General features: G+C 45.9%; 5 protein-coding genes, 1 non-coding gene and 1 pseudogene across 15 annotated transcripts; 3 read left to right on the top strand and 4 right to left on the bottom strand.

The window, feature by feature from the left end:
- Positions 1-51,801: 51,801 nt before the first annotated feature.
- Positions 51,802-53,895, bottom strand: DDIT4 (DNA damage inducible transcript 4). Its single transcript, XM_012460268.2, has 3 exons — positions 53,759-53,895; positions 53,403-53,667; positions 51,802-53,134 (listed from the first exon to the last, which is right to left on the bottom strand). The coding sequence occupies exons 2-3, from the start codon at positions 53,605-53,607 to the stop codon at positions 52,641-52,643; spliced, it is 699 nt and encodes a 232-aa protein (XP_012315691.1). The 5' UTR covers positions 53,608-53,667; positions 53,759-53,895; the 3' UTR covers positions 51,802-52,640.
- Positions 53,896-68,729: 14,834 nt separating this feature from the next.
- Positions 68,730-234,227, top strand: ASCC1 (activating signal cointegrator 1 complex subunit 1). 9 transcript variants are annotated; one of them, XM_064374256.1, is made up of 12 exons: positions 68,730-68,792; positions 102,255-102,487; positions 112,089-112,233; positions 114,870-114,969; positions 120,145-120,242; positions 126,562-126,740; positions 165,810-165,946; positions 172,192-172,311; positions 189,401-189,525; positions 194,067-194,152; positions 232,468-232,626; positions 233,858-234,227. In XM_064374256.1, exons 3-11 carry the CDS (start codon positions 112,122-112,124, stop codon positions 232,582-232,584), a joined length of 1,074 nt encoding a protein of 357 aa, XP_064230326.1. In that variant the 5' UTR covers positions 68,730-68,792; positions 102,255-102,487; positions 112,089-112,121; the 3' UTR covers positions 232,585-232,626; positions 233,858-234,227. The 9 variants fall into 9 exon arrangements, with proteins under 9 accessions (XP_064230326.1, XP_064230330.1, XP_064230327.1 ...); XM_064374257.1 differs by lacking the exon at positions 68,730-68,792 and adding an exon at positions 74,536-74,619; XM_064374260.1 differs by lacking the exon at positions 102,255-102,487 and having other exon boundaries at positions 68,773-68,792.
- Positions 91,998-109,154, bottom strand: ANAPC16 (anaphase promoting complex subunit 16). 2 transcript variants are annotated; one of them, XM_012460275.2, is made up of 4 exons: positions 109,068-109,154; positions 102,293-102,461; positions 94,671-94,745; positions 91,998-94,038 (listed from the first exon to the last, which is right to left on the bottom strand). In XM_012460275.2, exons 2-4 carry the CDS (start codon positions 102,432-102,434, stop codon positions 93,923-93,925), a joined length of 333 nt encoding a protein of 110 aa, XP_012315698.1. In that variant the 5' UTR covers positions 102,435-102,461; positions 109,068-109,154; the 3' UTR covers positions 91,998-93,922. The 2 variants fall into 2 exon arrangements, with proteins under 2 accessions (XP_012315698.1, XP_012315699.1); XM_012460276.3 differs by lacking the exon at positions 109,068-109,154 and adding an exon at positions 108,974-109,060.
- LOC105722635 (small nuclear ribonucleoprotein Sm D2-like) lies at positions 113,170-113,529 on the bottom strand. The gene has a single exon (XM_064373682.1). It carries the CDS (start codon positions 113,527-113,529, stop codon positions 113,170-113,172), a length of 360 nt encoding a protein of 119 aa, XP_064229752.1.
- Positions 142,555-142,686, bottom strand: LOC135274078 (small nucleolar RNA SNORA36 family). The gene has a single exon (XR_010341889.1). It is a non-coding gene; the product is annotated as a small nucleolar RNA SNORA36 family (small nucleolar RNA).
- Positions 228,544-231,678, top strand: LOC135274015 (THO complex subunit 4-like; annotated as a pseudogene).
- A 6,301-nt stretch (positions 234,228-240,528) lies between the features above and the next one.
- On the top strand, positions 240,529-270,605 carry SPOCK2 (SPARC (osteonectin), cwcv and kazal like domains proteoglycan 2). The gene is made up of 12 exons (XM_064374265.1): positions 240,529-240,741; positions 241,382-241,855; positions 256,541-256,549; positions 256,905-256,950; positions 257,196-257,310; positions 259,028-259,142; positions 261,082-261,196; positions 261,634-261,753; positions 262,549-262,767; positions 265,501-265,563; positions 266,563-266,700; positions 266,821-270,605. Exons 2-12 carry the CDS (start codon positions 241,667-241,669, stop codon positions 266,964-266,966), a joined length of 1,275 nt encoding a protein of 424 aa, XP_064230335.1. The 5' UTR covers positions 240,529-240,741; positions 241,382-241,666; the 3' UTR covers positions 266,967-270,605.
- Positions 270,606-286,532: the final 15,927 nt, after the last annotated feature.

Here is a 286,532-nt window from a genome sequence, read left to right as displayed (position 1 = left end):
TGTCTGGCAATCCCACTACCTCGACTGGATTATTCTTATTTGTCAGAGGGACTCAGATGAGGAGGCCCGAGAGACAGGTGCCTGGCAGCGTGGGCGCATGCAGTGGGCTCCTTCAGGTGGGGAAGGTGGGGCCAGAGGGAGGGGGGCACTTGGGCAGGCCCGGGCCTCATTCCATCACACCGACAGCCCAGAACCTCCCCTGCCCAGTCAGCCCTGGTACACTCCTTCTCCTGGCCCTAGGTCGCCTGCAGGGCCCTCCCAGCCTGACTCTGGCCCTTTAAGGCCTCTTACATCCTGTTCTGGAGGTATTTACATATTTGTGTAGTTCTTTTTTTTTTTTTTTTAAGATGGAGTCTTGCTTTGTTGCACAGGCTGGAGTGCAATGGTGCAATCTTGGCTTACTGCAACCTCCGCCTCCCAGGTTCAAGCGATTCTCCTGCCTCAGCCTCCCGAGTAGCTTGGACTACAGGCACCCACCACCACGCCCGGCTAATTTTGTGTGTGTGTGTGTGTGTGTGTGTGTGTGTGTGTGTTTAGTAGAGACGGAGTTTCACTGTGTTAGCCAGGATGGTCTCTATCTCCTGACCTTGTGATTTGCACACCTCAGCCTCCCAAAGTGCTGGGACTGCGCCTGGCCTATATTCATGTAGTTCTTAGGTAAAGGCTTCCCCTCTGGAGAAGAGGTTCAGGGCTGTGGCCCCAGGGCCTGGGCACCACATCCTGGGGTCTTCATGGCAGGCTGAGGGAAGGAAAGGCCTGTCAGCACTGAGGCATTGTCCCCCTGCTGTGTCCCCAGCCTCGCCTACTCCTCTGCCCAGGGTCACCCTAGGGGGCTGCTTTGCAGCCATAAACCCACACACTGGCTGGGGGATGCTTCTCCCAGATCTTAGAGGGCTCAGACCCAGGGCATCAGCCACGATGTGTGCCCAGCTGGACAGTGGGTGAAGTCCAACAGTCTCATGGGGCTGGGGTGAGCACTGGGTGGTGGCTTTTTCCTTTTCCTGCCTCCTGGGGGAAGCAGAGTCCTGATGAAAAGTCCCCATGTCTCCTCTCCTGGTGGGAGGACAAATATACCAAGGGCCAAAATGAGAATCACAGTGGTCATTTGAGGGGAGCACCAACTCCTGTCCGAAGAGGTCACCACCACAAGGGGTAGAGGAGGAGGCTGTCTTCAGCGCTCAGGCCTGTGACAGACAGCACCAGCCACTCCTGGAGTCAGACCCAGTTCTGTCCCCAGCCACCCCAGTGCTGCCCTGGCCACAAGCCCTGGGGTCACCTCTGGCAGACTCTGCCACCTGCTGGCTGCCAGCCCATGGCCTGGGTGCAGAAGGTGGCATCCTGGGCCCTAATTTTGCTTCCAGCCACATGTCAAACAAGCCAGCTACCACCACTGCAGGTGTCACACGGGCAGCAAGTGTGTCCATGGCATTCAGGCTGTGAGTGACAGGCCTTGCAAGGCCACTGTAGGTGCTCAGATCTTCTGCTCTGTGGATATCTTTGGTCCTCAGTCTCTCTCTGGTCCCATCTTGGCACAGAAGCAGTGAGCACAAAGCCCAGAGATTGGACTTCCAGCCTCAGCCATGGACACGCTAGGCCAGGACACACTTTTCATTTGTATTATTTACTTATCAACTCTTATTATAGGCTGGGTGTGGTGGCTCATGCCTGTAATCCCAGCACTTTGGGAGGCTGAGGCAGGCAGATCACCTGAGGTCAAGAGTTCGAGACCAGCCTGACCAACATGGTGCAAGGTGTCTCTACTAAAAATACAAAATTAGCCGGGCATGGTGGTGCATGCCTCTAATCCCAGCTACTCGGGAGGCTGAGGCAGAAGAATCACTTGAACCCTGGAGGCGGAGGTTGCAGTGAGCCAAGATTGCACCATTGCACTCCAGCCTGGGTGATATAAGCAAAACTCCGTCTCAAAAAAACAACAACAAAAAATATAATTATCATCATCATCCCACAGACCTCACTGGTTCAGTCACTAAGGATGTCAGCCTGTCAGCCACTACTAAGTTTATAGGTGTCAGTGCTGCTAGCCTGACCCAGATCAACTTTGTACAAACGCCCCATGGAGGTGGGGGGGCTGGGATCCCTCATGGGGGATGGGGTCCCTGCCAGACCCAGCTTTGCCCCAGGATCCCAAGCCCAGGCCTCTGCTTTCAGGACTCTGGGCCCAACATCTGCCCACTCCCTGCCAGCTCAGAGTTCACGCTATGGGGTGGGACTGGAGCCTGGAGGATCGAGTTTCATGCCCTACAGCTGCCCATATTATTAGCTCTGGAGTGGGGCAGCCTGGGCTGTAACACAATTCAAGGAACTGTTGACTTGTCTCAAGTTTCCAGCCCAGCAGCTGGGAGGGACGCAGGGAGTGGGGAGCAGGGGCCTCTGACTCCTCCCAACCCCCAGTGCCTGTTGTGAGAGCTAGAGAAGACTGCAAGACGACTGAGTCCCTCCAGGTGCCGCTGATGTCAGTGTGGGCACTGGGGACTCTCGAGGCCCTTGGGCGACACCTGCCAGCTGCCCAGCTGCTGCCTCCTCCCATACCTGTTTGTGCAATCCCAGCCGCCTCCTCCTCCCACTGCCCCTGGACAGAAGGTGATGGGAAATGGGTGACCCTACTCCTCAGCCAGGAAAAAGGACACCCCAGACCCCCAGCAGGAGAAGGAAATTTCCCCTCTTCTCCACCTCCCTCGTCAGCTCCTGCCTCCTCTTTCTGTGGCAGGTGTCTGCAGGTGCCAGCACACCCCAGAGTAAGCCAGGGAAAACCTGGGCCTGGGCCAGAGCCCCAGACTATGGCTCCGGGAAAGGACTTGGGCTCCTGGCCAGGCGCACCCACAGTGGGGATCAGGGCCAGGTGTCCTAAGACCCCTGAGCCCCTTCCTTGTCTGCCAGTGGGAGTCACACTGTCCTGCAGGCTCTTGGGGACTAAGAGAAGTATGTTGACGTCCTTCACACGCCTGGAAGTGCCCACAGGGTTAGCCGTTGCATAGAAGGTTTTGGCCCTGTCCCTTCCCTGAGAACGGACAGTGGACCTGTGGCCCCAGTGCACTCTGCATAACAGACCTCCCTGTCAGCAGAAACCGGCGATGAAGGACTGGAAGATTTCAGCACTGAATGGACTGTACCAGAACATGCTGGGCCTGGGGTCTAATTACCTGGCTGCCTGGAGAAGGCAACAAGGACAACATGCTTGTCCTGAAGGCATAAATCACAGCATTAGAGTGGCAGGCTGCGAAGACAACTTCTCAGACTGTGTCCGCAGAGCCCTGGGCCCCCAGGGGTACGGGTGAGTGTGGGGGGCGCCCGGGGCTCCAGTCACCCATCTCAGTCACCTGCTGTTGTCTGGTCTCTTTAGTGCAGGTGGAATTGTGACCGAAGAAGGGGTTCCACGGCTAAACTAAATATTTAAAAACCAGACACCTAATCTAACTCCACGATGTTACCATTGAGGAAATCAAGGCCCAGGAAAGAGAAGTGATTTGTCAAGGTCGCCCAGCGGTGTCGGAGCTGCTGCCTGGGACACAGACTGGCCCCACCCCAACCCCGGGCTGTGGAAAAAGAGCCAACACCAGGCTATGAGGACAAAGGTGGACCAGGGGTGGGGTCTGGGCCTCAGCCATAGCACCCCTGACCTAACCCCAGAGGGCAGGCCTCAGGGCCAGGAGCTGGGTTGTCCCTGAAGGCAGCCCTAGATGCTGATCTAGGAGGACTGCAGAGTCCTCTGTCCACTTCTCTGAGCAGCCGAGAGCTCTGCAGGTTGTCACCCTGGTGAGGCCTCTCCAAGAAACCAACAAGCCCTGCCAGCCTGCCAGTTAGCCATCCGCCACACTCTCCAATTCCTCCTTGCAAGTACCCGACAGTTCGCAGACCTGGGGCCAAGCTTCCCTGAGGCACAGCCTGAGCACCCATCATTATTTCTTGTTGTTCCTGAGTGCCTCCCTGGTCCCTGCCCTAGGTGGAAAGCTGCCTTCCTCCCCCAGCCCCAGCCTCTGCTAGCCTGTCCACTCAGCCCCGTGTTGACAGGCCCCTATCCTTCCTGGCAGAGGTGGCTCACGAGTCTTCCAACCAGCCTCAGCCTCTTGGTTCTCACACAGCCTAGTACTGAGTACCAGCTTGGCTGGCGAGACCCCCACCCAGGTGGCACTGAAGGCAATGAGAGGCAGACACCCAGACAGAACAGCAAAGTGGGTCTATCCAGGGGGCCAGCAGCCTACGGAGCTGAGAGCCTCAGGGGCTGCCAGCATTCCAGGCTGAAGGCCCGGAGCAGAGTCTGATCCACGTAGTTATTCTCTCTGCACAGGTGATTATTATTAACAAACAGGTGTTCTGTATTTTCTCATAACTCAAAAATATTCCGAGTAGGCAGCTGTTTCCCACTTACCACTGACTACAGGCAAAGTAAAAGGTGTTCTCCACGAGGGAGCCCCGGGGCAGGGGCAGATAGCAAAGAATTGTTTTAACTGGTGTCCGATATTTATACATTGTTTTACCACTTTGGAATGCCCCCAGTGGTTTTCCACTTGGGGAGGGGGCCGGCTAGGTTTTCCTTGCCATCGTTCTTCCTAGCAAACAATATATTCTATCATCACTCAGCATTCATCGATGTTCATAAACTCGATATTTCTCAACAGCCCAACTCAGTCTCTCCCCAGTCAAGGCGGACCTCAGACAGCGAGCCAGGCAGGGCTGGGGCCTGCGGCCCTGACTAGGCAAGACTCCATCAGGAAACCACAACCAGCTCCCCACACCTGCACTCTGGCTAGGATACACCTTGTGACACAGCACCAGGGTGGTCAGCCATCCTGACTTGCCCAGGACTCTCCTGGTGAGCACTGAAAGTCCCCAGAAACCCCTCAGATCTGGACATACTGGGACAGCTGGGCACTCCATGGGGACACACATCCCCAGGGTCATCACACCATCCCTGCCCCACTGAACTGGGCCTTTTTTCTTTCCATAACCCTGGCTGTTCTCTCACAAAGCTAACGAGTGGGACCACCGGCAGTCCCCTCAGACTGGGCTGAGGCCGGCCACAGCCCCACAGTATGGTCTGAGGCCTGCTGAGGTCTGCTGAGGAGGTGAGCAGAGGCTCCATAGCCCCTCAGAGGCCTGGGCCTGCCTAGGCCCTGTGAGGTGGAGAATGGAGGAACCCAGAAAGGCCCCAGGATCCATCCCACCCCTTCATGGTTCCCAGGATGGGGCAGGCCATTCTGAGGTGGTCCTGGGAAGGCAACCCCAGCACGGGAGCCAGGCCTGCCCGGGGCCCACCGAGGCTGCCTCTACCTGTCTGGGCTTGAGGTGAGTCACTTCCTCCCTCAGCTGGTATGTGGCGGGGAGGGGAGGGTCGGGGAGGGGACAGCATCTAAAAATAGCAGGGCCTACACTGGTGAAAGATGCCCAAAGAGCTGCTTTTTGGGCCAGGGAGGAGCCGGCTTCCCATGAAACTGACCAGCTGCGGCCCCCACCAGGTCTTGGGATTAGGCCAGGGATGGAGATGGCCAAGACCTCCCCTACCCCCACTTCCCAGGCTCAGAGGCCCCTTGAAGGCTGAGACTCAGGAGCAGCGCCAGGTGGGGTAGGAGCTTGGAGAGAGGAAGCCTCCAGCAGACGGTACATGTTCATTTCCCTGTGTGCACACACAGAGATGCACGCAGAGACACACAGAGACATATAGAGAGACACACAGAGAGAGACACACAAGACATACAGAGACACGCACACAGACACATGCAGAGAGACACGCACACAGGACACAGGCACACGCCCTCGCCCAGCCCGGCTTCATGAGTCATCTCCCTCATACCAGGACTCATCTCCCTGGTCAGCAGGTAGATTGAAGACCCACTGTGTGCTTGAGCCATACCCTGGAAGACAAGGAAGCCATGCTCATGATCGTCCCTGGCCTGGGGTACTCAACATCGTAAGAGGCCACTCAGGTAAGAGCAGAGCACCCAGGGCAAAAGCAAGATGCAGGCAGGGGGTGTGTGGCGGATGAGCGGGAGTCCCAAAGATCTGGTTTCAAATCCTGGAACTCCCCCTTTCTGGCCATGTGACCAGAGACAAGCTATTTGACCTCTCCTGCCTCTGCTTCTGTCTATATAATGGATGCCATGTGAGGCCCTCATCATATGTCAAATACAATAATGCATATAAAGTCCCCAAGCAGGCCGGGCGCGGTGGCTCACACCTGTAATCCCAGAACTTTGGGAGGCCGAGGCGGGTGGATCACCTTAGGTTGGGAGTTCAAGACCAGCCTGGCCAACATGGAGAAACCCTGTCTCTACTGAAAATACAAAAATTACCCGGGCATGATGACACATGCCTGTAATCTCAGCTACTTGGGAGGCTGAGGCAGGGGAATGGCTGAAACCTGGGAGGCAGAGGTTGTGATTAGCTGAGATCATGTCATGGCACTCCAGCCTGGGCAAGAAGAGCAAAGCTTCATCTCAAAAATAAATAAATAAATAAAGTCCCCAAGCAAACAGAGCTCTTGCCATCAAAGCTTATGGTATCAGGCTGGAAACCTTGGGGGTGGGGGTTCTGTGAAGATGTTGGTAGATCTTTCTATCCCAAGGACTTACTGTGACATTCTACCTGATAGGGAAAGGGGGAGGGGCGGCGGGGGAGAGCCACTGCCGCTTCCCACAGCACCTGCCACTACTGTGAACACTTGATATCGTTCTCATTTTCCCTTAGCCTTACAACAGCTTTACAAAGTAGGCATCAGGATCCCCATTTCACATGTGGAAAAATGGAGGCCCAGTGACTTCAATCACCGGCCCAAGGTCATGCCCCTGGCTGGGGGCAGAAGCCAGATTGGGGCCCAGACCTAAGTATGAATGTCCCGTGCACTGTGGGATGAGGCGGGGTCTGTCATGCTGGGTTGGCTGAGGGTGCAGGGGTCTCTAACTCTTTCAGGAGGAGCCCCTGGGACCCCCTGCCTGGGGTGACTGTGGAATATGCTGAGCCTCTTTGGCTGGTGCTCTGATGCTACCCTACTCTGGTCCTTTCAACTGTGTGGTCCCACCTCCCCCACCCGGAGCCCCCATCAGCCCTCAGACCCCTCCCAGAAACACAGACCAGCTCCACTCCCTCTGGGAGTTACCACCTTCACTTCCAACTTCAGCTCGGTGAGGGAGTTACCTGGACCTCCGAGTGATAGAAAAGACAGCTGGATCAGAGAGGTCAGGAACCTGCTCGCAGAGCTGGGGAAGCAGAGGCCAGACAGAGCCCTGGCTGCCCAGACTCCCTAGCTGCCAATCTGGATCCCACACCCTGGCTGTCGGGTGGGGGTGGGGACTTCTCTGCTCCCCCTGCTCCTCAGGCTTCCCAGAGCCATCGCTGTTTGTACGGGTGGGGTTGCACGCAAAGTGCAAGCCTTGCATCAGCCAGCCAGGCCCCACTCTAGTAAGAGCTGCTTTCTGCCTCTCTGGGCCTTCCCCACCGTTATCTGACTCATCCCCTGTCAGTCCCAGGAGACTGGAGAAAGACCAGGACTCTCATCCCTATTGCACAGATGGAGGGACTGAGAGAGGAAGTGACTTACTCCAGTGACTCAGGGCCAGACCTGGCAGCAACCCAGGCTGAACAGGCCACAGGTGTAGCCGGCATGGGCTGGGGAACGTTCCTGGGTGCCACACAGCCAGACAAGCAGTTTTTAATGCCTCACAGTAGGCACAAATATCAACCGATGTGTGTCAAATGAATGAAAGAACGCTGCGGGGCCTGGGTGAAAGATGAGGGGTGATATTGAGGAAAAAAATGAATATGATACAGGGAAGGAAAAAACCCCGGAAACCCAGACATGCCCCAGTTGCAGCCTCTGAGCCCAGCTGGCTTTGTAGCTCCCAGTTCTCTCATCTGTAAGAATCCTCATGGCTGTCACTTACTGGGTGAGTGCTAGTGACTGGGACTTAACACTTGTAGCCTTTTTTGTTTTTGTTTTTCTTTTATTTTTGGAAACAGGGTCTTGCTCTGTCGCCCAGGCTGGAGTGGAGTGGCATGATCTTGGCTCACTGCAGCCTTGACCTCCTGGGCTCAAGAGATCCTCCCACCTCGGCCTCCCAAAGTGCTGGTATTACAGGAGTGAGCCACCACACCCGCCCCTATAGCCTCTATCTTATTTCATCCTGACAACAACCCAGTGATGCTATCATCCTCCCCATTTAACAGATGAGTTATCTGAAGCTCAGAGAGGTTACTCAGTTCTTGTTCCAACCCGCACGGGACCACACTCCAGGGGCTGACTTGCAGCTGCTCTCCGAACCCGGCAGGGCAGATGTGCCCCTGCGCGTGCGATGCCCACGTGGGGCAGCCCAGGTGTGTCTGCGGGTTGGCACCAGCTCCTCGTGTCTGTCAGAGCAGTGCGGAGGTGGTGCAACAGGAGCGGAACCCAACGCCCGTGGCCGGGGGAGATAATGAGCCAGGGCTCCTGGGCCGCAGGGGGCTTGGGCACGCGGGCCCACCCCTGGGAAGCTGGGGGCGGGGCTAATGTTGGGGGCCGGGCCCGCCGGCCCCGGGCTCCCACCCCGACGGCCCGGGGCGCGTTGCCAGAGATTGCCCCATACGGCTGCATCCGCTTTCGCAGTCCTGCACGTTGCGCGCACAGCGTGCCGGCCTGAGCTGGGTCGCTTGTCCCCGGTCCCCCGGTCCCCCGCCCGCGGCCCCCGGCCCGGCTGCCTTCCCGCCCTCTCCCCTGGCTGAGACCCGGGCCAGACGGAATCCCCAGCGGCCCATTACCCCGCCGGGCTCGTCCCAGACACCTTTGATGGCTGCCCTTTGCTCCGTCTGGTCTGAGCGGACAAACGAGGGAAATTGAGTAAGCCAGCTCTGCAAGACAGGAAACTCCTGGCCGCTTTGTTACTCATGATTTTCAGCAACTTGAGGAGTTGGGGGCAGGGGAGGGGAGTCCTAGGGGAATTTCTGGAGTTCAAGGAGATTGGGAGCGCCCTTGGGGCAGGTCTACCTCCCAGGCTAGGTACTGTAATTGTCACTAGTAATAATAGCTCCACAAATTCGTGTTAACATGCATTTTCAAGAATGCAATTTATTTAATTTTCAAGCCTTCAGTCCCAGCTACTTGGGAGGCTGAGGCCAGAGGACCCCTTGAGCCCAGGAGATCAAGGCTGCAGTGAGCTAAGATCTTGCCACTGCACTCCAGCCTGGGTGACATAGCAAGACTGGTCTCAAAAAAAAAAAAAAAAAAAGCATTTTCTCACTCATCTGCTTTGAGTGACTGCCAGAAAGAATTCCCAAGTGAAAGGGGGCAGGTTTAGAGCTGGAGCTGAAGGCTGGCATTTGGGGCTTGAGGTTCTGCATCTGGCCTTGGTTTGCCGTTTCACTTGGGCAAATCTCTTGGGCTACGTTTCTGTGGGGAATCAATAATAAGGCAACCTGTCTGGCTCTAAGACTCGGAGGCATGGGGCAGGCTTTGAATTCTCAGCAAGCAGGAGAAAGAGCCTTTCATTTGAAGCAGACATTTCCTCTTGAACATTAATATTCTGGGCTTTTCCAGGCTGGAGCCTCAGAACTGCTGTTTCAAAACTAAGTGACATGAGTAGCCCCCTGTTGCTTACAGAATCAAGTCCAAATTTCTTGGCTTGACATTTGGGGCTTTCTCACATTGATTCTGCCCTGCCAGTACACTGGCTTCCCCCAACTACACCCCTACACTGTAATTAGGAAGAGCATCAGACTTCCCCACACACCCCACACAATGTTCAGACTTCTATGCCCTCGCTTATGCTGTTCCCTCTGCCCAGAAGGCTTTTCCCTACACTCTTCAAATGATTGGCTCCTTCTCATATTGATCCCCACATAAATGTTACTTGAGTAGAGGTCCTGTAGAGGTCCCCTCTCAGAGCTCCCTGTTTTTTCTCTTTAGCTCTTACTGCAGTTCAGAATTTGAAGTTTCTTTCTCAACTGGGCTGAAACGTCAGTGAGGGAGAGATCAGGTCTGTTTTCCTCATCTCTGCATACCCAGGACTTAACAGGGTTCCTGGCACATACTAAAAGATCAATACATGTATATGGAAAGGGGCTGGGCACGGTGGCTCATGCCTGTAATTCCAGCACTTTGGGAGGCCAAAGTGGGCAGATCACGAGGTCAGGAGATCAAGACCACCCTGGCCAACATGGTGAAACCCTGTCTCTACTAAAATACAATTTTAGCCAGTCGTAGTGGTGCAGTCTTGTAGTCCCAGCTACTTAGGAGGCTGAGGCAGGAGACTTGCTTGAACCCAGGCGGCGGAGGTTGCAGTGAGCTAAGATCGTGCCACTGCACTCTAGCTTGGTGACAGAGCAAGACTCTGTCTCAAAAATAAATAAATAAATAAAATAATAATGACGATAACAATAAAATAAATAAATAAATAATTTGGGTGCAGTGGCTCATGCCTGTAATCCCAGAACTTTGGGGGCCAAGGCAGGGGGAGCACTTGAGTTCACTGGCCAACATGGCAAAAACCCACCTCTACTGAAAATATATAAATTAGCCAAGTGGTGGCACATGCCTGTAATCTCAGCTACTCAGAATGCTGAGACAGAATTGCTTAAACCTGGGAGGCAGAGGTTGCAGTGAGCAAAGATCACACCATTGCACTCCAACAAGAACGAGACTCTGACTCAAAAAATAAATAAATAAATATGGAAAGGAAGAAAGAATGAATGATTAGCAAAAACATGGGAACATTTTCTAAAAAGATGGGGGGATGTGCATGTATATAAATACATAGGTATGTCTGCAAACATAAGAAAAAACCAACCTAATTCCCCCCACCCCCAAAAAGGAAGATGCAGATTTCTGCATGGTTTATTGTACATTCAAGCCCTGCTTAAAGATTATCTCCTCTGTCGGTCTCTGGTCCTGCCCATCTGAGCATGCTGAGAGGCACCCTGAAGCCAGGCCTGATGTTCCTTTCTGAGTCTAGCCCTGATGCTCCTGCCTGAGGCCAGGGAGAGGGACAGATGGCAGCAGCCCTTCTGGTACCTGGGTTTGTCCACTGGTGCAGGTGAAAGCAGAGCTGATAAGGACAATGACAGTGCTGGACGGACACCAGGCCACCATCTCCACCCACCACATGCCATCCCTGCAGGTGGCCTTGGGCTATCAGCAGAGCTTCAATGTGACAGGAAGCCTCGCCTCCTGCAAGGCTGGGTCCAGCTGGCTCACTTCCGGGTTCAGGACAGAGTCTCGGGTGTGGGAGGCACACCAAGGAGCTTTTCACTGCCCTCGGGGTACCTAGGAGTCAAGAAGGGTCAGAGGCAACCTTTTTTTGGTTTTTGTTTCTTGAGATGGAGTCTTGCTCTGTTGCCCAGGATGGAGTCCAATGCCTTCATCTCTGCTTACTGCAGCCTCCACCTTCTAGGCTTAAGCGATTCTCCCACCTCAGCTTCCCAAGTAGCTGGGATTAGAGGCATGCACCACCATGCCTGGCTAACTTTTGTATTTTTAGTAGAGATAGGATTTCAGGCCAACCAGGTTGGCCAGGTTGGTCTCAAACTCCTGACCTCAGATGATCTGCCCACTTTGGCCTCCCAAAGTGCTGGGATTACAGGGGTGAGCTACTGCTCCTGGCCCGCCAGGGACAACCTTGTGTGAACAAAAGGCCTCTTGCCCAGTCTGTGTCACACAGCAGCTCCCGTGAGGCCTGGAACAACACAGTTCAGACCAACTGGGCCAGAGGAGAGGAAGGAAGAGTGGCAGAGGGCTCAGGGTCGGATGTCTGAGTTCTGTTCCCATGGGTGCCTCTCATTATGCTGGTTAGGAAGCAGAAGAGACTGCAGTCTTTTGCCCTCATCTGAACTAACCCATCTCACCCTGGTTTCTCTTCCCCTAACTGTCTTCCAACCTGTCTCCCCACTTGGAAAATCGGGGGGTGGGGCAGGGGTGGGCCCTCCATTCTGGAATCACCCAGTTTCCGGTGATTTCAGGTCCACACCCACCAGCTGTGTGACACTGGACAACTGGCTTTGTTCCTGCTGTGCCTCGGTTTCTCCAGAAAATTAGTTAATGGGTAGAAAGCGTTTAGAAGAGATCCTCATATACACTGTGTCTGTTTCCTGTAATGTCATCTACTATCTGTATGGCTAGGAAAATAGTAACTCCCTCATCCGCTGTGCTGAGGATTCCGTTAGATCATGCATGTAAAGTGCTTGGTGTAAGCACACTCAGTGTTCAGTGTTTACTCGTCTTACTAAAGATAACAAAATGAGGCTACAGATCTCGGACCCTGAAAAGCTGAGGGATTAGCACAGTGGCTGCTGGGGGCTTCCTGGGAATGGAGCGCAGGCCTTCTGTGTCCCCATTGGTCCGATGATGTGACCGAGCGTTGTGTTGCTGAACTGTCTGGTTAGTCAACTGCCTGCTCCCTCAAACACATTTAAACCAGTTCCTTCTGGACTGGCTTTCCCAACATACTATCCTGGCACTGTCACAGGCCTAGAGCACTGGGTAAAGTGTCAGACCTGCTGCAAAATACAGTTGGAACTTTATCTGACCCTTGGCTCCTGTCCCAAGCAGAAATACATTGGCAGGAACTTGCAGCCCAGCTAAAGCAAGCCTGGGAGCTGGAGGAGGAAGGCGGTCTGGAATCGCCAACCACACTTCCCCGCAACGCCCTCCATCCTTGTTGGCCCCCCTTTTTATTTGTACAGTGTTACTAATTAATGCCATTCCTAGTTATGAAGCGGTTTTACAAACCTAGGGCTTAATCCCGAGGCCTGGATTTGTAGAGAAGGGAGGGAAAGACAGGAAAGAGGACCATTCCTCAAAAACTCAGGGAAATACACTGCAGAGACTTCCTCTTTCTTCCCTCAGTGTCATTTGGAGGCAACTTTCTGGAGACCAGGACAATCTTTTGCACAGTGGTGCTGTCTGGAACTCCCCCAAAAGAGCCCATGACAATGGCCGCGGGAAGCCATGCCAGATTGGAACTTGGCCAACTATGGAGGGGGGAAGTTCTCAGCCTCGGTGTCTCCACCCCAAACCAAGGCCAAGCACGAGGGCAAACCTCCTTTCCCTCCCTGCTCCCTTTGGCAACTCCTGCAGGGAGGTCCCAGGCAAGTCTAGGAGGTCTCAGGCCAGTCTTAACAGGTCTTCCTGCAGGTACTCCTGGAAGGCCATTGTCTTAGATTAAAAGGAATTCCAGAGACACCCCACCCCAAGCACACATTTGAGCATTCAAAAGAGCTTGTGAGTGAAAGGAAATGAAGGAAAAGAAACACTGTGGCATGGCCGGAAAGAGTTTTACATGTTGAGTTGCATTTTTTTTTTTTTTTTTTTGAGACAGAGTCTTGTTCTGTTACCCAGGCTAGAGTGCAGTGGCGTGATCTCAGTTTACTGCAACCTCCGCCTCCTAGGTTCAAGCGATTCTCTTTCCTCAGCCTCCTGAGTAGCTGGAATTGCAAGCATGCACCATCATGACCAGCTAAGTTTTGCATTTTTAGTGGAGACGAGGTTTCGCATGTCAGCCAGGCTGGTCTCGAACTCCCGACCTCAGGCGATCCACCGGCCTTGGCCTTCTAAAGTGCTGGGATTACAGGCATGAGTCACTGCACCTGGCCACATTGCATTTTCTTTTTTCTTTTTTTTTCCCTCTTTGCTTCTAGGCCTATAACTAGAACGTTTTCTTTTTTCTTTTTTCTTTCTTTTTTTTTAAAGACAGGGTCTCACTGTGATACCAGGCTGGAGTACTGTGGTGTGATCAGAGCTCACTGCAGGCTTAAGCGATCCTCCTGCCTCAGCCTCCCTAGTAGGGGAGACTACAGGCATGTGCCACCATGCCCAGCTTATTTATTTATTTACTGAGACAGGGTCTTGGTCTGTCACCCAGGCTGCAGTGCAGTGGCACAGTCTTGGCTCACAGCAACCTCACTTCCCGGGCTCAAGTGATCCTCCCACTTCAGCCTCCCAAGCAGATGGGATTATAGGCCCTCACCACTAAGCTCAGTTAATTTTTAAATCTTTTGTAGAGATGGGATCTCCCTATATTGCCCAAGCTGGTCACAAACTCCTGAGCTCGAGTGATCCTCCTGCCGTGGCCTTCCAAAGTGCTGGATTACATATGTGAACCACTGTACCTGGCCCTAAATTGCATTTCTTGAAGCTTCAAAATTCCCATAGCACAGGTAATATTGTCAAGACTTTAAGCTTGGCTGGGCGTGGTGGCTCACGCCTGTAATCCCAGCAATTTGGGAAGCTGGGGCGCATGGGTCACAAGGTCAGGAGATTGAGACCATCCTGGCCAACATGGTGAAACCCGATCTCTACTAAAAATCCATAAAAAAGTTAGCTGGGTGTGGTGGTGCACGCCTGTAGTCCCAGCTACTCCTGAGACGGAGGCAGGAGAATCTCTTGAATCCAGTAGGCAGAGCTTTCAGTGAGCCAAGATCACAGCACTGCACTCTAGCCTGGGTGACAGATCAAGACTCTGCCTCAAAAAAAAAAAAAAAAAAAAAAAAACCACCTTAAGTTTTACAGATTTGGAATTCATTATGTTCAAAATGTTTAAAAAACCAGCCTGGTCAAATTTGAGTATAAACTGGATATGAGATGATACTATGGAACCATTGTTAGTTTTCTCACGTGAGAATGGCAATGTGATTAAGCAGAGCAGCCTATTCCGGGGAAATTCATGCTCAAGTATGTGACTTCTCAAATGGCTCACCAGGAAAACTTTATAGACATCAAGCAAATGTAGTAAAAACTTAACCAGGTCGGGGCACAGTGGCTCATGCCTGTAATCTCAGCACTTTGGGAGGCCAAGGAGGGTGGATCACCTGAGGTCGGGAGTTCAAGACCAGCCTGACCAACATGGAGAAACTCCGTATTTACTAAAAATACAAAATTACCCAGTTGTGGTGGTGCATGCCTGTAATCCTAGCTACTTGGGAGGCTGAGGCAGGAGAATCGTTTGAACCTGGGAGGCGGAGGTTATGGTGAGCCGAGATCACGCCATTGCACTTCAGCCTAGGTGACAAGAGCGAAACTCTGTCCAAAAAAAAGGAAAAGAAAAAAACCTTAACCATCATTAAATCTACATGGAGGAGGCTGGGCACGGTGGCTCTGCCTGTAATCCCAGCACTTTGGGAGGCTGAGGCAGGCAGACCACTTGAGGTCAGGAGTTCGAGAGTAGCCTGGCCAACCTGGTGAAACCCCATCTCTACTGAAAATACAAAAAAATTAGTTGGGCGTGCTGGTGCTCGCCTGTAATCCCAACTACTCAGGAGACTGAGGCAGGAGAATCATTTGAACCTGAGAGGTGGAGGTTGCAGTGAGCTGAGATCGAGCCACTGCAGTCTAGCCTGGGCGACAGAGCCAGACTCCGTCTCAAAAAAAAAAAAAAAAAGAAAAAATGTACAAGGCAGGTAGCTATTTTTACAAAGTTTATTAAGTACTTGTCTGGAAATAATGCTGATCATTGAAAAATCCTTTAGTTCAAGGCCGGGAGAGGACTCATCTTGGAAACTGGGAGATTTCTACCCTTTCAACTGCTTGGTATCAGATTTAAACACAAATTAAGAAGCACATTTTGAAGCTCTACTATGAGCAAAGCCCTGAAACTTCACAAAATGTGTTTTCCCCTGTCTATAATCTGATAGCGAGTACACGGTCGATACTTTTTTTTTTCACTGTGGTTGCTACAAGTTGAATAGTGTTCCCTCAAAACTCGTATGTTGAAGTCCTAATCTCCAGTACCTCAGAATATGACCTGATTTGGAAATATTTAGACAGGGTCATTACAGATGGCATTACATTAAAATGAAGTCAGTAGGGTAGACCTTAACCCAGTGTAACCAGTGGCCAGGAAGCCTCCAGAGCCAGGCCAAAGACAGCTTCTCCCTCCCAGCCCTGGGAAGGAACCAATCCTGCTGACACCTTGACCTTGGACCTCTAGCCTCCAGAGCTGCAAGACAACACATTTCTGCTAGTTAAGCCTCCCAGTTTGCAGTGATTTGTTACATCAGCCCTAGCAAATCAATACAACGGTATAATAACGTATACATAAAATATACATTTTAATCATTCTTTTTTTTTTTAAGATGGAATTTTGCTCTGTCACCAGGCTGGAGTGCAGTGGCGTGATCTCAGCTCACTGCAACCTCCGCCTCCCAGGTTCAAGTGATTCTCCTGCCTCAGCCTCTGCAGTAGGCACCTGCCACCACATCCAGCTAATTTTTCTTTTTCTTTTTCTTTTTTTTTTTTGAGACAGAGTCTTACTCTGTCGCCCAGGCTGGAGTTCACTGGCATGATCTTGGCTCACTGCAACCTCCGCCTTCTGGGTTCAAGCAATTCTCCTGCCTCAGCCTCCTGAGTAGCTGGGATTACAGGCACTCACCACCACACCTGGCTAATTTTTGTATTTTTTGGTAGAGACGGGGTTTCACCATATTGGTCAGGCTGGTCTCAAACTCCTGACTTTGTGATCCGCCTTGGCCTACCAAAGTGCTGGGATTACAGACGTGAGCCACCGCGCCCAGCCTAATTTTTTGTATTTTTAGTAGAGACGGGGTTTCACTGTGTTAGCCAGGATGGTCTTGATCTCCTGACCTCGTGATCTGCCCACCTCGGCCTCCCAAAGTGCTGGGATTACAGGCGTGAGCCACCATGCCTGGCATTTTAACCATTCTTAAAGTGTATAGTTTCCTGACAGGCATTCACATTGTTGTGACATCATTTTTTTTTTCTCTTTTTCATTGGAGCAAAATCCAGGACTGTGGGAAGCTTAGAAGCCCTAGTTCCAGCTCTGCTTCTGCTGAGCCCAGTAACCTGTTTCATGTGTGCAAGGAGGAGACAGGGTGATGACTTCCTGCACCAAGGCAGTCACTGCCCATGTGTGGAGAACCTGTCATAGCAATCATAACTCGCAACTTACCAAGTGACTACAGTACTCCATGACCATGCTAAGGGCTTTACATGGCTTATCTCTTTGAATAACCACAGTAGCTTTATCAGAGAGGTATTATTAGTCCCATTTTACAGATGGGGAAATTGAGTCTCAAAGAGGTTAATTGATATGCTCACTTTTGGCAGGGGTTTGAATGCCTAATTAAGGATCTTAATTAAACTGCTAAACTGCCTTCTAGATCTTTTGGCACACAGGCCAGAAGAGAATAAAAAGCACAAAGTATTGATCAGATTCAAACAGTTTGTGTTTGCACCCAATAAACCAACTGCCTTAAAGCCCAACTGCTCATGTTGCCTGGCCGGCCCCTCTGTCCCTTGCCCCAGAGTTCCAGAGAGGGACTCTGAAGAGTCCAAGAATTCCAGATTCAAACCTGGCTTTCCAGGTTTTTCTGAAGCTATATTCAGGAAGTTGGAAGATAAAACTTATTTTATATGACAGATGACTTTTTTCTTTCTTTTTTTTGAGACAGAGTTTTGCTCTTGTTGCCCAGCCTGGAGTGCAATGGCATGATCTCACTGCAACCTCCACCTCCCAGGTTCAAATGATTCTCCTGCCTCAGCCTCCCAAGTAGCTGGGATTACAGGCATGCGCCACCACACCTGGCTAATTTTGTACTTTTAGTAGAGATGGGGTTTCACCATGTTTGTCAGGCTCTTCTCAAACTCCCAACCTCAGGTGATCCTCCCGCCTTGGCCTCCCAAAGTACTGGGATTACAGGTGTGAGCCACGGCACCCGGCCATGACAGCTGATTAAGCTTGGTGTATACATTTTGAATATGTTGACACCTGGCGTGTGGTTCTCCATTTGTACTCTCACATGGGATCCCAATGATTAGGGGCAACCCATTTACCATGGTGCTCTGGAGCCAACAGCTCTCCAGTGGCTCCCAGTGGTGGCCAGAACTTGAAAGTCTCTGCATGCAGGAAAAGGGGAAAGCCACAGCTGCTCAGACCAGGACAGGATCTGCCTACAGATTTCCACCAACAGCAGGAAGTAAGGTGGTGCTGCTTAGGGTGAAGCTCCTCCAGGCACTGGCTCTCCAGCATGACCTGACTTGGTGCTCCACCCACACCAGCACCTGCTCCTCAGGGACAGCCGGGGTGCTCTCCCGCTCAGCCCAGACTTTTCTCAATCCTCAAACCATATTTATGTTCTTTCCTTTCTGCATCCATCTCTCTGTTTCCCAGAATAGAAAAGACTGGAGCGAGGCGCGGTGGCTCACACCCATAATCCCAGCACTTTGGGAAGCCGAGGTGGGTGGATCTCCTGAGGTCAGGAGCTCGAGACCAGCCTGGCCAACACGGTGAAACCCTGTCTCTACTAAAAATACAAATATTAGCCAGGTGTGGTGGCATGTGCCTATAAGCCCACCTACTCGGGAGGCTGATGCAAGGGAATCGCTTGAACTCAGGAGGCAGAGGTTGCAGTAAGCTGAGATTGAGCCACTACATTCCAGGCTGGGCGAGAAGAGCAAGACTCAACTCAAAAAAAAAAAAAAGAAAGAAAAGACTGGAGCAGGTTTGCTGGCCAAGAAGGAAAGACCAGGTTGAAGACACAGAGCGCTGCTGATGTCAGGGGGAGGGCGGAGGAGGGTGAGCAAAAGGCAGAGCGAAAGGGGACCCTTCCTCTGAGGCGGTCATTATGCCCATTTTGCTGGTGAGAACTGGGTAGCAGACAGGTGACATCCCAGGATCAGGGTCAGGCAGCCAGGACTCTGTGAACATGAGATGAGGCTGACAGCTGGCCTGGGAGAGGAAAACCACCGGCCAGATTCCAGAGAGGCTCCAACAATACTCACCCCACCCACAAGGCTCCTGCTGATTCAGCACTTCCTGGGTGCCTGCTCTCTGTCCAAACCACAGACTGTACAGAAAAGCCCATATAGAAAGCCCTTAGAGAGGCTATGGATAATTATCTTCTATAGGTCACCATTATCCCCATTCTACAATGAGGCCTCTGATGCACAGAGAGGTGAAGTCCATGGCCCAAGGTCACACAGTAGCAAGTGAGAGATCCCCAGCCTGGGTTGGAGGGAAAAGCGTGTGCTGGCCTGGTTCACAGTGTGTGCCTCCACCGTGAGCACACACACTACATTGAGAAAAACCCACAGAGAACATGTGTGTCGTGCGGGATGGAGGGCCTGGTTCCCGGCAGCGGGGAACAGCTGTGCTGGCAGGATCGGGTGAGAATGTGTGTGAGCAGGGCTCTGACAGCGGCAAACAGCACGTGGGAGTGTGTTGACGGCAGGGTGTGGGTAGCAGTGCCATCACCATGTGTCTTTCTTCTGGCAGCAGAATGTTCTGGTCTGTGTTGATAAACAACAGTTTGGGCAATCGAGAGGCTGGGAGAGAAGCAGAAGGGAAGCGGGAGGCACTGGGGGCATTGAAGGTGAGAGTGGGAGGTGTGCCCAGGGGTGACGGTGGCCCCAACCTGTAGCTTCCAGAACGAGGAGGGCAGCAGGGTGGTGAGCAGGCTGTTGTTTTCTCAGCTGACCTCACTGGGTGCACACATCTGGGTGTGGAGCACTCTGCAAACCACCTGATGCCATAAACATGAAAACAGGAGAGGGGACACGCTGTGAGGAAGAGAGTGTTCTTCCTGAAAGCTGGCTGCATGGATGACTGCGTAATCAACAGCTGAGGCCAGTGCAAACATGGTGTGATTCCCGTGGCAGGCGGATTCCTCAAAAGTCACCTTCTTGGAAAAGGTGGCAGCCAGGAGCCCATCGCGTCTCCGGACTGTAATGAGAGCCCCAGTGTCCTGCACTCGCCTCCCGGCAGACACAGTGCAAGCTTGCAAGGGCATCTGTACCTGGGAGTCACCCCACCTGAGACTTCCTGGGACTTGGTCCCCAAACCTCATTCCCCCAGCAGGATCTCCCAGAATGCCCCTTCCTGCTGCTTCCTCTCCATTAACTGAACTCTATGCTACCTCCAAGACCCTCTGTATTTCTCACCTCCTCTTGGAAGCCCTCCAGACCGCCTTGGAAGGGCCTCAAAACTGTGTTGTTCAGAACTCCAGCTGCTCTTGTTGTCAGGATACACCCCCCCACATAAACCTCACCATGTGCATGCTGCCTAAACATCTGCTCTGTGCAGGACATCGGACTGGGCACAACAGGGAGATACGAAGACCCCTGGAGACCTAGTAGCTGCTCTCAAAGACGTTACAGCTGGGTTGGGGTCCACAGAGGGCAAAAACACCAATGAGTGTGTGCTAAGGGTTGAGTGAGGGCTACATGAATGTGGTGGGGTGTCAGCGAGGAGGGAGATCACTCCTGGTTTGGAAGGAGGGATCCAGTTAACACAGGAGCAAGAGAGCGCCCCGCCCAGTTAGTTTAAGCTCTTTGAGTTCAAGGTCCTTCTGAAGCCAGCACACGGTATCTGCTAAGCCGATGCCTGTGGTTCATGACTCAGTCTCCTGACCACGCTCTGAAATCTTTGTTCGGGACCTGGAGGCTCTTCTTGGCCTCCCTCCCTCTGTGGAGCTGGAGGAAGCAAAGTTTGCCGGAGCCAGGCTGATGGAGGAGGCTGGCCTCGCTCTTTCCTGTCTGCTGGCAGCAGCTCCTGCCTTCCTGTCAAGGGCCTGTTCCTCCCCAGGGCTGGTTATTTGTTCCCGGCCCAGTGCCATGTCCCAGCCCTTTTTGTCCACCAGAGTTTGCAGCTCCTGCTTACCCCAAAGGCCAAGGGCAGAGAGAAACACCTTAGACTGAGGATCCTGCCAGGATAATCACAGACACCTCCCCCAGGAAGGGCCAGGGGCTCTCTCTCATCTTCCTTGGCTAGCAGACAGATCTCTTGGAGAAGTCTGGCAAAACCATGCCCCAAGCTTCTCCTCACGAGGTCCTGTCAGAAGACAGCCTGGCCTCCCCTCATCTTTGGCCTTCATACATATATATAAAGTGATCCACCGGCCTCAGACTCCCAAAGTGCTGGGATTACAGGCATGAGTTACCACACTTGGCCTGGCCTTCATATTTCATTTATATTTTTATGTTCTGGGACAGGGTCTCATTCTGTTACCCAGGTTGAAGTGCAGTGGCATGATCATGGCACTCTGCAGCCTCGACCTCCCAGGCTCCAGCAATCCTCCCACCTCAGTCTCCCAAATAGCTGGGACTACAGGCACATGCCACCACACCTGGAGAATTTTTGTATTTTTTGTAGAGATGGGGTTTCGCCATGTTGTCCAGGCTGGTCTGGAACTCCTGGCCTCAGTTGATCTGCCTGCCTTGGCCTCCCAAAGTGCTGGGATTATAGGCTGAGCCACCATATGTGGCCAGCTTTCATATTTTAACAGGACCAATTTTACCACCTCACAGAGTGGCTGGATACCCTGTTTTCATTTGAACAATGTCAGGCCCTCACCCCAAAGCATTTTAGCCACCAGTCTGTCAAGGTGATCAAAGTAGCACTAGGAGCCCTAGCTTCGGGAGGTATTTATAAAAGTAGCATTTGTATATACTTAAAAATGGTTAAAATGATAAATTTTATGCTATGAATATTTTACCACAAAAAATTTGGGGGGGCCAGGTGCAGTGGCTCATACCTATAATCCCAACACTTTGGGAGGCTGAAGCAGGCAAATCACCTGAGGTTGGGAGTTCGAGACCAGCCTGGTTGATATGGTGAAATCCTGCCTCTACTAAGAGTACAAAAATCAGCCAGGCGTGGTGGCAGGCACCTGTAATCCCAGCTATGCAGGAGAATCACATGAACTCAGGAGGTGGAGGTTGCAGTGAGCCGAGATTGCGCCACACTGCACTCCAGCCTGTACAAGAAGAGTGAGACTCTGTCTCAGAAAAAAAAAACATTTTTTTTTGGAAGGATGTGCTCCAAAAACAACAATGCTGTGTTTCCAGATGATAGAATTCGGGGTATTTTACTTTTACTTTCTTTTTTTTTTTTTTTTGAGACCAAGTCTCACTCTGTCACCCAGGCTGGAGTGCAGTGGTTCTATCTCAGCTCACTGCAACCTCTGCCTCCTGGGTTCAAGCAATTCTTCTGCCTCAGCCTCCTGAGTAGCTGGGATTACAGGCGCCCGCCACTGCACCCGGCTAATTTTTGTATTTTTAGTAGAGATGGGGTTTCACCGTATTGACCAGGCTGGTCTCGAACTCCTGACCTTGTGATCCGCCTGCCTCGGCCTCCCTAAGTGCTGGGATTACAGGTTTTAGCCACCACGCCCGGCCTACTTTCATTTTTATAATTTTTAAATATTATTAATTTTTTAAAAACAATTAGGACTATATTATTTGTTATAATCAGAAAGGAAAATGCCAGACTGGGCACAATGGTGGCGGGCACCTGTAATCCCAGCTACTTGGGAGGCTGACACAGGAGAATCGTTTAAACCCAGGAGGCAGAGGTTGCAGTGAGCTGAGATGGTGCCACTGTACTCCAGCCTGGGTGACAGAACAAGACTCCATCTCAAAAGAAATAAAGAAGAAAAAAGAAAGGAAAATTACCTTTCTATTTTGAGAAATAAATGCTTTGACTTTTAAACAAACAAACAAACAAAAACCCACAACAATTCAGCCCCCAGAGCAGCAACAACTGAAGTCAGCATCTAGCTACCGTCTTAGCTCAGAACACCTTGAAAAAGTCCCCTCGAGAATATTGAAGAAATGCAGGTTTCTCAGCCCAGTTCACTTGGCCTAGCAGCCTGCAGCGATTCTGAGGCTAGGTAGGTCTTGGAATCCCAGCCTTGGAAACCTAGGGGCAGAGCTGCCAGAGGAGAGGGCAAGGGAAGCTCTAGCTCCTCCAAACTGCTTCTGCACCCTGCTCCCCAGCCACGTGCATCTGTGGCTGTTGTCAACCACTCCCTCTTAGGGCCAGGAACCAAGACAAGGTTTGTCCCTGTGCCTTTAAGTTGGAGCCTTCTTGCTTAATAGATGCTTTGGGGAGGCTGGGCACAGCGGCTCACACCAACCCAGCACTTGGAGGGCTGAGGCTGTTCTGTTCACCTCAGGTTGGGAGTTTGAGGCCAGCCTGACCAACATGGAGAAACCCTGTCTCTACTAAAAATACAAAATTAGGCGGGCATGGTGGCGCATGCCTGTGATCCCAGCTACTCAGGAAGCTGAGGCAGGAGAATCGCTTGAACCTGGGGGTGGAGGTTGCAGTGAGCCATTTCACTCCAGCCTTGGCAACAAGAGCGAAACTACGTCTCAAAATAAATAAATAAATAAAAATAATAGATGCTTTGGGGAAATGGGAAATGGCAAGGGTAGCCACCTTGATGGCAGGGTGCACCAGTCTTTGGGGCTGGAGCAGGCCTCTGTAGGTCATTCAGTCCATTCCCCTGCCTCCAGGCAGCACTGGCATCATCCCAGCTTGCAAGTCTTTATCTTGTTTTGAGCATTTCAGAAGCCAGGCTCTCCGCACCCTTCCTCGGACACTCATTCTGATGTCTGAACATTTTTTTTTTTAATTTAAAATACTTCCTGGCAACTTTCATTTAAATGTCTGAACATTTCTGATGTCTAAACATTTCTTGCCAGGAAGTTCTGCTTCGTGTCTAATCTAAACTGCTGATGCTATGAGTTGCCACCTGCGGCTCTTGTGGTCTGGCAGGAGACAGGAAAGTGCTGCCTGCTTCTTGCCTTCACCTAGGTCTGGAGCCATCAAAGCCTTGAATGTTTAAAATCTTAACTTGCGCCGGGCGCAGTGGCTCATGCCTGTAATCCCAGCACTTTGGGAGGCCGAGGCAGGTGGATCACCTGAGGTCAGGAGTTCCAGACTAGCCTGACCAACATGGTGAAACCACGTCTCTACTAAAAACTACAAAATTAGCTGGGCCTGGTGGTGCATTTCTGTAATCCCAGGTACTCGGGAGGCTGAGGCAGGAGAATTACTTGAACCTGGGAGGCAGAGGTTGCGGTGAACCAAGATTGTGCCATTGCACTCCAGCCTGAGCGACAAGAGCAAAACTCTGTCTTGAAAAAAACAAAACAAAACTTAACTTGCTGTGTGATCCCAGGTAAGGCACGACTATCCTTTTAGCCTTAGTTTCCTTGTCTGTAAAATGAAGCCACTGATGTGCATAGTGTGGGAATTGAGAGGATCTGATGAAACCATGGATTCGTGGACAAAGCACAAAACTCGCTGCTAACCTGAGGCTATTATTATTCATAAATAATCACCACCCTCTGCCTGAACCATTGCATAAGACAGTTTCCAATGCGGTGCTATGCAAGATAATTTTAGGTGATACAAGAACAAATATTTTAATTAAAATTTAATGTGGCTGGGTGTGGTGGCTCACGCCTGTAATCCCAATGCTTTGGGAGGCTGAAGTGGGCGGATCACTTGAAGTCAAGAATTCAAGACCAGCCTGGTCAACATGGTGAAACCCCATCTCTACTAAAAATATAAAAATTAGCCAGGGCCAGGTGCAGTGGCTCATGCCTATAATCCCAGCACTTTGGAAGGCCTAGGTAGGTAATTCATTTGAGGTCAGGAGCTCGAGACCAGCCTGTCTAACAAGTGAAACCCCGTCTCCACTACAAAAAAAAAAAAAAAAAATTAACTGGGCGTGGTGGTACGTACCTATAATCCTAGCTACTGGGGAGCTTGAGGCAGGATAATTATTTGAACCTGATGGGGCCTGAGGAAGGAGTGGTGGCGGAGGTTGCACTACTGCACTCCAGCCTGGGTGACAGAGTGAGACTCCATCCCCGTCTTCCCCGAAAAAAGCAACTTAACATTGTTGTGGTGTTTTGTTTTGTTTTGAGACAGAGTCTCACTCTGTCGCCCGGTCTGGAGTGCAATGGCACGATCTCGGCTCACCGCAACCTCCACCACCCAGTTCAAGTGATTCTCCTGCCTCAGCCTCCCAAGTAGCTGGGACTACAGGTTTGCGCCACCACGCCCAGCTAATTTTGCATTTTTAGTAGAGACAAGGTTTCACCATATTCTCAATCTCTTGACTTCATGATCCGCCCACCTTGGTCTCTCAAAGTGCTGAGATTACAGGCGTTAGCCACCACGCCCGGCCAATATTGTTTTAAAGACAAAATACTGAGTTCGTAGCCCTCCAGGTAGCTCTGAGGCTGGGACAGGAATCATGGTGGCTTGAGAAACGCAGGCAGAGTGGGGACAACAGAGTGAAAAAACGGGAGGCTGCTTCCCAAGAGTGGGTAAGAGAGGCTGAGTCGGGGCTGAGATGAGAGGTGAGGACCCCAGAGGAAGCGAGGAGACCGCAGGGCAGTGTGGAGCAGACCTGGGGAGTGGCCGAGCAGATGCAGCCCTCTCTGGGTTCTGGAACAGTCTGTGTCCTGTGGAGCTGTGCTATCTCCAGTTGCAGCAAAGCCGCTGGGCAGTGCTGGGCTTCCTGTTCACATTCATGGTCCCCCAGGTTCAGCGCCCCCTCTACACTTACTCTCCCATGTTGGGGGGATTGGACAACTTTAACCCCACCTTGAATCCCCCCACTGCTGTCACCCATTGGTGGTCTGTCAGCCCATGCTGAGCAGCTCAGCCAGTGACAGGAAACTCATGACTTCCCAGAGTCCCTCCTCCACTCTCAGTGTGGGCCTGGGCAAAGAGGCCTGGAAGACCATGTTCTCAGAGATGCCCTGTGTGCCAGGACCCTTGCTGCGCCCCAGGAACACAGGTGATGAAGGGGACGCCTGCTTAAGCAGCTCACAGCTGAACCAGGGAGACCCAAGGGGACTGAGCGAGTTCCTCATGCAACCCTGGTTATGATGGAGCCGTATGTAACCCTCAGCGAGGCTAGGGGAAATGGTCACCTCTGCCTCCCAGGATCAGGCACTGCCATTGGAGTTTGTGCACCAGGAAGAAGCTCCAGGTCCCTCATTTACCTTCCAGAGCCCAGTCCCAGCACTGAGCATCGTAATGCTTTCCCTCCAGCCAGGGTTTCTCAAACCCTGAGGTCTAAGAGGCTTCTCTGAAGTCCTAGAGCTCTCTATGAGAGTTTTAAATGTTTGTGTCTTCATTTTGGAAGTCTTTTAAAGAACTAATATAAACAAGGCTGGGCGCAGTGGCTCACGCCTATAATCCCAGCACTTTGGGAGGCCGAGGCAGGTGGATCACGAGGTCCAGAGATCGAGACCATCCTGGTCAACATGGTGAAACCCTGTCTCTACTAAAAATACAAAAATTAGCTGGGCATGGCGGCGTGAGCCTGTAGTCCCAGCTACTTGGGAGGCTGAGGCAGGAGAATTGCTTGAACCCAGGAGGCGGAGGTTGCGGTGAGCCGAGATCGCGCCACTGCACTCCAGCCTGGGTAACAAGAGCGAAACTGTCTCAAAAAAAAAAAGAATTAATATAAACATACTCCACATCATCTGGATGCTTGGCTTATAGTCGATTATGTGATCACAGAATTTTAGTGTCTACATTTGCACTGATGTTTATGAGAAGTAGTTAACTTGTTTTTTAAAAACTGAAGCAGAAGCGACATACAGAAGAACACATGCATCTTAAGTTAGAGCTGGATAAATTTTCTTTTTCGTTTTTTCTTTTTGAGATGGAGTCTCAGTCTCACTCTGTTGCCCAGGCTGGAGTGCAGTGGTGTGATCTCAACTCACTGCAACCTCTGCTTCCTGGGTTAAAGTGATTCTCCTGCCTCAGCCTCCAGAGTGGCTGGGATTACAGGTGCCCACCACCACGCCTGGCTAATTTTTGTATTTTTAGTGGAGATGGGGTTTCACCATGTTGGCCAAGCTGGTCTCCAACCCCTGACCTCAAGTGATCCTTCCACCTCAGCCTCCCAAAGTTCTGGGATTACAGGTGTGAACCACTATGGTAAGCAAAAGCTGGATGAATTTTCACAAAGAGAATGCACCTGCAAAACCAACACTTGGTGGGAGAAACAGAAGTTATTGCCCCCACAGTCCCTTCTCCTGGCAACCTTCCAGTCACCACACTCCACAAAGGTAACCACTTTCCTGACCATAGATCAGTTTTGCCTGGTTTTGAACTTCATGTAAGTGGGTCGAATAGAATGACTCTCAGTGTTGGGCCTCATTCTCTCAACATTACACCTGTGGGATTCATCCATGCAGTTATATGTAGTATACCTGACAGTGTTAATGTTTTTTTTTTTTTTTTTGGAGATGGAATCTTGCTCTGTTGCCCAGGCTGGAGTGCAGTGGCATGATCTCAACTCACTGCAATCTCTGCCTCCTGGGCAAGTGATTCTCCTGTCTCAGCCTCCCAAGTAGCTGGGATTACAGAAGCCCACCAACCACGCCCGGCTAATTTTTGTATTCTTAGTACAGATGGGGTTTCACCATGTTGGCCAGGCTGGTCTCAAACTTCTGATCTCAAGTGATCTGCCTGCCTCAGCCTCCCAAAATGCTGGTATTACAGGCACATGCCACCACGCCCAGCTAATTTTTTTTTTTTTTTGGCATTTTTAGTAGAGGCAGGGTTTCGCCATGTTGGCCAGGCTTGTCTCGAACTCCTGACCTCAGGTGATCTGCCCACTGCAGCCTCCCAAAGTGCTGGGATTACAGGCATGAGCCACCATGCCCTTGCCTTGCCTTGTTTTTTTGAGATGGATTCTAGTTCCGTTGCCCAGGCTGGAGTGCAGTGGCGCGATCTCCACTCACTGCAACCTCTGCCTCCTGGGTTCAAGTGATTCTCCTGCTATAGCCTCCCAAGTAGCTCGGATTACAGGCACCCACCACCACGCCCAGCTAATTTTTGTATTTTTAGTAGAGATGGGGTTTCACTGTGTTGGCCAGGCTGGTCTCAAACTCCTGACCTCGTGATCTGCCGGCCTTGGCCTCCCAAAGTGCTGAGATGACAAGCGTGAGCCACTGCGCCCGGCCTTTTTTTTTTTTTTTTTTTTTTTCCTGAGACAGAGTCTGTGTCTGTCACCCAGGCTGGAGTGCAGCAGTGTGATCTCAGCTCACTGCAACCTCGGCCTAACAGTTCAAGTGATTCTCGTGTGTCGGCTTCCTGGGTAGCTGGGACTACAGGTGTGCACCAACACGCCTGGCTAATTTTTGGATTTTTAGTAGAGATGGGGTTTTACCATATTAATCAAGCTGGTCTTGAACTCCTGACCTCAGGAGATCTGCCTACCTGAGCCTCCCAAAGTGATCAGATTACAGACGTGAGCCACTGGGTTGAGCCAGACTGGGTTCAATTCTAATCCAGTGCTTCTCAAAGTGGGGTCCTGAAAAAAGTTCTTGAGGCTCCGTAAATCTGCCAGTTAAGAGAAAAGTGTATGTGGTTGTCTGCTGATTCAGAAGGGGGCTGAGCCAGGCGTGGTGGCGTGCACCTGTAGTCCCAGCACTTTGGGAGACTGAGGCAGGTGGATCATGAGGACAAGAAATTGAGACCATCCGGGTCAACATGGTGAAATCCTGTATCTACTAAAAATACAAAAATTAGCCAGGTGTGGTGGCGTGCACCTGTAGTCCCAGCTACTCGGGAGCCTGAGGCAGGAGAATCACTTGAACCTGAGAGGTAGAGGTTGCAGTGAGCTGAGATCATGCCACTGCACTCCAGTCTGGATGACAGAGCGAGACTCTGTGTCACACACACACACACACACACACACACACACAAAGGTGGGGGCTGAAAGCACTCAACCATGGAGCACACAGCACTGTCTTTGGCATTCACTTTGCAGCCTGGGTCTTGCCTGAAGTTCCAGTCCACACTCCTAGACTTGTTCCTATGCGGCACTCTCAGGCATGCCCCTAGGCTTTGCTCCCTCTACCTGGGATGGTGTCCCCTTGCGTAGCTGCCTAGCAAACGCCTCTGCATCTTGTGTTGGGGCTGCCTCCTCTGTGAGGCCTTCCCTGACTTCCCTGGGTTGACTCAGCACCCCTGCTTCTGTGTTCCCCTGTGCTTTGTCCACATCACCCCTGCAGCATTTCTCACAGCATGTGGTCCCTGTAGGTCCATCTCCCCATTAGACTGTGGGCTTCTGGAGGCCACAAGCGTGGGGCAACACTGGACTCCCTCCCAGAGTGACTGAGGAGGGAGTCAGACACATCTCCACCCAGGGCTATCAGATGGCAGGGGCAGCGTTCCGACCCCAACTCACCTGCCTCGTTCAACATGGGGCTCAGTTGGCCCTGGCATCCCTGCACCATCAGCAAAGGTGGGCAGAGTCAGAACTGCGGGCTGGGGCTTCCTTGGAAAGGCCCTGCTTGGGCCCAATGCCAGGCCCCAGGGCCCAAGGGTGAGCTACTTGAGCAGGCAGGCATCAGTTTTCTCATTTATGAAATGGGGACAATGAACCTGGTCACCTTCCTCTTCCTGGGAAGAATACGAGGTTAATGAATGCTCAAGACCGGACATGACTGTACCTAAGGTGGGGTGCAGCTGCCTGAGGCAAGGGAATGACCTTGGTGATCCTTGGCTCCCTCTTCCTCCGGGAGACTGAAGGACAGTGTGAGACCCACAGTTCAGTGCAGCTGCTCGCCTTGGTTCTCCACCCTGCCCTTGGCTTGGAAACCCTAATCTGCTTGCTAAGCACCGACCCCACTCCGTGCCCTGCCCCCGCCGTGCCTAGTCCACTCCACGGCCCTCAAGTGGTTTCTTTGTCCGTTTCAGCAGACCTCCTCACCGTGTCCCTCTTCCAGGCAGCCTTCTCTTATCTATTTTGGGCATGCTGGGACTTGTCTACACTGTAGGCATTTGTCAAGGGTTTAGGTCCGAGTTGTTCCTCAACTTCCGACCCCCACCTTATGCTAATTTAGGATTGGGACCACAGCATGTGACCGCGACGTGGCCGGTCCTGGGAGAGCAGGCTCCGCCCCGCGGGGAAGCGGGCGGCCGCTCCGTTGCCATGGCAGCCGAGAGCACCCCGCGAGCCTCCTCACTGGTCACCAAGCCAAGGTCCCTCCTCCGCCAGCAGAAGAGACCAACCAAGGCAGACCTGGTGCCACCCAGTTGAGGGATTAGCGGGTGATGAGTCTCCCCGAGTCCGGCAGGGAGACCCGCGGGCCCCCGATCCCGCTCCTTGCGGCCTTCCCGCGTGGCGCAGCCGTGGCTTGGGATTGGAGTCGGGGTCGCGCTCGCGGGGCGCGCCTCGGGCAAAGCTAGGAAGGCGCGGAGCTGGGGGGCGCCGAGGGAGGAGGCCACTCTGGCCGCCGGGGAGGGCCGGGGCTGCGGCCAGGACGTTTCCAAGGACCGCCTGGCGGAGGCGGAGGCCGTGCAGGCGGGGAGGAGGCAGAGGAGGAAAATATTAAGGAAGAGGGTGGAAGGGCCCCACTGGCTGAAGACTGAGCTTAGGCGGTGGAAGGATCCTGGGCTCGGAGTTGCATGGAACCCTGTGCAAACCCCGCCTGTGGCCTAGGGCACGCGAGCCTTCCTGTCTCGGCTGGGGCGGGGAGTGGGGGAGGAGCGGCGAACATCTACTCTGTGCCGATCCGTGTGCTGAAAACCCTAGCTTTTTCTCCAGAATTCCCTCAAAACGACCCTGAAATAGGTGGATGCTATCCTTGTGCCCATTTTGCAGATGAGGAAACAGGTTGAAGTGGGCTACGTAGGCAAAGCCCCGAGTGAGCTCAGTTCCCAGACGTGAGAATGATGTGGCCGGTTGGTGGTTGTCTGGGGGGGAAGTAGGAGGTGCCGCGCCCACCCCCACCCGCAGGCATCCTGGACGGCCCGGAAGGAAGGGTTCGTGCCAAGCCGTGAGACTCTGTGGTTTCCTGTAGCAAATCTGCGTCAGGCTGTCTCTGTGGGATTAACCGCCGCGAACTGGTAACAGCGCCTTCACTCCAAGACATCAGAAAGGGGAAACTGAGCTTTATCGGCAGAGGTCCCAGGGCCAGGTACAGCGGATTAAAGAACATGGAGGCAGGGCGCCGTGGCTCTCATCTTAAACCCATCACTTTGGGAGGTCAAGGAGGGAGGATCGCTTGAGATCAGCAGTTTGAGACCAGTCTGGGCAAGATAGGGAGACCCCTTCTCTAAAAAGAAGGAAAGAAGATGGAGCCCACCCTTCAGGGAAAGGAGGGAGAAAGTGTTTCTAAGTCCTTGTTATCCTTTCAAAACAGGCTGATAGGATCCCTCTGGAAGCCCCATTTAAGAAGAACAGACCATTTAGCTTAGCCTAGTTGGGGTTGAGGCCTGGCAAGGCGTGACCCACGTGGGGCAGCACTGATGTACTGCAGCGGAGGGCCTGAACCAGGACAGTGGCTGAACTTGGCATTAGACTGGACCTAATCTCTAAGCCTCATGTTCCTCATCTGTAAAATGGGTTTGATCAATTAGCCAGGCGTGGTGGCACCTGCCGGTAATCCCAACTACTCCGGAAGCTGAGGCAGGAGAATCGCCTGAACCTGGGAGGCAGAGGTTGGGGTGAGCCGAGATGGCGCCACTGCACTCCAGCGTGGGGAACAAGAGCGAAATTCCGTCTTAGTAATAATAATAATAATATAATAATAAATGGGTTTGATCAAATTCTGAGGATAATGAAAAATAATCCTGACACCCACTAGAACATTTCTTGGTGCCACCCTGCAGGCGTGCCCTCCCCCGCATAACGGTTTTCACAGAGTCACAGGAAGAGGCTTTTGTCCAGATGCCCTCACAGTTCACCTCAGGGGCCAGAGCTAAGTGCCTAGTCATTAACAAACACTTATGGAGCACCTGAGAGCTGATTTTTTTTGAGCCCTATGGGGCATTGGGCCCTATGTTAAGTGTTGGACCCTGGCCAACCCTTTTAATTATCCCAGAACAACCCTTTCTCCTAAAAAAAATATTATGTTCTCATTCCCATTTTGCAGATGAGAAAACTGAAGTTCAGAGAGGTTAAGAAAGTTCACCATGTGAATGTCAGACTCTTTTTTTTTGTTTGTTTTTTTGTTTTGAGATGGAGTCTTGCTGTCGCCCAGGCTGAAGTACAATGGTGCGACCTCAGCTCACTGCAACCTCTGCCTCCCGAGTTCAAGCAGCTCTCCTGCCTCAGCCTCCTGAGTAGCTGAGATTACAGGCATGCACCACCACATTCGGCTAATTTTGTATTTTTAGTAGAAAAGGGGTTTCTCTATGTTGGTCAGGCTGGTCTCGAACTCCCAACCTCAGGTGATCCACCCACCTTAGCTTCCCAAAATGCTGAGATTACAGGTGTGAGCCACCGTGCCTGGTCAAATGTCAGACTCTTAATGATGCAACTGCCAGAAAACCTGACTCAAACTGGTTTGTGCTAAAAAGGGAATCTACTGGCTCAGGAAACAGAACTGCAGGCATGACTTGATCTAGAGATGCCACAACGTCATGAAGACTCATATCCCAGAGTCTTTCTACTTTGCCTTTGCTGTCTTAGGAAGGATTTGTGCTCCATGAGCACCTGCTGCAGCTGCAGGGGTTCATCATCCCAAGCTCTAGTTGAGTAGAAAAGAGGCTCTGTCCTTGGGAATTGCGACACACATCCCGGGTTTCACTCTAACTGGACAATTGGGGTCACATGACCACACAGATACCAGGGGCAGGGCAGGAATAATCCCGTGTTGATTGGCAAGTCTGTTCACAGGCCGCACACCTGCAGCCTCCCCTGCTCCAATGGGCTGAAAGGGAAGGAGGGAAGAGGGTTTCCCCAAAGGAGGAACTGAAGAGATATCGAATGAGTGCCCATTGCTAACGTCCCAATGCCAGGGCTTCAGAGCCCACCTCCTGACTCCCTCTGCACCTTCTACTACAGGTGCCAGTCAGGGAGAAATGGATTGGAAAGTGAGACTCTTGAACCTGGGAGGCAGAGGTTGCGGTGAGCGGAGATGGCACCACTGCACTCCAGCATGGGGAACAAGAGCGAAACTCCGTCTTAGTAGTAGTAATAATAATAATAATAAATGGGTTTAATCAAATTCTGAGGATAATGAAAAATAATCCTGACACCCACTAGAACATTTCTTGGTGCCACATCTGGTGCCTGTCCCCGCCCCCTGACCCTGGCTTCTGTTGCTCCCTGGAGGGTCCTTGAAGCCCTTCTGATTGCTTCAGGCTGGGCCACTGCCGCCATGGAAGGGCCTCCAGGTTTAGCTGGAGTGATGCAGTGTCCTGGGGGCCAGCTGCCTCCTGTTTCTCCAGCAGAGGCAAGCTTCCTCGGGGACTGGCACTATGTTCTCCCTTCCGCTGTGTGTGGTCCCTCTCTGGGACCAGGCAGGATTTGTGCAGTGGACAGCAGCTGTGATTTTGAGGGACCCTAGGAAGGCCCTCACCTACCCCCTGTATGCCTGTTTTACTTTTGAAATCCATAATTAGATGGGGTTTCACTTCTTTAATTCCTGTTAAGATTGATATGCCCCCGAGAGAGAGAGAGAGAGAGACAGAGAGAGAGAGAGAGACAGAGACAGAGACAGACAGACAGACAGACAGAGTATAGTAGATCATCTTTTTTTTTTCGAGACAGTTTCACTCTTGTCACCCAGGCTGGAGTGAAGTGGCGTAATCACAGCTCACTGCAACCTCTATCCCCTGGGTTTAAGCGATTCTCCTGCCTCAGCCTCCCAAGTAGCTGAGATTACAGGTGCCAGCCACCATGCAGGCTAATTTTTGTATTTTTAGTAGAGACAGGATTTTGCCATGTTGGCCAGGCTGATCTCAAACTCCTGACCTCAGGTGATCCACTTGCCTTGGCCTCCCAAAGTGCTAGGATCACAGGTGTGAGCCTCCACACCCACCCAAGCATCGTAGATCTTATCATTCATTAACATTTTAGTGTGAAGTAGTTCACAGCATCCTTCCTGACAGCAGGCACATATCAGGCACTTGATCATGGACACCACCGATTAATCTGCGCTGTGCACTGATTCAAAAGCTTCTCCTGCATTATCTCATTAATCTTTATAACAACTCTATGAGGTAGGAACTAGTATAATCCCTGCTTTACAGATGAGAAAACTCAAGCCCAGAGGAGTTAAGGACCTTGCCAAAGGTCTCCAAGCAGTGGAGCAGGGATGTGAACGCAAGTCTGGTTCCAGAGCCTGCACTGCCTGTCCCTACCCTGGAGAATCCTTAACACTCTTTAGTTAACAAATGTATTCATATACATCTTTTGGTCTTCCTACAGTTCAGCGAGGTAGTTGCTATGATCACTCCCATTTTACAGGGGAGAATATTTAAGTGGCTAAGTTCAGTCAATGGCGAGCAGCAGGTCCAGGGTTCAGACCAGTGCCCCATTTCAGATCGGCTCTTATCTCTGAACCCCACACAGCACCTGATAAGAGGAGAGCCTTGAGTCAGTTCCCTGGTGTGCTAGGAGCAGAGGGAGAGTGTGGTGGGAATGGAAGCTGGGAGCTTCCAGAACAAACTCAACCCTTCCTTCATTCTTCCTCTTCTCCCTCCTGCTTTCTCTTCCTTCATCTCTTCCACTCATTCATTCATCCACCTGAGCACGTGCTAAGGGTCAAAGCTGTGGGTACCCAATGACCATAACAAGTGTTCCTCACAGAGCTGACAGGCTAAAACACTGGCCAGGCACAGTGGCTCATGCCTGTAATCCCAGCAATTTGGGAGGCTGAGGTGGGAGGATCACTTGAGCCCAGGAGATCAAGGCTGCAGTGAGCCATGATTACACCACTGCACTCTAGCCTGGGCTACAGAATGAGACTCTGTTTCAAAACACAAAAACTAACAATACATGCTGTTTGTTGAGTGTTGATGGTAAGTGGGGCTCTGTGCTGACTGCTGAGTGCACTGCACCCTCAAAGGCGTCTTTTTAGGTAGGACACTAGGGCTTAGGAAGGACTGCCCCAGGCCGGGCGCAGTGGCTCACACCTGTAATCCCAGCACTTTGGGAGCCGAAGCGGGCAGGTCGCCTGAGGTCAGGAGTTCAAGACCAGCCTGGCCAACAAGGAGAATCCCTGTCTCTACTAAAAATACAAAACTTAGCTGGGCATGGCGGCAGGCACCTGTTAATCCCAGCTACTCGGGAGGCTGAGGCAGGAGAATTGCTTGAACCCAGGAGACGGAGGTTGCAGTGAGCCAAGATTGTGCCGCTGCACTCCAGCCTGGGTGACAGAGTGAGACTTGGTTTCAAAAAAAAAAAGGAAGGACTGTCCCAAGGCCAACACCAGCCTGACTCCACAGTGGGAGCATCTCACCACTAGGCTGGACTGCCTCCCTCTTGGAGTATAGTGAGAGTTAAGTGGATACTTATGGATGATGAATGCCCCCCCACCCCGGGCTCTTTGACTCCAGACCCCAACACCAGAGGCAGCCATCTCTGCTGTCTTCCAGCACTTGCCTACCACTAGGAGTCACCTCAAAGAGGAAGTAGAGTGGGGAGGGCCACCTTACACAGCAGGGACAGGCCACACACTTCAGAACCTGTGGATGGCACTTCCCAGGTGGACTGAATGAGAGTGACGTAACCAGAGCTCCTAGAAGAGCTTGCAGGGTGTTAGGGAGGCCTTGACTGGTCCCCCTGGGCAGTCTTCTAATCATGACTTCATTGTACCTCAGTTTCCTATTCTGTAATTGACCTGCTTACAAGCCGTATCTGAAGGATTAGCCATCGGAAACTTGGTAGAACAGGCTGGATGCTTCATCCTCCCTGCCTTGTGACCTGGTTCTTCCCGGTTCTTCATGGTGATGGTTTGCCACTTTACAGATGTGGAAACAAGGCTCAGAGGGGTGGGCCCAGAGCCACCTAAGGAGTGTTAGAAATGCAATGAGAACCCACCCAGGTCTCGACTTTAATACCCCATCAAGTTTCACTCACATGTGCCCGAGTCTGAGCTATGCCCTGGAGATAGAGCAGTGAGCAGGGTAGGTGTGTCCCACCTCTGGGGCACCAATTCCAGGAGGGGGTGCCAGACAAGGGAAGAAATGATGTAGGACAAAGTGACAAGAGTTAGAAGACTTGGTGGGGCAGAGGACAGTGGGCTGCTCAGGGCTGTGTCAGCTCTCACACTTGGGAGGACCCAGCAGAGCAAAGGTTTGGGGACTGTGGAGTTGCAGTGGGCGAAGCTGAGGTCACAGATCTCACTATTTCTGGCTTAAGTGGGGTGCTGACTCAGTGGGGGAGAGTTGGAGCTACCCCACCCTCAAAAACACCCGGACCAAGCCCACTTTCAGCCTCTGCCACTGCTCTCAGGCCATACTCTGCTCACCTGGAGTTTCAAACCCAACAGTTTCCTTGTCTTGGGTGGTTTCTAGCCCCACCTACTTTCCTGGAGCCTCGCTCATCTGTCACTCCTGCCAGGCATGTATCAGTGTCACTCTGAGTAACTCCAGGTACCCAGGGTGACCTCACCGCTCCTGATTCCGTTTGAGTCATTCTCCCCATTTCTGGAAGGTGGCTCTTGGCCATTCTTACCTCATGCTCCAGCACCTACGGCTTCTGGGAGCAGCGGGCCCCTCCCCACCCCTGCTGATTAACCAAGTCTATTGGAGGGAAGGGGGGGAAACAGAGACAGGCAGGCCTGGGCCCACCTAAAAATGAGGCAGGATCCCCAGCAGGAAAGGTGGGGGAGTCCTAGAAGGGGACCCTCCACCATGGGAATTAACCCCCTTCATCTCACCTCTGCCCTCTCCTTTCCAATAATCACCAACATTCTCCAATCTATTTTCCTATTCTGAAATAATTTTTAATTTTTTAATGTTTTTTTAGAGATGGGGTCTCACTATGTTGCCCAGGCTGGATTCCTGGGCTCAAGTGATCCTCCTGCCTCAGCTTCCTAAATATTAATAGCTGGGATTCTAGGGGTGGGCCATCACACCTGGCTTACTTTCCTGTTTTTAACAGGAAAAGGACATTACCTGGGAAGAACAGTGATTGTTAATTGATCATTTGATTGATTGGACTGGGCACTCTCCAGACATCATTAGAGTCTTACAACATTTCATTATTTGTCTTCATTTTCCAGATGAGAAAACTGAGGCTCAGAGAGGAGACTTGACTTGTCCAAGGTCACACAGTAAGGAATTGGCTGAGCTGGGGTTGGAACCCAGGTGTATCTGACTTCAGAGTTGCATAACCAGGACCACGTACTTAACCACCCCACCCCAGTTGCCCACAGATGGGAGAGATAAGAGGAAGATCACTCCATCCACAGAGCTGGAGCCTGCTCAGATCCAGCATCATACATCCCCCAGACCCCTTTGTAGTAGTGTAGGAGGGTACAGGAGCTCTACCCAAGAGTCTGGGGCCATCACTTCCTTAGTAGGAAGAGCCCACCGTGGATACTCCCCTTGTGAGCTAGTGGGCCAGACCTGTGTGGCTTGGTGGGCGTCATGGCTGGGGATCCTGTCTCATTTTTAGGTGGGCCCAGGCCTGCCTGTCTCTGTTTTCCCCACCCTTCCCTTCCATAGCTGGTCCCTAGTTGGCTACAGAGTTCTCCCACCGGCCTCATGGACTCCAGCCTCCCTCTCCTACCCATCCAACCCTCATACCAGAAAAGGCTATATAGCTCACAGCTGTGCCTTCCAACATGGAGGCCACGGGCCATGTGTGGCTGCTGAGTGCTTGACATATAACTAGCGCTGCTGAGGAGCTGCACTTTACATTTTATTTAATTGGCCGGGTGCAGTGGCTCACTCCTGTAATCCCAGCACTTTGGGAGGTTGAGGCAGGCAGATCACCTGAGGTCAGGAGTTCGAGACCAACCTGGCCAACAAGGAGAATCCCTGTCTCTACTAAAAATACAAAATTTACCTGGGCATGGTGGCAGGCACCTGTTAATCCCAGTACTCAGGAGGCTGAGGCTGGAGAATCACTTGAACCCGGGAGGCGAAAGCTGCAGTGAGCCGAGATTGTGCCACTGCACTCCAGTTCATATGACAGAGCGAGACACTATCTCAAAAAAAAATTATTTAATTTTAATTAATATACATTTAAGTCATTTAAGTTTAAAAAATGATACTCAGCCAGACGAGGTAGCTCATGCCTGTAATCCAAGCACTTTGGGAGGCCAAGACAGGCAGATCACGAGGTCGGGAGTTCAAGACTATCTGGCCAACATGGTGAAACTCCATCTCTACTAAAAATACAAAAGGTAGCCGGGCATGGTGGTAGGCACCTGTAGTCCCAGCTACTCAGGAGGCTGAGTCAGGGGAATCACTTGAACCGAGGAGGTGGAGGTTGCAATGAGCCAAGATTGCACCATTGCACTGCAGCCCGGGCAACAGAGCAAGACTCTGTCTCAACAACAAAAAAAAGTGATACTCATTTCAGGTATTGGAAATTGTTAAAGGATGTTTGGAACAACTTGGGTACATGAATCTACTTTTTCAACTGCAAATTTTATGACATCTAAATACAGATCATTTTACTGATGAAAATTCAGCAAATGCTGTAATATAAACTAGTTACCAGATTTTGGAGAGTTAAAGAAATGTAAAATATCTAATTCAAAATTTCATATTGATTCATGTTTAATGATCCTTTTTTTTTTTTTTTTGAGACAGAATCTCACTCTGTCTCCCAGGCTGGAGTGCAGTGGCACGATCTTGGCTCCACAACCTCTGTCTCCCAGGTTCAAGCAATTCTCCTGCCTCAGCCTCCCAAGTAGCTGGGACTGCAGGCATGTGCCACCATGTCTGGCTTATTTTTTTGTATTTTTAGTAGAGACGAATTTCTCCATGTTGGTCAGGCTGGTCTTGAACTCCTGACCTCAGGTGATCTGCCCACCTCGGCCTCCCAAGGTGCTAGGATTACAGGAGTGAGCCACTGTGCCCGGCCTAATGATAACTATTTTTATGTCAAACTAAATAAAATACGTTATTAAAGTTAATTTCACCTGGTTCTACATTTTAATAAGGCTACTGGAAAATTTTAAATTACTTCTATGGCTCATATTATGTTTCTTTTTTTTTTTTGAGACAGAGTCTTGCTGTATCCGCCAGCCTGGAGTGCAGTGGTGTGATCTCGGCTCACTGCAACCTCTGCCTCCCGGGTTCAAGCAAGTCTTATGCCTCAGCCTCATACCTCAGCCTCCCAAGTAGCTGGGATTACAGGTGCCTGCCACCATGCCCGGCTAATTTTTGTATTTTTGGTAGAGACAGGGTTTCACTATGTTGGCCAAGCTGGTCTCGAACTCTTGACCTCAGGTGATCTGCCCGCCTTGGCCTCCCAAAGTGCTGGGATTATAGGCATGAGCCACTGTGCCCAGCTTTGTATTATATTTCTATTGAACACTGCTAGACTAGAGGTTAAATGTGGAGGCTCAAATGCTGTCTCTGTGTGTCCTTGAGCAACTTCACCAACCTCTCTGGGCCTCAGTTTCCTCACCTATAAAACAACTAGCACCTCTCCCATAGAGTTGCTCAGAGGAAAATATGAGATAATGTTTGTAAGGCACTTAGCACAGTGCCTGGCATATAGTAGGTACTCAGAAAAAAAATTGTGATTATAGGCTTCCTTTTTTTTTTTTTTTTGAGACGAAGTCTCGCTCTGTCACCCAGGCTGGAGTGCAGTGGTGCAATCCCGGCTAACTGCAACCTCCACCTCCCAGGTTCAAAGGATTCTCCTGCCTCAGCCTCCTGAGTAGCTGGGACTACAGGTGCGTGCTACCACGCCTGGCTAATTTTTGTAGTTTTAGTAGAGACGGGGTTTCGCCATGTTGGTCAGGCTGGTCTCAAATTCCTGACCTCAGATGATCTGCCTGCCTCGGCCTCCCAAAGTGCTGGGATTACCGCATGAGCCACCGCACATGGCCTATAGGCTTCCTTTTACCATGACATTCCAAAGTACCAATTCAGTGAATCTCAACAATATTTACTGAGTTTGGGTGTGGTGGCTCACACTTGTAATCCCAACACTTTGGGAGGCAAAGGTGGAAGGATCGATTGAGCCCAAGAATTTGAGACCAGCCTAGGCAACAAAGTGAGATTCCCATCTCTACGAATAACAATAAGAACAATAAAACATTAGCTGGGAGTGGTGGTGCATGCCTGTGGTCCCAGCTACTCGGGAGGCTAAGGCGGGAGGATCACTTGAGACTGGGCGGTTGAGGCTGCAGTGAGCTGTTTGTGCCACTGCACTCCAGCTGGGTGACAGAGCAACAAAAAATAAAAAACAAACAAAAATTACTGAGCTAGCTATGTGCCAGGCTCTTAGGATTTGGTGGAGAACCAGCCCAGCAATGCCTCTGCTGTCATGGAACTCCCATCCTGTAGAAGGGAGGCGGTCACTGAACAAACACACAGGCTAACTTCGGGTGCTGATCAGGGCTGTGGAGAAAATGAAATTTGGAGCTGCAGGCCAGGCATGGTGGCTCATGCCTGTAATCCCAGCACTTTGGGAGGCCGAGGCAGGTGGATCACAAGGTCAGGAGTTTGAGACCAGCCTGACCAACATGATGAAACCCCATCTCTACTAAAAATACAAAAAATTAGCCTGGTGCGGTGGTGCATGCCTGTAATCCCAGCTACTCAGAGGCTGAGGCAGGAAAATCGCTTGAACCCGGGAGACGGGGGTTGCAGTGAGCCGAGATTGTGCCACTGCACTCCGGCCTGAGCAACAAGAGTGAAACGGTCTCAAAAAAAAAAAAAAAGGAAAGAAATGCGGAGCTGCACTAGAGGATGGCTGCTTTCACAGGGGTGGCCAGGGCATGCTGCCTTGTGGAGCAGGGCACAGTGAACTGAACCTGATGCTCTAGTAGCTGGCCAGGGGATGCTCTGAGAGAAGAGTGTTCCCGCAGTGTGACTGGCAAGAGCAGGGGCCGCAGCACCAGCCCCGGCAACAGCCGTCTGTCTCCTGTATTCCTCAGTCTGCTTCGCAAAGCAGGGCCATGTTATTTTCTTCCTCATCTGTTCTTTTTGTTTGTTTGTTTGTTTTTGAGATGGAGTCTCGCTCTGTCACCCAGGCTGGAGTGCAGTGATGCTATCTGGGCTCACTGCAACCTCTGCCTCCTGGGTTCAAGCAATTCTCCTGCCTCAGCCTCCCAAGTAGCTGGGATTGCAGGCATGTGCCACCATGCCTGGCTAATTTTTGTATTTTAAGTAGAGACGAGGTTTCGCCATGTTAGCCAGGCTGGTCTTGAACTCCTGACCTCAAGTGATCTGTCTGCCTCGGCCTCCCAAAGTGCTGGGATTACAAATGTGAGCCACCAAGCTTGGCCCCTCATCTGTTCTACATTCTCCTGTCTGCCTAGCAAGTCTCCTTTGCCCCTCCAAATCTAGTTCCTTATTCTAGGAAGTTCCCCATGATGGCTTCTGTCTCCCTGGTCTCTCTCTGGGGTTCTTCTAGACTGAATACTTGATTCTGTACCATCCTGCCTCCAACCCCACTTCGTCTTTCTAGATCAGTTGTGCCTCCTCAACAAACTTGCCCCTTTCCTAGGGCAAGACCCAGAACATTTCTCCTAGCACTGAGCTGAACCATTCAATGAAACCTACGGATTGCCAGAGCTTGGCTCCGTAATGAGAGGCATGTCTGTCCAGGCAGAGTGGAAAATCCCCCAATAGGGGAAGGGCCATGGAAATTTCTTCTTAACGTTCTCCTTCCAGACTTAGACACGCCCCAGAAAGCAGTCAAGCATTTGCTTAGTGACCTGCAAGAAGGCTCTGTTCTTCCTACGCCGAGCCCCGCCCCAGGCTTGAACCCAGGGAGGGAAATCGGGTGGGGCGGGAGGAAAACAGCAGTGGCAGCAGCTGGCAGCTGAGCTGTGCCTCAAAGAATCTCTCTTAGGTGTCATCCAGTCCCATCCCCTCAGTTCAAAGATGAAGAATCAAGGGTCAGTGGAAAACTCAGGCAAAACCACAGGTCTCCCCGTTCCCAGCCCAAGCTCCTTCTGTTGCCCCCTGTTGCTTGGTTTCCTCATCTGTAAAATGGGAATAATAATAGTGGTAGCTATTTTGTAGTTGGTGATAAGTGCGTTGAAGATGTAAAAGATTCCATAAATATGGGCTATTTATCCTCTTCAGTCCTGAGCCTGCCCATTCTTGTAGCCCTATGGTACAGTGTGCAGTTCTCAACCCTCTCCTCCAACTTCCTAGAACATCCTAGAATGCTGGAGATCCCAAGCTTTCATCTGGCCCCTCACCATTTATCACCTTGTAGGAGTGGGTGTAGCAGGACTTGCCTGTTGAGGCATTTGGAGTGGGACTGGGGTGTATTGGGGCACAAAATTGCTTGGAAGTGTCGTGCGCTGGTGGTGCAAGTGTAAAATGGTGCAACCACTATGGAAAATAGTATGTCAGTTTCTCAAAAGATGAAAAATCACATTACCATATGATTCCACAATTCTATTTCTGAGTCTACACCTGAAAGAAGTGACAGCAGAGACTTGATGAGGTAACTATACACCCATGTTCATAGCAGCTTTCTCACAATAACAAAAGGATGGGAGCAACCCAAGTGTCTGTGACAGATGAATGGATAAGCAAAATGTGGTGTGTGCATACAATGGAGTACTATGCAGACCGAAAAAGGAAGGAAATGCTGTCACGTGCTACCACATGCATGAACCATAAGGATATTATGCTAAGTGAAATAAATCAGTCACAAAAAGACAAATACTACATAGTTCCACTTATATAAGTACCTAGAATAGTCAAATTTCTAGAGACAGAAATTAGAATGGGAGTTGCATCGGGAGGAGGAAATGAATTGTTTAATAGGTGTAGAGTGTCAATTTTAGAAAAGGGAAAATGTTCTGGAGATTGATTGTACAATGATGAGTATATACTTAACACTACTAAATCATATGCTCAAAAACGGTTCAGATGAAAAATTTATATTATGTGTATTTCACCACAATGGTAATAATAATAATAATAAAGTGCTTGGGCCGGGCACGGTGGCTCACACCTGTAATCCCAGCTACTCGGAGGCAGAGGCAGGAGAATTGCTTGAACCTGGGAGTCAGAGGTTGCAGTGAACCAAAATCGTGCCACTGCACTCCAGCTTCGGAAACAAGAGCAAAACTCTGTCTCAAAAATAATAATAATATGGCCTTATGGAGGGAATTTAAAAATATAATAGTTTGGCCGGGCGCGGTGGCTCACGCCTGTAATCCAAGCACTTTGGAGGCCAAGGCCGGCGGATCACCTGAGGTCGGGAGTTCAAGACCAGCCTGACCAACATAGTAAAACCCCGTCTTAAAAAAATCATAATTATTATTATAATAAATAATAATAATAATAGTAAAGTGCTTGAAAGTAGCCCAAATAAGCCTCTCCAGAAAATGCTGGACTTGAGCTGTCATGGTCCTTTTCATCCTTCCCACCTGGGGTGGAGTGCAATGGTGTGATCTTGGCTCACTGCAACCTCTGCCTCCTGGGTTCACATGATTCTCCTGCCTTAGTCTCCTGAGTAACTGGGATTACAGGCGCACACACCACCACACCCAGCTAATTTTTTTTTTGTATTTTTAGTAGAGACTGAGTTTCACTATGTTAGCCATACTGGTCTTTAACTCCTGACCTCGTGATCCGCCTGCCTCGGCCTTCCAAAGTGCTAGGATTACAGATGTGAGGCTTCCGGCTCTCTTAGCATTTTCTATAAGCCAGGCACAAGGCTAGGCAGGCAAAAACTGACATTCTATTGACCGAGACAGACAATAAAAAAAAATTGAGCCAAAGTAATCATAGCTTCTCTTTGCTTTCCTTTTCTTAGTGAAATTTTACCATATTTACACTAAATTGAACTATAATTATGGAGCCATAATTTACTTTTTAAACTTCCAGAGCTTTTTTTTTTTTTTTTTTTTGAGATGGAGTCTCGCTCTGTCTCCCAGGCTGGGGTGCAATGGCTTGATCTCAGCTCACAGCAACCTCCGCTTCCCAGGTTCAAACAATTCTCCTGCCTCAGCCTCCCAGGTAGCTAATTTTTGTATTTTTAGTAGATACAGGGGTTCATCATATTGGTCAGACTAGTCTCAAACTCCTGACCTCTGGTGATCTGCCTGCCTTGGCCTCCCAAAGTGCTGGGATTACTGGCATGAGCCACTGCACCCAGCCCAGAGCTTATTTTGTATGCTTTTTTGGGAGTGTTAAATTTTTTTTTAATTGAGGTATAATTTGCATGTAGCAAAATGCACCTTTTTTTAGATGTACAATTCCATGAATTTTGACAAATGTTTATTTTTAAAAACTTTATTGATGTAATTGACATATCACCAATTTCAATGGATTTTAGTATGTTCAGAGCTCTGCATCCATCAACACAGTCAGTTTTAGAACATTTTCATCACCCCAAAAAGTAACTCAATACCCATGAGCAGTCACCCACTCTTTTCCTCAAACTCCGAGCCCTAGGCAACCACTAACCTACTTTCCGTCTCTATGGATTTTCGTATTCTGGACATTTCATATAAATGGAATCATACAATATGTCATCCTTTGTGACATGCATCTTTCATTTAGCAGAATGTGTTGGAAGCTCAGCCATGTTGTAGCATGTATCAGAATTGCCTTTCTTTTTTTTTGCCAACTAATGTTCCATTGTGTGGCTACGCCATACTTCGTTTAAAGTCTGTTGATGGACATTTGGGTTGCTTCCACTTTTTGGCTATTGTGACTAGTACTGCTATGAACATTCGTGTACAACGTTTTTTGTGTAGACATATGTTTTCGTTTCTCTTGAGCGTACACCTAGAAGTGAAATTGCTAGGTCCTATGGTAACTCCATGGTTAGCATTTCGAGGAACTGCCGAACTGTTTTTCGTTTTTTTTTGTTTTTGGTACGGAGACTCGTTCTGTTGCCCAGGCTGGAGTGCAATGTCACAGCCTCGGCTCACTGCAACCTCTGCCTCCCAGGTTCAAGCAATTCTCCTGCCTCAACTTCCCAAGTGGCTGGGGTTACAGGCGTGTGCCACCATGCCCGGCTAATTTTTGTAATTTTAGTAGAGACAGAGTTTCACCATGCTGGCCGGGCTGGTCTCAAATTCCTGACCTCAGGCATCGCCTGCCTCGGCCTCCCAAAGTGCTGGAATTACAGGCATGAGCCACCATGCCCAGCCACTGAACTGCTTTTCAAAGTGGCTGCACTTGGCCTGTGCAGCGGTGTTTGCATCTAGAATGCATAAGAAACTCTTATAATTCAAATAAACAATGAGCAAAGGATCTGAACATCTGAATATCTTCTCTCAGTCTGTGGGTTGTCTTTTCACTTTCATTCTTTTTTTTTCGCCCCCTGTGGGTGGTATTTCAGTCTTTCACTTTCTTGATGGTGTCCTTTGAAGCACAACTGTTTTTAATTTTCATAAAATCCAACTTGTCAGTCTTCTTTCTTATCAATTGTGCTTTTGGAATAATTGCCTGATCTGAGATCATGAAGATTTACTCCTATATATCTTCTAAGAGTTTTATAGTTTAGCTCTTCCATTTAGACTTATGATACACTTTCCACTTTGAGTTAATTTTTGTGAATATATAAAAATAATTTTTATTTTTTAGAGTCTGGGTCTCTCTATGTTGCCCAGACCAGCCTTGAACTCTTGGGCTCAAGTAATCCTCCTGCCTCAGCCTCCTGAGTAGCTAGCTAGGTCTACAGGCACATACCACATACCCAGCTATTTATGTATACCTAAAAAAGGGCTTGGCTCAGTGGCTCACGCCTGTAATCCCAGCACTTTGGGAGGCCGAGGTGGGCAGATCATCTGAGGTCAGGAATTTGAGACCAGCCTGACCAACATGGTGAAACCATGCCTGGACTAAAAATACAAATATTAGCTGGGCTTGGTGGTAGGCTCCTGTAGTCACAGCTACTTGGGAGGCTAAGGCAGCAGGATTGCTTGAGCCCAGGAGTCGGAGGTTGCAGTAGGCCCAGATGGTGCCATTGCACTCCAGCCTGGGTGACAGAGCAGGATTCAGTCAAAAAAAAAAAAATGAGATTACAGGCATGTGCCACCACAGCCAGCTAATTTTTGTATTTTTAGTAGAGGCAATCCACCCGCCTTGGCCTCCCAAAGTGCTGAGATTACTGCACCTAACCGGAAGAAGATTTTGATATCGGCTTCTTTTTTTTTTTTTTTTTTTTTGAGACAGAGTTTTGCTCTTGTTGCCCAGGCTGGAGTGCAGTGGTGCAATCTCAGCTCACTGCAAACTCCACCTCCTGTGTTCAATTGATTCTCCTGCCTCAGCCTCCTAAGTAGTTGGGATTACAGGAAAGTGCCACCACATCAGGCTAATTATGTATTTTTAGTAGAGACGGAGTTTCACCACGTTGGTCAGGCTGGTCTCAAACTCCCGACCTCAGGTGATCTGCCCACCTCAGTCTCCCAAAGTGCTGAGATTACAGGCATGAGCCACTGCGCCCAGCTGATATCAGCTTCATAAGGGTTCCTATCTACTTTGTTTTTCTCTCGCAGCCCACATGGACCCATTAGTTATACATTATATAGGGTGAATGAATAAATGAGTGGCCGAGTGAATGCAGCACACCAATCTCTGCATTCAGAGCCATCAGCTCCACATGGCCACGGGCTGCATCTACTGCCCCAGATGTTTCCATGAATCTGCCCATGACTGGGATCAAGATGGAGGCTCCTCAGCTGGGCCCCTGCATGGACACATCTGGGTTTAATGGTTTTCTCTCTAATTTGTGATTCCTTCATAAAAAGGCCTTCCATTTCGGGATAATTATGGAGTCCTATAATGGTTTCTGTGCCCATGTTTCCTCAGCTTCCCCTGGGGTGCCCCAGCAGTACTTGGCTTCCTCCAGCAGCCAAAGTAGGATGTGGGTGACACAGGCTGCACCTGAGCTGGGAAACTGGGAGGACGCGTGGGGGTTTAGCGGAAGGCCCAGGAGGCAGGAGATGACACTGCCCATCTTAGTCCTACAGATCCCCTCATGAGCTACTCTGGGCCTTGGTGTATCCTTCTGATCCATGAGGTGGAATTAAAAGAAAAATTTTTTTTTTGAGATGGAGCTCACGCTGTCACCCAGGCTGGAGTGCAGTGGTGAGATCTCGGCTCACCTCAACCTCCGCCTCCCGGGTTCAAGCAATTCTCCTGCCTTAGCCTCCCGAGTAGCTGGGATTATAGATGTGCACCATCACGCCCAGCTAATTTTTGTATTTTTAGTAGTGACGGGGTTTCACCATGTTGGCCAGGCTGGTCTTGAACTCCTGACCTCAGGTGATCCACCCGCCTCGGACTCCTGAAGTGCAGGGATTACAGGCGTGAGCCACAGCGCCCAGCTAAAGGAACCTTATATAAAATTATTAATATGTAACAGAATTAGAATTCTGTAGCTTAAAAGTACAGATGCCTGAGCATATACCCCCAAGCAGAGGGTTGTTTTTCTTTCATGTTTTTTTTTTTTTGAGGCGGAGTCACTCTGTAGCCCAGGCTGGAGTGCAGTGGCATGATCTCTGCTCACTGTAACCTCTGCCTTCCAAGTTCAAGCAATTCTCCTGCCTCAGCCTCTCGAATTGCTGGGACCACATGCACGCACCACCACATTGGCCAGTTTTTGTATTTTTAGTAGAGACCGGTGTCTCCATGTTGACCAGGCTGGTCTCGAATTCCTGACCTCAAGTGAACCACCAGCCTTGGCCTCTCAAAGTGCTGGGATTACAAGCATAAACCTCTGTGCCCAGCCTTGTTTTTCTTTTGAATTTGTTAAGGTCATATGTTGACATGGCTGCTAAAAATGTATGTATGTATGTATGTATTTAATTAGAGGGGTCTCACTGTGTTGCTCAGGCTGGTCTTGAACTCTTGGACTCAAGCAATCCTCCCACCTTGGCCTTCCAAAATGCTGGGATTACAGGTGTGAGCCACCAGTGCCCAGCCAACATGGCTGTTAAGACAGTAACTTTGCTTTTTTTTTTTTTTCAACCTCTGCCACCCAGGTTCAAGCGATCATCCTGCCTCAGCCTCCTGAGTAACTGGGATTGCAGGTGCCTGCCACCACACCTGGTTAATTTTTGTAGCTTTGGTAGAGACGGGATTTCAACATCTTGGCCAGGCTGGTCTTGAACTCCAGATCTCATGATCCACTGGCCTTGGCCTCCCAAAGTGCTGGGATTACAGGCATGAGCCACAGCTCCCAGCCAAGACCATAACTTTGAAAAGGTGTAAGAGCCAGGTGCAATGGCTCAGATCTGTAATCCCAGCACTTTGGGAGGCCGAGGCGGGTGGATCACGAGGTCAAGAGATCGAGACCATCCCGGTCAACATGGTGAAACCCCGTCTCTACTAAAAATACAAAAAATTAGCTGGGCATGGTGGCGCATGCCTGTAATCCCAGCTACTCAGGAGGCTGAGGCAGGAGAATTGCCTGAACCCAGGAGGCGGAGGTTGCGGTGAGCCGAGATCGCGCCATTGCACTCCAGCCTGGGTAACAAGAGTGAAACTCCGCCTCAAAAAAAAAAAAAAAAGCTGTTAGAGGCCAGGAGCGGTGGCTCACACCTCCCAGCACTTTGGGAGGCCGAGGTAGGTAGATCACCTGAGGTCGGGAGTTCAAGACCAGCCTGACCTACATGGAGAAACCCTGTCTCGACTAAAACTACAAAATTAGCTGGGTATGGTGGTGCATGCCTGTAATCCCAGCTACTTGGGAGGCTGAGGCAGGAGAATTGCTTGAACCTGGGAGAGGGAGGTTGTGGTGAGCCAAGATCACACCATTGCACTCCAGCCTGGGCAACAAGAGCAAAACTCCGTCTCAAAACAAAACAAAACAAAACTGTTAGAGGAACGTAAGCCCAGAGGGAACAGGAATCAAAGGATAGTCCTACTAAAGGCATTTGCTGCGCAGCCCGCTCTGCCATGCTCAGGCTGCCATCTTCTTTCCAGTCCTGGGCTTCCTCTGCTCATGGGGGCCCTAGTAATGTTACATGTATGATTTCCTTACTATCATTCCCACTTTACAGATGAGGAAACTGAAGCTTAGAGAGGTAAAGTGACTTGCTCCAGGTAATTGGCTAGAAAATGGCTGAGCTGGGATTTGAAATCCTGATTTCACTAATGCAGGTGGCCTTAGCCCCTAAGGACACTACCTCCCTTCCAGGACTTCAGCCTTTAATATTCCTCTAAACTAGGCGGTAGGCTAATGAAAACAGCAACTGTTTCTAACCCCGCCCTCCTCTCCTTGTAGCCTGAGAAGTCTGAGGCTGGTGAGGGAATCTTATGTTCTCTGAGCTTAGGGAGGGGGCATGACCCAGGGCTCAGACAGCCAATGCTTAGTTAACCACTGTGTGCCAGGCCTGAGGAGAACCTAGGGGTGTTCTATAGAACTAGGGGGATACAAAACAAGTGCATACAATGAGATCATTGTATGCCATGTTTTCACACTGCAATCGTGAAAGGTGGGGGGAGGGGAGGTAGAAAGGAGCCATAAAAAGGCTGCAACTTGCTCTAGGCCTTAAAGGAAGGACAGGGCTTGCCAGCAAAACAGGAACCACATCCTTGGTGGGAGGCACTAGAATGAGCAGTCTGGGGCTAGAGAAAAGGGCAGTTTGTTACTGACTTGCCCCCCAAATAAGGGGAATGGTGGGAGGTGAGCCTCTGTAGGGAGTATAGGGTCCAACACCAAATGTCCTAAAAGGCCAGCAGTGGAATCTGGTAATAGGGAACCACGGCAGATTCTAGAGCATTGACCCGATGAGGTGGGAAATAGGAATAAGAGAGGGAATCCTGTATGAAGGGAGGGAATCAGTACACATTTTCCAGGCCAAATAGGGCAATCTTTTTCCTTCCCCTTCCTTTCTTTTTTTTCCTTTTATTCTTTCCTTTCTTCCTTTCTCAGACAGGGCCTTGCTAAACAGGACAATTTCTCACAGCATTTACCAAAGTTGAATTTATGTGTAAGTCTTTATAAGCTTTCTTAGCTTTCCAGCTTAACAACAAAGAAGTGTGCCCCATTTTCTCTTAGGGAGTCCAGTACCTGGGGCAAAGCTCCCTGCCACATCTTAGGAGACCTCAGGACTCAGAACTGTCTTGGGCCTCAGCAACCCTCTTCCCCTAACTGTGAGACTCCAGCTACAGGGCTCCCACTCGGGGACCCTTCTGTCCTGCCGCGGGAGGATTTTCAGGTCCTGTGAAAATGAGGAAAGCCAGTTATCTCAGCTGAGCTATCTTGGGAACCGAAGCTTTGATTTGGCCTTAGTCCGACTATCTAAGAAAAGGCGCGGTGCTGGGCTCAGCTGCCTCCTTGGCTTGGAGAGGGGCTAATGCTGACCGGTCCATCCAGCGCAGGCCCCAAATACCAACAAGACTATCTACCCCGAAGACAGACAACTGTTTCCTTACTTCTTTTTTGAGACTGGGGAGGCAGGGTCATGAGCACTGGCACAGATCTCAGTTCCTGGGAAAGTGCCCTTCAGACTCAGCCCAGGTGTCACGCTTGCTTTACTCCCAGCCCTTGAACCTCAGGAGGCTGGGAGTGGGCAAAGTCAGCCCTTATCTAAGAAGATGACAATTCCAGGGCTGGGGCCTGCATTTACTAACCTGTAAAACATTATAAACCCCTGCCCCACCCACCCCTTACAGGGTGGCTATTAGGAGGATGTGCTAAGAAAATGGGCGTGAGGGCTTTCTGAACACTGCCCTGGGTGTCTTCACTGTTCTCACCATTTCCAAATGCACTTCTAACCCTAGTCCATTCATTTTTGGGGACAAGTCACTTTGTTCTACCAACAGGAGGTGGCTTTTCTGAGTCATCATAAAGTTTAGGACCCTCCATTGGAATCCCTGATGTAAATGCAGATTTCTGGGGCCCTGGCCCAGATGCACTGAGAATCTCCACGAGGGCCCCAAGCGATCTAATTACCAACACTCAAGTGGAAGAACCACTGTTTTACAGTCTTGAGCAAACAAGGCCTGTCTGGGACCAGGAAGAGAAACAAGGGAGATAGGAACTCTCCAAAGGCCAGGTGGTGTGGGTGGATGTAGTCCCAGGGAAGAAGGGGGAAAGGCTTTGCCCTTCATCTGGCTCAACCCCAATTTGCCAATTTCTCTGATAAGGAACTTAGGGCCCAGAGTGCACAATTAATCTTTTGTTTTGTTTTTAGAGACAGAGTCTTGCTGTCACTCAGGCTGTAGCCTTGAACTCCTGGACTCAGCATCCCAAGTAGCTGGGACCACAGGTGCACAACACTATGCTGGGCTAATTCCTTAATTTTTTGGAGATACACAGGGTCTCAAACTCCTGGGCTCAAGCAATCCTCCCACTTCGGCCTCTGAAAGCACTGGGATTACAGGTGTGAGCCACCAGTGTGCAATGAGTGGAGGCCACAGAGGGCATCCAGGTCACCCAGGGCAACGTGAAGAAAGATAGGCCTGCTTTCTCCTTCCTCTCTAAGCCCTTAGCACTCCTTCCCTCACCTGTGTGTGTACAGGCAGTTCTGTACCCACCTGGTCCAGACTTCCTTCCAGTGGCAGCTCATGTCCCTCTTGGTTCCTTGTCCAGTGAGAGGCATGAGCTAAGTAGACTTTTTGAAACTCTCCCTTTTAGCCTTTTTATATCCAAAGATAAGACTTGTAATTTTCATGACTGCAGAAAATATAGAACTGATTTTTCTCCCAGAAAGAAAAAAAGGTCTTTCCTAGTTCTTTTACTGCTTGTTAAAGACCTTGGGGTCGGCTGGGCGTGGTGGCTCACGTCTGTAATCCAAGCAGTTTGGACGCCAAGGTGGGCGGATCACCTGAGGTCGGGAGTTCAAGGCCAGTCTGACCAACACAGTGAAACCCCATCTTAATTAAAAAAAAATTAAAAAAAAAAAAAGACCTTGGGGTCAGTGGGCCCTCCTGTCTGGGTCTTCTAGCCTGGGCAGCCAGGTGAGCTCTCCCTCTGGAGACTCTGGCTTGCTGGGAGGTCTGACTCATCCCCTACCTTCAGGGGCTTTCCAGTGTGTTCTGGTAGCTTCAGCCAGCACAGGGCCAAGGGTTCTTGGCACAGATGGCACATGATACACATACCAGTGTCACCATGCTGGCAGGCAGTCCCAGAAAGGGATGGAGGAACACACATGTGGACCCCAGGGCCTGATGAGACTTGCCTTTCACTAGCACCCACCTCCCTCCTTTTTGCTTCATGGCATTGATGAGAGACTCAACCAACTGTTTTAACAAACATGTTTATTAGAAAAGTAAAAAATATTGCATAGGTCTTAATACTTGAACATCAAGTGTATTCATGAACAGTGAGTATCTTATCTTCATGTAAACAGTTCTAGATGGAAGACCCAGATGGCACTCCTCCCGGGGAGGGGTTCCAGCCCCCACCCTCTCTGCCCCTCCCCTCCCAGCTCAGCTCCACAGTACTCCATGGGGGAAGGGTTGACCGCAGCTCCCAGGTGTATTTTTTCAAGTGTCAAAGATCCCAAGTGATCCCAGACACCCACCCCTTCCTACTCTTACATTCATGCGTCTGTAAGATAGCTGCCTACAACAGGTCAGTAGTGATGCTCCGATCAGAAAAACAAAAGCTATGAAATAAATGACAAACACACTTGGTCCCTTCAGACCAGTAAGATACACAAACCACCTCCACGACCTCCCCCCTCCCTCCAGCTGCTCTGAGGAGCACAAGCCCCTTCACCCCGGGCTGGGCCGAGGCCGGAGCAGCCCAGCTGCTCTCTGGCTGTCACACCACTGTTAACTGTCAGTAATAAAAATAATAAGGTACATGCTACACACACATCCAGCCAGAAGCCTTGTTGGCCCCTAAGCCTTTGTTTCATGCTACAGTACTGAGGGGTCTGTATCCCCAGTAATCAGCCACCTGCACACAACTCAGTGAGCTTCCTGGGAAACTGTGTTCCCTCGCCCTTCACCTTCGGTGGCTGCCTGTTTTCCAACCACAGTAATCAGTCCCTCAGCTCCTGCCCAAAAGTCTCCACCCCAAAAGTTCAGTCTTCTCTGCCCTGGGAGGCACTGTCGACCCCCCTAGGTTGAAGTTCAACACTCCTCAATGAGCAGCTGTTCTGAGCTGTACAGCTTCTTCTTGATGACCCGGAAGCCAGTGCTCAGCGTCAGGGACTGGCTGAAGCCAGGGAGGAAGGGAGAGTTGGCGGAGCTAAACAGCCCCTGGATCTTGGGCCAGAGGCGTGAGTCCAGGCGCAGCACGAGGGTCAGCTGGAAGGTGGGCACCAGGCTGGAGTCGAGTGCCAGCTGGCCCACGCTGTGGCAGCTCTTGCCCTGCTCCACGCAGACGTCCAGCAGCGCCCCCCGCAGGCCACACGGCTCGCTGTAGGCCAGGCGAAGTAGTTCTTTGCCCACCTGGCTCACCAGCTGGCCAGGCATCAGCAGGCGAGCAGGGCGCCGCGAGCCCAGCCGCGCCTGTGCCAGACTCTCCTGCAGCAGCTGCATCAGGTTGGCACACAGGTGTTCATCCTCAGGATCACTGAGCAGCTCGAAGTCAGGCAACGACACCCCATCCAGGTAAGCCGAGTCTGGAAGGGAGAGCACACAGGGACGGATATTACACCGGCTTCAAAAGAAAACGCACAGGCGGGGGAGGTGCTGTTTCCTTAAGAAACCAACCCTCCTTCCCACTCTGTGCCTCAGTTTCCGCCTCACTCAATTCCCCCCGCCCCCAGGCAATCTGGGTCCCGATGGGATAGGAAGCCAAGGTGGCTCTGACTCCTTCCAGCACCGGCGCTTCCCCACCTTCCCGGCCCTTTGAGTCGCCTCGGCACCCGCCCACCGCTCACCGCTCACCTTCCTCCGGCCCGAAGCCACTGTTGCTACTGTCCAGAGACTCGCAGTCCGAGCTCTCCAGGCTCGTGCAGCGGTCAAGCCCCTCCTCTCGGGCCGCCGACCCCCAGGCTGAGCGAGGCGGCCGGTCTGGGGTGGGAGTGCAGGACAAGGACGAGGGCGAAGAGGAGGTGGACGACGACGAGAAGCGGTCCCAAAGGCTAGGCATGGTGAGGACAGACGCCAGGGCGTTTGCTGGTGAGCTCGGAATGCCGGAGCGCAGAAGCCGCTGTAAGACAAGAGGGGCACCGACCAGGCGTCAGTCTGGGGACCAGACCAGACCGCGATCTCTAGGACCCACACACAGAAGGGATACTCACCAGCTAGCGCGGTCAGCGAGAACTGCTAGGACTAGTGCGTCCTGCTGGTTGAATGGGTGTGCGAACCGGTGCCAACCACCGAGCACGGCTCAGACCTCTGCCTGCTCCACACCCGCACCTCCCCTTTGGCCTGCTGCTCCCCAGCACCAGCGCGGAGCAGCCTATAAGGACTAGAGCGGCGAGGCCACGCCTTCTCTGCGCCACGGCCCAATCCAGGCCCGGGAGTGTGGCCCGCCTCGGCCAATGGGTTCCTGGCGCACGTAAGCAACGTTCTCTCCTGCCCGGTGACAGAGGCTGGGCCCCGCCCCCATTGAGCCCCCGAACGTTCGCGGCCGAACCCCGACCCACCGCCACGCCCCCTTTCTGGAAAGGATCCGCGGCGGCTGCAGCTGCCAAGGTCCCGGAGGGCGCTCGCGGCAGGGGAGGATCAAGGAAAGACTTGTTTATTATAGGGTTGTGTTGCTGGGGGAGGGGACACAGCCCATGACCAGGCTGGGGGGAAAGGCAGGGAAGCGTGAGGGGGCGGCGGGCAAGGAAAACGGTTGCCCCCAGCGTCTTGGATCCTGAGAGCTTCGGGCACAACTGGGCACATGGGGGGGATGCCCTTGGGACAGCGGCGCGGGGAGCAGACGTAAGCCCGGTCTGCCCTCGCGCTCTTACCCCCTCAGTCCCTGCTTTGCAAAGAGTCGTGATATGGGGGTGGGGTCCACAGACTGGGCAGCTCCGGGCACCGTGCTGCCCGCTTCCCAAGGCCCCACCTGCCCATCCTGGCTGTTACTCTACAGCCCCAGGACATGGGCTAATAGGGATTCCTGTCCCATAAGAGCCTGGCCCCCAAATCCTATCCGCTTCCAACCTCCAAATGCTCTCAAGGAGAGGGCTTGTGGAGGGTGGTTAGAGGAGTGTGGATGGGCCCGGGTTCATAGCGCCCAGTGCAAGGATGGAAACGAGGATCCACAGCAGATGGACTCACTGACCCATCCGCCAGCCCCGCGGACTGCAGGCAGCACAGCCGGGCCTCCCTGCCCCGGCGCCCGCTGGGTCCTAGCGCCCAGCCCTCGCCCAGCGCTTTGTGTAAAAGACCCAGACGGTTGCATCAGGACCGAGGACCGATATCTCCGGAAAAGCCAGGGAGTGTGCAATGGCCATCCCCTGTTTCGTCATTCAGGCGAGGCCGCAGGAAATCTGGCCTGGTAGCAGTGCACGGAGGCTAACAGTAGTTGCTGAGGGTGGGTGAAGGTTGGGACGTACTCGACCTTTATTTCTCTAAGGGTTTACCAATCTGGGACACGGGAACCCTGATGGAAGAGGGAGCCGAACTTACATCAGATGCCCAGGGCCCCCGGGGCGTGGCGGGCAAGAAACCTAACCAGATAGGCGGGCCTTGCCTCGGGTCAGGTTTGCTTTCGCGTGACAAATGACACTTGCAGGAGATGTCAGGCCACTGCCCTCGGCAATCCCCATCCTCAACCCAACTTAAAAAAGAAAGAGTTGACACTTGGGCCAAGACTTAGAACCGGAAAGAACCAGAATCCAAGCCATGCACCCCACTCTCATTTTACAGGTGGGTGACCCACTTATGGAGACAAATTTACGGATAAAAAAAAATCAGGGGATCCAGGTGACATCTTAAGGACAGCTGCAGAATGGAATAGTTTGTTAGTCACTGGGGCTTTCACAGCCTTCCCATTCTTCAAGCTGTGTCACTTGTTGGAGGCTTAAAGACACCAGATTGCTTAACAATGGGAATACAGAAATTTTTAATGATAGATAAATAAAAAGACACTGGATCAAGGTAGCTAGATGAAGTGCTTGGAGGGCTGGAGTAGATGACACGCTCTTGAAATCACCCTTTACAGAGGTGACCTGCATGGGTGTGTCTTCCTGTGAGCTGGAGAGAAGAGCTGGGAATTACTCCATCAGGAACGGAAATCTTTCCTCCAGGCTGACAAGTCGTGACACCTAAACACCCTAAGGAGACAGATTTAGGATGTTTCTTCTTTTTTTTTTGAGATAGGGTCTCACTCTCTAGCCCAGGCTGGAGTGCAGTGGAGTGATCTCGGCTCACTGCAAACTCGGCCTCCTGGGTTCAAGCGATTCTCTTGCCTCAGCCTCTCAAGTAGCTGGGATTATAAGTGTAAGCCACCTTGCCCAGCTAATTTTTGTATTTTTAGTAAAGACATGGTTTCACCATGTTGGCCAGGCTGGTCTCAAACTCCTGACCTCAGGTGATCCTCCAGCCGTGGCCTCCCAAAATGCTGGGATTACAGGCATGAGTCACCTCACCTGGCCTTTAGTTTTCTTTTCTTTCTTTTTTTTTTTTTTTAAGAGAAAAAAATATTTCAGGAAAATGTGCAACACTGACCTAAAGAAAATACAGGCTTTTTTTTTTAAGTAGATATTCATAAAGTAAAGAATCTGGGTCCCGTTTGGAAAGGTTAGTTTATTGGGAATCATTTATTCATTCAACGAACACCATCAGAGACTGCCCAGCAGTGCTGCAAGCACCATTTTTTCATTCACTGTTAATAAAACAACTTGTCTCAAATGGGAAGGCTAGTTAATGTGCACTGGGTAATTTTGGTTTTTTTTTTTTTTCAAAAGAAATCTATTAGTATTATTGTCTCATTGTGTTTCTAAAAAGTGATTTTTTTTTTTTTGAGACGGAGTTTCGCTCTTGTTACCCAGGCTGGAGTGCAATGGCGCAATCTCAGCTCACCGCAACCTCCGCCTCCTGGGTTCAAGCAATTCTCCTGCCTCAGCCTCCTGAGTAGCTGGGATTACAGGCACGCGCCACCATGCCCAGCTAATTTTTTGTATTTTTAGTAGAGACAGGGTTCTCGGTCTCTTGACCTGGTGATCCACCCGCCTCGGCATCCCCAAGTGCTGAGATTACAGGCGTGAGCCACCGCTCCCGGCCGGATTTTTTTTTTTTTTTTTTAAAGAAGGCAGTCCTATTGTTGGAAGGGTTCCTAAAGTAGGAGGGAGTGAGTTCCAATGTAAAGTCTTCTGCAAGGAGCCTAGGCAGAGGCCTGGGGGAGGTGGGGCTGGTCAGTATCTTCCCCTCTGACACCCTCCAAAACCCCCGATACAGACAAGGCCTGTTTGCCAGGAGAATCTTTGGACCTAAAAGGTGGTGGTGGTGGGGGCGGGTGGCAGGTTCTTAACTGTTAGTGTCTCCTGGGACCCAGAGTGAAGGGCCTTGGTCCCTCCTGTCCTGAGCTGGAGGGTAGAATCCCTTCCATCTGGCTGGAGCTGGAAAGACTTTGTAACCACCCTCCCTGCACTCAATACTCCCTCACCCTACAACTCTGCAATGGGGCGCTTCTGGGCAGGAGGAAGCTCCATCTCCTGTCCTCTGGACCAGGCCTCATTGGAGCTCTCACAACCTAGAAACCCTGCGTTTGGTGTCCACCCATTCCCTCCTACTCCAGTCAGGCCAAGGCGGGCTTGCCTAGACATGCTTCCACCAGCAGCCTTGGCCATTCAACTCTGGCATCCCTTCCTCCAGGAAGCCTTCCCTGGCACCCCATCCCAACACTTCATTCTTTAGGTGCCCTCTTCAGGGCATGCTTCCAGCCTGTGAGTATCTTTGTTATTAATAATTCTTTCCACTTTGGTCCTCCCACTAGACAGTAAGCTGCTTGAGGATGGTGTTCTACTCATCCTAACTTCAAGTAGCCAGCACTGTACCCAGTACATAGAAAAGGCTCAGCAAGACTGGGCGGGCGGCTCACACCTGTAATCTCAGCACTTTGGGAGGCCGAGGTGGGTGGATCATCATGAGGAAGAAAAATAAAATTCAGAATAAACATTAATTTAAAAAAAAGAAGAGAACGTCATAAAGAGCAGAGAAGTAAGTAAACCACCCCTCCCAGCCTACATTGCCTGCAGTTAGCTAAAGCAGACTGAGCAATTTTATTTTGTCTCTGTTCTTCTCGGCTTGAATTTCCACAACAACAAGGTCAGGAGTTTGAAGACCAGACTGACCAACATGGTGAAACCTCATCTTTACTAAAAATACAAAAATTAGCTGGACATGGTGGTGCATGCCTGTAATCTCAGCTACTCAGGAGGCTGAGGCAGGAGAATCGCTTGAACCTGGGAGGTGGAGGTTGCAGTGAGCCGAGATCACGCCATTGCACTCCAGCCTGGGCGACAGAGTAAGACTTCACCTCAAAAAAAAGATTTTTTTTTTGGCCAGGAGAGGTGGCTCACACCTGTAATCCCAGCAATTTGGGAGGCCCAGGCAGGTGGATCACCTGAGGTCAGGAGTTCAAGACCAGACTGGCTAACATGGTGAAACCCCATCTCTACTAAAAATAAAAACAATTAGCCAGGCGTGGTGGTGAGTGCCTGTAGTCCCAGCTACCTGGTAGGCTGAGGCAGGAGAATCACTTGAACCTGGGAGGCAGAGGTTGCAGTGGGCCAAGATCTCACCACTCTACTCCAGCCTGGGCGACAGAGCGAGACCCTGTCTCAAAAAAGTAAATAAATACAGGCCAGGTGTGGTGGCTCACACCTGTAATCCCAGCACTTTGGGAGGCCGAGGTGGATGGATCATGAGGTCAAGAGATGGAGACCATCCTGGCCAATATGGTGAAACCCTGTCTCTACTAAAAATGCAAAAATTAGCTGGGCGTGGTGGCATGTGCCTGTAGTCCCAGCTACGCAGGAGGCTGAGGCAGGAGAATCGCTTGAACCTGGGAGGCAGAGGTTCCAGTGAGCCAAGATCGCGCCACTGCACTCCAGCCTGGGCGACAGAGGGAAACTCTGTCTCAAAATAAATAAATAAATGAATAATAAAAATTAGCTGGGCATGGTAGCTCACGTCCTTAGTCCCAGGTACTCAGGAGGCTGAGGTAGGAGAGCCGCTGGAGCCCGGGAGTTCAAGGTTACAGTGAACTATGATGGTGCCACTACACTACAGGTTAGGTGACAGATTGAGCCAAAAACAAAAAGCACATGGCTTTCCCCAGAATTGCAGAGACCCACATCTAGATTTCCAGGATCTAGCAGGGCCTATGGGGTGCCTTCAGAGGACTTTGATGCTACTTTTCCGTCCTCTTTCTGGCAAGTGCTACCAAGAGCCTTGGTCAGATCTGACAATTTCCCTTCCTCCTCAGCTGGGGCTAGGAATGGGGCTTCCAAGGCAATCCAGTTCTTTCTCTGGAATATAGTCAGCGACCGACCCCAGGAAGCTGGGGAGAGAGGTGACACCGTGCAGAGGGCTGATTTGTTGTAGGGAATCTTTTAAAGCAGTCAGTGCTTTCCCTGACTCAAGCACTGACTCAAAATACTAAAACATTTTTTAAAATTGAGGTGAAATTTATATATAAAAGTAACCATTTCCAGCCTGGGCAACATAGGAAGATCCAGTCTCCAGAAAACATTAAAAAAAAAAATCGGACCAGGCACAGTGGCTCACACCTGTAATCCCAGCACTTTGGGAGGCCAAGGTGAGCAGATGACTTGAGTCCAAGACTTTGAGACCAGCCTGGGCAACATGATGAAATCTCGTCTCTACAAAAAATAAAAAAAATTCAAATTAGCCAGATGTGGTGGCCTGCACCTGTGGTCTCAGTTACTCAGGAGGCTGAGGTGGGAGGATCACTTTAGCCCAGGAAGTGAAGCCTGCAGTGAACTGGGATCATGCCACTGCCCTACAGTGACAGAGTGAGTCCCTGTCTTGAAAGAGAAAGAAAGAAAGAAAGGAAGAAAGAAAATCATTTCAAAGTGAACAGTTCAGTGGCATTTATTTATTTATTATTTACTTATTTATTTATTGGGACAGAGTTTTGCTCTTGTTGCCCAGGCTGGAGTGCAACGGCATGATCTCAACTCACCGCAACCTCTGCTTCCTGGGTTCAAGCGATTCTTCTGCCTCAGCCTCCCACATAGCTGGGATTACAGGCATGCGCCACCACACCCAGCTAATTTTGTTTTGTTTTGTTTCTTGAGATGGATTCTTGCTCTGCCACCAGGCTGGAGTGCGGTGGCCCGATATTGGCTCACTGCAACCTCTGCCTCCTGGGTTCAAGCGATTCCCTAGTCTCAGCCTCCCAAGTAGCTGGGACTACAGGGCACGCGCCACCATGCCTGGCTAATTATTTTTTTTGTATTTTAGTAGAGATGGGGTTTCACCATGTTGGCCAGGATGGTCTCTATCTCCTGACCTCATGATCCGCCCACCTCAGCTTCCCAAAGTGCTGGGATTACAGGCATGAGCCACTGTACTCAGCCTAATTTTGTATTTTTAGTAGACGGGGTTTCTCCATGTTGGTCAGGCTAGTCTTGAACTCCCAACCTCAGGTGATCCACCCACCTTGGGCTCCCAAAGTGCTGGGATTACAAGCACGAGCCACCGCACGTGGCCAGTTCAGTGGCATTTAGTATATTCACAATGTTGTGCAACCACTACCTCTATCTGGTTCAAATCATCTTCATAACTCCCAAGGAGGCCCTTTACCCATCAAGCAGTCACTCTCCTCAGAATGCTTTGAAGATGAAATGTTCCCTTGTTAGTAGGGAACTGGGTAGGGCTGGATGTGGTGGCTCATGCCTGTAATTCTAGCACTTTGGAAGGACAAAGTGGAAGTATTGCTTGAGGCCAAGAGTTCAAGACCAACCTGGCCAACATAACAAAACCCCCATGTCTATTTTTTTTAATTAAAAAAAAAAGAAGAAGCAGGGCTGCCTCTTTGCACAACTCCAGAGGAGGCTGCTACCATTAGAGTCTGCATTACCAAGTGTCTTCTGGAGAGTAGTGCTCCAGGGAGCACTCATCACATAGACAATGTGCAACATGGCAGCCACAAGACAACACTGGTGGGGAGACTGGCTGACCTCTGAGCAGGAAAGGGCTGGTGTCACGTCCATCCCAGGTGACTCAGGCCTCTGGAGTTGGTGAAGCAGCCCCAAGTCCCAGTGTCTGGTGATGGCCCTGACCATGCAGAAACCCTGCCTCTTCCAGGGTTGTGCTCTATTCCCGTGGGACTCGCTGCAGCCTGCAATTTAAAGTCAATGAGCATTCACTCCTGGCCACCTGCCCCTCCCCGTTCAGGCGGTTCCTGTCCGCAGCACCGGTTCCCAGGGCCTCGGTCTGGCAAGTCACCCCAGTCGGGTTTGGGAAACCCCAGTCGGGTTTGGGAAGTTAAACCAGATCTTGGGGTGGGGGTGTGATTCCAAGAACCCCAGAACTCAGGATGGGAACCCGTGAAGGCCAGCCAGCTAACTTGCATGCTTTCTGCTTGGGACGCCTCCGCAGCCCTTTGGAAACTTCTCATTGCAGCTGGTGGAAGTGGCCTGAGGAGCCCATAAGTTGGGGTGGTAAGGAGAGGGTGGAGTGGTGGGAGGAGGTGGAGACAAGAAGCCAGCAGAAGTGTTCTTAGGAGTCTGTGGCTTTCTTGAAAAACAACAAACAGCTTGGTCAAAATAGCATGATTATAAATGCACCTGGTTTAGGAGGCTTGTGAAAAGCTGCAGTGAGGGCCTCAAGGAGGATTTTGACTATCCTACTGGAGGGAGAGTTAAAAACTCAGTGGGGAGTCTTTTTGCAAATGAAGCTGCATTTTTTGTCTTGAGAGTCTCGCTCTGTCACCCAGGCTGGAGCACAGTGGCATGATCTCAGCTCACTACAACCTCGGCCTCCCGGGTTCAAGTGCTTCTCCTGCCTCAGCCCCCTGAGTAACTGGGATTACAGGCGCCTGTCACCACGCCTGGCTAACTTTTTGTATTTTCAGTAGAGACAGGATTTTACCACGTTAGCCAGGATGGTCTCGATCTCCTTACCTCGTGATCCACTGGCCTCAGCCTCCCAAAGTGCTGGGATTACAGGCATGAGCCTGGCCTGAAGCTGCTTTTTGAAATGGAAATACTAACAATACAACGTATTGAACAGTCTTTCAAAGTAGCTTTTAAAAATCTGTTGTCCAGGCCGGGCGCTGTGGCTCACGCCTATAATCTCAGCTCTTAGGGAGGCAAAGGTGGGAGGATAGCTTGAGCCCAGGAGTTCAAGACCTGCCTGGGCAATATAGCGAGACCCTGTTATCAAAAAGAAAGAAAGAAAAAAGTATATATACAAAAAAATCTGTTGTCCAGGTATACCCTGAGGAACAAATATAGTGCCATCCTACAGATGACAGTGAGGCCCAAAGTGAGAGTCTTGTAATTCCTCCTTGAACCAGTGGCTTTCTGTTCTTTGTTTGTTTGTTTTTAAAAAATTTTAAAAATAGATTATACCACTTGTCAGCAGGAATAATTTCAAGTCTGATTAATAATTAGGATCAGGGGCCCGGAGCAGTGGCTCATGCCTGTAATCCCAGCACTTTGGGAGGCAGAGGCGAGCAGATCACGAGGTCAGAGGCTCGAGACCATCCTGACCAACATGGTGAAACCTCCATCTCTACTAAAAATACAAAAATTAGTCTGGGCATGGTGGCTCACGCCTGTTATCCCAGCACTTTGGGAAACCGAGGTGGGTGGATCACAAGGTCAGAAGATTGAGACTATCCTGGCTAACAGGGTGAAACCTCGTCTCTACTAAAAATACAAAAAATTAGCCAGGCATGGTGGCACATGCCTGTAGTCCCAGCTACTTGGGAGGCTGAGGCAGGAGAATCGCTTGAACCTGGGAGGCGGAGGTTGCAGTGAGCCAAGATCGAGCCACTGCACTTCAGCCTGGGTGACGGAGTGTGACTCTGTCTCAAAAAAAAAAAAATGAAATAAAAATACAAAAATTAGATGGGTGTGATGGTGCCCACCTGTAATCCTAGTTACTCAAAAGGCTGAGGCAGAATTGCTTGAACCCAGAAGGCAGATGTTGCAGTGAGCTGAGACCACACTACTGCACTCCAGCCTGGGCAACAGAGCAAGACTCCCTCTCAAAAAAAAAAAAAAAAAAAAATAGACTCAGCTGAGGAGCTTGTAAAACCGAGATTTTCGTCTTCTCAACCCCCATTCTGATTGGGTAGGTCTGGATGGGGTCTTTAAGTGCAAAATTCTCCAGGTGATTCTGATTCTTATCTTTAGTTGGGATGCTTAGTGACCTCTAGGAAAGAAAGACAGGCCTGGGTGGGTTAGGGGCAGGTGACAGCTTGTAGCTGCGAAGACAGGGCTCACATGTGACAAAGGTGAGCTCACAGCTCACAGACAACCAGTTCTGCCTGGGATCCTAGGTTTCCCAAGAAGCCATTTCCTCTGGGGAGAGGGCAGGACAGTGGGAACCCCACAAAGGGCTGGGTTGCTAAACCACTCTTGCCAAGGGATAAGGGTTTTGAGAGCTGGGAGAGTAGCCTGAGGCTGGCAGCCTCCTGTATCCCAGCTGTAGCAAAGGCACAGACAGCCTACCAAACTTTAGGCAGCCCACCCACCTACAGCCCGAGCAGCCAAATGAGTTGTCCTAGGGACCCAGCCAGGCCTGGAACCTCATCCTTCTGACTCCAGCACTGTCTCTTTTCTCCTCACTTGCCCCACTGCCTGTCAGGAAGGAATCCCATCCACTTAGGGGCCAGGTTTCTGTCAGCCATTACTAAGATCCCTCTTCAATCCTGGGTTCTGAACCCTTGTGAGGAGAGAAGGCAATGAAGTGCAGGGAGGGTTAGGCAACCCCTCTCTCTAGTGAGTCTCTGAAGCCTAGGCTAGCCCAGGCCCTGTGGAGTGAGGGGACAGGAGTCAGCAGACCTGAGTTGCAGGCTGTTTGGCCACTAAGGATGGATAGGGGTCTGGGGTGTGGCCCAGAAGCAGCCCCCAGGAAGCATACTATGTCTTTGAAACCCAGAATTTTTATAACAAATAATGCAATTTTGCATTTTATATTTTTGAAACGGGGTCTCACTCTGTCACCCATGCTGGAGTGCAGTGGTTCGATCTCAGCTCACTGCAACCTCCACCTCCCGGGTGCAAGTAATTCTGCCTCAGCCGCCTGAGCAGCTGGGATTACAGACGTGTGCCACGCCCGACTAACTTTTGTATTTTCAGTAGAGGCAGGGTTTCACCATGTTGGTCAGTCTGGTCCCAAACTCCTGACCTCATAATCTGCCTGTCTCGGCCTCCCAAAGTGCTGGGATTACAGGCGTGAGCCATTGCGCTCAGCGTATTATACATTTTATCTGTGTTAATATCAGTAGCAAATGTTTAGATTACTTACTAAATTGCTTAATTTCTCCCTTCAAAAAAAGAAAACAAGTTTTTGGTTTTTTTGTTTTGTTTTTTTAGAGACAGAGTCTCCCTCTGTCCCCCAGGCTGGAGTGTGGTGCTGTTATCTCAGCTTATTGCAATCTCCACCTCCCAGATTCAAGCGATTCTCTTGCCTCAGGAGTAGCTGGGATTACAGGCATGTGCCACCACACCTGGCTAATTTTTGCATTTTTAGTAGAGATGGGGTTTCGACATGTTGGCCAGGCTGGTCTCAAACTCCTGGCCTCAAGTGATCATCTGCCTGCCTCAGCCTCCCAAAGTGCTGAGATTACAGGCGTGAGCCACTGCGCCTGGCCTTCATACCCTAGTTTTGAAAACACGGAACTAGAGAATCTCAAAGACTCTTCAACCTCTACGAGGATCATAGCAAAGGAGAAAGATACAACAAATTCCACGGAGCTGCTTTCCCCTAGTCCCAGGCCTGGCCCGTAGGAGGGTGGACTCTCTGCAGGAGGCCAGCCAGAGAAGGTAGAAACAGGTGTTCTAGCCATTTCAGTGTTTTTGCCTTTTGAGGGTTTCCAGCTGGTTTGCGATATGGAAATATTGATGATATGCATATAACAAAGGGGGAAGCAGGGATGTTTTTTTTTCACCAACCTAGGGAGTATGTGACAGGGGATGACAGAGATGATCAGGACCTGCCACAGTTGGCGCAGCCCAAACCCAGGCTCACCACTTGCCTGCACAGCAAAATGAGCTCACTTTGTTGTTGTTTTTCCTCTCAGAGAAAAAAGGAGACCGGGAGGACCCATCTAGCCTCTGGGTTTCCCAAAGGGCTGGGGTGAGTAGTGCTAGATCAGCAGAGAGAACACGAGCCCTCTCACTGTCAGGATTCTTCTGTCAGTAGAATGAACCTTAAAATCTTCGAATGTTAAGACAAGCAGGCTCTAAGAGAACACTCCTCCCAGCCCCCAGCCTCCCCCCGTTATGGACAAGGAACTGAGCTGTAGGGCAGCGGGCCTTAGGAGGTTCCAGGATCTCCCTCTCTCCTGCAAGTTAGGTCCCGTTCAGTCCTCAGGAACTTTCTTCTCCCTGGCTTTGGCTTCCTCCTCACTCTGTCATGCCTCTAACCTCACTCAGAAGTACATTTTTATCTCCAGTGGGCTTACTAGTCAAAGACTTGGGAAACTCAGGTCTCTGCAAAAGGCAAAAGGCAAAAGGCAAAAGGCAGCTGCCCAGGTCTGCATGCTGAGCCTTTCTCTGGAACACCTGGGCTGGCAGGAAATGGGAGCTGCCAGCCCACCTGGCAATTTGCCATCTCTTCACAAAGATCTTTTTTTTTTTTTTTTTTTTTTTTGAGATAGAGTCTTACTCTGTCACCCAGGCTGGAGTGCAGTGGTGCAATCTCAGCTCACTGCAACCTCTGCCTTCTGGCTTCAAGCGATTCACCTGCCTCAGCCTCGGGAGTTGCTGGGATTACAGGAATGCATCACCACGCCCGGCTTATTTTTTTATTTTTAGCAGAGATAGGGTTTCACTATGTTGGCCAAGCTGGTCTCAAACTCTTGACCTCAGGTGATCTCCCCGCTTCAGCCTCCCAAAGTGCTGGGATTACAGGCATGAGCCACCACGCCAGCCTCCTTACAAAGATCACTGACCCTTATGGAGCTCTTCAGGGTTTTTTTTTTTGTTTTTTGAAATGGAGTCTCACTCTGTCACCCAGGCTGGAGTGCAGTGGCATGATCTCGGCTCACTACAACCACCACCTCCCAAGTTCAAGCGATTCTCCTGCCTCAGCCTCCTAAGTAGCTGGGATTATAGGTGTGTACCACCATGCTTGGCTAATTTTTTGTATTTTTAGTAGAGATGGGGTTTCACCATGTTAGCCAGGATGGTCTTGATCTCTTGACCTCATTATTTGTCCACCTCCATCTCAAAAAAATTAAATAAATAAATAAATAAAAACATGTCCATGTCTTTTAGGGATTTCAAACTTTTGTTTTTCTTTTTTTTTTCTGAGACGGAGTCTTGTTCTGTCACCGAGGCTGGAGTGCAGTGGTACAATCTTGGCTCACTGCAACCTCTGTCTCGTGTATTCAAGCGATTCTCCTGCCTCAGCCTCCCAGGTAGCTGGGATTACAGGTGCCCAACACCATGCTCGGCTAATTTTTGTATTTTTAGTAGAGATGGGTTTTCACCATGTTGACCAGGCTGGTCTCGAACTCCTGAGCTCAGGTCATCCGCCTACCTCAGCCTCCCAAAGTGCTGGGATTACAGGTGTGAGCCACTGCACCCGTCCAGGCCTTATAACTTTTTAATTGGCCTTTTCCCACATGTTCTAAAGGATATTCATAACTTTGTTAATAAAAATAACAACTGGAGGCCAAGCACTGTGACTCATGCTTGTAATCTCAGCACTTTGGGAGGCCAAGGTGGGCAGATCACTTGAGTCCAGGAGGTCAAGACCAGCCTGGCCAACATGGCAAAACCGCGGCTCTATTAAAGAGACAAAAAGTTAGTCGGTCATGGTGGCGTGCACCTGTGGTAGTTCCAGTTACTTGGGAGGCTGAGGCAGGAAAATTACTTGAGCCCAGGAGGCTGAGGTTACAGTGAGCTGAGATATCCCCACTGCACTCCAGCCTGGGCCACAAAGCAAGACCCTGTCTGAGGGGGAAAAGAAAAAAAAAAAGGCTGGGCAGTGCCTCATACTTGTAATTCTGTAATTCCAGCACATGATTTGGGAGGCCAAGGCAAGTGGATCACTTGAGGTCAGAAGTTCGAGACCAGCCTGGCCAATGTGGTGAAACCCTGACTCTACTAAAAATACAAAAATTAGCTGGGCATGGTGGCGGGCATCTGTAATCCTAGCTACTAGGGAGGCTGAGGCAGGAGAATCACTTGAGCCAAGATTGTTCCACTGCACTCCATCCTGGGTGACAGAGTGAGACCCTGTCTCAAACAAACAAAAAAAATCAACAAAACAAAAATACTGGCCCGGTAAGGTGGTTTACACTTGTAATCCCAGCATTTGGGAGGTGGAGATGGGAAGATTGCTTGAATCCAAGAGTTCAAGACCAGCCTGGGGCAAGTTGTGAGACCCCCATCTCTAGTAAAAATTACAAAACAACAGAGACTGGGTGCGGTGGCTCACACCTGTAATCCCAGCACTTTGAGAGGCCAAGGCAGGCAGATTACGAGGTCAAGAGATCGAGACCATCCTGGCCAACATGGTGAAACCCTGTCTCTACTAAAAATACAAAAATTAGCTGGGCGTGGTGGTGTGAGCCTGTAGTCCCAGCTACTTGGGAGCTGGAGGCAGGAGAATTGCCTGAACCCGGAAGGCGGAGGTTGCAGTGAGCTGAGATCGTGCCACTGCTCTCCAGCCTGATGCCTGGCGACGGAGCGAGACTCTGTCTCAAAAAAAAAAAAAAAAAAAAACCAAAAAACAACTAGCCGTATGTGGTGGCTCACGCCTGTAATCCCATCACTTTGGGAGGCTGAGGTGAGCAGATCAGCTGAGATTGGGAGTTCAAGACTAGCCTGATTAACATGGAGAAACCCCGTCTCTACTAAAAATACAAAATTAACCAGGCATGGTGATGCATGCCTGTAATCACAGTTACTCAGGAGACTGAGGCAGGAAAATCGCTTGAACCTGGGAGAGGGAGGTTGCAGTGAGCCGAGATTTCACCACTGCACTCCAGCCTGGGCAATAAGAGCAAAACTCCGTCTCAAAACAAACAAACAAAACCAAGAAAAACCAAAAAACTAATATTTGTGTGTAGAGTTTGTAGGCAGGATAAAACTCATCAGTGTCACTGCACAGGTGAGAAACATTCAGATGGGTGCAGTGACGTGCCTACAGTCACATAGTGTCAGCAAGGCTGAAGTCAGAACTCTACATCCAGGCTCATTTCCTGATCCCAGGCAACTCACACTCTTAGTTGTAAGCTAAAGGGAACTGTACATGATGGAAAGCGCGGGTCGTTGTTGTAGAGTGGGGTGTAGAACAGGCGGAGTGATAATCTGTTATCGCTAAGGAGATGTTGACCCAAGAGACTTTCTCTAGGTCAGCCCTTGTTTTATCTGATCAAGTTCTTCCTCCCCTTGCAGAATTCAGCAGCGCCCAACAGTGCTGACTCAAATGGCAAGACTGACTGACACCCAAGGGGTTTCCCTTTAGCTGACGCCCTCAGTCCCAGAAGTGACAGTGATTCTGTCACCACAGCCCCCTCTGGGATCCTCCCCTGGAAGCTCTGGGGTCCCGTAGGAAGGCCACTCTGGGAATTGGTGCCCGTGAAGAGGAGCCCTTCCCCACCCTAGTTGTCCCGTATGTAATCCATAAAGGGCCAGACTCTGGCATAAGCACCCAGGAGTCACTGCTGAATCTTTTTGTACTCAAAAGCAGCCGCACAGAAACACGAAAACTTTCAGATTCTGCTCCGGGAACTGGTGCACACAAGAGCTTAACTGATTTCGCCGCGGTCTGCGGTGGCTTGTCTGGGGCCAGCGGGATGGGGGAAGGGAAGATCCCCCCCAGCTCCCTCTCCCCTCCCCGCACAGCGGAGGTGCGACCTCAAGGGAGCGCGACCGCCGAGGTGACAGATGCACAGCAGCTGACTGGGGGGAGGGTCCAGTCCTCGTCGACCCCCTACCGGGGGAAGCGGGGACGTGACTTGGAGAACGTGCGACTGAGGAACGGGAGGGGGGATGGAGGGAGACGGGGGACGGGAGGAGGGCGGGGCTGGCCCTGGCCCCCGGCCCCGCCCACCCGCGGGAGGAACGAGGCTCCTCCCACCATCCAGGAAGAGGGCGGCCCGGCGAAAGAGATGCTGAGCTCAGCATTTTGGACCCCAGCGGCTCGGTGGGGGCAGGGCGCGGGGTTGGCGCCTTTCTGGTGAGAGTCGGAGCGGGGAGAGACCGGGAGGGAGGGCGAGGCCGAAAAGGCCCTCACAACCCTGAGGCTGTAACTCTTCTCCAACCGGGTCGTGCTTACAAAGCGGTCTCTGTTGGGGAGGGGAAGGCTTCCTGGGTGCGCGCGGTTAGGGGTAGGGGGAGAGGATGTCGTCTATGAGTCACTACGCTAAACCCTGACTTAGCCCCAAGAACTCACGTCAGAGAGGCCAAACCTTTGTGCCCTCTGACCCCAGGGTTGATTTGGTGGAGGGCGCGCAGGGCGCAGGGCTGCCCCTGCAGGGCGGTCCCTACTGCCCAGGCTACCCCAGCTGGCTCAGGAAGGGGTTATATTTAAGACAACCTTGAAAAGTGCAGGGGGCATCGGCTTGGGAAGGGAAGCAAGGAAAACCTTTGCACCCACCTGGCACAAATGGCTACCCAGGCCAGGCAGGTGGGTGGCTATTTTTGAGCTGACCTACATACCTATTTGCCTCTTTATCTTTTTATTATCACACATGGTTATTATGGGAGCTTTTCTTCAGCACTTAATGCAGCTGCTGCGTTTGTTGAGAGCTGCACAATAAAGTGTGTGGCCTCTCTCTCCAGGAAGTTTTAAGGGTGTCTGGGCCAGTAAAGAAGGTCACCAATAGGCCTGCAGCAGCTTCCCCAAGCTCTCGCCACATGGAACAGGATCCTGACCCTGACGTCCCCATCTAGAGCTGGTCAGCCCTGGAGGCAGATGATGACATTCACATTTGACAACAGTGTCACTGGGTTTTGCTGGGGCCTGAAGCCGCTCAGCCTTTGGGCCTTGCCACTTGCAGAGGCTGACTCCACAGTCCTATGGCCCCACACTATGGCTTTCCTGCACAGATGGAGCAGGGAACGCTCATCTGCATATGAGTTGTGGGCAGAACTGGTTTGGGATTTACTGCTCTGATTTTTCTTAAGGAGAAGCAAGGAGAGCCTGGAACTTTCTGTTTATTCTGTTCAGCCTCACTAGGGCCTCCCTCTCCAAACCTTTTAATAGCTCTCCATTGCCTTTAGAGCCAGTCTGGCTGCTTAGTTCAGCCTTGCAAGCCTTGGGGGCAGGCTGGAGATTCATCTCCCACCCACAGCCCAGAAGGGGAAAACACATATGGTTCTAATTATATCTGAAACGCTCTTAAATTTTCCATAAAGTACAGTATGCATGGCTTTGTGTATACAACTTTGCATAGTAATATGTATGTAGATATGCAAAATATATACAGTCATGTAAAGTGGATCATAAAGAGAACATCAACAAAGGACAGCATATAATTTACAGTATTTTAATCATGCTAAAGACAGACACATAGACCTGGAAGTGAGACTGGCAGAGGTCACAGCAGATTTTTCTCTTCTCTCATCTGGTTCTCCCTCTGGGACATGAAATCTTTGGACCTGAGGAAAATGGATGCCTGCACTCCTTAACATGATTTTTTTTTTTTTTTTTTTTTTTTGGTGAGACGGAGTTTTGCTCTTGTTGCCTATGCTGGAGTGCAATGGCACCATCTCAGCTCACCTCAACCTCTGCCTCCCGGGTTCAAGAGGATTCTGTTGCCTTGGCCTCCCAGTATATGTATTATAATTTTTTTTTTTTTGAGATGGAGTCTCATTCTGTCGCCCAGGCTGGAATGCAGTGATGCAATCTCAACTCACTGCAACCTCCACCTTCCGGGTTCTAGCGATTCTCCTGCCTCAGCCTCCCAAGTAGCTGGGATACAGGCATGTGCCACCGCGCCCGGCTAATTTTTGTATTTTTAGTAGAGACCAGGGTTTCACCACGTTGGCCAGGCTGGTCTCGAACTCCTCGCCCTAAGGATCCACCTACCTCGGCCTCCCAAAGTGCTGGGATTACAGTCGTGAGCCACTGTGCCCAGTTGTATTTTATATTATCAATTTTTTTTTTTTTTTTTTGAGACGGAGTTTCGCTCGTTACCCAGGCTGGAGTGCAATGGCGCGATCTCGGCTCACCTCAACCTCCGCCTCCTGGGTTCAGGCAATTCTCCTGCCTCAGCCTCCTGAGTAGCTGGGATTACAGGCACGCGCCACCATGCCCAGCTAATTTTTTGTATTAGTAGAGACGGGGTTTCACCATGTTGACCAGGATGGTCTCGATCTCTTGACCTCGTGATCCACCCGCCTCGGCCTCCCTAAGTGCTGGGATTACAGGCTTGAGCCACCGCGCCCGGCCTATTATCAATCTTTAAATACCCTCTACCACCACCACTATAATTCCCTCCAGCACACCCACACACACCCCTGTCCTGGTGTTGGAATATATACAGTATGTGCTTAACAACTGTTTGACCCAGAATTGAATGGAACTGGAAGCCACATGTGACTCAAGGTCAATGTGGAATCAGCGGGAAATCTCCCTGACCCCTCCCAGGCCATGGGGAACTCTGCTCTCTCTGAACTCGGCCAGCGCTTATTATTGTCACAGAAAGTTAAAACTGAAGGGGAGATTCCCCTTCTTGTACATTTGAGGAGAATAAAGGGGAAGTGTCCAGAATGGCCAAGTGTGGGAACCAGACCCTACAGTCTGCTGGTGTCTCTCCACTGCACCTTGTCACCTCTTCAGAGAGGGCTTCCCAGGTTGTCTGAAATCCCATATTCTCTTCTGCTGTTTATTTTCAAAGTACTAATTCGGTTTGTAATCATTCATTCATCTATCTGTGTGGTTGTCCAATACCTGACTTGCCCACCAAACTGCAAGCTCTAGGAAGCCAGGGTCTGTATCTGTTTTGTCCTGGATCTTCTGGTGCCCTGCACAGAAAACCTAGTCCACAGTTTCCAATGATAATATTTGAAGGGAAAAAAAAAGAGGAAATCCTAGCACTTTGGGGGGCCAAGGGTGGCAGATCACTTGGTGTCAGGGGTTTGAGACCAGCCTGGCAAACATGGTGAAACCCTGTCTCTACTAAAAATACAAAAATTAGCTGGGTGTGGTGGCTCACACCTGTAGTCCCAGCTACTCAGGAGGCTGAGGCAGGAGAATCGCTTGAACCTGGGAGGCAGAGGTTGCAGTGAGCCAAGATCGCACCACTGCACTCCAGCCTGGGTGACAGAGTGAGAGTCCCTCTCAATCAGAAAACAAAAAAACCTGAGGACAGGCATGGTAGGTCACATCTGTAATCCCAGCACTTTGGGAGGCTGAGGCGGGCGAATCACCTGAAGTCAGGAGTTCAGGACCAGCCTGGCCAACATGTTGAAACCCTGTCTGTACTAAAAAAATACAAACCTGGGCACGGTGGCTCATGCCTGTAATCCCAGCATTTTGGGAGGCCAAGGTGGGTGGATCACCTGAGGTCAGGTGTTTGAGGCCAGCCTGGCCAACATGGTGAAACTCTGTCTCTACTAAAAATACAAAAATTAGCCAGGCATGGTGACAGGCACCTGTAATCCCAGCTACTTGGGAGGCTGAGGCAGGAGACTAGCTTGAACCCGGAAGGTTGAGGTTGCAGTGAGCAGAGATGGTACCATTGCACTCCAGCCTGGGCAACAGAGTGAGACTTCATCTCCAAAACAAACAAACAAACATTAGCTGGGCGTGGTGATGCACGCCTTAATCCCAGCTACTTGGGAGGTTGAGGCAGGAGAATCACTTGAACTTGGGAGGTAGAGGTTGCTCGGTGAGCCAGGATCGTACCACTGCACTCCAGTCTAGGTGACAGAGGGTGACTGTGTCTCAAATAAATAAATAAATAAATAAAAAGAATGAGTATCCATATGGCCTGAGAACCTTAGTACATTTCCTTAGGGCATTGCTGAGACTGGCTCAGAAAGTGTTGAGTTGAGTTTCATGCCAGGAGCTCCAAGGTAACACCTGGCCTTGAGCAGCCTAATATGGGGGCGATAGACCCCTAGTGAATAACCCTACCACCAGGAAGAGGCTTTTTTTTTTTTGAGACAGAGTATTGCTCTGTCGCCAGGTGCCAGGCTGGAGTGCAGTGGCACTATGTCGGCTCACTGCAACCTCCGCCTCCTGGGTTCAAGCAATTCTCCTGCCTCAGCCTCCCTAGTAGCTGGGACTACAGACTCTTGCCACCATGCCTGGCTAATTTTTATATTTTAGTAGAGACAGGGTTTCACTGTGTTGGCCAAAATAGTCTCGATCTCTTGACCTCGTGATCTGCCTGCCTTGGCCTCCCAAACTGCTGGGATTACAGGCTTGAGCCATCGTGCCCGGCCCAGGAAGAGGTTTATACGGTGATGACAAATCAGATTAGAGATTGGAATCTAGCAGTGGTGTGGAGGGCAGATTGGAGGTTGGAGACCTAAGGCAGGGAACCAATTAGGTCATGATTGCAAAAACTTGAAAACCACCTAAGTGCTTTCTCTGGTAGGAAAACAGTTAAATAAATCACCATACATCCCAATCATGGGAAATTATGTGGGTGTTAAAAAGAGGGAGGTAGATTTTGGAAAGATGTCCACGATCTGCTGTGAGGTGACAGGAACAGGTTGCAGAACAATTTGTACACTCTAATCCCAGGCTGAGGGGAGACAAAAGAGGACACTCCCCTGCAGATACACGCACTTCAACATGCTGAGAAAACGTCTAGAAGGATACAGGAGAAGCTATTGAAGAGGGATGAAGAGGCTTTCTTTTCTTTTCTTTTTTTTCTTTTCTTCCTTTTTTGAGACAGTCTCACTCTGTCGCCCAGGTTGGAGTGCAATGGCTCGATCTCTGCTCTCTGCAACCTCCACCTCCTGGGTTCAAGCGATTCACCTGCCTCAGCCTCCTGAGTAGCTGGGATTACAAACGCCCATCACCGCACCCTGCTAATTTTTGTATTTTTAGTAGAGACGAGGTTTCTCCATCTTCACAGGCTGGTCTTGAACCCCTGACCTCAGGTGATCCACCCACCTTGGCCTCCCCAAATGCTAGGATTACAGTTGTCAGCCACCACGCCTGGACTTTTTATTTCTACACTTTCTGCACTGGTGGATTTTTATCATGAGCCCAAATTATTTTCACCAGATTTTGTTTGTTTGTTTTTTTGCTATGGCAGGATTGGGGGTGATGGGTAAGGAGGTGGGGTGGGGGCTGGACAACGGAGACCCAGTCAGCAGTGCCAGGGAGGGAGGCACATTGACAGATGGACAGGACTAGAACCAGGGAGGAGGCTGCAGGGCCATGGCGCCTGGGGGGTGGAACGGGGGAGGCACAGTGTCATGTAGGGGGCCTCACTCAAGGTGATTGACCTCCACAGTGCCTGTGACCCCAAGCAAGGGACAAGTCCAAGGCCAGGAAACCCTGAATTTGGGGAACAAGGGCAAGTAAAGGAAGTAGGTCGAACTTTAGGACCCTACGGATTCCTTGGCTGTCAGCACCATCCTTCGGGTACAGACCGTTCTGGCTGCGGCAAGGAAACAAACAGATGAAGGAGGGGCCAAACCCCAGCCCCTGTGGGAGGAGGTCGGCTTGCTATCAGCCCTGGTGTTCCTGGGAGTGTGCCCTGCTTCTCTGCTCACTCTTTTGGGCTGCCTGCTGGCAGGCCAGGCTAACATCTAGGCCCAGGGTGAGAGGCCAGGGCTTCTGGCCCCTTCCGGAGGCTAAGCCTCTTCCCAGGACCCAGGCAGAGGAAGCCAGAACAATGCTGTTCATGGAGAGATTGCAAGGGAGAGAGCTGGGTGGGGGTGGAGAAGGTTCTTGGCTCAGAGAAGCCAGTGAAAGCCTGCAGAAGGTCAAAGGTAGAGGAGTGCTCTGTGATTTCTGAGACAGCAGCTCATTTATCTCATAAACACTTGCTCTGAGCCTAAGTCCAGGGGCAAATGCTGCCCCTATGCAAAGCTGGGTAAGTCGCTCAGAGGGACTCTGCCTGGGTCTTGTCTCTAGGGTCTCTCTGCAAAAGCCCCTGTGGGCCAGGAGCAGCTGAGGCATTTTCACAGATGTCTATTTATTCTCCACTAGAACCTTCTAGAAGAGGTATTCTGGTGTTTTTTTAGATAGTCTCGCTCTGTCACCCAGGCTGGAGTGCATAGCTCACTGCAGCCTCAAACTCCTGGGCTGAAGTGATCCTTCGCCTTAGCCTCCTGAGTAGCTGCAACTACAGGCATGCGCCACCATGCCCAGCTAAATTTTAAAATGTTTCTTTTGTAGAGATGGGGGTCTCTCTATGTTGACCAGGCTGTTTTTGAACTCCTCCTGCCTTGGCCTCCCAAAGTGCTGGGATTACAGGCTTGAGCCTCCATGCCTGGCCTACAGGAGGTGCTTTTTTTTTTTTTCAAAGCAAGAAACTGAGACTGGGGGAGGACGGTACCTTGCCCACAACCACATGGTTAGGAAGTGTTAAAACTGGGATTTGAACCTGGGTGTGCCTGTGTCTCTCTTATAATTCGGTTGCTTGGAACTCAGAACACATTTTCCCATAGAAATTATGCTGTAACTGGTGGTTTGGCTGCCATAATGGCCTAGCTCACCCAGGGTATAGCCGGAATTAATTCTATGTTTCAGTATGGTTGTGGATGAATCAGGCTTCTGCGGGCTAGCCTGGAAACCCACGAGAGAGGGAAGATGTGTTGAAGGTTTGCCCAGCTGGGAACTTTTGCCCTTCCTGTAGCCACCTGGCTCAGGGCAAGCAGGCAAATGCTCAGGGAGCACTTGTCCGTTTCAGAGCTCAGCCAGCAAATCCTGGTGAGTTCTAGTTGTTTACAGGAGTGGGACAGAACATCTGGCAGGTTTGGTGTTTATAAGACAGAAAGTGCAACATGAGATATGTGTTAATTTTCAGACTGAAACTCTTAGTCTTTTTCTTTCTTATCCTACCTCTCAACTCCATACTGAGTCGTCTTGGATATTTTCCCCCTAGAATAGAGCGCTAAAGGCATGAGCCAGGGTTTACCTTCACAAAACCTGACATCTGCCTTTGGAGTGGGTGAGTGACAGTAACTGCACAGGGTTAGGAGTGCTGGAGATCAGAGCAGCTGTTGAGAGAAGTAAGGATGGATCACAGCTCTTCTAGTGACTTCCGGGGAACACTCACTCATTCATTCAACAAACATTTGCTGTGGGTGTGCTGGGCACTGTGCTGGTTCCTTTCATGTTGCTTCTGTTGCTCAGAGTTCTGGGTAGGGATGACTGTGGGTCTCAGATCCAGAATGTTAGCATTGCAAGGAATCTTTTTACAAATGGTAACTGCAGCCATTCATTAATTTAAAAAAGCTGGAGTGTTGGACGTTGTGCCAAATACTGAGGATCCATAAAGCATGAAAATTGAGGTCCAGAGAGAGGTGGGAAGTGATTTGCCCAGGGTCTTAATCCAGGATTCCAGCACCTGGACCAGAAGCTACCTTCCCAGCCACACCCATGGTGTTCCTGCCTCAGTGTGCCCCAGCCATCCTTGAGGATTCCTTTTGTTTCCCAGGACCGGGGTTTGGGGCCTGGGGAAAGGCCACAGAGAATCAGTAGATTGCTTTCTAGCTGGTAACAACAATGCCTGGGTCTCCCCTGGAGTGAGGGTTGGAAGATCTTCCTGTTGGCTGGAGTTCAGAAGGCTTAGAAAACTTCTGTCAGTTCTTTCAATGAGCCACCTGCTCTCTAAATTCTGGGTCTTCACAAACGGTTAGTTCTGCCCAAACTGCTTTTCCCAGTTTCCTTCATCTGGCAGATTTCTCTCGCTCCCCTTTGGGTCTCAGCTTCAAGATCTATCTCTTCAAGGAGATGTTCCTGGGCCCTCAGCCTTGGGTCCCTGTGCTCTGCGGTCACCTATGACACCTGGACTTCCCCTGAGATAATCGTGAGCCCTCGGGACTCCTACTTACTGAATGTCTTTGTTTCCACTAGACTGTGATCTCTAGGATGGGCAGAGACTCTGTGTATTTGTTTTTGGCAGTTGTGTGCCTATTATCTCAGCCAGTGCTCACTACAGAGTAGGTGGGTTTTTTTTTTTTTAATCTTTTTTTTTGGTCAGGGGCTTAGAACAGAGTAGGTGTTTATTGTGCAGTTACTGAGTGACAATGAGCTATAGCTGGGGGAAAGGCCTTCACATGAGTGGCTTTAATTCAAGTCATTCAATGACTATGGATCAAGGACTTCACACACACAAGGCAAAGGGTGTGATTGGACAGGATACAAAGATGACTTGGAAAAAGAGGTTTGCAATCTAGTAGAGGGTGTATAATCTAGAACTCAGTTCAAAAATTGCAAAGATGGGCCGTGCGCGGTTGCTCATGCCTGTAATCTCACCAGTTTGGGAGGCCAAGGCAGGCAGATTACCTGAGGTCAGGAGTTCGAGACCAGTCTGGCCAACATGGCAAAACCCTATCTCCACTAAAAATACAAAAAAAAAAAAAAAAAAAAAGAAATTTAACGGCATGGTGGCACGCACCTGTAATCCTAGTTACTTGGGAAGCCGAGGCAGGAGAATTGCTTGAACCTGGAAGGCAGTGGTTGTGGTGAGCCAAGATTGTGACACTGTCCTCCAGCTGGGGGACATGGGGAGCCTCCATCTCAAAAAAAAGCAAAGATGGCCAGGTACAGTGGCTCAGGCCTGTAATCCTAGCACTTTGGAAGGCCGAGGTGGGAGGATCACTTGAGCTTAGGAGTTTGAGACCAGCCTGGGCAACATAGTGGACCTTGTTTCTATTATTTAAAAAAAAAAATTGCAAAGCTCTCTTCTAACCAGAGAGCCTCCATCCCTCCTAAGTCCCCTTTTCCTTTCTGCTGGCCCACTCATCCTTGGCTGCTTAGTCTGGGACCCAGCATATGCCTCTGAGTTCCAGGACTTTACACAGCACAGAAGAATCCAGGGGCTGGTGTGGCTGCCGCACAGAGGCTTATGGCAGCAGATCAGCAGTCGAGGGAGTTCATGCAGAGGGCAGATTCTCCCAGCTCTGGGCAGAGCAGGGCTCAGGCTCAGTCTCCTCTGCACAGCTCTGGGCTCACCTGCCTGAGCTTTTATCTATTTTATTTTTATTTATTTATTTACACTGCATCATCTGCTGGACTCTATTTTATAGAGAATTCATTAAGAAAGGCGGCTCACACCTTTGTAATCCCAGAACTTTGGGAGGCTCAGGTGGAGGAAGGCTTGAGTCCAGGTGTTCAATACCATCCTGGGCAACACAGTGAGACCATGTCTCTACAAAACATAAGAAAATTAGTAGGGGCTGGTGGCACATACCTGTAGTCCCAGCTACTCAGGAGGATGAGGCAGGAGGATCAATTGATTCAGGGAGGTTGAAGCTGCAATGAGCCAAGGTCATGCTGCTGCACTCCAGCCTGGGCGATAGAATGAGACCCTGTCTCAAACAAAGAAACAAAAAATAAAAAAGAGAAAGCACCTGTTTTCAAACTCACCTGGAGAGAAAATTTGAGAGAAAATGCTCACATTCATTGCAAGAGTTTGAAATAATGCCTCAAAATCAGTTATACTGAAGTGACATGAGACCTGCATTCAAGAACCTTTAATAAATACTGGCGGCTGGGCACGGTGGCTCACGCCTGTAATCCCAGCACTTTGGGAGGTCAAGGCGGCAGATTGCCTGAGGTCAGGAGTTCAAGACCAGCCTGGCTAACGTAGTGAAACCCCGTCTCTACTAAAAATACAAAAATTAGTTGGGTGTGGTGGCAGGTGCCTGTAATCCCAGCTACTTGGGAGGCTGAGGCAGGAGAATTGCTTAAACCCGCGAGGTGGAGGTTGCGGTGAGCTAAGATCACGCCATAACACTCCAGCCCGAGCAAGGAGCAAAACTCTATCTAAAAAAAAATAAAACAAACAAATAAGTAAATACTGGCATAGGCTGGGCACACAGTGGCTCATGTCTTAATCCCAACATCTTGGGAGGCCCGGTCGGGAGGGTTGCTTGAGCCCAGGAGTTCAAGACCGGCCTGGGCAACATAATGGGAATCTGTGTCTACAAAAAATACAAAAATGAGTTAGGGGTGGTGGAGCACACTTGTAGTCCCAGCTACTTAGGAGGCTCAGGCTCACTTGAGCCCAGGAGTTGGAAGCTGCAGTGAGTGATGATGGCACCACTGCACTCCAACCTGGGTGAAGGTGAAACCCCCCTCTCTAAAATAAACAAATATAGATAGGGACTGATGTTGGTTGTTCCTCCCAGTTTCCCTGAACCTCAGTTTTGTCATCTGAAAGCTGTTTTGTTATGAGGGACATGAAATGCAACTGTGGGAGGGCACCCGGCAGGCTTTGGAAATGCGGGATGGGTCAGAATCTTAAGTGCTTGGAGTCTGGTGGCTGGGGGCCTCACCCAGCAGGAGGGCACAATGGAGACAGCCTCCCTGGCTCGTACAGTGGGCTGCACACAGGTGCAGGTAGGCGAACCAGGCCTGAGGCTAGGGGAGAGGCAGCACTAGGACCCAGGGGCTGAGTATGCAGCAGGCTCCGCTGGATAAGTTCTCAGCCAGAACACAATGTTCTCAGTGTACCCACAGGAAACCCTGAAGAAGAAGAGAACTGCACATGGCCTCTGCTGGGTGTGTTCTGGTCACAGCCTTTTATTCTTTTTCCTAACCTCAGTCCCCACTTTCACATCCTGTAACCTGCATTGCTGCCCCACCCCACCCTGCTGGGCTGGTCCCAGGCCCCAGGAGAGCCATCAATGCAGGAAGTCCAAGGCCTGGTCAGGTTTGACCATTTTCAAATAAGACCCGTTTGCTTCTAACCTTGGTTTCCTGAATCGCGACCCTTTGTGATGGAAACTTTTTACAGTGCAGAAGGCAGACACAGGGGACGAAGTTGTTTCTACTGTGGCCAGGGTCTTGGCCCAGAGGCAAGGGAAACAGCTGATGCCTCCGTTCCACCGCCTCCCTTCCACTGCTTCCCCTCCTCTCTGAAGGCCGGGTCCCACCTGGGACAGGGGAGGGCCTCCGCTGCCGCTGCCTAAACCAGAGGGAACTTGGAGCTGCCTGGGGGATCTGCGCCAAGTTTGGAGCAGCACATCCTATGATGTGGTTCCTGGTTTTTATTTCCACGATTGCTATAATATGTTGTCCCACCGAGCTATTTTTATTGAATGAAAAAAAAAAAAAAGCAAACCTCTGCAAAACCAGCAATCCTCTGTTAGAGGGAAGGACAAGGTGAACTTTTCACTTCCTTCCCTGCAGCCTGTCAACTCAGTCTGTGGTTTATGCTATATTCAATCTCACTTTTCGCCTCCTTGTTTTTGAAGCTGCAAGAGCAAGGCTCTTAAACTTATGTTTCTCCTGCTAGTTTCATGAGGCTTTTAGAAGTGTCTTTTTGGGGTTGGGTGCAGTGGCTCACACCTGTAATCCTAGCACTTGGGAGGCCGAGGCAGGCGGATCACCTGAGGTCAGGAGTTTGAGACCCGCCTCGCCAACATGGTGAAACCTCATCTCTACTGAAAATACAAAAATTAGGCGGGCGTGGTGGCACGTGCTTGTTGTCCCAGCTACTTGGGAGGCTGAGGCAGGAGAATCGCTGGAACCCCAGGGGTGGAGGTTGTAGTGAGCCGAGATTGTGCCACTACACTACAGCCTGGACAATAGTTCGAGACCGTCTCAAAAAAAAAGTGACTTTTGTGAATTCTCACAACAGCAAAATAGAGATCTATTAGCCTCTGGGCAGCCTCAGGCAAAGGTGGGTCTGAAGACAGTGAACAAGGAGGGAGAACCTGTGAGAAACCCAGAAACCCAGCACAATCCCAGCCAACTTCTGGCAAACTGCATTGTTGGATTATTGGGGGCTGCAAGTAAAGGGCAGAGCTGTGCACAGGCTGCATTCCTGCCACCTTAATGAGAGGCCTGGCCATTGAAAATAAGACCCAGTACCTATATGAAGCTCCATTAATAAGGCTCCTTCTACTCTGGCATTGCAGAGTCCCTTTCCAGATGTTGGTTGGTAAAAGGGTTTCCATGTGTCCTAGGCCTGTAGATTCAACTGGGTGCTTCCTAGACTGGCCCAAGCTCAGGGATTTCCTTCTCGGGGAAGAGGGTTCCAAAAGCAGACAATGCTGCTGCTCCTGGGGAAGTCTGCTAAAGGCTGGGGCCCCCAAAAGACCTATGTTCCAGTCTTGGTTTTGTCAACTTGATGGAGCCTGTGCAAATCACTTTCCCGCTCAAGGATTTTCATAACTTTGCCAATAAAAATAACAACTGGAGGCTAGGCGCAGTGGTTTACACTTGTAATCCCAGTACTTTGGTAGGCTGAGGAGGGGGGATTACTTGAGATCAGGAGTTCGAGACCACCCTGGGCAACATGGTGAATACCCCATTTCTACTAAAAATACAAAAATTAGCCAGGTGTGGTGGCACATGCCTCTAATCCCTGCTACTAGGAAGGCTGAGGCAGGAGAGTTACTTGAACCCGGGAGGCAGAGGTGGTAGTGAGCCACTCCAGCCTGGTCAACAGAGTAAGATTCCACCTCAAAAAAATAGGCGTGGTAGCTTACACCTATAATCCCAGCACTTTGGGAGGCTGAGGCGGGCAGATCACGAGGTTGGGAGTTGCCAGCCTCACCAACATGGAGAAACCCTGTCTCTACTAAAAATACAAAATTAGCTGGGCGTGGTGGCACATGCCTGTGATCCCAGTTACTCGGGAGGTTGAGGCAGGAGAGTCGCTTGAACCTGGGAGGTAGAGGTTGCAGTGAGCCGAGATTGTGCCATTGCACTCCAGCCTGGGCAACAAGAGCGAAACTCCGTCTCAAAAATAAATAAATAAATAAAGTAAAGAGAGGGCTGGGTTAGAGATTGTTGTTGCAGGTTGAATTGTGTTGTTCTCACTCCAATTTGTATGTTGAAGTCCTAACCCCAGTATCTCAGAATGTGACCTTATTTGGAGATGGGTCTTGAAAGAGGTCATCTAGTTGAAATGAGATCAGTAGGGTAGGCCCTAATCCAGTGGGACTGGTGTCCTTATAAAAAGGGGATATTTGGACAGAGACATGCATAAAAGAAAGACTAAGTAAAGAGACATTGGGAGAAGATGGCCAAGGAGACAAGCCTGGAACAGATTTTTTCCTTCACAACCCTCAGAAGAAACCAGTCTTGCTGGCACCTTGATCTTGGACTTCTGGCTTCTAGAACTGCAAGACAATAAGCTTCTGTTGTTTAAAGCACTTGGTCTGTGATATTTTGTTATGGCAGCCCTGGCAAACTAATATAATAGCCAAGGACCCATCAGTCTTAGGCTGTAGGATTCTTTCCTGCCATCCCTGCTATGACTTGGTGGCTTCCTCCCATCCCACGTGGTCTTTCTGTAAATGACATCGTGTGTGGGGAGTGCTTGGCACAATGCCCCACCTAAAGCAACCCCTTGCTCCCCATGTGTTAACTGTGATGACTGTTACCAGGGTTCCCAGTGCCTGGGTGCTACTTGTACCTAACCTGAGACCTGGGGTACAGAATGAGAGGTGTGAGTTCTGAGCCCAGGTCCTCCTGATCATCACACCTGCCTTTGTTATTGAAGACTTTCCATCCCCTTCAGCAGCTTCCAATTAGGCTACTCCTAGGAGCCTTTTTTTTTTTTTTTTTGAGACAAAGTCTTGCTCTGTCGCCCAGGCTGGAGTGCAGTGTGTGATTTTGGCTTACTGCAACTTCTGCTTCCTGTGTTCAAGCAATTCTCCTGCCTCAGCCTCTTGAGTAGCTAGGACTACAGGTGGCACCATCATGCCCAGCTAATTTTTGTATTTTTAGTAGAGACAGAGTTTTACCATGTTGGCCAGGCTGCTCTTGAATTTCTGGCCTCAAGTGATCTGCCTGCCTCAGCCTCCCAAAGTGCTGGGATTACAGGTGTGAGCTACCACACCTGGCTGGCCTAACTCTTTTGAGTGGAAAGTGCACCATGGCCACAGAACCAGCATGGTAGAAAGAGAGACTGCAGTAACTCAGAATGGGAGATTGCTTATCTGTTCTTGGACAAGAAATTCCCCTTTGCAGTTGGAAGAGGAATTGATCCCAAGGTCAAGTGAAGCTGCAGACCTTTGGGGCTCAGCCTTTGTTTTCCTATTTGCCTAATAAGGACCCTCCTTGGCTGGCAGGGTACTGGATAAGGCTTAACTACAGGTGGTGTCAGGGCCCTGTGTTTCAGACAGCAAGGCTGCCTTCTGCCTTGACCCTTCATCCTGCTCTTCCAGCATCTTTTCTAGTCCTTGGGATGGATACCTCTCTTTGTCGAGAGATGCCTTGGGGACAATGTTCTACCTTCTTCCTGGCTCCTGAGTCTGTTGGTTTCTGGAGGCGACTTATACTCAAGCTGTGGTCTTGGGCTGCTTCTGAGAGTCTGATTCTCCTTTTCATTATCAGGAATGTGGACAAAAAGCATTCTGTCTTTTTTTTTTTTTGAGACGGCGTCTTGCTCTGTCACCTAGGCTGGAGTCCAGTGGGGCGATCTTGGCTTACTGCAATCTCTGCCTCCTGGGTTCAAGTGATTCTCATGCCTCAGCTTCCCAAGTAGCTGGGATTACAGGCACGTGCCACCACACCCGGCTAATTTATTTTTTCCGTATTTTTAGTAGAGATAGGGTTTTACCATGTTGACCAGGATAGTCTCGAACTCCTGACCTCAGGTCATCCACCTGCCTCGGCCTCCCAAAGTGCTGGGATTACAGGTATGAGCCACTGCACCCGGCCCCTTAATTTTTGTATTTTTAGTAGAGATGGGGTTTCACCACGTTGGCCAGGCTGGTCTCGAACTCCTGACCTTGCGATCGGCCCACCTTGGCCTTCCAAAGTGCTGAGATTACAGGTGTGAGTCACCGCGCCTGGCCATGCAAAAAGCATTCTCTAGCCTTGAGCATTGGAGCAGGATTACAGAATGAGCCCTGAGTCCTTTCTGGGGAATGACATTGGCCTAGGGTGGCAAAGTCGTAGGTTGTCCTCTGATCATTGTGGGTTTATTTTGAAAGCTTAGTTGCTCTGACTTTGTAAGATATTACAAATTTGACTCTATTTTGGAAACTGCAGAAAGTTAAGTGGGTAGAGTGTGACTTGAACAGCCCCCCAAATGTAACCTTTCAGTTTGCTAAACAAATGTCCGTGTTTGTGTGGTTTATCTTCAAATATATGTCTCGAGATTTCTGAGAAAAGAGAGGGAGAGGAAGGGTGTGGGAGTTTACTTCAGGCTTTTAGGGGCCAGGGAAAAAGGGAGGAGAAGCCATTTGGGGGAAAAACATCTTTCTGCAATGTCCATATACTTTAAATGTGATCACTTCAGGCTGCCTCTTATCCTGGCTTTTGGCTCAGAGCCCAGAAGGAAGGCTCCTTCCATAATTCTTTGTGTATTTACGACATATGCCTTTCCCTTAAAGTAAATAAAAAACTAAAAATCTGTGAATGCTGTCTGCAGTCAGAGCAAAAATACTGCTCACCACCTAGTGGTCTGCAAAGTTCACATTTGCTGCATTACACCAGCCTAAGGGGTCCAACCCTTCCAGGCTCAGACGAGCCTGCTTTCTAAATTATTTACTGTGCAAGTTGGGATTCTTGGCCTCTTTCTTAGGCATCCCTGGCTCTTTCAGAGAAATGTGCTTTGGATGGAAACTAGAGCGTGGTGAACAAGGCTCAGACAATCTGGTTCTTGCCTCCTTCTCCTGAGACTTCTCACCACACCCCCGTTTACGCGCCGTGCTCCAGCCACACCAAATGAGCTGCAGTTCCACGTGGGTGTTCCAAGGGACTTGCAGTTCCTGACTTTGCACATGCTGTTCCCTGTGCTTGGCATCTTCCCCTTTGTGCTTGGCGTGCGCTCGTTCTCTTTGTCATGTTCAAGAGCAGGCTCGCTTCTCTAGGAAAGGCTCCTTGTCATCTCCTCGGCATTCCCACCCCCACGTCCTCTTGGCTTCCATGGCAGCCTGTACAGACCAGGGCCATGGCCTTATCCCACAGTATGTATTGCATGTGTCTGTTTACTCCTCTGTCACTTCCATGGGTCCAAGAGGCTTCCAGATCTGACTACATAACTGTCACATGTGACCCCCTTTCCCTTAGAGCTGCTAGACCCCAGGAATGAAGCCAAGAGTCTGCCTTTGTTTTTTTCAGCTTAATTCTGAAGCATGCCAGGTTTGGAAACTATGCCCTATCTTTTTCTTTCTCCTTCCCTATGCATTCCCTGTGCCATAGTAGACCCTTAATAAGCGGTTGACCCTGTTAGTTTCTCTCTGGGGGCCTCTTTTTGTTTTCACTTCCTTCCCTCTCTAGCCTAGACCAACAATTTGCTTAGCCCCTTACCCCTGCCATGCAAGATTTTAACCACCAACTGCTCATTTTTTCCATTCCTCCTGCCAGGCTGCTGAGAGCTGCTGGTGGACTTCCCCAAAGATTGGGGCTCCTGCAAACTCTACAGCTCTTGCTGCCACAGCCCCTGAATGGGCTTGGCAAGCCTTCTGACCCTGGGACACAGGCAGTAGGCCAACTTGCCTCTCCTTCGCTGAGAAAATAGAGGTCATCGATGGGAATGCCCCCTCTTTCTGCTGCCTCTCCTACACATGTACTCATATCAGCACCGTCCTGTTCTCCCGCCTCATGCCAGCCAGACTCTGGCTCCCACCTCCTCCCAATTCCTCAGGGATCTGTCCGTCAATTATCCCCTTTTTCTTTGACCTCTCCCATCGTAAAAGAAAAAAACGAACTCTTCGCTATGCATTCTCCTTGAGCTGTCTCCCTCCCAGTCCCTCATTTTTGCTTCCCATTCCCGTCAAACTTTGACTTTTTTATTTTTTTTTTGAGATGGAATCTCGCTTTTGTTGCCCAGGCTGGAGTGCAATGGTGCGATCTCGGCTCACTGCAACCTCTGCTTCCCGGGTTCAAGCTATTCTCCTGCCTCAGCTTCCTGATAAGCTAGAATTACAGGCATGTGCCACCATGTCTGGCCAATTTTGTATTTTTATTAGAGATGGGGTTTCTCCATTTGGTCAGGCTGGTCTCGAAGTCCCGACTTAAGGTGATCTGCCCGCCTCAGCCTCCCAAAGTGCTGGGATTACAGATGTGAGCCACTGCGCCCAGCCAGTCTGTCAAACTTCTTGAAAGTGTTGCCTGGATTTAGCCCCACTTTCCCCCCTTCCCCTGACTCTTCTCCCGCAGCATTCTGGCTCTGTCTCTGCTACCCTGAAATGGCTGCTCTTAAGACAAAGTCACCAGCCAGGTGCAGTGGCTCAGGCCTGTAATCCTAGCACTTTGGGAGGCCGGGGCGAGAGGATTGCTTGAGCCCAGGAGTCTGAGACCAGCCTGGGCAACATGGCAAACATGGCATTTTGTCTTTACTAAAATACAAAAATTAGCCAGGCATGGTGGCATGCACTTGCAGTCTCAGCTAATCAGGAGACTGAGATGGGAGGATTGCTTGAGCCTGGCAGGGCAAGGTTACAGTGAGCTGTGATCTCATGCCACTGCACTCCAACCTGGGTGGCAGAGCGAGACCCTGTCTCAAAAAAAAAAAAAAAAGTCACCAACAGTCTCCATGGTAAGATCCCAATGGCCAGGTGTGGTGGCTCACGTCTGTAATCCCAGCACTTTGGGAAGCTGAGGCAGGTGGATCACCTGAGGTCAGGAGTTCGAGACCAGGCTGGCCAACATGGTGAAACCCTGTCTCTACTAAAAACACAAAAATTAGCTGGGCGTAGTGTGGGCATCTGTAATCTCAGCTACTCAAGAAGCAGGAGAAACGAGGGCCTGGCGCGATAGCTCATGCCTGTAATCTCAACACTTTGGGAGGCTGAGGTGGGCAGGATCACTTGAGGTTGGGAGTTCGAGATCAGCCTGACCAACATGGAGAAACCCTGTCTCTACTAAAACTACAAAAAATTAGCCAGGCATGGTGGTGCATGCCTGTTATCCCAGCTACTTGGGAGGCTGAGGTAGGAGAATCGCTTGAACCCGGGAGGTGGAGGGTGTGGTGAGCTGAAATCGTTCCATTGCACTCCAGCCTGGGCAACAAGAGCCAAACTCCGTCTCAAAAAAAAAAAAAAGAAGCAGGAGAGTCGCTTGAGCCTGGGAGGCGGAGGTTGCAGTGGGCCTTCTCCTTCCCTTGTCTCACTTAATTGCTTGGCTGTACCACATACTGCTGTTTGCAGCCTTCTTCTCAAAATGTGCTTTCCCCTTGGTTTCTGTGACGCCGTATTCCTTGTTCCCTGTCTCTCTGGGGACTTCCTGCCAGTTGCTTTCCTGGGTCTTCCTCCTCTGCCTGTCCCTTACATGTCTGATGATCCCTCCTTGGTGTGATTCTCTCCTCACTCCATGGGTTCTCTCCCTGGACAATCTATCCACTCTCCACCTTTGTCTTAATAAACACCTCCAGGCTGCTGAGTCCCAAATCTAACTCCAGCCCAGCTCACTCTCCAGACTGCAGACCCGTGGAGCCACCTGCTTCTTGGTCATCTCTTTAGCCTGCTCCTCTCTGTACCCCATCTCAGTCAATGGTACCACTAGTCCCTCAGCTCCTGACACAAGAAAACCTGGGAGTCCTCTCCTCTGAGTTATCCAAGTTCCACCAGTCACCAAATCCTGTATATGACACGTCTTTTTTTTTTTTTTGAGTCTCGCTCTCTTACCCAGGCTGGATGGAGTGCAATGGTGCAATCTCGGCTCACTGCAACCTCTGCCTCTCAGGTTCAAGCGATTTTCCTGCCACCGTCTCCTGAGTAGCTGGGAGTACAGGTGCCCACCACCATGCCCCGGCTAATTTTTCTCTTTTTGTAGATACGGGGTTTCACCATGTTGGCCAGGCTGGTCTCAAACTTCCTAGCCTCATGTGATCCACCTGCCTCCATCTCCCAAACTGCTGGGATTACAGGCTGAGCCATTGTGCTGGCCTTTTTTTTTTTTTTTTTTTTTGACTCAGGATCTTGCTCTGTCACCCAGACAATGGCACAATCATCTTATCACAGCCTTGAACTCCTGGGCTCAAGCACTCCTCCTGCTTCAGTCTCTGGAGTAGCTAGGACTACAGGTATGTGCCACCATGACTGGCTGATTTGTAAATTTTTTGTAGAGGTGGGGGTCTCACTATGTTGGCCAGGCTGGTCTTAACTCCTGGCCTGAAGCGATCCTCCCATTTGGGCCTCCGAAAGTGTGGGATTACAGGCGTGAGCCACCACGTCCTGCCCCCACTTACTTTTTCGTCAGGTCTCAGCCTAAACCTCATCCTCCATTAAAGCCCTCTTTGATGCCTAGCCCAGCTGGATTGGTTGTCTCAGCTATGGCATTGTCTAGCACCTTCTACTTTCCCAATCAGAGCAGTTATTACACTTAAAATGACCTTTCTGTCCCTCTTAATATTTATTTATAAACCTCTTAAGATTGATGATTGTGTCTTGTTTTATAGCATATCCTTGGCATCTAGCAGACACTAGACACATAGTGAATGCTAAGTGTCTGCTGAAAGAATAGAAGACATTTGGAAAGGAACAGCCCCTCTATTGCTGTAACAAATTTTATGTTGTTTCATTACCTGCTCTAAACAGGTTTTTTTTTTGAGATAGAATCTCGCTCTGTCTCCCAGGCTGAAGTGCAGTGGTGCGATCTTGGCTCACTGCAACCTCCACCTCCCGGGTTCTAGAGATTCTCTTGCCTCAGCCTCCCAAGTGGCTGGGATTACAGGCATACACCACCATGCCAGCTAATTCTTGTATTTTTAGTAGAGATGGGGTTTTGCCATGTTGGCCAGGCTGGTATCAAACTCCTGACCTCAGGTGATCCGCCCGCCTCAGCCTCCCAAAGTGCTGGGATTACAGGCGTGAGCCACCATGCCCGGTCCTGGCTAATTTTTGTATTTTTAGTAGAGATGGGGTTTCAACATGTTGGCCAGGCTGCTCTGGATCACCTGACCTCAGGTGATCTGCCCACCTTGGCCTCCCAAAGTGCTACAGACCACAGCATCTGACCTCTAAACAGCTTATATTAGAAAAAGAAACAGGCTGATTTGGGAAAACAACTCCTTCTGGGGAAACTTGACAGACTAGAGAAATGAGAGTACCTGTGAGGTGAGACTAGCTCATGGATGCTGACATGTGATCCTACCACCAGGTCCGTGGCAGGAGACCATGAGGATGGTAGGGAACCACCAGTGCCCTTTGCCTTGGCTCATTGTGTGGATGGGATCATATGAGATGGCTGCTTTGGAATGGTTTCCATTTGTTCCACAGCCTCCACCTGTCAGGGTGGTGTTATAGGAGCTCTGGGCTGAGTGATAGTCTTGGCTGTGCCCATTAACTATCTGAATTACCTCAGGTATTACTCCACTATGGATTTTGCCTTAGAAATAGCTAGTAGTTTCTTTCTTTTATTTATTTTTTTGAGATGGAGTCTCACTCTGTCATCCAGGCTGGAGTGCAGTGGCGTGATTTCAGCTCACTGCAACCTCCCCCTCCTGGGTTCAAGTGATTCTCCTGCCTTAGCCTCCCATGCAGTTGGGATTACAGGCACACACCACCACACCCAAATAATTTTTGTATTTTTAGTAGAGACAAGGTTTTACCATCTTGGCCAGGCTGGTCTTGAACTCCTGACCTCAGGTGATCTGCCCACTTTGCCCTCCCAAAGTGCTGGGATTACAGGCATGAGCCACCACACCTGGCCTAGAAATAGCTAGTAGTTTCTAAAACAGAGACAACACACGAATTCCTATGTATTCGCTCAGCAGAGACCTATGATACACCTACTATGTGCCAAGTAGTGTCCTAGGTACTGAGGATACAGCAGTGAACCAGATAGGTAACGTCCCAACTTCCTATATGTAAATGAGGGGAGAACTAGATGACCTCTAAGGTCTCTTTCAGCTCTACAATTCCAAGACCCTCTCTTTGACCAGATGCTAATACATTCATGCACAGAAGGCTAGTGCCATCTCCATCCAAGTCAGCTCTGGGAAAACAGGAAAAGATCTGGTATCATTACAGTCTGCCTGTAGTCCAAGCTTTAATTCTCCCAAGTACCTGTTACTTAAGACTATCATCTCTTTAGTTAAATGAAAGGCTTTGTTTTGGTTGAACTTCAGGCAATTAGAAGGCCTGGCAAGATATTTTCGGCAAAGTTAGGTGCTTTGGCGAAAGGACAGGGAGAGGCAAAGCGGCCTCCTCTAAATGTAATATTTTTTTACGTTTGCCCGAAAGGGGGCCAGCTCCTGAGCAGCTTCCTCCTCTTCCTCTGGATGATAGGAATCTCCTGGCTCTGGCCTCTTCCCTTTACAGAGGTGAGGGTTCTAGCCTTAAGGCCCAGTTTCTACCATTTTAGTATCTGGTACTCTGACTGGGAACAGCAGATTCAAAGACTCCCAGCCATGTGGGGAAGGGGAGCCACAGGCTGTAGGTAAATGGGCAGATAAAGAGAGCTCCTCGGGTCAGGAACCTGATTTAGAATCCAGACACTGTCATTCCGGGTGTCATTTAGGGGACAGCAGTAATCAGTAACACATTTGTGTTTTAGTGAAACCTCTGGACTTCAAAGCTGATGCTGGACAATTAATTGTGAAGTCAAAAAGGGAAACTTTGTTCGACTGTGTAAAACAAATACTATTGCTATCTCATTACCATGAGACAAAAGTTATATGGAATTGTGTGTCAGATTGACATCAACAATTTTTTGTTTTTTTGAGACAGAGTCTTGCTTTGTCACCCAGGTTGGAGTGCAGTGGTGCGATCTTGGCTCACTGCAACCTCCACCTCCCGGGTTCAAGTGATTCTCCTGCCTCAGCATCCTGAATAGCTGGGATTACAGGTGTCCACCCCCATGCCCAGCTGATTTGCGTATTTTTAGTAGAGACAGGGTTTCTCCGTGTTGGCCAGGCTGGTCTTGAACTCCTGACCTTAAGTGATCCTCCCGCCCTGGCCTCCCGAAGTGCTGGGATTACAGGTGTGAGCCACCGTACCCAGCCCATTGCTTATTAGCTATAATCTTGGTATCTTACCTTCTCTGTGCCTGTTTTCTCAACTGTAAAATAATACTTGCCTATCTTAAGTTTGCTGGGTATGGGGGCTCATGCAGGCCAAGGTTGAGGATCACTTGAGCTCAGGAGTTTGAGACTAGCCTGAACAACACAATGAGACCCTGTCTCTACAAAAATAATAATAATAAAAAAGCCAGATATGGTGACATACACCCTGGTCCCAGCTACTCGAGGCTTAGGCGGGAGGACTGCTTGAGACCAAAAGGTTGGAGCTGCAGTGAGCTATGATTGCATCACTGCACTCCAGCCTGGGCAACAGAGTGAGACCCTATGAAAAAGCAAAAACCTGTCTCATTTATTTACAGGGTTGAGAGAATCAAGAGACAAGGTAAGTGAAAATGCTTTGGAAAATGTTTTATGCATAAAAGGCAGTGTCACCACCTGCTCTCTTAGGGTGGCTGACTGTGGGTCCTGGTCACTGGCTGCCATCTGTCCTCTTCTGGGGACACTTGGGTGTCCCCAGAACAGCCTTCCCTAAGCTGTTAATATTTTCTCCATCTTGAATCTTAAGAGGATATGTAGAAGCCAACATACAGCTAATGCCTGTTTCTGAAGCCATTCCTTCATCATGCTTGAGCTCTCTTTTTGCCAAGCCCTGGGAAGGAGGGAGGAGGGAAGGTAATGCTAGGCTTATTTTCTCCAGGTAGTTAGTTCATTTCACTATTTAATCAAATAAGTTTTACGATTTTTCCTAATACAATGTACTGGGTTGGGTTTGGTGGGATGTGGCATAGTGCATCTAAAAGAAGCTGCTTTGAGTCTCGCCGAGTTAAATTGAAGTCCAGATTTGGCCATTGACTTAGCCGTGCAGCCTTGGCAAGTGACACTTGCTCTGAGCTTCAAGTTCCTCTTCTATATTAGGGGGCATTACGTATCTTGCTGTGTTATTCAGAGGATTATAAATAATGCCTGTGAGTGACTGGCACGAGAGATGACAGATGACAGATGAGCAACTGGGACAATCTTTGAGCCCAAAACATAGTAACAGGAGTTGTGGATGATGTGACATGACTGACAGAAAGGTAAAGAGAGGGAGGTACTCTTCAAAAAATTGTGAGAGTCTTATTCTTGGAAAGACTAAAATGGCAGCTAAGTGATCAATGGGAAAGATGCTTCAGAAAGCATTTTTGTTTAATGCTAAGATTACTTCAGTTTCTAAGGTCATATAAAGAAACATCCAATTTAGAGAAAATATTCTGTATTAAGTTCCAATACCAAAGTGTAAAGATGAGGTAACACAGTGCCTCTGCTGCATGGTTACACAAATGAAACAATTAAGAGGAAGGCAGTGATTGCGTCTAAATTCTCACTGAAAATCCAATTTAAAGGTTTATTGCAGTCTAGGTATTTTAAATTTTTCCTTTGGTGATAATCAAGATGGTTGTTGCTAATAAGTACTGTTAAAAAACTAAAATGCTTTCAAATATGGAACTCTTTGTTTTAGTTGAGAATTATTAATATGGAAAAGGTGAGTTAGTGGACTGGTACTTCTTGTGCTCTGATTTGCATTATTTTTTATTTTTCTTATTATTCTTTGGGACACAGTCTCGCTCTTCACCCAGGCTGGAGTGCAATGGCATGATCTCGGGTCACTGCAACCTCTGCCTCCTGGGTTTAAGCGATTCTTGTGCCTCAACCTCCTGAGTAGCTAGGATTACAAGTGTGTGCCACCACACCAGGCTGATTTTTGTATTTTCAGTAGACACAGAGTTTCACCATGTTGGCCAGGCTGGTCTTTAACTCCTGACCTCAGGTGATCCGCCCACATTGGCTTTTCAAAGTGCTGGGATTACAGGCGGGACCCACCATGTCCAGTCTCCAATTTGCTTTAGAGACAATAATGAGATGAATTATCAGGCAACTGGGCTCTATTCCAAGTTCCGAGATTTTCTTCTGCCTGGGCTATGTGACCATGAGCAGGTGTTTAACTTCACAGGGCTCAGACTCTTAACGGACTGAATGAGGTCACCACCTCCCATCAGGTAGAACATGTTACTGAACTCCTGAGATTAAGGCCAATTGCTACTAGGATTATATTTACTTATAATTAAGCAACTCTAAGTAGATCAGTACAAGTTATTAATGAGGAAACAGACAAACATTGTCTAAGGCAAAATTTGCCTACAATCTAATAAATGATTATACCAGTTGTTTACTGTGGAACCTGGGGTCCCACGAGGGGAAACAAAGTACATCTCTCAGCCTTCCAGATTTTTCCCTATCATGGTATAAAAACTTACTTGAGGCCAGGTTCAGTGGCTCATGCCTGTAATCCCATTACTTGAGGCCAGGAGTTCAAGACCAACCTGGGCAACATAGCAACATCTTGTCTCTTAAAAAAAAATCTACTTAAATATCAATAAGAGAAATTCATGTACTCCTATAAAGACAAATATCCCTGATGTAAAGCGAGTCTACCATTTGTTTAGGAGGAATGGTTTTTAGATTCCCTTCTTGTAAAAAGTAATTTGACCTCTTTTCCTCATCCTAAATCCCTGAGATTTTGAAAGGATAAAGATACCAATTTGGAGCTCTTTCAAAGGATTTATTTGCTACAGAACTGCTTTGGTCCACCAATGAGATGAACTCAGGATTTCTGTGTTTAAAAGGATTTTCCTTACTGCTTTATTTTTACAAGTGCTGCCATATCCAAAAAGCAATTCTTTTTGCCAGCATTCGGCATGTCTAGAAGAGGGTAGAAAAAGTTAGAATCTATAGAATTGATGTCTAAAAATAGGAAAAAAAAATGAGTATTTGAGGATTCCTCATTTGGATAGGTCCTGAGTTGAAATCACATTCATCTGCAAAGTAACTGTTTTAGGTCAGAATGCTCTGTTTTTAACCACAGAGGCTGACCTTGACCTTGACTGGTGAATATTTCCAGGCACTGTATGGATGACAGGACAGATGCCATTCAGTTGGCTAAATCTGATATGTACCTTACCTGGCTTGTGTAAATTTTATAAATATCTCTTAACTCCAAACCTTCTGGTTCTCTGAAACCGATTGTCTTAATCTGATTCCCAATACTTTTAAAAACAAATAAACAAAAACATTCCCTGAAAGATCACACATAGAAGTATTTGTTGCCTGTGAATAGATACAGAGAAACCAAGTACAAATGTGCATTAACAATTCAGCGACGTAGCTGTGGATCTCTCTGGATGGCTATGTAAGCTGTGAGAAAGTCCCCTACTGGCTCTGAACTAGCTGTGCACCACAGGTGACCATCCAGGTAGCATCAACCTGAAGAAGGGGTGAATCCCAGCAGCTGCTCAATGGGCTTAAACCGCCACTCGTCAGCCTCCAGCTCTTCTACTAAACCAGCTAGTTTTTCCATCCGAGCAACTTGCTGATCTGTAGAGTCAAGGAGAGATTATACAACAATGTATTACCCATGGGACTGCCACCAGCCACCAAGATGACTGGTATAAAAATAATTTATAGATGGATTTTTCCCCCTAAAGATTCTTTTTTTGGGGGGTGGGGGGATGAAGTCTCACTCTGTTGCCCAGGCTGGAGTGCAATGGCGCACTCTCATCTTGTTGCAACCTCCGCCTGCCGGTTCAATTTTCCCGCCTCAGCTTCCTAAGTAGCTGGGACTACAGGCCCCTGCCATCGTGCTTGGCTAATTTCTGTATTTTTGTAGAGACAGGGTTTCACCATGTTGGCCAGGCTAGTCTTGGACTCCTGACCTCAGGAGATGGGGTTTCACCATGTTGGCCAGTCTGGTCTCAAACTCCTGACCTCAAGTGATCCTCCCGCCTCGGCCTCCCAAAGTGCTGGGATTACAGGCATGAACCACTGCACCCAGCCCCAACCTTAAGCCTCAATGTGGATATTATGACTAGATTAAGACCTTAGAATGTTCTTTAATTAAGGAATTCCACTCAAATAGCCTTGCTGAGTTTGGGGGTTTTTGTCACAGCCTTATCCACCCCCTAGCAAATTTATTCTCACAGTCAAGTACACAACACTCATGTGCTTACCATGTTTCACCTGTTTAAGTGTGGATGCCACTTGATAGCTAAAAACAGATTCGCAGAGGAACCTCTCAGAGCCATCTACAAAAAAAAGGAGAAAAGGTTTTAATCTCCTCTAAGGGTTTTATGGCTTCTGATAAACCAAGTAAACTTGTCTGTTCTTTTCCCTGCTTCTATATACAGGATCTAGTTAATGTTTACAAAGATGGGTTCTATTTCATTTAGAACTAAGACTATTATAAAGGCTATTTCTTCTATACCTAAAATATTAAAATAGTCCCTCTACTTGTTTAAGAGTTTAAAAATAGTGCTTACAAAAACAAAAACAAGAAACCTTAGTCGATGTCTTGGTCAACAGTTCCCTCCTCCCAACCTGAGAGTTCCTTAATGTTCTCCTATTCTGTACGTCAAGCAAACACTGGCAGCTGACACATTTGGCCATGTGGCTGGCTCCTGTGGTGTCAAAATATAAAGGTTCACTAAAACTCCAAATCATTTTCAGTCTAAAAAACAAAGCTGAGAAAAATACAATTATTGATTTTTAATATATCAAATTACATCACTCTGACAATCACAGAACACTGCTGGGAAATTTCATTCTGTGAACGCAAACTGTAACCTTGATTTTCCAAATGAACCAAAACACTGCAATTTGGATGACGATCAGAGTATGGTGCAAGTTCAGAACCTACCATTGTGCTGGTGCCAAGAACTGCCAACAAGAAGTGGCCAACTCAGTTGCCACAGCACTTGGAAGATGATCGTGAAACATAAGCTAGTTCATGTTATTCCTTGTCAGGCAAGGGCTAATACAGCAAAACATATTCTCGAAAATTTACAGCTCATGTAGAAACATCTGATTTTTAAAAGGGTAGCAGAAACCATTTGGGGGGATGTGCTTTATTGCAAAAATCCTAAAACAAATGGGGAGAGAGGACACAGCTGTCCTTTTTCAGGCAGTAGTTCATGTCAGCACTACTAGGTGTCAGGCGTCAAGCATTCACCCATCAATCACGGGTTGTTGTGCTGGCCAGGTATTAAGTGGCAAGGAGACAGGACTAACACATTCTGACCCCATGCTGAGTTTCACACAAGGGAGATGTTATTTCAGAAGTCACAATAACCAATAAAAAAAACTACAGATGTTGTATCCAAAGAGCTTAAATATATAACCAATAGGGCATCCTCCCAACAGTATCTTCAGAGATAAAAAAAATTAAAATATAATTATTGGGATGTATATTCTTTATACTTTTCAGAGAGAGTGTTACATTCTGTAAATTCAAACCTTATTTTATTTTTATTTTTTTTGAGATGGAGTCTCACTCTGTTGCCCAGGCTGGAGTGCAGTGGCACAATCTTGGCTCACTGCAACCTCAACCTTCTGGGTTCAAGCAATTCTCCCTGCATTAGCCTGCCAAGTAGCTGGGACTACAGGTGCCTGCCACCACACTTGGCTAATTTTTATATTTTTAGTAGAGACAGGGTTTCACCATGTTGGCCAGGCTGGTCTCAAACTCCTGACCTCAGGTGATCTGCCTGCCTTGGCCTCCCAAAGGGCTGGGATTACAGGCGAGAGCCACCACAGCTGGCCTTCAAACCTGATAATGGGATATGATCCCATCCTCTCCACCAGCTCCCATTTCTCTGGCTGAATATAAGTCATTTGTGAGCTGCTGATAATCAAACTGAGCAAATCAATATTTTCATTTTAAATTAACCAAATAGCTGGGCGCAGTGGCTCATGCCTGCAATCCTAGCACTTTGAGAGGCCAAGGTAGGTAGACTGCCTGAGCTTGGGAGTTCAAGACCAGCGTGGGTAATACGGCAAAACCCCATCTCTACTAAAATACAAAAATTAGCTGGGTGTGGTGGTGCATGCCTGTAGTCCCAGCTACTTGGGAAGCTAAGGTGGGAGAAATGCTTGAACTTGGTAGGTGGAGACTGCAGTGAGCGGAGATGGTGCCACTGCACTCCAGCATGGGCAACAGAGTGAGACTCCATCTCCAAAAAAAAAAAAAACACTTAAATATTACACTGACTATCCAGTTTAAAGATCTAGACAAGGTAATATATCACTGAGTTTTTTTTAGATAAAAGCAATGAACAGCAAATAACTATAAATTCTATGACAGGAAGAGAGACTGTTGAGAACAGTTGACACCAGGTCTTCTGTGTAAATGATATGTCAACATTCACTATCCTATTCATACTCTTGCTTAAAAAGTCCAATTAGGCCGTGTGCAGTGGCTCATGTCTGTAATCCCAGCACCTTGGGAGGCCAAGTGGGGCAGATCACAAGGTCAAGAGATAGAGACTATCCTGGCCAACATGGTAAAACCCTGTCTCTACTACAAATATAAAAATTAGTCGGGCGTGGTGGCACCTGCCTGTAATTCCAGCTACTCCGGAGGCTGAGGTAGGAGAATTGCTGGAATCCTGGAGGCAGAGGTTGCAGTGAGCCCAGATCGCGCCACTGCACTCCAGCCTGACGACAGATCGAGACTCTGTCTCAAAAAAAAAAAAGTCCAATTGAAACTCCTATTTTATTTTAGAAAGAGCAAAGCATAGACAATTTTAAGAGTTTACCTCCCAGGTGGTTTGATCCTGAAGTTTAGGACTGCACACAAGGCAGTGGGATTATGGGCTATAAGGATCAGGCCAAGATGTATATGGAAGCTCTTGGAAGTGCCACCTTTCATTTATATTTCATCACAGGCACCATTAGGATAAAATGGTTAAGTTGTGATATTTGCATATTTTCCTTGGTAATGAACTTCAAAGCAGAAGGATATAAGCTAAACTTTCAAAAAGGCACCTCTGCATGTCACTCCACCACACTATATGCCTGTGGGACACACTTCTGCTGATTTGCAGCTCCCTATTAATCACAAAATCCAGTTGCTTCTTAGCCACATCCTATTAGATGTGATATCAGTACCAGTCTAAAGCCTGGAATTTCTCCAGAGTGGAGTCAGCTGGGGGCAATCTCTTCCATTTAGAAACTATAATCAAACCCTTTCCAACACAGCAAGTAGCAATACATCAGCTTTCCTCTTAAGGGACAAGCAAAGGTTATAAACAGGGTAAAGTTCAGTAAATTGCCCAAATCTAACACCATCGCCAACTCCAATAAATAAAGATGGTAACAAATACATTAAAAAAAAATTACCTCACAGTAGGAAATTAGACAATGCAGATAATTTATACTTCAGTGGCTTACAATGTCACAAAAATATGGCCATTAGTGGGCTGGAAGGCAGTCTCTAATTTGCTCACTAATAACTGGGTGAAGACAATTTTGGCCAAGGGCAGGAAAATGCTGAAAACTGCTATATACTGCTTATGTGAGATGTTGGTTATTAGAGAGCAGATGCACAAAAAAGTTAAATCACAAGGTAATTTGGTTTACTATCCTAGACTCATGAGATATAACATCAAGTTGAACCTGTTGAGATTAAAAACAGCATCCGGGGCTGGGCGCGGTGGCTCAAGCCTGTAATCCCAGCACTTTGGGAGGCCGAGGCGGGTGGATCACGAGGTCGAGAGATCGAGACCATCCTGGTCAACATTGTGAAACCCCGTCTCTATTAATACAAAAAAATTAGCTGGGCACGGTGGCGCGTGCCTGTAATCCCAGCTACTCAGGAGGCTGAGGCAGGAGAATTGCCTGAACCCAGGAGGCGGAGGTTGCGGTGAGCCGAGATCGCGCCATTGCACTCCAGCCTGGGTAACAAGAGCGAGACTCCGTCTCAAAAAAAAAAAAAAAAAAAAAAAAAAAAACAGCATCCGGCCAGGCACAGTGGCTCATGTCTGTAATCCCAGCGCTTTGGGAGGCTGAGGCAGGTGGATCAGGTCAGGAGTTTGAGGTCAGCCTGGCCAACATGGTGAAACCCCATCTCTATTAAAACTGTAAAAATTAGCTCAGCATGGCGGCAGGCACCTATAATCCCAACTGCTCGGGAGGCTGAGGCAGGAGAACCGCTTGAACCCGGGCGGCAGAGGTTGCAGTGAGCCAAGATTGCACCACTGCACTCCAGCCTGGGCAACAGAATGAGACTCCATCTCAAAAAAACCAACAAAAAAACCCAGCATCCATCCTTGATTCCTAACTGCTTTTGTTCCTTACTCTTGACAGGTAACCCTTCCTGCTCTATTTTCATATTCTGTTAAACTATTATTGGTCAGGTACATGTGTGTTAGGTTAATTGTATAATAGAATAGTATCACCTATAAACATGGTAGCAAATCCAGTATCTTCATGCACATTTAAGAGTACTCTTTTCAATTTAATATTCCTGATTTGACTAAGAATATTAAAGGGACTTCTCTATGTTATTTTTCACAGTCTTTAAGTTTAAGCAGCTTTAAGATTATTGGTAAAACCTGAAATCTAAGAAACAGAATAAAAACTGTGCACTATGTATTTACAGTTAATATAAATGTAACCTACAACAGAGACCCAACACATTTCTCCATGCATGAAGCATATTGAGATGGAATAAAAATGGATAGATCTATAACTCATTAGAACATCAACATTCAGACTAATCTCAGAAGCCTTTCTTCTTCAATATCTCCCCATAATTTGGTGTATACTGACAAAGAATGCTGATAGTTTGAGACTGTGGAGGTGCCTCCTGTATTAAATTCCTCTTATAGCTAGAACTTAAATGACTTTAATTTTAGAGCTCCATTATTGAATACTGATTCTTCTGCTGCTATAAAACTCATTAAGCAATTTAAGCGTCTTCTTTTGTTTTGTGGGAAACTTCCTTAATACTAGGTCTCTGCTGCATATAAAAGTCATAATATAGTTTTAGCACCAAATATGGTAAACAGGGCCCCAGTTGTTCACTACTTCCAACCAGACTCAGTGATACTAACTTGAGTGTTTAGGTAACACAATTAAAATAAAAAGGCAAAGAGAGAAGTATATGTATCACTAATTACATACACTACCTGGTCATCTACTGGCTTAATTCAAAACTCTTTTTATTATTTCTGATTATTCATCACCCTCAAGGCCAACTATAGTTTGTATCTTTTTTTTTTTGAAGTGCAGTGATGCGATCACAGCTCACTGCACCTCCGCCTCCCAGGCTCCGGTGAACCTCCCACCCCATCTTCCTAAGTAGCTGGGACTACAGACACATGCCACCACACCCAGCTAATTTTTGCATTTTTTTCTAGACACAGGATTTCGTTTCAAACTCCTGGGTTCGAGCAGTCTGCCTGCCTCAGCCTCCCAAAGTGCTGGGATTACAGGTGTGAATCACTGTCTGGCCTATAATTTGTAACTTTCTCACAGATATTCCCAGTATTAAAATATATTTGTGTAAATTTGCAATATTAAGGCCAGGCACGGTGGCTCACGCCTGTAATCATAGCACTTTGGGAGGCTGAGGCGGGCAGATCACTTGAGGTTAGGAGTTCGAGACCAGCCCGGGCAACATGGAGAAATCCTGTCTCTACTAAAATTACACAAAAATTAGCTGGGTGTGGTGGCGGGCGCCTGTGATCCCAGCTACTCAGGAAGCTGAGGCAGGAGAATTGTTTGAACCTGGTAGGCAGAGGTTGCAGTGAGCTGAGATCCCACCACTGCATTCCAGCCTGGGCAACAGAGCAAGACTCAGTCTCAAAAAAAAAATTTGCAATACTTAAAGCAAAAAAGATCAATATATAATTAAGCACTAAAATGCTAGAATCAAGTAAATTTTGAATCTTTAATAGGTTCTTTCCCAATGCATTTTTTTTTTTTTGAGATGGAGTCTCGCTCTGTCGCCAGGCTGGAGTGCAGTGGCACGATCTCAGCTCACTGCAACCTCTGCTTCCTGGTTTCAAGCAATTCTTCTGCCTCAGCCTCCTGAGTAGTTGGGACTACAGGCGCACACCGCCACACCCTGCTAATATTTTTGTATTTTTAGTAGAGACAGGGTTTCACTATGTTGACCAGGATGGTCTTGATCTCCTGACCTTGCTTGTGATCCACTTGCCTTGGCCTCCCAAAGTGTTGGGATTACAACCGTGAGCCACTGTGCCCAGCCTCCCAATGCTTTTAAAAAATTTATTATGTTTTGAGACAGAGTTTCATTCTGTCACCCAGGCTGGAGTGAAATGGCATGATCATAGCTCATTGTAGCCTTGAACTCCTGGTCTCGAACAATTCTCATGCCTTGGCTTCCCAAAGTGCTGAAATTACAGGTTTGAGCCACCATTCCTGGTCCCAATGTTTTTCAAAATATGGAAGACTGCCTTCAAGAGAAGGCCCTGGATGCTGGTAAAAGATGTATTCTTGAGCTACACCGTAGAGTAATTCAGAAACACTAAGGTGGGCCCAGAAATATGCATTTCATTTTTATTTTTGAGAAGGAATCTCACTGTCCCCTAGGCTGGCGTGCAGTGGTAGGATCTCAGCTCACTGCAACCTCCGCCTCCCAGGTTCAAGTGATTCTCCTGCCTCAGCCTCCCGAGTCGCGGGGATTACAGGCACCTGCCACCATGCCTGGCTAATTTTTGTATTTTCAGTAGAGACAGGATTTAACCATGTTTGCCAGGCTGGTCTCAAACTCCTGACCTCAGGTGATCCACCCATCTTGGTCTCCCAAAGTGCTGGGATTACAGGTGTGAGCCACCATACCTGGACAGAAATGTGCATTTTAAATAAGCTCTTCGGATGATTTTTATGCTCCCTGTTAAGAATTATTTGTGTAGCTCTTCAAGTAACATGCTTACAGCCTGTATCCTGATCTTGGCCAGCCAGTCGGCCAGTGGTACTGAATAAGATGGTGAAAGATTTGATGTAAATCTGGCTCTGGTACTAGAAAAACCACACAGCATCATCCTGCGGTGGGTCAGGAGTCATGATCACATAAAAGGGCAATATATTAGCTTTTATTTCCTCTTAGAACCTTTCTGACAGGGTGAATTTATCTGTAGATCAGTCCCACTAGAAAAATATACATCAAACCTACTACCATGGGGAGGTAGACAGGTGCCAGGATAAAGCAAACTCGAGTAGGAGGTCAAGAGAATTCCTGGTTTCAGTGCTGACTCTGCTTTTTTTTTTGAGACAGAGTCTCACCCTGTCACCCAGGCTGGAGTGCAGTGGCACAATCTCGGCACATGGCAACTTCTACCTCCCAGATTCAAGCCATTTTCCTGCCTCAGCCTCCCTGGTAGCTGGGATTACAGGTGCACTCTACCAAGCCCAGCTACTAATTTTTATATTTTCAGTAGAGATGGGATTTTACCTTGTTGGCCAGGCTAGTCTCCAACTACTGGCCTGAAGTGATCTGTCTGCTTCGGCCTCCCAAAGTGCTGAGATAACATGTGTAAGCCACCGTGCCCAGCCCTGACTCTGCCTTCAGTATGGTCAAATCACTTAACTTTTCTGGATCCAAATAACTCTAGATAACTTCCTTGATTTCCAAAGTCCTTTTCAGCTCAAAAATTCTGATTCTGGAGCAAGATTTGTTTTTAAAGATATTATTTTGAGATGGGGACAAGAGATAAAATGTGGGGCTGAAATCAGGACAAACTCATCTTTAATCCACTTAATAGCTTCTTTACAATTAATATTCATTGCAGGTCTGAATCCAATTATTCGGAAAGCAGCATGAGATCACCTTCTAACATTTCTCCAGCTCCTTTGGGGTAGGTGAAAAGGGCTTTCCGTGGTGGGGCAAGGTCTGAGACACTGAAACCAGATCCAGTGACAGAACTTCCACTGACCCCGCCAGCTGAGGATGATGATGATGAAGCAGCCATTTCCTCTCTAGTAGAATTCTTACTTCACTACAGAGAAAGAAAAACAGCAATTGGTAAGTTTATGGAAGTGAGAGTGACAACATTTCATTTTAGCTTCCATAAGGGCCAGCATACAGTTTTGTAAAGAGTTTGCTCCCCTTTTTTCTACCCTCTCTACTTTCACAATCTTTTATTGATGTCTCAGGCCAAAATGTCAGTCAGGTTTTGAACTGAAAATATGCTTAAGAATAGTATGTACACTTAAAACACAAATTCCTACCATTAGCAAACAGTTTATGTCAACTGAGATTGACTGTGGGTGATTTATGAGTTATGAAGGGGTGATATGGCAGCACTAAGGCAGAAATTTGACTGAGGAAATAAGTTATATGAGGATAAAACCACCACACTTCACAGGACAGTTTGTTTTGGATACATCTTGATCAAGCCACATCAAGAAATTCACTTATACTATTTTCCAAATAAAATTTCAGAATAACACTGTGTTCTGTTCCCAAGGAAGGGGAACTAGTTAGGAAATATATATTGGCCTTCTCATTAAAAATTAACTTTTGGCCAGGCGCAGTGGCTCACGCCTGTAATCTCGCACTTTGGGAGGCAGAGGTGGACAGATCATCTGAGGTCAGGGGTTCGAAACCATCCTGGCCAACATGGCAAAACTCTGTCTCTTACTAAAAATGCCAAAAAAAAAAAAAAAAAATTGGCTGGCCATGGTGACAGGCACCGGTAATCCCAGCTACCTGGGAGGCTGAGGCAAGAGAATGGCTAGAACCCTGGAGGCAGAGGTTGCAGTGAGCTGACATTGTGCCACTGCACTCCAGCCTAGGCGACAGAGCAGGACTCTGTCTCAAAAAAAAAAAAAAAGAAATTAACCTTTTCATCCAAATGTAATACCCAAATTTATCACTTGGTGGCGTCCCAAAACCGGAACAAAAAAAAGTTCAGAAAATGATCTTGGAAATTATAGTCTAGTATGAACAGAGCAGCTGTATTTAATCATATTTCATATAAAAAATTCAAATGTTAACAAGAAAACTGTACTGAATACATGACACCTTACAAAAGTTCAAAACGAAACATTCCCTTTACCACAGAAGCTTACACGACTTTAACAAAAGATTCTAAAAAGTGTTTACAGTATTTTCTTTCCTTTTTTTTTTTTTCTTTTGAGACGGGGTCTTGCTCTTGTCGTCCACGCTAGAATGCAGTGGCATGATCTTGGCTCACTGCAACCTCTGCCTCCTGGGTTCAAGTGATTCTCCTGCCTCAGCCTCCTGAGTAGCTGGAATTACAGGCAGGAGCCACCACATCCAGCTAATTTTTATATTTTTAGTAGAGACACGTTTCACCATGTTGGCCAGGCTGGTCTCTAACACCTGACTTCAGGTCCTCCGCCCACCCTGGTCTCCCAAAGTGCTGGGATTACAGGTATAAGCCACTGTGCCCGGTCTCTTTCCTTTCTTTTTTAAAATAGAGATGAGGTCTTGCTATGTTGCCTAGTTTGGTCTTTAACTTTTGGTCTCAAGTGATCCTCCCACCTCGGCCTCCCAAAGTCTTACTGTGCTGAGCCCTCAAAAAAAGTGTATATAGTGGCCAGGTGTGTATATAGATCACCTGGGGTCAGGAGTTTGAGACCAGCCTGACCAACACAGGGAAACCCTGTCTCCACTAAAAATACAAAAATTAGCTGGGCGTGGTGGCACATGTCTGTAATCCCCGCTACTCAGGAGGTTGAGGCAGGAGAATTCCTTGAACCTGGAAGGCAGAGGTTGTGGTGAGCCGTGATCGTGCAATTGCACTCCAGCCTGCGCAACAAGAGTGAAACTTCATCTTTAAAAAAAAAAAAAGTGTACGTAGTATTTTTTAAAGAAAAAATGGCTGGGTGCTGTGGCTCACACCTGTAATCCCAGCACTTTGGGAGGCTGAGGCGGACAGTCACCTGAGGTTGAGAGGTTCAAGACCAGCCTGGCCAACATGGTGAAACGCTGTCTCTACTAAAAATACAAAAATACAAAAATTAGCCGGGTGTGATGGCAGGTGCCTGTAATCCCAGCTACTCAGGAGACTGAGGCAGGAAAATCACTTGAACCCAGGAAGTGGAGGCTGCAGTGAGGTGAGATCACTCCATTGCACTCTAGCCTGGGCAATAAGAGCCAGACTCCATTTAAAAAAAAAAAGAAAAAATGGTCTAGTGCAATGCTGTCTAATGGAACTTTCTGCCATGATGGAAATATTCCACTGTTCTATTTCTGCACTGCACTACATGGTAGCCACTAGCTTCATGTTGCACCTATAAGCTGGTGTGACTGAAGAAGTGTATTTCTGTATTCTAAATTTTATTTAATATTAATTAAAATTTAAGTAGCCACATGTGGCTACTGGTTGCTGTAATAGATAAAGTTCTAGTATTTATATTAAAAACAACTTTATATTGAATTGTATACTTTAAGATGGCTAATAGTTAATTTTATGTTATGTGAATTTTAGCCCACTTAAAAAAAGGATTTCAAAAAGGATTGTAGGCCGGGCATGGTGGCTCAGGCCCGTAATCCCAGCATTTTGGGAAGCCAACCTCCTAGGCTCAAGCAATACTCCAACCTCTCAAGTAGCTGGGACCACAGGTACATGCCACTATGCCCAGTTAATTTTTTTTTTAACTTTTGGTAGAGACAACTTCTTACCATGTTGTCCCCAGGCTTGTCTGGAACTCCTGGGCTCAAGCAATTCTCCCATCTTGGCCACCCAAAGTATTGGGTGAGCTACCATGCCTGTGTGAGCTACCATGCCTGTCTGAAACTTTTCTTTCTTTTTTTTTTTTTTGAGATGGAGTTTCACTTTTGTTGCCCAGGCTGGAGCCTTCCGGGTTCAAGTGATTCTCCTGCCTCAGCCTCCCGAGTAGTTGGGATTACAGGCGTGCGCCACCACATCTGGCTAATTTTGTATTTTTAGTAGAGATGGGGTTTCTCCATGTTGGCCAGGCTGGTCTTGAACTCCCAACCTCAGGTGATCTGTCCACCTTGGCCTCCCAAAGTGCTGGGATTATAGGCATGAGCCACTGTACCTGGCCATGTTTTTCGAAAACAGAAAAAAGTGAGGGAATAAAATATAAATATAAATATTCATATATATAAAATCTAGTTTTCTTTTTTTTTTTTTTTTTTTTTTTTTTGAGACGGAGTTTCACTCTCGTTACCCAGGCTGGAGTGCAATGGCACGATCTCGGCTCACCGCAACCTCCGCCTCCTGGGTTCAGGCGATTCTCCTGCCTCAGCTTCCTGAGTAGCTGGGATTACAGGCACGCGCCACCATGCCCAGCTAATTTTTTTGTATTAGTAGAGACGGGGTTTCACAATGTTGACCAGGATGGTCTCGATCTCTTGACCTCGTGATCCACCCGCCTCGGCCTCCCAAAGTGCTGGGATTACAGGCTTGAGCCACCGCGCCCGGCCATAAAATCTAGTTTTCTAGTAATGAAAATGATACAGTATGTCTTCAAACACTGGCTGTTCTGTTTGCTTAATTTTGTGATGATGATTTAAGGCTGTTAAGAGAAACAGAGCTTGGTTTCTGATTTCATTACAAGTAACACTGATTAATAGTGAAGTGGGATATGGGAACGGTAAAGCAACTACTATAACTAGACTGTCAGCAAAAATGCAAACTGATTAATGACATTTTCTTTTTTCTTTTTTTGAAGACAGAGTCTTGCTATGTTTCCCAGGCTGGAATGCAGTGGCATGATCTTGGCTAACTGCAGCCTTGACCTCCTGAGTGCAATTTATCCTCTTACCTCAGCCTACCAAATAGCTGGGACTACAGGTGTGTGCCACCACACCCCACTAATTTTATTTTTTTGTAGAAATGAAGTTTCACTACGTTCCTCAGGCTGGTCTCCAATTCCTGGGCTCAAGCGATCCTCTGCCTCAGCCTCCCTAAATGCTGGGATTACAGGCCTGAGCCACTCTGCTCAGCAGACATTTTCAATCTTGTTATTAGATCACGTTTCCTTTTTTCTCTGAGCTCTGCTAACTTTCCAAATTGTACTCATATCCACAGAGGCAACAATTTTTGGAGTCAGATTCATATCCAATCTTCTGGACTACAGTGGGTCAAAATACAGCCTGACAAGTTTTTGAATTTTTTTTGAATTTAAGCAGTAATGGATCAGGTCCAAATCTTTAAGTGAATTCCTGGTGGGATTCAAATAAAGTATATAGACAACTTATACGTTTGGAGAGTAGCTTAGTCTTTATTTCCCATCAGTTCAGAGTAGAACGCACTGTGAACTCTTTATAATCTCACCTAAGATTTAAAACTCTATTTTTCCTACACCCTGATAAATGCTCTATTCAGTTGCAAATGCTTTATACTTCATATTTTGAAGTCAGTTGCTCAGCAGAGCACCCAAGCAACTGCCAGAGCGAGGACAGCTTCAAAAGTTAGCCACAGTGTGACTTCTAAGCTGAATATAATCAAAGGAATTCCCTTTCATCCTGTTTTCTTTCCAACTCTCAGAACTACTATCATTCCATACACAAAACAGCCAGGATTAAAAACTGGAGCACAGAATTAGCACAAAGCTAACTTTAAGTAGTTTTCTGCTGAGGTGGAAGGATATATCGAAGCATTTTCTAGCTCTAAAGATGTAGGTTAAATTTTGGTAGGTTAAATTTTGAATGCTACCAGCGAGTGGTAAATGAGAATAAAGCAAAACTAATACACCCTAGAGATTGTAACTGCTCTCAAGGCAGGCACTAAGTGATCACCAGAACCAAACATAACACCTGGCCTATAGTGAGGAAGTAGCTGTTCATTTCAGTAAATGCTTGCTGAATGAATTCAATATTTCACAAGAACCACAGATTCCTTAAAGGTCATCTAATCCAACTTCCTCATTTTATACATGAAAAAATAAAACTGAGGTATAGAGACAATTTTAGCTTATCTGCTGTGACATTTTGAAGCAATGGCTTGTTGGCATGTCGTTTGTCATGTGCAAGGTAAAACAGCATAGCGGGTAAGATTATGAAGCCTCTCTGCCTCAGTTCTGGTTTTGCTACTTACTTGCTGCATGACTGTGGACAAATAATTTAACCCATTTATGCCTAGTGTTCCATTACTGGAATGCTAACCATGTGGGAGTAATTTATATCCTACTGCTCAAGGTCATCGCCAAGGTCTGATGGCAAAAATTCAAAAAACTGCAACCTCCAGCATATTTACTATTTTTGTTCCTTGGTTGTCTTATCTGCAAAATGGGAAACAAGTTGAAATGCTTGGGACTGGAAGTATTTTGGATTTCTTTAAGGTTTTGGGATATTTGTATTATACTTAATGATTAAGCCTCCCAAATCCGAAAATCTGAAATTCAAAATGCTCCAATTAGCATTTCCTTTGACCATCCCCTCAGTGCTCAAGAAGTTTTAAATTTTGGAGCATTTTGGATTTCTGGATTAGGGATACTCAACCTGTAATAGTGGCAGCTACCTCACACAGGTGTGACAAAGGTTAGTTACTTCATGGAAAAAGTTTTAATTCTCTCCATCTAACACAGAGTCAGCAAGCTCTCAGAGGGGAAAGAATCTGCTCAGGAGGAAGGCCAATGCCTTCTACTATACACTTTACACTTTCATTTTAAGGTTCATGATCTTAAGAAACTTCCTGCTACCTTCGAAAAGTCTTTCTACCCTCAATGCCGAGCACAGAACCTGGGTCACAGTGTTTCCACCGTGCTTCCAGTCCCGAGCATTTCAGACGAATGAATGATGAACAAATGACAGAACGCAGGGCGAGGAGCTCAGCAAAGGTCAAGCAGGAGATAGAGAAGCGCGGTGTCATGAGTTCTGGTCCATTAAGTTTTTTTTTTTTTCCTCATTGTGCAGATGTATTCGCACAACTCTATCTTCAACTAGTTTGCCAGGCTCACCGGAAGTGCTTAGTAAAATTTTGTTGAGTAAATACTAGTGATGAAGTATCCTGGGACTTGGCCCTGTCAGGGAGGTTGGGGCTGGCAGTGGAGATCTTCACAGGAGAGTAATGATGCTTTCTGGACACAGATTGCTGTGTCCGAGATAAGATGCTTAAACATTTACTTCCTGTACGGCAGGGATGACCTCGCATGCATAAATTCCTTTCCTTTCTAACAGATATATGCCTGTTTTCTTAAAAAGAGTAATTGCTTAAAAGTTCCTACCCTAGTACAAAGACAAATTACAAGCAGTCATTAAATTCCATCAACAAATCGTTCCACTTAAAAACAGCTGGATTACAACCCAAACCATATAGAAGCCGCAGCTGTAACTGGGGGGTGGGGCGTGGAGAGAAAGGGGCTGGAGAGGGAGCGGTCAGAACGCCAGCGGCTCCCAAGCTAACTCCTAGCCACGCTACCCACCCAGTTGGGTCCCCAGGAAACGACGCCATCGGCGCTGTCCCACTGCGCAGGCTCCACCCCTCGGCCCGCATGCGCAGTCAGTCCAACCCGGCAGGGAGAAATTTCCTTTTGCACGTCTGCTACAGCAGTCTCCTGTTTCTCCACCTACCTTCTCCATTTTCCTAGTCCCTGCAGGTAGGCTCCTAGGGGTTAACTCCCTTTTCACCAAGCTTCCGAAGGCCCTCGAGCCCTCAGCTTCTTACCTCAGCGGCGTTAGCACTTTCCCCTACAGCCCCGCCCCCAGGATCGGCCGGAGCTGCCGCGCACACCACGACGAGGACGGCGGCGGGCTCGCGCCCTCACAATGGGAGCCGGCGGCGTGCGCGCGTCCGTGCCGTGGTGGGCGTGGCCAGGGCGGAGACGCGAGTAGGGGAGTAGGAAACGCGCTCCGGGAGAGGAGTTCCGGCTCCTTCGCCTTTCCGTGTCTTGGTTTGCCTGCAGCTCTCTAGTACTTTTCTCCTTCTCTTTGATGATTCGGGGCCTCGGCTTCCCTCACGGTATTGCAGAAAGACACAGCTTTCCTCTTCCTCTCCAAACCACCTCGAAGCAGGGTTAAGTTGGTTATTCCCCTCTTTCCTTCCGAGCAGTCTCGTAGCGCAGGGCACTGCAGGGCAGGTAGATGCTGCTTTTGCTGTCTTCCGGACAACTACCTGTTTTTCCGGAACTTGTGGTCTGAGGTCCCGACCTTCACCTTAGTCTGTTTTTGTGGGGAACTTTTTTTTTTCAGCTTTCCCCTTGAAAGTTTTTTTTGTTGAGAATTTTAGAGGCCTTGGGGAATAGGCCACTGGGGTGTGATGTCATCGACTATTGCTAATTATGTGCCCTTTTCCTCCATCCCTGTCGGTTTACCTTCTATGTTATTTTTCACGAAACCTCTTCTTGATTCTGTAAGCACACAAACCATCAATTATTACTATTTTTAAACATTTATTTTTTTTTTTTGGAGAGGGAGTCTTGCTCTGTTGCCCAGGCTGGAGTGGAGTGGCGCGATCTCAGCTCACTGCAACTTCCACCTCTCAGGCTCCCTAGTAGTTGGGATTACAGGCGCCCGCCACCACGCCCGACTACTTTTTGTATTTTTAGTAGCAAAGGGGTTTCACCATGTTGGCAAGACTGGTCTCGAACTCCTGACCCCAGGTGATCTGCCCGCCTCGGCCTCCCAAAGTGCTGGGATTACAGATGTGAGCCACCGCGCCCGGCCCAAACCATCCATTAAAGTGACTTATTTGCTGAGGGTTGGACTGAACATTAGCGTATTTATTAAGGATCGACTTGTTTTCTTTGGAACTCTTCAGTATTTTGGGCTTCAAGACTATTTGGGCTTCAAGCTGTACATAGTAGGAATATTGGTTCAATTTAACCTCAGCTAACCTGTAAGAACCTTTGTTTCCTAAATTATTGATTCATTAAGTGGTGTGACCAGAAGCTTAGTTTCTCAGTGAGTGATGTGCATTTTGTTGGGCAGTGGCCTGTAGAAATTGGATTCCTTCCATCAGCAATATGTTGGTCTGAGAACCATAGTTAAGTTGTTATTTTAACTGTGCTTTGACGGGCAACTGGAGCTGATTGGTATGAATGTCTAGCATCTCTCAAAGTACTTAGGGGTATTTTTTTTTCTGGGTGGTTAAATTTATTAAATATCCCTCATTGTCTTAATTGTCTTGCTAGAGTGTACCCAACGTGGTGGCTCACGCCCGTAATCCCAGCATTTCGGGGGGGCCAAGGCAGGTGGATCACCTAAGGTCAGGAGTTCAAGACCAGCCTGGCCAACATGGTGAAACCCCGTCTCTACTAAAAATACAAAAAATTAGCTGGGCGTGGTGGCGCGCGCCTGTAATCCCAGCTACTCAGGAGGCTGAGGCAGGAGAATCTCTTGAACCCGGGAGCCAGAGGTTGCAGGGAGCAGAGATCACACCTCCAGCCTGGGCAACAAGATGAGACACCGTCTGGGAAAAAAAAAAAAAAAAAAAAGTGAGATATTGTGCACATAGTTAGATAACCACTGAAGTTTGCATTTTACTCACTAGGCTGAAGTAATAAAGAGACATTTTTTTTTTTTTGGAGACAGAGTTTTGATCTTGTTACCCAGGCTGGAGTGCAATGGCGCGATCTCGGCTCACCGCAACCTCCGCCTCCTGGGTTCAGGCAATTCTCCTGCCTCAGCCTCCTGAGTAGCTGGGATTACAGGCGCGCGCCACCACGCCCAGCTAATTTTTTGTATTTTTAGTAGAGACGAGGTTTCTCCATGTTGGCCAGGCTGACCTCAGGTGATCCACCTGCCTCAGCCTCCCAAAGTGCTGGGATTACATGCATGAACCACCACGCCCGGCCCTTTTTTTTTTTTTAAAGAGAGACAGGGTTTTGCCATGTGCCCAGGCTGGTTTCAAACTCTTGAGTTCAAGCAGTCCTCCTTCCTCGGCTTCTCAAAGTGCTGGGGTTACAGGAGTGAGCCATGATACCTGGCCCTTTTCTCTTTCTTTTTTTAGAGGCTGGTCTTGATTTCCAACCTCAAGCAGTCTTCCCACCTTGGCCTCCCAAAATGCTAGGATTAGAGGTGTGAGCCACTGCTCCTGACCAGCCCTCCCTCCCTTCCTCCCTTCCTTCTTCTTCTTTTTTTTTTTTTTTTTAGAGTGTATGCCTTTTCATCTCTATTTTGGAGGGTGATAAATAGTTTATATATTACTTTGCTGTCTGGAGTGAGCCAGTGTGGTAAAAAATGCAGCAATTGACATAAACTAGTTTACAGATGGGAAATCCAATGGGAAAGAGTGCCTTTTTTTTTTTTTTTTTTTTTTTTGAGACGGAGTTTCGCTCTTGTTACCCAGGCTGGAGTGCAATGGCGCGATCTCGGCTCACCGCAACCTCCGCCTCCTGGGTTCAGGCAATTCTCCTGCCTCAGCCTCCTGAGTAGCTGGGATTACAGGCACGCGCCACCATGCCCAGCTAATTTTTTTGTATTAGTAGAGACGGGGTTTCACAATGTTGACCAGGATGGTCTCGATCTCTTGACCTCGTGATCCACCCGCCTCGGCCTCCCAAAGTGCTGGGATTACAGGCTTGAGCCACCGCGCCCGGCCAAGAGTGCCTTTTTTGTGTAAGAGACACTGTGAACTGATGCCCAATTCAGACCTATGTAATACACTAGAGATAGGACTATCTCTAGTCACTAGAGTTAGGACTTTAATTCTCACTAAGAAAGGTAAGATGTTAATTATATTTTTCAGGACGTCACTGGAATATTATTTGGAGAACGTGTCATGGAAGTTCTGCGTCCACAGCTTATAAGAATTGATGGCCGGAATTATAGGAAGAATCCAATCCAAGAACAGACCTATCAACGTGAAGAAGATGAAGAGGACTTTTATCAAGGTAATCCTAATTGCTCTTTGGTCAGATAAATAAAATGTCCTGTGTATTGTAGGATCAATTCTTTGTTTTGTTTCAGTGTGTTTCTGTGTCCTCACTGAAATTTGAGATGTTTGGCCTCATATAGCTCCATTTGTGTTCATGTCTAAGGGTACTGATGAGTTTGAGTTTAGCTGAAGTGTTTTTGGTTGCAATTTATAAGCTATGTTTCTTCTTTGTACAGAGGCTTAAATATCATAAAGAGTAATTTTAGTTGATTATTAATATTAACCATTAATATTCTATGACAAAATTAAGTTCCTTTGTCTGTAAAGTTATTATTATTTTTTGAGACAGTCTTGTTCTGTCACCTAGGCTGGAGTGCAGTAGTGTGATCTCCGCTCACTGCAACCCCCTCCTCCCAGGTTCCAGTAATTCTGGTGCCTCAGCCTCCCAAGCTGGGACTATGGGCACATGCCACGATGCCCAGCTAATTTTTGTATTTTTAGTAGAGATAGGGTTTCACCATTGTTGGCCAGGCTGGTCTTGAACTCCTGACCTCAAGTAATCCACCTGCCTCGGCCTCCCAGAGTTCTGGGATTACAGGCATGAGCCACTGTGCCCAGCCCTAAAGTAATTATATATAAATTTTTGAAATAAATGAACGTATGTATTTAGTCCAGTGCCCAATAGTGTTACCAAAATCCTTGGATGCTCATGTCCCTTTTGTAGAACAGCGTGTTATTTGCATGTAACCTACACATATCCTACTTTAAATCCTCTCTTATAATACATATATACCTAATACAATGCAAGTGTTCTATAAATAGTTGTTATGCTGTATTTTTTTTTTTTTTTTTTTAGAAAAAAACACAGAGCTTTATTATTCTCAACACCAGCGGCAATGGTCTCTGTAGGACAGGGGAGTGAGTTCTGTTGACTGACAGGGATAGGTGGCTCCTACTTGCTGGTGATAAGCGGGTTCCGCAGGACCACGATGACTGAGTCCCCACGCAGGAACATCTTGGAGATGTAGCGGTCTTTGTTGACTGGCTTGGACTTCTTCTCGCCCTTGCCGCTCTTGGGTACCTCAGTCCACATCTCCTTCACGTTCTCCAGTACCATGTTGCAGCGCCTATCAAAGGCCTTCACGCGACCCAGGAGTTTCTTATTGTTGCGGCAGTTGATGAGTACTTGGGTGTTGTTCTTGACGGACTGAGTGAGCACAGAGAGTGGACCCGTGTTAAATTCCTCCTCCTCTCGCTTCTGCAGCTCCTCCGGGGTCATCTCACTCTTGGGCTTGTTGAGGAGGCTCCTCATTCCCACCACCTGTGCCTTAGCCGGGCCTCACATGTTGGTCCTGCTGTATTTTTTTATTTTTATTTTTTATTTTATTTATTATTTATTATTATTATTTTTTGAGATAGAATTTTGCTCTTGTCGCCCAGGCTGGAGTGTAACAGCGTGATCTCGGCTCACTGCAACCTCTGCCTCCTGGGTTCAAGCAATTCTCCTGCCTCAGCCTCCTGAGTAGCTGGGACTACAGGTACACACCACCACGCCCAGCTAATTTTTGTATTTTTAGTAGATACGGGGTTTCACCATGTTGACCTTGATGGTCTCGATCTCTTGACCTTGTGATCCACTGCCTTGGCCTCCCAAAGTGCTGGGATTATAGGCATGAGCCACCACGCCTGGCCTAAGTTTTGTAGTTTTAGTTGAGACAGTGTTTCACCATGTTGGCCAGGGTGTTGTCAAACTCCTGACCTTGGGTGATCCGCCCACTTCGGCCTCCCGAAGTGCTGGGATTACAGGCATTTGCCACCATGCCCGGTATGTATTGTTTTTTAATTTGTATTATTTTTATTGCTGTATTGTTACTTTACTTATTTTTTTCCAAATAATTTTTTTTTTTTTAAGAGACAGGCCCATTCTGGAGTGCAGTGGCACGACCTTGGTTCATTGCAGCCTGAACCTCCTGGGCTCAAACGATTCTCCCACATCAGCCTCCTCAGTAGTGGGGACTATAGGCATGTGCCACCATGCCCAGCTAATCTTTGTAGAGATGAGGGGTTTTACTTTGTTGCCCAGGCTAGATTGTTTTTCAAATATTTTTAGTCTGCAGTTGGTTGAATCTACAGATGGAGAATCCTTGGATATGGAGGGCCAGCATTATATAGACATCTTTGATAAAGTTTAGTTTATTAATTAGGCACAGTAAGAGATTAATAACAATAACTAATAAAATAGAACAATTATAACGATACATTGTAATAAAATTAATGCGAATGTGGTCTCTCTGTGTCATGCTCAGTATCTTATTGTAGTAATAGTTTTGGATAGCAGTTAACTGCAAGTAACTGAAACCTCAGAAAGTGAAACCACAGATGGGGGGGAGTTACTGTATGCATATGCTACCTTCTGAGGGTTCCAAGACTGAAAGATTTAAAATAGTCATTATATGTTTTTTATGGTTTATTGCTTATAAGATCAGGTCAGAAGGAGTATCAGAGCAGTGTCATGCAATGTACAGTGTCTGGCTGTTCTTTATGCCTGTGTATTGCTATTTAAAAACGCCAACAGTGGTTGACAGCTAAGGTGAAAGCTGTTGTCCACAGAGCAACATTTTTTCTGAATGACATGTCATGGTTTCTGTGCAGGCTCCATGGAGTGCACTGATGAGCCCTGTGATGCCTATGAGGTGGAGCAGACCCCACAAGGATTCCGGTCTACTGTGAGGGCCCCTAGCTTGCTCTATAAGTGAGTCATGGGGAAACACTTCCAGGAAACTTAGTGGGAAGTGGACTCTTTGGTCTTCCATACTTATTGCAATGCTTGATCACTAATGATAAAATAGTGTAGTTTTATGTCCTAAAATTTCAAAGGACTGATTACAGAATAATTTCATTGTTCTACATGTATTGATAAGCTGATTTTGCCTCTTGTGTTAGGCCATTCTTGCGTTGCTATGAAGAAATACCTGAGGCTGGGTAATTTATAAAGAAAAGAGATTTTATTGGCTCATGGCTCTACAGACAGTACAAGTATGGCACTGGCATCTGGGGAGGCCTCAGGGACCATTTACTCTTGGCAGAAGCTAAAGTGGGAGCAGGCATGTCACATGGTGAAAGCAGGAGCAAAAACGATGGGAAGTGAGGTGCCACACACTTTTTTTTTTTTCTTTTCTTGAGACGGAGTTTTGCTCTTGTTACCCAGGCTGGAGTGCAATGGCGCGATCTCGGCTCACCTCAACCTCCGCCTCCTGGGTTCAAGCAATTCTCCTGCCTTAGCCTCCCGAGTAGCTGGGACTACAGGCATGCGCCACCATGCCCAGCTAATTTTTGTATTTTTAGTAGGGACGGGGTTTCACCATGTTGACCAGGATGGTCTCGATCTCTTGATCTCATGATCCACCCGCCTTGGCCTCCTAAAGTGCTGGGATTATAGGCGTGAGCCACTGCGCCCGGCCCAGTGCTACACACTTTTAAACAACCAGATCTTGTGTGAGCTCACTCATTGATCAAGGAGATGGTGCGCAGCCATCATGAGGGATCCACCCCCATGATCCAAACACCTGCCACCAGGCCCCACTTCCAACACTGAGGATTACATTTCAGCGTGAGACTTGGTAGGGATACAGATCCAAACCACATCACCTTTTATTTTTTTTATTATTATATTTTTGAGACAGGGTCTCGCTCTGTTGCCAGGCTGGAGTGCAGTTGCACGATCTCGGCTCACTGCAGCCTCGACTGCCCAGGCTAAAGCAGTCCTCCCACCTCAGCCTCCCAAGTACCTGGGACTGGCACACACCAACAAGACTGCCTGATTTTTTAAATTACTTGTAGAGGTGGGGTTCTTACTATGTTTCCCTGGCTGATCTTGAACTCCTGGACTCAAGTTATCCTCCTACCTTGGTCTCCCAAAGTATTGGCATAAGACACTATGCCCAGCCACCATATCCCATGTTACCTTTTAAATATTATTATTTTTTAAAGACAGGGCTTCTGCTTTGTCACCCAGGCTGGAATGCAGTGATGTGATCTCAGCTCACTGCAACCTCTGTCTCCCTGGTTCAGGCGATTCTCTTGCTTCAGCCTCCCGAGTAGCTGGGACTACAGGCATGTGCCACCACACCCAGCTAATTTTTTTTGTTTTTGTTAGAGACAGGGTTTTGCCACGTCGGCCAGGCTGGTCTTTGAACTCCTGACCTCAAATGATCTGCCTGCCTCGGCCTCCAAAAGTGCTGTGATTACAGGCATGAACCGCTGTGCTTGACCTAAAGTGAATATTTTAGATTTTCCATGTAAACCTCTTTTGAGTCCAGCTGTACTTTTAACTGGAAACATGCCAGTATGGGTTTAATGAAGATAGCATATGTCATGCCGCATACCTGTTGACTTTGTTGGGGATGGCACTATGTTAGGCTAGGGAAGAGACCCAGAGCCAGCAAATGAGACACAGCATTTTATCAAGGGGACTTACATAAAGGGCAGTGCAGTGGTGGTGGGCTTGACAAAACTTCAACTGCTTGTAAAAAGCATACAGTTTATATAACATTTCCACTTAGCACCCTGGCCCTAGCAGCCATCACCTGGCAACCTTTATTTAACCCAAAACAAAGGGACTCAATCCCCTGTATGGTGTGGGTTCCATAAATGGGCTGGGGGATTCAGATATTGCTCATAGATAAAGGAATGAATCTTTGGGTTGGAATGAATCCAAGCCAGATTCCGTAGCTTGGAAATCTGAACACACATTCTTCTTAGATAATAGGGTGATTCTCAGGTAGGCTTAAGTCATTGCTGTCAGATGTGTCTGCTATACAGGATCCTTTTCCTGGTATCCTTAACTTACCACTGTTAGGGGCATCTGCCCTACAGCATGGACTGTGTGGAGCTCTGTGCCACTCATTGGGAAGGTCTTTCATATATGATCACATTTAATCCTTATGACAACCTTTTGACAAATAGGTATTATTCACTCTTTTTTAATTTCAATTTTTATTTTTATTATTTATTTATTTTTTTTTTTGAGACTGAGTTTCGCTCTTGTTGCCTAGGCAATGGCACGATCTTGGCTCATGGCAACCTCCATCTCCTGGGTTCAAGGCATTCTCCTGCCTAAATCTCCCTAAGTAGCTGGGATTTATAGGCATGCAGCACCGCACCCAGCTAATTTTTGTATTTTTAGTAGAGACGGGGTTTCACCATGTTGGTCAGGCTGGTCTTGAACGCATGACCTCAGGTGATCCACTTGCCTTGGCCTCCCAAAGTGCTAGGATTACAGGCATGAGCCACTGTACCCAGCCAAATTTAATTTAATTTTATTTAGTTATTTAATTTATTGAGATGGAATCTCCCTCTGATGCCCAGGCTGGAGTGCAATGATGCAATCTCTACTCACTGCAACCTCTGTCTCCCAGGTTCAAGCAATTCTCCTGCTCAGCCTCCCGAGTAGCTGGGATTACTGGTGCCTGCCACCACACCCCGCTAATTTTTTTTTATTTTTTTGAGACAGAGTTTCACTCTCGTACCTAAGCTGGAGTGCAGTGCCATGATCTTGGCTCACTGCAACCTTTCCCTCCTGAGTTCAAATGATTCTCCTGCCTCAGCCTCCTGAGTAGCTGGGATTACATGTACCCGCCACCACATCTGGCTAACTTTTGTATTTAGTGGAGACAGGGTTTTACTATGTTGGCCAGGCTCCTTTCTAACTCCTGACAGGTGATCTGTCTGCCTCGGCCTCCCAAAGTGCTTGGATTACAGGCGTGAGCCACCCTGCCTGGCCTTGAGCCACCTTGCCTGGTCTCACTAATTTTTGTATTTTTAGTAGAGTTGTGGTTTTGCCATGTTGGCCAGGCTGGTCTTGAACTCCTGACCTTAAGTGATCCGCCCGCCTCAGCCTCCCAAAGTCCTGGGATTACAGGTATGAGCCACTGCAGCCAGCCTATTTTTATTTCTTTATTTAATTAATTTTTTATTATTTTATTTTTTTGAGACAGAGTCTTGCTCTGTTGCCCAGGCTGGAGTGCAGTGGTACAATCTTGGCTCACTGCAACCTCCGCCTCCTGGGTTCAAGTGATTCTCCTGCCTCAGCCTCCTGATAGCTGGGATTACAGGCATGTGCCACCCCACCCAGCTAATTTTTATATTTTTAGTAGAGATGGGGTTTCACCATGTTGCCCAGGATGGTTTCGATCTCCTGACCTCGTGATCTGCCCACCTCGGCCTCCCAAAGTGCTGGAATTACAGGTGTGAGCTACTGCACCCAGCCCTATTTTTATTTTTTTAGAATCTCTCTCTGTCACCCAGGCCAGAGTGCCGTGGTGTGATCATAGCTCATCATAGCTTTGAACTCTTGGGCTCAAGGAATCGTTCTGCATCAGCCTCTCACTTCATTTTTATATGTGAAGAAGTAGGCTTACAGTGGTTATATGAGTTGCTCAAGGTTTGTTTGATTCTAAAGCCTTTTAAACCTCAACCACTTTGCTGCTTTCTAAGGTGCTGAAGCCTAGATTATTAATAGCACTTTGAGCCACTGCATTTTGTTATAGGCTTGTTCACTAGCCACATAGTAACAAACTGGAGCCTGATAGAAAGCACTTCTAATTGGTAAGGTGGGAAGACAAAGGCCTCACAGAGTTGGTGCCCTACAATCTCCAGCCCAATACAATGGAAAACCACTTGGAAACTACAGACTTCCAATCTTCTAATCTTATTTTAAAAAACTGGCTTACTATAATAGATTTTAATGGAAGTAATTGGGCTTGGTTATCCCATGAAAAAACAAATGAGCAATTTTAGACATAGTTATCCATAGTATTGGGTACTGTAATTGAAATCATAGAAGTTGAAATAACGTTGATGATGAGTTGTTTCTCTTAACTCTTTAGCTCTGTGACAGCCTATTACTGCTTTAGACTCTGAAACTTCTCTTGGGATTCAGTAGTCTCATTCATTTGAACATAGCAAATGACTGTGGGTTCCAGAAGATAACTTTGGATTGCTACAGTTATTTACACTTGAAAGCCTAGGCGAGTAATGTAAAGGAGTTAATAAGTGATTGAAGTGGGGTAGATGAAAGACTGTCGGGAGTGATGGGGATTGTGAGCTCATGTCCCGTCTTCATGGGGTAGTCGAGAGTTGGCTATAGCTTTCTGTTGTCATGAGTCCTCAGATGTTCTAATTTTTCTATTAAAAATTTTTTTTTAATATGGAGTCTCATTCTTGTTGCCCAGGCTGGAGTACAGTGGTATGATCTCAGCTCACTGCAACCCCTGCCTCTGGGTTCTAGTGATTCTCCTGCCTCAGCCTCCTGAGTAGTTGGGATTACAGGTGCCCTGGCGCCATGCCTGGTTAAGTTTTGTATTTTAGTAGAGATGGGGTTTCACCATCTTGGCCAGGCTGGTCTCGAACTCCTGACTTCAGGCGATCTTCCCACCTTGGCCTTCCAGAGTGCTGGGATTACAGGTGTGAACCACCGAGGCTGGCCTAAAATATTTTTTTAGAGATGGGGTCTTACTCTGTTGCCTAGGCTGGTCTCAAACTCCTGGTCTTAAGCAGTCCTCCCACCTCAGCCTCTTGAGTAGCAGAGTTTACAGGCATGAGCCACTGTGCCTGCTGGCCAGCTTTTCTTTTACTTAATTGCAGACCTAGATTTTAAATCTAATTTTGAGAAGCAAATGGGTGTTGGGCATGGTTTTTCTGTGCATTGCATTGGCTATAGGGCCAAAAACTCATTTTTGCCAATGACTTTAATGCAGCATGTTCTAAAGCTAGATGACTTGTAATTTCTTCCACTAATATTGGGCTTTTACTGAACCACTTTTCCGTAAGGGAGTATCTCTAGTCACAAAGGATTTAAACATGATGAGATTCTTAATTTTGGTACATTTTGACTTAATATCCTTTTAATTACTTTTTCTTTATATAGGCATATAGTTGGAAAGAGAGGGGACACTAGGAAGAAAATAGAAATGGAGACCAAAACGTCTATTAGCATTCCTAAACCTGGACAAGACGGGGAAATTGGTAAGACTCAGTAGATATGAGTTATATTTGAAGTCACTTTTGTATGTGTATGGAATAATGTAACCAATTGCAGCGTTTAGTAACTATGTTCTCTGTGCAGTTCTGTAGCTATGGGCCTTTTTATGGTTTATCAGTACCAATCTCCCAAATGAGGAAAGATGGAATTATACAGCCTTATCTTGATTGAGTACTGGGGCCTTAATTTTATACTTTACCATACATTGATGATTGATGGAATAAAGCTTCTAGACTTCACTGTGTATTAGATTTCTTTTTTCTTTTCCTTTCTTTTTTTTTTTTGAGATGGAGTTTCACTCTGTTGCCCAGGCTGGAGTGCAATGGCATGGTCTTGGCTCACTGCAACCTCCACCTCCTGGATTCAAACGATTCTCTTGCCTCAGCCTCCCGAGTAGCTGGGACTACAGGTGTGTGCCACCACACCTGGCTAATTTTTGTATTTTTAGTAGAGACAAGGTTTCACTATGTTGGTCAGGCTGGTCTTGAACTCCTGACCTCACGATCCGCCCACCTCCACTTCCCAAAATGCTGGGATTACAGGCGTGAGCCACCGTGCCTGGCCTAGATTTATTTTTGTGCTTTGGTAGCTTGAAGTGGATTCATGAATTGTTTCCAGTTAGAATTAGAGAAAACCAGTGGGATCAGTGAATATGAAATAAAGTTTAGCCTTTTCCATTATGTTCTCAACTTTTTGCCCTTGATTTTGTAAACCAGGAAGGAAACGAAAGAAATTAACAAAATATTTCCATTATTTAATTTGTACTTTTTAGTTTCAAATGTAAACTTGTACTATCACACACATTTGTATTATGTGTGTCAGATAAGTAAAAAGAAATATTTTGATTTTATTTTTGACAGTTAATTTTTATTAAACCTAAGGCAAATCATAAAAAAAAAGAGTAGTGATTAAAATAATATAACTTGACTCAAATAAATGTTCTGATGAGGAAAAATAGTTTAGCAGTATAAATCAAGTCAGAAAGTGTCAGTATAAATCAAGCCTCAGTGTGAACCAAGGGCATAGGGTTTTGTTGTACAGTGGCTTTGAGTGAGGGGCATTGTTAGGACAAAATTGTAAACTTATTCTGGAAGGATGGATTTTTTTTTTTTCTTTTTTTGGAGACAGTCTCATTCTGTTGTCCAGGCTGGAGTGCCAAGGCTCACTGCAACCTCTGTCCCGCAGGTTCAAGCAATTCTTCTGCCTCAGCCTCCCGAGTAGCTGGGACTACAGGCGTGTGCCACCATACCCAGCTAATTTTTGTATTTATTCATAGAAACAGGGTTTTGCCATGTTGGCCAGGCTGGTCTCAAGTGATCCACCCATCTTGGCCTTTTAAAGTGCTGGGATTACAGGTGTGAGCTACCGTGCCTGGCTGATGGAACTTTTTTAAAGTCAGAGAGTGCATGCAGCAACCTCCAATAATTCATTAACCCATTTTTTTCTTTTTTCATTTAAAAGTTTTTATTTTTTATTGAGACAGGGTTTCACCATGTTTCCCAGGCTGATCTTGAACTTTTGGTCTCAAGTAATCTGCCTGTCTCAGCTTCCCAAGGTGCTGGAATTACAGGCTGAGCCACCATAGCCGGCCTTTTAATCATTTATTTTAGTTTTTTTTTGGAGACAGAGTCTCTCTCTGTTGTCCAGGCTGGAGTGTAGTGGCGTGATCACAGCTCACTGCAGCCTCTACCTCCTGGGCTCAATCAGTCCTCCCATCTCAGCCTCCCATAGCTGGGACTACAGGCACATGCCAGCACACCTGGCTAATTTTTAAATTTTTTTGTATTTTTTGTAGAGACAAGGTTTTGCCACATTGCTCAGCCTGGTCCGGAGCTCCTGAGATCAAGTGACCTGGCTGCCTTGGCTTCCAAAGTATTGGGGTTACAGGCATGAGCATGTTGCCCAGGCTAGAGTGCAGTGACTCTGTCATAGGTCACTGTAGCTTTGAATTTCTGGGCTCAAGCAATCATCCTCCCTCAGTCTTCCAAGTAGCTGTAACTACAGGCACATGCCACCATGCCCAGATAATTTTTATTTTTTTTTGTAGAGATGGGGTCTTGCTATGTTGCCCAGGCTGGCTTTGAACTCCTGGATTTAAGTGATCCTTCCTCTTTGGCCTCCCAAAGTGCTGGGATTATAGACCTGAGTCACTGCCCCCAACCCCATTTTCCATTAATGCTCATGGATTGTATTGTTTTCATGAAAAAATTATAAGTACCGTTCCTTTTATGTTATGTAAGAATAATCACCTTGACTGGGGACAGTGGCACATACCTGTAATGTCAGCACTTCGGGAGATTGAGGTTGGAGGATCGCTTGAGCCCAGGAGGTCGAGGCTGCAGTGAGCTGTGTTCACGCCACCACACTCCAGCCTGGGCGACAGAGTGAGACCCTGTCACACACACACACAAAAGAATAATCACCTTGACAGCAGATAAGTAGCAACTGACTTTAGAGCAGTCCAGAAGTACTTACTGTGATGGTGAGAATGATCTGTATCCATGCCATCTAGCACAGGAGCTGCATGTGTCAGGTACTGGTCACATGTGACTGTGAGTACTTGAAATACTGCTAGTGTGACAAGAACTGAATTTTTACATTTACTGAATTCAGATTAATTTAACTAGCTGCATGTGGGCTCCCATATTGGCCAGTGCAGTGCTGCAGTTTTCTTTAGTTCCCTGATAATGTTAACGAACTCTAGCATTAGAACTTTAACAGCATTTGGAAAGGTTTTTATTAAAATAAATATTCAGTTTATTAGAATTTTAAGTGCGAACATTTATTTTCCTTAAGGTTTAACATTCAAGTTACAAATACTAAAGTCATTTTATAATTGCATTAAAGTGTCATCTATTTTTTTCTAATTATAAAATTAATACATGCTTTCAAAAAAGAGAAAGCTTACAGAAATCATATATAAGGTATAAATGGAAGTCTCTTATAATATGAACCCAAACGTAATTGCTGTTAACACTTGTTATATCCCTCCCAAAGTGCTGGGATTACGGTGTGAGTCACCTCACCCGGCTCTAATTCACATGCATTTTAAAAATAAAATTTAGCTTGTATATGATCTTATATATTTATAAGTTATATATATATATATATATATATATTTTTTTTTTTTTTTTGAGATGGAGTTTTGCTCTTGTTGCCCAGGCTGGAGTGCAATGGTGCGATCTTGGCTCACTGTAACCTCCACCTCCCGGGTTCAAGTGATTCTCCTTCCTCAGCCTCCCAAGTAGCTGGGATTACAGGCATGCACCACCATACCCAGCTAATTTTGTTTGTTTCTTTGTTTTGAGATGGAGTCTTGCCCTGTCACCCAAGGTGGAGTGCAGTGGCACGATTTCGGCTCACTGCAACCTCTGCCTCCTGAGTTTAAGCTTCTCTGCCTCAGCCTCCTGAGGAGCTAGGATTACAGGTATGTGCCACCATGCCCAGCTAATTTTTGTATTTTTAGTAGAGGCGAGGTTTCTCCATATTGGTCAGGCTGGTCTCGAACTCACGACCTCAGGTGATCCGCCTGCCTCGGCCTCCCAAAGTGCTGGGATTATAGGCGTGAGCCACCGTGCCTCACCAATTATATGATATTTTTTATTGCAGTAAAATTATAACATGGTATAAATGTGGAGACCTTAGCCATTTTAATATACTAGAGTTGGCCAGGCATGGTGGTTTACGCTTGTAATCCCAGCACTTTGGGAGGCCTAGGCAGGTGGATCACGAGGTAAGGAGTTAGAGACCAGCCTTGCCAAGATGGTGAAACCCCGTCTCTACTAAAAATACAAAGATTAGCTGAGTATGGTGGAGTATGCCTGTAATCCCAGCTGCTCATGAGGCTGAGGCAGAAGAATCGATTGAACCCGGGAGACAGAGGTTGCAGTGAGCTGAGATTGTGCCACTGCGTTTCAGTCTGGGTGACAGAGCGAGACTGTCACCCAGAAAAAAAATGTGCTAGAGTCATTCCAGAACTTATCCAGAAAAGGGTAGACAGGGTATAAAGATTCCATTTCAACTTAGCACAAATGTTACAGTGTGAAAAACTAGGGTATCAGTTTGGGCTTGGTGGCTTATGCCTGTAATCCCAACACTTTGGGAGTTCTAGGTGGGAGGATCACTTGAGCCCAGGTGTTCAAGGTCAGCCTGGGCAGCATGGCAAAACCCCATCTCTACAAAAAAATACAAAAATTGGCTGGGTGTGCTGGTGCATGCTTGTAGTCACAGCTACTTGGGAGACTGAGGTGGGAGGATCTTTTGATCTGGGAAGGTCGAGGTTGCAGTGAGCCATGATCGTGCCATTGCACTCTAACCTGGGTTACACAATGAGACTCTGTCTCAAACAGCAACAGCAACAACAAAGAAAAAAACTAGGCAGGCACGGTGGCTCATGCCTGTAATCTTAACACTTTGGGAGGCCGAGGAGGATGGATCACTTGAGGTCAGGAGTTCGAGACCAGCCTGACCAATATGGTAAAACCTTGTCTTTACTAAAAATACAAAATTGGCTGCGCACGGTAGCTCATGCCTGTAATCCCAGCTACTCAAGAGACTGAGGCAGGAGAATTGCTTGAACCTGGGAGGTAGAGGATGCAGTGAGCTGAGATCATGCCACTGTACTCCACCCTGGGCAACAGAGCAAGGTGAAAGAAAAAAAAAAAAAGGAAAAACTAGTGTGTCTAATTGTTAAATGTATGAATTTAGTGAAACTAATTTAATTGAAAAGCAAGAGAATAAACTGATTTATTGGGCCAGGCACGGTGGCTCATGCCTGTAATTCCAGCACTTTGGGAGGCAGAGGTAGGCAGATCATGAGGTCAAGAGTTCGAGACCAGCCTGGCCGACATGGTGAAACCCCATCTCTTCTAAGAATACAAAAATTAATCAGGCCCGTGGTGGCATGTGCCTATAATCCCAGCTACTCCAGAGGCTGAACAGGAGAATTGCTTGATCCTGGGAGGCAGAGGTTGCAGTGAACTGAGATTGCGCCATTGCACTCTAGCCTGGGCGACTGAGCAAGACTCTGTCTCAAAAAATAAAATAAAATAAAATAAATAAATAAATCAGAAGAAAAGCTTCTGGAACATCAGAAGCTTTTTTTTTCCCCTGCCAAAGTGCTGGAATTGCAGGCATGAGCCACCATGCCTTGCCTTTCCCTTTCCCTTTCCCTTTCCTTTCCCTTCCTTTTCCTTCCCCTTTCCTTTCCCTTTCCCTTCCCTTCTTTTTTCCCTTTCCTCTCCCCTCCCCTGCCATTCCTTCCTGTTCCTTCCCCCCACCCCTTCTTTTTCTCTCTTTCTTTCTGTTTTTACTTATTTTGGATATCCCTAAGAGTGGAATTTCTGGGTTATATGGTAAGTCTATGTTTAACTTTTTTTTCGTTTTTTTTTTTGGAGGCAGAGTCTAGCTCTGTCACCCAGGCTGGAGTTCAGTGGCATGATCTCAGTTCACTGCAATCTCCACCTTGCCGGTTTAAGCCATTCTCATGCCTCAGCCTCCCAAGTAACTGGGATTACAGACATGTGCCACCACTTCTAGCTAATTTTTTTATGTTTAGTAGAGATGGGGTTTCACCATATTGGCCAGGCTGATCTCGAACTCCTGATCTCAAGTGATCCGCCCACCTCAGCCTCCCAAAATCCTGAGATTACAGGCGCGAGCCACCACGCCCAGCTATGTGTAACTTTTTAAGGAATTACCAAACTTTTTCATAGTGGCTACACCATTTTACATTCCTACTAGCAAAGGTTTGCTTTGTAGCATTTGAATTCATTTTTCTACTTTATAAGGTATCTTAAGGATATTTTCTATTTATAAGCCTTATTCTGCTTACATTGAATTATTAGCAGTTTTTTTACACTTGTTATTGTCCTGTTTAGATTCGTATACGAATTCAGAACTGCTTTAGCTCCTCAGAGATGACAGTTTCAAGAGGTTCCCTGTCTTATAAACATTTGGGGGTTCTTGAGCATGTTAACCTTTTCTTTTTTTTTTTTGAGATGGAGTTTCGCTCTTGTTACCCAGGCTGGAGTGCAACGGCACGATCTCGGCTCACCGCAACCTCCGCCTCCTGGGTTCAGGCAATTCTCCTGCCTCAGCCTCCTGAGTAGCTGGGATTACAGGCACGCGCCACCGTGCCCAGCTAATTTTTTTGTATTTTTAGTAGGGACGGGGTTTCACCATGTTGACCAGGATGGTCTCGATCTCTTGACCTCGTAATCCACCCGCCTCGGCATCCCAAAGTGCTGGGATTACAGGCTTGAGCCACCGCGCCCGGCCTAACCCTTTCTTCTTTGTTTGCAGTAATCACTGGCCAGCATCGAAATGGTGTAATTTCAGCCCGAACACGGATTGATGTTCTTTTGGACACTTTTAGAAGAAAACAGCCCTTCACTCACTTCCTTTCCTTTTTCCTCAATGAAGTTGAAGTTCAGGAAGGATTCCTAAGATTCCAGGAGGAAGTACTGGCGAAGTGCTCCATGGTAAGTGCAAAGTAAACAAGAAATTTATAAAAAATGTCAAATATAAAAAGAATATGAAAATGGTTCATAAATCAAACTGTAAGCAGGTATAAACCTCTTCCCCCACCAAAAAAGATAACTATTTCTTATGTCTTCTTATAATATTGAACTGAAAAAAAAAGTATATGGACATAGCAGGTTGTAAGTTTCTATGTGTTAAAGAAATGTCTTTAAAAGATTTTAACACATACTGCTCTGGGTGCAGTGGCTCATGCCTGTAATCCCAGCACTTTGGGAGGCCGAGGTGGGCAGATTACTTGAGGTTGGGAGTTCAAGACCAGCCTGGCCAACATGGTGAAACCCTGTCTCTACTAAAAATACAAAAAAAATTAGTTGGGCGTGGTGGCATGTGCCTATAATTCCAGCTACTTGGGAGTCTGAGGCAGGAGAATCGCTGGAACCTGGGAGATGGAGGTTGCAGTGAGCCAAGATCACACCACTGCACTCCAGGCTGGGAGACAGCATGAGACTGTCTCAAAAAAAAAAAAATTTAAGACACAAAAGGCTAATTTTAATATACACATTATTCTGCATCTTTTGGGTGGTGATATTAATGAGATGCCATCATCTGTAGATCATCTGCCTTTGGACAGTCATGGCTCATTCGGGATTAGTAACTAAAAGACAAATTTGCATGTAGAGTTGCCATACTTAGGTAACAGTGAAATGCTTGTGACCAGGATAATACCAGATAATCTAGATTAGAAAAAAGTTTTAAACTCATTTTGGGTATAATTTAGTTGATTTAACAAAATGTATATTGGCTGGGCACAGTGGCACTTTGGGAGGCCGAGCTGGGTGGATCACGAGGCCAAGAGGTTGAGACCATCCTGACCAACATGGTGAAACCCTGTCTCTACTAAAAATACAAAATTTAGCTGGACGTGGTGGCTCATGCCTGTAGTCCCAGCTACTGCACTTGGGCTGAGACTCCATCTCAGAAAAAAAAATGTATATTGATTTGGCTGGGCGGGGTGGCTCACTCCTGTAACCCTAGCATTTTGGGAGGCCAAGGCAGGTGGATCAGAGGTCAGGAGTTCAAGACTGGCCTGGCCAACATGGTGAAACCCCGTCTCTACTAAAAATACAAAAATTAGCTGGACTTGGTGGCAGGTGCCTGTAATCCCAGCTACTTGGGTGGTTGAGGCAGGAAAATTGCTTGAACCTGGGAGGCGGAGGTTGCAGTGAACCGAGATGGTGCTGTTTCACTCCAGCCTGAGTGACAGAGCGAGACTCTGTCTCAAAAAAAAAAAATGTATATCAATCTGAAAAAATGCATGAAAGCAATGTATGTTTATTATTATAGAAAATTTAGAAAATATTATATATGTGTGTGTATCAATGTGTCTGTACACTCACATGCTTTTTTTATGCATTTTTTTTTTTTTTTTTTTTGAGACAGAGTCTCACTCTGTTGCCCAGACTGGAGTGCAGTGGTGCAATCTTGGCTGGCTGCAACCTCCGTCTCCCGGGTTCAAGCGATTCTCCTGCCTTGCCTCCTGAGTAGCTGGGATTATAGGTGCCCGCCACTACACCCAGCTAATTTTTTGTATTTTAAGTAGAGACAGGATTTCACCTTGTTGGTCAGGCTTGTCTTGAACTCCTGACCTTGTGATTGACCCGCCTCTGCCTCCCAAAGTGCTGGGATTACGGTGTGAGCCACCTCACCCGGCTCTAATTCACATGCATTTTAAAAATAAAATTTAGCTTGTATATGATCTTATATTTTACTTTCTTTGAAAACATGTCATTCTGTCATGAACATTGTTTTGTCATTGAAGAAAAACCTAAATTGACACCCTATGACCCCCTCCTAGCTTGCAAAGCTACGACCCCCCTCCCAGAAAAAAAGAAAAAGAAAAAGAAAAACCTAAATCTTGGCTGGCATGGTGGCTCATGACTATAATCCCAACACTTTGGAAGGCTGAGGTAGGCAGATTGCCTGAGCTCAGGAGTTTGCGACCAACCTGGGCAATATAGTGAAACCCCGTTTATACAAAAAAATACAAAAATTAGCCAGGCGCGATGGTGTGCACTGTATTCGCAGCTACTTGGGAGCTGAGGTGGGAGGATAGCTTGAGCCTGGGAGGTGGAGGTTGCAGTGAGCTGATGTTGTATGTACTAGTGCACTCCAGCCTGGGCAATGAAACCAGACCCTGTCTCAGCAAACAACAACAAAAAGCAAAAAACAGAAAAACCCCCACAAAACCTAAAAACCCGACAAAACCTAAGTCTCTTACCTTTACTTTGGAGAACAAGTAGGAAATTATAGCAGTGATTGCTAAAATAACATAATCTGATTTGATTAACTGTTCAAGTGACTTGGATTTGTAATGGCTATTTATTATTCTATTATAGGGATGTATAATTATTTTATTTTATTTTCGAGACTGAGCTTCGCTCTTGTTGCCCAGGCTGGAGTGCAGTGGCACGATCTCAGTTCACTGCAACCTCTGTCTCCTGAGTTCAAGTGTTCCTCCTGCCTCAGCCTCCTGAGTAGCTGGGATTACAGGCACTTAGCACCACGCCTGGCTAATTTTTGTACTTTAGTATAGATGAAGTTTCACCATATTGGTCATGCTCGTCTCGAACTCTTGACCTCAGGTGATAGATCCACCCACCTCAGCCTCCCAACGTACTGGGATTATAGGCGTGAGCCACCTCACCTGGCCAGATGTATAATTATTTAAACTTTTTAGATTTATATTTTGTTATGAGTAAGCTGCATACATTTTTCTGCACTAGTGGGTTATTTTACTTAAATTCTTGGAAGTGAAAAAACAGTATATGTGTATGTATGTGAATTTTTTGATACGTATAGACATCCAGATTACCTTTAGGAAATCTTATAGCACTTTAGGCTCCAAACTAGTTTTCTTTAGGTTTTTTTCCCCACTTTTGCCAATACTGGATGTTATCATTCTTTTAAGTGTTTTTTTTTGTGTGTGATCCAATTGACAAAAAATACTGTCTCATTGCTTTACTGTTTATTTGTTCAGTTATTTGTGAAATAAAGCATTTTCCTATACTTAATTCTGTTTATTCATGTCTTGGCCCATTTTTCTCTGGGTATGTTCTTTTTAAAAGTTTATTTGTAGGAGTGTCATATATATTAAGATCAGTATTATTTCATAATTTATGTTTAGCTTTTTAGTTCATTTAGAGTATGTTTTGATATACAGTAAGAGGTAAAACTGTAACTTTAAATCCCTGTTTAGTTAACCAATTATCTCTGAAGAGTTAAATTTTTTCAATTTTATCTTCAAAATTAATAAAAGTAAAATTGACTTTTTTGGGGTATACATGTTTATGAATTCTAAAACATGTATAGATTTCTGTAATTACTGCCACAATTAGGATACAGAACAGTTCCACCTCAAAAACTCCCTCATGCTCTGCCTTTATAGTCACCTCTTTTCCATCCACAACCCCTAGCAATCCCTTAGCTCTTTTTCACTGTAGTTTTGTCGTGTGTGTGTGTCATTATTTGTAGTTTTGTCTTTTTGAGAATGTCATATAGATGGAATCATATAGTAGGTTAACTGACTTCTTTCACTTAGCATAGTGCTTTTGAGATTCATCCAAGTTGTGTGTGTCTCAGGAGTTTTTTCCTTACTATTTCTGAGTAATATTCCACTTTATGGATTTGCTACAGTTTGTTTATCCATTCACCCATTGGAGGACACTTGGGTTTTTGCAGTTTTTGGCAATTATGATTAGAACTGCTGTAAACATTTGCGTACCAGTTTTTGTGTGAACATAAGTTTTCATTTCTTTTTTTTTTGAGACGCAGTCTCGCTCTGACACCAGGCTGGAGTGCAGTGGCGCAATCTTGGCTCACTGCAACCTCTGCCTCCTGGGTTCAAGCAATTCTCCTGCCTCAGCCTCCCGAGTAGCTGGGATTACAGGCATGTGCCACCATGCATAGCTAATTTTTGTATTTTTAGTGGAGACGGTTTCACCACGTTGGTCATGTTGGTCTCGAACTCCTGACTTCATGATCCTCCCACCTCAGCCTCCCAGAGTGATGGGATTACAGGCGTGAGCCAGTGCACCCGGCCAAGTTTTCATTTCTTTACAGTAAAATACCCAGGAGTGGGGTTGCTGGGATATGTGTTAGGTGATATTTAATTTTATAAAAAGCTGCCAAACTGTTTTTCAGAATGCATGTATTGTTTTACATTCTCAACAGCAATTTATGAGAATTCCAGCTGCTCTCCATCCTCACTAGCATTTGGTATTATCACTATTTGTTATTTTAGCTATTCTAATACCTTTGTAGTGACATCTTATTGTGGTTTTTATTTACATTTCTTTAATGGCTAATGATATTGAACATTTTTTTCATGTGCTTTTTTTGCCATCCTTATATTATCTTTGGTGAGGTGTCCGTTCATGTCTTTTACCTATTTTACAATTTGGTTGTTTGGCGGGGTGCAGTGGCCCAGGCCAGTAATCCCAGCACTTTGGGAGATGGAGGTGGGTGGGTCACTTGAGGCCAAGAGTTTGAGACCAGCCTCTCCAAAAGGGCAAAATCCCATCTCTACTAAAAATATAAAAATTAGCCAGGTGTGGTGGTGCACATCTGTAATCCCAGCTACTCAGGAGGCTGAGAGATGAGAATCTGCTTGAACCCGTGAGACAGAGGTTGCAGTGAGCCGAGATGGTGCCACTGTACTCCAACCTGGACAACAGAGTGAGACTCTGTCTCAACAAACACCAACAATTGGGTTATTTTCTTATCTTTGAGTTTTTAGGGTTCTTTATATACATTGTTGATATAAGTCCTTTCAAGGATATATGATTTGCAGATATTTTCTCCTAATCTGTAGCTTGTCTTTTCATTCTCTTATTGGTGTCTTTTGTAGAGGAAAAGTTTTAAATTTTGATAAAGTCTAGTTTATTAATTTTTTCTTTTATGGGTCGTACTTCTGATGTTATGTTTAAAAAATCTTTTCCTGGCCAGGCATGGTGGCTCACACCTGTAACAAGCACTTTGGGAGGCCAGGGTGGGTGGATCACTTGCGGTCAGAAGTTTGAGACCAGCTTGGCCAGCATGGTGAAACCCAGTCTCTACTAAAAATATAGAAAATTAGCCGGGCATGGTGGTGGGCACCTGTAATCCCAGCTACTAAGGAAGCTGAGGCAGGAGAATCGCTTGAACCCGGGAGGTGAGGGTTTGCAGTGAGCAAGATTGCACCACTGCACTCTAGCCTGGGTGACAGAGTGAGACTCTGTCTCAAAAAAAAGAAATCTTTTTCTAACCCTCAAATATGAAGGTTTTCTTTTAGAATGTTTGTAGTTTTGCTTTTTTATGTTTAGATCTATGATCTGATTAATTTTTTGTATGAGATACAACATTTAGGTTAAGGTACTTTTTTGCATATGTCTGTCCATGCTGTGCTTTCTTAATCTTGTAGACAGAAATAAAAGCATTTAGAGTCAGGTGCGGTGGCTCACACCTGTAATCCCAGCACTTTGGGAGGCCAAGGCAGCACGAGGTCAGGAGATTCAGACCATCCTGGCCAACATGGTAAAACCCCGTCTCTACTAAAAATTCAAAAATTAGCTGAGTGTGCTGGTGTGTGCCTGTAATCCTAGCTACTCAGGAGGCTGAGGCAGGAGAATCGCTAGAACCAGGGAGTTGGAGGTTGCAGTGAGCTGAGATCATGCCACTGCACTCCAGTCTGGGTGACGAAAAAAAAAAAAGCATTTGGAATAAAATAGAACAATGGTTAATATCTTTGGCTCTTTAGACAGATGGACAGTTCTGATTCTGGGTTCTTCAGTCTCTGTGGACTTGGGCAAATGAACTTCTCCGAATCTTTTTTTTGTTTGTTTATTTTTTCAGATGGAATTTTGCTCTTGTCGCCCAGGCTGGAGTGCAGTGACATGATCTTGGCTCACTGCAACCTCTGCCTCCCAGGTTCAAGCTATTCTCCTGCCTTAACTTCCTGAGTAACTGGGATTACAGGCACCTGCCACCACGCCTGGCTAATTTTTTGTATTTTTAGTAGAGACTGGGTTTTGCCATGTTGGGCAGGCTGGTCTCAAACTCCTGACCTCAGGTGATCTGCATGCCTTGGCCTCGCGAAGTCTTGAAATTACAGGCGTGAGCCACTGCGCTCGGCAACTTCTCCAAATCTTTATAGCCTATTTGGGAGGGTTGTAGGAAGGATTAAGGGAGATAACAGGCTGGTCGAGGTGGCTTAGGCCTTCTAATCCCAGCACTTTGGAGGCTGAGGCTGGAGGATAGCTTGAGCCTAGGAGTTCAAGACCTCCCTGGGCAATATAGGGAGACCCTGTCTCTACAGCAAATAAAAAATTAGCTCTGAGTAGTGGCACAAATCTGTAGTTTTAACTACTCGGGAGGCTGAGGTGGGAGGATGCTTGAGCCCGGGAAGTCAAACCTGCAGTGAGACATGATTGTGCCCCTGTACACTAGCCTGGGTGACAGAGTGAGAACCTGTCTCAAAATAAATATATGAGATGACGTAAAGAACTCAGCATGGTACTTGATGCATAATAAGCATTTAATAAATGGTAGCTGCTACTCCTGCTGTATTTTACTGCCAGTTAAGTTAAAGTTGTTAGTATTATTTGAAGTGTGAAGAGTAGATAAAGGGTAGCTTTGAAAGTTGTGGCAAAGTGAAAATGTTTTGGGTGAAAATTTTTACAAGATCCTTTCTTTTTTCCTTCCTTCCCTTCCCTTTCTCTTTCTCCTTTTTCTTTTCCTTTTCTGTTTTTGATCAGGTCCCTATTGCTAAAGATAGTCTTAGGTGTTAGAGAGATGTCCATGCAGTGTTAGAAGTATTAGAAACCAGGCCGAGTGCAGCGGCTCACGCCTGTAATCCCAACACTTTGGGAGGCCAAGGTGGGTGGATCACTTGAGGTCAGGAGTTCAAGACCAGCCTGGCCAATATGGCGAAACCCCATCACCACTAAATATAAAAAAATTAGCTGGGCATGGTGGTGCACACCTGTAATCCCAGCTACCCAGGAGGCTGAGGTGTGAGAATTGCTTGAACCCAAAAGGTAGAGGCTGCAGTGAGCCAAGATCATGCCACTGCACTCCAGCCTGAGTGACAGAGCGAGACTGTCTAAAAAAAAAAGAAGTATTAATTAGAAACCAAGTACTTTTGTGGGGTAGGAGATGAGAATTAGTAAAATTGCTTGTTTATGAAGAGGGCTGTGAAGGAGAATAGATTCAGATTGAGCAAATACAAGAGATGGCCTGAGCTTAGTATAGAATTGTAAAAACAGTTTTTTGTTTTTTTTTTGAGACAAAGTTTTTCTCTGTTGCCCAGGTGGGAGTGCAGTGGTGTGCTCCCCGCCCACTGCAATCTCTGCCTCCTGGGTTCGAGCAATTTCCTGCCTCAGCCTCTCAAGTAGCTGGTATTATAGGTGCTCACCACCTGTAATTGTAAAAGGTCAGTTTTAATGAGTTTAATAAACCATACCTGGTTGATTTTTGTATTTGTAAAACCAATTTTTAAGTGACTAATTTTACATTTATGTGCTTAAATAAGGCCATATCTATAAGGCAAATACATATATGTGGAGATTAATATCAGTGAACCATTAGAAAATCATTTTTCCCCTTAACATTTCATAACAAGATGATTTCATTCTCAATGGGAAGGGATGGTGGGGTAGGAGATCAGGAATGCTAAGGTTTCAGTACAGCCCAGTAATTTTTGGGGGAGTGGAAGCTGGTAAGTTTTGAAATTATTTTACCTTGTAAATGCGAACTAGTTGAAGCTCAGTCATTGTATGTATTTTTTGGAATGATACAAATACTGGGTATGAAACAAGTAGATTGTGATAAGTTAGCCTTTTTTTTTTCTGAGTGTGTGCATGCAAGTCTGCTTTCTTTTCTTTTTTGCCTGCTGACATGGCTGACAGGGAACAAACATTGAAATTACTGCTTTAATTTGGAATGAGCTTGTTCGCTGTGAATATCATGCTGGCCTTAATCAGTCCAAAGGACTTCCTTCCTGCTTTCAGGGAGACTGCATATTAACGTAGCCTCCTTTCTGTCTTCAAATGAGGGCCTGATAATGCTGGAAATAAGCACAGCATTAAAGAAGAAATAAGGAAGGGCCGGCCCATTATCGACATTATATGGAAGAGATTTTTAGTAAGTTTCATTTTGATGTTAGAATGACACAAAGATGGCTATGAAAGCCTGTAGGCATTTTTCCAGTAGTACTCTGCATTTATGACCGCAATTTAGGTGAGTTCTCTTCTAGAAGGTTTGAAGAGCATATACCTGTTCACTGAGAGAGCAGTTGTTTTTTGAGAGACTGTGGTTTTTAGTTCTTTGGGCTCCTCTGAAACTCATTTGACATCTCTGAGAGTTTCCTCATCTCTAAAATAGGGATGATCTCAACATTCCCTTGCTTAATAGCATAGGAAAAAGCATCTCTTAGTACAAAATCTCTTGGCTCACAAATTTTTTGAAGATACATGTATATTTGTAATATACATTTATTTTCCAGGTGCAGTGGCAGGCACCCCAGCTACTCAGGAGGCTGAGGCAGGAGGATAGCTTGAGCCCAGGAGTTCAGCCTAGGCAATGTATTAAGACCTTGTCTCTACCAAAAAAACCCCAACAAAACAAACTGTTTTGTTATTACCTTTTAAATTAATATTTACGGTATTTCAGGTCCATACATAAGAATCTAACTCTCATTTTTAATTGCTCTGAAATATTCTATGAATGTACCCTAGTTTAATCATTCCTTATTGATGGAACATTAGAGGAAATTATTTTTGTTAAATAACACTGCAGTGAACATCTATACATGCATCTTTTTGTCTTTGACTCCTGGTTTCTTTGGGATAAATTCTAAGAGGTAGAATAACATGGGTTAAGGGAATGTAAACTTTAAATTTTTTCACAGTTTTTTCCATTCTGTTTTAAAAGTCAGTTTTAATGAGATACTTTATATATGATATTATAATGCACTCGGTTTAGGAAGATGGCTTGATGAGTTTTGATAAAGATATACACCAGTGTAACAACCATCACAACAGGATATTGAATATTTACATCAACCTCAAATATTTGTTTCCTCTTTGCAGTTGATCCCCACTCCCTCCCCTCTTACCTCTTACCACTGATTCCAGGCAGCCACTAATCTACTTTGTGTTACTATTAGGTTTCCCTTTTCTAGAATTTTATGTGAATGGAATTATATAATATGTAGCCTTTTGTGTGGCTTTTTTTGGTTCAACATAATATTTTTGAGAGTCATTCATGTTGTGTGTTATAGGAGTTTGCTGCTTTTTATTGCTGAGTGGTATTTCTTTGCATGAATTTACCACTTTATCCATTCAACCCTGGTAGATGTTTGGATGGTTTATAGTCTTTGGCCATTATAAATTTATGCACAAATCTTTGTGTTCAGTATAATACCTCTTGGGTAAATACTTAGTAGTGTAATTGTTGGATCATGTGCAGGTGTATGTTTAGTTTTATAGGAAATGGTCAGATCTTTTCCCAAGGTGGTTGTACCTCTTTTACGCTGCCACAAATGATGGATGAGAGTTTAGGTTGCTCCACATTCTTACCAACACTTAGTGGTGTTTATCTTATTTTAATTTAACCTTCTCTAGTGGGCATCTCATCATGTTTACTCATTGTGGTTTTTACATACATTTCTCTCACAGCTAATGCTGCGAAGCATCTTTTCATATACTCATTGGCCATTTGTGTATCTGCCTTTGTGAATATTTTGTTCATTTTTGTTGTTGTTGATGGTATTTTAGCTTTTCCCTTTCTGGTGAAATATGCATAACTTAAAATGTGCCATTTTAACCTTTTTTTAAAAAAGTATTCTATTGCTCATTTTTAATTTCTTTTGTTTCTTACTATGTGTTATAAAAATTCTTGCATGTTCTAAATACATGTCCTTTATCAGATATGTGTTTTGCATTTCTTTTTCTTTTTTTTTTTTTTGAGACAGTCTCACACTCATCCAGGCTGGAGTGCAGTGGTGCCATCTTTGGCTCACTGCAACCTCTGTCTCCCAGATTCAAGCGATTCTTCTGCCTCAGCCTCCTGAGTAGCTGGGATTACAATGCATGTCACCACGCCCAGCTAATTTTTGTATTTTTAGTAGAGATGGGGTATTGCCATGCTGGCCGGGCTGGTCTGTTAACTTCTGACCTCAGGTGATGCACTCGCCTCAGCCTCCCAAAGTGCTAGGATTACAGACATGAGCCACCATGCCTGGCCATCTTTTCCTTCTTAGAGAGACACTAATCCCCTCATGAGGGCTCTCCTCTCATGATCTAATTACCACACAAAGACCCCATCTCCAAATACTGTCCTATGGAGATTAGAGTTTTAACATATGAATTTGAGGGGAGCACAAACATACAGTCCATAACAATGTCCTATAAATATTATAAAGGTCATACTGGTCGTTAGTTATCTTTATGTCTTCTATATCCATACTGATTTTCTATCTACTTGTTCTTTTAATTGCTGAGAGAGGAGTGTTGAAGTCTCCAGCTATAACTGTGGATTCATCTATTTCTCTTTTCAGTTCTATCAGTTTTTTTTTCACATTTTATTGATAAGATCCTTTTAGAATTATGAAATGTCCTTCTCTATTCCTGTTAATATTCCTTGTTCTGAAGTCTACTTTTTTGATGTTAATATAACCATTCTAACTTTATTTTCATTAGTGTTTACACTATAATCTCTATCCTTTTACTTTTAACATATTTATATCTTTATATTCAAAATAGGTTTATTTTTGACAGTGTATAGTTAGGTATTGTTTTTTTTTTTTAAATTGCAGCCTGACATTTCTGCCTTTTAACTGGAGTAGATAGAGCATTTACATTTAATGTAATTCTAACTATGGGTGGGTTTAAATCTACCATTTTATTATTTGTTTCTCTTTGTCTCTTCTTTATTCTTTTTTTTTGGTCTTCTTTTTTCTTTTTTTGTTTGGTTCTGTTTATCTTTTCTTTGTATCCCATTTTTTTTTTGATTGAGGGTTTTATTTTTTTAAGACAGAGTCTTGCTCTGTTACCCAAGCTAGAGTACAGTGGCACAATCTTAGCTCACTGCAGCCTCCACCTCCTGGGTTCAAGTGATTCTCTGTCTCAGCCTCCTGAGTAGCTGGTACTATAGGTGTATGCCACCATGCCTGGCTAATTTTTGTATTTTTTTTTTAGTAGAGACAGGGTTTCACCTTATTGGTCAGGCTGGTCTCGAACTCCTGACCTCAGGTGATCCACCCATCTCGGCCTCCCAAAGTGCTGGGATTACAGGCATGAGCAACTGTGCCCAGCTGGATTGAGAGTTTTAATTAATTAATTAATTCATTCATTCATTTTCTTTTCTTTTTAATTTTTTTGTCAACTGCCCCCAAGGGAAATTTTTTTTTCTTTCTTTTTTTTTTGGAGGGTTAAAAATTTTTTTTTATTTTATCAAAAATATTGGCTTATTAGCTATACTTGTTTTATTTATTTTTAAATAAGTGCTCTAAGGTTTACAATACATGTCTTTGACTTATCACAGTTTACCTTCAAGTAATATTACACCACCTTATGTTTAATGCAAGAACCTTACAATATATTATCCATTCCTCCTCCTGGCCTTTGTCTTCTTGTTGTTGTTGTCTGTTTTGCTTCTTTATAAAAACAAGTATAACATTTCTTTTTTTTGAGACAGAGTCTTGCCCTGTCGCCCAGACTGGAATGCAATGGCGCAATCTCAGCTCACTGCACCTTCTGGTTCCTAGGTTCAAGAGATCTCCTGCCTCAGCCTCCTGAGTAGGAGGGATTACAGGCCCCTGCCACCATGCCCAGCTAATTTTTGTATTTTTAGTAGAGACAGGGTTTCACCATGTTGACCAGGCTGGTCTCTAACTCCTGACCTCAGGTGATCTGCCCACCTCGCCCTCCCAAAGCGCTGGGATTACAGGCATGAGCCATCGCGCCCAGCCTAACATTTCTTACAGTTCAGATCTGCTGGAAATAATTTATCTCAGCTTTTATTTGTTTGAAAAAAATTTTAATTCACCTTCTTTTTTGAAAGATTTTTACTAGTTATAGAATTCTAAGTAGATAGTTTATTCTTTCAACACTGTGAACACATAATTTCACTGTCTTCTGGCATGTATAGTTTCTTTTATTTTTTATTAAAAAAATTTTTTTTACCGAGACAGAGTCTTACTCAGATACCCAGGAGTGCAGTGGTGCAATCTTGGCTCACCACAACCTCCACCTCCCGGGCTGAAGCAATCCTCCTGCCTCAGACTCCCAAGTAGCTTGTATTACAAGTGTGTACCACCATGCCTAGCTAATTTTTGTAGAGATGGGGTTTTGCCATGTTGCCCAGGCTGGTCTCAAACTTCTGGGCTCAAGCAGTCTACCTCCTTCAGCCTCCTAAAGTGCTGGGATGACACGCCACCACACCCGGCCAGGTTTAGTTTCTAATAAGAAATTTTTTGTTGCCTGGGGTCAGTGGCTCATGCCTGTAATCCCAGCACTTAGGAAGGGCGAAGCAGGTGGATCACTTGAGGTCAGGAGTTTGAGTCAAGCCTGGCCAACATGTAGAAACCCCATATCTACAAAAATTAGCTTGGTGTAGTGGCGGGTGCCTGTAATCTCAGCTACTCCAGAGGCTGAGGCAGGGAGAATTGCTTGAGCCTGAGAGGCAGAGTCTGCAGTGAGCTGAGATCACACCACTGCACTCCAGCCTGGGTAACAGAGTGAGGCTCTGTCTCAAAAAAAAAAAAAAAGAAAGAAATTTGTTGTCATTCTTATCTGGCAGCCTTTTAAAATTTCTTTTATTGGAAATAATGTACAAAAATTTGTATAAAGATAGTATAAGGAATATACCATAAAAAAGTATAAGCTTTAATGTCATAAGATCTAATACTGTCCTTTATAATATTTTCCCCCTTCAGTACAAGATCCAGGGTAAGATGAGGCATTGCATTTAGTTTTTTGCTCTCTTTCTCTCTCTTTTTTTAATTTGTAGCGACAGGGTCTTGCTATGTTGACCAGGAGGATCTCAAACTCCTGGCCTCAAGTGATCCTCTGGCCTCAGCCTCCCAAATGTTGGAATTGTAGATGTGACCCACCATACCCAGCTTAGTTTTTATGTCTCTTCAACCTCTTTTAGTAGGAACATTTTCATACTCTTTCTGAATTTTATATTATTGACATACTGAAGAATATAGTCCTCTTTAGCCTTTTTTCCTTGTATTTATCCCATATAGTATCTAGCCTTTTTTTTTTTTTTTTTGGAGACAGGATCTCACTTTGTTGCCCAGGCTGGAGTGCGGTGGCACTATCTCGGCTGACTGTAACCTCAACCTCCCATGCTCAGGCGATACTCTCGCCTCAGCCTCCTGAGTAGCTGGGACTACAGGCATGCACCATCATGCCCGACTAACTGTTTGTATATTTGGTAGAGATGGGATTTCACTGTGTTGCCCAGGCTAGTCTCAAACTCCTGAGTTCAAGCAATCCACCCACTTCGGCCTCCTAAAGTGCTAGGATTACAGGTGTGAGCCACCATGCCCAGCCTCAAGAGCATTCTTTATTTTGTGTTTTTCTTATGTTTCCTTGTGTTTAGCTTTAAGTTGCACTTTCTCAGTCAGAGTACTATATAGGTAATGTTGTGTCCTCAGGCTGTCACATCTGGGGGCATGTAATCTGCATCTGCCTTACATAGGTGATGTTATACTTGAATCAGAATGCTACCCAATTTCTCCTAAGTGTAATGACTGCATTTCATTTTTGTCTTGCAACTAATAAGCAATCCTCAGAGAGATACTTAAAGACTGAAAATATCCTATTCCTCATTAACATCTCTCCTTGGGTTCTGCCTCCATTGATGATTCTTGCCTGATCCAATCTTTAACCATGATCATTGCAAATTGATCATTTTCCAACTCTAAAGCATTCTCTCCGCATTTAGTAGTTAGCTTTCTACATCCTACTATAAGCAGGAGACCTACCTTCTCCCCTTACTTTGTAATTTATCTAATTTTTATTGGTACAGATTTATGAATTTTTCTTTTTTCAAGGACTTATAAGATACTGTTGTGCTTAATTCTTTTGGTAATATAAAAAAATTATCTCAGATTATCCCAGAGTCCTCTCAAACCTTTTCTGGGGATGTGTCTTCCTTGGGCCTGTGCCTGTGCCATTTATTTTTTTATTAAACACAATTTTTAAACACTGGGCCTTACTCTCATCCAGGCTGGAGTGCAGTGACACATTCATGGCTCACTGTAGCCTTGAACTCCTGGGCTCAAGTGATCCTTGTGCCTCAGCCTCCCAAGTAGCTGGGACTACAGGCATGGGCCACCATGCCTAGATCATAGTGTGGGCTTTTTTTTTTTTTTTTTAAAGTTCCCCTGTATATGTAGCTGCTTTTAAATGCTCTAATTTCACTGAGTCTCACCCCTGCTTATTCTTGGACCATTAGGTGGTCTATTATATTCCTCTGCCAGCAATCCTTTTGTCCCAGTTACTCATGATCTGCACTCTCTCACCCTGCCATGTGCCTGCTACTGCTTTCAGTGGCCTCCAGCTGATATCCACACTATGCCACCAGAAACCAGCCCCTCAGGCTACCCCAGACAAGCCAGAACATTGAAGCTAGTTCTATTTTTGCTTCCATCCTGAGGGAGGAGCTGGAAACTGGGCAGCTTATTCTCATTGGTGGGACAAGGTGGGACAGATTGAGTGGGGCAAGGATGAATAAAAATGCCACAACATTTTCTGCCACTTTGAAGTGTGACCTTTTCATGCTTAGGTGTATGTTTGATTCCTGCAACTTCTTAACTGGTTTTTAGGGTTTTCCCAATGCTACTTTGATCCGTATGTTGTTATTTGATATGTCTTTGGGGGAATGAGGGCCTAGAGCTTCCTAGTCTGCTGTCTTGCTGTTTCACTCCTGTTTTGTATAATTTTCAGCCATTATTTTCTCGAATGTCTTTTCTTTCCTTTTTTCTCTTTTCCTTCTGGAACTCTGATTACATGTGTATCAGAATACTTGAGGCTGGGCACGGTGGCTCACACCTGTAATCCCAGCACTTTGGGAGGCCGAGGTGAGTGGATCACTTTTCAGGAGTTTGAGACCAGTCTGCCAACATGGTGAAACCCCATCTCTACTAAAGATACAAAAATTAGCTGGGTGCGGTGGCACATGTCTATAAGCACAGCTATTTGGGAGGCTGAGGCACGAGAATCACTTGAACCTGGGAGGTGGAGGTTGCAGTGAGCCCAGGTGGTGTCTCTTGGGGAACAGCTTGGGGAATAGAATGAGACCGTCTCAAAAAAAAAAATTGCTTGATATTGGTACACAAGTTACTGAGATTCTGACCAGACATTTTTCCTGCTTCAGTTTTTCAAAAATAGTTAAATAATCCTTAAGTCTCTTATATGGTTTATGAAAAAAAAAGAAATAAAATTAAATATTTATTTAGAATTTTTATTTTTCCTGTTTTATAATGTTAAAAATCAGTTTATCTTCTTTTTTTAAACAAATTTCAGCTTCTATTTTGTTTTTATTTTATTTCTGAAAAGTAGCCATGTATGAAAATAATTGTTTCTTTTTATTTTAGCTCATCAGACCCAACTTCCTAAAACTTAATGTAACTTGTCTGTTAGTTCAAGTCCTAAAACTGAATGTAACTTGTCTGTTAGTTCAAGCTCAGTAAGTCTTCAGCCTCTTCAGTCCTGTCTCTTCTGGTCATCTTTAACTGTTGATATACTAGACCCAAGCAGGCATTTTTGTAAGCTGAGAGGCAAATGAATAGAATAATATTTTCTAACCATTCTTCTCCCATATCCCATTTCAATGTCCCAAAGTTTAGTTAACAGAACAGGGAAGCTGCCCTGAACTAAACTTGGCACTTTGGAATCAGCTTCTATTTTAAATTCAGGGAGTACATGTGCAGGTTGTTACATGGATATATTATGTAATGCTGAGGTTTGGGTATGACTGATCCCATCACCCAGTCTGCTTCAGATTGTATAGTTTCTATAGCTGTGTCTTCAAGTTCACTGATTTTTTTTTTTTTTGAAGTGTCTGATCTGTTGTTAATCCCATTTGATGGAATTACCATTTTTCCTTTTTTATTTTTATATATATTTTGAGACAGGGTCTTACTCTGTTGCTTAGGCTGGAGTGCAGTGGCATGATCTCGGCTCACTGTAACCTCCGCCTCCTGGGTTCAAGTGATTCTAGTGCCTCAGCCACCCGAGTAGCTGGGATTATAGGCACGTGCCATCACACCTGGCTGATTTTTGTATTTTTAGTGGAGACAGGGTTTCACCATGTTTGTGAGACTGGTGTCAAACTCCTGGCCTCAGTGATCTGAGTGTAGACCTACCAAAGTGCTGGGATTACAGGCGTGATCCACCGTGCCTGGGCAGCTCTTTTATTTTTAATCTCTTGACGTTCCAATTAGTTCTTTTTTTTTGTTTTTTTTTTTTTAAGGTAGCATCTTACTCTATTGCCCAGGCTGGGGTGCAGTGGCACAACCTTGGTTCACTGCAACCTCTGCCCCCTGGGTTCAAGCAATTCTCATACCTCAGCCTCCTGGGTAGCTAGAATTATAGGTGTGTGCCACCATGCCCAGCTAATTTTGTATTTTTATTCATTCAATTGATAATTGAGTGATATGTAAAATAGCAAATATTTATTGAGCTTCTCATTTTACTAGACAGTGTTCTAAATGCCTCCTATGTTCATTTTGTTTAATCTTCGGTCCCTCCCTATGAGGTAGGTATTTATATCTCATTTTGCTGATGAAGGAATGGAAGCTTAGAGAGAGTAGCTTGCCTCAGGTGCCACAGCTAGTGGATGTCACAGTGTTAAATAGAGCAGTGATACAAAGTGTAGGATCTAGTATCTGCTCTGATTTATGCAATCCAATAGAACAAATAGTTGACACTCCTGGGAGTCACTGAGGAAAAGTTACTTGAGTGGGAAAAAAATATCTTGTTGAAATTGAAGACATTTTGATGGTTGCTTGCTAACCAACTATACCAATCTTTCAGCAGGCATTCTTAAGTGGGAACAGCCTTGACTACAGTTCGGTAGTAATTTGCACAGTGTTTGAGGGTTTAAAAAAGAGCAATAGGCCAGGCCCAGTGGCTCACATCTGAAGACTCAGCCCTTTGAGAGGCTAAGGCAGTTGAATCACTTGAGCCCAAGAGTTTGAGACCAGCCTGGGCAGCATGGTGAAAACTTGTCTCTGCAAAACATACAAAAATTAGCCAGCCTGTACAACAAAGCAAGATCCTATCTCAGAAAAAAAAAAAAAAGGGAGCAGCACAGCTTTCTACTTGTGCTTGGGTTATTGTTCAACTCCAAATCATATGCTATTCCTGAACTGTTCAAAATAAATATATGGATCAGATATTATCTAAGGACATGTTCATTAGCATATCTGCCTTCAGTCCTGATTCAGGACTAAAAGTGAGACTTCATCTTCTGAAAAAAATTGGTATTAATGTTTTTTTTTTTTTTTTTGAGAAGGTGAATTTATTCTTTTTTACAGCTCATGTCAAATACATCAAGTGCTTTTGGGATCTCTGATATGAAAGATTCTGTTAAAAATCAGGTTATCATTTTACCCTACCTTATGAGTTTTCTATTGCTATGTAATAAATTACTACAATCTTAGCCTAAAACCACACCCATGTATCATCTCACAGTTCTCTAGTAGTTTCGTAGTTCTGTAGGTCAGAATACCTAGTGGGCTGGACTGGGTTCTCTGCTTAGGGTCTCATAAGGCCAAAATCAAGATGTTGACCGTGCTGGTATCTCATCTGGAGGCTCCTGGGAAGAATCAACTTTCAAGTTCATTCAGGTTGTTAGCAGAATTCAGATCCCTGTGTCTGTAGGTCTGAAGGCGCCGTTTCCTTGATACATGGCTGCTCTGGCTTCATCAAGTCCTTCTTATGTGTCAGATCTGACTTCTGCCACCAGCCAAAGACTTAGCTTTTTAAACAGCTCATGTGTAGATTATGCTCATTGGGACAATCTCTCTCTCTTAAAGTCAGGTGTACCATATGGCATAATATTATTCATAGGGATTGATACATTATCACAGCCACAGGTTCTACCTACAACCTTTATACCAGGGTAAAAGGTCATCAGGGGTCAGTCTGATAATTCGATCAGAGCTATTAATTTTCATTGTTAAATGTTGTTGTGAAGGTCACATTTTTGGTACAACAGGCAACTTTTCTACTCTCAGGTCTCATTCTGTCCTTCTTACCACCCTTCCTTGAACATAATTGTTTCTTCCTTTAAAACAGTCAGCCTCTTTTTCCTCTTTGTTTGGTAGCACACTTTTCCTTGACGTCACTCATGGCTCTTCAAGGAAACTGAATTTACGTTTCAGGATAGTATTCCCTGAAATTACCTTTGTGTTTATCAGTTATGTAAGAAATATTGTTTGACTGCAGACATCACTATCATCCCTGTGCTTCAGTTCCCTAAGCCTGAGTATTTAATGTAGGATTTAGCTGCTCACAGACATGGGCAAGGTATTCTTCATCTGTGTGATCTGCAGATAAGCTGCACCTTATTTTTTCACTCTTTCCTCTCTTGCATTAAGATTCAAAGATGTCTCCCTGCCTACAAGTTCAAGAAGTATATTACAACCCTGTATATCTTTCAATCATTCTTTAGCCTAGTAATGCTGCTGTAATTCCACTTTATCTCACAGCAGGGTCCAGTAGAAAGCACATCAGTAATGAAAAACAGTAATTCAAAACCATGTGCACTGGAACATTTGAAGGCTTATGGATCCATCTGAAGCAACAGGGGATTTCTCAGGCTGCCTAGAGAACCTGAATAGGTTATAGTTGCAGAAACTACATAATTCTGCTCATATTGTAGCATGAGGGCTTATACTGGGCAGAATGGGTAATGGGTCTGCATTCCCCCAAGTCCCTCAGGCAGGATTTTTTTTCCAGTTAGTGTTAGTCACTGAAGAAGAAAATGTTTATGTAAAAGCTTTAGTGTATAATTTAGGATTTTTCACATATAAGGGGAGTTGCAGGATTTTTAGTTTTATCTTTTGAACTAATTTAGAATGAAGATGGGATAGCTGTCTTTGGTTGTAAGGAAAATTGTAAAACCCCCTGAGTTCTGATGTTGGGTAGGAAAATAAGAAAAGGAAATATGTACAAGATTCATATATATTGTCTCATTTCAGTTGAGATGGTAGTTTTGAACAAGTTTTTGTGTCTGATTGATTCATGCACTGTTTTTTAAATGTCTACTTCATACCAGGTAGACATAATATATAGGACATATGTATTATGTACCAACAATGGACTGTGCTCTTAAGGATCCCATACTCTAGGGGGTGAGAAATAGACTTCTTCCAGAAATAGTGTTGTGAGATAAGTGATACTAGATAAGTGCAGTGGGTACCCAGAGGAGAAATTCTGTAGTGGTTGGAGAAGGCTTGATAAGGGAGCTGACAATTGAACAGCCTTGAAGAGACAGGAGTTTGTGCCAGGCAGGCAAGTGGGGGCAGGGAGCATTCTGGGCAGAGGAAATGTCATTTGTGAGGAGAGTGAGGAATTTGTTAAGGCTGGTACCTAGAAAGAGGTAGAATAAGGAAGAGGTAGGAGTTAAGAGTAGAAATTACATGGCACTCCAGTTGTGAAAGTTCTTGTGTGGATTAAGGATTTTGAATGTAAAATCCTATAGATAGTAAGAAAAGAATTAAGGCTGGGCATGGTGGCTCACACCTGTAATCTTAGCACTTTGGGAGACTGAGGTGGGAGGATCTCTTGAGTCCAAGAGTTTGAAACCAGCCTGAGCAACGTGATGAAACTCCATGTCTACAAAAAATAAATAAATTAGCCAGGCATTGTGTTGTGTACCTGCGGTCCCAGCTACTTGGGAGGCTGACGTGGGAGGAGGATTTCTTGAGTCCAGAGGTCGAGTCTACAGTAGCCATGATCGTGCCACTGCACTGTAGCCTGGGTGACAGAGCGAGACCCTGTTTCCAAAGGAAAGAAAGAAACAAATTAGTTAAGATTTTAAGCAAGGACTGTGATGAACTTTGCACTGTAGAATAATAATTGAAGGTAGTATGGAGGATGCCTTGAGCGGTAGGGAGTTGGGCTCCAAGGCAGGTACCAACTGTCTATTAAAAGAAGACTAGGGTCTGTGGCATATTTAGGAAGGGATATATTCCAGAGATATTTCAGAGTTCTGCTCTAAAGTGGGAAAAATAGTATTTATTTTACAGTGTTGATATGAAGAGTAAATAATAAGTTTAAGGTGTTTGGAGCAGAGCACGCATGGCACATAGTTAGTGCTGAATAAGCGTTATTGTTGTTACAGTTGTTATAATTACTGCTGTACCAAATAAGACTAGTAATAATCCCATGGGTTACAATATGGAGGGAGGGAAGGAATGGCATTAAGAAGCAGCAGCAGATCTCTCTTCACTATTAACCCATCACAAACGTTAGAGGGCCCACGGTCTGTCTTTGGGAATAAATGTAAGTTGAGTAGTTGCCTTGCTAACTAGTGCTTTCAAGTAACTAAGGAGGAATAGTGAAGCTTTTAGAAGAGTAGGCTGAAGGATTCTTTGTGCTCATCTAAGATAAGTAGGGTGGTACATCCTTTAGTGAGGGGAGATGGTCTTCACTCCTCTTTAATAGGTAAAGATCTTTAGACAATACATGAGAAGTTCTTTTCTCTGGTCAGTATAAAAGCCGATGCTTGAATATTTGTCCGCATTTTAAGAACCTCTCCATTTTCTTGTAATTATGTATGAATAAATAGAATTTATAAGCCAGGAGAATCAAAACCCTTTTTTTCTGAAGCTTATATAGCTTAACACAGTATTTCATTAATAACACATAGTGACTTGCCAATCAAAGTTAGCTTTTCGGAACATTCTTAAAGAATAATGGAAATGACTCAGCAAAGCCTAATTTAGCTTCCAGTGCTGCTTTAAAAGGGAGAGCAAAGATGGCATTTGTCTAGTGCTGCATAGTCATATAAAAAGGAAGAGGGGGAAGCTTGTGTTTATTCTATACTACCGTGTGCCAGAGACTTTACATGTGTTTCATTTAATCCTCAGAGCAAACCTGAGATAGAAGTATTGTCTGTTTTATAGATGATGAAATTAAGCTTCAGAGCAACTGAGTAACTCACCTAGGGTCATGCTGCTGATAAGTGGTAGAATTTGAGCATAGGCCTATCTGGTTTCAAAGCCAAATGCTCTTTTCACCACTTTGCCTTATTTGAATAACTTCTTTATATGAATGAATTTCATTATCACCTGCCCAGAGCAATTTTACAGGATTTGGCTATAAAAAAAAGAAAGAAAATACAACGAGTATAGGGGAAGTATGCATATTTCCTCTTTTTCTTTGCATAGAGTATCAGAAAGTGAATTGGTAGATCCCTCACACATAATCTATTTTGTTAGCAGGTGATTATTTAGGTTTTGTGGAAACGTGTAAAAAGTTTATAGGACCTTTGACTTACAGGTAAGCCAGGCCGCCTCCCTTATTTTACAGAGGAGGAAGCTGAGGCCTAGAGAAGTGACATGACTTGCCTAATTACACCTGGTTTGTGACAGAGTTGGAATTAGAACCCTAGACTATCTAGTCCAGGTTAAAGGCCTTTTTTTATAAGGTACAAACCTTTGTTATACCTGGAGTTCCTAAAAGATGATATATGTGAAGATAATTTGAGAATTATTTTTTGTTTCTGGCAGTTGGCATGTACCATCAAGGCAGAGGGTTATAAATTATTTACATTCTGAATGCTACACATTTGGATCAGATTATTCACTATCATGTAGTGGAACATGAGCTTACAGGTCTGTGTCTGGAGAGAGGCCTCCCTTCTACCTGTTGACAGCTCTGGCAGTTACACCTGTGTTATATCCCATCTCATGGAAAGGATGGTTGAGTTTTGTTGTTGTTGTTTTGAGACAGAGTCTCACTGTGTCACCCAGGCTGGAGTGCAGTGGCACGATCTCGGCTCACTGCAACCCCTGCGTCCCAGGTTCAAGCGATTCTCCTGCCTCAGCCTCCTGAGTAGCTGGGATTATAGGTGCATGCCACCACGCCTGGCTAATTTTTGTATTTTTTAGTAGAGATGAGTTTTCACCATGTTGGTCAGGCTGGTCTCGAACTCCTGGCCTTGTGATCTGCCTGCCTTGGCCTCCCAAAGTGCTGGATTACAGGCGTGAGCCACAATGCCTGGCTAGGATGGTTGAGTTTTAAGAAAGCAGAAAATGCTTCCTGGTGGGCTAATCCATACTGCTTTCTACTGACCTTTTCCCCAAGCTTGACATCTTTAGATTTTGTTATATCTTGTTAGTTGTTCCTGCTGATAGTATTATTAGCAGTTCTGTCCCAGTTGGGCCCAGGGTGCTGGATTAAAAGTGATACCAGTGAAGGGCCTGTGATGATGTGGTGATTGCTAGTGGTAAATCATGAGCTGCAGTTTGAATGAGAGGGCTAGGGTCTTGAACCCAGGACTGATGAGTCAGGACATGACCTTGAACTTGGTGAACTGTGACTTAGGCTTGTACATAAGTTTCTTTAGAGGAAGTTTTTGCATGCATGGATGAGGCCTTATTTAACAAGAAAGAAACTGAGGCTCAGTGATGCTGTGACTTAGCCATAAAGAAACACATTTATTTTCATAGACAAAACTGCCCCAGGAAATTCCTGTTACTTCACCCTTTGCTTCTCCCTGTTGGGTGGAAGGTCAATACCATTAGAACTTTCAGGCGCCAGCCTGGGTGGCCAACCTAATGGAATAAGACAGTTCTAGCTCCAAGTAATGGCGAACTTGGAGCAGAGCCCAGTGTAATTAAACCCCTGCAGTAAAGAATTTGATGTTGGTCGGTCTTCATTCATCTCAGTGAATGGGCTTGTGGCGGGAATATAATATGTTCTGAGCAAACAAAAACAATGGCTGTAGAGATTTATGCCATTGCCTTGAAGATTGTTTGGTTCCAAATTAAATTTAGATAATTCAGTAAGAGAAAAGTTTCTTTTGGTAGACGGCATTGTGAGGTAGGGCAGAATTTAGAGCGTTTCTCCATTCATTAAAAGATTGTGGGGCGGAGCGAGAGGATAAGGTAAAAAAAAAAAGATTGTCCAGTAGGGTTACTTGTAAATTATATAGTTTCCAGTAGAGTTAAGGATTATTTGAACCCTTATGACTCAGAATTCCAAAAGGACTTTCGGTTGTGTGACCCTTAGGTGTCCCGTCTGTTCCTTGTCCTGCTCCATTGCCTTGTGTGTGTTTTGTTTTCCAGTACTCAGTGTTTTCTTGGCAAGTAAACTCAAGTTGACTAGAGTGCTAGGCTCCCAAAGGGTAAGGTAAGGAAAGCAAAGTTGTAGAACTTCCTTTTTTTAGTTGGGTATTAGGGCAAATTTATGCAAGAAAAGGTTGAAGAATAAAGAGAAAGAAAAGGGAATTTTAAACCATTAGCCCATGTTCCTCTTATGTTTGCTAGTCATTTCCACATCCAGAAAGGTACTTATGTACACTTTCAGGCCTTTAGAATTCAGTCTGGCTCTACTTGTTAAGTCTTGATTTGGCATGCCAGTCACAGGGCATTTCTTTCCCTTGTTTTTCTCTCTCTAGTCACTATGTGTATATATATATATAATACATATATATAATATGTAAAACAATATAAAATACATATATATCAAACATATATATATATATATATGTAGTTATTTTAGAGGAACTAGTGTAATTACCTTTAAAAAGTCCCAACGGCCAGGTGCAATGGTTCATGCCTGTGATCCCAGCACTTTGGGAGGCTGAAGGAGCGGATCATGAGGTCAGGAGTTCAAGACCAGCCTGACCAACATGGTGAAACCCTGTCTCTACTAAAAATACAAAAGTTAGCCGGGCATGGTGGCACGTGCCTGTAATCCCAGCTACTTGGGAGGCTGAGGCAGAAGAATCACTTGAACCCAAGAGGTAGAGGTTGCAGTGAGCAGAGATTGGGCCACTGCACTCCAGCCTGAATGACAGAGTGAGACTTCATCTCAAAAAGCCCCTGCTGGGTGCTCATGTCTGTAATTCCAGCACTTTGGGAGGCCAAGGCGGGTGGATCATGAGGTCAGGAGTTCGAGACCATTCTGGCCAACATGGTGAAATCCTCTCTCTACTAAAATACGAAAAATTAGCTGGGTGTGGTGGCATGTGTCTGTACTGCTTGGGAGACTGAGGCAGGGGAATCGCTTGAACCCAGGAGATGGAGTTTGCAGTGAGCCAAGATGGTGCCAATCTTGGCTTACTGCACTCCAACCTGGAGACAGAGCAAGACTCTGTCTCAAAAAAATAAAAAAAGTCCCAACATTGGACCAGGTGCAGTGGCTCATGCCTGTAATCCCAGTGCTTTGGGAGGCTGAGGTCAGTGGATCACTTGAGGCCAGGAGTTCAAGACCAGCCTTGTCAACATAGCGCAACCCTGTCTCTACAAAAGAAAAAAAAACCCCAACATCTATAAAACCTTAAAAAGTTTCCTCTTTTCTTTGTATTTAGAGTTTTTCTAAAAAAAAAAACTTTAAAATTGTTAAATGTAACACACATCAGAAGACAATACAGAACAAATGGATGCTTTTATAACCACCATGTAGGCTGGAGATACAACCTTATCAGCACCCCAGACTTCTTTCTCTTGACTCTATCTTCTTCCCCTGAAGGGTAACCGCTGTCCCAGCTTTTACAGTAATTATATCCTTAGTTTTCTTTAGTTCTATCACCGAAGTGTACTTCCCCAAAGATGCCTTAAAAAACATTTTGGGAAGGGGGCATGTGACAGGCAGAATGATGGCCCTCAAAGATGGTCACATCCTAACCCCAAAACCAGTAACTATTACCTTTCATGGCAAAAGAGGCTTTGAGATGTGATTAAGCTGAGGATCTTGAGATGGGGAATTATCCTGCATCTGTCAGGCGATCCCATTTTATTCGCAAGGGTCTTTATAAGAGGGAGTCGGGCGGGTACAGTAGCTCACGCCTGTAATCCCAGCACTTTGGGAGGCCGAGGCAGGCAGATCACTTGAGGTCAGGAGTTTCAGATCAACCTGGTCAACATGGTGAAACCCCATCTCTACTAAAAATATAAAAATTAGCTGGATGTGGTGGCAGGTGTCAGTAATCCCAGCTACTTGGAGGCTGAGGCAGGAGAATCGCTTGAACCTGCGAGGCGGAGGTTGCAGTGAGCCGAGGTCTTGCCATTGCACTCCAGCCTGGGAGACAGAGCAAGACTCTGTCTCAGGAAAAAAAAAAAGAAAAGAAAAAGAGGGAGTCAGGAAGGTCAGAGTCAGAGAAGATGTGACGTTTAAAGTGGAGATTGGAGTGAGGTACTCTAAGCCAAGACATTCAGGTAGCCTCTAGAAGCTAGAAAGGTCAAGGAAATGATTTGCCCTGCATCCTCACAAGGAATGCAGTCCTGATGACTCCTGTTAGACTTCTGACCTCCAGAAGATGGTAGGATAAGTTTGTATTGTTATAAGCCACTAAGTTTGTGGTAATTTGTTATAGCACCAATAGAGAATTTGTACAGGAAATAGTTTTAAACTCACGGAAAAGTTGAAGACAAAGAATAGTATCCTTTACTCAGATTTACGTATTGTTAATATTTCACTATATGTTTTAGTATTCATTTTTTTCTTTCTCTCTGAACTGCTTTAGAGTGAGTTGCACTTGTCATAGCCCTTTAATCCTAAATATTTCAAAATCTTTTAATTAAAAATATTGGGGGAATGGGATCTTGCTATGTTGTCCAGGCTAGTTTTGGACTCCTGGTCTCAAGCTGTCCCCCCTGCCTCAGCTTCTTGAGTAGATGAGACTATAGGCATGCACCACTGTGTCTGGCAATTTTTTTATGCATAATAATCTTATAGTTCTCAACCTCAGTACATTTAACATTGATAGTTTTATTTATCATCCACATTCAAATTTTGTCACTTAATCCAGCAATATCCTTTGTAGAATTTTCCCCCTCTAGTTTAGGATTCCGTCTAGGATTAGGTGTTGTATTTAATTGTCATGTTTCTAGCTTCCTTGAATCTGGAACGTTTCCACAGGGTTTCTTTGTCTGTCTGTCTTCTTTTTTTTGAGATGGAGTCTTGCTCTGCTGTTATCCAGGCTGTGGCGTGGTGGTGCAAACACCACTGCACCTTGAACTCCTGGACTCAGGGGATCCTCCCACCCCAGCCTCCTGAGTAGCCAGAATTACAGGCACCACACTCAGCTCTTTGTCTTTCTTGACATTGACTTTTTAAACATAATGCTTCTCATTTTTTATCTGTCTGGACTTTCCTTATGAGTAGATTTAGGCATTCCTGGATGGAGCATTTTACTGTATCCTTCTCAGAGTATACAGTGCCCCTTGTTGGTGATGTTAATTTTGGCACTATCCAGTCAGTGTTGATTAGTTTCTTTATAGTTACTATATTTTTACCCTTGAACCGATAAGCAACCTGTAAAGGGACATTTTAAGACTATGCAAATATTCTACTCCTCAACAAAATTTCTCCTTAGATTTAACATCCTTTAATAGTTCTTGCCTGGATTTTTTTTTTTTACAGGTGCGTGACACCACGCCCAGCTAATTTTTGTATTTTTAGTAGAAATGAGGTTTCACCATGTTTGGCCAGGTTGGTTTTGAACTCCTGACCTCAGGCGAGCTGCTCGCCTCGGGTTCCCAAAATGCTGGGATTATAGGCATAAGGCACCATGCCTAGCCATGAAGTTTGCTATTATAGTTACAAAATTATGACTTTCCAATTTTCTCTGTTTCTCAGTTGGCATATGGTATGCTACTGTAAGAAACAATTCTCTGTTCTTGTCTATCAGTTTATCAGTCATTGATACAGAATCATACATTTTTATTTTTTCAGTAGTTTGTTACACTTATTAATTATTTTGGTGCTCAAACTGTCCCTGATTTAATCAGTGGGTATTCCTTCAAGCTGGGTCTTGTGTTGGTGACATACCTACTCCCCGCCTCCTTTTTTTTTTTTTTTTCCTTCCCATACTTTCTGGCATAAAAAGCTGTTCCAGGCTTATCTTTTACTTTGCTGTTCCAGCCCTGGAATCAGACATTTCTCCAAGGAGCCCTGATTCTTTTTAGTGGGAGGTGGTGTTAGAGCCAGACGTGGGTGCCACGTATATTCGGGATGTCTGCTTTTACGTTCTTTCAGTGTGGCAGATCTAGGAAATATGTGCAAACACACACACACAGACATACACACACACATACACACAGACATACAACATACGTATACATGCATATACATGGGCACCTATTCATATATGTACATATTTTAGAAATCAAGAGTTCACACAGATAGCTCCGATTTCAGTCCATCCCCACAGGGTTCTTTCTTGCTTTTCCCTATTTCATATTAGTATGTCCCTCCTTCCACAGCAAGAACCCTGGCTTCTAGCTTCATCAACACCTTTACTCATTTGCTCAGTCCCATAATACCTCTAAAATAGTTTGGATTTGCTTTGCCTATACCTCTACAAGAATAAACCAAATAAAATAGAGGATTTGTTTGCAGTCCTCCCCCTAACCCTACCCAAAACTATGATATGAAGTCAAATATTGTGAGTTTTTTTGTTTTTTTTTGTTTTTGAGACAGAGTCTCACTCTGTTCCCCAGGCTGGAGTGCAGTGGTGTGATCTTGACTAATTGCAACCTCCGCCTCACAGATTCAAGCAATTTCTCCTGCCTCAGTCTCCCAAGTAGCTGGGATTATAGATGGGTGTGCCACCACACCTGGCTGATTTTTGTATTTTTATTAGAGATGGGGTTTTGCCATGTTGGCCAGGCTGGTCTCGAACTCCTGACCTCATTCGCCTGCCTCAGCCTCCCAAAGTGCTGGGTTTATAGGCGTGAGCTGCTGCACCTGGCCTTGTATTTGCTGATTCTTTTTTAACCCTCTCTAGTGTCGATTTGGTATTCATTTAAACTAACAGTTGGGCTTATTTTTAGTTTACTTTCAAATTTAGGTTTCTTTCCCCTTCCCATACTTGTTAATTTTATTTTATGTTTGAATATGTAGACTATCAACGTGCTTCCAAAAGTCAAGACCATGTAAGAGGTATACATACCCAGAGGTGTCATACGTTCTTGTATTCCTTCTGCCCTTTTCTCCTTCACCCTTATTGTGACCAATATCATTGTTCTCTGGTTTATTTGTCCTGTGTTTGTTTTTGTAAAAATAAGCATATATATATTAATATGTTTTCTTATTTTCCCTTCTTTCTTAAACAAATGCTAGCAAAGTATAGAAGCTCTTCTGAACTTGCCTTTTTTTTTTTGAGACAGGGTCTTGCTCTGTTGCTCAGGCTGGAGTGCAGTGGCACTATCATGGCTCATTGCAGCCTTAACCTCTAGGACTCAAGTGATCCTCCCACCTCAGCCTCCCAAGTAGCTGAAACTACAGGCACCCCTGTGTTACCATGCCCAGCTAATTTTTGTTATTTCTTGTGGAGATGGGGTTTTGCCATGTTGCCCAGGCTGGTCTTAAGTGATCTGCCCACCTTGGCCTCCCGAAGGGCTGGGGTTATAGGTGTGAGCCACCCTGCTCAGTCCTGCACTTTGCTTTTCTCATTTAATAATAGGTCCTGAAAAATGACTCTGTGTCATTTTATACATGTGTTTATACATAGTTTTCAACCATTCTATACTTAAGCATTTAGCTGTTTTGCAGTAATGCTGTAATATCTAATCTCGTGCATCCATATTTTACATTGTTGATGTATCTTCAGGATAAATTCCTAGAAGTAGGATTGTTGGGTGTATTAATCTACTCAGGCTGCTGCCATAGAATACCATAGACTAGGTGGCTTCAGCAATATAAATTAATTTTCTCTTAGTTCTAGAAGCTGGAAGACTAAGGTCAAGGTGCTGGTAGGGTTACTTTCTGCTATAGGTTATTCCTGGCTGGCAGATGGCCACCTGCTTGCTGTGTCCTCACATGACTGTTTCTCTGGGGTTGTTGCCCAATCCAGCCTTTTCTCTGTGCTTTCTCACTCCTGGTGTTTTTTCTTCTGTATGAAGACACCAGTTCTGTTGGATTAGGACCCCACCCTTATGGCCTCCTTTAACTTTATCCCCTAAAGGCCCTGTCTCCAAATACATTTACATTTGGTGGAAGGGCTTCAGCATATGAATTTAGGGGGGACACAATTCAGTCCAGAGCATTGGGTCAGATGGCAAATACTTATTTACGTGTCTACTGTTTTGTTAGATATTGCCAAATTTCCCTCCACAGGGATTGTACTATTTTGCATTTCCGCTAGCAATGTATGAAAGTGCCCATGTCTCTACAGCATCTCCAATAGAGTGTATTGTCAAGCTTTTGAATTTTTGTCAGTTTGATGGGTGAGAAATAGTATTCATGTAGTTTTAATTTGCATTTTTTGAATGAGTGAAATTATATGTCTTTCCACATGTTCAAGTCATTTTTATATATTTTGTGACGTGTCTGTGTCTTTTGCCTATCATTCAATATCCTTTTGAGTTTTTTCTTTAGTTTTTAAAAGTTATTTATAAGCCAGGTGCAGTGGTGCACACATATATTTGCAACTACTCTGGTGGCTGTGGCGGGAGGATGACATGAGCCTAGCAGTGTGAGGCCAACCTGGGTACCATAGTGAGACCCTGTCACTTAAAAAAAAGGTTCTTTATATATTAGAGATATTAGCCCTGTATTTGTAATCTGTGTTGGGAATTACTTTCTTCTAGTGTATTGTTTTCCTTTTGACTTTGCTTATGGTGTTTTTATGCTGTATGAAAGTTTTTTATTTTTATTTTTTGTTTTTCGAGACGGATCTCACTCTGTCGCCCAGGCAGGAGTGCAGTGGTGCAGTCATAGCTCACTGTACCCTCCAACTCCTGGCCTCAAGCCATCTTCCTCTTTGACCTCTCAAGTAGCTAGGACTGTACGCATGTGCCACCATAACCACCTAATTTTTTTTTATGTTTCAACTTTTTGTAGAGGTGGGTTTGTTGCCCAGGCTGGTCTCAGACTCATATGGCTTCAAGCAGTTCTCCTGGCTTGGCCTCCCAAGTTTTTTTATTTCAAAGTAGTTACATGTATCTGTCTTTTCTCTTATTGCATCTTGATTTCTAGTATTAGTTGAAGGTCTTTTCCTATTCAGGTTAAAGAGGAATTCACTAATGTTTTCTTTTGATACTTGTGTAATTTCATTTTTTTACATTTTGGTCTCTGATTTGGAGCTTATTCTGTGTGTATTGCAAGGAATGGATACAACTAACTGCATTCTTTTTTTTTTTTTTTTTGGAGACAGAGTCTCACTCTGTTGCCCAGGCTGGAGTGCAGTGGCATGATCTCCACTCACTGCAACCTCCGCCTTCTGGGTTCAAGCAATTCTTCTGCATCAGCCTCCTGAGTAGCTGGGACTAAAGGTCTGCACTCCCATGCCCAGCTAATTTTTTGTATTTTAAGCAGAGATGGAGTTTTACCATGTTCCACAGACTGGTCTTGAACTCCTGAGCTGAGGCAGTTTGCCTGCCTCGACCTCCCAAAATGTTGGAGTTACAGGCATGAGCCAAAGCACCAGGCCACGACTAACTATATTGTTTTCCAAATGACTATCCAATTGCCCCAGCACAATTTATTTAAAAAATATTTGAGAGATTTGGGATACCATGTTTATCATATACAAAGATTTCTATAAAACAATTTTTAAAATTTATTTATTTGTTTTTATTTTTTTTTAAGAAATTGGAGTCTTGCTTTGTTGCCCAGCTGGTCTTGAACTCCTGCTCAAGCAGTCCTCCCACCTCAGCCTCCCAAAGTGCTGGGATTACAGGTGTGAACCACCATGCCTGGCATATACAATGATTTCTATGTATGCACAGTGTTTTTAAATTACAGGTTGAGGCCAGGTGTGGTGCCTTCAGGTGGGAGGCCTGCTTAAGGCCAAGAGTTTGTGACCAGCCTGGGCAGCATAATGAGACCCCGTTTCTACAAAAATTAAAAAAAAATTAGCTGGGCGTGGTGGTATGAGCTTGTAGTCCCAGCCACTTGGGAGGCTAAGGAGAGAGGCCAGGAGTTTGAGGCCAGGAGTTTGAGGCTGCAGGATTCATGATCATGCCACTCTCCTCTAGCTTGGGTGACAGAGGAGACCTTGAATTAAAAAAAAAAAAAAGACATAGACACAACTTATTTAACAGCTTTATTAAGGTATAATTTACATACTGTAAAATTCATTTTAAGTGTACAATTTAGTGATTTTAAATAAATTTACAGAGTTGTGCAATCATTACCACAATCCAGCTTTAGAACATTTCCATAACCCTAAAAAGATCCCTTGCGCCTGTTTGCAGTCTCTCTCCTCAGCACAGACAACTAATAATCTGTTTTCAGTCTCTTTAGATTTGTCCTTTCTGGATATCTCATATAAATGGAATCATATAATACATAGTCTTTTGCATCTGACTTCTTTTATTTAGCATAATGTTTTGAGGTTTATATTTTTGTGTGTGTTAGTAGTTCATTACTTTTTATTTCTGAGTAGTGTTGCATATATGGCTAGCCTACATTTTGTTTATTCATTCACCAATTGGTGGACATGTGGATTGTTCCTACTCTTTGGCTGTTATAAATAATACTGCTGTGAGATTCATGTACACATCTTTAGGTGGACCTTTGTTTTTATTTTGTTGGGTAGAATCCTAGGAGTGAAATGGCTGGGTTGTATTTTTTTGTGTGAATTTTTTAAAATTTATGTTTAATTTTTTGTTTAACTGCCAAATTGTTTTCCAAAGTAGCTGTGCCATTTTACATTTGTATTTTACGAAGTGACTGCTCAGTTTTTCCATTTCCTCACCTACACTTGTTATTGTTTATCTTTTTGATTATAGTAATTCTGATGGGTGTGAGGTGATATCTTGCTTTGGTTTTGATTTCCATTTCTTTAATGACTAATGATGTTGAGCCTGTTTTTATAAGCTTATTAGCCATTAGTGTATCCTCTTTGGGAAAACATCTGTTCAAATCTTTAGCTTATTTTAAAATTAGATTATGTATCCTTTTACCGTTGAACTTTAAGAGTTTTTTATGTTTATATTTATCAGGCATGATTTGCAGATATTTTTCTCCCAAATATTTTTCTCTGTGGCTTATGTTCATTTTCTTGATGGTATCTTTTGAAGCACAAGTTTTAAGTTTTGATTAAGTTCACTTTTTTTTTTCTTTTATGGATTATGCTTTAGGTGTCATATCTAAAAAAAAGAAAGTTTTTTTTTTTTTTTTTGTAGAGAATAAAACTCAATTATGGTTTTTTTTTTTTTTTTTTTTCCCTCTACAGAAAGAAACATGTTTGCCAGGCTGGTCTTAACTGGTCTGTGTTGCCCAGGCTAGTCTTGAGTTCCTGGCCTCAAGTGATCCTTCCGCTTTGGCTTACTAAAGTGCTGAGATTTCAGGCATGAGCCACTGTGCCTGGCTAGAAAAGGCAAATGTTAAAACCACTTTCCTTTCATATAATTATGAGATTCCCTTTATTCTCAGGTCTCAGTTAATGATTAGATCCATTTATTCAGTGAGCTGTGTTGAAATGCATAAGGGCTTGCCTCTGGGTGGGGTCCTATGGTCCTAGCCTCCTTTGGGCAGCTATTACTAGGAAGGCTACGTATGTAACATTGATCAAAAGTATAGGCTTTGGGGCCTGACTGCCTGGTTTTGAATTTTGACCTTATCTCTTCCTAGCAAGGTTACCTTGGGAAAGTGGTTTAATTTCTCAGTGCCTCAGTTTCCTCGTCTGTAAGGTATGGATTATAATAGTGCTTCCCTCGTAAGATATTTGTTTATACATTGCATAGAAAATGTTTGGAGCAGAGCAAGGGCCCAACAGATATTACTGTTATTGCTGGGGAACAGTTCTCAACTGTACTTTGGGATGGGGTTGTGCATATTAAAATCATTTGAGGGGCTTCGCATGCCTTTTCTAACATGGCAAGTTGTGCCATAGGTTAGAGTAGCTGGGGTGGTAAGACTTGCACTTAACCTTCCTTGACACATTTAAAGCTGATTGTTCCTTAAAATCACTTTCATTAAATGAGGCAATTTGGGTTGATGTTTGGAATCACAAAACTCTTCATCAGATATAAAAATAGCTCAAGCTCCATTAACACTTAGAAAATGAATAATCAACTAACTACTGTTGCCAAGGCAAGTATTAGGCAGTAAGCCTTAGGCAAACCAAGAACAGTATGTAATCTATTCACATTTGATAAAATACATTTCTCTGCCTTTGGGGCATTTTATAAGTCCAGCGACCTGATTATACAAGAAGAACTTGCAATTCAAAGATAGGATTCTTATTTCATTCCTGTTGGAATAGAAGAGCTTCAGCTTTTTCTTTCTTGTTTTCATTTGCAGAATGAAATTAATGAATTGAGACCTACCTTCCTTTAAAAGGGATTCATGGTCTGATATGGGTATAGTATCAATAATTTATAAAGAATTCTTACAACTCAACAATAAAAAGATAATTTTTTAAATGGGCAAAAGATTTTAGTAGACATTTCTCCAAAGATGATGTACAAATGTTCAAAAAGCACTCGAAAAGATGCCATCATCATTGATCATTAGTGAAATGCACGTCCAACTTTATACCCACTAGGATCACTATAATTTTTTAAAAAAGGAAGTATCAGTGAAGAGGTGGAGAAACAGGAACCTTCATACATTGCTTCTGGGAATGTTTGTTAGTTCAGCCAATGCAGAGAATGGTTTGGTGGTTTCTCAAAAAGTTAAACATAGATTTGCCTTGTGACCCAACAGTTATCCTCCTGGGTATATACCCAGAATAACTGAAAATATATGTCAGCACAGAAATGTGTACACGGACATTTACAGCAGCATTATCCATAATAGCAAAAGTGCAAAAAACCAGAAATCTTCATCAATAGTTTTATTAATAAGCAAATTTTGGTATGTACATACATACACTAGAATATTATTCAACTCTAAAAAGAAATGAAGCAATGATAATGCTACAGCTTGGATGAACCTTGAAAACATCATGCTAAATGAAAGAAGCTGGTCACAGAGGTCTTATATTGTATGATTCTTTCTATATAATATATCCAGAAGAGATAAAAGCAAATTAGAGGTCACTAGGGGATGGGGCATGGAGAAAGAGGAGTGATTATTTATTTAAATGGGTATGGGAGGCCAGACATGGTGGCTCACGCCTGTAATCCCAGCACTTTGGGAGGCCGAAGTGGGTGTATCGCCTAAGGTCAGGAGTTTGAGACCAGCCTGGCCAACTTGGCAAAACCCCATCTACAGAAATTCCAAAAATTAGCCAGGCGTGGTGGCAGGCACCTGTAATGCCAGCTACTCAGGAGGCTGAGGCAGGATAATTGCTTTAACTGGGAGGCAAAGCTTCCAGCAAGCCAAGATCGTGCCATTGCACTCCAGCCTAGACGATAGAGCAAGACTCCATCTCAAAAATAAAAATAAAAATAAATTAAGTAAATAAATGGGTATGGAATACTGTTATCAGATGATAAAAATGTTTTGCTATTAAAGAATGCTGGTGGTTGTACAACAGTGAATACACTAAATATAAATACTGCTGAATTGTATACTTTAAAATGGTTAATTTTGTATTATGTGAATTTCACCTCAATTTTTTAAAAAAGGGATTTATGAGGTATATATATTTTTTGTGCTTTCTAGAGCTAACTTTTTTTTTTTTTTTTGAGATGGAGTCTCATTCTGTCTCCTAGGCTGGAGTGCATTGGCACAATCTCGGCTCACTGCACCCTCCACCTTCTGGGTTCAAGCAATTCTGCCTCAGCCTTGCGAGTAGCTGGGATTACAGGGACATACCACTATGCCAGGCTAATTTTTGTGTATTTAGTAGAGACAACGTTTCACCATGTTGGCCAGGCTGTTCTCACACTGACCTCAGGTGATCCACCTGCCAAAAGTTTTAAAGTGCAAGGAATGATGATTCCAGAAAAAGTTGACCATATTTGATGTGACAACTCCAATGTCTGGATATTCTCCTGATTCATTTTTCAGTCATCTCTTTGCATCGAAGAATTTATTTTCAACACCAAGTATTTTACCTGAAAATACTACAGTGTCCACTATGGTAGAAACAGCAGTATGTTTTTATAGAGTATATTATTCCTTGGGGAAGTACATAAGAGACCCAGTTGCTCTTGAACTAACAAAGCTGATAAAAATAAAAGGTATTTTTAGAACCTACATTTAGATGACATTCTGTTTTTTCTGGACCGCGCCATTCCCAGGCTATCATTTCCTTTTTTTAAAAAAAGTTTTTATTGAGGTTAAATTTACATAACAAAATTAACCATTTAAAAATCAACAGTTCAGTGGCATTTAGTACATTTGTATTGTGTAGCTACCAACTCGCTCTCGTTTTCTAGCATTTTCATCACCCCAAAAGGAAACCGCATACCCATTAAGTAGTTGCTCTTCACTCATGCCTCCCCAGCCCCTGATAACCACCAGTTTGTGTTCTGTCTCTGTGGATACCTCTTCTAGATATATAAATGGAATTGTCTCACTCCATCCAGTGTTGCCATAAAGGAATACCTGAGGCTGGGTAATTTATAAGGAAAAGGGGTTTATTTGGCTCACAGTTCTGCAGGCTGTACAAGAAGCATTATGTCAGTTATCTGCTTCTGGTGAGGGCTTCAGGCTGCTTCCACTCACGGTGGAAGGTGAAGAGGAGCTGGTGTGTGCAGAGATCACATGGCAAGAGAGCAAGTAGGAGTGCAAGGGGAGGTGTCAGGCTCTCTTTTTATTATAATAATCAGCTGTAGTAGTAGAGTGAAACCCCATCTCTACTAAAAATATATAAATTAGCCAGGCATGGTGGTGGGCATCTGTAATCCCAGCTACTCAGGAGGCTGAGGCAGGGAGAATTACTTGAACCCAAGAGGCGGAGGTTGCAGTGAGCTGAGATGGTGTCACTGCACTCCAGCCTGGGTGACAAGAGGGAGACTCCATCTCAAAAAAAAAAAAGAATGATAGTCTCAACACCGTTGTCCTGGCAGTAATGAGTAAGTTTTCACTCTACTACTATACTGTTCATGAGAGATGTGCCACTGTGACCCAAACACCTCCCATTAAGCCTCACCTTAGGCATTGAGGATCCAATTTCACCATGAGATTTGAAGAGTCAAATACCCAGACTACAGCAGGAGTCATACAACATGTGACCTTTTGTGTCTGGCTTCTTTTACTTAGCTGTTTTTAAGATTCATCCGTGGTGTTGTGGCATGTATCAGAATTTCATTCTTTTTTTTTTGAGACAGAGTCTCGCTCTTGTCACCCAGGCTGGAGTGCAGTGACATGATCTCAGCTCACTGCAACCTCCGCCTCCTGGGTTCAAGCAATTCTCCTTGCCTCAGCCTCCCGCGTAGCTGGGATTACAGATGCCCACCACCACACCTGGCTAATTTGTATATTTTTAGTAGAGACGGGATTTCACCATATTGGCCAGGTTGGTTTTGAACTCTTAATGTCAGGTGATCTGCCTGCCTCAGCCTCCCAAAGTGCTGGGATTACAGGCAAGAGCCACTGCGCCCAGCCAGAATTTCATTCCTTTATTGTAGCTGAATAATATTCCACTGTTGTATATACCACAGTTTGTTTATCCGTTCATCTGTTGATGGACATTTGGGTTATTTCCATCTTTTGGCTATTGTGAGTAGTGCTTCTGGAAGCGTGCATATACATGTATTTGAGTCTCTTTTTCAATTCTCTTGGGCATACACCTAGGAGTAGAATTGCTGGGTCATATGGTAATTCTATGTTTAACTTTTTGAGGAACTGCCAAACTGTTTTTCACAGTGGCTGAGTCATTTTACCTTCCTAGCAACAATGTATGAGAGTTCCAATTTCTATATATCCTTGCCAGCACTTGTCATTTTCCATTATTTTGATTATAGATAGTTTAGTGGGTGTGAAATGGTACCTTATAGTGGTTTTGATTTGCATTTCCCTAAGTGACTAATGATGCTCATGTGCTTGTTAGCCAGTTCTGTTTGTTAGCCATTTGTATTTCTTCTTTGGAGAAAGGTCTATTGAAGCCCTTTTCCTGTTTTGTTTTGTTTTGTTTTGTTTTTGAGACAGAGTCTCACTTTGTCGCCCAGGCTGGAGTGCAATGGTGTGATCTTGGCTTACTGCAACCTCTGCTTCCTGGGTTTAAGCAATTCTCCTGTCTCAGCCTCCTGAGTAGCTGGGATTACGGATGCCTGCCACCATACCCAGCTAATTTTAATATTTTTAGTGGAGATGGGGTTTCACCATGTTGGTCTGGCTGGTCTTGAACTCCTGACATCAAATGATCCGCCTGCCTCAGCCTCACAAAATGCTGGGATTACAGGCGTGAGCCACCGTGCCCGGCGCCTTTTCCCATTTTAAAATCAGGTTCAACTGGGTTCTGTGGCTCATGCCCATAATCCCAGCTATGCAGGAGGCTGAGGCAGGAGGATCGCTTGAGCTCAGGAGTTTGAGGTTACAGTGAACTGTGATTGTGCCACTGCAGTCCAGCCTGGGCGACACAGCAAGACCCAATTTCTTAAAAAATAAAAAAAATTAGATTGTCTTAAGCACTAATATCTGAATCTACAAAAAACTTAAACAATTTTACAAGAAAAAAAAAACTCATCAAAAAGTGGACAAAGGATAGGAACAGACACTTCTCAAAAGAAGACATTTATGCAGCCATCAAACATACAAAAAAAAGCTCATCACCACTGGTCATTAGAGAAATGCAAATCAAAACCACATTGAGATACCGTCTCACACCAGTGAGAATGACAGTCATTAAAAAGTCAGGAAACAGATGATAGAGAGGATAGTGGAGAAACAGAAACACTTTTATACTGTTGGTGGGAGTGTAAATTAGTTCAACCATTGTGGAAGACAGTGTGGTGATTCCTCAAGGATCTGGAACTAGAAATACCATTTGACCCAGCAATACCATTTGGGTATAAACCCAAAGGATTGTAAATAATTCTGCTATAAAGACACATGCACATGTATGTTTATTGCGGCACTGTTCACAATAGCAAAGACTTGGAACCAACCCAAATGCCCATCAATATAGACTGGCACATATACACCATGGAATATAATGCAGCCATAAAAAAGGATGAGTTCATGCGTTTTGCAGGGACATGGATGAAGCTGGAAACCATCATTCTCAACAAAGTAACACAAGAACAGAAAACCAAACACCGAGTGTTCTCACTCATAAGCGGGAGTTGAACAGTGAGAACCCATGGACACAGGGAGGGGAATATCACACACCAGGGCCTGTTGGGGGTGGGAGACTAGGACTAGGGGAGGGACAGCATTAGGAGAAATGCCTAATGTAGATGACGGGTTGATGGGGTGCAGCAAACCACCATGGCACATGTATACCTATGTAACAAACCTGTATGTTCTGCACATGTACCCCAGAACATTATAATAACAAAAAATTAGATTGTCTTTTCGTTGTTGATTTGGAAGAATTGCTTTTGTATATTCTGGATACTAGACCCTTATCAGATAAATTACTTGCAAATATTTCTGCCATTCTGTAGTTTTCTTTTCACTTTCCTGATAGTGTCCTATGATGCACAAAAGTTTTTTAGTTTGATGAAGTCCAGTTTATTTTTTTCTTTTGTCATCCATGTTTTTGGTGTCATATCTGAGAATCCATTGCCAAATTCCAGGCCATGATCCATTTTGTGTTAATTTGTGTATATGGTAGGAGGTAGTAGTCTATCTTCATTCTTTTGCATGTGGGTGTTTTATTGTTCCAGCATCATTTATTGAGGAGACTTTCTCTATTGAATGGTCTTGACACCTTGTGGAAAATCACTTGGCTGTAGATGTGTTGGTTTATTTCTCAGGACTCAGTTTTATTCTTGCCATTTGCCTTTGTGTGGGCTGAGTTTCTTGTTTTTCTTCCTTTGATAACAGGATCATGGGGTTGACAGCAGCATTTTCCAGAATCCTAAAAAGCTTCATCTAACTATTGGGATGTTGGTGCTTTTGAGTGAGGAAGAGATCCAGCAGACATGTGAGATGCTACAGCAGTGTAAAGAGGAATTCATTAAGTGAGTATTCTCAGGGATGGGAATGGGTGGTCTACCTGGGCTGGCATCTTTTTGGTATTACAGACTTATTTTTGAACTAGAGGCTGGATGACATGGGAAGGACTCATGTGATTTGATGGAGCCCACTCAGGTAATCCAGGGTAACCTGTCATGTCAGATTCCTTAACCTTAATCACATCTACAAAAGTCTCTTTGCCATGTAAGATAGCATATTTATAAATTCCAGAGAGTGGGACATCATCTTTGGGGGTCATTATCCTGTCTATCACAGTAACTCAAACATTGTAACATGATTCTCTAGGAAAGTCTTCATTATATTTCAGAAACACTGACTTAAAAAAAAGAAAAGCAAATAATTTTATTTAATTCAGCAAGAATTTTAAAAAATTTAAACTTTTTATATTAAAATTTTTTTTTGTAGGGATCGGGTCTTGCTCTGTTGCCTAGGGTGGTCTCAAACTTCTGGTCTCAAGCAACCCTCCTGCCTCGGCCACTCCCTGGTGTCAGGAGTGAGCTGCCATGTCTAGCCAGTTCAGCAAGGATACTAGAAACAGTCTAAGCAGTCTGTTTTGACTCAGGGAAAGCATTACTGTTCTGACGGCAGAGTTGTTATTCTTTTTTACTGTAAAATTTTAATTTATACATACATCTGATATAACAGCTTTATTTCAAAGAACCATATCTTCCCCTGTTTACCTTTACTTTCTTCTTTTCAGATTTACAGAAGAAAAATTTGAAAGCCAATTCACTCAATAGATTTTTTATTCCATTATTGTAGGCAGGCCCCGTGCTATTCTAACATGGCCTTGTAGAAATGGCTTACCTGGTTCATTGGGTAGAACAAGGTAAAAGGATCTACAATTTTTCTCCAGTTATGTTGTATGTGAAACTGTAATATAAACACTTTATGGGCCTGTTATCCTTTTCCACAAATTGTTTCAAAGACAAGATATTTTTCTTGAGCAAGTTCACAAGTTGATAAGATTTGCAATCTGACTATCTTTTCTGCATCTGAGAGAGCAAAGAACACTTCTTGTCTTATTCTTTGCTCAGTAATGGACATATCTGTTTTCTCTAGATCTTACCTAAAATTCAAAATAATTTGGTGTTTGTCATTAGTTACTTGCCGTTTTCCTTGTATAAAGGAAAATGTTATGCTTTATTTTACAAAGCAGAGCGGTTTTGCCTGGTTTAAGGATCAGTTCTGATACTTGAACTTATTCCCAGTTTACTTTTTGCTAAACTAAACTGAAAGCTGCTGAGTTTTCTTGGGTGCCATTGGGATAATCCTGCTAAGAAAAAATTTAAAGGTAGATAAAATATTTGTTTAGAGAAGTATTTGTTCTTTTTACCTTATGAAAATCAGGTCACAGGTTTTTAATCACTGAAGCTTTATCCTAAGCTATGTGAAGATTTAGCTGGGTTCTTCTCTTTTATGTCTCTTGGTGCCTTTTGTGACTGAATGGCAAATCTGAGCTCTTTAAGCATGTCAGAGTTAGTGTGTCTGGGGAATAAAGAGCAATCTTAATAGTTCCTCAGAATTTTTGACATGACAGTATGAAAACAGTAATTGTAGTTTTTCAAATTCAGCAAAGCTTTTGAAACAGGACAAAGTTACCCTGCCAAAAATCTGCAGTGCATGCAAAAATTTGTTTAAAGATGCTCTTTTTAAAAAACTGGGAAGATGTGAAACCAGCGAGTAAAATAAAGCAAGCTTCCCCAACCTTCTTCTCCTAATTTCCCTCGTCACATACATTTGTTTAAAAATTGAAAAGTAAGAAGTGCAAAATTGATTTACTTCTGAGAAGAGACTACTTCTTAAAAAAACAAAAAGGGTACTTCTATTAAAGCTCTAGTAAATCAGTGAGTCAAATTGAATCATCTAATTTTTTCTTGCTGTTTGACCTTAGTCTTTGTGCTTGGTATACTTAGAAAAAATGTCAGTAAATAATGGCATTTCTAACCTCAACCTTTTATGGTGTAGTGATCCCAAATTAAAACATGAAAAGGAAAACACTGAAAAATGAATAGATCTGTACATAGTGTGCTGTAGTTTAATTTGATGGTTTTTAAAATTGGAGTATTAAAGTAAATGTGGCTGTATTGGAATTTGATTAAAACTGTGGTGCTATATTAAGGAAATGAGTAGTTGAGTATTTATTTTTTATTATACTTTAAGTTCTGGGGTACATATGTAGATCGTGCAGGATTGTTACATAGGTATACACATGCCATGGTAGTTTGCTGCATCCATCCCCCCGTCACCTACGTCAGGTATTTCTCCTAATGTTATCCCTCCCCAATCTCCCTACCCCCTGGTATCCCTTCCCTAGCCCCCCCGCCACCCCCCAACAGACCCCATTCTCGGCAAACTGACATGAGAACAGAAAACCAAACACCGCATGTTCTCACTCATAAGTGGGTTTTGAACAATGAATAGTTGAGTATTTGTTTTAAATTTTGGGGTAGTGTTTTAATTTGAAGGATGCGATGAGACCAAAAACAGGATTTTTGTTTCAGTTTTTCAGTGAAAGGCTCATGTAGCTCTATAGATTGTGAATTAATTATTCAGTGTTTAGTAAATTCGGACACTCTGGCTGTGTCCCTGGTGACTTTTCTTTGTGAGATGTAGGACACAGACCATGCACTTGCTCTGAGTCTGGAGTCCGACAAATGTGCAGCTCTTCAGTCCCAGCAGCACCCTCCTGTGCCTCAGTGTTCCCAGCAGGCCTGATGTCAAACCAGAGAAGTTTAAAAGGGACTAGAAAGAAGAGAGAAAATACCCATGAGCAAACATTAATGCCTAATTATTGCCTCACATGTCATCAGTTGGAAAGTAATTTGCTTACTGGTATCCCAGATGTAATTGTTTGGCCACCAAGACAAAGAGTATTTATCGGGCAAACCATTGGATTTCTATCCTGCTTTTTAATCTCCCTCTTGATAAACCTTAGGGGTAGGTTGAAAGAGTGTGTTTCTGCTCATAAAGCAGGCTTTGGATCCTGTTTCATTGTATCTTTTTTTATTTTTATTGTTTGTTCTTGGTACCCCATTTAGTTCCAACTTTTGTTTTAAGGCAGTACCACATTTTAACTTAGTGACAATATAGCATGTGTATTATGCTGTTCTTGCATTATTGCTATAAAGAAATACCCGAGACTGGGTGGCTTATGAAGAAAGGAGGCGTAATTGGCTCATGGTTCTGCAGGTGTTGCAAGAAGCATTCTCGGCTTCTAGGGAGGCCTCAGGAAACTTCAATTATGGCAGAAGGTGAAGGGGATCAGGCATTTCACATGGCAAAAGCAGGAACAAGCAACAGAGAGTGGCGGTGGAGGTGCCACACCTGAAACAACTAGATTTTGTGTGAACTCAGAATGAGAGCTCATTTATCACCAAGGGAATGACCCAAGCCATTGACAAGAGATCTGCCCCCATGATCCCAACACCTCCCACTAGGCTCCTCCTCCAACATTAGGGGTTACAATTCAACAGGAGATTTGGGTGGGGACAAATATCCACACTATTTAATATGTCAGCATGTGACCACATTCTTCTCAAAATTGTCCAGAACAGCTTCCCCCTTAAAACATCTATTAAATGTTTACCAGAGATTTATTGAACACCCATTTTGCATAAGACATGGTATCAGGTTTTGAGGCTATAGATGTGGATAAGATAAAGTGCCTATCTTCCTGGGGCTTGGAGAAGGCTGTGCAGTGAGCTGATTTTTAATTGGGTTTCAGCATGGTGCAACACGGCCTTTTCTGATTGCAGTACAGATTTCTTTAATAAGGGGTTCAGGAAGAAAACAGAATGGTGGGGCTTTACTTAACACAAAGGGAATACATGTTAATTTGAGGAAAGCCAGGAATTACAGATAAACAAAAATAAAACATCACTTGTAATCTTACCACTTAAAAATAATTACCATTAATACTTTGGATGCATATATGTATGTTTTTCCTTTGAGGTATAATTTACTTACAGTAAAAATGCACAGCTCTGATGTGTAGTTGATGAGCTTTGACAAATGTCTGTACCTGTGCAACTGCACCCCAATCAAGACATGGAACACTGCCATCACCCCTGAGGCTCCCTCATGCCTTTTTCCGGTGAATTCACTTCTCCTAGAAGCAACCTGTCTTCTGATTTCTATTACCATAGATTTGGTTGGTTTGCTTTTTAATGTCCTATAAGTAGTTATTCAATATATACACTTTTGTGTTTCATTTATTTTGCATATTTTTAAAAATTTTAACTTGTTAATGGATAATACATTTACATAGTTCAAAAACTTAAGGGTGCAAAGGATACTCAGTGCAGTTTCCCTACCACAGAGATTCATCAACTACCTGCTTTCCTCTCTAAGGCAAGCAGTGTACCACTTTCTCTCTGTATCCTTTCAGGAATTTTATAGATGTATAAACAAACATATATATATATATATATATGTTTGTTTATACATCTATAAAATATATATAATATATATATCTCACAGATATATATTTTTCTCACCTTTATCTTTTGTACAAGTAGCATAGCGTGCACATTGTTGTAGACCTTTTTTAAAACTTAGAAATATTTTTGTATCAGTTTTGTATACCATTTTATATCAGTTTTTTATATCGTTTTATATCAGCACCTAAAAGCTTCCTTAGTCATATGTATGGTTTATTTATTGGTCATACATAGTATTATAGTTTAATCATTGCCATGCTATTTGACTTTTAGTCTGTTGCCAGTCATTTGGTGCTCCAAACAAAACTTTATGCCTCATTTAAAACCCTATGCCTAGGCCAGGTGCAGTGGATCACACCTGTAATCTTAGCACTTTGGGAGGCCAAGTTCGGGACTAGCCTGGGTAACATGGCAAAACCCAGTCTCTACTAAAAGTATAAAAATTAGGTGGACATGGTGGCACATGTTTGTAATCCTAGCTCTTTGGAAAGCTGAGGCACGAGGATCACTTGAACCTGGGAGGTGAAGTTTGCAGTGAGCCAAGATCATGCCTCTATACTCCAGCCTGGGTGACAGAGTGAGGCCCTGTCTAAGAAAAAAAACCAAAAAAACCCTATGCATAAATTATTTCTCATGAATATGAATATATTATTGCATCATACTAAGAGGCACATATTGTCTGGTTGTTTCTTTTTCTGTTAATATTCAGCTTGGTCAGTGAGTTCGGGTGTGGTTATCATGACTATTATTTATAGAGCTCCTCTTTAAAGAGGTCTCTTTATATTTTCCCTAGGTTTTAGCAGCCATTGGTGATCATTGTCAAGATTAATTTATCAAGGGTTACAAGGATCTAATTTCATTGTTCCGTCTGCATTTATTAGTTTTGGAGTTCTTCTGTAAGGAGAACTTTGCTTTATCAACAGTTGCACAAGTTTACGTGTAACTGAATTTATAATTGTTTACTTAGGATGGACTCCTGGAAATGGAATTCCTTGGGGAAAGGGTTTTTATTGATGAAGCCTTCTCATAAATATTGACATATTGCTCTTAAAGATGTGATATCAGGCTGGGCACAGTGGCTCATGCCTGTAATTGCAGCAGTTTGGGAGGCTGAGGCAGGAGGATCACCTGAGGTAGGGAGTTCAAGACCACTCTGGCAAATATGGTGAAACCCCGTTTCTACTAAAAATACAAAAATTAGCTGGGTGTGGTGGTGTGCACCTGTAATCCCAGCTACTCAGGAGGCTGAGTCAGGAGAATCACTTGAACCCAGGAGGCAGAGGTTGCAGTGAGCCGAAATCATGCCATTGCACTTTATCCTGGGCAACGAGCAAAACCCTATCTCAAAACAACAACAAAAAAAAGTAAGTAAAAATGTGATATCAGTATACACCTCCACCTTTGTATATGAGTGAAATGCTCTTCGTATCTTGTAGAAATAGTAGAGATGGGGCCTGAGAGATAAGCCAACATAGTAAATGTCTTTATGGATCAGCACTGTCATCACTTGGCTTTCTCTATGAGACAGTGCTAATAAACTGGTATTAGGATAAATACATTGTGACATTGGAGATAGTTTCCAGTGTTTTCCAATTTGCGTGCATTGAAAATTTATTAATTTTCAAATTAGAAGAGGAATTAGATAATGTTAGGGAAAAACACTACTATGTTTATGTACATATGTAAGTAACATACATATTTGACTATGTGTATTAACCATGTTTCAAAATATAATAGCCCTCTTAGCTTAAACAGTTATAAATATCTTAATGTTTTCTTCTTTGCAGTGACATTTCTGGGGGTAAACCCCTAGAAGTGGAGATGGCAGGGATAGAATACATGAATGATGATCCTGGCATGGTGGATGTTCTTTACGCCAAAGTCCATATGAAAGATGGGTCCAACAGGTATATTTCTGGAATACTTCTTTGTTTTAATCGAGAGGTACCTAAAAGCATGCTCACAAGTTTGATTCATTTTGATTCCTTTTGAGTTCTTATTGTAAAGAACATTTTAATTCTTTCTCTCTCTCTTTTTTAAATAGTAAGTTAATCTCTTGAAAGAGGAATTTGTTGTAGGAAAAAGTATCTGACTTTTACTCTGACATTTAGGATGGGTGTCTTACTATGCCCAGGCTGATCTCAGCCTCCTGGGATCCAGGGATCCTTCTGCTTCAGCCTCCCAGGTAGCTGGGACTACAGGCAGTGCGCCCTGAACCAGGCTAGTCTGATAGCCGCTGAGTTACTTGGATAATGGGTGTTGATAGCAATGATCTAGTTTTTATGGGACTCACTGGTTCCTTTGTGTTTTCCAGGATAAGAGGCAGGAAGGATGGTGTTTTCGAATGCAAGTTTCAAACGTGATGCAGTGCAGTTATAGTGAATACCAGGACAAAATGAGGATGAAAACTTTACCAATTTCATAGGGTTATTAATCTTAATTTTGACTGAGCACAGTGGCTCATGCTTGTAATTCTAACACTTTGAAAGTAGGAGGTGAGTGGATCGCTTGAGCCCAGGAGTGCAAGACTAGCCTGGGCAACAGAGTGATAGAAACTCTATTTCTACCAAAAAAACCCCAAATTAGCCAGGCATGATGACATACGCCTGTAGTCTCAGCTGCTCGAGAGTCTGAGGTGGAAGGATCACCTGAGCCTGAGAAGGTCAAGGCTGCAGTGAGCCGCGATCACACCACTGCACTCCAGCCTGGGCGACAGAGTGAGACTTTGTCTCAAACAAAAAAAAAAAAAAAAAAAAAATCACATAAAATGCTTAAAACAGTGCTTGGCGCAGACTAACATTATCAAAACATCAGAAAATACTTACTCTTTTGAATTTTTGTTATTACCACACCTACGTCCCTCCCAGGGATTCTCAGTCTGCAGTCGAGGCAATTTCTAAGGCTGGCCTTGGCATCCAGAGCCATTTCCAATGTTAATGTCATTTATTAGTTGAATCAAAGCCTTTGGTGAACAGAGAAGCCCCACGTGCATTGGGAATTTGTTTTTGTGTGGTCTTTTTATTTAGGGCAGGGTGGAAGAAGGTTCACACGGAGCCAGAAACCTTCTAGAGAAAATCTGATTCTCTAGGCAGGCTTCCACATTTATTTGCTTTCCTACAGGATTTCTTATAAGGTTTCTCTTATCTTAATTTGAATTGATAATCTCAATGGTGTCTTATCTCGGTTCATTTGGAAGCAAGTTTTAGGGGGAAGGGAGGCAAAATGGTATAGAATGGTATAGGAGCTATTTTCATGTGTGTTCTGTGCCAGATTTTTCTTTTCCTCAATACCTGGCTTGTGTCTAAAGAGCCTTCTAATGACCTATCTTAAAAACCAGGAGCACATTGTTACTTTATAGGAGATCACATACTAGGATATCCCAAAATATTTCCGCCAGGTTCAAATTTGATATCTGGGTCATTTACTTTGTGTTCTAACTATCCAAATGCCTTCACAGTACTGTAGAACTACAGTGTACTGTGTATAGGGTAGATTATTTTTGAACTTTGTGAACAGAAACAATGGATCATCTAAAATGGCAATTCACAAACGTTTTGGTCTCACGGTTTCATAATTCTTAAAAAAATTATTGAGAACCTCAAAGAATTTTTGTTTTACGTCAGTATTTACCCGATTAGAAATTAAAACTGGGAAATTTACTTGTTTATTCATTAAAAATAATACAACTTCTTATTTATATAACATTTTTTAAAATGAAAAGTAACTATTTTCCAACCCCAAAATTGAGTGAGAAGATAGGCATGGTTTTACATATTTGTGAATCTCTTTTTTTTTAATTTTTATTGCATTTTAGGTTTTGGGGTACATGTGGAGAATATGCAAGATTGTTGCATAGGTGCATATGTGGCAGTGTGATTTGCTGCCTTCCTCCCCTTCACCCATATGTGCCATTTCTCCCCATGCCATCCCTCCTCGACTCCTCACCCCTGCTGTCCCTCCCCTATTTCCCTCCAACAGGCCCCAGTGTATAGTGCTCCCCTCCCTGTGTCCATGTGTTCTCATTGTTCAACACCCGTCTATGAGTGAGAACCTGCGGTGTTTGATTTTGTGTTCCTGTGTCAGTTTGCTGAGAATGATGGCTTCCAGGTTCATCCATGTCCCTGCAAAGGACACGAACTCATCGTTTTTGATGGCTGCATAATACTCCATGGTGTATGTGTGCCACATTTTCCCTATCCAGTCTATCATCGATGGGCATTTGGGTTGGTTCCAGGTCTTTGCTACTGTAAACTGTGCTGCAATGAACATTCGTGTGCATGTGTCCTTATAGTAGGGCGATTTATACTCCTTTGGATATATACCCAGTAATGGGATTGCTGGGTCAAATGGAATTTCTATTTCTAGATCCTTGAGGAATCGCCACACTGTCTTCCACAATGGTTGAACTAATTTACACTCCCACCAACAGTGTAAAAGTGTTCCTATTTCTCCACATCCTCTCCAGCATCTGTTGTCTCCGGATTTTTTAATGATCGCCATTCTAACTGGCGTGAGATGGTATCTCAATGTAGTTTTGATTTGCATTTCTCTAATGACCAGTGATGATGAGCATTTTTTCATGTGTTTGTTGTCCTCATGTATGTCTTCTTTTGTAAAGTATCTGTTCATATCCTTCGCCCATTTTTGAATGGGCTTGTTTGTTTTTTTCTTGTAAATCTGTTTTAGTTCGTTGTAAATTCTGGATATCAGCCTTTGTCAGATGAGTAAGCTGCAAAAATTTTTTCCCATTCTGTTGGTTGCCGATTCACTCTAATGATTGTTTCTTTTGCCGTGCAGAAGCTGTGGAGTTTGATAAGGTCCCATTTGTCTATTTTGGCTTTTGTTGCCAATGCTTTTTGGTGTTTTGGTCATGAAGTCGTTGCCTACGCCTGTGTCCTGAATGGTTTTGCCTAGGTTTTCTTCTAGGGTTGTGAATCTCTTTAATAGAAGACAGCTGGTTTCTCATAGCTGCTTCTGCATTCAGCCTATTGTGATATGTTGTTTTGGTTGAAGTACATGAGGAAATCCAGCCTCACAGATACAGATACATAGTTGGAAAAATGAGGAGTACATTAATGGTCTTTTCAGATAATTGTGGATATTTTGTACTACTCTGAATTTGACAAGTCGACTAGTTTTTTTTTTTTTTTTTTGAGGCAGAGTCTCGCTCTGTTGCCCAGGCTGGAGTGCAGTGGTGCAGTCTTGGCTCACTGCCACCTCTGACTCCCTGCTTCAAGCGATTCTCCTGCCTCAGCCTTCTGAGTAACTGGGATTATAAGCATGTGCCACCATGCCCAACTAATTTTTTGTATTTTTAGTAGAGACAGGGTTTCACCATGTGGGCCAGGATGGTCTTGATCTCCTGACCTTGTGATCTGCCCACCTCGGCCTCCCAAAGTGCTGGAATTAGAGGCATGAGCCACTATGCTCAGCCTTTTTAAAGAAAGATTAGTTGCATTGTGGAATCCGAACCTGTATTAGTGAACATTCATATTCTGTTAGATTAAAATCCATTGGTCTGTTATACATTTTTACTGGATCTTTAAGCCATGCAGTTTTCTAACATGGGTCATTTAGAAAATACCGATTCACTGAGTTACGCAGATTTCTCAAATCACATTTCATTTTGCAGTATTTAAAATATGTTAATATCACTACCAATTTCATAAAAATTTTTAAGCATTGGGAAGTTGTCAAATTCATGGTGGCAGATACACATTTTCCATAATTCTAATTTTTACTTGAAAGCTCAAATTTTAATATTGGCACCAAATACTGACAATTATTTTCCTTCATGTTCTCTTTTGAGAAAATGTCTGCCAAATAGCTAGGTCTGAATAACCATAATTTGTCTGTGGATCTTTCAAGTAAAAATGTTGTTCCATGGATCAAGACTAGTTCAACTCACAATTTAGGCAGCTCACAAGTGCATTTTTTAGACAGCCACCTACTTAGGTATATGGACCAAGTACTTTATTTATTTATTTTTCTTTATTTTCTTTTATTTTTTGTATTTCTTTTTCCAAAAGGAACAGAGCTTGAACAGGTGTTTTATACATACTGCCAGTTTCATGGCAGTATGTATAAAAGACGTGCACTCAAGGGCTGAGATTTAATAAAATTGATCATTTTTACTGCTTTATCAAGATTAAATGAAACTTTAAAAAAACAGTACAAATATATAGTGAAGAATATATTACTACTAGCACAGTTTGATGCCGTTGCTGTAATTCATGCTACGGTCCCAGCAGCCTTACCTAACATTGCTTTTGCACCATCAGTGCAAATGTCATCCTAGTGAAAAAGACAAATAATGTCATATAAATAGTTTTGACCTATGAACTCCCTAAAAGAGTTTCAGGGACCTTCTGAGAGCCACAGACCACACTGTAAGAACCACTGGTCTAAGTAATATTTTACCTCTAACATTTTAGATTGCAGTTTCCAGGGAATTATAACTAACTTTGGTTGGCGCTTACTCTTGCCTGGCATGGTGCTTAGATCGTATTATTTCCATTTAGTCTTTTTAACATCTATGTAAGATAAATACTGTTTTTATGCCCATTTTATAGATCAGGAAGTTCAGAGAGCTTAAGTAGGATAAGTTGAGTAGGATAGACTATGTTTCAATTCTTGTTCTTAGAGTAGGGTGCAAAATTTAACTTAAAATTTATTATTTTAGGCTGGGTACAGTGGCTCATGCCTGTAATTCCAGCATCTGGGGAGGCCAAAGTAGGTAGATACCTGAGGTCAGGAGTTTGAGATCAGCCCGGCTAACGTGGTGAAACCCCATCTCTACTAAAAATAGAAAAATTAGCTAGGTGTGGTGGTTCATGCCTGTAATTGCAGCTACTCAGGAGGCTGAGGCAGGAGAATTGCTCGAACTCTGGAGGTTGAGTTTGCAGTGAGTCAAGATCGTGCCACTGCTCTCCAGCCTGGGCAACGGAGCAAAACTCTCTCTCAAAAAAAAAAAAAAAATCTTGTGAAAATGTGAAATATCCACTGAATCCACTAGTGTAATGAACCAAGAATATTTTTGGATAATTCTTACCTCTCACTGCTCTAGTTTCTCTTTTCCATTGTCTATTCCTCTTCCCAAGAATAGCCACATTTGTATTATTTCAAAAAGATTTGTAAATTCCCCATCCAAAATCTAGGATGTCTAAGGGACTTATTCACTTAATTAATTTCATGAAAAAACTATTCGAATGCCTCCTTTGTGCAAGGTATTTTGCAAAACAGTACAGAATAACACAGAAGCTAGTAACACATGGCCCTGTTTTTAAGAACCATTCAGTCTTTTTCTTTCTGTGAAAAGACAGCTCAATACAAGAACTGTGTGTAACAAAATACATGTTGTAATAAAAATACAAGCACTCAGCTTTTTTGATATGCTTTCATATATAATGTTTTAAATCAAAGATTTTCTTAAATGACTGAATGTGAAATGCCCGACCTTTAAAAGGATGGAACCACTTAGATTAGATTTGTTCTCTGGAATCAGAGAGCTGAGACAGTGGACTTAAACTTACTAATGCATCCTCGGTTTGGTTTGGTAAAGTGTGACTGGTAAGGAATTTGTTTAAGGAAGCTTTTACATTAGCTAGTAGTCAGCTGTTGGGACTTACACGCTGAACGCTGTGGCTGTTCTGTCTGTTACTGTCTCAACCCTTCACCCTTGTCCCTCTCAAAAGATTTGTTTCTCACATTTTACTAATAACGTCAAGCTACTGCCTCAACTTCCTCCTTTTCCCATCATCATAGTTCACCTATTTTCATCTCCCCCACCCCATTCAATTTCCTTGTTTTTCTGAAAACATTCGCTCTGATGAGACTAATCCCTTTACTTATTCTTGTTACCCCATTTCTTCTTATCTTCTCAAAGACCTGGTACCCTCAGTTATTCTGCCCAGCATGGCCTTTCTAGTCCCCTTTCCCCAGGCATTCTTTGAATGCCTAGGATATACAGGGCAGTAGACCCTAGAGTTTCTGTCATCAACAAGAGGCAGATGGCATTCATTAGGATTCACTAGGGTCAGGCTATGATTGAGATGCCAGGGCTGCAGGGAAGGGCAGGACAACTCTGCCCAGGGATGGACAAATCTTCTAAAGGAAGGCTTCAGGAAGTAGGTTTCTTTGCTGAATAAGGAGTTTGCAGGCTAAAGGAGTACCTTTTTTAGGAAATGGGACTAAATAGCAAATGCAAAGTCACAGAGGCAGGAAAGAGCATTATTTTCCAATAGAATGTGTGAGATGGGAATGGGGTAAGGTGGGAGATGAGGCTGCAGAGCAGGCAGGGGTTAGATCTAGAAGCACTGTTATATGCCATCTGAAGGGAGTTGGATTTCCATTGGTCATTTGTTTATTCAACAAAAATTTATTGAAAGCCTACTGTCTCCCAGGCACTATGTTAGAGTCTGAGTATAGAGTAATAAATAAAGCCGGACACAGCCATTGCTCCAGTGTAGTTTACAGACAAGTGGGGAAAACCAGACATTAACAAATATCACATGAATATATTAATGTGATTGCAAAGTAGGATAAAGACTAGGCAAGGGAAAAAACGATGCTCTGTAACAGAGGGGAAACTATTATGGAAATTTAGGGAAGAGCACAGTCAAGGAAAGCCTCTCTAAGGAATTGGTGTTAAACTGAGATCTACAGGAGTTGGAGTTTGCAGGCTAAGAGTAGTGAGAAGGTTTTTTCCAGCTTTTAGGCAAACAGAAGAGCAGAACAAAAGTCCCAAGGCAAGAAAAAGCCTAGCAAACTCCAGATATATAGGTGGGGCATGGGGAGTAGGAGAGTGACACAGATGGAGACCTGAAGAAATTAGAGGGGCTTGGCTTAAGGTAGACAGTAGATAAGAGGAAAAAGATTAAATGCAAGCAGAATACATAAAAAGAAGTCCACATCAAGATAGATCATAATGGAACTACAGATCACTAAAGGCAAAGAGAAGATCTTAAAAGAAGCCACCTACAAAGGATTGGCGATTATGACGACAGCAGATTTCTCAATAGCAACAGCAGAAGCTGAAAGACAGCAGAATAATATTTTCTAAATGTTAAGAGAGAACAACTGGCAACCTGGAATTGTGTACTCAGGAAAAAATAAAATAAAATATTTAAACAACAAAGGCGAAATAAAGACTTCCAGAGATGAGCAAAAACTGAGAGAATTTACCACTGTGAGATATCCACAGTAAAGGAACTCTAAAGGGTATATTTCAGGAAAAGGAAAATGAATCCAGAAAGTCTTGAGATGTAAGGCAGCTAGTATGAGATGCAGAAAGCAATGGTGAATAAATAAGATAGTCTGTATAAAATAATGATTTTATATTTAAGGGAGTATTTAAAAATGATAGAACTAAAATATCTACTAACAGCATATAAATCAGGACTAAGGGAAATTCTAGAATTGAAGTATTCTAGAGAGGTTTTTTTTTTTAATTTCAGGGGAGAGGTAGGATATTAAGATATAATTAACTTTAGACTTTGAAAAATTAAATGTACATAGTAAAAATTTAAAAATAAGTCTGAAAATAGTATAAATTATAAGCAAGTAGAGGCAGAAAAAGGGGGACAAACATAAATTCAATCCAAAAAGGGGCAAGAAGCATAGGGAAAAGTGGAATGAGCAGAAATTAAGAACTAAGGTGGTGGGAAGAAATCCAGGTGTATAATAATTATAATATATGTTAATGAGATAAACTCAGCAGTTAAGAAAAGATATTACAAGATTAGATATAAATAAAATTAAGTTATATGCTTTTAATAAGTGACATGTCTACATGAGGTTGAAATAGTACAAAGGAAAAAAATATACAAGGCAAATACCAAAAGAATGTTGGCATAACAGAATTAATATCAAACATGATAAACTTAAAGAAACAATGCATTATTAGCAATAGAGAAGGCTATTATATATGATAAAGGGTTCATTTTACCAGGAAGATATAACCATTCTAAACTTGTATGAGCCTAATAAAACAGCCTCAAAGTAGATTAAGTGAAATTTGTATAATTAATTTTTTATTAGGGAAAAACTGAGAAATCCTTCCTCATAGGAGGAGATTGCAACCTATTTCTCAATTATGGGTAGGTCAAGTAGATATAAAGTCAGTAAAGATACAGAACATTTTAACCATGAACAAGTTTCATCTAATAGTCATCTTTGGAATTATATGCCCAGTAATTAGAGAATTTATATTCTTTTCAGTAGAACAGCAGAAAAAAATTGATTACATACTACATCATAAAGTAAGGCTTAATATACATACTAAATCATAAAGTAAGGCTTAATAGATTTTAATGAGCTGGTACCTTACATATTATACTTTCTAACCAGAGATAAAACAAGGTTACCTGCAGTTACTAAGTTATTAGGAAATAATAAGAGAGTTTGAGGCATGGCGGCATGCATCTGTAATCCCAGCTACTTGAGAGACTGAGATTTGAGGATTGCTTGAGCCCAGGGGTTTAGGCCAGTCTGAGCAACAGCAAGACCCTGTCTCTTAAAAAGAAAAAGGAAGAGTGAGTTTTTAAATGTTTTAAAAAGACAAAATGGTCATTATTTGCAGATAAATACCATTCTAAGAATACTTTTAAAAGCTTTAAAATTGTAAATCAATAAGAGAACTAATAAGTAGTTAGACAAAAGATAAATATCTAAAAATAAATCGTTTAGTACCTACAAAGTACCAGGCATTGTACCAGACACCATAAGGGATACAAAAATGGGTTAAATGCCCCTTATCTTAGGAAGCTTAAATTTATTCAATAATTCATCTGTTACAAGGAAGGCTAATTTTTAAAGTACAAGAAAACTAGGTAGATGTTTGATAAGAGACATGAGGTCACTGCTGGTAAAAGTATAAATTAATATAAGCTTTCTAGAAAGCATATTGGCTGTTTACTCCCAGAGTTTTATTTTATATTTCTTAGACTTGCTGATTCTTTCTGTAGGAATTTATCCAATGGAATTAATCAGAAGTATGGACAAATATCTATATGAAGATCCTGATTACAATGTTGTATATAACAGTAAATACTGGCAGCAGTCTAAATAGTCATCAAAATAAAATTGATGGAAAATAAACTATAGAATGTCTATAGAATAGAGAATACCGTGGGTTGACTAAGCATTACATCTTAGGAAAACGTTCACTGTAGGTTATTATGTGTTAAAAAGAGATTACAAAACAATTTGCACACTGACTTTCCCCTATCTCAAAACTGAGAAGAGACAGCAATAGAAAAATAAGTCAGTTAGTCTGAATACATAAACAATTTACCAGTCGTTATTTCTGGATAGCAAGTGATTTTTTTCTTTAAGCTTGTCTTTGATATATATATATATATATATATATATATATATATATATATATATATATATATATATTATGGGACAGAGAGAACATTAAAAAGAAGTGGATATAGTGTACTCTTTTGAGGTGTTTGGTGAAAAGATGAGAGAGGTATGTATGTGTGCATTAAATTCCACAGTGATGTAGCCCGGCATCACTATACATAGTTTGCCATCTTCCTTTCACAGCCAAGCTTCTTTTTACATTGTTTTGCCTGTAAAAATAAAATCTTACAGATGGGTGAAGAGAAAGTTAAACAGCTCTTTTCCCCCTGCTCTGACTCTCAAGTTTTTCTCCCCAGAGCAAATACTGAGAGTCATTGTCTATGCATATCATTTTACATAAATTGATCACGTTACACATATATTTCTGTAGTTCATTCTTGTGAATATAACCTAGACATTACTTTCATGTCAGTGACTATAGATATTATGAAACACTACTACATCAGTCCAAGTGATAGCTTATGTACCATAGGACTTTGCTTAAAAATCTTGCATCATTTCATGTCATCTTTTAAATTCGTAATCCTCAGTCTAGCATTCAAGATATTCCAGTATGATACCATCTTAATACTTTAGCTTTATCTCCCCCTATCTTATCCCTGCCCTGGGCCCCAGCCTGCTTCATTACTGGTTGATGATCTTTTGTGTCTTTATTACTACTGTTTGTTGTGACTGAAATTTCCCTTATATTACTCCTCTTTGTGTCCAAATTCTATTTCTCTTTTCTCTTGCCATCCTTTCTTCTTTTTCCTAAATAGACTAAGATTCTTAGGGGCAGGGAGTATGTGTTATTCAGCTGCCTTTCATAATACATGACATAGTAGATGTTTGAAGAATGTTTGTTATTTATTTATTTAACTTATGTACAAAAATGCATTGAGTGTAGTTAGCTTCTTATCCTAAGCCCATCCTCCTTGTAACCTATTCTGACCCTAACCCCATTATAATCTCTTCCACTTTTAAATTACCCAAAGCACTCTGTATTGCTGTTATTACCAAAATCTACTTTATAGTCTCATATAAAAATAATAATAAAAATTGTATCATCTTAATAGATTGTAGATCTTTTAATAAGAAGGACCATCTTTGCTTAGTTTTTATTTTTTTTAATACATAATACCTTTGACCATGTAGTTTTTATTCTTGTAGTCACTAACATAATGTCTGTACACAGTGAGCACTCAGGAAGCGTTTTTTTTTTTTGAGACAGAGTCTCACTTTGTCGCCAGGCACCAGGCTGGAGTGCAGTGGCGCAATCTCGGCTCACTGCAATTTCCGCCTCCTGGGTTCAAGCAATTCTCCTGCCTCAGCCTTCCGAGTAGCTGGGACTACAGGTGCGCACCACCACGCCCAGCTAATTTTTGTATTTTTTAGTAGAGACAGGGTTTCACCATGTTGGTCAGGATGTTCTTGATCTCTTGACCTCATGATCCACCTGCCTTGGCCTCCCAAAGTGCTGGGATTACAGGCGTGAGCCACCGCGCCCGGCCTCAGGAAGCATTAATTGGATGGAGCTGAATTAAATTGTGAGGAAAAGTTCAAACAAAAGCCTGAAATTTGCACTTTCTAGGGAGTCAGTGATCATTCTGCAGCACAAACTCCTTATCTGTAAAGATGGTCCTGGAATGCTTGAGCTTTGTAGCATTGCAGGGCTTTAAACTAAGGGCTTAGATTTAATGCATTAATAACTGGCTTCTGTTTTCAAATCCATAACACTATCTAAGTGATAAAGCTGCTTAAGATTAATTCATTTCCTTTTTCGTAGCAACCCTATGTTATTTTTAATTTGCTTATTAGGAAGCAAAGGCATAGAGAAGTTTTGTGACTTATTTATAAACAGGAAAGGATCAATAAAGTAAGAATTGAAATAATATACTGTTAGAAATATAGTGACATATTATCAACCTGAAGTTTAGTGATTATGTCCAAATACCCTTAAGTTCTCTTAACAGAATTCCAAAATATTTACTGTCTATGAATTCATTCATGAATGCATGTGAAAACTGTCAAGCACTGATTATGTGCCAAACAAACAGGCATTAGTTTAGGTGCAGAGATAAAACAGTGAATAAGACGAAGAGCTGGCCTTCATGGAGTGCACAGTAACTGAAAACAGAACAGGCTGGGCACGGTGGCTCACACCTGTAATCTCAGCACTTTGGGAGGCCGAGGCGGGCAGATCACTTGAGGTCAGGAGTTCGAGATCAGCCTGGCCAACATGGTGAAACCCCATCTCTGGTAAAAACACAAAAATTAGCTAGGTGTGGTGGTGGGTTCCTGTAATCCCAGCTACTTGGCAGGCTGAGGCATGAGAATTGCTTGAACCTGGGAGGCGGAGGTTGCAGTGAGCCTAGATCACACCACTGCACTCCAGACTGGGTGACAGAGTGACTCTGTCTCAAAAAAAAAGAAAGAAAAGAAAAAGGAAACAGGACAGGCTGTCTGTAGATTTGTATTCTGGTTCCTCTGTCACTGACTGAGCAACTGAACCTCTCTGCATCATTTCCTCCTGTGTAAAAGAGCAGGTTACACTAGAACTGTTTTTTTTTTTTTTTTTTTGAGACGGAGTTTTACTCTTGTTGCCCAGGCTGGAGTGCAGTGCTGCAATCTTGGCTCACTGCAACCTCTGCCTTCCGGGTTCAAGTGATTCTCCTGCCTCAGCCTCCTGATTTAGCTGGGATTGCAGGCATGCGCCACCACGCCTGGCTAATTTTATATTTTTAGTAGAGACAGGATTTTTCCATGTTGGTCAGGCTGGTCTTGAACTCCCAACCTCTGGTGATTGGCCCGCCTCGGCCTCCCAAAGTGCTACACTGGAACACTGAGCCCGGCTACACTAGAACTTTTTAAAGGACATTGGTTTCTTCAAAGTTTTGAGTCTGTAAATTGTCAGAAATCCTAGTTTTCCAGAAAGACAAAGGCAGGAACTAATTTCTTTCATGTAGTCTGTTTAGTTTACTTACTCCAGTATTTCATGCTCAGTGTTTCATGTTCAGTTCTTTACAGCTGAACTCCTTGTCTACTTTTTGTTCTTTAAGAGAAGGGGGAAAGTGAGGAATTATTCTATTGTGATTTGTAATCGAGGTGTAATTTGTGGTGCATGGTTATATTCAGATCTAAGTTACGATATTTAGAAATATGGTTCATCCAGGCCTTGTGGCTCATGCCTGTAATCCCAGAACTTTGGGAGGTGAAGCAGGTGGATCATTTGAGGTCAGGAGTTTGAGACCAGCCTGGTCAACGTGGTGAAATCCCATCTCTACTAAAAATACAAAATTAGCCGGTGGTAGTGGTGCTCGCTGGTAATCCCAGCTACTTGTGAGTCTGAGGCAGGAGAATCGCTTGAGCCTGGGAGGTGGAGGGTTGTGGTGAGCTGAGATCATGCCACTGCACTATAGTCTAGCAAGAGAATGAGACCTGTCTCAAAAAAAAAAAAAAAAAAAGGAAGAAGAAATATTATGGTTCTGTGATGATGTTAATCAGAAACTTTTAAAACCAGTTTATCTGAAATTTTTTTCTGATTACATAACATCATCTGTAGATATGCACTTAACACAAAAAGGTTAAGTGTTTACCTGCGCATGGTGAGGTTATGTTTTCCTTTTAATGCTTCTCTGTGCTTTGCATATTTTCTATAATGAGCTTGTACTATTTTTGTAATTGGGGAAAAAGATTAAGATAACTACATAAGGAAGTACAATATCTCTCTTAACTGGCTTCCATGCTTTTAGTTTTTCCTTGTGTTTCTTGCTTCTTAAAAATCATCATCGGTGGCCTGGCACGGTGGCTCACACCTGTCATCCCAGCACTTTGGGAGGCTAAGGAGGGAAGATCACTTGAGGCCAGGAGTTCAAGACTTGAGCAAGATAGCGATACCCCATCTCTACAAAAAAATTTAAAAAAATAGCTGGGCATGGTGGCATGCACTTGTAGTCCCAGCAACTTGGCAGGCTGAGGCAGGAAGATAGCTTGTGCCCAAGAGTTCAAGGCTGCAGTGAGCTATGATTGTGCCACTGCACTCTAGCCTAGGCAACAAAGTGAGATCATGTCTCTGAAAAAAAGAAAAATAGGCCGGGCGCAGTGGCTCACGCCTGTAATCTCAATACTTTGGGAGGCCAAGGCAGGCAAATCGTGAGGTCAGGAGATCAAAACCATCCTGACCAACATGGTGAAATCCTCTCTGTACTAAAAATACAAAATATTAGCTGGGTGTGGTGGCATGCACCTGTAATCTCAGCTACTCGGGAGGCTGAGGCAGGAGAATCACTTGAACCCAGGAGGTGGAGGTTGCAGTCAGCCAAGATTGCACCACTGTACTCCAGCCTGGGCAACAGAGCGAGACTCTGTCTCAAAACAACAACAACAATAAAAAACAACCCTTGGTTTCCTATGGCCTACCAAATAAGAGTCCAATCCTGCCTGACCCCTAGGACCTTCACAGCTTGGCTTCAGCCTGCCTTTCCATTTCATTGCTGCCCTTCTCTTTCTACATATTTTCTCCAGTCCTTGAATGTATTGTGTTCTTTGATATTCAATCTCTCAGTTACTCAGAACAAAAATTCTTTTAGAATCACCTTCACTTCTTTGACTCCCTTATACGAGGGAAGCTCATTTCTCACCACTTCCAGTGCCACAGTCCCAGCCACCTGGGTGGTTGCCACAGCCTCCTAACTGACTTCCTGCTTCTATCCTGCTTCCACTGCTGTCAGTCCTCCACAGAGCAGCCAGATCATGTCAGTCTTCTGCCAAACACCCTCTGGAAGCTCCTCACTTCACTCAGAGTAACTACTGAAGGCCTTCCATGGGCCTGAGAGCTTCGGGTAACCTGGTCACACCTCTCCAACCTCATCACTTCTCTCTTTCTAGTTTCACCCCGGATCCTGGCATCCTTTCTGTTCCTCAGTTGTACTTAGCATATACCCATCTCAGATATTATTTCCTCATCCTTTTAAGTTGTCTTTGCTGGTTCCTTCTCTGCTCCTTACATAGAAGCATTTCATAGGGCACTGTCTGTAGCTCTCTTCTTGACTTATTCTGAATATGCCCTCCAGCCCCTGTGACTGCATCTATCCCATGCTTTTGACTACTGTTGCTACACTGACAACTCCCAAATCTGTCATTTGCCTAGATTTTCTCCTGAGTTCCCGGCCTATATTTCCATCTCTCTTGCATCCCGTGCCACATACGCAAAATCCTGCACAATATTAACCTCCTCCCCAAGATAACAGAGCAGGACAATAAGCAGTTGCTTCCCCACAGCCTCCCACCTTGGTTGATGAGCCACCTGGTCATTTAGGGCAACACTGGGGAGTCATTCTCAACCACTTCCTCTCCCATAACACAGCCAGATCTGAATGGGCACCAGCTTCTCTCTCTCATAGCTCTCGTGAACCCATTCCTTTGTCTCAGTTCTCACTGCCCCACCATAATTTAGTCAGCGTGCTCAATCTTGCTTTCCCTGGGCCACAATGGAAGAAGAAGGAATTGTTTTGAGCCACACATAAAATACACTAACACTAATGATAGCTGATGAGTAAAAAAAAAAAAAAAAAAAAAAATCACAAAAAAAATCTAAAACAATGTTTTAAGAAAGTTAAAGAATTTCTTTTGGGCTGCATTCAAAGCTGTCCTGGGCCACAGGTTGGACAAGCTTGGTTCAGATCTTCATTATTCCCTCCCCAACCCCTTTCTTTTTGAGATGGGATCTTTGCTGTGTCACCCAGGCTGGTGTACAGTGATGCAATCATGGCTTACTGCAACCTTAAACTCCTCGGCTCAAGCAGTCCTCTTGCTTCAGCCTCCTGGTAGCTAGGACTGTAGGCACATGCCACCATGGCTGGCTAACTTTTAAAAATGTTTTGTAGAGACACAGTCTCACTATATTGTCTAGACTGACTCCTGGCCCAAGCAATCCTTGTACCTCAGCCTCACAAAGTGCTGGGATTATAGGCGTGAGCCACCATGCCTGTCCCCATTTCTCCCTTTATGGTACAGTGCTTAGGAGCATGGACTCTGAAGCCAGACTGCATACATTCTAATTTTGTTTTTCTTTTTTGTTTTGTTTTGAGATGAAGTCTCACTCTATCTCCCAGGCTGGAGTTCAGTGGTGCAGTCTCGGCTCACTACAACCTCTACCTCCTGGGTTCAAGTGATCCTCCTACTTCAGCCTCCCAAGTAGCTGGGATTACAAGTGTGTGCCACCATGCCTAGCTAATTTTTGTATTTTTAGTAGAGACAGGTTTTCACCACGTTGGCCAGGCTGGTCTCAAACTCCTGACCTCAAGTGATCCACCTGCCTCAGGCTCCCAAAGTACTGGGATCATAGGTGTGAGCCACTGTGCCCCACCCATTCTAATTTTTGATTTGCCACTTAGTTTTATGACCTTGGTCAAGTTTTGTAACTTCTCTGCACCTTGGTTTCTGTATTGGTAAAATAGGGATAATTGGTTATGAGGATTAAGTGATTTAACAGATAAAAAGTGCTTAGAACAGTACCCAACACATCATGGTGATGTTATTTTAACTGTTGAAGTAGCCACCTAGCTGGCCTCTGTAGCTGTTCCTCTTCTAAAGCCTTTTCTCCTCTGCTATTGAATCAGCTTTCAAAAATGGACATCTGACCACATTCTTTCTTTCTTTTTCTTTCTTTTTTTTTTTTTTTAAGAAGGAGTTTTGCTCTTGTTACCCAGGCTGGAGTGCAATGGCGCGATCTCGGCTCACTGCAACCTCCATCTCCTGGGTTCAGGCAATTCTCCTTCCTCAGCCTCCCGAGTAGCTGGGATTACATGTTTTTCTTTTTTTGAGATGGAGTCTTGTTCTGTTGCCCAGGCTGGAGTGCAGTGGCGTGATCTCGCCTCACTGCAACCTCCACCTCTTGAGTTCAAGCAATTCTCCTGCCTCAGCCTCCCAGGTAGCTGGGATAATAGGCACATACCACCACACCTGGCTAATTTTGTATTTTTAGTAGAGACAGGGTTTCACCATGTTGGTCAGAGGCTGATCTCGAACTCCTGAACTCAGGTGATCTGTCCACCTCAGCCTCCCAAAGTGCTGGGATCACAGGTGTGAACCACCACACCTGGCCACATTATTCCCTTTCGAAAGTCGTTCTGTGGTTTCCCTAAATCTAACCACTACTTATAGACTTAGCTCATCTCTATTGTCCCTTTTTTTTCCCTCTGTTATAGCTGTATTATAAATAATTGACAGTTTTTTGAATATGCTTTGATCTTACATCCCTTGGCATCTTTGCATATGCTGTTTCTTCTTCTACTTGAATTGCCCTTCCTTCCCTGGTGTTATTTGCAAGTTTTTAATGATCAGTCCAGGCTATGGACTAAACTTCCTGTGGAAACCTGGCCCTCTCCATGTAGAGCTGATCACTCCCTTCACACTCATCATAATATATCACCATCATTTATTTCTACTATCTGTCAAGCAGACAAACAAGACAGTGAGCTTTAGTTCCATGGTGGTGGGAGATAGTTTCCTCCTCTTCCTCTTGTGATGCAAGCCTTTGCATAGTGATTAGCACAGAGCACATACTCCATAAACATTGTTGAATTAGTAATCACATGTTCAGAAGTTTACTAAGATTTCTCTACTACTTTTCTCCAATTTCTCCAGACTGCAAGAGTTAGTTGATCGAGTGCTGGAACGTTTCCAGGCATCTGGACTAATAGTGAAAGAGTGGAATAGTGTGAAACTACATGCTACAGTCATGAATACACTATTCAGGAAAGACCCCAATGGTAAGTGTCCCAGAGAACTATAGCACAGTTTGTGATCAGCAGCCTTGTGGTATCTCTGAGGTTTATATAGAATGGACTATCAAAGAATCTCTGATATATCTTGTTTTCTAGACCTCTTAGCATATGCTGATGAGCATGGTAGAAGTGAGCAAGAACATATATAGCATGGGACTGTGGCTTCCAGATCTTTTATTTCTGTCACACATAGGATTGCCAGATTTAGCAAATAAAAATACAGGATGCTCTGGTAAATTTTATATAAACAGTGAATAAATTTTTGGCATAAGTATGTTGCATGCAATACTTGGTGGCTTTTTTTTTTTTTTTAAGAGAGAAAAGAAAGGAAGGTGAGCTAGTAAATGTTAGATCAGTGTTTCTCAACTAGGGGTGATTTTGCCCCCAGAGAACATTTGGCATTGTCTGGAGACATTTTTGGTTATCATAGTTAGGGAGCTGGAGATGGGTTGCTGCTGGCACCTAGTGGGTGCTGTCTAACACTCCACAATGCATGGGACAGCCCCCCCAACAAAGAATTATTCTTCCCAAACTGTCAGTAGCACAGAGGTTGAGAAACCGTATGTTAGAATAATAATTTTTTTCTTCATGGACTCTGAGCCTTTTTATAAAACTGCCTTGTTTTAATCCTTGATTTGGGTGTTTATTTCAAAAAGAATTTTTCTTTTCTTCCTGTCCTATGTCCAAAGTGAAAGCGTCTCTCGTACCTTCAACCTCTGATCAGAAGTTACAAGGTTAAGCCATATGCAGCTGTTTCTTGCAAGATCTGTGGTTCAAAATACACTAGCACCAAGATCACGTATTCCAGTTTCATTTCCTGTCTTGGGCCCCAACTTTGGTTTTAGAAAATCTAGGGCTCGTGCCTGTAATCCCAGCACTTTGGGAGGCTGAGGCAGGTGAGTCACTTGAGGTCAGGAGTTTAAGACCAGCCTGGCCAATGTGGTGAAACCCCATCTCTACTAAAAATACGAAAAGTAGCCAGGCGTGGTAGCATATGCCTGTAATGAGAAACTGAGGCAGGAGAATCACTTGAACCCAAGAAGCAGGTTGCAGTGAGCCGAGATTGCGCCACTGCACTCCAGCCTGAGTGACAGAGCAAGACTCGGTCTCAGAAAAAAAAAAAAAAGAAAAAGAAAAAAAGAAACAAATCTAGGTGGGAAGAGAACTTCATCAGTACTTGAAGCATTGACTGTTTGTAGGTTTTTAGTTAGGCCAATTTGTGTGTTCCCTTTAGTTAAGTAAGGCACGTCTTTTAATCTCTCTCAGATATGTACCAAAGATCCCAACTGGAAATCATTTGATATTAACCCCGTTTGGTTAGAGCCATTGTAGGACCAAGAAATATGTAGCCATCTAGTTATTAGTTCTAAAATATTACTATTTTGTGATGCCATATTGAATTTTATTTAAGACTTATAAATAAATCTCTGTTTTACTTTTGAGAACACTGAGATTAAAAGAGCTTCAGATAACTCAGTCAAAGACTATATATATACTCTTGTTTGGGTAGGTAATATAATCTAAAACTTTGAACTTGTTGTTGAGCATATTTCTTTTTTTGTTTATTTCATCTCACTCTGTCACCCAGGCTGGAGTGCAGTGGTGCAATCTTGACTCACTGCAACCTCCACCCCTGCCTGGGTTCAAGTGATTCTCCTGCCTCAGCCTCCCGAATAACTGGGATTACAGGCATCTGCCACCATGCCCAACTAATTTTTGTATTTTTAGTAGAGACAGGGTTTCACCACGTTAGTCAGGCTGGTCTTGAACTCCTGACTTCGTGATCCACCCACCTCAGCCTCCCAAAGTGCTGGGATTACAGGCATGAGCCACTGCACCCAGCCCAGTTGAGCATATTTCTTTCCTTTGGGGAGTAATACCACAGGAAGTGGGAATATTTTAGATACCTAGGTATTATAATGTAGCTTGTCCAATGGAAACATTTAACTAGGTTTGTGCTATTTGTTTTATTTTGGATGGTGTATTTTAATTTTGGAAAACAGTGAGAATCCTCTGTATATTTTAACATCATTATGTAAAGGCAGAGTTTCAGAACTCTATGAGTATACTCTAAATTTATTGGTTCAGAAGACATATATTGTATTAAGATAACTGTCTGTGATGATGGAAGTATTCTGTATCTGTGATGTCTAATATGGTAGCCACTAGACACATGTGGTTATTGAGTGCTTGAAAGGTGGCTAGTGAGACTGTAAAAGTGAACTTTTATTTAAGTTTTATTTTAGTTTTAATTAAAATTTACATAACCACATCTGGATAGTGGCTATTGTTTTGGACAGTGCAGGTATAGACAGTATTTTATTAGACATTTATTAGCTATCAGTATATTTTGCATTTGTCTTAGTACTTAAATATTTGTCCAGAGCTCTTAAAACTATATCATGGTCCATTATTAACTAATCTCTTCACATAGAAAGAGTTCAGTTATATAGGAATCTGTATATTCTAAGTTGTGTGGATCCAGGTTTATATTCAGTTAGCGCTAGAGGTTTATGTAAGAGAATGTTGTGTGTTCAGTCTAGTTATCCCTCTAACTGTTTGCAGATTTTCGAAATATAATCGCTTTATTGGGATATAGTTCACATACTATACAATTTACTCTCGATATATAATTTAGTGGTTTTTAGTATGGTTAAAGTTGTACAGCCATCACCATAATCAGTTCAGCATTTTTATCACCCTAAAATGAAACTCCATGCCCATTGGCAGTCACTTACCACTTCTTCCTACCCCTCTCACCCTGCCCTCCTCCAACCTCCACCAAGCCCTAGGCACCACCAGTCTACTTTATGTCTCTATAGAGCTGCCTGTTCTGGACATTTCATATAAACAGAATCACTCAGTATGTGATCTTTTGTGGCTGACTTGTTTCACTTAGCATAATGTTTTCAAGGCTCATCCATGATATAATATATAAGTACGTTATTCCTTTTTTTTTTTTTTTCCTGTGTGTGTGTGTTTTTTTTTTTGAGACAAGGTCTCTGTTGTCCAGGCTGGAGTGCAGTAGAGTGATCTCGGCTCTCTGCAACCTCCACCTCCTGCACTGGAGAGATTCTCACACCTCAGCCTCCTGAGTAGTTGGGACTACAGGTAGATGCCACTACACACACCTAATTTTTAAGCTTTTTTACAGAGGCGGGTTCTCACTATATTGCCCAGGTTGGTTTCAAACTCTTGGGCTCAAGCAGTCCTTGTGCCTCAGCCTCCCAAAGTGTTGGGATTATAGACCTGAGTCACCATGCCTGGCACTTCATGTTTTTATGGCTGAATAATAGTCCATTGTATGGATATGCCACATTTTGTATGGATATGCCACATTTTATGTATCCATTCATCAATTGGTGGACATTTGTGTTGTTTCCACTTTCTGACATTTATTTGGTATTAATTTGTTGTTCTTTTGCAACTTCACACAGTCTTTTTCTCTTAACAGGGGACCTATTTTTAAGTTGTGAAATGTGCATGGGAGTGGGATCTTTGATTAAGAGCATTCTTCTCGTTAGACAAATAGTTCCATAGTTACCCATGTGCAACTCCAGTGGGCTAGCTGAAATGTATTATGTATTATGTTCATGGAGTTGTTAAAACTCTAGATATATTTGATCAATTCTGGCTTCTTATACTCCTTACTTATAAAAGTAAAAGAACATATTTAAAGGTGGAAATAAGTATTTTTGAATGTCTGTCAGTTGGTAGGAAATGATTAATGTTTCAGAAAATATTCTGAGTTAATTCTTGAGGATACTTTTGAATTTTTTGTACTCTGGACTCTCCTGTATTGAATTTTTACTTGAAAAGGACATGAAATGATGTTACATTTTTTTCTTTCCTGTTTCCGTCTCCTTTGATATTCTTTTTCTTGCCAACCTTTAAGGATCTCTTTTGAGATACGCAACCCAAATTAACTCAAGAAGCTAGAGCACAGCTTGATTTAGGCTAAGGTCATAGATTTGCTGCATTCCTGTGTAGAATGTCTGTAAGGATACCTTTGATTGCAACTAAAGGGTTCTTTTTCCTTTGGGGGAAGTTCTTAAATCAGCCCAGAGCATGATTGCCAGCAGTTTTGACTAGTTAATGTGTGAACTCTTATGTATTTTTACATATTTAAAATTATATGCCCCTTATCTTAGGTCTGTAGAACGTAAGGAACCTTTGAAAATTACTCAGTCCTACCTCTCACTTTGTCACCGAAGAACTAAGGTCCATGATAGAGACATAATTTGCTTAAGAATGTAGCTAGTTGCATAGTTAGGAATATACAGTTAGTGCCTGGAGAATGTCAAATGAATAAATTAATGAGTAAATGTATATTGAATTAATCAATGACAGAACTGAGACTAGATGACAGGTCTTTTGATTCATAGCCTGACGTTTTTCCTCTGCATTATGCCACTTCCCAGGTAGTACATGAAAATTTTTCTAGTTGTACCTATGTACCTATAGAAATCCAGGAGAAAACAACCAACCAACCTAAGCTTCTAACATTATCTTTGGAATGTTTACAGCTGAAGGCAGGTACAATCTCTACACACCAGATGGCAAATATATCTTCAAGGAAAGAGAATCATTTGATGGCCGAAACATTTTAAAGGTCAGTATGAAGCTGAGTGAATTGAAAATCCTTTGGCACATGTCCTAAATAAGGGAGGAAAACAAGTAGTTCTCCTTTTAACAATACAGTATATTTTTCTCATACTTCTTCATACCTTGTCTCATACTTGTTAAAATTTAATTATCTAAAGGGTAAAGAAAGGAAAAGTAGGTGGTCCTCTTAAGGCTTTGTCACTTCTAGAGTACTTGAAATTGATGTGTTTGTTTGTTTGTTTATCTGAGACAGTGTCTCGCTCTGTTTCTCAGGCTGGAATGCAGTGGTGCAAACACAGCTCACTGGAGCCTTGATTTCCTGGGCTCAAGTGATCCTGTCACCTCTGTCTCCCAAAGTGCTGGAATTATAGGTGTGAGCCTCTGCACCCTGCCTGACATTGGTAATTTAAGAAACACTGATGAAAAGAAAAAAAAAAAAAGAAAGAAACAAGTAGGTATTCCAGCTACTTGGATTCATAGAAATAAGTTAATTTCAACCTAAGTTTTACTCTGTACTTACCTCTGGAGGTTTGAGCTTGCATTTTTTTAAGTAGAAAATAATTATTTGTCTTGTTCCAACAGATTTTTCTCTTTAGCCACAAAGTCAGTCTCTGAAGTGGCTTTATAATCCCTTTTGACTCAGAAACAGCCTATGTCCTAAAAAGTAGATGGTGCATTTCTGACCGTTGAGGCTTTCCCTTTCTAAGTGTTGAATTAATCTACGAAATGTATGTAAAGGGGTTCTTCAGGATTACATTTATCTTTCTCCAACAGACTACCCTTCTGCAATATTCATGATTTGTGCCTTCTCTATCAGGTTAACATGCCATCGTTCCTCTGGACAAAGAGAAACATAAGTTGGTACTAATGGAGAGGTTTTCAAGTCTTTTTTTCTTTTGCTCTGTAAGGGTTTAGGTCATTCTCAAGGCTATGGGTGTTTTGCTGAGGTGGAAGGGAAGTATATAATAACATCAGAATAAGCTTTAGCTTGAGAAATGCTTGTACTTTTTCTTCCCTATCCCATCCTCCATTCCCTTATCTTGTTGCTTTACAGTTTCCTGCCCAATGCTGAATGTGACCCCATTGCCTTAATTAATGATATCACTCTTCAACAGCTGTGACTGCTTACCGTGGAGCCCAATAGGGCAATGCCAACCATCAACTCAGACAGGCATTCCAGCACGCACATTGCAGAGCTATGCCAAAGTCCTTCCTTTCCTTGATATGTTTTCTCTTTTTGAGTAGTTTTCTTGTTTTTGAGGTAGCTTTGTGTTTGAGTGGCAGGCTGCTAATGAATTCAGCTGTAGTTAACTTTACTGTTTTTCCCAGGCTATAGCTTCTGTGTGATTTGAATCTTTCTCTTCTTTTATCTCCCTTCTTTGGGGATTTTCCAGTATCATCATGAATTACTTTGCTTTTTGTTGTTGTTAATTTGGTTAAGAAAGAAAATAGACTGAATGGGGAAAGAAATCTTTAGGAATGGCTCAAAGCCAACTGGCTTTTCATGGAATTAAAACTGAAGCCTTGAATGTTGGTGCAAGTCAGATGTGAGGTGCTTCGACATCTTTAAGAGTGGGATGATGATAAGAGAGCCTGTTGGGTGGCTGTATGAGCAGTGTGGAACTTTTACTTTTGTATGGAATTTCTCTTATTCTGCAAAGTAAGTTTTCCATTTAAAGATGCTTTTTCCAGAAATCTTCTGAACCACCCCAGTGATGACATGAATGTAGCTCCCTCTAGTGTTGACAAGGACTTGGCTGTATCAGTATACCCTTACTAATTCAAACCCAGTCACTTTTGGTGCTGGACCTAGCTAGGCTCTTAGAGACTATTTAGTCCAATTCCCCACTTTAATCTCTGACACGAGATCTACTAAGGTAAAGTGACTTGCCAGAGGTACCGCTAGTTAGTAGCAGAGTCTGAATCAGAACAAAAAGACTCAAAACTCACTAACTGAGCATTGTTTTCTGCTGCCTCCCATAAAGATGCTCAGTGTTTAGGTAGAGAACATTACATATTTGAAGTTGGGCATATCTGCCTGAACTGGGATAATGTCCAATTAAAACTTGTTTCATAAATGGTGGGGCAGTGAGTGTGCCAATTAGTCTAAAACCATAGCTAGTTAATAATTAGACTTTTGTATTGAATATAATACCAACACTAACAGAAATACTTAATGACTATATACCATCTGCCAGACTATGTGCCCTAAAGATGAGAAACAGTCATTATGATATAATCCCTGCCTTCCAGGAGCTTCCAGTCCATGAGGGAAACAGTTAATAGGCAATTAGAATATAAAAACCATGGCATGAGTTATGGACAAGTGCCTTTGACCACAGATAGTTATGACGAAGTACCCTTTAGTATAGTTTCTAATGTTTTACTCCTTAATCACTAGTTCCAGAAAAATAATCTATCACCTATGTTCAATCAAGGGAATTAACTTCTTTCTTAAAGTAAAGGTTAATTGTGGGCTTCAACAGTTACCTCCCACCCCCAAAACAGGCAATTAACTATGTTTGTGAAGTAGTAGTCCACTCACCTTTTGGCATTACCATGAATGGACATGTCTTTCTCAATTAAAACGTGACTCCATGGCCCTTGAAGCCCTTAAAATAAAAAAAAGGATTTAGAAAACCAGTGGACTTTGTATATATAGTTTTTGTATGTTATGAAATTATTATGTTTAGAAAGAAAAAAATCAATTTCACTAACAGGATGGGAACTGACTTGGAGTAAACAGAAAGGTTAACTGCATTGGTTGTTATAAGGAGCCTAAGCATACGTGTGCAGCATATTAACAGCTGCATAGGCCAAGGATCAGGAACGCTGGTAATGGGAGGCAGCCTTAGAAAAAAAATCAACTTCATCTACTATTCAAAGAGAAACAAAACAAGAAAGAAAGTCATTGCTCATTGCTGTAAGAATTTAATGAGTAACAGCCTATTGCTATTCTACTCCATGAAGAAAATTGGTTCTTTTGGCTTGGTATAATATTATGTGTTCTGGGTGCCTTAATAAGAAAAAAAAAAGAAATCTTTAGTGACTGTTGGAGGTGGAAGCCACATTTTTCTTTTGTACAGCTTTTTTGAGAGTTGTTGCAGCTGTAATATACTAGTGTCTGGTTATTCCTAGTTAAAATAAGAGTTTTCTTTCCCTGGGAAAGACTGAATTAAGAATTGACACCTGGAATAATTCTCCTGTGTTATTCAAACCTGAAAAGGAACAAACATATTTGGTTATGGTGGTTTTTATGCAAGAGTGCCAGATAGCTCCAAAAGGAGGATGCATGAGTGAAGAAGATCTAGGTCAAATTCATAGGATGGCATCCCCTCAGAGAGTGTCCATTTCTAATCTAAGAGTTGACAAAAAGAGATGCTGTTCGGACAGCCACAGACAGTGATACATTTATAATTGGAGAAATCATGCTGACCTAGAGACACTGCTTGGAAGTACCTGTTCCCTCACTAGCTAGAAGTAGAATGGTCATTAACTGCCAGCTTTTGAGGAGAGAGGTAATGACAGTCTGTTTGGGGTCTTAAGCAATAGAATCAGTATTCCAAGATTGTGCTCTCAGCAGATTGAACCAGAGGTACGATATTAACTGTTCAAAAGCATAGCTTCTGACTGCAGGGTGAAGAGGAGGCATTAGAGCCCTAGGTTGTAATCATTAGAGAAGGTGATGTGGTACAAATAAAGGCACAGTGATGTATTTGGGAAAGAATGGAAAGTACTGTAGGTCTAAAATCAAAGGATAGTGTAAAAGTGCCATTTCTTTAGACACTTAAAAATCCTGGAAAATAGAAGCCATATAAAAAGGAGATGAATTTGTACCTTTTCTATTTTATATATAAGAATCTTTAAATTTAGAGAAAGAAGGGACTGGCAGTATTAAGCTAACTATATTAAAATATGTTTCGAATCTCTAGCCACATTGAGACTTTTCTTGAAAGATGTGAATGAGCCACCCAAGTATTTCATTCAGTTTTGGTTTTGTCCCTTCTTTAGAGCCTTTTAAAGGACAATTAGAATGAATAAATTTAAATGAGATCTTTAGTTTGTTTTACTTAGAGAAATTTTTATGAAGGAAGCTATAAAAAATACTGCTTATTCTTTTTTGCTGAAAAATATATTTATGTACATGAGTCATACATTTACTGTTTAACAAATAATCATAAAGCGAACAGTGTGACTACTACCAAGCTCAGAGAGTAGATGAGTCTGCCTCCTATGCCCCTCTCGGGGCTCTTTGGTTGGTCTGTCCTAAGGGAACAAAAGCACAATTAAAGTCTTAAACACTCTCAGGGGAGAGGCTTGTTTTGAGTGAATATTTTGTTTTGCAGTATTAGAAGAGTGTTGAAAAGATAAATTCAGGGTTTTTTTTTTGTTGTTGAAAAGATAAATTCAATTTTTCTTTTTAGAGGACAGAGAAGAGAGGTTCACAACAAAATTGAGTAGAAAGTACAGTGTTCCCAAATAGCCTATCCCTGCAAATGCACGACCTCCCCCACTATTGGCATCTGACACCACACTGGTAGATGTTTACACTTGATAGACCACATTGACACATCATCACCTACAGGCCGCAGTTTGCATTAGGATTCACTCTTGAGTTTCTCTGCTGAGTTCCTCTTTTCAATTGTATTCATTTGTGCTCTGATTTTTTAAATTATTTCTTTTCTTCTGCTTAATTTGGATTTAATTTGCTCTTACTTTTCTAGTTTCCTAAGGTAGAAGCTTAGGTTATTGATTTTATATCATTCTTCTTTTCTAACATATGCACTAAATACTATAAATTTCCCTCTAAGCACTGTTTTGATGCATCCTACACATTTTAATAAGTTGTATCTTCATTTTCATTTAGCTTAAAATATTTTAAATTTCTCTTGATGTTTCTTTGTGTGTGTGTGTGTGTGTGTGTGTGTGTGTTTTGTGTGGGTATTTTTGTTTTTGTTTTGTGTGTGTGTGTTTTTTGTGAGGTTTCCTTTTTAAAAGTTAATTTTTAATTTCTTTAGGTATAGGGCTTCATCGCTTTGTCACCCAGGCTGGAGTGCAGTGGCACAATCATAGCTTATTGCAGCCTCAAACTCATGGGCTCACTCAAGTGATCCTTCCAAGTAGCTGAGACTACAGGCGTGCACTGTCATGCCTGGCTAATTTTTCTTTTAAATTTTTTTGTAAAGATGGGGTTTCACTATGTTGTCCAGGCTGTTCTCTAACTCCTGGGCTCAAGTAATCCTCCTATCTCAGCCTCACAAAGTGTTGGGATTACAGGAGTGAGCTACCACACCCAGCTAAGATTTCTTTTTGGCCCATGTGTTGGTTAGAAGTGTGTTTCTTTGTTTTTTTTGAGACTGAGTCTGGTTCTGTCATCCAGGCTGGAGTGTAGTGGCATGATTTTGGCTCACTGCAACCTCTGCCTCCTAGGTTCAAGCAATTCTCGTGCCTCAGCCTCCCAAGTAGCAGGGATTACAGGTGCGTGCCACCACACCCAGCTAATTTTTGTATTTTTAGTAGAGATGGGGTTTCACCACGTTGGCCAGCCTGGTCTGGAACTCATGACCTCAAGTGATCTGCCCGCCTTGGACTCCCGAAGTGCTTGGATTATAGTTATGAGCCACTGCACCTGGCTGAAGTGTGGTGTTTAATTTCCACCTATTTTGGGATTTTCCTGCTATCTTTGTTATCACTTTCAAGTTTAATTTCATTGTGGCCTGAGAGCAGACACTGTATGATTCTCTTTTAAATTTATTACATTGTATTTTATGGCCCAGAATGTGATCTGTCTTAGTCAGTGTTCCTTGTGATCTTGAGAAGAACATGTAATATGCTCTTGTTGGATGAAGTATTCTGTAGATGTTGGTTATATCCAGTCAGTTGGTAGTGCTGTTGAGTTTCACTATATCCTCACTGGTTTTGTGCTTTCTGGATTCTGTCCATTTCTGATATATGGAGATTAAAGTCTTCAGCTGTAATAGTGAATTCATCTGTTTATTCTTACTTCTGTCAATGTTTGTCTCATGTATATTGACACTGTTTTAAGGCATATATGTGTTAAGGATTGTTATGTCTTCTTGGATAGTTGACCATTTTATCATTATGTAATTGCCCCTCTTTATCCATAATAACTTTCCTTGCCCTGAAGTTTGCTCTATCTCAAGTTTGCTCTGTCTGAAATTAATTTAGCTACTCAACTTTCTTTCAGTTAGTGTTAGAATGGTATATCTTTCTTTATCCATTTATTTATTTACTCTTCTTTCTTTTTTAAGAACCCATCTATGCTGGGACATCCCTTTTTAAAAATCTCTGTGTGTCTTTATATTTAAAGTGGATCTCTTGGCTGAGTACAATGGCCCATGCCTGTAATGCCAGTGTTTTGGGAGGCCCAGGTGGGAGGATTGCTTGAGCCCAGGAGTTCAAGACCGGCATAAGCAACACAGTGGGACCCTGTCTCTACAAAAAATTTTAAAAATTAGCTGGGCATGGTTGTGCATACCTGTAGTCCCAGCTACTTTGGAGGCTGAGGTGGGAGGATTGCTTTTTGCCTGGGAGGTTGAGGCTACAGTGAGCTATGATTGCACCATTGCACTCCAACCTGAGTGACAGAGAGACACCTTGTCTCAAATAAATATATAAATAAGTAAGTGGGTCTCTTGTAGACAATATACTGTTTGGGTGTTTTGTTTTGTTTTAAATCTAACACCCTCTGTGACTATTGATTAATATAGTTGGATTAATGTTTATTATATATGTTCTTTTCTTAATTTGCCAGATAAAAGAATTCAGAAGGATGTTTATTATATGTGTAACTGTTTTCTATTTGTTGCCCTTGTTCTTTGTTCCTGTTTTTGCCTCCCACACTTTTTCTGCCTTTTTTTTGGTTTTAATTGAGCATTATATATAATTTCTTTTTCTCTCCTTTCTTAGCATATCCCTTATACTTGTTTCTCCCTCATTTTTTGAAGGATAATTTCACAGGGTTCAGAATTCTAGGTTGATGGGATTTTTTTTCTCTCAACAGTATTTCACTCCACTCTCTTCTTGATGGTTTCTGAGGAAAAGTCAAATGTAATTCTTATCTTTGCTTCTATGTTGGAAAGGTATTTGTTTTTTCCCTTTGGCTTCTTTCACAATTTTTTCTTTATCTTTGGTTTCAGAAGTGTGACTATGATATGCCTAGGTACAGATTTTTTGGGGAAATTTATTCTGCTTGGTACTCTCTGAGACTCCTATATCTGTAATTTGGAATCTGACATTAAGTTGGGAAAATTCTCAGTTTTTATTCCTTCAAAAATGGTTTCTGTTCCTATTTTTCTTCTTCTTCTGGTATTTGCATTATGTGTACCTTATACCTTTTGTACCTGTACCACAGTTCTTGGATATTCTGCTGTGTTTTTTCAGTCTTTTTTCTCTTTGCTTTTCAGTTTGGGAAGTTTCTGTTGTCATATCCTCAAGCTCAGAGATTCTTTCTCAGCCATGTCCAGTCTGCTAATGAGCACATCAAAGGCATTCTTTATTTTTGTTACAGTGTTTTTAGTTTTTATTTATTTATTTTTGAGATGGAGTCTTGCTCTGTCACCCAGACTGGAATGCAGTGGAGCAATCTCGGCTCACTGCAACCTCTGCCTCCTGGGTTCAAGTGATTCTCCTGCCTCAGCCTCCCAAGTAGCTGGGATTATAGGCACCCGCTATCATGCCTGGCTAATTTTTATAGAGATGGGGTTTCACCATGTTGGCCAGGCTGATCTTGAACGTGTGAGCTACCATGACCAGCCTGGTACAGTGTTTTTAAACACTAGCATTTCTCTTTGATTCTTTCTTAAAATTTCCTGCTCTCTGTCTACATTATCCATCTATACTTGAATGATGTCTCCTTTATCCATTGGAGTCTTTAGCATATTAATCATGATTGTTTTAGATTCTGGTCTGATAATTCCAACATCCCTGCCATTTCTTACTCTGGTTCTGATATTTGCGATCTCTTCAAATTGTGCGCGCGCGTGTGTGTGTGTGTGTGTGTGTGTGTGTTTTGCCTTTTTTTATGTCTCGTAATTTTTTGTTGAATCTGGACATGATATACTGGCCTGTAAAAAGGTCTTTAGTGGTGTGATGGTAAGATTGGAGGGAGAGGAAGTGTTTTGTAATTCTGTGATTAGGTCTCAGTCTTTTGGTGAGTTTGTGCCACTGAACTGTGAATGTTACTTATGTTTCTCATCACCCCTGTTAGGTGGGACAGGATAGTTAGAGGGGCCCCTATGTGGAAGGCTGGAGAGAGCCGAGGTGGAGTTCCTTCACATGGAAGGTTAGTGCCCACTAGGACGGATATTTCTCTTCCCCCTTGTGGATGGCTAGAGGGGGCTGGAGTTGGTTATCATCCTTACCCTAGGTTTGTTAAGCTTTCGTAAAACTCTAGCAAGTTAAGCTCTGTAAAATAGTTTCTCTTGAGGGCAGGCCTTGTTAAGAACAAAGTGGCCTGGCCTATTTCAGAATGGTTTCTTTAGCCCTCCCCCTGCTGGAAGCAGGAGACCAAGTAGAGTTCCTGGAGGTAAAACTATAAAAACCTCTGTGAGGTGGTTCCCTGGAGTTTCTAGCTCTTAGACTTGTCCACACAGCCTCTAGCAGTTCATCTATTACAGTTAGGTTTCTCCATTCTCCGGAGGTTTCTCCTGTGGGTTTCTGCTCTGCTGTGATTCTCTGTATCCACCTGTGTGTGTCTCCAGTTTGGGGGCGCAGTTTGTCCTGTGACCTCACTTCTCTGACAGACCTACAAAGAGTTGTCAAGGTTTTAGTTTGTTTAGCTTTTCACTTGTTAGGATGGAGTGGCAACTTCAAAGCTTCTTAATGCTAGACTGGAAACTAGAAGTGTTGTAACTTTTTAAAAAAGATATTAATGCTTGCAAAGGGAGATTAGCATTTAGAAAGTATATTATTTCTTTTTTTTATTGAGACAGAGTTTCACTCTTGTTGCCCAGGCTGGAGTGCAATGGCACAATCTCAGCTCACTGCAGCTTCTGCCTCCCAGGTTCAAGCGGTTCTCCTGCCTCAGCCTCCTGAGTAGCTGGGACTACAGGTGTGTGCCACCACGCCTGGGTAATTTTGTATTTTTAGTAAAGACAGGGTTTCACCATATTGGTGAGGTCAGGCTGGTCTTGAACTCCTTACCTCATGTGTTCCACCCGCCTTGGCCTCCCAAAATGTTGGGATTACAGGTGTGAGCCACCGTGCCTGGCCAGAAAGTATATTATTTCATTTGAAGAAGAAAACGTGTTTTTTTATTGTCCAATTTTATTATTTGATTCAGTATTCAGCCATATTATATACTGTTTTTGAAAATTATTTCTTAGTCACTTGGCTCTTTAGATTTTTTTCTCAAAACTCAAATTTCTCAGAAAATCTTTCTTTGATTATCTATTGCTAAATGTCCCATTGCACTATTATAGCAGGATACATAACAGCAAATGGAATTTAGGATAAAGCTGTTGTCCTTTGATTTTCACCATGGCTCTTGGACCTTTTTTACTACATTGTATTTCTTTGACTATTTTAATCTTGTTTAAGTAAAATCACTAAGCAGATGTCACTTCCTCTCAAGCTTTTAATGCTGATACACTAACTGCAGTTCAGTTGGCCATACTAATATTTTGTAATAGCTTTTATATATAGCACTGAAAGCAATTACATTATTCTTGACAATCATGTGAAGTAGACAATTGTTAGTGAAACAAATATACAACTTTCTGAAGAATCATTTGGAAAGTAAAGATGTTATTTAAAAGGATCAAGTAGAGAATGAGAGAGTCCTCAAACATTGGAAGAAAGAGTCAAGGAAATCTCTGGCAAATGGCAAAGAGAAAATATGAGGGGAAAATATGACAAAGAGGGTCCCCAGTCAGTGCAAAAATTAACTATTAGGGTTCTAAAAGGAGGAATTAGACCCTAAGGTCTTGAACTTGGATGAAAGAGGCTCTGAACTGGTAGTGTTCTTAGGCATATGGCAGTTGCAAACAGAAAACTCAGGAAGAAGGTACCATCACCCTCTGTCTAAAAATAGTCCTCCAAGAAACTTTTTCTCAGAGTGGCCAGGACACAGTCAAAGATAATTAGGCATAAGAGGAAACCAGTCACAATAAGCAAACAGACTTCTAAAACTCATAAATATATAATAAACTAGAGTTATCAGACTTGGACTAAAAACAACTATGCTTACTGTGTTCAAAGAAATAAAAGCCAAGTTTAAATGTTTTTTAATTCTTAAAATTTAAGAAGCCAGACATGGTGGCTCACACCCCAACACTTTGAGAGGCTGAGGCAGGAGAATCACTTGAACCTGGGAAGTGGAGGTTGCAGTGACTCAGGATCATGCCACTGCACTCCAGCCTGGTTAACAGAGCAAGAGTCCATCTCAGAAAATAAAGAATTAAAAATTTTTTTTAAATTTAAAATATAGAGATGGGGTCTTACTCTGTTGCCCAGACTGCCCTTGAACTCCTGAGCATAAGTGGTCCTTCTACCTTGGCCTCCCAAGTACTAGGATTATAGGCACGAGCCACTATGCCTGGCTGGCAAGCTTAAAATTTTTATCAGAAAATTGGGAACTATCAAAAAGAAAAAGCAATATAGCAGGTCTGAAAAAGAACCAAATAGAAATGGTAGAACCATAAAAGGCAATGACCAAAATAAAGAGCTCAGTGTATGAGTTTTGCAGCAAATTAGATATAGCTGAAGAGGGAAATATTGAACTGGAAATTAGATCAGAAGAAATTACCTAGAATGATGCATAGACAGAGATAAAAATTACAGAAAGAGAACAAATCATTCAAGATGGTAACTGAGAAGATCTAACATACATTTAATTGGAACCTCAAAAGGAGAGAATGGGGCATAGTTGGTGAAAAACATCAATCTACAGATTAAAGAAGCTTGATGAATTTTAAACAGGAACTCTGTTAAGTGAGCTTATATTGTACTTTGTTTTCTTACAACTTGTGACTGAATCATGGACATTAACTAAAGTACAGTTTTTAAACTGATGGCCAAAATTTAATGGCATTATATATATCTACATTACAAAGAACAAAAAGCAAGAAGTTCAGCCAAAGGATGCTTTTCTTAAAGTAGGTTATTAAAAAAGAAGGAAGGATAAAAGTATTCAAGATTCATTTTACTATTCTTATTACATTTTTATAAGTCTAAAACTATGTTGAAATAAATTTTATAAGAAAGAAGGAGAGACAGACATGCACTTAGGAGTTTAATAGGACACTTAACCATTTGGGGCATGTGTGTGTTTATATAGCACCTTCCAGAAAAATTTGTTGATTCTTGGCTGTGTCTTTTTGGAACGTTTATGATAGATGCGATTTTTTTTTTTTTTTTTGAGACAGAGTGTTGCTCTGTAGCCCAGGCTAGACTGCAGTGGTACAATCTCAACTCGCTGCAACCTCTGCCTCCCAGGTTTAAGCAATTGCCTGCCTCAGCCTCCTGAGTAGCTGGGACTACAGGCTTCCACCACTATGCCCGGCTAATTTTTTTTTGTATTTTTAGTAGAGACAGGGTTTCACCATGTTGGCCAGGATGATCTCGATCTCCTGATCTCGTGATCTGTCCGCCTCTGCCTCCCAAAGTGCTGGGATTACAGGCATGAGCCACCGCACCCGGCTGATAGATGCAGCTTTTATTGACACTTGATGTTATGACATAAATTGGGTCATTTAATTTTAAAGAGTGTAAGAATTTAATTGGTATAAAGGACAACTTTCTGATTAGAATGTTTCATATTAGAGCAATTTACTAAGAAGGTAGCTGCATCTTTCATGAAAGTATTTTTTGTTTTAAGAAAGGAGAACCCATTTCTCTAGTTCTATAGTGAATAAGCACTATAAAGCCATTCTTCTACCACTGTCCTTTTCAGACTATTCCCTATTTATTCTCCCCAACTTGTCTGTCACCTCTATCATTGTACCAAAACAACACTGTAAAAAGTCATTGATAGCCCCTATTTGTTCAGTGCTTTGACCTACTTTTACCTTTTCCCCAGTATCGGCATTGAGAGTGTTAAGCCCTTTTCTGCTTCAAATGCTTTCTTTTGGCTTCAGTGGCAATTGGCACTCCTGGTTTTCTTCCTAACTCTAGAGCTACTTTTAAAAAAATTCACTCCGGCCGGGCGCGGTGGCTCACGCCTGTAATCCCAGCACTTTGGGAGGCCGAGGCAGGTGGATCATGAGGTCAAGAGATCAAGACCATCCTGGTCAACATGGTGAAACCCCGTCTCTACTCAAAAAAATACAAAAAATTAGCTGGGCATGGTGGCGTGTGCCTGTAATCCCAGCTACTCAGGAGGCTGAGGCAGGAGAATTGCCTGAACCCAGGAGGCGGAGGTTGCGATGAGCCGAGATCGTGCCATTGCACTCCAGCCTGGGTAACAAGAGTGAAACTCCGTCTCAAAAAAAAAAAAAAAAAATTCACTCCATAAAATGTCTAATCCCTAATGTTTTGTCCTTATCTCTGTGTTTTTCTTTTACTACAATATTCAGGTATTCAAATGATACTTGTTTTTCAAAGTCCAATACAAATATTACCTCTTCCTTAATGGTAAGAGCCATCCAAATCAATGGAGCTCTGTCCATCTCTCAGCTCCCTGCCTCTTCCTACTTTGATTGTTCAGAGACCTCTTAGATGCCTCTCAGTGCTTAGCAATGTGTATTGCACCTGGCAAGCACTCAGGAAACTTTTTTGGATTGAATGATGAAAACTGTTTTCTACAGACATCAGATTTTGGAAGGAGAGAAGAAAAAGATTTTTTGTTATGCATCAACAGAACACTAGGTTTGCCAGAGGGGATATTTTTTGCCTTGTACTTCATGTAATAAACTCTTAGAGCAGGAGTTGACAAACTATTGTTTGAAAGGCAAATGTGGCCCACCACCTGTTTTTATATGGCCCTCAAACCAAGAATAGTTTTTACATTTTTTTAATGATTGAAAAAACATCAAAAGAAGAATACTGTAATATTTCATGATGTGAAAATTATGTGAAATCCAAGTAAGTAAAACTTTATTGAAACACAGTTTGACTCATTTATTTACAAGCCATTTGGCACAGTTGAGTAGTCGTGGTGGAATCCTTGTGGCCTCTTGGCTCTTTAAAGTTCGCCAACTCCTGTCTTAGAGGTTAGAGTTTAGTTTTTTTTAATTTTTTTAATTTCACCCAACACAATTTTGCTTTATGATTAAATATGATGCACTTATTTAATAGGCCCTCAAGAGATGCTAATTATGTCATAAAGATTTAGTTAACAGTCAGTCCTATTGAATTTCTGTTTACTTAATTATTTTCATTTCTAGCAAATGTTTCTTTTTTAAAATGAAGTTACTCAAGAAAAAAGAAGAGCCACAAACTGAATATACCTATAGCTCATACTAACAATCTTTCAAGTTCATTTCTCAATTAAATTTGATTGCAACTTTATTACTACACAAAGCAAGACTCAGCTGATAAGAATAATAATGAGCTTAAATTTACATTTAACTTTCTTTTATTTCAAAATACATCCAAAACTAATTGTGTGCTTCTCTGTGGTATGCACTAATTAACTTGAAACATGGACAGTGATTTTGTTCGCAGCTTCATTTATGCCTTATTGCAGAAGGTATTAATAAAAAAAATTGAATGAAAAGTAAAGTACACTGAACTTGCAAGTAAATGGTGCTAATTTTACAATTAGCATGAATGTCAGAAAAATGTCAAAGTTTGAGAAGGAGATTGTGACAAGACTTCTTGCTAGAATATGTTGCTTTGTTAGTGTTAAGATACGGCTCTGCCTCCCTCCTTTGATGATGAAAAACAAAACTCATGGGAGCATCCAAGATGGCCCAATAGGAACAGCTCCGAAGTACAGTTCCCAGCAAGAACAGCACAGAGGGTGAGTGCTCACCACATTTCCAAACAAGTTTTCACCACCCACAGACCAGGAGATTCCTGGGCCAAAAAACGCCGTGAGTTTTCAGCGCAGCGGTTTCAGCCGGTGCGGGTGGGGAGCGCACAGAAACTCACACAAGTCTGGGTGGCCGTTTCGACTGGCGCCTGGAATGCCTGGGAGACAGAGCCGCCCATTCAACTGAAAGGTTGGGCCTGAGATAGGGAGCCAGGCAATCTGGCTGGGTGGGTACCACCCCCACAAAATCTGAAACGCTCTGGATTGAGAGTTTTGCAGCAAGAGCAGCTGGACCCAGGACAGTCCGGCTCAGTGGGAGGAAGGGCATCCTCCACTACCGAGGCAGTTCACATAGCAGCTGGGCAGAGCCTGCGGCAGCTCAGCAACTCCTCTGCTGGCAGACTGTGACTAGAGTACTCCATGTGGGGCAGGGCATCTATGAAAAAAGGCAGCAGCATGACAGAAACTTATAAATAAAGCCAACCTTCCTAGGACAAAGTACCTGGGAAAAGAGGCAGTTATAAATTCAGCTGCAGCAGACTTAAAGGTACCTGCCCAGCAGCTCTGTACGGAACAATGGAGCTCCCAGCACAACACTTGAGTTCCTATAAGGAATAGACTGTCTCCTCAAGCAACTCCCTGACCCCTGTATATCCAAAGAGACATCTCATAAAGGAGAGCTCAGGTCAACATCTGGCAGGTACCCTTCTGGGATGAGGAAAGAAGAGGAAGAAACCGGTGGCAGCCCGTGCAGGTGATCCCTAGGCAAACCGGGTCTGGAGTGGACCTCCAGCAGTCCTGCAGCAGAGGGGCCTGACTATTAGAAGGAAAACTAAGAAGCAGAAAGAAATAGCTTCAACATCAACAAAAAGGACATCCACTCAGAGACCCCATTCAAAAGTCACCAACTACAAAGACCACAAGTAGATAAAGCTACTAAGATGGGAAGAAACCAGCACAAAAAGGATGAAAATACCAAAAATCAGAACACCTCTCCTCCTCCAAGGGATCACAACTCCTCACCAGCTAGGGATCAAAGATGGATGGAGAATGAATCTGATGAATTGACAGAAACAGGCTTCAGAAGGTGGGTAATAAAATTCTCAGAGGTAAAAGAACATGTACTAACCCAATGCAAAGAAACTAAGAACCTAGAAAAAAGGTTAGATGAGATGCTAACTAGAATAAACAGCTTAGAGAAGAATATAAACGACTTGATGGAGCTGAAAAACACAGCATGAGAACTTCGCGAAGCATACACAAGTTTCAATAGCCGAATCGACCAAGCAGAAGAAAGGATATCAGAGATTGAAGATCAACTCAATGAAATAAAACGAGAAGGCAAGAATAGAGAAAAAAGAGTGAAAAGAAATGAACAAAGCCTCCAAGAAATATGGGATTATGTGAAAAGACCTAATCTATGTTTGATAGGTGTACTGAATGTGACAGAGAGAATGAATCCAAGCTGGAAAACACTCTTGAGGATATTATCCAGGAGAACTTCCCCAACCTAGTAAGGCAGGCCAACATTCAAGTCCAGGAAATACAGAGAACACCACAAAGATATTCCTCAAGAAGAGCAACCCCAAGGCACATAGTTGTCAGATTCACCAGGGTTGAAATGAAGGGAAAAATGCTAAGGGCAGCAAGAGAGAAAGGTCAGGTTACCCACAAAGGGAAGCCCATCAGACTCACAGTGGATCTCTCGGCAGAAATCCTACAAGCCAGAAGAGAGTGGGGGCCAATATTCAACACCCCTAAAAAAAAAGAACTTTCAACCTAGAATTTCATATCCAGCCAAACTAAGCTTCATAAACGAAGGAGAAAGAAAATCCTTTATGGACAAGCAATTGCTGAGCGATTTTGTCACCACCAGGCCTGCTTTACAAGAGCTCCTGAAAGAAGCACTAAACAAGGAAAGGAACAACCAGTACCAGCCACTCCAAAAATGTACCAAATGGTAAAGACCATCGACACAATGAAGAAAATGTGTCAACTAATGGGCAAAACATCCAGCTAGCATCAAAATGGCAGGATCAAATTCACACATAACAATATTAACCTTAAATGTAAATGGACTAAATGCCCCAATCAAAAGACACAGACTGGCAAATTGGGTAAAAAGTCAAAACCCATTGGTGTGCTGTATTCAGGAAACCCATCTCACGTTCAATGACACACATAGGCTAAAAATAAAGGGTTGGAGAAAGATTTATCAAGCAAATGGAGAGTGAAAAAAAAGCAGGAGTTACAATCCTAGTTTCTGATAAAATGGATTTTAAACCAACAAAGATCAAAAGAGACAAAGAAGGGCATCACATAATGGTAAAAGGATCAATGCATCAAGAAGAACTAATGATCCTAAATATATACACACCCAATACAGGAGCACCCAGGTACATAAAGCAAGTTCTTAACGACCTACAAAGAGACTTAGACACCCACACAATAATAGTGGGAGACTTTAACACTCCACTGTCAATATTAGACAGATCAATGAGACAGAAAATTAATGAGGATATCCAGGACTTGAACTCAGATCTGGACCAAGTGGACCTAATAGACATCTACAGACATCTCCACCCAAAATCCACAGAATATACATTCTTCTCAGCACTACATGGCACCTACTCTAAAATTGACCACATAATTGGAAGTAAATCACTCCTCAGCAAATGCAAAAGAATGGAAATTATAACAAACAGTCTCTCAGACCACAGTGCAATCAAATTAGAACTCAGAAATAAGAAACTAACTCAGAACCACACAACTTTATGGAAACTGAACAACTGGCTCCTGAATGTCGACTGGATAAACAGTGAAATGAAGGCAGAAATAAAGATGTTCTTTGAAACCAATGCAAATGAAGACACAACATACCAGAATCTCTGGGACACATTTAAAGCAGTGTTTAGAGAGAAATTTATAGCAATAAATGCCCACATGAGAAGCAAGGAAAGATCTAAAATCGACACCCTATCGTCAAAATTAAAAGAGCTAAAGGAGCAAGATAAGAAAAACTCAAAAGCTAGCAGAAGACAAGAAATAACTAAAATCAGAGCAGAACTGAAGGAGATAGAGACACAAAAAAATCCTTCAAAACTTCAATAAATCCAGGAGCTGGTTTTTTGAAAAGATCAACAAAATAGACCTCTAGCCAGATTAATAAAAATAAAAGGGAGAAGAATCAAATAGATGCAATAAAAAATGATAAAGGGGATATCACCACTGAGTCCACAGAAATACAAACTACAATCAGAGATTACTACAAACAACTTTATGCACATAAACCAGTAAACCTGGAAGAAATGGATAAATTCCTTGACACTTGCACCCTCCCAAGCGTAAACAAGGAAGAAGTTGAAACCTTGAACAGACTAATAACAAGGGCTGAAGTTGAGGCAGCAATTAATAGCCTGCCAATCAAAAAAAGTCCAGGTCCAGATGGGTTCACAGCTGAATTCTACCAGACGTACAAAGAGGAGCTGGTACCATTCCTTCTGAAACTATTCCAAACAATACAAAAAGAGGGAATCCTTCCCAAATCATTTTATGAGACCAACATCATCCTGATACCAAAACCTGGGACAGACTCAACAAAAAAAGAAAACTTCAGCCCAATATCCATGATGAACATAGATGCAAAAATCTTTAATAAAATACTGACAAACCAATTGCAACAGCACATCAAAAAGCTTATCCATCACAATCAGGTAGGCTTCATCCCGGGGATGCAAGGCTGGTTCAACATACGCGAGTCTATAAATGTAATCCACCACATAAACAGAACCAAAGACAAAAACCACATGATTATCTCAATAGATGCAGAAAAGGCCTTTGACAAAATTCAACAGCTCTTTATGCTAAAAACTCTCAATAAACTAGGTATCGAAGGAACGTATCTCAAAATAATAAAAGCTATTTACGACACACCTACAGCCAATATCGTACTGAATGGGCAAAAACTGAAAGCATTCCCTTTGAAATGCGGCACTAGACAAGGATGCTGTCAGTCACCACTCCTATTCAATATAGTATTGAAAGTTGCAGCCAGAGCAACTAGGAAAAGAGGGAGTCAAATTGTCTCTATTTGCAGATGACATGATTGTATATTTAGAAGACCCCATCATCTCAGCCCAAGATCTTAAACTTCAGCAAAGTCTCAGGATACAAAATCAGTGTGCAGAAATCACAGGCATTTCTATACACCAATAACAGACTAACAGAGAGCCAAATCATGAGCGAATTCCCATTCATAATTGCTACAAAGAGAATAAAATACCTAGGAATACAACTAACAAAGGATGTAAAGGACCTCTTCAAGGAGAACTACAAACCACTGCTCAAGGAAATGAGAGGATACAAACAAATGGAGAAACATTCCATGCTCATGGTTAGGAAGAATCAATATCATGAAAATGGCCATACTGCCTGAAATAGTTTATAGATTCAGCACTATCTCCATCAAGCTACCAATGACCTTCTTCACAGAACTGGAAAAAGCCACTTTAAACTTCATATGGAACCAAAAAAGAGCCCACATAGCCAAGACAATCCTAAGCAAAAAGAACAAAGCCGGAGGCATCAGGCTACCTGATTTCAAAGTATACTACAAAGCTACAGTAATCAAAACAGCATGGTACTGGTATCAAAATAGCATGGTACTCGTACTAAACAGAGATATAGACCAGTGGAACAGAACAGAGGCCTTGGAGGCAACGCCCCACATCTACAACCATCTGATCTTTGACAAACTTGACAAAAACAAGCAATGGGGAAGGATTCCCTGTTTAATAAATGGTGTTGGGAAAACTGGCTAGCAGTGTGCAGAAAGCAGAAACTGGACCTCTTCCTGACACCTTACACTAAAATTAACTCCAGATGGATTAAAGACTTAAACATAAGACCTAACACCATAAAAACCCTTGAAGAAAACCTAGGCAGAACCATTCAGGACATAGGCATAGGCAAGGACTTTATGACTAAAACACCAAAAACATTGGCAACAAAAGCCAAAATAGACAAATGGGACCTAATTAAACTCCAGAGCTTCTGTACAGCAAAAGAAACAATCATTAGAGTGAACCAGCAACCAACAGAATGGGAAAAAATTTTTACAATCTACCCATCTGACAAAGGGCTAATATCCAGAATCTGCAGAGAGCTAAAACAGATTTACAAGAATACAACAAACCCTCCAAAAGTGGGAGAAGGATATGAACAGACACTTTTCAAAAGAAGACATACATGAGGACAACAAACATATGAAAAAATGCTCATCAACACTGATTATTAGAGAAATGCAAATCAAAACTACATTGAGATACCATCTCATGCCAGTTAAAATGGCGATCATTAAAAAATCTGGAAACGATGGATGCTGGAGAGGATGTGGAGAAATAGGAACACTTGGCGATCATTAAAAAATCTGGAAACGATGGATGCTGGAGAGGATGTGGAGAAATAGGAACACTTTTACACTGTTGGTGGGAGTGTAAACTAGTTCAACCATAGTGGAAGGCAGTGTGGCGCTTCCTCAAGGACCTAGAAATAGAAATTTCATTTGACCCAGCAATCCCATTACTGGGTATATACTCAAAGGGTTATAAATCACTCTATTATAAAGACACATGCACACGTATGTTCATAGTGGCACTGTTTACAATAGCAAAGACCTGGAACCAACCCAAATGCCCATCAATGATAGACTGGACAAGGAAAATGTGGCACATATACACCATGGAATACTATGCAGCCATAAAAAATGATGAGTTTGTGTCCTTTGTAGGGACATGGATGAATCTGAAAACCATCATTCTCAGCAAACTGACACAAGAACAGAAAATCAAACACCGCATGTTCTCACTCATTAGGCAGGTGTTGAACAATGGAACACATGGACACACGGAGGGAAGCATCACACACTGGGGTCTGTTGCGGGGGGTCCAAGGAAGAGAGCAGCGGGGTGGGGAGGTCAGGGAGGGATAACACGGGGAGAAATGCCAGATGTAGGTGATGGGGGGATGGGGGCAGCAAACCACATTGCCATGTGTGTGCCTATTCAACAGTCCTGCATGATCTGCACATGGACCCTAGAACCTAAAGTACAATAAATAAAAAAAAAACCTCATAAAAGTAGGAGATTGCAGAAGATTATTAGGGGCTTTTCATTTTTTGCCAGCAATAGAAAAATAATATACTATGTTTTAAAGGGTCTGAGAGACTTCTGACAGGTGATTGGGCAGTTTCTTAGAACATCAAATACATAAGGAAAACGTACAGTTTGAAATGCTTCCGTCTGGTGTTGTAGCTTTTTTTGTTTGTTTTGTTTGTTTGTTTTTTTAAGACGGAGTCTCACTGTCGCCTAGGCTGGAGTGCAGTGGCGTGATCTCAGCTCACTGCAACCTCTGCCTCCCGAGTTCAAGTGATTCTCCTGCTCAGCCTCCTGAGTAGCTGGGACACAGGCGCGTACCACCACACCCAGCTAATTTTTGTACTTTTAGTAGAGATGGGATTTCACCACATGAGCCAGGATGGTCTTGATCTCCTGACCTCATGATCCACCCTCCTCGGCCTCCCAAAGTGCTGGGATTACAGGTGTGAGCCACTGTGCCCAGCCTGTTGTAGCTTCTTATTTCAGTCAAATGTAAGCTATGTTTCACCAAAGCTTTTCCTCTGAATTTTTTTATGTGTTACTTGCTTGGACAGTGAAGTCTTAAAACACTAATGAGATCACCGGAAGATATGGCTGTCATTGAGGTAAAACCATTGTTAACATGGAACTGAAAAACAAGAAATTGGCTGATTTTTGGCAGAAGTCAGCATTCATTCTGGGAAGATGCACCTTCCCCGGTTTGTTGCTATCTGGTTATACATGATGTTTTTTGCTCTCTTTTGATTTTGTGTTCACAGGTTATTGCTCTTTGCAGTGGTACTGGAATAATTCCATGTGTTGTCTTGGCTCAGGCAGGGAATGATGCAGGGTTTTTGAAAGGGCCCAGCCAGCAAAGTAACAAGAAATAGGCCATGGTTTGGCAAAGGCAGGAAAAGTAGAAAAAAATTAAGAGGTTAGCATTACCGTTCTTAAAATCATTTCTGGCTCTTGTCAGAATGAAAAATAAATATTTGGTAATGTTTACTGAATACCTGCTAAATTTGAGACACTAAGCTAGATGTTTGCTTGGTGCATTTGAGGGAGGGGGAATAAATATTCAATTGTCTTTGGTTCCTGTGATGTCATCCCATGAACTCTTTGAATGGGATGTCTGTTCTTACTGTAGAAAATACTCATCTCTCTTGTGTGTTGATTTCTAGGACTGTTCACATTATTTTGGGTATAGTTCACTGATGAAATGAGTGGGTCACTTTGGGTCCACTGTATGTTGGGGTTATTTTTTTGTTTTCGTTTGTTCGTTTTTGGAGATAGAGTCTGGCTCTGTTGTCAGGCTGGAATGCAGTGGCGGATCTCAGCTCACTGCAGCCTCCGCCTCCTGGGTTCAAGCGATTCTCGTGCTTCAGCCTTCTGAGTAGCTGGGATTGCAGGTGCATGCCACCATGCCTGGCTAATTTTTGTATTTTTAGTAGAGATGGGGTTTCATGTTGGCCAGGCTGGTCTCAAACTCCTGACCTCTAGTGATCCGCCCACCTTGGCCTCCCAAAGTGGTGGGATTACAGGTGTGAGCCCCCATGCCTAGCTGTTGTTGTTATTTTAATTGTACTAAAATATATACATAAGATTGACTTTTAACCATTTTTAGGTGTACAATTCGGTGGCATTAAGTATATTCATGTTGTTACGCAGCCATCACCACTATGCATCTCCAGAAGTTTTTCATCATCCCAAATTGAAACTCTGTACCCATTGGACAACAACTCCCCATTTCCCCCTCCCTTTGTTAACCACCATTCCAGTTTCTGTCTCTATGAATTTGACTATTCTAGGTACCTCATGTAAGTGGAATTGCACATTTGTCATTTTGTGTCCAGCTTATTTCACTCAGCATAATGTTTTCTAAGGTTCATCTATGTTGTAACATGTCAGAATTTCATTCCTTATCAAGACTGAATATTATTCCATTGTATGTATATTCTGCATTGTGTGTTTTTAGCTACCGTGTAAACAAACCAGTAGCAGAATACAAATCTGGACCCAGAGATGGTGACACAACACTGTCCTATTTGAAGCAGCCCTTTGTTAGAGACCAGACCAAATGAAACTGTGTTAGTTTGGGGGGCTTTGTACCAACAATGTCTAAGTGTTATTCCAAATGTTAGAGAACACTGGTGGAAAGAGGTAAAAGAAACAAGGGTGAAGTCTACTATACTACGAAGCTGTGATATCTTCTTAAGAAATGATGCTCTCTTCCCCATATCCCGGGGATGAAACAGGTTTAGAATTAATACTCAAATGTGAACATTATTGTTACAGATTAAAAGTGAGAAAATGGTGTAAATCAACCAGAAATCCAATTCACAGTTTAATCTCTCAGTTGTAGGTTAAAACATTGATACTTTTTTTTCTTGCTCTGTCACTCAGGCTGGAGTGCAGTGGCATCACCTTGGCTCACTGCAGCCTCAGTCTGCCAGGCTCAACTCATCCTCCCACTTCAGCCTCCTGAGTAGATGGGACTACAGGCATGCACCACCACACCCAACTAATTTTTGTATTTTTTTGTAGCGATGTCTCGCCATGTTGCCCACGCTGGTCTCGAACTCCTGGGCTTAAGTAATTCACCCTCGTTGGCCCCTCAAAATGCTGGGATTACAAGCATGAGCCACCACACCTGGCCTGATACCAGTTTCTTAAATTGTAGTGGCCTTATGACAATTATATGCATGGGGATGATAACCCTCTCTCTCTTCCAAGTAATTTTGCTTATTTGACATCTAGCTTACACCTTTGCAGAGGGGAAGGAGGCCATCTGAATTAGATTATAGAAAAGTGTGTGTTGTAGTCTATAAAGCTATAGTGATGCTACTCAAGGCATGTTTCCTGTGGTTCTGACAGAGGATGCAGTCTTTCATGTCTTCCCGTCTAATGAGGTAACTTAGTTGAAAATAACTTAGTTGATAACAAGTGGCAGCCTCTCTTCCTTCTTCTGGGGAGCCATTCCAAGGCCAGCCATTATTTGGACAGCTGTTATTATATGTATGTGTACTCTTGTCTGATGTTGCCTAGGGGCATATCTGATTTGCTCTGTTTTTTTTTTTTGAGATGGAGTCTCACTCTGTGGCCCAGGCTAGAGTGCAATGGTGTGATCTCGGCTCACTGCAATGTCCGCCTCCTGGGTTCAAGCAATTCTCTTGCCTCAGCCTCCTGAGTAGCTGGGATTATAGGCGTGCACCACCACGCCAGGCCAAGTTTTGTATTTTTAGTAGAGATGGGGTTTCACCATGTTGGTCAGGCTGGTCTCGAACTCCTGACCTGGTGATCCACCCACCTTGGCCTCCCAAAGTGCTAGGATTACAGGCATGAGCCACCGCACCTGGCCTGATTTGTTCTTTAACTTCTGGATGCTGAATCTGTTGCCTTGGCATAATAGTCAGCCCCTTTGTGTCCAGCCTCCAAAAGCCCCAGGCCAGGAAGAAAAGTCCCTGTTGCTGTCCCCTGTATACTCCCCTCTAAGGATTCATTTCTGCTGACTTGTACTTCCTTTCTACTGTGTAATCTGGAGACCAAACATTATCTTCTGTTGCATTTGTTTGAGGGACCATTATGAATAATACCTGAGGGAAGATGAGCACACCAAAAATAGGAGCATTAAGAAGAGGCATTCTTCTAAGGGATAGAATTTATCTGCAGAAACATCTAAATTAGTTCTGAAAGGGCGCCTGCCCTTAGGGTTGGTGGTCACAGACTTGAGTCTCTGGAGCCATTAGCCCCAGGGATAGTTTTGTCAGGTAAAGCAGTAATATCCATACCCTGTGGCAAGGCTTCCTTGAGAAGAAATCATGCAGCAAACTGAACTTTCAGCTCTTATCTCTTGAGGCTAATTCTGCATGGTAATGTGGACAGGGGCAGAGTATACCCAGCCTGTGCCGAGATTAGGTGTAGGTGTAGGTTCTCCATCTGTGTCAGCGTAGCCTCTTTTCTCCTCCACCTCCTACCCACACTCATATTTTTTTCTTTCTGCTTTTCAAAATTGAAAGACTGCAGAGAGGGGAAGTCCCTTGGCATTTTGAATATTGTGGTGCTCAGCAGAACTGCCTGGCATCCTGTTTGGATATAGCAGTTTTAATTCATCCTCTAATAGGTCATTTGGCCTTACCAGCAGTCTTCAACTTGATAATCCTTACATCAGCAGTGAGCCTCAGACCAGATTCCCAGAGTGCATCCCTGAGTTGATTATTTGAAGGAAGTTTTCAAGCCTTGCCTCCCTGGCTCTGTTTGCCTTCTGCCAGCACATCCTTAGGTCAGGCTGATGCTCATCTGAGCATTCGTCTTGCTCATTGCAGCAAGACAGACAGGGGATTTGAGAGCAGGAAAAGTGAGGGAAGTTCCTGTTCCCATTCTGTGCAAGGAATGCCATCTCAGTCAGTGGAGAGGAGACTTGGGCTCTGGGAACACACAAGCCTTTTGGTACTATTTTAATGGAGATAAAAACAGGAGTGGCATGTTGATGGGTTGAAAAATCACAGCTGTTCTACTGACTTCACAGCCTTATTGCTGCTCCCCTCACAGAGGCCACTATGTTGATAAGAATTGCTCCTCCCACAGTCTGCCCTTGACCTTGCTCCTTGGATCTGAGATTCCCCAGGCCTTCTGGAAGTGCATTATGTCCTCTCTTTTATTGGCTATTATTAGCTACTATAATATTATTGGCTCTCACACCACTGATCATTGCAGTCTGATGTTTTAGGTTAAAAGTGGCATCTTGGGCAGAGTTAAGGCTGTATTTGGAGATGACTCTAGGATAGTCACTACCTGCCAGCCTCATTGTCTTTTATGCTGAAGTAGATGTTCCTGTTTTGATCTTTAAAAATATTACAGCCCTACGACCAAATAATGACTGCAGAGCCTGTAAGCTGTCAGAGTAACTAATAAATCTCCTTTTTTCTTTTAAGGATACTCTGCTTTTTGGTTCCTATAGTGATGCATTGGAGATTATAGTCAGTGAGTGACGGTAATAATCAGAGCTCAAAATTTCATCTTATAATTTATCTTACTGTAACTGTAGAATGTTCTTGTAAAGGATCATCCCTGTTTAAAGATGGAGAAACTGGAGGAGGGAGTGGGTTATAATCATTGATAGTGTCAACCAGCAATAATGGAAAGGATCAGAACCTAGGTTTTTTTGTTGTTGTTTTTTGAGATGAAGTCTCACTCTTGGCCCCCAAGCTGGAGTGCAGTGGCACAATCTCGGCTCGCTGCAACTTACGCCTCCCAGGTTCAAGCCATTATTCTGCCTCAGCCTCCTGAGGAGCTGGGATTACAGGCCCCTGCCACCATGCCTGGCTAATTTTTGCATTTTTAGTAGAGACGGGGTTTCATCATGTTGGCCAGGCTGGTCTCGAACTTCTGACCTCAGGTGATTGGCCCTCGTCGGCCACCCAAAGGGCTGGGATTACAGGCGTGAGTGACCATGCTCAGCCAGAACCCAGTTTTTGAAAGTTTATTCAAATGAAAAGCTGAGAATGGCCATTCGGGAAACGGGGACTTCAGATAAATGAGGTCAATGCTTAAAGTTAAAAGTTAAGATCCTGCTAATATAGGCAGAAAACAAAGAAATTTAGTAGAATTATAACATTTTCTATACAAGATTGGTTGGTTTATGAGTTATAATTTAGTAAATTACAGTTTGTTTTCTTTTCTGTAAAGCTTGTTTTCACTTCCTTTTCAACTAAGAGTGTAGGACTTAGCGTGGTGGCTCATGCCTGAAATCCAAAGGTGGGAGGATCATTGAGCCTAGGAGTTTGAGACCAGCCTGGGCAACATGGAAAAACCCTGTCTGAACAAAAAATGCAAAAATTAGCCAGGTCTGGTGGCATGCACTTGTAGTCTCAGCTACTCAGGAGGCTGAGGTGAGGGGATTGCTTGTGCCTGGGAGGTGGAGGTTGTAGTGAGCTGTCATCATACCACTGCACTCCAGACTGGCCGGCAGAGTAAGACCTTGTTTCAAAAAAAAAAAAAAAAAGTTATTTAACGTTCCATCCTAGATAATGTGATGGTCATTAAGTCTTTGTATGAGAAAGGTAAGAGGGAAGTTTAATCTGTAATGAAGATCAACAACTAAAAGGGAAGGGATCTTCTCTGGCATCCTTTATTCATTTACAACAATCTACTAAACAATGTAGGTGAGGAAAAAGGCTAATCTATAATCAGAAAAACAACAGTTACTGCTGCCTAGGTTACAGCTACGTGTTTACATGACTCAGGTCCCATAATCACATTCCCTTAAGCCTCATAATATTTTAAGGTTCCAACAGCTTAGATTTTGAATTACTTTTTTTCACAATAGGAAAGCATTAAAGTCTAATCTGCCCCAAGAAACTTTTTGTCCCCTCTCTTCAGTAGAAACGAAATTTCTATTTTTTGTTCCTAGGTGAAGGTATATGTGTCTGTGTGAAGAGGAACATTGCTTACCTTAGGGTAAACAGGCTCAATTACATTCTTTTGTGATAATATTTAGAAAGAATCCACTTTGGCACAGCTCATATGAATAGTTTTTAAGTAGATGGAAGGTTTTGTTTGACCCCGGATGTGGTGGATCTTCATTTCCTTCTTGCCTCTTCCTACCTCCCACATTTGCTCTCCTCAGAAGTAATCTCACAGGTGGCCCAGAAGACAAATGCATGGTATTTGGCAGAAACTCAGAACCTTTTTTTTTTTAGGTTTGAGGAATTTTAATAAACTTAATTTTGAAACAAAATTTATTTTGGGGAGGGGTGGGATCTTATTTGTAAACTTAATTCTTTTTGATGGCTTAACTCCCAATAAAGTGATCTTAATTCTAAGTGAGATTAGTAGCATGACATACAAAGAACCTTGATTTTTTTTCAAAATCTATTATATTTTTAGTCTGGTATTTGTATCTTTCTGTTTGCTACCTGAAGTCATACTAGTCCTATACCTAGATGTCTCTTTCATGAGGAATGCATCTGAAATATACCAGTATTTGATTTTGTTGTTTTGCAGCTGGGATCTTCCAAGGGCTGTGTTGATAGCTTTTTACATCATTTGCTTCTCATTCTTCACTATCTGGTTGTATATGCATAGCCTAAGGATGGACCTACTTCCCCTCTTGGCATTCTTTGGTACATATTTGTTATTGGCATTGAGAGACACATACACACTGCCTTGTGGACATGGCCTTCTACTGGCCTGTACCCTGGACCTTATCCCAGGAACTCTTAAATTTATCTCACAGTGTTAGTGGTTCTAGCTTGTCCCTGTTTTTTATATTCTAAATGGGGATAATAATGCTCATCTGTGGTTAATATCATAGCAGTTTTTTGGAGTTAATGAGTTGGGCTTTGTAAGACACTTTTAGATCCTTAGATGAAAGATGTTATTGAACCACAGCAAGGCTTCATACTGGGAGTGCCTTCCCAAAGAGCTCAAAGTGCTTGTCAGCCTGTCTTCTATTCATCCTCATACCATCCCTGGTAGGGAGGTAGGTGGTTAAGCATTATTATTAAGTACAAAATAGTGTTATTGCTGTTACTTTTATCTATAAACGGGATAATTGTGAGAAATAGAAATTGGTAAAACAGACTAAGGAAGAAAAATACTGGGAAAACCTCAAAGTAGCATGCATTTGCTATTCCTATTCACTCTTGAGTTTCAAAAGTCTGATTGCCATATATGAGAACAATAGCATCCTCTCTTAAAGAGAAATATGACCTAGTGCACGCTTCTAAATGCTTGAATTAATTGAACCCCCATACTTACACTTTGAGTTGCACCAGATTGTATTCTAAGGGTTGGTTTATCTCTTATATGTCAAGAATGACTGTAAATAGAGTAAGACTTGAATATTTTGAATTTTCATTTTTAACTTCAAAACTGAATTTCCTCTTATTCAAGTAGTATTGAGACAGCAAATAGTTCACCGAGGCCTCCAGCACAAGAAGTAGATTTCCTTAAAAGAGGGATTTTGGAAGAGAGTTAACCACAGCTTTGTCTAAGATTGAAGAAAAAGAGTGAGCCTCATTTGGGAAGCCAAGTGAGCTGGGTTGCGGACTGGCCATTCATTCGGTTTTGTAGCCTGAAGTCACAGATATGAGAAGAGAAGGCCCCTCTCCAGCTTCCTCAGGACCTCTGTTTGAGATTGCTGGTCTCCTTTTTGCAGTCTTGTTGCATATGAAGTTATTTCTCGTCTTCGATGACTGTGTCACAGGGCAGTGGGGAAGGAGTAGAAGGTTTGAAATGAATGCAAGGAAAAATGACCACAGTGAGCCCTTAAATCTTGCTGTTTGTTTTCTTTCATTGTATACCACAACATTACCAGAAATCAATAATTCCTTCTGTGTTCTCCGTTGGAAAGAAACATGTACAAACTAAAGATGGCAGGCTTCATAGATCATGTGAGCAGGGGACAGCAGGATGGTTGGATTTTATCTTGCCATTCTTTGTCAGGGAAACCTTGATTTTGACCAAAAACCTTTCATCAAAGGTCGTATTTCTCTTTTTACTTGGTAATAGGAAAAGTTTAATTTTCTAAAGATATTATTGATGCAGGATTTTTTTTTTTTTTTTTTTTTTTGAGACGGAGTTTCACTCTTGTTACCCAAGCTGGAGTGCAATGGCGCGATCTCAGCTCACTGCAACCTCCGCCTCTTGGGTTCAAGCAATTCTCTGGCCTCAGCCTCCCGAGTAGCTGGGACTACAGGCACGCGCCACCATGCCCAGCTAATTTTTGTATTTTTAGTAGAGACGGGGTTTCACCATGTTGACCAGGATGGTCTCGATCTCTTGACCTCATGATCCACCTGCCTCAGCCTCCCAAAGTACTGGGATTATAGGCGTGAGCCACTGCGCCTGGCCGCAGGATTTTTCTTGACCCTTTCATCAAGACGGGGTTTTGTGATGAGGGCACCCTATTTATTCAGCCTGCTGTGCTCAACCCCTTGTGGGAGGGAGCACATGAGTAAGGGAGTATGGGATCTGGCTGGCTATTTTGGGAGCTAGCAGAAGCAGGCTCCGTGTGGGCCCTGTGCAGTGCCCACGTGAGGGTGCTTGCAACCCCCGAAGCCCTAGAGGGTGTGTTAGAATGCTCTCTTAGTCCTGCTGTCCATGGACAGCAGTGTGCTGTCAGTTCAGTGGTACCCTTGGCCTTGTCATGTGGGGTGGCTGCCCTCTGCCAGTGAGGGCTAAGGGCCAGTATGACAGCCTTTTCTGGGTACCCGCACCCATTGGGTCCCAAGCTCTTGTCCAGCATCCAAGAAGAATGAGGTTGCCCCGACACTTGAAGGATGGTGAAGGCGGAGAATTGTATTAAGCGATGGAAATGGCTCTCAGCAGACATAGGAGCTGAAAAGGGGACAAGGGAACGGGATGGACAGGTAATCTTCCCCCAAAGTCTGCCTGTCTCTGGCCAGCTCTTCCCTGAAGTCAAGCCATCTCTCCTCTGGAGTCCAGCCATCTCTGTGAAGTCAGGTCGCCTCTGTCCAGTCAAACCGCTTCTCTCCCTCCACCAACTGAATCTGGGGTTTTTATAGGCACAGGATGAGGGGGCGAGGTGGGCTGTAGGTGGTTTTGGAAAAGGCAACATTCGATTGGTAAAAAAACGTTATTTATAAAGAACCAATTGGGACAGAATGGGCAAACAGGGATAGAAGTTCTCACTTTGGTCTGCAGGCTTCAGACTTTTCAGCGTGAAGGCGGAGTTTTGCTGGGGACCTGCCCCTGTCTGCCTAGGATTTTTCTGCCTCCTGTCTCTATCATTATGAGTACTTAACAGAGGATAGCAGCTGTGTGTGTAACAGTTTTCAAATGTCAAATTTATTTAGGTTTTAATATTTTTTAAATTTTTTTGAGACAGGGTCTCACTATGTTATTCAGGCTGGAGTGCAGTGGCGCAATCTCGGCTCACTGCAATCTCTATACCACCCTACCGGCTCAAGTGATCCTCCCACCACAGATGCACACCATCACACCTGGCTAATTTTTGTATTTTTTTAATAGAGACTGGGTTTTGCCATGTTGCCCAAGCTGGTCTTGAACACCTGGGCTAAGGTGATCATCCTGTCTCTGCCCTGCAAAGTACTGGAATTACAGGCATGAGTCACTGTGCCTGGCCTGGTTTTAAATTTTCTTAAATCGTCCAAGTTATTTACTAGTGCTATCACAGCAATTGGCAGTTTTAATCCTATTTTCATTTCCTCATTAATTAAATATTTGTAGTTTTGTGTACTGTTCGTTGTTATGTTCCTTTATAGCAGGTTTTAAAAATTACTGACTTCCATAACAACAGAGCTCTACATGTGTGCGTGTCAGAGAAAAATGTTTTCAGAAAGAAAATGGTTTGGGTTTCAAAATCCTCAAGGGAATTGTTATAAAACAACAGTGAGGAGAAAAAACTCAACGTGATTCAGATATCTTAACTAGATTGTTTTCAATTTAAATTTTTCCTGTTAGGTCTATTATTTTCTGAACAATAGAACACTCTGCTCTTCGAGTTTAGTTTAGGTTCAAAAGAGCAACCAAGTTTGTTTTTTTTAAACTTGTAGTTTAAGCTTTTTCTTCTTTTCCCATTCAAGTACCAAATTAAATGTAGCCTTTTAGTTGACTTTTGCTTATTTTCATCCAGAATTCAATTAAAATTCTTCCAACTGAGCTAGAGCCATCGGATTCTTAAGCCATGTCCAGGAAAAGCCATGGCAGTGAATATAGGAATAGCACGTGAAAGAACATGTTCATTTCAGTCTTCGGGAATTGTCTGGGTCAGCGTTCCTCACTGTGGCTATTTAATGGGGCCGTGTTTCAAGGGGAGCCACCCACAGTAAGGGGCAATAGAGTACAGGAATCAAAGAGCTCACACTCTAGAGTGAGGCTGCCTGGGTGTGAATCTCAATTTTTTTACCTATACTTTGTAGGAGAGGAAAGATTTCTTCTCTCACCTATCACTAGGTTCATGGTTGAGGCCCCTGTAACAAAATCAGATTAATAAGAGAAAAGCATACACAGTTATTTAATAGAAGCTTTACATGACACGGGAGCCTTCAGAAATAAAGATCCAGAGGAAGAGAGAACTTGTGTATTTTTATAAGTAGGTTTGATAAAGAGTGACTGTCATGGAGAAGTGCGGTTGTAGGACAGAGGATGTGGCCTAATGGTAATAAACTGAGTGGAGTCTTAGTAAGGCCTATTTGTTCCGATTCTTCTCTATGCCCTGTATCTTCACAGATAAGTATGTTCCTTTCCTCTGGTTAAAGGGAGGGTACTTGTCGAATGAGAGACCTGCTTCAGGGGAGAAGAGCAGGAGGTCACAGGATGACCTTTCTAGGTTTTATCTTCTTCAGAGAAGAAGGGCTATGGAATGTGGGAGAGACTTTTTTCCTTCTGCTGTTTGCTCAAATGCCAAGATGCCATATTTTGGGATATCCTGAACACCGTCAACTTTATGTGTGTCTTTGGGCAGGTTACTTAAGCCATCTAAACCTAAGGCTCAACTGTAAATGGGGATTAATCATAGGATCTATTTCCTGGGGTTGTGAGGATGCAATGAGATGATGCCTGGCACATGTGTTTACTTAATAAATGTTGGCTATTGCGATCTTTATTCATGTTTTCAATACCTGTGTATTTATGGTTCACCTTGATCTTTTTTTTTTTTTTTTTTTTTGGAGACGAAGTCTTGCCCAGGCTGGAGTGCAGTGGCGCAGTCTCCACTCACTGCAGCCTCTGCCTCCTGGGTTCAAGCGATTCTCCTGCCCCAGACTCCCAAGTAGCTGGGATTACAGGTGCCTGCCACCACGCCTGGCTAATTTTTGTATTTTTAGTAGATACAAGGTTTCATCATGTTGGCCAGCCTGGTCTCGAACTCCTGACCTCAAGTGATCCATCCATCCAAAGTGCTGGGATTACAGGTGTGAGTCACTGCGCCCGGCTGATCTTTTAATATCTAACTATTGGCAATAGGTAACTTTGTTTTTAAAATCTCCTGTTATGATAAATGTGAATTCATAAAATTTAAGTGACATGGTAAATACCATCATAAGCAAAGTCAAAAGACAAGTGACAAACTGGAGGAAATATATGTATTTGCAACTTGTAACATAGACAAAAAGGGTTCATTTCCCTAATATAAAAAGAACTACAACTCAATAAAAGAAGGGACACTTGGAAAGCCTTTTATGGTGATCTGTTTCCACTTAACTGTGCTACAGATGTCTGTAATGCATATTCTCAGAGTCTTCCAGGAAAATCCTAGATCGGAGAAGGGCTTGGGACACACAGAGTTAGTCAGTGTGATGTAGCCATGAGTGTGTAAGCATACCTGAACTTGTCATTGTTTTCCCTGTGAAATAGCTCCCTCTCAGAAATGTTCTGTTACTATCAGTGGCAGCCTCATCACACCCGTTTGACCCATCATCACTGATTTTTCCCATCTCCTTCTCATCCAGAAAGTCACCAAGGTGTTTCTATGTTTCTTTTTTTTTTTTTTAATTTTTATTTTAGGTTTGGGGGTACATGTGAAGGTTTGTTACATAGGTAAACATGTGCCACAGGGGTTTGTTTTGCATATTATGACATCACCCAGGTATTAAGCCCAGTACCCAGTAGTTATCTTTTCTGCTACTCTGCCTCCTCCCACCCTCCATCCACAAGTAGACCCCAGTGTCTGTTGTTTCCTTCTTTGTGTTCATAAGTTCTTGTCATTTAGTTCTGGTCTGTGTTTCATTCATAGTTTCATTCCTGGCTTCATTCATTCATTCACATCTGCTCCAGTCTTTCCAAGCCCACTGCCTGTTTGTAATTTAGACACTCAACATCACCCTCATGACTGAACTACTACCATGGTCTCCTTTCTTTTCTTTCTTTTGTTCCCTTCTCCAGTCAGCACAACACATCACACCACGTTAATCTTCCTAAAATGTGGTTTTCATCTCGGACCACCAACCTACTCTGAAGCCTTCAGTGGTTCCCCACCGTGTAGGATGAAGTCTAACTTGTGAATTTGACCCTCAGGTCCCCTAGACACCCTTAATCTGATTCTCCTTCCTTCTGTCTGTCTCACTGCTTCACTCTAGGAACCTTCTAGACATCTAAACTGTTAGCCTGGCCCAGCCCACCATGCCCCTTTCTGCCTGCGTGCCGACCTCTCTCCTCTGTGTAATGCCCCATACTTGTCACAAGGCCCAGCTCTGGTCTAGTCCAGGTTGCTTTCCTAGGTCCCCAGCCCTCAGCATCCTTTGTTTCCTTATCTTCTGCTATGTTTATTGATGGCCTGTACCTCTCATCTCACACACTTAAACTTTACTGCCTATATTGTTTTAGGTAAACTTTTTTCATTAAAGTAGAACATACATACAGAAAGGTACAGAAAGGTGCACAGATCACAGAGCAAAGGACTCAGTGACTTTTCATAAGGTGGACACACCCAGGTCATCAGCATTTCCCTCCTCTGATATGCACTCTCCCTAAAGAGATGGGAGTCAGAACTACTTCATGTGCCTCTTTTGCATGAAAATGCATAACATCAGGTGCACAACAATATTCCAGATCAGGAATGAAGCTAAGAAAGAGATCTAGGTTTTCACAAATAAGAAACATGTAGAAAGGTCCCCTGCCCACTTGATTTGAGGTAATATAATTTGGTAAGTCCTGTTTAGAAATTCCTATAAATTAGACCTTGAAATCTGGTCTAGACAAGTGCATATCACAGTTTTCTCTTTCCAGACTTGGGGATGTACACAGACAGCTACAGCATTAGTTTTCATTGTCATTTTGTCCAACAGATATTACCGATCAGATGCAGTCTACTAGATAATGTTACAGTGTATGGTAGGATCCAGCTTCTTCCTCTGTAGGGCTTATATTTTAGTAAGTCACTAGAAATAATTGATAGAACTAAAAAAAAGACTTAAGAATAAAGATACATTGGCAGGACACAGTGTCTCATGCTATAATCCCAGCACTTAGGGAGGCCAAGACAGGAGGATCACTTGAGCCCAGGAGTTCAAAACCAGCTTGGGCAACATAATGAGACCCTGTCTCTATTAAGAAAATAAATGAAAAGGAAAAAAAACAAAGAATAAAGATTACAGGCATGGTGGCTCATGCCTGTAATCTCAGCACTTTCAGAGGCCAAGGCAGGCGAATAACTTGAGGTCTGGAGTTTGAGACCAGCCTGGCCAATTTGGTGAAACCGCATCTCTACTGAAAAACACAAAAGTTATCTGGGTGTGGTGGCATATGCCTGTAATCCCAGCTACTTGGGAGACTGAGAGAGGAGAATCACTTGAACCTGGGAGGCGGAGATTGTGGGTGAGCTGAGATCGCACCACTGCACTCCAGCCTGGGTGAGAGTCCGTCTCAAAATAAAAAATTAAAAATTAAGAAAAAAACAATAAGCAGTAAGATAACTGAAAAATTGCTAGTAAATAATCTGTTACTAAATCATTGTAAACATACAGAGAGGACAAGAACAGAGGTAGGAAGGGCGACATGAAGATTGGCACTGGCACTAGCGATGTCTGGATGAGAAATCCATTTGTTGTGATATTATCAAAAGGTATGAAAGAACATGGCGACTTACAAAGGTAAAATAAACACAAGGGTAATGATGGCAGAGAAATATTTAAAAACATCATAAGAAATACTATATGGGAGCCGATGCCCGATTCCGCGCCCGCCATGGCCGACAAAATGGACATGTCTCTGGACGACATCATTAAACTGAACCGGAGCCAGCGAGGAGGCCGCGGCGGGGGCCGGGGCCGTGGCCGGGTCGGCTCCCAGGGCGGCCGCGGCGGCGGGGCGTAGGCCGCCGCGCGAGTGAATCGAGGCGTCGGGCCCATCCGGAACCGGCCGGCCATCGCCCGCGGCGCGGCCAGCCGAGGCGGCAGGAACCGACTGGCGCCCTACAGCAGGCCAAAGCAGCTCCCCGACAAGTGGCAGCACGATCTTTTCGACAGCGGCTTCGGGGGTGGTGCTGGCGTGGAGACGGGTGGGAAGCTGCTGGTGTCCAGTCTGGATTTTGGAGTGTCCGACGCCGATATTCAGGAACTCTGCTGAATTTGGAACACTGAAGAAGGCAGCTGTGCACTACGACCGCTCTGGCCGCAGCTTAGGAACAGCAGATGTACACTTTGAGCGGAAGGCAGACGCCCTGAAAGCCATGAAGCAGTATAACGGTGTCCCTCTGGATGGCCGCCCCATGAACATTCAGCTTGTCACGTCACAGATCGATACACAGTGGAGACCTGCACAGAGCGTAAACAGAGGCGGCATGACTAGAAACCGTGGCGCTGGAGGCTTTGGTGGTGGCGAAGGCACCCGTGGAGGCGCCCGGGGAAGAGGCAGAGGCGCTGGCAGGAATTCAAAGCAGCAGCTTTCTGCAGAGGAGCTGGACGCCTATAATGCGAGAATGGATACCAGTCAAACAGACCGGCAAATCCGTGTGGACAGGACCCAGGCGTCTCCTCTTGCTCCCTGGTTGGGAAGCAGTGGCTGGGGCTGTGCGGCCAATAATGGATTTGTTTTATGTTTTAAAATAGGATTTAAAAACTCATGTAAAGGCTTTTTTTTCTTTTCTTTTTTTTTTTTTTTTTGTTTCTGAAACAGACCTGTTTTGTACCAAGTTATTTTTGGGATAAATTTTACTGGTTGCTGTTGTGGAGAAGGTGGCGTTTCCACCTTTTCCATAATAAAATAGAAATGTGTGTAGAAAAAAAAAAAAGAAATAACTATATGGAAATACCATATTGCTATGGAAATACTAATTTTCCATAGCACTTTACAGTTTACAAGGTACTTTTTATTTTTTTTAAACCCTCCACAGTGAGCACACAAAGTACTTGTACTTGCTCTTTTTTGTTGTTGTTGGTTTGTTTGTTTTTTTGAGACAGAATTTTGCTCTTGTTGCCCAGGCTGGAGTGCAATGGTGTGATCTCGGCTCACCACAGTCTCTGCCTCCTGGGTTCAAGTTATTCTTCTGCCTCAGCCTCCTGAGTAGCAGGGATTACAAGCATGCGCCACCACACCTGGCTAATTTTGTATTTTCAGTAGAGATGGGGTTTCACCATGTTGGTCAGGCTGGTCTCAAACTCCCAACCTCAGATGATCGCCCGCCTTGGCCTCCCAAAGTGCTGGGATTTCAGCCATGAGCCACCGCGCCCAGCCTTGTACTTGCTCTTATGAGGTCTTTGCCCATTATGATCTTTTGCCCCGGTGGTAGTTGTTACAGTGGGCAGTGTTTTCTACCCATGGTCACACAGCTTACATGTCCAGGCATACATTTAGAATCTAGCACTCCTTCCACAGCCTGCTCTTGCCTTAGTGGATGTGAGAATTTATGTTTAGTTATCTCTGTCAATTTTTCTGTTGCCTCATTGCAGTCACATCCCAGCTAACTTCATGATTGCTACATTTGCTCTTTCCTTAAACCTGGAGCAGGAGAATATCCCTGGCAGATCACGCTGTCCATAGGCCATCTGCATAAGGCAAAGTGAAGTCATGGGTAGATCACTTGCAGCTCCTCACTGTGGCCTCCCCACTACTTGAAAACATGGGCACAAAGAGAAGAAGGTAGAGAACCCACAGGCTGCCAATCCTTAAAAGTAACTTGTTGAAAGAATCATGAGTTTCCTTTTAGTTTTCTTTTATATTGTCTTTTATTGCCTCCTTGGTTATAGTTTTCTATACCTGGAAGGCTTCAGTTTGCAGAGCTATAAATCTGTCAGTCTTAGTGACGTGTCTTTCACTTCAAATTAATGTTCAGCAAAGGGATTAGCAGATAACCATTTCAGGCTGAATTTCTTTACATAAAAGAGTGGATATGGTTTGAGCAGGCTGCCAAAGCCAGGAAGAGAAGTTAATTGTGTAAATCAATGCAGGCAGGAGCTGATCACCTTTCTGAAACAAGACAATGCAGCACACAACCTCTAAATAGATCTTTGGGGTCAAGTTGATGTCATGTTGAAGAATCAATATTTACTGGGCTTTATAAAGTTAGCCTTTAATGAACCCTCAGGCATTTTGCTAGGCCATTAATTGCAGGAAGAGGAAAAGCAATGGTGGCCAAAGTCCATGTGTGTGGAGGTTGTATAAAAATAAGTGAAAAGACAGTCACTTGCCTATGTGCAAAGGTCCACTCAAGCATCTTGGGTACGTGTATCATAGGGCTTTATTGGGGCCGGGCATGGTGGCTCGTGCCTGTAATCCCTGTGCTTCGGGAGGCTGAGATGGGAGGATTGCTTGAGTTCAGGAGTTGAGACTGCAGTGAGTTATGATTGCACTACTGCAATCCAGGGCACTCCAGCCTGGGCAACAGAGTGAGAAACCCTATCTCTAAAAAACAAACAAAGGCTTTTTGGGATTGTACTGACATTTTAAGAAAGAGCAGTTCCTACATCCTAACAGAAGAAGGTACACTCTTTATTCTTTTGACACTCCTTGTTCAGGCAGTATGGCTGCATTTTCCTGGGATAAATTCTGATGTCATTTTGGGTTCTGCCTTATAAATGTGGTAATCACAAAAGTCCAGTCCCTCTTGGAGTACGTATGGTTCATCCCTCCCTCTGACACACTTGAAAGCTTTTATAAAGCGCAAGATCATAGTAAAAATATTTATTTTAGGTTGCTGGCTTGAATCCACGTTTAATAAAGGTATTTGATAAGTAATCACTTGCACTTGTTCTGTTGGTGAGTAGAAGTGCCCCTCGGGTTGTTCTGTACATGTGGATGTTCTGTGCCCCTCAGTGGCTTGTCTGAATCACTTGTGAGTCAGGAGCCTTATCTTCTATTTATTTTAGTCAGCACTCCTAACAAATAGTGTTGATTAGGTAGAGGCGTATGTTACGTCAAATTTAACCCTGGTGCAACAAAACTGGGATCCCTGCATGGTCAGTAACTGGAAGTCAGAAGCAGCCTGGTCAGGCTGTGTGAGTCAGCGTTTGGCCGCGGGGTTTTTGCTACAAGTTCTTGGTCATATCTGCTCAAGAGATGAATTTTGGATTTGACTTTACAGAACCTCTTTCTCTGGTGCATTTGTCAGAGGAGACTTTAGAATTAATCAGAGAGGAGAGCTGGCTGTTCTTTTCTCACTCCCACCCCCATCCCTCCTCTCCTGGATCACTATTCAGAGTAAACACTGAAAAGAAAAAGCATGAGACATTTGTTGGGATTGTTGTGGTTTGGTGTTTTTACAAGAGAATCTGATGTTTAATATTTTCATCTATACTTTAAACATTCATTCTGGGTTTTTATTCTTCCTTTTCAGTTGTTTGAGAACTTCTACTTTGGTTCCCTGAAGCTGAACTCAATTCATATCTCTCAGAGGTTCACAGTAGACAGCTTTGGAAACTACGCTTCCTGTGGACAAATTGACTTCTCCTGAGGTGGATCTTGGAAAGCACTAGAAACTGAACATCCTCACCAGGTGCTGAAGAAAAGTGTCTTCGTTTTAATTGCCAAGCAGGGATGTGGACATTTGGATGGTGACTTTCCTGGGTGGTTCTCCATGGATTTACCATCGCCTCTAATGCTGTCTACAGCCATCAAACTACCAACCAAGATGGTGGTGGGCATAAGGAGAACTTGTGCCTATAACCCTTAGTGTATTCCTTCTGGTTGTCTTCCTTTTAATTTTTAAATTCTGGTAAAATACTCATAAAACTTACTGTCTTTACCATTTTAAGTGCACAGTTCAATAACGTTAACTGTTAATACATTCATAATGCTGTTCAGCCGTCACTGCCATCCATCTCCACAGGCTTCTCAGCTTGTACAACGGAAACTGTGCCCATTAAACAGTAATTCCCACTCTGCCCGTCCCCCCGCAGCCACCATTCTACTTTCTGTCTCTGTGGTTTTGGGTATTCTCAGTATTCCATATAAGTGGAATCATAGTTACTTGTCTTTTTGTGACTGGCTTATTTCACTTAGCATAATGTCCTCAAGGTTCATCCATGTCATGTCAGGTGACGGGATTTCCTTCCTGTATTATACATATAATCGAATGTTCAGCTACATGTGTATACCACACTGTTTCTCCATCAGTGAACACTTGGCTTGCTTCCTCTTGACTATTGGGAGAAGTGCTGTTACAGACATGGGTGTGCAAATATCTCTTTTGAGACTCTGCCTTTAATTCCTTTACTACCCAGAATTTTATCTTTAACAAAATGACTATTAAAGGTTTTTGCCTTTCACTTTGCTTGGTTTATCATTTTCCTACCAAATTTTGTTGGTTTTTTTTTTTTTTTTTTTTTTTTGAGACAGAGTCTCGCTTTGTTGCCTAGGCTGGAGTGCAGTGGCGCGATCTTGGCTCACTGCAACTTCCACCTCCCAGGTTCAAACGATTCTCCTACCTCAGCCTCTCGAGTAGCTAGGACTACAGGTGCCTGCCACCACTCCTGGCTAATCTTTGTATTTTTGGTAGAGATGGGGTTTCACCACATTGGCCAGGCTGGTCTCGAACTCCTGATCTTGTGATCCGCACGCCTTGGCCTCCCAAAGTGTTGGAATTAGAGGTGTGAGCCACTGCACCCCAGCCAAGGTTGTCCTCTTAATATTTTTTGGATTCCTGTTCCTTCACCCGTCCTCACCTTCGCCTTCCCATGCCCCTGGTAGAGTTGCAGTATTATAACTCTTTTCTGTTTACTTTTCAGGGCAGCAGCAAAACAAACTGATGATATCAGCAGGACTGTGCAGAGTTCCCTGGAAGAATGTCAGCCCCAGGAGGCACTCACTCCTTCCTCACCACAGACCAGCAGAGGGAGTGGGTATTCCCAGCAGTTACATCCATCCTTCCAGGGGGAATGCTGGGGAGCCTGAGCCTCCCACTCCTCCCTCCTCACATTTGTCCTCCCTCCATGTCCTCTCCTTCCTTATTCTTATCTTGATTCTTTCTTTCTTTCTATTCTTTAAGTCTGCTTCTGAACTTTGTGTTAAGTCGCTACATTGTGAGGACTGTCTAACACTGAGATTTATTATTGGGATTGCACAAATCACTTGTGAATAAATGAATGTTTAAAGTAACGGTTTTCCTGTTAGTATGATCACATAGTTTGAATTTGACCCCCTTCCTGTATTGGGATACAATGTTGCCCTCACTTATTCACCAGCGTAGCTGGATCATTCATGGAGGACTTACATACTAGCACCTGCAAGGCTGATTTTTTTTTTTTCCAGAAGGACTCTTTTTTCTACTCGATATTCATTTTCTATATAAACTGAGATTTTACCTCACCTCAGATTGTTAGATGGCACTTGGGAATGTGCTCCAGGGATAGTGCTGAATTATGAAGCCTACTGTGGAGTTTATGCCCCATCTCATCTTGGTGTGCCTGCATTCTCTCATTGGTTTCTTTCTGACAAGCCACTGGGCAACCTCAGCCAGGAAGTAAATGTCACTTCTTTTGGGGGTGTCCGAGACTTACGATTTATGTTTGTAGGAGCTTTTTTTTTTTAAGTTTTGTCTTTGGAAAATTTAGCTCTATATATTGAATACTAATTTTTTTTTTTTTGGATACAGGGTCTCACTCTGTCACCCTCTCTGGAGTGCAGTGGCACAATCACAGCTCACTGCAGCCTTGACCTCCTGGGCTCGAGCTGTCCTCTCACCTCAGCCTACTGAGCAGCTGGGACTACAGGTGGGCACCACCATGCCTGGCTACTTTTTTAAAAAAAATTTTTTTTGTAGAGATGGGATTTCACTGTGTTGCCCAGGCTAGTCTCAAACTCCTGGGCTCAAGCAATCCTCCCACCTTGGCCTCCCAAAGTGTTAGGATTACAGGTGTGAGCCACCACACAGGGCCCAAATACCAAATTGTAAATAGAATTGGAAATTGTGTTATTGAGAATTTGTGATTACTCTTCCCTAAGACTTGTTAAGTAATTCTTCTCAAGTTGTTTGCCTTTTTCCCTCTCATTCTCTCACAAGTTGTACAGTGGAGTTTTCCAGAGTCTCCGTGACATGACAGCATCATAACTCTGGTGGTTAATGGAGTGTGCACTTTTGTATTTTTGTGTTCTCTAGAGTTTTGTAAGTTGGTAGGTGTTGGTAGAATTGAAACTTTTTTAAGTTAAAAATTTTTTAAATTTTTCCTTTTTTTCACATGCTGTGGTAGGCAGAGATAAAATGTTCTTTCGGCTGGGCACAGTAGCTCATGTCAGTAATCCCAGCACTTTGGGAGGCTGAGGTGGGTGGATCACAGGGTCAGGAGTTCAAGATCAGCCTGGCCAACATAGTGAAACTCCGTCTCTACTAAAAATACAAAAAAAAAAAAAAAAAATTAGCTGGGTATAGTGGCACATGTCTATAATCCCAGCTACTTGGGAGGCTGAGGCAGGAGAATTGCTTGAACCAGAACCCAGGAGGCAGAAGTTGAAGTGCGCTGAGGTTGCACCACTGTACTCCAGCCTGAGCTACAGAGCAAGACTCCGTCTCAAAAAAAAAAAAAATTCATGAAGTCTGTATGCCAGTTTTGGGGACAGCGTAGCTCTTAGGAAACACAGTTTTCATTGTTGTTGTGGAAGAGGGAGTAACAGATAGTTTTGATGTGAACTTTCACGAGAAAGCAAAATGGTAGAGAGCAACAACATTAAAAGGGTTAGAGCTAGGGTTAGAAAAGAATTTTTCTAGATTCAGACTTCCTCTCACCAAATGATAATGGGGTAAATGTTGGAAGATTTGCTGCTGCTGTGCTTACAAACCTTCCTTCATGTTACCATTTTGTAATTCATTCTACACTGAAATAGTTTATTGTACCTAACACTGTTCCAGCCAGCTTTTGAGGCATTGATTTCACCCTCGATTCCTCTAAGAAGAAGAGGGAAAAAAATCTCTCAATTGCTATTTCACAGAATTTGTGAATTGTTATACATGGAATTTTGTTATGGAGAGTAATTTTTACTTTAGACACATTATAAATTTTACTTATAATCATTATTTTTAAAGCAGGCTTTAGATTTTCCTTAACTGGGCATTGAGTAGAATCCAGCATCGTAATAATTCAGATTTGGTTCCGGTTTGCCCTTGCACTGTGCTGGAGCTCACTGTCCCTGAGCTCAGGGGAACCCAGTGGCACTAGAGGCATATTGAGTTGAGTCAGTGGAGCACCTGTCAGCTTCCATCTCGATACCACAGGGAGCATGAATGTTCAAGCCCATGCTGCTAGAAGTGAGGAAAGTGGCTGCTGTTACGGTTTTTATTAAAGGCTTTTTTTGTTTTTGGTAAAATGTCCTTTAAACAAAGACAAGTTTACTTCGTGAAAAATCATCAAGCTTACACTTTGTGCTTTTGTCAGTGTGTGTTATACTTCAATTCAAATGGGAGGCTGAAACCAGAGGTTGAAGCCAGGAGTTCAAGACCAGCATGGGCAAACTAGCAAGATCCCGTCTCTATAAAAAAAATGAATAAATAATAAATGAAAATAAATGTTAGCATCCAGAGGTAATTACTCCCTATACATTTAAACATATATCAAATGTGAGAAGTTAAGAAATTTTTCACAAATAACAGCTAATATTAGTGGAGTGCTCACATTTGTCATTTATTTTTACATCAATCTTTTCAACAGCCCACTTAAGTAGGTACTATTATCCTCATTTTACAAACTGAGGCTTAACAAGGTAGAGAAATTTTTCTTAAAGTTGGGGGCAGTGGCTCACACCTGTAATCCCAGCGCTTTTGGGAGACAAGAAGATCGCTTAAGCCCAGGAGTTCAACACCAGCCTGGGCAACGTGGTGACACCATCTCTACAAAAGAAAATTAGCCAGGCGTGGTGGCATGCGACTCTATTCCCAGCTACTTCAGAGGCTGAGGTGGGATCAGTTCAGCCCAGGAGGGCAAGGCTGCAGTGAGCCATGCTAACATCACTGCACTCCAGCCTAGGTGATAGTGAGTGAGACCCTGTCTCAAGAAAAAGAAAAAAAAATTGCCTTAAGTCATAAAACTTATACCAGCAGCTCTCAGTGTGGTCTTTGGACTTCTAGGAGTTCCCAGGCACCTTTTAGGGGATGTCTACGAGGAGGTCCAAACTGTTTTCATACAAATACTAAGGTGCTATGTGCCTTTTTAACTCATTCTCTCATGGTGTTCAGTGGAGTTTTCTAGAGGCTCTGTGACATGCTGACATCACCCTGATGGTTAGTGGAATGTGTGATTGTGTACGTTTGTGTTCTAGAATATTGTAAATTGTAGGTTTAGGGTATAAATATATGTGTTTTCAGAGATTAACTTATTTTGCTGTGAGTGCTTCTACTGTGCTCTTACTAGCTATTTTCATTTATACCTGCTGCTGTGGGCTGAGTCATGACCACCCAAAATCTACATGTTGAATCTCTAACTCCTAGTATCTCGGAATGTGACTGTTTATTTGGGGATTGGGCTTTTAGTGGGGCGATTAGGCTAAAATGAGGCTGTTAGGGTCAGCCCTAATCCAATCTGTCTGGTGTCTTTACAAGAAGAGCGAATTTGGACACACAAAGAGACACCAGACTAGTGCGTGCACAGAGGAAAGACTGAGGACACAGCAGGAAGGCAGCCATCCTGCAAGCCGAGAAGTGAGGGCTCAGGAGAAACCAAACCTACCAACAGCTTGATCTTAAACCCCAAGACTCCAGAACTGTGAGAAAATAATTGTCTGTTGTTGAAGGCACCCAGTCCGTCGTACTTTGTTAACGGCAGCCTTGGCGACAGATACACTTGCTGTAATGCAGAAGCTTATGTGAGACTCTACCCGTCTTCTTCTGAGCCAGACACTAAAGAGATTTGTAAAAATGTAATACAGTGCCACTCTCTTACTAACTGGGGGGAGGGGTAGAGACAGTTGTTTTTCATAAACTATTCTGTTAAATATGAAATGAGTATATTCTTATTTTAAAAATTTTAAATTCTTAGTTCTATTTTCAAATACAGTAAATATCTATATATGTATGTGTATATATAAATATATAACTAAAATAAACAAAAGTTCTTTGGGGTCCTCAGTAATTTTTTTAGTGTTAAGGGCTCCAGATTCCAGAAAGTTTGAGAATAGCCACATTATACTACACTTCCAAATGGGATCCTATTACATATGATCTTGTATAACGAGCTTTTCTCACCCAGCAATACATAGTGGATCACATTGGTTTTTAATAGATACAGGTCTACATCATTATTTTTAATGTCTGCACACTAGTCTGTTATAGGTATGTTTTTAAACTACCTACTACTTTAACTAGGTAGTTCCTGACTAATGGACATTGAGCTGGTTTCCAGGTTGGGCTATTATGAACAATTCTGGATTCAATCATCTTTGTGCATTTATCTTTTTGTGCTTGTAGGGTCATCTAGAAATGGAATTAAATGGGTATTAAGATGTATTCAATTTGGGTTTCTTACTAGAAAACTAAGGTTTCTCTGTCTCCATTTTATAATTGCTAAATATTAAGTGCAAACAGAAAAATGTGTAAAATATATGTACCACTTAACACATATACCTAGAGGCTCCTCATGTTTGGGGCCATTGTTTTGAAAAGGCTGACCTGCCAGTAATTCTTTCAAAAATTAGGAAAACCAGGCTGGGTGTGGTGGCTCACACCTGTAATTGTAATCCCAGCACTTTGGGAGACTGAGGCAGGCAGATCACCTGAAGTCAGAGTTTGAGACCAGCTTGGCCAACACGGTGAATCCCCATCTCTGCTAAAAATACAAAAATTAGCTGGATGTGGTGGCGGGTGCCTGTAATCCCAGGTACTTGGGAGGCTGAGGCAGGAGAATCGCTTGAACTTGGGAGGCAGAGGTTTCAGTGAGCCGAGATCATGCCACTGTACTCCAGTATGGGTGACAGAGCGAGACTCTGTCTAAAAAAAAAAAGGAAAACCTTTTCTTTGTATTTTTTTGTTTGTTTGTTTTCTTTTGAGAGTCTCACTCTGTTTCTCCAGCTGGAGTGCAGTGGCGAGATCTTAGTTCAGTGCAGCCCAGGCTCAAGCATCCTCTTTGCATCAGCCTCTGAGTAGCTGGAACCACAGGCATGTGCAACCTAGCTAATTTTTTTCATTTTGTATAAAGATAGGGTCTTGCCATGTTGCCCGAGCTGGTCTGGAACTCCTAAGCTCAAGCCATCCTCCTGCCTCTTGGCCTCCTAAAGTGCTGAGATTACAGGTGTGAGTCAGCACACCTCGCCCTTTTTTCCCTCTTTTTAAACTAAAACTATTGGCCATTTCCTACAACTTTTACATCAGTCATCTGGAAATTTGGGTTCTTCTTCCTAAATAACATTACTATTGGCTTAACTAATGGGACTGAACTATTGTTGATTAGCTTTCGACACAGGACTAGTATTGACCCAGCCTGAAGGTGCTACAGAAAGGTAAATCCCACTGGAGAAGCTACCTGGAACTATGGAAGCCATTTTAACCCTCAGAGTCTGGAGACAGGTGTTGTCATATTGATGGGCATCTTGACAGCAGCTTTCTAAACTATTCAGCAACTTTGGTAACTCTAGAAGCCCCTAAGATATAACAGGAATGGGAGAGCTATGGTATCTGGTGCCTATCTCCTCAGTGCCTTAGAGATACATAGTTAGTTTTGCTAAAAACAAAAAACCAACAAACAAAAAAAAACCTAGGATTGTAGGATTGAGATGGTGGAAAAGATGGCAAATTTTGGTAAATCTTCAGAACTATGGGACACCATAGCCTTCTCTTCCCAATCAGAGGGAAGGCTAACTTTAAAAAAAATGCCCATTATGCCCAGATACTTAGTATGTAATTTTGCTTTTGTTTTACAGCAATTTTAATGGTGGTATTACCATTAATTTTAGATAGAAAATAGGTAATTGCTTCAGCATCCAGCCAGTAAATGGGATTCTGTCCCCCAGTCTCCATGACAGCAAGCCGTGCTCTCTCACTGTACAGCACCAGGACACACCCAGGAAGAATGCTTTATTACTGTGAGATGAAGATGCCAATGGCCAGGGCCTCACTGCAGCACCACCACTAAATCCAACAGCAAAGGGAACAAGAAAACACGGAAAGGGAGCTATTGTTTTCTGTTTTCCCAGTGGGACTCCTGCCTGAGCCACTGAGGCATGCAGAGTTCCCAGACAGGCCCGATTCAGGGTGATGAGGAAGCTTGTCAGCTGTGTTTTTTCCTACTGATTAAGATCATGTTTTTAAGATCATTGCCTTTTAAATTTTTATTGTTTTAGATCACAGCAGCTAAGTTTTTATTTATTTTTATTTTATTTTATAAAAACACAATCTAGGGCTTGGGTTCCAAAAGTTCACTACGTTTTGTCTCATCAGATGACCTGTTTCCTCTTTAATGTATTTGAAATGTAAACCTCTCCCCATTTCTGCTGTGATCCTGGGACTGTGGCCAGCCTCCAGCCTTACCCACTGGCATGCCAACATTTAAATCTACAGGCAATAAGAAGGGTCACAATTTTTACAAAACCGGAAACACCTCAAACAAAACCAGCACTCCCCCCCTACACACACACACCCCCGCTTCGCCGCTTCCCCAGTGACTTATTCAAACTAACTTGAAGTCAAAAAGCTGTAAGTAAATATGCCTTTTTCAAATTTGCAGCCTCCAAGGCAGATGAAATGGTCAGACATGTGCCTTTTAGGGTTGTCCTAGGAAGAGCTAACAAAAGGGGTGACAGCCCCTAAACAGCTGCTTGGGGAGGAGGACATCTGCCTCTATTTCACCAGCCACTCAGTGCTGAGGCCTTGCCTTGCGAAACGTGGAGCCGCTGGGGAGCAATGGTGCTGAGCAGCCAGTTGTTATACGGCTTTTGTCTTAACGAAGCCACCCATTACGGTAGAGCTATAACTCGCTGGAAGCCAGCTGTCAGGGCTGTGGCGCAGGCCCCTCTGGGTGGGCGGCAAGGGGAGAAAAACAGTGTCTGGCCAAATTCCCTTTCCGACACCTGAGCCTGCCTGGCTTTGTAACCGGAGAGTTTTGTGCCCTCTTTCCCATCCCATCTTCCCCGGGGAGATCCTGGGGCCCTTCGTGCTCTCCATCCTTGGAGGGAGCTCAGGGACATCTCAGGATTCTAGTTTCCTGGTCTGCAACTCCCTGTGTGCCACGCTGGGCTGGGCCCCGCTGCGGCTGGCTGGCGTTTGGCGCTCTCATCCAGCGAGCGCTTCGCTTTGAAATCTACCCACTCTCTCTCTTTTTTTTTTTTTAAACCAGGTATGATGATGTCAAACGTGATGCTGATGCTACAGTTACAGCCCCTGCTGGCGCAGCCTCTCTGATTCTCTCTCCCTCTCCGCGGCCAGTGCTGGGCTTTTTCAGACAAGTGCATCTCCTAACCAGGTCACATTTCAGCCGCGACCCACTCTCCGCCAGTCACCGGAGGCAGACCGCGGGAGGAGGGTTGAGGACAGCCGCGTGCGCTTCTCCAGCAGCAGGGTGGGAGGAAGGACATTAAAATACTGCAGAAGTCAGGACTCCCCAGGTCGAACCCGGACCACGATGTGCGCGCTGGGCTGCGGGCGGCTGGTGCTGCCGCTGTTGCTCCTGGCCGCGGCAGCCCTGGCCGAAGGTGACGCCAAGGGGCCCAAGGAGGGTGAGACCCCCGGCAATTTCATGGAGGACGAGCAATGGCTGTCGTCCATCTCGCAATACAGCGGCAAGATCAAGCACTGGAACCGCTTCCGAGACGTAAGTCCGCAGGGCCACCAGGGCAGAGGCCCGGGGTTGCGGTTCGAGGAGGAAGCTTCGGGGTCTGCGAGAGCGGCTGCCAAACGTCGCAGTCCGAGGCTCCGCAGCCCGGCCAGCTAATTACCGGAGAGTAAACAGCACGGTGGAGGGCACAGCCCAGCGCCCCTCCCCTGTCCCTGCGGCCGGGGCCGGCGGCCCTGGGACCCCCCAGCCCCATGACTCCCAGCCCCACACCCGCGCGACGCTCCGGGGGCGCGCGCTTCGGGGTCTCCCCTGCGGTCCGGGAGCGGGAAGGGGTGCGGGGCGGGGGGCAGTATCCGGACTCCGGCTGCGGCTGGACCCCGACCCGCTCCCCCGCTGCCTTGTGTGAGCCGCCCCCGGGCCTGCCCCAGCCGCGGGAATGCTGCAGGCTGCACATACGGGGCACTGCAGCACCGGTAGGTCTGGGTGGGGCCGGCGGGGAGGGTGGCATCGGCTCGCGCGGTGCCCTCTGTTCCCACCGTGGGCTTTGCAGGGGAACAGCAGGGGACGGGAGCGTGGCCGGGGCTCTGGGTCGGGGGGTCCCAGCAACCCTCCTAGGCGAGATGGTGGAAGGCGTGTCCGTACGGGGCGCGGGGAGTGGGGGTGGGCAGCGGCGGGGAGAAGATGCCCGAGGCCAACCCAGGGTGGCCACCGGAGCCAGGGCTGGGGTTCCCGTGCAGAGGGGCGCTCGAGGACCCAGGCGGGTTTTCCCAGACCAACCTTTCAGGGGGGAATCCAGCCTGGAGCGAGGGGAGCAGCTCGGAGCCGGAAGAAGGCACCCGACCCGGTGGGCTTGAGAAGCCGGGGAGAGCTCAGAAGCTGGGTCTGGGGGCCCCCCCGGCGGGTACCGCCCGAACACCGGCGTAACCTTGAGCCAAACTCTGCGAGGTGGGGCCGGCGGTGGGGGGGGCGGCTGCGGCACTTTGTTTACCGGCACCTGTGGATCAGAGGGGAAGTAGCAGGCGGCAGCCCGGCGGGGCCGGCTCCTTCCTCCCGGCCTGGCCGGGTTGGGGGCTGGGGAAGCAGGGGTGAGGCAGAGCGGGTGGAGGGTGTAGCTGGACCCCGAGAACGCAGTGGGTACTGTGGGGGATGGGGCCGGATGCGCTAGAGTCGATGCCGGCTGCTCCTGGCGACCTGGTGCTCACCGCCGCCCTGACCCCAGAAAACATCTTCTAGGACCCCGGTCCTTTCTCCTCCTTCCCCAGAATCCCTTATTGGACCCACCCAGTACAACGCAGGCCACACCACGACCTCTCCAGTTTTCTCTTAAACTGTGTGCATCCACAAGTTCCTTGGAAATTTGTTTAAAACACACATGCTTCCTAGGCTATCCAGTCAAGTGATGGGAAGAGGCAGAGATTTGGATCTTTTTGTTATCCTCAGACAAGTGACTGTTTCTCCCCAAAGTCAAACTGGCAGGTTGTAATTCACAGAGGAACAGCAAGAACCACTGGCAGCCAGGTCTCCAGGGCTTCCCGAGGCACCTGCAAGCCCGGCGCAGATGAGCCGCAGTCTCCTGCCGCTGCCTGGGAAGCAGCCCGGCCATAGCAGCGAGGGGGCGGCAGCAGGCTGGCCCATCCGGAATCCATGTGTCACTGGCCTAGGCCTCCCTCCGACTCGCTGGCTGTTTGATCTGCCAAAATGGGACCAGTGAAGGTCAGAGGGAAAAGAAATGCTTAATCAGAACAGGAAAGGTTTAAAAATAAAAGATTCCTCCCCACCTCCCTTCTTCCACCTGCTTCCAACAGCCAGCTCGGTGGGTGAGAATAAATGATTTACTGCTTGACCCCATGGCACTGGGCTGCCCACCTGTCTCCCTGTATTGGTGCCAACTACTTCCCCCTTCCTCCCATGCTCATCAGAAGAAAGGCACTACATTTGAAAGTCTTCAGGACTTGCCCATATAAGAGTCACCGGAAAGCTTTAGGGAGTGTGTTGATTTTGGTAGCCTCAGGCTTTTGTAGGGCAGATGTCCTCTAAAACCCCACTTAAGGTGGCCCTGGCTGCCAGCGGACAGGGTCAGGGAGAAAAGTAGGACAAAGAAGGCTGGGCAGGAGGGCCTGGCCCTGGGGATCTGTTGACAGCCTCTGCAGAAAGGCAGGAAGGAGGCTGCTAGCTCAGAGCCACTGCATTGCATAACTCTAGGGGTGTCACAATAGGAATGGTGCCCCCTGAAGTTGTGCAGTGCACAGACAGTACACAGGGACCCCACTGGCACTAAAAACTCATCCCTCTTCTGCCAGAAGAAGGCTTACTTCCCACCTAAGGGCTGAAGGCACTCTAACTGGGCCCAGTAGTAATGGGCTTTATTATTGCCATCAGCCCAGCTCTTTGGAAAATATGCTCCTTGGTTCCTTAAAGGAGAGGTGGGAATTTTATTTGAACCCCTAAAGGGTTGCTGGGTTGAAATGAGACCTTGTTCATAATCAATCCCAAAATGGCACAGGGCCCCCCATTTGCCTGGTAGGGTGGAGGCAAGCAGGAGGAATGGGATACTCCTGGGGAACGGGATTGGGAGGGAAATGCCTCAGTAAACAGTGTGGATGGAACTGGAAGGGAAAGTTGAGAGAATTATGTTGAAAGGGTCGGGAGAAGGAAGAAGAGCAAGAAAACTTGGGGAGTTGCTTCAGTTTGGAATTGGTCAGAGCTGGTTGAGAGGGAGTGCAGCTTAGCGGCTTTCTCTGAGCACCAGGATTATAGGGAAGGCAGGATTTACCAGTTGAGTAATCCTCTCCTCCAGTGGGCTCAGGGCTCTCACAGCCTGTGCCTGGGTAGATCTCTTCTAATGCTGAGTGCCTGGCTGCCAGGGAGGAGGGGATTCCTGGCAGAGGAGGGGGGAGGTTGTGGACTTCACCTGGCTCCCTAGCCCACAGATCTAACTGTGCCCTGCCCTGGCAGTCCTGGGCTTTTCCAAGCCCTGCTCCCTGATGTTCCTACCTCCCAATTCACTCCCTGCACAAGTGGGTGGAATTTAATGCAGGTCTTTGGAACAGGTCTAGGACCTTGAGGGATGGACATTTGGAGGAGACAGGCCCATTACACAGCATTCTTCAGGGCAGACTCCACAGAGCTTGGCTACAAAGAACTGACTGTTCTCTTTCTTCTTGGCTCTTCTCTACTTTGTACTCCACTTCCATGAAATTTTCATTATATTTATGAGTGTCTAGCACAGTGCTTGGCACCCGGGAGGCTCACCGTTCATATAGGTTGAATCCCTGGTGCAGTGAGCATTCACGTCTGCCAATCGCTATGGAAAGCACTTTAATTTGGGTGGTTTCTTGTGCCTCTCAATGACCTAGGAGATAGTTATTGTTCCTTTCCAGCCTACCATTTTATGGTTGTAGAAACTGAGGCACAGAGAAGTAACTTACCCAAAGGTCAAATAGCTAGTAAAAGGCAGAGCTGAGATTTGAATCCAAGTCATCTCACTCAGTTTTGCTTTTCAGGGAATTCTAGGCCTCACCCTTAGCAAACTTGAGAAGGAAGGGTCTACCCTGAAGTATAAAGTCTAAGAACAAAGGCTTATGTCTTCTGAGTCTCCAAGGATGCCCCTAGTAGAAGTGGCACCTCTGAGGAAGGAGGACCAAAGCCCCCCGCGTCTCCAGCAGCCTGCCCATAGCCTGCTCCCCACCCTGACCTAGCAACCCTCCAGAGGCAGCTCTCCACCCAGGAGGGGCTGAGGTGCAGTGTGCTGGGACAGCTCTGGCCTGGGTGCAGGTTTGGGCTGTGCCGCTGACTGGCCCCAGGATGCTGGACACATCACATAACCCCGCTGAGCTTTGGTTTCAGACTAGGGAACTGAAAAGGACTCATGGGCCTGAAGGTACTTGTCAGAGGGCTGGAGAGCTTCCAGAGCAGGTACTGTACTCCTCCCCCATGGAAAACCCACCAGATGGGTCCTCAGGACAGCAGGACACCATGCCTGTCCCTGTGAGAAAGACATTACTGCACATTCACTCTCACTCATTCACTACAGATCTGAGCCCCCTGTATTCCAGGGACTTCATCATGATCCTGGGGTCTGGTCCAGGGATATTATTACCTGCTGGCTACATATGAGTCTCGTGTGTTTAGGAACACCAAGAAAGCAAGTAGCCACAAAGGGGCTCCCTCCCGACCACCCTTCCCTCCTTCCCACCCCACACACCTAAACTAGCGCGAATGTGGGGATGTGCTGCGCTGATTTCTGAGGGTAAGTGTGGGTGTGTGAGAAGAACCCAAAAGTGGGTCAGGATGGATTTCATAATTGGGGTTTGGGTCCTCTGCCAGATAAAATGACTGAAAAAAAAAGAAACGTAGAACAACAACAACAATTGGGGTTTAAGGATGGGAGGGTGGGCCTTTCCCTGGCTTCCCTCCACCCTGACCTCTGCCTGGAGCAGTGTCAGCAGAGCGAGGGGTTCTTGAACACCCGGCGAGATGCCGAGCCTTGTAAGAGAGGGAGAGAAGAGCCCTCTTTGCCTGGAGAGGCTGTTGTATGCTACTCTAGTCTTGCAGCAGCCTGAGAGCATGGGAAGCCAGCATCCTCCCCTCCCCTTCTCCAGGAGGTCAGAAGTCCTAGCACAGAAGAGCTCTGTCCTACCCTGAGCCCCAAGGGCCTGGGAGAGCACTCTGCTTATCTTCCCAGTGAGGGACAGAACTAGCTGGGTGACCTTGGGACAGCCACTTCACCTTTCTGGGCCTTGATTTTCCTGGTGGTTTAATGGAGAGGTGAAGCCAAATCATCTACAGAGGCTTTGGCATGCTGTGACTCCAGGAAGAGCCCGGCAGTGGCCTGGCCACCCACAGGTATACCCTGCCTAGCCTATCACACCACCGCCACAGGCTGGGTGGGAAGTCTTTGGGTTCAAGGAAGAGATTTTCTTTTTCCTCTGGAGAAAGTATCTGTGACCAGATCAGGGGAGGGTCTAGATTAGCTGGAGACCAAGAAACCTGAGAAGTGGGGCCTAATGGCATCTTGGGGCAAGCACCAGGCTGGGCCGCAGGTGCCGTCTGTCTTCGCGTGGGCTGCTGTAACAAGATACCAGAGATGGGGTGGCTTAAACAACAGAGAGGTATTTTACCCTCACAGTTCTGGAGGCCGAGAAGTCCAAGATCAGGATGCTGGCAGACTCGGTGTCTGATGAGGGCCCTCTTCCTTGCTTAGTTTTCTCATTATATCCTCACATGGCAGAGAAAGAGAGCGAGCTCTATGTAGCCTTTTTTTTTTTTTTTTGAGACAGGGTCTCACTCTGTCACCCAGGTTGGAGTGCTGTGATGCAATCTTGGCTCACTGCAACCGCCACCTCCTGGACTCAAGCGATCCTCCCACCTCTGACCCTCAAGTAGCTGGGATCACAGGCACACGCTACCATGCCTGGCTAATTTTTGTATTTTTTTTGTAGATGGGGGTGACTAAAAAAAAGTCACCATGTCGCTCAGGCTGGTCTTGAACTCTTGGACTCAAGCAATCCACCCGCCTCTGCCTCCCAAAGTGCTAGAATTACAGACCTGAGCCACCATCCCAGCCTCTAGCCTCTTATATGGACCCTGGCCTCATCACGAGGGCCCTATCCTGATGGCTTATCTAAACTGAATCAGCCCCCAAGGTCCCGCCTCCTAACTGACTCCCTTTGGAGGTCGGGGTTTCAGTATATGGGTCTGGGGGGACACAAACGTGCAGCCCACAATGCCGCCTCTGCATGTCTCCTTGCAGGAGCAGTGTGGGTCTTCCTAGGTTGTGGATGGGGAATGTATGCCCAGGCCTAGGCCTGGATACAGAGTTTAGATACCAGTGTGTCCAGCTTCAGTGTGCAGAGCCGGCCCGGCTGTGGCTCTTGAAGTGCGTCAGCCTCTGACTGCCCAAGGGCTTGGCCAGCATCCAGTTGCAGGTGTGGCTCCTTCCTTGGGGCTCCTGCAGGGTTTACTGGCCATAACTCATTTGGCACAGGGTGGGAGCCACCTCTTAGCATCACTTACACTGCGGGCTGGTATTTGTAACATGTGTTTGTCACATCCCTCCCATCGTGAGCCCCTGAGGACAGGGTCTGGGAACAGACTGCCTTGTGTACCTTACCACCCCATCCCCAGAGCATTGCATGGGGTATTTTGCACACAGTAGGTGCTCAATATAAACGTGTGCACTGTGGCATGTTAGAGCCAGATAGAATCTCATCCAGCCTGTCCTCTGCACCCCTCCCTTCTCCTCTCCAAGTTACTTGAGTTGTGGGTTCAAGTAAAGAAGGGCCAGGGCACTGGTCTGACTGTGCTGGTGATTTGGGGAAATCTCTTCCTCTTCCTGAACCCCAAAAGGTTGGGACAAACACAGCAACAACCCCAGCTTGCTGAATTCCAATGATTCATTTGTGGGATGAGGGAGTGAATGATAAAGTGAAGGACGACTGTCCCTGGGTCTCCCTATCCTTCAGCCCTCCATGCCTGTCTCTGGCTGGACCCAGTCTCCCACTTTATCTGGTGGAGAGGGTGCTCTGAGCCTCTTCCCCACTCTCACATCTTCTTATGCCCACAGAGTGAGCTGCCACTATCAGACATGTGTGTGGTTGGCACAGGGCTCCCTCGGGTAGAGGGCAGCTTCCATAGGGCGGGGCATCCTGCCCCCTCCTGCTCTCTTCCCCAACACCTGACGATCGGTCAAGGCTGCATTAAGGCCTGGCCGGTGTCTTATCTCTGCTTGGATGCAAACAGCTCACTCCTTCCCTGACCCCTTGTTCCCTGGCGCAGGGCAGAGGATGCCAAGAGTCTGAAATTGCTCAGGCTCCTTTTCTGCTTACCTCCAAGTTCTCAGTTTGGAAAAACTGGGGGAGCAGAATCCTGGAGGCTTAGAAGCACTGAGCCCCACATTTCACAGGTGAAGAAACAGGCCCAGAGAAAGGGCAGGCACCTGCAACCCCGCTCCTCTTGTGGTCTGGGGCTCTTCCCCTGCACCATGCCTGTGTCTCAGCTCTAGCCCCAGGGTCTCCCTCAGACCTCCCTGGGGCTTGAATTCTGACCCCCACTCCTATGTCCCAAAAGGGAAGCCAAGGTCCTGAGGCAGCTCAGAACACAGCTCCAAGCCCCTTGCACCTCCCACTGTTCTCTGCCCTTTATGGACTTTTGGGGCCACTGCCTGGAGCAGAGACCAAGGACTAGGGTAGCCGCCAAGATGCCACTGGACCAGCAGGGAGGTAGGGCCGCAGGCGTCAGCTGGGGTGTTGGTGCGGGCATACCTGAGCCCAGGCCCAGCTCCTGGCATGCAGGGAGTGATGATAAGCACATTTTTGCCCTCCAAGGAAATTCCTCTGAGGGCAGAGGAGGTGGGAGGCCGGAATCTTCTAGATGCCTGTCTCCTTCTGTTTATCCAGGCCTAACACAGCCTCTGCCACTCCCTCTGAGACAGGCGCAAGAATTTAATGACTGGCCCCTCTGCCCCCCACCCCCTCGCAGGGACACTGCCTCCCCAAGTGCCCTCTCCCGGCGTGTGATGGGGTGTTAATCCTCAGCGTGGGAGGATCCCAGGTGTCCCCACTGGACCCCGGCTCGCTCTTTTCTGGGTCCCTCTCTCTGTGCCCCCATGGCTATTTCCAGGGAGGGCAGGCAGAGGCCACAGTGGCAAGTTTCTCCCCAGTCCTGGGCATTCTTCGGTGGACTGGGCTCCATCACAGGCTCCCTTGCCTGAGGAATGAGGCCAAAAGAATGGCAGGTACAGGGCCTCTCAGAGGCTGAGCAAGGCCTGGCCCACTTCCATTTTTAGAGATTCTTGATCTATTAAAAAATGAAGAAATGCAGTAACAGGGTTACAGAAGTTGTGGTGTATTTAGTCTTATGATGACTGTCTTCCTTCCATCCTGTCGCCATGTCCCTGGCTGTGTGTCCTCAAGTGGAGACAATGGCAGATGTCTATACTGAGTCCCCTCGTAACCCTGAGACCCTACAGCGCCTCTGCCCATCCCTGCCCCTGGGATCCCCAGGTGTGTGCCAAAGAACCCAGGGTTCAGGCGTCCTGTCTTGTGTCTTTTGAAAGTACAGAGCTTCACAGTTTACAAAGTGCTCCTGCAGGCATGACTGCCTGGGTTTGTCTGCAGCTCAGAGGGAAAGGCAAGGGGGTCATTCTTATTCTTATTTTTATTTTTTTGAGATGGAGTTTCATTCTGTTGCCAGGCTGGAGTGCAGTGGTGTCATCTTGGCTCACTGCAGCCTCTGCCTCCTGGGTTCACGAGATTCTCCTGCCTCAGCCTCCTGAGTAACTGGGACTACAGGCGTGCACCACCACGCCCAGCTAATTTTTGTATTTTTAGTAGAGGCGGGGTTTCACCATGTTGGCCAGGATGGTCTCGATCTCTTGACCTCGTGATCCGCCCATCTCGGCCTCCCAAAGTGCTGGGATTACAGGCGTGAGCCACTGCGCCCGGCTGGGGTCATCCTTATTTTACAGACAAGGAAGCCAGCCCAGCAAGGGAAGTGACTCACTTGCTGGCAGTCAGTGGCAAGGGTAAGCAGGAGCCCAGGCCCCTCAGTCCTTGGTGGTGAGGGGTGTCGGGGGTGAGGGCTTCCTGTCACACTGTGCTGCAAAGAAGCAGGTGGATCTTGACCCCATAAGCCAGGGTCTGGAGGGCTGCTCTTCTTTGCTGATTCGCTGCTGGGTCCCAAGCTTCCCACCAGATGGAGAAGCTGGGAGAGATTGGGTTAATTCAAGCTGTGAAGTGAGCGGGTGATTTGGGTGCTAATTAAAATGACGGGAAGTAAACAGCACTTGGAAACACCCAGCATGTGCCCCCTAAGCCCGACTAGGCCTGCGCACTCTCTGCCGTCTCCCCCAGCTTGGTGCAGTGGGCACCGTCTCCATGACAACTGAGCTGAGCTGCAGAGATCAAAGCTGGAGATGGGTTAGCTCCAAACCAGCCAAACCAGGGGTCGTGCGAAGGGGTTTCTGAAAAGTGCCTGAAGATTGGGGTCTGCCAGGTGTCTTCCCCTTCCACCGCCAGACCCTCCTCTCCTGGCTGCAAAACTCCCTGCCTAGGGCTTGAAGCAGGGCTGGTGTGGTAGGAGAAACCACCCATGGGCTGGGATTGGACCTCCTGGGACCCACCCCTGGCCTAGGACTTTTTTCATCAGCCAACATTTATGGAGTCCTGGTTAGGGGCACGGATTCTGGAATCACAATTCAGGGTGCAACACTCTTTTCCTGTGCAATTGCTGTGTGACCCTGCATAAGTAACTTAACCTCTCTGCGTCTCAATTTTATCAGCTGAGACATGGGGATAATAATAGTAATGTTCTCTTAGAACTGTTGTGAAGAGGAAACAAGATGAATGTAAAGTGCTTAGCATAACGCTTGCCACGTGGTAATTGCTGCAAAGATGTCAGCTATTGTTAGGAGTGTTATTACTAGGTACTAGATGCCGAGAAGAACTTTACATGGTCTCTGTCCTCAAGGAACTGGCCATCTGATTAGGGCAGAGTGAAGCAGAGGTGACATTGCCTGTTGTCACTGAAGCAATGGTAGATTTTGTGAGGCGCAGCTGGCCTGAAGGTTGAGTGGGGCTTGGGAAGACGATGGCTGAGCTGGGTTTGGGAGATGAGTAGAAATTCTGGGGCTGATGTGAACTCGCATTCCAGATAGAGAAGGCTGTGCTGAGGTCTAGCCATGCTGAAACCCTACAGGAAGGATGGAGCTGGGGGAGCCAAGGAGAGAGCAAGAGAAGATGGAATTTCTTCTGTAAGTGACAGGGAACCCGTGAAGGGCTTTCAAAATATGATACCTATTATAGTTTTTATTGTTTTTAAAATTTGTTTTTTATTATTTATATTTATCATGATTATGGTATTTTTTTTTTTTTTTTTTTTTTTTTGCTTTATTACAAAGTAATATATGTTCATTGCAGACATTTTGGGGAAAGTTAGGGAAAAGCAGACAGATGCCAGCATGCTCTGTATTCCTATCCGGCGGAGGTAATGACTGTTAACATTTTGGTATACATCCTTTTCACCTACTCACTTTTTTCCTCCAGAATTAGACCAAACTGTCTATTTAGTGGTGGGTTTCAAGGCGGGAGAGGCCGGGTCAGAATTCTGTTCTGGAAGGATCTGGGTGGCCACAGCCGTGTGGAAGATGGTGGGAGGGGGAGACCCGTAGGAGCCGCTGCAGTCATTCGGTTGGGGCTGTCCGGGCCAGTGGGTGTAGGGCAAGGAGGGCAGGTGAGAGGGATTTGGGAGGGAAAGGGGCTGGAGAGTCTTTGGTTGTCCAGGTGGCGTGGTGTGCGTGCCGCAGGAACAGGCCTGGAACTGGGAGCAGGAGCCTGGGTTCTCCCGGGGCCAGCCTGTTCCTCAGTGCACCTTGTATTGCTTTGTGTGAGGCGCCCTCGGAGGGAGGAAGAACGGCTGCTCTTTTTCATCCCAGAGGCCCCATGTTTGGGGTGAAGACAGCCAAGAACAGAAGCAAATTATTAGACGTAAGCGCAGAGCGGGAGGGGCCTGAGGCCTGGTGGCTGGCCCCTAAACTGCCTGCCTAGAGCCAGCGCAGAAGCCTGACCCGAGCCGGCTCCCATCCATGGGATTCTAGGGGTCTTAGGTACCATGTGGGACACTGGAAGGTGTAAAAAGCTCCTCTGGGCAGGGCATGGTGGCTCATGCCTATAACCCCAGTGCTTTGGGAGGCTGAGGCAGGAGGATCATTTGAGCCTGGGAGTTTGAGATCAGCCTGGGCAGCATATTGAGACCCTATCTCTATGAAAAAAAAATACAACAACAAAAATTAGACAGGCATGCATGGTGGCACATGCCTGTGGTCCCAGGTACTTGGAGGGCTGAAGCGGGAGGATTGTTTTTACCTGGGAGTTCGAGGCTACAGTGCTGCGATTGTACCACTTTACTCCTGCCTGGGTGACAGAGCAAGACCCTGTCTCAATAAAATAAAAATAAAGAGCTCCTCTGCTGATTCAAAGGTACAGTCATCACTGAGGTCCTCATGGAACAGCAGGGAAGTGACTTGTCTGAGGACACGCCATGGGCGAGGCTGAAAGTGGACGCCTGGTCCAATGCCTCTTCTGTGTCCTCTCTCTGCCTCCCGCTCCTCGGTGCAGATGCTGGTCTTCTCTTGAGGAGAGAGACCCTAATATATGTGGGGTGGCGGGTGGGGAACCCTGGCTCAGCTCCTCTTCTGTCTTGTGATCTTCGGCCAGGTGCTCTGTCTCTCTGAGCCTTTGTTTTCTCCTTTCTTCTGGTGTTGATCCTATGGGCTCTGCCTACTTCATAGGACTGTGAGGATAAAAGGCAGATCCAGCCAAATTCCTGGCGATAACTTACTCTAAAAGCACCACGCAGGCCGGGCACAGTGGCTCATGCCTGTAATCCCAGCTCTGGGGAAGGCTGAGGCAGAAGGATTGCCTGAGCCCAGGAGTTCAAGACCAGCCTGGGCAACATGGCGAGACCGCGTCTCTATTAATTTCTTTTTTAATTAAAAGCTTACTCATATATAGATAGATAGGTAAGATAGATAGATAGATAGATAGATAGATAGATAGATAGATAGATAGATAGATAGATAGATAAAGATAGATGATAGATAGATAGACAAGGGGTCTATAGCAGCTTTGATTTGTCGAGTGCTTCCTGGACCCCAGGCACCCCACTGGTGCCATCTGCTTTAATCTCTGAGTAGTCATGGGAGGTAGGAGCTGAGCCCCTCGAGGTCAGGGTGCTTGCCCAAGGAGTCCCTGTCAGGGGAAGCCTGGGGATCTGTAGGACCCCAGGGCCCTGCTCTCTTCATTCCTCTATGGCTGGCTGCCTGCCTTTGCTCTCCTGGGAGTAGGGGTCCTGGAATCCAGATCCACTGGGGCCCCCTCATCCCACCTGCCCAGCCTGGCCGCAGCAGAGATCAAGAGCCGAGGCCAGAACCTGGGGCAGCACTTTGCACAGAAGGGGCTTCCTCCCTGCCAGCTGAGTCAGGAGGGGAGTGGGGGATGGCGGAGCTGCTGGGGAAAGCCCCTTTCTTAGAACTTCCACCCCACCCCCACTTTCTCCCAAATTTCTAATCAGAAATTCTTGGTCTTGACCTTTGAGAATCCACTGTGTACTGAGTCCCAAAGATTCCTCTCACAGCCTGATTGGAGGTTAAGGCAACAGGGTTGGGCCAGAGGGTGGGGGTGCTAGGGGCGTCAGATGATGCCCAGGGGCCGGAGGCACCTTCCCTACTCCCGCTCTGGTGCAGGTGGGTTATGGGCACACAGATCTTGTTGGTTGAGGGCAGGTGGCTCATACCTCCCTCCCAGAACCCAGCCATTCCCTGTCACCTGCACAGCCTTGTCCCCACCCCTGCCCCGGGGATGATGGGTACAGATGTGAAGATCCCAGCTGATGGAGGCCAGTTGCCACTTTTGCCCCAACCCTTGTCACCGTGGTTTCAGCAACTGCACCTCTCTCAGCCTCCCTCCATTTCCCGTGGGGTGGACCCCCAGCAGAGGACTCCTCCACCCGGCAGAGTTCTGGAGAAGGCTTTGTTGGTTAAAGCAAACAAGGGAAGTGGTGCCTGCAGCCTCCCAGAAGCTTGCCTGGGGCTCAGGAGTGCTCAAGTCAAGCCTGAGGGATGGGGTGGGTGCTGGGCCCGGTGCCCCGCAGGCTCCCAGGAAGCACCCCTACAGCCTTCCTCTGTCAGCTCCTGGGCCCAGGGGCTTCGGGACTCTTGGCTGCTGGGACAGGTCTGTGTGGGCCAGGTGTGGGCCCAGCAGAGGGGTGGGCCCTCTGAGAGGCTCAATGAGAGAAACAGAGGAGAGAAGGACACTGGGACACACGGGGGATGCATATGAAAGCAAGAGGAAGAAGGAGAGAGAGTGGGAGAGCTGCCCTGGGCCCTCGCAGGAGCACTCTGCAGTCCTCCCACCCTCCCCCTCCTTCCCGTATCCTGCTGCCTCCCTCTCTCACTTCGGAAGAGGCAGGAAGGCCAGCCTGAGGGGGGTCCTCCAGGGTGAAACTGGAGGCTGCTCATGGAGTAGGTTTTGTTATCTTGCTTCTGGATAAAAACCATCTGACACTGGGGGAACTGCCTCAGTGTCCTTGTTTTCCTACTATCGCTCCATACATGCGTGCATGTGTCCACCTGCGCATCAACGAGGATGTGCATGCACACAAGCACGCGCCTGCACAAACGCACACTGCATGATACGGACCTGTGAGTGCAGGGTGAACCTGCGTCTGCACACATCACACACAGGTGCGGAAGTGTGCGCTCGGGTCTGTGCCTGTGCACACCACATCTTTCTTGGTGGCGATGCCAACTGCTTGCTCGGGTCTGGCCCCTTCTGGCCTTTGTCCAGGAGGCCCCACCCTGCCTGCTCTGACACTTGCCAGCTTCCAGGGGAGGCGTCAGAAGCCTGAAGGTCTTGAGATTTCAAAGCCCTTTAGCTAACCTCTGTGTGCCCACTCCTGCGTGCATGTGGGTGCCCTTTGGTGCCATGGCCCCATGCCCTTCTCCCCCAGACCCGACAGCTCTGCTCACCCGCACCCCACAGTGTGACCTCTGCACATCTCTGCTCCTTTGGCCTGGGGCAGAACTCAGGATGAAGGGGGCAGCTGCGGGTGGCTTCTCGTGTCCCGCTCCCCCCGCTCCCCGTGCTCCCCCCGCTCCCCCCACTCCCCCCGCTCCCAGAGCCCCTCCTAGAGCCCTGCACGGAGGAAGCGGGCAGCTGGTCCTTGGCACTGCTAGCCTCCAGGCCTGGGAAGCCCCCTCCTTGCCTGCCTGGCAAAGCCTCCACCAAGAGTGTCCCGGGACTGTTTGGTGTTTTTTAGAAACTGTCTCTGCCCCACAGGGGAAAGGGAGGAAGCCAGATAAGCTGAGTTTTCATGACAGGGAGCTGGGCTGGGTGGGGGCGCTCTGCCTCTGGCCACGAGAGGCCCCTGCAGCTGGAGCTGGGTGAGAAGGTCTCCTTGTGCCTTAGGCCTCAGAGAGTGTGTTGTAGCGAGAAGGGAGGTCTGTGCAGGGCATCGGGAGACCTGGGTTCTGTGACAGGAGGACCTGGGTCAGGTCATGTCCTATCTCTAAGCTTTCTCCTGCACAAAGAGGGGGCTGGACCAGGTGACCTCGTAGGACCCTTTCTGGGTCCTCTGCCTCTGAGGATTTGAAGCTGAACCGTGATAACCTGGGAAGCCTCATCATAGACCTGGCCTCCCCGCTCACTCAGTGCACCAGCTGAGCGCTGCAGAGAAGTCAGACCTTGGGCAAAAGCCGTCCCTTTGCAGCCTGGATGAGAGGCCTTCCTCCCGCCTCACTCACATGGTGGGCAGAGGTCAGGAGCGGGGACTGACAAGGAAGGGGCCTTGGCAGGAGACAGACAGTGCACTGTTTCGCAGGCAGTTTCTGGGACTGTTCCGGGTAGTGTGGGACCCTGGGACATCTGTCCTGGTGTTGGGGCTGGAGCTGGGCAGGATATGGAGTGGGGGTGCCCCACCCTCTCAAAGCCGCAGGCCCCTACTACTCCTGAGGCCAGTTTTAAGCTCTCTGTGGTGAAGACATAGAATATTGGCCTCTTACTGGGGTTCCTGAGGGTCAGAGGGTCAGAGGATCATACCCATGGCCACATGATGAGGCAGGGGACCACAGGAATGCTAGAGGGCCTCACACTGACAATTCCCATCTCTCTCCCTTTCTCTCTGTGCTCCATTTCCCATGGCCGGCTGCTGTTCCCTGATCTCCAGGAAGTGGAGGTGAGTACTGCCTGGGGCCCTGCTCTGTGTGGTCTCTGCAGAGCGCACCCCTCCCCTCCTGTCCCTCCATACCCTCGCTCTGACTTGCCTTCCCTGCTAGCCTCCGGTGTGGCATGGGGGCAGTAAGAAGCTCATGGGAGAGGCTGGAAAGGATTCTGGACATGGGTTTACAGGGATAGAGATGTGGGGGAGGCAGCTGGCATGGCCTGGGTGGGCAAGGGTCAGCCACCAGGATGATGGCTGCTGGCACGGAGCATCACCAGCCCAGGCCTCTCCTCTCTTTGGCCTCGCAGTTGAAGCTGTGGGATGTGGATCTTAGCCCTTCCCTTCTCCCTTGTCCCTCTCTGTCCTCTAGGATGACTACATCAAGAGCTGGGAGGACAATCAGCAAGGAGATGAAGGTAACATGACCCTCCCAGGTGGGGAAGGTGACTGACATGTGTGAAGACTTGAGACCTGAGGGCAAGCCCTGACCCCACTTGGGGGGCTCCTTGAGCAGCCGGGCCCCAGTAGAGATGGGACTTCTGGGCTCAGGAGCTCTGGTTATCAAGGCCTGCTGGAGGGAGAGGCCATTCAGCTCAGAAGTAGGGCTGGAGGTTCCTGGGTTCTCCCAGGTGACCTGTGTCCTGACTCTGTGTCCCTGCAGCCCTGGACACCACCAAGGACCCCTGCCAGAAGGTGAAGTGCAGCCGCCACAAGGTGTGCATCGCCCAGGGCTACCAGCGGGCCATGTGCATCAGTCGCAAGAAGCTGGAGCACAGGTGAGGGGTTTGAGGAGGTGGGAGCCCTGGAGCGGGTGTGTTCAAAGAGCAAGGGCTCAACTGACCTTCTCTTTATGAATCAGTTACCTACTGCTGTGAAATAAATTTAAAAACTTAGTGCTTAAAACAGCAAGTATATATTATCTCACATCATTTCTGAGGGTCAGAATCCAGAAGTGGTTCTCTTAGATGGTTCTGGCTCAGGGTCTGTTATGAGGTTATAATCAAGGTGCTGGCTGGGGCTGTTTCTTCTGAAAACCTGTCAGGGGCTAGAGGATCCACTTCTATGCTCACTCTTATGCTGTTGGTGAGAGGCCTTAGTTTCTGGTCATGTGGACCCCTCCACAGGGATGCTTGAGTATCCTCACAACATGGCGGCTGCCTTCACCTAAAGTAAGTCATCCAAGAGAAGAGTGAGGAGAAAGCCACACCATATGAGAACAATTACCAAACACTGTAGGGTCCAGGGAAAGTCATATCTCCTTTTTGGGCCTTGATGTAGTATCTCTAAGACAAATAGGTTAGACCAGATAATTTGAGGTTCCTTTGAGCTCTGACATGCAGTGACTTCATGAAATATTTAAGGTGGTAGCTTGTGAGGGGTTGTAGCTTGCAGAGGAGAAAGGAGTGAGGGACATTTAAGGAAGCCTTAGCTCTGGCTGAGTACGGTGGCTCACACCTGTAATCTCAGCACTTTGGGAGGCCGAGGTGGGTGGATCACCTGAGGTCAGGAGTTCGAGACCAACCTGACCAATATGGTGAAACCCCATCTCTACTAAAAATACAAAATTAGCTGGGCATGGTGGCGTGAACCTGTAGTCCCAGCTACTTGGGAGGCTGAGGCAGGAGAATTGCTTGAACCCAGGAGGTGGAGGTTTCAATGAACCAAGATCATACTACTGCACTCCAGCCTGGGTGATAGAGTGAGATTCCATCTCAAAAAAAAAAAAAAAAAAAAAAAAAAGGAAGCCTTAGCTTCAGCCCAAGAACAAGACTTTGTCTGGCTCCAAGACCCTGGAAAAGGTTCCAGTTCCCTTCTTTCTCTCCTGAATCACAGAATATGAGAGATGGGGTTGCAGTCTTAGAAGCCTGTGGGGGGCTTGGCCGGTGATGTAATGCATGAAGAATGCTTGATCACAGGCCGCTCTGTGGAGCACAGGCCTGGTGGAAAGCGGGCAGCTGTTTCTCAGCCCTGGCCCGTTACAGCTATGCAGGAATGTGGGTCCAGGACTCCCACATCTTCCATTTTTCAAAGACAGGCCAGGAATCCAGGTATTGATATGAACTCTCCCATTTGGTAAATGTTAGTGAATAAATAACTCAAAAAAAAAAAAAAAAAAAAACCCTTGGTGGCCAAGTATGGCCCAGGGGTCATCAGTTTGCACCCTCAGCTTTAGTCTGACCCCTTAAGTGAAATGCAACTCCCTTTTACCTCTGGCGGTCAGCCCTAGAGTTGCCAACTGAAGGCCCCATGGGACTCAGTGACCCCTGGAAGAGGGGAAGCTGGGGAATTTGTGCCCTGCCCAGTTGGTTCCACCCTTCTGAGCTGGAGGAGGGTCTGGCAGGGGTGCGGGGAGGGGGGGCAGGGGCAGGGAGGGCTGATCTGCTGGAGACTGTTGCCGCCTTCCTGTTAGAACAGGTCTCCTCAGCCCTCCCTTCCCCTGCTCCTTCCTCATTCTCACATCCTCCTTGGTGTGCTCCCCACCCTCTCATGTAGGATCAAGCAGCCCACCGTGAAACTCCATGGAAACAAAGACTCCATCTGCAAGCCCTGCCACATGGCCCAGCTTGCCTCCGTCTGCGGCTCAGATGGCCACACTTACAGCTCTGTGGTGAGGAGCTCTGGCCCCAGGTAGGGTGGGGGATGGGGTAACCCCAGGCCACAGGAAGCAGAGAGGACGACCCAGATGGGGCCTCCCCAGGGGTTTCCAGGACTGACATGGGGCCAGATGGCAAGGTCAGTGCGTGCAATGCAGCCAGACATACTAGGGCCACCTGCAGCCCTGGCTGGGGCTACCTGAGAGTTGGAGCCAGACCCTGTCTGTCCCTGATCTCGGACAGGTGCAGGTAGGGAGTGGGGCCTGGAAGAGACACTGCGGACTGGTAACCGCAAGTCAAAGGAGCTGAGGGAAGGCCTCAGCCAAGTGTGGAGGGCTGTGGAAGGAGCTCTGGTGTCCAGTTAGGGGGTGAAGAAAGGAGGATGTCCACAGGGTGGCGCCAGTGCTCACCAGCAAGCAGAGGCCTTCTGGGGCAGTGATGGAAGAAGGAACTGACTAGGAGAATGAATTTGCACCTTATGGATTTTTGTGAGGATTTCAGGATACAATATTTGTGAAAACATTTAAAACATTTTAGGCTGGTCATGGTGGCTCACGCCTGTAATCCCAGCACTTTGGGAGGCTAAGACGGGTGGATTGCTTGAGTCCAGGAGTTTGAGACCAGCCTGGGCAACAGAGTGAGACCCTGTCTCTACAAAAAAATACAAAAATTAGTGGGGTGCAGTGGTGCATGCCTGTGATTCCAGCTATTCGGGAGGCTGAGATGGAGACCAGGAGTTCGAGGCTGCAGTGAGCTGTAATTGCACCACTGCACTCCAGCCTGGGCAACAGAGCGAGACCTTGTCTCAAAGAAAAAAAAGTACCATAGAAATGCAGGTGCCGATGACGAATGTTTTTACTGGCAACAAGATATCAGGAATTGCTTGGTTTGGGAACGGCACTGACAGCTGACTCAGGGCAGATGCCAGGGCTGAGGGGCCTTCTTGGAGTGAGATGTAGATTTCAGTCACCCACTGTGGTGATGATTGACATTGCTGTGGGGATGAGGTCACCCAGGGAGAAGAAAGGGAGGAGAGGGAGAGAATGAGCAAGAGGCCAGGGCAGAGGCTGCATTTAGGAGGTGGGAGGGGTACAGAGGAGGTAGCAGAGCTGGCAAAGCGGAGGAGGGAAGAGGAGGGAGTGTTCTGCGACCCAAGGCCAGGGCGAGGTCTGGCCAGGACGCTGCAGTACAATCCATCCCGGGGGTCACGCTGTCCTGTGGGGAGGTGGAGGTCAGCAGGAAGTCTGATTTTCATCCCAGCCTGTGGCCTTGGGCAAGTCACTGGGTCTCTCTGCACCTTGCTGTTCTCTGCTGAGCAGGAGAAACCTAAGCCTCCCCATGAGATAATGTTGTCGAGTGCTGTGATGACCCGCTTCACATTAGCAGCCACCCCATGAGGGGAAAGAAATATGATCAGGAGAAAAGGCTTTCACGACAAGGAGTGCACAAGCCCCTCCCAGAGCCTGGCTTTAGCAGGCAGCCGTAGCAGAAGCGATTCTTAGTGAGGGCTGGGCATTGTCAGATGCTCCATAGGCAGTGCTGTTTCTATCAGGACTGCTGAGAAAAGCCCACTGGGGTAACTGTGGGGAGATCATCCAAGGGACAGGCCATGAGAGCCAGCGGGGCAACAGACAGCTAACACAGGGGAGGGGCAACAGGGGCAGGGGAGGGGAGACTGTGTCCTGGGAGGGACGGATCCTTAGAGAGGGCCGAGCAGGTTCAGTGGAGCCTGTGTGTCTGGGACCAGCTCTGGGCCCCGCTTCCTGAGCCCTGCCTCTCTCCACTCTGTACCTCGGTCTGCAGAGGGACCAAGAGAGGCCTTCAGGTTGTTCATGGGTGCTCCACGGGGGAGGAAGCAGATGTGGCTGCCACGGGAGGCTTGAGGGTGTCCCCAGCTGTGGGGACCCCTGGGGTAAGCCCTCAGTCCCCCATCCCACCTGTCCCCGTGTGCAGTGTAAGCTGGAGCAGCAGGCCTGCCTGAGCAGCAAGCAGCTGGCGGTGCGATGCGAGGGCCCCTGCCCCTGCCCCACGGAGCAGGCTGCCACCTCCACCGCTGACGGCAAACCAGGTGAGGAGAGTGCTGGGCCCCTGGGCTGGGGGCACTGCAGGCTGCCCGGCACCTCCTTCAGGGCTTGGGGATGGCAGAAGAGGTGTGCAGAGTAAGAGGGAAGTGGCAGCAATGCAGAAAGGCTCTAGAGAGCTGTGAGGTCAGAGGCCCAGATGAGCACAGAGCAGGAGGCTTGGGCCCTCATTTCTCCCCTGGGTACCTGGAAGGTGGGCAGAGGGAGGGACTCAGCCACAGGGAGCTGGGGCTGGGTGTTCTTCATGTCAGGAAGGTGTGGGTGGGGAGCTGGGAGAGGAAGCCCCTGATTTCCACCTTCCCTTCTGCTGCCGCCTCCCTGACCCCTGCACAGCCTCCTGGCCTATAAGGCAGGATCCCAGACTGAGATCGAGCCTGCTTCTCCACCGCACATTCGCCCTCCATGCCTTCTCTCTGTTCTGCAGAGACTTGCACCGGTCAGGACCTGGCTGACCTGGGAGATCGGCTGCGGGACTGGTTCCAGCTCCTTCACGAGAACTCCAAGCAGAATGGCTCAGCCAGCAGCGTAGCCAGCCCTGCCAGCGGTATGGGAGCTTGCTGCTTCGCCTGGAGGAGGGAGGGAGGTAGGGAAGGGGCTGAGGACACAGATGTGTGCTGGGCCAGCCTGCCCTTGTTCCCTCCTGCTGGACTCTGGGCTCTACAATCTGGGTCCCAAAAGAGCCTTCACCCCGAAGAAGTCACCTTCCATCAGAGCAGGAGGGATACCGGTTAGGTAGTAGGAAGAACTTCTTTTTTTTTTTTTTGAGATGGAGTCTTACTCTGTCGCCCAGGCTGGAGTGCAGTGGCGTGATCTTGGCTCACTGCAACTTCTACCTCCCGGGTTCAAGCTATTCTTCTGCCTCAGCCTTCCGGGTAGCTGGGATTACAGGTGCCTGCCACCACACCCAGCTAATTTTTTGTACAGACGGGGGTTTTACCATGTTGGCCAGGCTAGTCTCGAACTCCTGACCTCGTGATTTGCCCACCTCGGCCTCCCAAAGTGCTGGGATTACAGGTGTGAACCACCGTGCCTGGCCCAGAAGAACTTCTTAACACGAGTGGAGCGAGCTTAAATCCTGACACAGGCAGCCCAGGGAAAGTAGGAATCATTTTTCCTGAAGGGCTTTCAGAGCAAGGTTTTGAATGGTTCAGGCATAGTCCTATGTGGAGGTGGAAGGAAGGACCTTTAACCATTCTTGAATTTCTCAATCCCATGGTTAGATTCCAAGCTGCCCAGACCCAGAACAGAGGGCTGGGGTGGATGGTGAGGTGGAGGGATGGCGGGGTGGAGAGATGGCTGAACAGCCAGATGAAGTGTGCCTGAATCCTGCTCTTTCCAGGGCTGGACAAGAGCTTGGGGGCCAGCTGCAAGGACTCCATTGGCTGGATGTTCTCCAAGCTGGACACCAGTGCCGACCTCTTCCTGGACCAGACGGAGCTGGCCGCCATCAACCTGGACAAGTACGAGGTCTGCATCCGTCCCTTCTTCAACTCCTGTGACACCTACAAGGATGGCCGGGTCTCCACTGCTGAGTGGTGCTTCTGCTTCTGGAGGGAGAGTGAGTGCGGCCCCTCTCCCAGGCCCCTGCCTCACCCGTGTGGGCTCCATCAGAAGTTCCAGGCTCTCTGGGGAGGTCAGAGTGGCTCGCTCTTGGCCACTGCCCCAGGCCCAGCACTTTCCAGTTTGCCCACTTCCTGCACTCCCTCAGGGCTTCATCCTTTAAGGCCCAGGAAAGCCAACACCTTCAGCTCCCTTCCTTGGCAGGCTCCCAAGTGGATCCAGATTTTTTGGGTCCTGAAGCTTATATTCTTTTGGAGGTCTTCCTTAAGAAAGAGTTAAAAAAAAAAAAAAAATCCCAGGCTGTGTGCGGTGGCTAACGCCTGTAATCCCAGAACTTTGGGAGGCCGAGGTGGGTGGATCACAAGGTCACGAGTTTGAGACCAGCCTGTCCAACATAGTGAAACCCCGCCTCTACTAAAAAAAAAAAAAGAAAGAAAGAAAGAAAAAAGTCCCAGCACTTTGAGAGGCCAAGGTGGGAGGATCACTTGACCCCAGGAGTTCGAGACTAGCCTAAGCAATACAGGGAGACCTTGTCTATATGAAAAAAAAAAAAGTAGCTAGGCATGGTGGCATGTGTTTGTGGTCCCAGCCACTTGGGAGGATGAGGTGGGAGGATCACTTGAGCCTAGGAGGCCAAGGCAGTGAGCTGAGGTTGTGCCACTGCACCCCAGCCTGAGCGACATACGAAATGTCAATTTTCTGGGGCCCCTCAGAGGGCTTGGGAAAGGGCTGTACAAGTGAGGGTCTTAGAGCTCAAGAAGATTTGCTTCTCAGTGATTCTTCTTTAGGGCACATCTTACATTTTGTGCCCCCAATAAGTGATTTCCTATGTTGTCATCAGCCTTAGAGACGTGATGAAATTTCTCAGCTGAATATACCTGAAACAAGAGCTTTTGAGCCAGAGTCATCTCTGGGGAAATTGAGGTCCCCAGGGCTCACCTGACTTGTGTGGCTGGAGCTGGGGCAGCCCTGAGGTTCCTCGCTGGATGGGTCTCTCCTATCTTGGTGGAAGAAGTGCAGCATTGGCCAGGCTTCAGCCCGGGCCCCACCATACACTAGTCAGGGACCCCCGGAAAGTGACCAGATCTTTCCGAGTTCTGCTTCTTTCTCCCCATCGGAAATAACAATCCCTACCTTGGAGACCGTTGTGACGATGAGCCAAGAAAATCTGTGCAGAGCACCATGTAATTCACAAATCCCTCTGCAAATGCATGGTATTGTGATCTGTTTCACTGCCCCGACTGCCCAGCCTTCCTGTTGCCTGCATCACTCCAGCACTTTGACTTCCCAGGCCTTTGAAACCCACTCCATCCATTCTGTGCAGCAGCCTTCTTGGGCAGGAGGCTGGGAACTGTCCTCATTTTACAACCAGGCAGGCTTCCAGCTTGGAGAGGTGGGGACTTCCGAAGGTCACAGACAGGTTGGAGGTTGGCTGCCATTACAGTCATGCATCACTTAATGAGGGGAATGCATTCTGAGAAATGCGTCACGAGGTGATGTTGTCACTGTGCAAGCACCATGGGAGTACTTACACAGACCTTGGTGGCACGGCCTCCGGCACACCTGGCCCAGTGCTCCCAGGCCGCAACCTGTGTAGCATGTTATGTACTGAATACTGCAGGCAGTTGTAACACAATGGTAAGCATTTGTGCATCAAACATAGCTAAACATAGGCCGGGCACAGTGGCTTACCCCTGTAATCCCAGTACTTTGGGAGGCTGAGGCAGGTGGATCATCTGAGGTCAGGAGTTTGAGACAACCTGACCAACATTGCGAAATCCCATCTCTACTAAAAATACAAAAGTTAGCCAGAAGTGGTGGCATGCACCTGTAATCCCAGCTACTCAGGAGGCTGAGGCAGGAGAATCACTTGAACCCAGGAGGCAGAGGTTGCAGTGAGCTGAGATTGCACCATTGCACTCCAGCCTGAACTCCATCTCAAAGTAAAATAAAATAAACATAGTTAAACATAGAAAAGGTACAGTAAAGGGCTGGGCAAGGTGGCTTACGCCTGTAAGCCCAGCACTTTGGGAGACCGAGGCTGGCAGATCATGAGGTCAGGAGTTAGAGACCAGCTTGGCCAAAATAGTGAAACTCCGTCTCTACTAAAAATACAAAATTAGCTGGGCGTGGTGGCGGGCACCTGTAATCCCAGCTACTCAGGAGGCTGAGGCAGGAGAATCGTTTGAATCCAGGAGGCAAAGGTTGCAGTGAGCCGAGACTGCATCATTGCACTCCAGCCTGGGCAACAGTGTGAGACTCCATCTCAAAAAGTAGAAAAGGTACAGTAAAAGTAGTGTTGTAATCTTATGGGGCCGCTGTCCATTGTTGACTGAAGCGTCCTTGTGTAGCGAATGACTGTATTTTCAGGCCTGGGAGTTCTAACATTCCCTTTAGTGTTACGTTCCCCTGGGGTCTGTCATCCTTGGGTGTCTGTGTGCTCACACCACCTCCTCTTCTGAATCCTGTGACTCCTCTCATGGGTCCCTAAGACTTCTTAGGGACTTCAGGTCATCCACAGCTGCGGGATGAGTCCCCTAATGAGAGACTGGGTGCTTTCACGCCACAGAGCCTCTGTGCTTCTCACCCCTGCTGTGGAGTGACCCGGTGTCAGAAACGGGCTGTTTTCACCTTGCAGAGCCCCTGCCTGAGTCTCTAAGCCTTGAAGGGCTCAGTGTGTCCCCCCAGCACCAGGGGACAGCCCCATCAGAGGCTACTTTTCTCCCTGCAGAGCCCCCCTGCCTGGCAGAGCTGGAGCGTGTCCAGATCCAGGAGGCTGCCAAGAAGAAGCCAGGTGAGGGGCCAGGCCAGGCGCTAGAGGAGGAGGTGGGGGCGGCTTCCTAGGTTCCTCTGAGACCCAGTGGCTCCAGCCTTGGGCCTCATGGCAGACGTAGAACCCAGAGGAGGCCCTGGCCCAGGAAGGGATGCCCGCTCCTGTGTCTCTCCTTGTGGTGGGGCAGGGCCTCCCAATCCGCCCCTAGAAAAGCATGTGTTAGGCACCAATTTTATGCCCATCCATTGCCAGAGCTGGAGGTTGGGATATAGAAGGATGCTGGAACCCTCTACTGAGCTCAGCTTCCTTCAGCAAGCATGGGACTAATGTTTGAGTGAGGCCGCTCCATGAGAGACACTGACTCACGTACTCCACAAACGCCTGGGGGCCGGTCCCCAAGATATGACAGCAACTGACCCAGCCCAGCTCAGAGTGGATGGCAAGACAGACGCACTCCCCGGCCTCATGACCCTTAGCTCAGGCCAGTCGAGAAACACACAACACACAAATGGACACACCAAAAAGAGTACTAGCAGTGAGACCTGTACACGGGTGCCCAGGAGCTGCAGCGGGGGGCCTGTAGGAAGTCGGGGGGGCCTGAGGCAGGTTGGACTCAGAGGGGCTGGGAGGAGAAGGCTGGCCTTTCCCAGCAGGGGACAGCCAGGCTGGAGGAGCTCTGGGAGGATGGAGAGCGTCGAATCCAGTGAAGTCAGACTGGCTTTCCTTGAAGACTCGGGCCACGGAGTCAGGGAAACAGATGGGGTAGATGGGAGCCGGCACAGGTGCCGGGGTGGTGGTTCAAGCAAGTGGGTCTCCTCATCTTCAGCGAGTAGAGCTGGAAGAATTGCTGGCTGGGGTCCAGCCCTCGGCGTCTGGGCCTGTTGGGGGGTCAGCACCCGGTCTGGATGGGCTCTGGGGGTGCATAGACCCCTGCTCATGCATGAGGCCCTGAGATCAGCTCTCTGAGGAGTCCATAGCCCAGGTCTCAGCTCTGACCCTGCCTGGCCCTGTCCCATTCAGGAGTCTTCATCCCGAGCTGTGATGAGGACGGCTACTACCGGAAGATGCAGTGTGACCAGAGCAGCGGTGACTGCTGGTGTGTGGACCAGCTGGGCCTGGAGCTGACCGGCACCCGCACGCATGGGAGCCCTGACTGCGGTACGGGCCGGGGGGCTCGGGTCTGCTGGGGGCTGGGGCCTGGGGGGCCCTTGTTGTAGGATACCAGGCTGGGGCGTGCCAGAAGCTCCCTCACCCCCTGTTGGCTTGTTCACCTCACAGATGACATCGTGGGTTTCTCAGGGGACTTTGGGAGCGGTGTCGGCTGGGAGGACGAGGAGGAGAAGGAGACGGAGGAAGCAGGCGAGGAGGCCGAGGAGGAGGAGGGCGAGGCAGGCGAGGCTGACGACGGGGGCTACATCTGGTAGATGCCCTCAGGAGGTGGCGGCCAGGGGGACTCGACAGCAGATCTCTGAGCAGCAGCAGGCAGCTTCAAGAATGGATCCGGAATTGCAGTCAAAAGGACCTTGCTCCACCGGGAGGACCGGGAGTGCGAGTGTGCATGGCATGCGTATGGCACAGATGGCTGGGATGGTGACAGTGTGAGTGTGTGTGTGTGCGCACGCGCGCGTGTGTGTGTGGCATGCGCTGACAAATGTGTCCTTGATCCACATTGCTCCTGGCAGAGTGAGTCACCCAAAGGCCCCTTCGGCCTCCTTGTAGCTGTTTTCTTTCCATTTGTTGTTGGGTTTAAAATACATTCACACACAAATACAAATTGACAGGTCAAAATCCATGAAATGAGATGCCCCCAGCCACGTCCCCCAGCCCAGCCCTGACCCCTTGGGTTCCTACCCTGTCTCCACCGGCCCCTGCCTGCCCTTCTCCCTCCCCATTCTGAGGTCACGCTCTGGCCTGCGAGCCTGTCCCCATTGCAAAGGGGAGGGAGGGCAGGGAGCTGTCTACCGACTCAGGTCCTCCAACACTGGGCCAATGTGTGTGACATCCCTGCCAGCCTCGGATGAGACGGGCTGGGATGCCCAGCCACAGCAAGCCATGTCCCGTTGCCAGATCCCCACGGTTAGGAGAGTAATGAAGGTGGCAGAAGAGGAGGAGGGCAGCAGCTAAGAGGTGGGGGGAAGGGAGCCTTGCCAAGCTGCCCCAGGTCTGTCCCAGGTAGTTCGGGTAGAGCGGGGTGAGGAGAGGGGGCCGGCTCGGCAGGAGGAGGCTGTGGCTGCAGAGCCTGGGGGAGCTTTTAAGAGTCTAGATGGGGCGGCTCTGAATCCCAGACCCTGGAATAGCCTGGCCCTTTTCTCTGGGTCTCATGGTGGACTCATGGCCTGGGCTGCTCTCTTGGGGACAGTGGGCGGTGGTTACATGGTTGACCTCTGCCTGGCTCCCGTGGGGTGCTTCCTGCCTCCATCCCCCTTGCTGGGGTCCTCTTGTCCACTTCAGGGTGCCTGAGGGCCAGGAGCAGCAGGTGAGGAGCCTGGGACTCGGGTAGGGGTGTGTGTGCCCACCACCTCCCAGACCCTTAACACTCCCCTCCTGCCCCGACCAACAGAGAGACCTGTCCCTGAGACAGACCCCAGAGAGAAGCAGCCGTTGAAAGCTGCAGCCTTTCCGCACTCTGAGACCGTGGTCTTCCTCCTGCTAGAGGAGAGCCACCACTGGCCATGTCCAGTCCCCCTCCGCTCCGCCCTGGGGTTTCCTTCTAGCAGCTCTGAGGATCCCTAGGGCTTCCCCAAGCTCTGTTTCAAAGCCTGCAGAGTGCAAAAGTTGTGAGAAGCCAGAGGGGACGGGACAGGGGCAGCCGGGCTCTGAGGCCACACCGCACTGTCACGTCCTGAGCAGGGCGAGCTCACTTCGCCAGATGAGAAGAGATCCTGTGCATTTCGTTCGTTTGTTTGCTGTTTTCTCCCACCCATCCAGTTCTCCCCATCAAAGCAAATTCCTCAACACCTTTGGTGGAGCATCTCTGCCCAGACTTGGGCCTGTGATGCCCTTCAGTGCGTGGTGAGTGCAGTGTGCGTGTGTGTGTCTGTGTGTGAACCTAGGGGCCATCCTGGTGGCCCCGGAGTGTGAGGAGGGGCCCCCTGAGTGCTGGGTGGGCGGCGGGTGTGAGTCCATGCGTGAGGCTCTCTGGGTGAGGCTCCCAAACTGGCTGTCCCCAGCCTCCCAGCATCTGCGACCATCTGTTGGACTTTACAAAAGAGCCTCTCCCTGTCCACCCCTCACTGTTGATTCAAGATAGAATCAACATCTTCCGAGTCCTTCTTGGGGGAAACGGCAGAGCTCCACTTAGCCCCATAAACCGCTTCCCATTCTGCAGCCCAGTTCTGATTGTTGAGGTGTTCCAGATCCCCCCAGTCCCTTCTTCTGTCCTCTCTCTGCCCTCCACCTCCTCCTCTAGCCCCTGCTCAGTTCAGGGAAATGCTGTCCTCGTCAGCGCTCTGCTCTCTGAGGCAGCTGCGCCTCCCACTCGGAGCTACTTGAAACTTCTGCTCTTGCTAGGATTGGAGTCCATCTCTTCCCTCTGCCCCAGCTGGAGTTCTGGAACTTTCCTCCTGTGGGGGGAGCTGTTAAGGATGCTGGAGGGCCTGGGGAGGGAAGGGGTGCAGAGGAAGTGTGTCCCCTCTCCTCTTGCTGTCACCCTCCGCTCGTGGGGTGCATACCTCTCTCTGTGTCTCTGGGTCTCCTGGCTGTGCACGTTTGTGTGTCCTTGTAAATACATTTTAGGAAGAAAGCAAAAGGCATTGAAGTAGCCTGTGGCAGGATTGCAGGGGTTCAGCCTTGCCTGCCTCTGAAGCCTCCGCATTACTTTTCACGCCACTGAGACTGGGTCCCCCAAAGGTAGACAAAACAGCAGTTCCCAGTGGGGCTGAAGGTCGGCCTCAAAGTGGCTTCTTGTGAGACAAGGTTAAGGTTTCCTCGTGAGCAAGGTTGCAGATCGGTCCTTCCTCAGCTCCTCGATTTGTGCCCTTGACCCAGGGGCCTGCCACCCAGCCCCTCCAGCGCCCTCTCCTTGAATGCCTGGCTCCTTCCTGCCCCTGCTCCCCTGGCTTAGGCAGGTAGGGGAATCAGGGCCGCGCTGGAACAAGCCCAACCATGCGTTCAGAGAACGGTTCTCTTGGTTCTGGAACTCCCCTTGGCTGCCCCAGGCCTCCTTGACCTGTGGGTGTTGGGGGAGGTGGAGATCTGAGATCGGGTGGTTTGGAGCAGAGAAAATAAATGTGCCTTGAGAGACCACTCAGAGAGGGTCCAAGGGTGATGGAGAAGGAAGCACGCCTGGGAGCTTGGGAAGGAGGGGCAGTGGGTGGGAGTGGGCAGGGCATCTCGACTGCCCCCCACCATTGTCCCGCACGTGGGGGACAGTCACACCCCTTCACTCCAGCCCACCTGGCTGCAGCGGCAGCCACCCACTCAGCCTTTCATGGGCTCCACCTGCTTCCAACTTCACCTCGGAGGGGGTGGCGTCTGTTAGCATCAACACAGAGACCCTCTGCTTCACCAAAGCCGGAGCCCCCAGCCCTTGGGGAGAAGGAATGGCTAAACTTTGATACCTGGGGTCATCGACAGGCTGTGGGCTGGTGGCAGTCCCAGGGGAGAGACACTGCGGGTGCAGAAGGAGACCCCGACATCCCAAGGACGTTCCCAGCAGAGCAAACTGCTTTCCAGCCTGAAGCCTGCTTAAACTGTGTGGTGTGCAATAACTGAGCTTAGAGTTAGGAATTGTATTCAAGTGCTTGGATTTCCGTCTGTAGATTTAAGTGCTGAAATTGTATCTCTCAGTAATTTTAGATGTCTTTTAAAAAATATCAAAAAACAAAGTGTTAGACTGTGTGTGTATTGATGGGCACTCAAGCGTCCCGTGAGTCACCCTGCCCTCCCTTTCCCCTGTGCCTCTGTCCTCTCACACCCCGCCCCACCTCCACCTGGGGCCCCTGCCTCGTGTCGTCTTTATCTGCCTATTACTCAGCCTAAGGAAACAAGTACACTCCACACATGCATAAAGAAAGCAAATGTTATTTTTAAGAAAATGGAAAATAAAAACTTTATAAACACCATCTGCTGGCAGTACTCTCATTATTCTTACCCTTGGCACTATTTTTCACAAAAACAGCATTTATGGCTGGGCGCGGTGGCTCACACCTGTAATCCCAGCACTTTGGGAGGCTGAGGCAGGACGATCGCTTGAGCCCAGGAGTTTGAGACTGGCCTAGGCAACATAGCAAGATCCTGTATGTATCAAAAAAAAAAAAAAATTATTTTTAAATTAGTCTGGGAAGGAGGGGCAGTGGGTGAGGCTAAGGATTGCTTGAGCCTAGGAGGTCGAGGCTGCAGTGAGCTATGGTCGTGCCATTGCACTTGAGCCTGGGCAACAGACGGAGACTGTATCTCTAAAAAAATAAAATTAAAATACAATACAGCACAATTCAGTGACATTTAGTACATTTGCAGTGTCATTCAGTCATCATCACAATGCAGCTCCAGAGCTTTTTCATCCAGAGTATGAGCTTTTCAAAGACTTCAGCCACCTCTTAGCAAATGGCTTGTGGGAAAGGTGAAACCAATTGAGATAACGCCGTCAGTGGAGTACATTTTGGGCTCTTACATGCTTGTCAGCATTATGATTCTAATTTTTAAAAATTATTTGAGACAGAGTCTCCCTCTGTCTCCCAGACTGAAGTCCAGTGGCACAATCTTGGCTCACTGTAACCTCCACCTCCCAAAGTGATTCTCCCGCCTCAGACTCCCTGTAGCTGGGTCTACAGGCGCCCACCACCATGGCTGGCTACGTCTTATATTTTTAGTAGAGATGGGGTTTTACCGTATTGGCCAGGCTGGTCTCAAACCCCTGACCTCAGGTGATCCTCCCACCTCAGCCTCACATACACACAGTGGTGTCATCTTGGGATCTCAGCTCACTGCAACCTCCGTCTCCCCACTTCAAGTGATTCTCCTGCCTCAGCCTCCTGAGTAGCTGGGATTACAGGCACATGCCACCATACCCAGCTAATTTTTGTATTTTTGGTAGAGATAGGGTTTTACTATGTTGGCCAGGCTTGTCTGCCCATCTCGGCCTCCGAAAGTGCTGGGATTACAGGCATGAGCAGCTGGCCAGTGTGGCAGAAGAATACCCATGTGTCTTACTTTTATTTCTGGGATTATCTGAGTTGGGGGACTGTCGTCATTATTCTGTGACTTCTCTCCCCTTAGGCTTTGCCCACCCCTCACTAGATGTGTCTTCCTTTTAACGGATCCTTTTGTGGTGTGAAGGGGATGGAATCTGGGCACCGGAGCTGTAAGCTCTAGCCCTGGAGCTTATGAACTGTGACCTTGGGCAAGTCATCTGATGGATGGATCGCCGGTGATAACCAGCCCCAGGGCTTTCCAAGCAGCGAAAGCAAGCCCCCGGTGCCAGCCTGTAGCCTCGGCAGGCTCTGCCTGTCTGGCTGGGGCAGCTCCTTAGGAAGGGGAGCTTTTCTGCCATTCATTGTGTCTCGCTGCCACCAGCAAGCTCAGACTTGGAGGCTCAGGAGTTTTCTGGAAGGTGGTGTGAGGAGCGACAGGATTTGCCAAGGGGCTGCTCCCAGCATGTGGGATGGAAGGGGTGGAGATGAGAACAGCAGATTTGGAGTGGCTGGGAGGTGCCTGCAGCCTCTGAGAGCAGCCTTCTGAATGACTGTCTTCAACTGGCAGGAAAATGTTGGCTTTCGTACCTGGCGGATTGGCACTTGCTCAGATGACAGGAAGCCAGGGGCCAGCCAGGGCCCCAGCTTCTGGAACAATCCTTCCTTTGTCACCATATCTTGTCAAGCTGGGTTCTCAGGGTCCCTTGGCCCAGCAGCAAACAGAGCATCACCGGGGACAGGCCCAGGTGCTAACCTGCAGTGCAGACAGGGCTGCGGCCATTTGGGAAGCCATCACTGGGGCCCAGCTGCTTGGGAACCCCTGCCCACCCGCTCCCTGCACGTGGTGCCATCCTCAACCGGGCCTCTCTGTGCACCCACTGCATCCTGGCACCTTGCTTTCCCTCAGCATTTAGCTTCCCGGGAATAGGGACCATGTATTGACTTCTCTCAGGTGAATTACTCGGACCTGGGAACAAATCTGAAAGAAGAAACCCAAACTACACCCAGAGTCCTACAGCGGCCTTTCCATCCCACCCGCCACCTTTGTGGAGAGCTCAGAGAGGGGGTGCGTTTGACTAGAATCAAACACAAATCCGAACTGTTTATATTTTGAGGGAAAGGAGAGGAAAAAATGAACATTTCTATGTTCCCCTTAATGCCCTATGTCCTTTGCATTATTATTTTATTATTATTTTGTTATTATTTTTGAGACAGAATCACCCAGGTTGGAGTGCAGTGGCATGATCTTGGCTCACTGCAACCTCCTCCTCCCGGCTTCGAGTTATTCAAGTGATTCTCCTGCCTCAGCCTCCCAAGTAGCTGGGACTACGGGCGCACGCCACCACACCTGGCTAATTTTTGTATTTTTAATAGAGATGGGGTTTCACCATATTGGCCAGGCTGGTCTTGAACTCCTGACCTTGTGTGCCTCAGCCTCCCAAAGTGCTGAGATTACAGGTGTGAGCCACTGCACCCAGCCTATTTTTTTTTTTTCCAGAGAAGGTTTCTCACTCCGTTGCCTAGACTGGAGTGCAGTGGTGAGATCATAGCTCACAGTAACCTTGGACTTCTGGGCACAAGTAATCCTCCCACCTCAGCCTCCCTAGTAGCTGGGACTACAGGTGTGTGCTACCATGCCCAGCTAATTGTTAAACTTTTTATAGAGATGGAGGTCCTGCTATGTTGCCCAGGCTGGTCTCAAACTCCTGGGCTCAGCCTCCCAAAGTGCTGGGATCACAAGCGTGAGCCAGTATGGGCCGTATCTGGGCTGCATTATGCTGTTGAATCCTCTCAGTAACTCCACGAGGCAGGGATCACCAGCCACTGAGCCCCATGTATGGATGAGAAGACTCCGTTTCCCAGGGCTGACCTTGGCACCGGCAGGGGTGTGCGGTGGAGCCTCGGTGTTGCTCCACGCCTGGCCGACAGCAAGGTCAGATGCCCAGGGTGTCAGCCACTCCTGGCGTGCCTCCCACACTGAGACAATGCCCACTGGGGAAACTCGTGTGTTTTCATAAACAAGCTATGGTTGAATGTGGGTGGGAGCGTGGGTACTGGGGAAGCACAGAAGGAGGAGGACACGGAGATTCTGCCAGGCCCTGCTTCTGAAGCTGGGTCGGCACCTCTCCATGGGTTTCCCCATCTGTAAGATGAGGGGATTGGGCTCAATTGCCCAGTGTTGTGATTCTGTGAAAACGTGCACAGGTTAAAAAAAAAAAAAGTGCGCAGATACGAGTCCAGAAAATGTTTTGTTAGGCTTTGGATTGTCTTGCTCTCTCTCTCTCTCTCACATTGCACATTTGGTGTGACTCTGCCACTGCTTCTCTGGAAGGGTGGGCAGCCTTGATGTACCCGCTGTGGGATGGGTCAGCCTCTAGAGAAGGCTGGGCTGACCCCGGAGGTTGAGCTGCTGCTCCCACTGCCCATCCTCTTTGGATTCCCGCCATGCCATGAGAGGGGTGGGTGGGTGTCTTGCAAGTCTCCTGGGAATATTTGCTTCCCTGGCCCTGCTAGGGAAGGCAGCCCCTCCTTGCAGCATCTCCTCTCAATCTCTTTAATTTAATTAATTATTTTTTGAGACAGAGTCTCGCTCTGTCACTCAGGCTGGAGTGCAGTGGCGCGATCTCAGCTCACTGCAACCCCCACCTCCCGGGCTCAAGCGATTCTCCTGCCTCAGCCTCCTGAGTAGCTGGGATTACAGGTGCATGCCACCATGCCCGACTAATTTTTTTTTTTTGTATTTTTAGTAGATAATAGGTTTCAATACATTGACCAGGCTGGTCTAGAATTCCTGACCTCAAGGGATCCACCTGTCTCAGCCTCCCAAACTGCTGGGATTATAGGTATGAGCCACTGCGCCCAGCCTCAATCTCCTTTATAGTCTACCTAAGGGGGAAAGAAAAGCAAAACTATTTTTTTCTTCTACTCTCACTCTGTCAACACGGAATACTTCCCCTCTGGTCACCAAAATGTGTGGGGATTTTTCTCTACACACCAAGTTGTTCTCCAGCGGATACCACCTGGGTGTCCTGCATTCAATTCAATCCTGACACTGCCTGGAGAGGGTGACACATCCTGCGGGTCGGGGCTCAGTCCCACCTGGCACAGTGGCGCACGTGGTTAATCACAGCTCTCTGGGAGGCCAAAGGGGGAGGATGACTTAAGGCCAGGAATTTGAGACCAGGCTGGGCAATATAGTAAGACCCAATCTCTACAAAAAGGCAAAACAATTAGCCAGATGAGGTGGCTTGCGCCTGTAGTCCCAGTTGCTCGGGAGGCTGAGGCAGGATGATTGCTTGAGCCTGGGAGGTCAAGGCTGCAGTGAGCCATGATTGCACTACAGTCTTGCTCTGTCACCCAAGCTGACCCATCTCAAAAAAAAAAGAAAAACAAGTTAACCCAGCTCAAACATCACTGCTTCCCTGACTTCTACAGGGAGAGGGAACGAGGCTGCCTCTGCTCCTTGATGGCCTCGCACAGGCCTCTACCCTGCCCTGGGCTAGATGTAGGATATATCTATAAGGATATGGAATTGGGTCGGATCTTTTTGACTCCCTGAAGCTCCTCCAGCCAAGTTCTTTAGGGCACAGATCATGTCTTACTACATCTGTATCCCTGCAGCCAGGGGCTGGTGGGTAACTAGGATATACATTGAAATGAATGCATGAATGAATGATCTTGACCCAATTCAGCCCTGACGTCATCCTTAGGCTACCTTCTCTACCTGCCATTTGAATATCATCCATGTCTAAAACATCTACCAGCCTGATCAATGTGATGAAGCCCTGTCTCTACCAAAAACATAAAAAAAATTAGCTGGGTGTGGTGGCACTTGCCTGTAATCCCAGCTACTCTGGAGAATCACTTGAACCCAGGAGTTGGAAGTTGCAGTAAACCAAGATAGCACCACTGCCCTCGAGCCTAGGTGACAGAGCAAGACCCCGTCTCAAATAAAATAAAATAAAATAATAAAATAAAATAAAACATCTACAAGCATTCCTAGTGCTGTTTCTCACCATTGGAGATTCATTTCTCTTCAGTTGCTTTAAACAATTTTATCTTTCCCTTTAGAATCTTTCTGTAATTTTGTTCCAAGCCAATGTATCCCAACTGATTCTTGTTGGAAATCAAAATGTCAACGCTTTACATGAATTTCCGAAATGTTATAGTTAGTTAAAAGAAACAAGTTTTTAGTCATTTTGATTTACAAAATTTGCACCAGTAAATTTGGTGGCTGCATCTAAGGCATTTTGGCATTTTAGCAAATTGGTCTACTTTCCGCCTCCTGAATGTCCGTCCTAGCTTGTTTCAAAGGGAGCCGTAATCCAAAGGAATGACTGAGGGTGGACATGTGTGTCCTTTGGAGAGAGTCTGATTTGTTATCTTCTCTACCCTATTCGTAATTGACTCGGATTCACATCCCTGTGCTTTGTCAACATCACCCTATCAGCACCAACCACCCACCAGAAAGTGCCCTGGAGTGACCTCTCTGAAGTGGAGAGAGGGCTGCTGCCGGGATGGGCACCGTCTCCCTTTGCGTTCACTGGCTGCTTGGTCAGCAGGGGCAGGGTTTTAGAAATAGAACTGTACCAGCCAAGACCGTTTGGTTGCAAGTGGCAGGCACCTACCTAACTCCGACTGGCCTAGACAGAGAAGGAATTTACTGGCTGTCATAGAAGGTGGGGATCCTGCAACAGGTCTCGGAATTGAAGGAAGAATTTGAGGAACCAGGTCTTCGCGGATGGCAACTGTGAGTCCAGCACCCCCAGGGCTCCTCCATGCTGACTGTCTTTGCTTTACTGGTTCTTTTCACCTGTTGGCTTCATTCTGTCTGACTCCTGATGGGCTGTCTCCATGTGGCAGGGAACAAGACTGCCCAGCTGAGAGAGAGCTGCTTGCACCCAGAATCTCTATATTAATCCCAGGGAAGGACACTGATTGGATCGGTTACTGTTGCCAGGTGGATGAAATGAAGAGATTGGCCAGGCCTGGGCCAATCAGGTGCCCATCCTTACTTCCAGGGCATGGGTCTATTATTGGAGTAAGGGACCCTGGAAAGACACAAAACCAATAGCCCTCTATACAAGAGGCAAGTAGAGTAGTTTAGCTTGAAGGAAAACCCACTGGGAGGTAAGTGTCAAATTCTTTACTTAGCATGCTTGGGGAAAGTGATTGTTTGTTTGTAAACAAACCCAGGATTGTTTAAAGATTTAGACCCTGCTGTTTCATTTCAACCTACTGACCCCACTCGGCCACACAGCTCCATCCAACTAAGCTCATTACTCACTGCTCAGTGAAGAAATATTCATGGAAGGAATGGATGAATGTTACTGTGCATGACCCACACGTTCCTCCTCTAGGCCTTTCACTGCTCTAACACCTGGAATATGCCTTGCACTCCCACCAGTTTCTGCTTGTCTTGGCAGAGCCATCCTTGAAGGCCCAGTTCAGGTGCCACTTCTTCCATGAAGCCCTCCCTGATCCCATAACCAGCGGGGTTTCTTTCTTTTTAAGATCTTGTTTCCACTCACTTTTTTCCAGTGTTTTCCAGGAACCCTTCTCCCCACTTTTTATAGACTCTAGCTTAATTTTGTGTTGTTTGTGTTGTGTACTGGTTTAGCAGAAAGAACTTCCCAATGATTAGTTCATCACCCAGTTGGGAGGTGTGAGCTCTGTTCCTTGAGGCTTTAGAGCAGAGGCCTGTGTGTGGGGTGTTGTAGAAGGGCGAGGATTTCCTCGGGATTCCCTGTTAGTTTTCTAGGGCTGTCATGAGAAATGCCCATACACTGGGTGGTTTAAAACAACACAAATTTATTCTCCTACAGTTCTGGGAGCCAAAAGTTCAAAATCAAGATGTCAATGGGGTTGGGTCCTTCTTGAAGTTCTTGGGGGAGGATCTGTGCCAGGTGTATCCCCAGCTTCTGGTGGTTGCCCGCCATCCCTGCATTCCTTGACCTGCAGATGCCTTTCTCCAGGCTGTCTCCATTTCCATATGGCCTTCTTCTCTGGGGCTCTCTATCTTCCTCCTCTTTCTTCTCTTCCTCATTCTCCTCTTCTTCATTCTCCTCCTCCCGCCCTCTTTCTTCTCCCCTCCTCCTCTCCCTCCTCCCCCTTCCCCTCCCCCTTTTCCTCCCTCCTCCTCTCCTCCTCCTTCTTTCTTCTTCTTCCTCTTCCTCTTCTTCTTTCTTCTCCTTCTCCTTCTTCTTCTTTTTTGAGACAGGTTCTCGCTCTGTGGCCCAGGCTGGCATACACCAGTGTGATCATAGCTGACTGTAACCTCAAACTCCTAGGCTTAAGTGATCCTATTGCTTCAGCCTCCTGAGCAGCTAGGACTACAGGTGTGAACCACCAAGTCTGGCTAATTTTTAAAAATTTCTGTAGAGATTGGATCTTGCTCTGCTGCCCAAGCTCATCTCAAACTCCTGGCCTCATGCAATCCTCCTTCCTCAGCCTCCTAAAGCATTGGGATTACAAATGTGAGCCACTGCACCAAGCTGGTATCCTCCCTCTTCCTATAGGGACATAAGTTGTTGGATTTGGGGTGCACCCCAAATCCAATATGATTTTTATCTTCAGATGCTTAACTAATTATACCCGCAAAGATCTGATTTCTAAATAAGGTCACATTCCAAGGTTTCTGGTGGACACAAATATTTGGGAGTTATTATTCCATCCACTACAGGGATTGCATGCTGGAAAAACTCAACATCAACCACAGAGGCCAGACGGATAACTGGAGAGTGCGGGTCTCCTCCCGTCATTGTCAGACCTGGCTTTCCAAAGAGCCAGAAATCTGGATTTGTACGTAAAATATCTAGATTTTTAAATGCTAGTAACATATTAAAAGCCTGCCTGGCCCCTATATTCATACTTTACAGATAGCGCATCTGTTGTTTGCATTCGGCCTGTGGAGCAAGCAGTTTGTGACCTCTAGTGGAAGCTCTAAAACTTGGCTTCTGTGAGCTCAGAAAAAGAGCACGGATCCTTCTGCCAGTAGCCACCAGAGGGCGGGCCAGTCTTGTGTTAGACGAGGCCTCTGGCAACCAGGCCTGGGAGGTGTCCAGGTTTTTCAAGTTAGGGAGTGGATGGGATAGGGGGTGGTCTGGGATTAAGCTAATGAACAAAATTCATTCTATTTAACACTTATTCTTCAATAATTGTCTCTCTCTCTCTTTTTTTGAGATGAAGTCACTCTGTTGCCCAGGCTGGAGTGCAGTGGTGTGATCCCCCCGCCTCCCAGTTCAAGCGATTCTCCTGCCTCAGTCTCCCTAGTAGCTAGGGCTACAGGCACCTACCACCACACTTAGCCAATTTTTTTTTTTTTTTTTTTTTTTGTATTTTTAGTAGAGATGGGGATTCACCACCTTGGCCAGGCTTGTCAGGCTGGTCTCGAACTCCTGACCTCAGGCGATCCACCCACCTCAGCTTCTGGCCCAATAATTGTCTCTTCATCTTTTATGCCTGGTACCCCTTATCCACTAAGGATACCTGCTTCCTTGGCAGATAAAACAAGTTCAAAAACAGCAAAAAAAATATTACAGGAAAAAAAAAAAAGGAACAGCCAACAATACCCATTTGGTGACTTTTCTTAATTATGAATCAATTAACTTAAGAAAATTGACACATGGCCGGGTGCGATGGCTCACGCCTGTAATCCCAGCACTTTGGGAGGCTGAGGCGGGCGGATCACTTGAGGTCAAGAGTTCGAGACCAGCCATGGCCAACATGGTAAAAACCCCATCTCTACTAAAAATACAAAAATTAGCCGGGTGTGGCAGTGTGCACCTGTAATCTCAGCTACTTGAAAGGCTGAAGCAGGAGAATCACATGAACTCGGGAGGCAGAGGCTGCAGTGAGCTGAGATCCCACCAGTGCACTCCAGCCTAGGTGACTTCCTCTTGTCTCAACAAACAAGCAATCTAACAAACACCAAGGTGACAGAGCGAGACTTCATCTCAACAAACAAACGAATACCCTTCATGTACACACCCCTAACTTCAACAATTAGCAACTCATGGCAGACCTTGGTCCCTCTACGTACTTTTTGTTTCTTTGCTGGAGTATTTTAAAGCAAATCCCAGGCATTGTATAATTTTACCCCAAAATACTTTAGACAGACACATCGTTTTATTTGCTCCTTTATTGTTGCTGTTGTTCTTTGTTTTCCACCAGAGAACTAACTCACAGCTAACAGACTCAAGGCTGATCAGCAGCCAGTGCGGGCCGATGACAGCACCTCTTGACTCACCTCAGCCTCAGCTGTCTTAGGGGTGGCGGCAAACAACTTTTCCACCATTTCCATCTGTAGGTCCACTTTTCTGTTTTCCACCTTTTGTAAAGTTTTAATGGAGATGTGGGTCTCACTATGTTGCCCAGGCTGATCTTGAACTTGTGGGCTTAAGCGATCCTCCTGCTTCAACCTCCCAAAGTGCTGGGATAACACATGTGAGCCACAGTCCCTGGCCTCCACTCGTTTAAAACAAATCAATAGTATGATGAAACTCAATGGTGTATTTATTTTCTTTTTCTTTTATCTTTTTGAGATGGAGTCTCACTCTTGTCCTCCAGGCTGGAGTGCAGTGGTGCGATCTTGGCTCACTGCAACCTCCGCCTCCCAGGTTCAAGAGATCCTCCGGCTTCAGCTTCCCTAGTAGCTGGGATTACAGGTGCCTGCCACCACGCCCAGCTAATTTTTGTATTTTTAGTAGAGATGGGGTTTCACCATGTTGGCCAGGCTGGTCTTGAACTCTTGAGCTCAGGCAATCTGCCCGCCTCAGCCTCCCAAAGTGCTGAGATTACAGGCGTGAGCCACTGCGCCCAGCCTCGACAGTGTATTTAAATAATTGCCGAAACAGCCCTGCCGTCAAAGATGGCCACTACCAAAGCCCATTTCTTGGCCGACACTTGGTGCCTATCACAGCTCAAAGTGTTTGTGGGTTAGCTGAGGCCTACAATGGTGAATTTTGTGTAGATAAAATGTTCAAAGGCCAAAGGTTTCAGGACTTAACCTGCCTCAGTTTGTTCTTACCTGCACTGGATAGCATTGATGGCTGTGTTTGGAAGATTATATTTTCCAAAGATGGTTGCAACATCTCTCAATCTACATGATGTTGAGTGACCTTGACACTCCTTCCACAGAGAGATGAGGTCTGTGTCCTGTGTCTTTGAATCTGATGGGTCTGTAGCTTGCTCATAGCCACAGAAAGCAATGGAAGTAACATGGATGACTTCCAGTCCTAGCCTGTAATATGTGACGCAGCTTTGGCCTGGTCAGTTAGAATACTTGGGCTTGGAGGCCCGAGCTGCCAAATAAGTAGACTAACCGTCCTGAGGCTGCCATGCTGTTAGGAAGCCCAAGCTGTCACACATGAAGAGACCACATGGAGAGGCCCTGAGACTATATGAAGAGAGATACTTGGTCATCCCTGGCTGTTCCAGTCTTGAGCCATTCCAATACTGGCCTCCATCTGACTGGAACCTCATGAGAGCCTTCTTGAGCCAGAACCACCCAAATGAGTCCATCCTGATTTCCTGGGCCTCAGAAACTATGAGAGATAATAAAAGGATTGCTGTTGTAAACTTTAGTTCACTAAGTTCCTGGGTGATTTGTGACTCTGCAGTAGATATTTGGAACACGCTTGAACACGTTCTGCAGGTTTTCCTCTGAGGTGGGTGGAAAAGACCTCCTAGCTTGGGTGGAGTGGACGACTTTCTGCGTATTCTGATTTCAGTAACTTCCAAATATTCTTCTACTTGTGCCAGACAGTCGACAACTCTTGGCCGACTCTTTGTAATGTTGCTGCCTGTCCTTCTTATGAAGAAGTGAACAGAGAGTGTCTGACCCTCTCTCACTGTACCCCGCTGTGAAGAAATGAGTCAGCCCCTTTCCTGAATGGGGCCAGCCGAGGGGGGCTGCAAGGTGTTCCCCTGGACAGATGGATCACCTGATATTTGCAGACACCTCAGCCCCTCATCGAGGCTTCCCTGCACCCTGTCCTCACGCCCTAAGAGCCAGTCTCCCTCCCAGCTGGCCCGCCTCTTCAGAGGACTCTCTACCCTCCTTCATATCAAAGGCAGTCCTCTATTTCCTCCCGTGAACTCTGGGAATTAACGACTGACCACGCTTTTCTTTTTCCTTTGGTTGCTAGAGGATATATGGCCAAAGTTGTGGCTTACCAGGATAAGGAAATAGATCGAGCTGGTAGAAAAATGATGAAAGAATACACAATTCACATACTCAGAGATAAGGAGATTTTGAAGTTTGCGGTACAGCTTCCCAGACTACACACATACATAAAAGTGGGATTTTACAATCCATGCTGTTTATACTGTGACTATTAACTTCTTGGAGGCCATGGTCATTTCAAGAGGGTCATGAGATGTCTAGCTCCCTTTGCAGAAAAATCCTCTCAGGCCTATACATACAAACTTGCCATTAGGTTCCAGGAATACGTAAGTAGTAAATAAATTAGGTTCTATACCTAATTTTAATACTATAATTTCAGTATGAATGGCTGCATAATAAATATTAATATGAATTGCATTGTGTGGCTATATTGTAATTTAATAATCGTAATTTATTTAATCAATTCCCTATCATGGAACATTTAGGTAGCTTCTGATGTTCCTCTTTTTTATTATTATTTATTTATTTTTTATTTTTTTGAGATGGAGTCTTTTCTTGCCCAGGCTGGAGTGCAATGGCTCCATCTCGGCTCACCGCAACCTCTGCCTCCCGGGTTCAAGCGATTCTTCTGCCTCAGCCTCTTGAGTAGCTGGGATTACAGGTATGCACCATCACACCCAGCTAACTTTTTGTATTTTTAGTAGAGACAGGGTTTTACCATGTTGGTCAGGCTGGTCTCGAACTTCCAACCTCAGGTGATCCACCTGCCTTGGCCTCCCAAAGTGCTGGGATTACAGGCATGAGCCACCGCACCTGGCCCTCTGTTTTAAACTATACTCAAAATCTCAACCTGGTGTGGTGGTGTGCACCTGTAGTCTCAATTACTAAGGAGGCTGAGACAGGAAGACTGCTTGAGCCCAGGAGTTTGAGGTTGCAGTGAGCTAGGATCCCACCATGACACTTCAGCCTGGGCAACAGACTAAAACCCTGTCTCTTTAAAAAAAAAAAAAAACATTCTGAGCCTTTCGTCCCGGTCTTCATTTTCACTGGTTGCATCTGATGTGTCCTTGTAGCTGCTTTAGATCTCTCTGGAACAAGGCAGGGCATGTTTGAATACACACAGTGTTTTGAAAATGAGAAATACACCTTGGAACTGTCCCCAGCTGTGGCCCCAGGCTGCTCCCGGTCCGGCCTCACCTACAGCTCCTGGAGGCGGGCGGAAGCGGGACCGGCCCGGTTTCCAGGCAGCAGGCGTCAGTGGCGCCTGTGATGCAGGCTGCCCGGCCAGAGGAGCAATGATTTATGTCGTGGGTTGAGGAAGAACAGGGGCTGTGTATTCATTCCTGGAGTCAGGACCTCACAGAGCTGGGGTGGGGAGGGGGCTGGGAATGTGGCAGTGGCTGGCTCTCGGTCCTGTTTACCTCCTGGATGAGCAGGAGCGGGAAGCAGCTGGCTTCCAAGGGCCAGAGTGCACCAGCCGGCTGGTCTGTGTGTCCACAAAGGCAGCCCTTCAGCAGCGGGCAGGGGCTGCGTCCTCGTGCCTGCCGGCAGTGTCTGGAGGCTGCCCGTGGAGGTGGGAAGGGCCCAACACAAACAGCCACCAGAGAAAGGGGCCTTTATGGCCAGGGGAGGATGGCTGCTGGACTGGAGGGAGCATGCCAGCGCTGTGTGGCCGGGGAAGTGGCCGGCAGGTGCTGCTCCAGGCCGCCCTGGCGTGGTGGCACCAGGGCATTCGGAGAGAGGCTGTGTGCAGTGCTATGGGTCGGGGGCTTTGGTTTGCACTTCCTTCCTTCATCCTTCCTCCCTCCTTCCTTCCTTCTTGCCCTCCTTTCCTTCCTGTCTCTCTTCCTCTCTTTCTTTGTTGAGGGGTGGGTGCGGTTCTTTCATCATTTTTCTTTTTTTTTTCTTTCTTTCTTTTTTTTTTTGAGACAGAGACTCTAGCTCTGTCGCCCAGGCTGGAGTGCAGTGGCATGATCTCGGCTCACTGCAACCTCTATCTCCCAGGTTCAAGTGATTCTCCTGCCTCAGCCTCCCGAGTAGCTGGGATTACAGGTGCCCACCACCACGTCCAGCTAATGTTGGTTTCTTTAGTAGAAATGGGGTTTCACCGTGTTGGCCAGGCAGGTCTTGAACTCCTGACCTCGGGTGATTCACCCTCGTGTCACCTCTGCCGGATGCTCCTTATAGATTGAGTGACACCCTTTACTTGCCCTGCCTCATCTAATCACAGTAGCCTCGTGAGGTAGGGATGGCCATTTCATCCACATTGCAGATAAGAAAACAGACCCAAAGAGATTGAACTGCTTGCCCAAAGTCACCCAGCAAGTAGACAGCAGAGCCAGGATCCAAACCCAGGTGTGAGTTCTGAACTCAGCCCCTAACCACAGCGGAACCTCCCCTTGGTGCCTTGTGTCACCTCTGCACTGATGCTCCCCTGCCTCTGTCAGTCCCAAGAAGGCCCCTCTTCTCCTTCTTTCCCCAGAGACCCTTCATCCCCCTGCCTGTCTCTCTCCCTGCCCAGCCAGCCCTGCAGGAGAGCGAGGACAGTAGGCTCCTGCCTGCCAGAGCTCACCCCAAACAGCTCCCTTACTGTTCAGCCAAAGAAATTGAGGCCCAGAGAGGACTAAGGACTCATTCCAATCACACAGCAAGTTAGCAACAGAGAACCAGAGCCCAGGCCTCCTGACCCCTTCCTCATTAGAACGTTCTTTGCATGCCCTGGAGAGTTCACTGGGAACCGCTGAGGGATCTGTACTAGTTTGGGCCTGAATATGAAGGCATGTTACTTTCCACCCAAACATCAGCTGGGTGAAGCCAAATGCCCCAATTTCTACCCCTTGGAGGTATCTTGAGCAGATTCTCTATTTTTCTGCTGACACAGTTTTCGAAATGAGTCCTGTCTAATTTAGAATACTGGTCTTGGCTGGGCGTGGTGGCTCACGCCTGTAATCCCAGCACTTTGGGAGGCTGAGGTGGGCAGATCACCTGCAATTGGGAGTTTGAGACCAGCCTGACCAACATAGAGAAACCCTGCCTCTACTAAAAATATAAAATTAGCTAGCTGTGGTGGTGCATGCCTGTAATCCCAGCTACTTGGGAGGCTGAGGCAGGAGAATCGCTTGAACTCGGGAGGCAGAGGTTGCTGTAAGCTTAGATCTCGCCATTGTGCTCCAGCCTGGGCAACAAGAGCAAAGCTCTGTCTCAAAAAAAAAAACAAAAAAAACGTACTGGTCTTGTTTCTGATTGGGCATTGCTTCTGCAAGCCCTAGTGCGGGTCAGAGCCGGACCCTCACTGCAAGGGGTGCCTGACACTGACAGGGCTCCTCCCCTCTTCGTTTTGCTTGTTGTTGGGGACAGGAGCAGAATCGGGATGCAGGGGACACTTATGGGTTGCAGGTGGCTGAGCTCTGATTTCCCAGCTGCTGGGCCCTGAAGCTACGGGAGTCTCTTTGTGGCTGGGGTGCATGGCCTGCTTGGGCAGTGCCCAGCCTCATGGCAGCCCCCCTGTGCTGAGGAACCTCAGAGAGGGGCCCTGGGTCCTGCCCACAGTCACACCCTTTACCCTGTCTCCAGGTTAAGCCCCTGTTTCCTCCTCATCCCACCTCTACCCGCAGGGTTCCTTGTCAGGGCCCCCTTTCCTGCTTCTAAGGGCTCTGGGGGCCTGGGGCACCCCACCATTTGCTTTTCAGGCCTCCTGCCCAGGCTGCTTCTCAGGTGTGTGGCCTGTGCCATCACCCAGGCCCTGAGCTTAGAGGGCTTGGCGTTTGGTTGAACACTCTGCTGTTGTCTTGAAATTCCTCATGGTCTTTGAGGAGTGTTGGTCAGGTATCTTACAGAACATCATTCAGTTTGGATTTGTCTGATGCTTTTCTCCCCAGTTAGACTGGAGTTATAAGTTTTGTTTTGTTTTTTAGATGAAGTCTTGCTCTGTCACCCAGGCTGGAGTGCAGTGACATGGTCTTGGCTCACTGCAACCTCCACCTCTCAGGTTCAAGCGATTCTCCTGCCTCAGCCTCCCGAGTAGCTGGCACTACAGGCATGGACCATCAGGCCTGGCTAATTTTTTTGTATTTTAGTAAAGATGGGGTTTCACCATGTTGGCCAGGCTGGTCTTGAACTCTTGAGCTCAGGCAATCTGCCCGCCTCAGCCTCCCAAAGTGCTGGGATTACAGGTGTGAGCCACTGGGCCCAGCTGCGTTATGGGTTTTTGGGAGGACCCCAGAGGTAAAGTGCTCTTCTCCTCACATCATACCAAAGGCACATGGTACACACATGGCCTCGCCATTGATGTTAACCTTGCTCAGGAGTCCTTGAACTAGGGCCCTGCATTTTCATCTTGTGTGGGGCCTACCTTTATCCCACGCATCTGTGAACACTCACTGGTGCAGCTTGCCCTCCTGCCATGCCGTTCCATGAGCAAGTGAACCGCGATGACAGTTCCAGGCCTCGTGCACAGGGACCAGGCACCCCGTGTGTGCCAGGCCCTGTGCTGGGTGTTGGAGGCAGTGGGGAAGCCAGACAAAGCCGAGCTCCATGGATTTCACAAATCTGTGGATCCAGGATGATGAGGCAGACATAAAGCAGATGAAAATAGTCACCAGCACCCAGCAGGCTGGGCTGCTCCACATGGACAGGTCACGAAGGCCCTCCTGAGAAGGTGACTCAAAACTGAGAGCTAAATTAGAACCAGCGTTCAATCCAGCAGTCCCACTACTGAGCATCTACCCGAAGGA

Source organism: Aotus nancymaae, unplaced genomic scaffold (assembly GCF_030222135.1).
Source record: "Aotus nancymaae isolate 86718 unplaced genomic scaffold, 86718_ANA_hifiasm-v0.15.2.pri h1tg000010l, whole genome shotgun sequence".
Lineage (NCBI taxonomy): Eukaryota > Metazoa > Chordata > Mammalia > Primates > Aotidae > Aotus > Aotus nancymaae.
This window is presented reverse-complemented; position numbering and strand designations above follow the sequence as displayed.

Coding starts and splice junctions, on each gene's coding strand:
- DDIT4 (XM_012460268.2), bottom strand. CDS start 53,607: ATGCCTAGCCTTTGGGACCGCTTCTCGTCGTCGTCCACCTCCTCTTCG. Junction 53,135..53,402: donor TGGCTTCGGGCCGGAGGAAG/GTGAGCGGTGAG, acceptor TCTCCCTTCCAG/ACTCGGCTTACCTGGATGGG.
- ANAPC16 (XM_012460275.2), bottom strand. CDS start 102,434: ATGGCTGCTTCATCATCATCATCCTCAGCTGGCGGGGTCAGTGGAAGT. Junction 94,746..102,292: donor AGCTGGAGAAATGTTAGAAG/GTGATCTCATGC, acceptor TTTTTTTTGTAG/ATGGCTCTGAGAGGTTCCTC. Junction 94,039..94,670: donor ACTTAAACAGGTGAAACATG/GTAAGCACATGA, acceptor TTGACTCTACAG/ATCAGCAAGTTGCTCGGATG.
- ASCC1 (XM_064374256.1), top strand. CDS start 112,122: ATGGAAGTTCTGCGTCCACAGCTTATAAGAATTGATGGCCGGAATTAT. Junction 112,234..114,869: donor TGAAGAGGACTTTTATCAAG/GTAATCCTAATT, acceptor GTTTCTGTGCAG/GCTCCATGGAGTGCACTGAT. Junction 172,312..189,400: donor ATGAAAGATGGGTCCAACAG/GTATATTTCTGG, acceptor CAATTTCTCCAG/ACTGCAAGAGTTAGTTGATC.
- LOC105722635 (XM_064373682.1), bottom strand. CDS start 113,529: ATGAGGAGCCTCCTCAACAAGCCCAAGAGTGAGATGACCCCGGAGGAG.
- SPOCK2 (XM_064374265.1), top strand. CDS start 241,667: ATGTGCGCGCTGGGCTGCGGGCGGCTGGTGCTGCCGCTGTTGCTCCTG. Junction 256,951..257,195: donor CAATCAGCAAGGAGATGAAG/GTAACATGACCC, acceptor GTGTCCCTGCAG/CCCTGGACACCACCAAGGAC. Junction 262,768..265,500: donor CTTCTGCTTCTGGAGGGAGA/GTGAGTGCGGCC, acceptor TTCTCCCTGCAG/AGCCCCCCTGCCTGGCAGAG.